Source organism: Vitis vinifera, chromosome 5, assembly GCF_030704535.1.
Source record: "Vitis vinifera cultivar Pinot Noir 40024 chromosome 5, ASM3070453v1".
Taxonomy (NCBI): Eukaryota; Viridiplantae; Streptophyta; class Magnoliopsida; order Vitales; family Vitaceae; genus Vitis; species Vitis vinifera.
This window is the reverse complement of record NC_081809.1, coordinates 4,155,024-4,399,364: the sequence shown is the minus strand read 5'-3', so window position 1 is coordinate 4,399,364 and position 244,341 is coordinate 4,155,024. Positions and strand designations below refer to the sequence as shown.

The window sequence follows — 244,341 nt, the reverse complement described above, 5'->3', positions numbered from 1 at the left end:
TTTCACGTGGCATTCATGTTTTGTCTCCAACTTTTGTTTTATCCTTTCTTATAAAACAAGAATATTTAATTATTTTGTTTTTTTCTATAAGTTTATGTAGCTATTTAATGATTTAATTATTAGGTGATTCACATGAAATAAGTAATTATCATGGGATTCCTCAACTACTTGAGTCATTTCATCTTTGAAATTTTCATCAAATTATTTCATTTTTTTTGTATGAATTATAACCTTTTTTAAGATGAAATCATAGCAAAAATAAATCTATTTTTATTATATTTATTCAAAAAATAAAAATTTAAATATGTGTTATATATTATTAAAATTAAAATGATTATTAAAAGGTTAAATTGAATAAAATATACATATATTATGATATTATTTTCAATAAAATATGATATTTTTTAATCATATATCATCCACAAACATAATATTATAAGGTAATAGTAAGATATGTTATGTCATGTTTATATATATATATATTAAAAATGAATAAAAAATAAAATATTATTTTTCAAATTATTTGATATTTGTTAAAATAAAAATGATATTATATTCAAATATTTGATGTTAAAAAAATATTAAATTTCTCTTTCATTTTAGTGATATTTTGGAAATATTAAATAATTTAAAATCTAGTAAATAATTAATTAATGAATTAATTATTAATAATATCCATTATTAAAATATTTAAAATTATAAATAAAAAAATTCTATATTATATTATTCAATAAATAAAAAAATTATATATTAAATAATACTATAAGAAATTTATATATTTTATAATATATTTCATAACTATTTTTAAATTTTTATTTTTAACCACAAATTTAATTTATATATTCAATCGTTTATCTTATCCCATATTTGATTGATCATCAGATAAGTGCCATGATAATTTATATTATTATATCATCAATCAAATATTGGATAAGTTATCCTTTGTAATATCTAATCTCTCAAACAAACATAACCTAAGTGTAAACCGTTATAGTTGAACCATTTAAAACGACGTTTTTTATTTTCTTAACTAATTAAAAATACAACTCCATTTATTGTTTGCTAAGATAAGAATATAATTTGGAAAAAAAAAATAATAGGAGAAACAATTTTTTTAAAATATTTGTTCTAATATTAACTATTTTATTTATTTTATAAAATATAATTTTTATTCTATTTTCATTTTTAAAAACAAAAAAATTAGTAAAATTTATATAAAATGTAAGAATTCATGGATCTCTCTTATGTTTTTAAAAAAATTTAAAAATTGGAAGTAATAATTTTTTTTTTGGTGATGTTTAAATTTTTTTTTTAAATAGGTTTTAAAAATTATTGTTTGTTGTAAAATTATGAAGTGAAAGGAGAAGAAAACAGAAAAGAGAAATTAGAAGGTAGGAAGATAATATAATTTTCATTAGAGGTATCCCCCTTTTATAGGGAGTCACAAGGAGATATATATCGATATGGATGATCATTCACAAGTTCTCATAATCCAATAAATTCTTATATTTTATAACACTCCCCCCTTAGATGATCATAAGAATATGCCTTATTAAAACCTCATTAGGAAAAACCCTATGGGAAAAAACCCTAGTGAAGGAAAAAGAGTATAATATTCTTTTGAATTACTATAACTGCCTCGTTAAAAACCTTGCCAGTAAAACCCAATGAGACAAAACCTGGACAAAGGAAAAAAATAGTGTAGTATATCTGTTTATCATTCTCCCCCTCATGTAAACATGATTATGATTTCTTCAACATTTCAAATGGTAGATCTCTTAATCTTCGTATTCCAAAGTCATACCTTAACTTTTTCAATGTGGTTGACGGTAACGCCTTTGTGAATAGATCTGCTAGATTATTGCATGATTGAATCTGTTGAACATCGATCTCACATTTCTTTTGGAGCTCATGAGTATAGAAGAATTTAGGGAGATATGCTTAATTTTGTCACCTTTTATGAATCCTCCTTTAATTTGTGAAATACAAGCATCATTATCTTCATGTAACACGGTTGCATTGCCTTTAATGGAAGGTAGTCCACATGTTTCTTGTATATGTTGGATCATTGACCTTAACCATACACATTCACGACTTGCTTCATGAATTGCAAGAATTTTTGAATGATTTGATGATGTGACCATCATTGTTTGTTTCCTAGATCTCCATGAGATAGCAATACCATTGTAATTAAACACATACCATGTTTGTGACTTACCTTTATATGGATCTGAAAGATATTCTGCATCTGCATATCCAATCAATTATTGCTTTGATTCCCTTGAGTAAAATAGACTCATATTAGTAGTTCCGCAAAGATAACGTAATATATGTTTGATGTTATTCCAATGTCTTCAAGTTGGAGCGGAACTATATCTTGCTAATAAATTGACAGAAAAAAACAGTGTCTGAACGTGTACAATTGGCAAGATACATAAGTTCACCAATAACACTAGGATATGGTACTTCAGGACCAAACAATTCTTCATCATTTTTCGCAAGGACGAAATGAGTCATTTTTCACATCAAGTGATCGGACAACCATTGGAGAACTTAAATGATGTGCTTTATCCATATAAAAACGCTTCAAAACTTTCTTAATGTTTGTTGATTGATGTACTAAAACTCCATTTGAAAATGCTCGATTTGCAGGCCGAGACAAAATTTTGTTTTTTCAATATCTTTTATCTTAAATTTTCTTTTTCAAGTAATTTGTTGTTCTTGTGAGCTCTTCAGGAGTTCCAACAAGATTTAAGTCATCAACATACACTACAATAATTGCAAATCCGGTTTCTGATTTCTTAATGGAGATGCATGAGCATATAGGATTATTCATATACCCTTTTCTTTTAACAAGTATTCTCTAAGGAGATTGTACCACATGCGTCCAGATTGCTTGTAACTTGACTGAGTACATGCTACAATGCTTTGTACAATTTGCTTCAGGCAATTTAAATTCTTCAAGAATTTTCATGTATATATCATTATCCGTGGATCCATATAAATATGTTGTAATAACATTCATGAGACCTTCTGGGACTACCAAACTAATTAAAAAATGATATGTGATTGAGTCCATGACGGGAGAGAATGTTTCCTCATAGTCAATACCATATTTCTACGAGAAACCTTGTGCTATTAATTGCATTTTATATCTTATGATCTCATTATTCTCATTGTGTTTTCGTACAAATACCCATTTGTACTCAATAGGCTTTACATCTTCAGGTGTTTGGACTACAAGTCCAAAAACTTCTCATTTTGTTAATGAGTTTAACTTTGCCTATATAACTTCTTTCCATTTTGGCCAATCATTTCTATGTTGACATTCTTCCACATTTCGTGGTTCAAGATCTTCATCATTTCTTATGGAGGCCACTTGGAAAGTGAAAATAATATTATTTTGATCCTATTTTTCTCCCGTGTATACATAACTTATTGAGATTTCACAATTTTTAGGTGCCTATGCCTCTTCAGGGGCTTTTTGTTTAATATGTGCCTCTTTAGGGGCTTTTTGCTCAATATGTGCTTCTTCAGGGGCTTTTTGTTCAATATGTGTCTCTTAAAGGGCTTCTTATTCAATATGTGCCTCTTAAAGGGCTTCTTGTTCAATATGTGCCTCTTCAGGGGCTTCTGCATTATTTGTACCTCTTCTGGGGCTATAGATTTATCAATTTAAACTAATCAGTTATTTTTTATGGCCTCTTTTAGAGTGCCAATTTTTTCTTGAGTTATCTTATTCCGGGGAATTACATCCTTTGAGTCGACAGGTCTACCACACTTCAGGCGTATTTAAATTAATTTGTTAACTATTCTATAGGGACATCAATCCATGCTTAAGTATTTGCAGCCGGATATATGACTTTGTCACTTTCTTTGTATCAATGAATGCATCTTGTAATTGATTCGCAAAATTTGAACTTCTAATTCACATTGATTTATATGAGGATCAAGATAAGTCAAAGTCAATGCATTCCAAATAATTTCATGTCGTTCTTCTGGAACTAACTCTTCTCCCCTTAACGGCAAGAAAATTGTCTCATTAAAATGATAATCTGCACAACATGTCATTCTACCTTTTAAATATATAGGTAGACTAGTCACTAAATAAAAACTTCTGGTTTTATAATGTACATTCATATGACCTTTTACCCCGGGGGACCAAGTTGGTCTTACAATATTCTTCTGGATCTATCATCGTATAAAGTGTTATTTACATGGAATCAAATACTACTAGTGACATGGTATAAGCTCTTCTAGAGCTTTTAATTAGGTTTCTATCACCTGATATAGTATTAACATTGTTTGTCATCAATACTGTGCAATGAATGAGACAAAAGTTTCATTAAAGTAACAAGTCATAAAACATTGTTACAAAGACCTTGTCTTTATAGAGTTGAAGAAATATTATCATAGAGAAAGAGTTAAAATCAATAGAAAAATATTAGTCATTGATGATGACATAATAAGTTGTGTAAAAGCAATGAGAGCATATATAACACAATAAAACAAATATGAAAAGATAATTTGAAGTTATATATTTCTTAAATAATCTCACACATTTGATTTTGTAAATGTGAAACATTTATACATGAAATAATGAGGAAGTATTTCAATAATAAAACTAATTGTAGTGATAGATCAATAATTTTATTCAAAATATTATTATGATCTAAATCAACATGCAAAAATTAATTCATAAATCAAAATTTCAAGAGAACATATCATGATTTAAATCATCTTGTTGTCTCAAAACTTTAATTGAAATACTACAAATCCATCTAAATATATATGTAAAGATATAACATAATATATTGAGAACAATAGTTGAACCTATTGTAATTTCAAAATTATTTTGGATAATGAAATTATTGCATTAATAAAAATACCATATTTGGCAACATGCAATAATATATGTAAAATTTTCTACTAATGACTATGTAACTTCTAATAATAGAAATTTATAAAAACTATCAAACACTTATTTATTTGTATAACTTGATATACAAAAATATTAATATTTTGATAATATGTAAATATTATCTATATGCTTGTTATCATAGCTTCAGGTTATAATATATTTCATTATAACTTTTAGTTATATAAATTTCATAAAGTTGTACAAAATTGTTAGTTAACAATTTTGTTCTCTATAACTTTTAGCTATAAAAAAGTACATATTAACAACTTTGGCATAACCTTTAATTAGTACAAAAAATATTAATTTTCTTATTTTCATAACTTCGGGTTATGAATAATAATATTTATGTAACTTCTTGTTATATAACAAAATTAAAAAAATTATGTATCTTCTAGATACATAGTTGTTTATTGACAATTTTGTTTTGTATAACTTCTGGTTATATAAGAGAATTAAAAATTGTATGCATAGCTTCTGGCTATGAAACAATTGTTAATAAAAATTGTTTTCCATAATTTCTGTTGTGAAAAATAAGTGAGTATGAAATAAAAATTAAATATAATATTTTTCATAACTTTGAGTTATGATTATTTTGTCAAAATCAAGAAAATATGCAAATTTGTATATAACTTCATGCTATGAACTATTTATGTATAACTTCTAGTTACACAATATAATTAAAATAAATTAAAGAAATTAAAAGTTAATATATTTCATAACTTTAGGCCATGATTATTTTGTCAAAATAAGAAAATATTTAAATTTGTACATAGCTTCAAGTTATGAATTGTTTATATGTATATATATAACTTCAGGCTATGAACTATTCATTGGGTGGATTTGTGCATAGCTTCATTATACCGTATAATTAAAAATAAATAATTAGGGAGTCTGGTCATGTATCTGTAATTCTATAATTTTCCCTATAACTTATAGGAATAGGAATTGCACATATTTTTCATAACTTATAGTTATGAATTTACGCTATAATTTATAATTTATCTCATAACTTCTAGTTATAGAGATTGTACATATTTTTCATAATTTCTGGTTATGAATTTACCCTATTTATAATTTCTCTCATAACTTCTGGTTACAGGGATTGTAATATTTATGTATTCAAATAAAATAAATGAAAAAAAAAATCAATAAAATAGAAAATCATGATATAAGTTTATCAGATACGGAGATATACATCAATATGGATGATCATCCATAATCCAATAAATTATCATATTTTATAACATTGTTATTATTTTAAGATGGATTTTTTTTTTTTTTTTAAATAAAAAGGATGACTATCTGCTCACAAACAAATTTGAGAGTCCAATTGGGAGATTCAAGAGAGGGAGAAATTGAAATTGCCAAAACGTGAAGGGCGGTTTTGATATTTACTCTTCCACTTTGAAGTCACGGACGCACCGCTCATTCCCACCTCCCAAACTCTGCTTGAAGAACCCTAAATTTGCAGCCCTAATCGACAAAAAAATCTTAGAATTTCAATCAGATTAAAAACTCTAGGGACCATCTCATCGACATCTTCGATGCTCGTTCGAAGGCTTTGCACCCCTCTCACCCGTTCAGACCTCCACCTTCTCCGCCCTTACCCAAAATCCTCAAAACCTATTTCAATTTCCAATTGCAGGAAACCTTTTTACATCAAAACCCCAAAACCCTCAGCCATTCGATACATCTCGTCCACTTCCAAAATGGGAGATGCCCGGAGGCCTCCCGCTGTCCCCATTCCCCCCGTCGATACAGAAAACCGGTCGGAGTTGCTCAGAGCCCTCGAGGCCACATTGGGTTCTTCTTTTAGCTCGGAGCCACTGTCTCCACCGCCGAAACCGATAATCATAGTGATTAGCGGACCGAGCGGGGTGGGCAAAGATGCAGTGATCAAGAAATTGAGGGAAGCCAGGGAGGGTATTCATTTTGTGGTGACGGCGACCAGCCGGGCGAAGCGGGAGGGTGAAGTTGAGGGGAAAGATTACTATTTTGTCAGCAAAGAGGAGTTTCTAGGGATGATATCAAGGAATGAACTTCTGGAGTATGCTCTGGTGTATGGGGATTATAAGGGCATTCCGAAACAGCGGATTCGAGAGTACATGACGATGGGGTATGATATTGTATTGAGAGTGGACATACAAGGGGCATCTACATTGAGGAAGATTTTTGGAGATTCCGCGGTGTTTATTTTTCTTGTCGCGGAGAGTGAATTGGCGCTTGTGAAGCGGTTGATTGATAGGAAGACTGAGACGAAGGAGACACTTCTTGTGAGGATTGCGACAGCTAGAGAAGAGATGAATCATATGAAGAATTTTGATTATGTGGTTGTGAACGCGGAGGGGAAGCTTGAGGACGCCGTTAAGTTGGTGGAATCAATCATTGATGCAGAGAAGGCTAAAGTTCGGCAAAGAAGTGCTGTGGTGTAATTAGGGGTTGACGCTGATTTTTTGAATGAGGTAATCAAACTAGTGCCTTTTTTAATGCATCCATTCTCTTAAGTTAGGGGGGTTGTAATTGAAGATTGCTGTTTTGTGTTTAGAATAACAACCATTTGAATCAGGGTTGTTTGTAAATGTTCATGATCATGAATTCAAATTTTCAAATTCAGTGAAATGAGATTCAAAGTTGTCATTTTGAATTTCTGACTTTGTTAATATGACTTGCCAGTCTGTCTCCCACGAGAGCATGTAAGAGTTGCATTTCAGAAGATAGAACGGCATGGGAAGTGAAACTAATGTTATGTTTGAAATGAGGAAACAACTCTGGGGCAGCCAACCTTATTTAGAGCCCATTTGGGAGTGGTTCCGGTTAAAATGCTTTTATTTGTATCTGCTTTTGTTGATAGTATTTCCATTAAAAACGCTTTTGAAGAGAATTGTTTAGTGTTTGGAAATAAACTAGAAAAAAGCTTTGATAGTGTTTTTTGGCAATATCTTATGTTAAAAAAAAAAAAGTTATTTTTTGGGAGAAGAATCACCCATCCAATGATTGTCCTGGAATGACTTCAAGTGATTCTTTAGATTTTAAAAGTGATTTCTAATTTCTATAAGAAAGGCATTAGGAAGTGCTTTTAACCCCTTTTAAAATCATTCAAACTAAACAAGTACACACGAGGTATACAAATAACCCCCAAAAAAAGCTAGGTAGTAAGGAGACAAAAAAGGCCTTCCCCTTACCTAACAAACAGCACTTAAATTCATGACACATACAACTCTCTGATCCTTTTTCTAATGTCACTCATTCTTTTATTTAATACTTCTCAGCCCCTTTGATTTTAGCCCTTTTTTTTATAATATTTTTTTTATCTTTAATTGGGAGAGACTAGGAGGATTTTCTTGTCTCCCTCCTTTTTCTTTCCCAGACCTTTAATAAGCTAGGGTGGCATGAGTTATGCACTCATGGGCATGTAGTTACCTATCTTTGAGTCCCAGGATCATGATAACCAGGGATTTATGATGGTTTATCCACTATTGCACTGATATAATTGAAAATCAATGCCTATTAGAAGTACAGAGAAGGATGCTTTTGAGAGTTGAAGGTTGAATCACCATTTCATTCTATCTTGACATTGTGTTATTGATAAGCATGGGAAGAAGATTTTTGTTTTGCTTGATTAGAATGCCAAATTTCAATTTTAGTGTGGCATAGTAAAATGGAAAAGTTTTGTTTATAACTGCCTCTCAACATAATAGATAGCTGTTATTGGAACGGTTTGATCATGCTATTACTTGAATGTTGGTTGTATTTTTGAAATGTCATAAGTCCGTCCATTGGTTAAACAAGAATTAATGATGCTGCTTTTCAACTTTACCTAAGTAGATCTCCACTGTTTCACATCCTCTTGAATGTAACTTCCTAACAACTCTGCAGGCTGTTTGCCTTTTATTTATCTGTACCATTTGAAACAAAATTGTTTATTTGGATAGTAGTCCTTAGTAAAGCCATGAAATCATATTTTGAAAATAAACATATGGAAGTTGCATTACAGGCGAAATTATCCCTCCCAAGCATCATTGATTTTTTTTATTCTCATTTTTTTTCTTTAATCCTGTTGTTGGTTTGGTGGGCGGAGCTTCAGGAGCAGTACTTTTTATTTTATCTCATAACTTACTTTGTATTCCTTTTAAGTTTTGAATCTGTGGGAAATTCATTTAGCTCTCTCTGCAATTAAGACAAACTCTAATCACCAACTTTTCTTTGATGATGCAGAGAATGGGGATGCATCAGTTGGAAAGGAGGATTGAAATTGTGACACGAGATTTGCCAAAAACTTGAACCTTTGAGACGTGGATGGTTGTTTTCTGTTTTCTGCATGGGTGGTGTGAGGTTGTTGTATTCTTGATTCATGGAACAAGGGGCTGAAGAGGTAGTATTCACAATTTTTATATCCAAATGGATATCTTAAATTAATAACTTTTAGATGGATCTTAAATAAATTAAATTAAATCAATTATCACCAAATTTTTATAATTGGCATTCAATCATATCATGTGAGAATTTATATGGATCTTGATAATCTAAAGTAAATTTAGTCAACACTAAACATTGGATACACATGGAAAATCATCTACGAAGATTTCCTTTATAGAGATTGCCATAACCTCTATTGATACAAAAACCATGGGTTTTTCGATTGTAGGAAAATCCACTAAATTTAAAAGAATTATATACAATTTTACTTGACTCAGATACTTCTTCCCACAAATCGTATACCAACTAGCATTTACACGGATTCTTCATGATCGTGATGTTTGAAGTACATCCCTCCCTTAGATTGCCTCACAACTATGTTGAGGTTTGCCTTCTCAAATTCTCGACCTTTGTCTTTCCTCCTAGAAAGGGTTTTCAAGTTTTTATGATCGAAACTTTGATTTTGAGAGTTTAGAATCAACTCTAAAGTAATATATATATATATATATATTCGTTTGTGTGTGTCTTTTTTTAGGGTTATGAAAATAGTTTTATTTTTATAAACACAAAAAGTCTTTTAGAATAAAATATGAAGTTTGATAAAGTTGAAAGGTAGAAATCAATAAGGAAATAATATTTTAAACTTCCTTGGATTTTTTATACTTCTTTTTACATTAAATTCAGTTATTAATTTTGTTATTATTTGATCCAATCTAAAATTACATACTTAGCTTCAAATTCTACCTCTTAGACATTAGTATAAGAATTAGTGGTAGAGAAATAGCCTTGGGTCATTAATATTTGGAACAGAATTGTCAATCTCAACTATCAATGAGCGGATGGATTGGACATCATGCTAACCCAAGTTGGCTTTGGCTGCTGATGCTTCTTTTTAGGATTATCTTGTGAGTGAAGCTTAGAAAATTGCTGATAGGTGGGCTAACAAGGATTGGAATAGATGAATCACCTCCACATCCATTCCTTGCATTTTCATTCTTTCTTGCATTGTATTATTTTGCTTCTTCATATTCTAATCAATTCATAAGATTCTACACGTTGCTTGAATTTGACTACTAGTGAGCTGTTTCTCCAAAAGCATGTACTTGCAACTCCTAAAGAAGATCCTTTTAGAAATCATGCAAGGCTGAGCTGAATTATTCTCTGACAAAAGCTTCAACCCTCATAATTATTTTATTTAACTTTGTACCAAGGTGTGCCTATCTGGAACAACTTAGCATACTCTTTCTTCTCTTCCACTTGCCGGTGGAGAATTCTTCATGGGCAGTCCCTTTGACCTAGCTTACAGGTATATAATAAATAGACATGAAATCTTCAACTACAGGTTCAAATGACCCATTTCATCATTTAAAAAATGCAACCATCCCACATATAATAAAGCTTTAGGCACCAAGGTGGAACCGATAGGCTAAGACACTGTCACAATTAATTTAAAAAAAAACAAAAAGAAAAAAAGTAATGCCTTTTGGGAGCAGAGAGAGAGTGAGGGTAGGTATCCCATTCAGAAGCAAGTCCCAGGAGGGTTGTTTGTAAAGAGGCCATGATATTTCAAGGCAATGATATTTCATTCTGGGTCTTTTCAATATTGGGAATTTTGATTTTTCTTAATTATGAGAAGATGGGATGGCTTTTTTCTATCTCTAATGGGTAATCAATATGAGTTGACTTTGGAGTTGTTGCATTTCTAATTCAAGTGATACCCATCTGAGTTAGCTAGCCAACAACTTGCCATCTAGATGCGTTTGTATTTTGTAGTTTGTACTGATTTTTTATCTCTGTCTTTGTCTCATACAAAGACTAAAAAATTGTAATTTTTATTTAAAATCTGATTTCTTTATAACAATTTAACATCTACTTCCATCCTAATTTCAAACAAATTGAAAAGTATTGAAGCTTTAAATTAATAAATAAATGTCACCTTAAAGAGTTAAAACACATTAGGGTCTCTGTTTGTGGACGTTTTCAACAAGAGTTCTTAAAAAAATAGTTTTATACATTATTCATTTATGTATTTTTCATATTTTTAGTTGTTACTTAGAATATTTTTTTTAAAAAAGTAATTAAAATATTGTTCTAAAAAAAAATCTTGTTTCAAAATAAATTATTAAAATATTATTTTTCTTGTCTGTTTTCTAAAGTTAAGGAGAAAGTTTCAAACTTCGTCTTAAATTCCCACTTGGTTGTACGGAGAAAAGATTATTCAACCACTCCCACTAAATGGATAACTCCATGCCTCAATTCCAAATCATCACCCCAAGAAAACTTCAAAACCAATACTATTGACCCCAAAAAAATGTTGAGGATTACACAACCACATTGCAATTTCCTTGTGATCATTCAACAAGAATCTTCAAAGGTTAAAGAAAACAAAAACATCAACTTGCAAGTTCATGAAAGTTGGAAAATGGGGGAAAGGCAATGGACCCTCCTGATGGAACAAGAATGCTACGTATAGGGTTGGGTTTGCAACGACATGTGCTCCATAGACTTCTCTTTCTTTATCCTTTTTCAATGATACCCACTTAATCTTGATTTATTCGTAGACTCAAAGAGAGTTGGGGATCCCCAATGGGCCCATCCCAGCCTTTTACTTGACACAACAAGACTCTTCACCAACTCTTTCCTGCAAGCCACATCAACCCAGCTCAACTAAATTCCCACAATTCCACAAAAATACGCTTACAATAGGATAGAGACAATGACTACCCTTTTGTGAGAATGTGCCAATAGAAGTGTTTTCTATATAACGACTAATCTTATAAAGCATGGGATTAACTTATAGGGTGTTGGGTTTGTTAATGAATCCATGTCATTTTCTTTGTCCGCAAGTTTCCAGCTGTATCTGCCTCTACACTTGGACCCTTTCACTGGATTAAGCCAAGCAACTACAGGAAAGGCAAAATTGGCTTTAATTTGAATGGGAGAGCGAATAAAGGACAACCCTTTTTGACATTATGGTTACTGGAAAAGGAGAGAAAAAGAGGGGAAAAGAGGAAAAAAATGTGGATTTTGGGAAATCTGGTGGATTTCATCAAGAAACCGATTAGTAAGAGACAAAATATACTTGGAAAAAAGAGAGGAAAGAGAGAAGCGACAGCGAGGAAAACACTTGGCCAAGTTCAATGGAGAGAAGCAAAGCCTACGTTTACTCTTTCCTCCTCATTTCCACAGCATAAACGTGCTCTCCAAGCTCATCTACGTTCTCCTTTCTTTTCTTGGTATACATATATATATCTCCACCAAGTCACCGCTTCTCTCCTGCATACATCAAAACAACCAAATCAGCAAACTGGGAATTGGGCTTTTTTTCTTTTCAGCACTTGAAGGCAGAAGAGAAGCTGATCATCAGGTTCGCACACCATGGATAAAGAGGAGGAGGATGGAGGGAGTGTTCATTTGCAGGTTTCAGAGCTGACAAAGCTGAGTGGAGCCTGCAGTTCAGGAGACACCATGTTTACACCCCAGAGCAGGATTGAGAAGGGAGACAGCAACAATTCAAATTCTGTTTCTGAGATAAGGCCAGCAGTTTCTGCACCAGAGAAGCAGCTCACAATCTTTGCTCTTAGGCTTGCAGTTCTGGAGAAGGTAGCTACTAGTCTGGGAACTCTGGGGTTTATCTGGGCAACAGTTGTTCTTCTAGGAGGTTTTGCCATTACTTTGGCGAAGACCGACTTCTGGTTCATCACCATTATTCTGTTGATTGAAGGGACTCGGATTTTTAGCAGGAGCCATGAGCTTGAGTGGCAGCACCAAGCCACCTGGTCGGTTACAGATGCTGGGATTAATAGTTTCCGGGCCCTGAGGTCAAGCTCACACTTCCTATTTGAAACTGTGAAATCAATTTGCAGGCCAATTGCAGTTAGGAAACAAAGCCAACATAGTAGAGAAGTTTCAGGGAGGAACAACCCTGAGGCAAGTCCGGGAAACTGGGGGACTAGGAAGATGCCGAGTCGAACATGGAAGACTTCAGATGTTCCTCTGCTGCCATATGCGCCTTGGGTTTTCCTGTCCAGGAATATCAGTAAGCTTCTCTATTGGCTCCAGCTTTTATCTGCAACAGCCTGTGTTGTTCTCTCATTGCTGAAGCTCATCAAACATGACTATGGGGAGGTGGCAAAAGGGGATTCTGACAAGAGGAACCGGAAATCTGCTCTGACTATTTTCTATGCCTTGGCCTTGGCAGAGGCTTTGATGTTTCTAGTGGAGAAAGCTTACTGGGAGTGGAAGCTCAGCTTCTGTAGACTGTTGGAGAAGGTGAATAAGGAGTGTGACTTGGGGGATACAGGTATGGTTTCAATCAGAAGGTTCTTCTATGATGCCTATTCCAAATGTGTTAATGGAAGCATTTTTGATGGTCTGAAAATGGACATGGTTTCTTTTGCCATGGATCTCTTGGCCTCCAATTCCCCTGATGAACAACTTATTGGAGCTAGAATTCTCCGGCAGTTCGCCATGAGTGAGAGGTATTCTGATGACACCCTTCAGAAGATTGGTATAAATTTACCTGTGATTGAAAGATTAGTCGAGATGTTGAACTGGAAAGATCCCCAAGAAGAAGAGATCAGGCAATCCGCCGCAGAAATCCTTTCAAAACTAGCAGGGAAAAAGCAAAACTCCCTCAGGGTTGCCGGAATACCTGGTGCGATGGAATCAATTTCATCTCTGCTGCAAACCCACAGAAACCCCAGCAGTGCACCTGATGAAATCTGTGAGAAGAAAATCATCTTCGACCAAGGAAACTACGGGTACTGGACATTCAATCATCTGGGACTTCTTATCCTGAAGAAACTGGCTCGTGACCATGATAACTGTGGAAAGATTGGAAACACAAGGGGCCTCCTGCCAAAAATCGTAGACTTTACACATGCTGAAGACAGGCTGTTGAAGGATGAGAATGTGACACAATCTCAGATTCTCACCGTGAAGAGATCTCTGCAACTGGTCAAGATGCTGGCAAGCACAACAGGCAGCACAGGGAAGCTTCTCAGAAGTGAGATTTCAGAGGTAGTTTTCACAATCAGCAACATCAGAGAAATCCTGAGGAATGGGGAGAAACATCCAAAGCTACAAAAACTGGGCATAGAGATTTTAACCAGTCTGGCACTGGAAGAGAATGCAACAGAGAGGATTGGGGGCACAGGTGGAGTTCTTAAAGGACTGTTCAACATTTTCTTCAAGCAGGGAATGGCAGGGGACCAGAATCATGTAAAGATAGCAGCTGGTCAAGCTCTGGCAATGCTGACAATGGACAGTAAGAGTAACTGTCATCGCATACTCAAACTCAAGGTGTTGGAAAAGCTGGTGGGAGCCTTGGAGGTTCCATTGCTTAGCGTGAATGCTGCTAGAATCTTAAGAAATTTATGCGCCTTCAGTGGATCAGAGTGCTTCAACCAGTTGACGGGGGTCAGAGCTGCAGCACCAACAGTAAGTTGATTTCATTATCTCAGAATAGGCACTAAAATATTTGTTGCCATTCCTTCTTAGAATTTCTTCCTTCTTCCTCCTGTGGCAGGTGCTCAAGGCGATTATGTCAGAAGAGAACAAACTGCAGGAAGTAATGCTTGGACTAGCAGCACATGGTTTCAAATTCATGACTTCCGAAGAATCAAGCGTTTTCTTCGAGAAAACTGGGATTAAAGAAGTGCATTTAGCTCATGAACTGGTGGAGATTCTGAGGAAGTACAAGTATCCACCAATTAAGGTTCCAAGAATAAGGCGTTTCACCATAGAGTTAGCAATTTGGATGATGCGAGACAAAGAAACAAATGTTCATATTTTCAAGGATTTGGGGATGGAGAAGGAGCTGGAGGGTGTGTTAGAGACAACCTCAGAGATAGAAAGTTTCAACATTTTCTCTGGTACTGTTGGGCTGAACCGCCATGGCACAAGCATGCATTCCTTAGTTGAGACTGCATTGAAGTTGCTGGAAGAACAGTAAAATTCAGATCAGCAACATGAATATACAAATAAAATGATTGTGTAAATAATAAATATTCATCCATCCATCCAACTTATAATATATTCTTTTTTCCCTGAGTAATAAATAAGTACATGGAAGACATGGTGTACCTTACATTTGAAGCAAATTATTGATTTCTAATTGCTCTGCCGCATTGTGTAAATATCTGTAATGGATCCTTAGTACAGGGAAATACTCCATGAATTTAGTTAAAATTGATAAACAAAGATGGGAAGATACAAAAGTTTTGCTTGGCTGCTGGGAAATCTCCATATTTGTCCCCTTCCAGAAGCCAAATAATGGGCAGTAGAGTTGGGCATTTTGCAAAGTCCTGATTTTTTTTTCATGGGTTTCTTTTTGTCCCATTCCTTGTCAACCACTTAGGCATTTTTTGGATCATGGGTTGTCGCTATACCATCATTGCTATTCCTAGGTTCCATAGTTTTTGTCTTAGTCCTACTTGAAACCTTAGGGTCCCAGAGTATTTCTCCTATGGGTCAGCCTATTAGTTTCAAGAACTACTCCTCCACCAACTGTTTCTCCCTCCCTTTCCCAAAGCAAATCTTTGTCCTGTTAACCGATGAAAAATTAAGAGCTTTCTTATCTCGGATTCAAATTTGTAAAGCTACCTGAATATAAAAGAAGCAAAAGGAAGAATAAAATGAAATGGTATCTCCTGGAACTAAAATCCAATCCAATCTAAGTAACCTGTCAATCCACCACTAAAAAAAATGAGAAGAATGCAGTAGAGATGAAACAACCCAATGTCCAAAGATTAGTATATGAGCATTGAAAGAGTAACCATTTCAATCTCTTCCCATTTCATTCAGGCTGGAATAATTGATAATGGTAGTACTCGGTTCTGGATTGATGCCAAACCAATTCGATCCCAGCTGCATTATAAAGGAAGCTTGTAGAGGAGAAGGAACATGCACAGCATTACAAAAACCAAGAGCATCCAAATGGCAGGACATTTTACAAACCATTTGTTTACAAAAGGGGGATGACAGATTTGAAAGAGCATTTAGAATCTATCCTAATGTCATCTGCTACAAGGTAAAGCTAAATGTTTGAGAAGATATCAGAGAACATTTCCCAAATTTTCTGATCAACATATATGTGAAGTAACCACCTGTCATAATCACATTTCCAGCGGTTCTTTCTTGGTCAAACCATTTTACAACACTATATGATCCTTGATATTTTCTTCTGTTACAAAACAATGAACCACCAACTTTCTAAACATACAAATGAATTGGGATAATTCATCTACTGTTTCGAAAGAAGTTGAAATCCCATCTACGCATCAAACCATCCATTATATGGCTTGCTGGGTTCTTTACAACTGTCACCGTGGCTTTGGTATTTCCAGCCACATCAGCATCTGATGAGCTCTGGATGCTCGTAGAATCATCACTTTGGGCAGAAGTAGTCCGTGTACTTTCTGATCCAATGAAGGATTTTGGTGTGTCAAATGCAGGCTCCACAGATGACACACTGGTATCAGGAGATGGCTGGTCCACTGCTAAATTGTGATCAGTGGTTGCTGAAGTGGGCTGTGACTTCGAAGATCCACATTGCTCTGTAGTGGAACAAGCATCCACATGACAATTGGTTCCTGAATCAGGAACAAGTGCTGCCCTTAAAGGTCCGTTTTGCTCTGCAGTGGATGAAGCATCTTGGTTGTCTTTTTTTGAAGATTCAGGCAAAGCAGTGCCAACATTGGGTGGTTGATCTTCTGCATGAGGGTGTCTCGTCTCCAACTCCTTTAATGATTCAATCACCGCTTCCATGAACATCTGAAAGATTTTGATAAAACCAACATCAATACAAAGAAACAAGTACATGAAATGGTTAGGGTCATTTGGGATCTACAAGACTTAGACACACCCTTTCTTCTTCCTCTACATTGGATGGGAAATCTGCCAAGTTATCCAATGGGTACTCTACATACTGATCATCGTCTATTGTTGTTGGAACATGAGGCCCATAGGGATGACCATTGGATAATTCAAAGCTAATCATTCCAGAAGATGACGAGTAACCATCTTTTTCGCTTCCTTCTTCCTGCAGCAAAATGTAGATCAGAAGGGGTAAAATTAGCAAAGAGAACATCATTGCCAACGTATTTTTGAAGAAGGCTGCTCTATGTAAGTTTTGATCAAATTTTGTAGTTGTGGAAAAGATTTATCATCCTTCTTTTGTACTTTTAATCCATTTTTAATGAAAATGCTGTGTTTCAGATCAAAAAACAAAGAAGAAGAAGATCCTTCTGTTCATTTTGCTCTTATTATTTCTATTTCATTTTTTTTAGTAATTTTTCAAATCCTTTTCCCAATGGCGCATAAGCAGGTCAGTGAATATTCCGACACCTAAGAAATTTGAGACCCACTAATTCACTGATCTAAACTATTCGAATATATAGAGCGAAAAAAAATTGAGTCAAACTTGTAATTTTATTTTCCTTCCATTTTCCACGTTTTTTCTTTTCCCTTCTCTCACCATTTCCTTCATAGTTACTGAGATCTACATGAACCCTAAGGATCTAAAGAGAATCAATTTACTATATAAATAGATTGTAATACCATTGAAATAAAAAATTAAAAAACAAATATTAGCAAACAAAGAGATGAAAACCAACAAATCAACCAAGCCATCTTGTCATAAACCATCAAAGTGGTTCATAAAGTGGGTAGCCTGGGTTGATATCCAAGCATTTCACAGATTTTTATGGTGGGTAGACACTATAATGCCTCCTCAACCTTTTGGAGAAGTGTTTCAAGTTATTGGTTTAGGGTATCAAGTGAATATATTTTGACCTAACATCCAGCAATATATACGAGGTAACAAAAGAGAGCAAAAATGTGCAAACTATGAAGATAGCCTGAAAAAAGTGGAAGATACCTCTGCTTCGGCCTGCTTATCTTTACATGGAATATCAGAGGGAACCTGTGCAGATTCACAAAGTAAATAATTAGAAGAATCCGACAATGTAATATGAAATTCAAGGTAATGTAGTTGACACTTCCAAACCACCATTTCCCTTGGGGTTACTGGAAAACCACTGTTTGGACATGAAGCAGGAGTAGTTTGTTTGTTGGGTGGGGGCAAAGGGGGAAGGGTTGTGGGGTTGGTGGTGGGGTTGGTATAATGAAATTCCCCATGGACGTACATTTGACATCCATCAAAAAACCAATATCCTTGTAATGCCCTAAATTTGAAGATCATTTGTTTAAATGAAGGTAGCTAAACCTAAACTCTCATGTTAAACCACTTTAACATTCAAGCAATAAAAATGGAAGTAACCAAATACTAACCTCCATCCGACTCATGGGTCTTTTGGAACGGAGTTGTTTAATGACGTCTTCTGTGCTGCTTGTTGCTGGTGCTGAAACTACAACCAAGTCAATAGGAGAATAAAAGGAGAACATTTAATAAGCTAGAGACACGAAATTCTCAAAGCATGCCTTTAGATGCACTTGATGAACCATGGTCTGCATGTCCTACTTCAGGCACAGTAGTCCAACTACCCTGAAGGTGGAACAATCAAATGGTTAGGGATTGCGATGAGGAATCTGGAAAACCAACAACCAGGCATATTGGAGTTCAATTTACCTTGCCAAAGTAGTCGTACATTGTGTCAAAAAATGTTCCTCCCACCTCATCCTCTGGAGGTTGCAAAACATTGTGGAAAAAGATATTTATAGAATCAAAATAGAATTGTGGGCGTGGAGAGTTGTGATCTCCCTCAAATTTGATTATATTCTTGTCTCCCTGCCAAGATCATCAGTTTAAGCATAACACGGTATAAAATGCACACAATACCAAACAAGACGTGCAGAAATCCGGATAATTGACCACAAATGCAACTATCCCTTTTCAATTTGTAAACATTTTCTATAAATTATTTAATAATCATCATTATATTAGTCATGATATAACAAAAATAATTTCTCATACCTGATTGTGACACTGCATGCTGAACACCTGCAGACTGGAACTTGGGAGATCATGTCCCAGACAATGGAACTCCACTCCAGCTCACATTAATTGCATATTTAAGCATTAGAATTTGTTTTTTTTTTTAAGTGAGGTTCCCTGATTTTTCTGACTCTAAAATAAGGAGCTGTTCAGGTGTCTTGTCATAGAAATTAAAATCTTCCATTTTATTTTCCACTGGAAATCTGAACAATAAAGCATCTTATTGTAATAAAAGAACGTGAAGACCCCATGTACAAGGGAAGTGTACAAAGAAGAAAAAGTAAAACCTCAATTCAACAATATATTGAAACTTACAGTTCAAATGAAGGAAATCCATTTATATCATCAATTCATAGTTCATAAAAACAAAGATAAAGAAACACAGCTCTTTTTACTAACAAAAACACCTCAGTATCCATTTTCATATGTTAAATCTCCTGTGCTCCTACCAGGTGCACCACATCAAGCAATGAGGCAACCGTCTCTGAACCAGCCTGTCCTAATCTGCTTGCCTAGGCATGAACAACTCCCCAGCATCACATCCATAGGATTTGGAAAATAAAGGGCATCCAGGGCTTTATTTTTTAAAAAAAAATTATCACTTTGACTCTTCAGCCGTTAAAGCAACAACAAGAAACAAAACACCAGATTATCCATTTTCATATGTTATTCTGTTGTGCTCCTACCAGATGCACCACATCAAGAAATGAGGCAACCACCTCCCCTCAGCATCATGTCCATAGAGATTTGGAAAATAAGGGGCAGCCAAAGATTTATTAAACAGAAAAAAAAAAAAAAAAAAAAAAGGATCTCTTCAACTCTTTAGCCATTAAAGCAGTATCAACTCCTTAGCCATTAAATCAAACCAAAAGAAACAAAGAAAGATGGGATTTCCCTCTCTCCCGCCCTCCCTATTAAACAGAAGAAAAGGATCTCTTCAACCCTTTAGCCATTAAAGCAGTATCAACTCTTTAGCCATTAAAGCAAACTCCCCTCTAGTCACTAAGAGAGTAACTCCCAGAATCCCTCTCCCTTTCTAGTCACTAAAAGAGTAAATCCCAGAATCTCTCTCCCTTTTTAGTCACTAAGAGAGTAATTCCCAGAATTGAGCTTCCAATGTGACCTCACCACACCACGCATCATCATCAACTTTTCTGATTGTGAGAAGAAGATGGAAGATCCAACAAAAAATTTTTGCAAAACAAAGGTTCACACAAAAGAAACATATTCAATAATAAAAAGGACAATGTAAAATACATGTATTGGAAAAAGTAGCAGCAACGATTCACAAAATATAAACATGACAGCATTAGAAGGAATGCAAATGTATATAGAGAACTGATGCCTGCATGATAATATATAAATTCATTTGACACTTTACTACTTCTAGGAAAGAAACTTACCACATAAGCTTCGAATATACGATCTGCATGATGAGGCAGTATAAAGTCGTCATCAATGGCATGGCCTAGTAAAACTGGAACAAAGCAAGACTTTGCTACCTATGATCAAAATAAAGTAATAAGAACCATTTTCATGGACAATGGTAAAATTAACAAACATAAATCAGGACCACAAGAAAAGTTACATCCTGGTGAATTACAAGTTGTATCAAATCCATTTTAGTTAATTTATAATTAATTCACACTTCTTGAATTACAAGATTTCAAATTAGATAGACAACCTGAAAAGCACCTTGACGAGGACGAATCTATAAGTCTACTAAAAAAAGGAGTGGAAAGAAATACATTAAATCTTAAATTACTTGATCAAGGGTATTTAGGTGATTTTCAGTTTTTAGGTTCTCTATGTCATAATTAGTTAGCAGTTGAGTATTTTAAGAGTGCGTTTGGTAGTGTTTCTATTTGAAGTGTTTTTAGTGGAAGTGTTTTAGGGAAAATCACCTATCAAGTGTTTCTCCAAGAAACATTATAGCAACTTTTCACTTTTTTAAAAGTACTTTCTAAATTTTGTCAAACATCTTATTCTTCAAAAACATTTTTTATGCTCGAAATGCTTTCTAAAAGAACGGCCAAACGGACTAAGTTTTATTTAGAATTTGGGAAGTTTTAGAATTATGTTTTAAAAGAAGTTTCGAAACTCTCTATTTTCTAATTAAATTTTCTTTAAGTTTTTACTTAAGCCTTTAGAATTTAGAAATCTTCTTTATTAGAAACTCTAATTGCACAATATTTTTATAAATTAAGTTTCTAATTCTAAAAAGAAAGTTTATATATTTTTTTTAATTCTATTACTATTACTCTAAAGATTTAGCAGCTTTAAGAATGAAATAAGAGTTCTAATAAGTTACCATACAAGTTAGGTTTTTATTTTCATTATTTTATTCAGTTTTGTGAAAAGAGAGAAAATGGAGAATCCCTAATTTTTGTTATTAAAAACTATTAATAATACACATTGGACTTGGGTATATATATACATGCTAGTGGGACCCACAATACAATAAGGAAAAGTAAATAACTGAAATAACTGTATACTATCTAACACTCCCCCTCAAGCTGGAGCATATATGTTATATGCACCAAGCTTGTTACAAATGTATTTAATTCTAGGACCTCTAAGAGATTTAGTAAAAATATCTGCTAGTTGATCTTTTGAATTGACAAAACTAGTCGCCACACATCCTGATGCGATCTTCTCTCTAATGAAGTGACAGTTAACTTCAATATGTTTAGTCCTTTCATGGAAGACTGGATTGGATGCAATATGCAAAGCGGCTTGGTTGTCACAGATGAGCTTCATCTGTTCATCCTTTCCAAATCTCAACTCTCAAATAAGATGTTTCAGCCATATGAGTTCACATGTTGCCAGAGCCATAGCTCGATACTTGGCTTCAGCACTAGATCTGGCCACTACATCTTGTTTCTTACTATTCCAGGATATTAGGTTACCTCTAATAAAAACACAATACCCGGAAGTGGAACGTCTATCTGTGTGTGAGTGAGCTCAATCTGCATCTGTGTAACCAACAACCTGGGTATAACCTTTGTTCTCGTACAACACACCTTGGCCTGATGTGCTTTTGATATATCGAAGAGTGCGGATTACAACATCCCAATGGCTATCACTTGGTGACTGTAGGAATTGACTAACAACACTTGTAGGAAAAAAAATGTCTGGATGAGTAATGGTGAGGTAGTTCAGTTTACCTACAAGTCGCCGATATCTCCCAGGATCTCCTAAAGGCTTCCCTTGTCCTGGTATAAGTTTAACATATCGGTTTCTTCCAAGATGTCTAAAGCATACTTCATTTGGGAAAGAACCACACCGAAACTGGATTGAGCTATCTTAATCCCTAAGAAATACTTGAGTTTCCCCAAGCCTTCAGTCTAAAAGTGGGTGAAAAGGTGTTGCTTTAGTTTCTGAATACCATTCTGATCACTACCTATAATGACGATGTTGTCCACACAAACTACCAGATAAATACATTGCCCCGAAGAGTTATGATGATAGAAAACGGAATGGTCTGCTGTACAGCGAAACATGCCAAACTCCTGAACAACAGAACTAAAACGGCTAAACCATGCTCGAGGAGATTGTTTCAAGCCATATAGAGAACGGCGTAACCTGCATACTAAACCAGACTCCCCCTGAGCAACAAAACCAGGTGGTTGCTCCATGTAAACTTTCTCAGCAAGATTCCCATGAAGGAAAGCATTTTTAATATCTAACTGATAAAGAGGCCAAGAACGCATAGCAGCCAGGGAGAGCAATAGACGAACAGAAGCTATCTTGGCAACAGGAGAGAAAGTGTCACCATAATCAGAACCATAAACCTGAATATAGCCTTTAGCAACTAAGCGGGCCTTAAGGCAATCAACCTGACCATCAGGGTCAACCTTAACTGTGTAGACCCAACGACAACCAACTGTAGATATACTAGAGGGTAAAACAACAAGATCCCAAGTGTCATTGGAGTGTAAAGCAACCATTTCATCTACCATTGTCTGTCGTCAACCTGGATGGGAAAGAGCCTCAGGGGTGCTCTTGGGAAGAGAAATAGAAGATATAGCAGAAACAAATGCAGAATAGGGTAAAGATAATCGATGGTAACTGAAAAAATTGTAAATGGGATGAGGATTACGAGTAGATCGATTACCTTTCCGAAGAGCAATGGGTAAGTCAGCAGAAGGAGGCAGAGCCGGGGCAAGAGAAGCCGAAGGGATAGAAAGTGAGTCAGAAGGTATTTTGGCCAAAGAAGGAGGAACAACGACACGATGACGGTGATGATAAACCTGAAGTGGGCAAGAAGGCACTGCATTAGGTGGGGAGATAATGGGAAGGGATAAGACTTCAGAAACAAGAAGAGACTCAGGTGGAGAAGAATGGTGAGTCCTCAAAGAAGGTGACATCAGCGGAGAGAAAGTAGTGATGAGTCTCAGAGGAATAACAACGATAACCCTTTTGAAGTCTGGAGTATCCCAAGAAGATGCATTTTGTGGCTTTGGTAGAAAGTTTGTCCTGTCCAGGAGTGAGAAAATGAACAAAGCAAGTACAACCAAAAACACGAGGAGGAAGGAAATAAAATGGTTGGTCAGGGAAAAGAAGGGAATGAGGAATCTGATCGTGTAATACAAATGAGGGCATACGATTAATCAAATAACATGTTGTAAGAACAGCGTCCCTCCAAAAACTAAAAGGAACATTATTATGGAGAAGAAGAGTACGAGCTATCTCAACAAGATGTCGATTCTTACATTCAGCTACCCCATTTTGTTGAGGAGTATGAGCATAAGAAGATTGATGAATGATCCCATGTTGGGACATAAATGAAGTAAATGGTGCAGAAAAATATTCCCTGACATTGTCATTGCGTAACACACGAATAGTTGAACTGGGTTTGGATTTCAGCATAAAATTTCTGGAAAATGGAGAATAACTCAGCTCGATTTTTCATTAAAAATAACCAAGTACATCGAGAATAGTCATCAATGAAAGTGACAAAATACTGAAATCCTAAAGTAGACGCGGTCCGACAAAGACCCCAAACATCAGTGTGGACAAGTTCAAAATGAGACTTTGCCCGATTATTCAAACGCTTTGGGAATGAGACACGAGTATGTTTCCCAAGCTGACAGGACTCACACGCAAGCGACGACAAAAATGAAAAACGAGGGACCATTTTCTGGAACTTGGATAGACTAGGGTGGCCCAGGCGACTGTGGATGAGGAGGGGAGCATCAGTGGAAATGCAAACTGCGGGAGTTGAAGGCGAGGTGAGGTGATAGAGGCCTTGAGACTCACGTCCTATGCCAATCGTCTTCCCCGTACTCCGGTCCTGCAAGGTCACAAATTTATCAGAAAAAGTAATAGAGCAGTTAAGAGTACGAGTGATTTTGCTGATGGAGATAAGATTAAAGGAACACTCAGGAGTATAAAGGACAGAAGGGAGAGGATGTGCTAAACCAATCCCTTTAGCCACAATTTGAGAACCATTAGCTAAGGTAACAGTAGCTAAGGTAACAGTAGGTAAGGCAGAGGTAGTAGTAATAGAAGAGAAAATATTCTTATTACCAAATATGTGATCAGAAGCGCCAGAATCTAGAATCCAAGGTCCAAGAGAAGATGTGTGGGTAAGACAAGCAGAAGCATTACCAGTCTGGGCAACAGAAGTAATAGAAGCTGACTTAGTGGCCTAATAGCGGAGATAGTCATCATACTCACTGTCAGTGAGGGAAATACCCTGAGATGTGGAGGAGGTCGGAGGCTGAGGCGGCTGAGGATCAGATGACTGGGCCACGTGGGCAGTGCGGAGAGGTTGCCCATGTAACTGATAACACCGATCACGAGTGCGGTTCTTATTGCAATAGGTGGAATGAGGACGTTGGCTTCTACCTCGGTTACCACTGCGTCCTCCTCGAGAGTTAGTTTAAGAAACTAATACAGAAGAATCTGAAGTGTTATCAGATGGCAAAGTCTGAGTGGAGGAGATACGGAGAAGGCGAGCAAACACATCATCAAAGGATGGAACGGAGGAACTAATCAAGAATCTAATCGCGGACGGTCTCAAGATTTGGACGGAGGCCAATAAGCATAAGAACCATGAAGAACTTGTCAATCTGTGTTCGTTGATCCCCAACATCAGTAGTAAGAAGCATCATGATCAAGAATTCCTCTTTAAGAGAGGCAATTTGGCCAATATAAGTAGATAAATCCATATCTTGTTGTTTGACAATGACAATAGAAGAAGCCACCTTATAAAGACGTTAGATATCATTCGTGTATAGCCCTTTCGCCTGATTCCAAAATTTAAAGCATGTTTTGTAGGCCCGAAGATGAAGCAGAATCTTAAGATCAACTGATTGTCATAACACACTACATAACTGTGCATCTATCTTCCTCCATTGTACTCTGTTAACCTCAAGGATATCCGCCTCCTACGTAACAAGTTGATCCTCATAACCTTAACCCATAAACCAAAACTCCACAAAGGCAGATCAGGACAAATAATTTCACTGCCAACCAATTTCTCCGAAATAATCATAGGAGACCTAGATATAATAGAGGAAAAAATGGAACTTTTAGTAGTCATATCTACTTATCTGGAGAACGAAATATGTTTGGATCGAAGAGAGCCCTAATACGGCTTCAAATCGCAGCTAAAAGAAGAAAAACCGAGGATCCACTACTGTGAGAGACCAAATAGTAAAGAAAAACAAATGTGGCACTATTGGAAGGGTAGAAGAACACTTCCTAAGACACATGCAGGGCTCGGGGTGGAGAGGAAGTCACCGGAGGTCGCCGGAAAGGCTGTTTAGAGGGCCGACGGAGACAAAAAACCCCAAAAAATGCACTTGTAGGGCTCGGATGGCACAAGCACAGATGGAGAGTGGCTAAACGGCATCAGGTGAGGCTGGAGGTGGAAGCGCATTGACGGAAAGTGCTCCACACGCCCTCGCGCACCGGCGCGTGAGGTTCAGGCCACCGGAGAAGAAACGCGTGTGGCCTGCGCGTGACTGAGATTCTCCCTCCAGTGCTTGGACAAAACTTAAAGATCTCCTCCTTGCGCACTTGATGGTATGGTCGGTGTCGAAAAAGGACTTTGCCGGAAAGTCGCTGGCGGTGAGGGTTTTCTGACGGCGGTGAGGGTTTTCTAACAACGATACGGTTGACCGAAAAGCTTTAGAAGATGGGGAAGGTGACCGAATGAAACACGGTCACTGAAAGGTTTTTTCTCCCTAGGCTCTGATACCATGTGAAAAGAGAGAAAAGGGAGAATCCCTAATTTTTGTTATTAAAAACTATTAATAATACACATTGGACTTGGGTATATATATACATGCTAGTGGAACCCACAATACAATAAGGAAAAGTAAATAACTGAAATAACTGTACACTATCTAACAAGTTTTTAGGGTTTTCTAAAGCCTGTAAAAAAAGCTAATTGAGGTCAACATGCAATGATGAGACTCTAATATTTTTCTTCTAGGTGAGACTTCTAGAAGACCTTAGTGAGACTCTAAGGTTTCCCATCTTTCTTCTTTATCTTTTCTTTTCCTATCTTTTTTTTTTCGTTGCTATAATTTTTATTCTTGTTCCCCTCCTTAATTCCTAAAAGATTGAAACCTTAGTCCACCTTAGTGGATAATAGACAACTTTCTTATGGTTGTCCTATATCAGTTTTGGTATTAGAGCGAAAGTTCTTGACTGGAATTGAAGCATACAATTAAGGAGTGAAGCAATTTACCCAAGCATGAATTCTAGGAGCTTCTAATAATCACAATGTTAACTAAACATGTTTGAAGGAAATTTCTACTATACAACAAACCTAACAAGAAGCCATTATTAAACTCAACAAGAAGCTAAATGAGATAATGAGACTATTGGAAAGAAGTCGAGAAAGACAATCTATTGAAGAAAATGGTGGGAGCCATCACTATAACCAATCATCCAATTGAGTACATGAGGAGCAAGGTAATTTTATAATGAAAATTAGCTAAGGGGCACAATAGGAAACATCCATTGTAACATGAACACAAAGAGGTTCATAAATTAGCTAAGGGGTACACATTGAAGTTGTTGAATTTTAGGGACAAATTGAATCCTACTACTTTTCTTGATCAGCCTATGTCTATGGAAGATTACTTTGGTATGCTATAACCTAAGACTATCAAGCTTCATTCTGTGAAGGCAAAATTAAAAGGCGCAATGAGCTTATGGTGACATGGTATCGAAGATCAACTCTATAGAACCAACCAATCATCTATTGGCATAGGGAATGAGATAAAATTGAAGATGAAAGAGTGCTTTCTCCTAATTGATTATGAACAGCTCTCACACGCTAAGATCTTTAATCTCAAATAAAATAATAAATCAATTGAAGAATATACAGAAGAATTTCATGAGTTGAGTATTCAAAATCAAGTAAATAAAAGTGAGACTCAAAGTTGCTACTTGAAAAGCTAGACTTCGAATGGAGATCCAACTTGAGATAGTGATTATGCAAACTCACCACAAATGATGCTCATCAACTAGCACTTAAAATTGATGCAGCACTCAATTTTTTGGCTTCTAGATGTCTGGGGTCACAAAGTGGGGGATCTTTCTTTAATCAAGCAACAAGTAAATCCTTAAGTAGAACAAATTCCAACACTCCTCATCATATGAATGGTGAAGATAGCAATCAATAATCTTCAAAATGCAATTAAGGGAGAAAGGTTAATAAGCAAAAAACTCCCATGGGTGTTACTGGAAAAAAGAGTTGGTACAACTCCATTATATTTCAAGTGTGGAGAGCATGGTCATTATGTCATTATATTTAAGAACTAGAACCTTAATTTGAATTTCATCCATAGGAAGCTAAGAGACACAATGAAGAGCAACTTGGAGAAAAAGGCGATTATTATGATGTGTTAACCAAAGGTTCTAGCCTTGTAAATCTATTGGTTGCCCTAATAGCAAAGGAATAAGAGGATTAGTGTCAAACTAACATCTTCCATACTTTTCTTGCCAAGGAAGACCATAAACTTTAATTATATATGAAGGAAGTAGTTCAAATATATCTTCACAACAACTTGTTCATAAGCTTAATCTAAAAAAAGAAGAGCATCCAAATTCATATCAAGTGGGATAGGTGAATGATACATCTACTCTAGTAAACTCTTGTTGTTTGGTTGCATTCCTTATTCATATCAAGTAATGTTTTGTTAATAAAAATTGCCCATATTGCTTGGAAGACCATGGCCTTTTTATCAAAGGGTTCAACATGACGGCTACCAAAATAGCTACATTCTTCTACACAACAGGTGTAAGAAGATTCTCGGTTCAATGAAGGAAGTTCCACCAATTAAGAAGTCAAAAGAAAAGCAATAAAAAAAAATGCTCACTATGAGTGACTTTGAGAGGGAAAGTAAGAAGACTAATATTTTCTTCGTTTTAGTGATTGGTTGAAGAAGTATAAAACATCTTTGCTTTTTTTTCAGACTTGTATCCTAAAGAATTGCCCAATGAGCTTCCTCCATTGCATGATATACAACAAGCTATTGATCCAGTCTCTAGTACATCATGGCCAACTTCACCAGTTTATCAAATGAACACAAAAAAGCATGCAGAGTTGAGGAGACAAGTATGAGTTACTTGGAAAGGGATTTATTTAGGAAAGCTGGAGTCCTTCTGGAGTTCCTTACCAACTCCTAAGGATAGGTTATATGAGGGGTTAGTCATTATCTTTAGATTAACTAATTCATCAAGCATATTTATGCAAGTAATGACACAGATTTTAATTGCCAATACCACACTCATAATTGATATAAGAGCTAAAGGGAAGCTAATGTTTGACTTCCAAAGCCCAAGATTGTTTTGGATAGTCAACAAGAAAAGTGTAAAAAGCAATTCAATCTAACTACACATTATATAAGAAGAGCTAAGGAAGCGTGGAAAGGTTATTAATAGGGGACAATGAAGAAAAATAGTGGAAAACACTGGTTTAGGTTTCAATTGACATGGAAAGTCACTGAAACTTGAGGTCAAGTTTTTTTCCAAGTTGGAGATAATTGATGAGGATGAATCTCAAAAATCTACTCAAGAAAAGAAAGAAACAAAATTGAAAAAAAAAATAAAAATCCTAAATACTCTATTAAGGGTGTTTGGGTAATTTTCTAGTTTTTTACATTCTCTAATGTTAAAATTAGTAAGAAGTTAGTATTCGAGTTTTACTAAGAATTTGGCAAGGTGTAATTCTGTGGGTCGCTATTTTAGCGCCTCTTTGCAATACAATTATATACTTATTGATCAAAAAAAAAAAAAAAAAAAGAATTTGGCAAGGTTTAGAATTTTTCTTAAAAAAAAGTTTATAAACTTTCTATGTTTTAAATTAATTTCTTTTTTTTTTTATTTCTATTTAAGTCTTTAGAATTTAGAAGTCTTCTTTTTTAGAAATTCTAATTACAAGAAGTTTCAATTCTGAAAATTAAGTTTTCTATTTTTTACTATTATTTTGAAGATTTAGGAGTTTTAGGAAAGAAATAAGACTTAGTTATATGGGTTAGGTTTCTATTTTCATTAATTTATTCAGTTTGTAGGGTTTCCAAAAGTCTATAAATAAGGCTAATTGATGTAATATTGGATTAAAGATTGATGATGAATAATATTAAATTTTTTGCATACCTTCTAACTTTCAATGGTAGACCCATTACTTTTCTTTTAGGTGAGCCCTTAGAAGGTCTTAGTGAGACCCTAAAGTTTCTTATCTTTCTTCTTTATCTTTTCTTTTCCTATATTTAATTTTATTTTTTTTCCTATTCTTCTTCCCCTCCATAGACTCTCAAAGATTGAAACCCTAACCCACCTATTGGATTGTAGACAACCTTCCTAATGTTGTCTTACATTAGATCTTCAGGAGAACTCCAAGAATTCATTTGCTTGGAAACCCAAAAAGCAATATTAATGGCTATACTGTTTAAAGTCTTCAATTAAAGCATGGGTTTTTCAGGTTCTTAAACACTTGAGTTAGGCTACAGCATTTTTACTTGACAAAGTATTGTATAAATTAGTGAACACATTCCTGATTTAATCAACTTGATTGCACAAAATTCACACCTGCAAAATGAAATCATAGATTGTCACAAGCTGTCTTAAATAAGGTTGGACAACAGAAAACATAGTTGAAAAAGAGAATTAACAAAAAGATTTTCAACCAGCTACTTTGAATGACAACATGACAGTTATGTAAATGAACTCATAATTATGAGAACTTAAAATAAAATAAAAAATCATGAATTCATGGCTTCATCATTCCAAAGCAATCAATCAAATGTAACATCCCAAGAGAAATATATTGTAGAATAAAACCTTGATGGTGTTCAGATCTGTTATGTCAAACTTTGCTTTTTTCTGGATAGCTTTTCGCATGTACTGGATTGCAAATTTCACCTAAATTCACAAACAAAGGATGTTAAGACCATAGGCACAACCATGATCATTACTTTAATGCCATAGTGAAATTATTTCTCCAAATATATATCGCATCAATAATTCATAAATAAACACAGTCTGAAGAGTTTTGGGTTACAATTTAAGATAAAGAAGGACACATTGTGAAACACTAACCCATTCCTTCACCAAGCATTAAAAACGGATGCAATGTCATAAACAATCAAAAAGTCAAACAAAGAATAGTGACATATCACAGAAATTTAGAATTTACATGATTAAAAGACCATTTTTATCTAGGTTAATGCTAAAATTCATATTGTTGGTATATGATAAAGAATGCCATGGTTGTTTTGATCCTGTAAGGTGATGATTTATGTGATGAAATTTTATTAATACAAGGAAAATAATATGAGGAAGGGAAAAAGATTTCCTACAAATACAAACCTAAAGAAAGTGGAAGAACAAGAAAATCAAATGGCCAAAGTGCAATAAACCACAAAGTTATAAGCCAAGGAGATCTTAAATTTTATGGCTACAACTGCTGGATCTTAAAATGTCAAAAGTCTTCTTTTTCTGGTGGGTAAGAAAGAAGTTATTATAAATAATAGCAAAGAAGATATTAAAATGTCAAATTCTTCTTCAAGAAGGTTCGATAGCACCCAAAAAAAAAAAAGCATCCTCCTCCTTCACTCCAGTTAGAAATACCACCTCTGATCGTGATATTGCGAACTCCCTTCTTCTCAGTTTCCTGTTAACCACCAAGAGAGCTCCCAACGCAAATCTATTTCCTTACAGAAACCCTAAAGTCTTAGAAAAGATGAATAAAATGGAGCCTGGGGGATCCCTTTAAGAGATCACCACTACCCAGTTGTTAATGATTCCCAAGGACCACCAATCAAACTCAGGAAGATCATCTGAAAGGGGCTGCCAAGGACAATGGGTGAGCCCTGACAACAGGAAGATAGATTTTTTTTTTTTGATAGGTGAATTTTTACCCCATTAGAATTTGAACCTAGAACCTCCCACCAAACCTCCCAATGATAGTTATTACAATGTCGTTGAATGCTAACACCACAGGGCCATTAAGTTCCACTGCTCAGTCATATTTTTCGTATTTATATCATAATATAGAATAATATAAGTTGTTATAGACTACAAGTCGAGAAATACGTTGTTTGGATGCATACAATGTGTGTGTGGTAAGGACATGATGGCCTATGGTCACTGTAGATAAAGTAGAAATGCAGAAAATGGTTTGAGCAGCAGAATTGACAATGATGAAGAGTAGAAATAAGATTTAGTTTAACTGAATTTCTTTATAGTCAAATATTCTGATAAAATAATATAAAAGGTAAATAGCAATAGCTGTTATATCAGTTAGAACAGCCATATGCCATTACTATCAGACATAATGTTGCTTTAAACCTTGATAATAATCTTCTTCTGCCATAATTAAAACATAGAAGTCAAATCCAGGATTTTTTTCACTTCACTATCATTTGTAGATATATGTAGGAAGATCTTTGGAAACATAGCTCAAAATTGTGGCTAGCTTATCTCCATTTTCTCAATCCTCTGTCGATTGATTGAAATATTGTAGAAAAATCAGGGGGGGCCTCCCTCCCAAAACATTAGTCATTTTTTTTTATCAATAAATGAAATAATTTGAAAAGCGCCAAAAAGGGCCAAAGTACACATGATGTATATAATGACCGTCATAAAGCGCCAAAAAAAGTAAGAGAAAACAAAAAACTACTCCCCCCCCCCCCCCCCCCCTCTAAACGAACCCAACCAATCAATAAAATCAATCATGGACATTGAGCTTTCGCCTATAAACAGTTTGGTCCATGTTAACAAGTTACACAAAAACATGAATTTCAGCCTTTAGACAGAGAGTTCCACATTCACAAAAAATCTTCTATTTCTCTTTTTCCAAGTTGTCCAAAAGAGACATAAGGGTGTTACTCGCCAAACTTTTTTCTGCTTTCTTCCAACAAAAGTGTCATGCCAACCTAACAATGGACTGCATCACCTAACAAACCCTAAAAAGAGAGAACAATAGCTCCCATAACCCTAAAATGAGGCCTACTTTCTAAGGTTCCACCTCCCCAAAGAAAGTCCCTTAAACATACAATCCTTGGTATTCGGAATAGAGACATAAAGTAGATTAGACAACTAGATAACCTACTCCTTATCAACGTAAGTTTCCCCCTTTTGGAAATATATTGTCTTTTCCATAACGCCAGTCTTTTACGAAACTTTTCTTCCACTCTATCATAAGCCACCAACGAATTATGAGGGGCACCTAGCGAAAGCCCCAAACAAGTGATCAAGAACACCCCCCTTTGTAGCCTAATTCAAGAGCCAACTTCTCCAAGTCCTCCACCTTCCCAATTGGAATGAGCTCACTCTTGGTTAAGTTAATCTTCAAGCCCGAAATGATTTCAAACCACATAAGCAACCAACTTAAGTAAGTCATCTGGGCATAAGAGGCCTCACAAAACACCAAGTTATCATTAGCAAAAAACAGATGAGTAACCGCCAACCTCTCTCCATCTCTACCATTCACTTTGAAACTAATCAAAAAACCACCCTCCCTTACCCTACTAAGGAGACAACTAAGCGCCTCCATGGAAAACACAAACAAATAAGGAGAAAGTGGATCCCCCTACCTTAATCCCCTAGAGCTTTAAAAGCCTAAAGGGGTACCATTCACATTAACCGAGAACCTTGGACACGAAATGCACCAACTAATGCAGCTAATCCACCTTTGCCCAAAGCCCATTTTTTCCAAAACCTCAAGTAAAAAGTCTCAATTGACATGATCATATGTCTTCTCAACATCAAGCTTATAGAGCACCCTAGACCTCTTACTTTTCAAGATCAAGTCAATTGCTTCATTTGCTATAAGCATAGCATCAAGAATTTGGCTACCTCCCACAAAGGCATTCTGAAAATTGGAGACCACTTTATTCACCATCCTTTTAAGCCTATTAACCAATACTTTGGCCAATAACTTGTAAAGACTAACCACCAAACTTATAGGTCTAAAATCCTTAAGATTTTTTGCCCCTCCTTTCTTTGCTACCAACACCAAAAACATAGCATTGAGACGTTTTACAAATCTACCCTGTTCATGATATTCCCTAAAGAATCTCATCACATCTTCCTTAATGAAATCCTAACAACACTACCAGAACACCATTGAAAAGCCATCTGGCCCTGGGGCTTTATCCCCATTTAGAGCTGACAATGCATTGAACACCTCTTCCTCTACAAGAGGTTCCTCCAACAATGTTGCATCTTGAATACTTTGGGCTTTGAAGCTCATGTCCCTAATACTAGGACGCCAATCCCTTGGCTCTGTCAAAAGAATCTAGAAAGCTTCGACAAACCCTACCTTAATGTTAGCCTCCTTTGTTAACGAAGCCCCATTAATCTTGACCTTAGCCAAAGTATTCCTCCTTCAATGTGCACTTGCCATTTTGTGAAAGAAACTGGTGATTCTATCACCCTCCTTCAGCCAAACCTCCCTTGACTTTTGTCTCCAGCTTGCCAAAACATTAGTCATGAACATCAACATCACTGATATTTGCTTTTATAAGTGTGGCTGTGTGTGTGAACCTAGAGTGCTTATACATTATTTTAAGTTAAATTGTTAGATATCTAAAAACGCCCTGAAAAGCCATTATAATTTAAAAAATCCAACCCAGCTGATTTTAGGAGCTTTTCACTAAAGTACCTCACAACTTCTTCTTTTTTCCAGGTAAAATAAAAGAGTATATATAACAAGGAGGCACCAAATGAACAATAGTACCTCACACCTAATCAATCACATATTTGTAATCTGAATGCATGAGGAACCATCGAGGATTGATAAAAAGAAGATTATAACATTTACTTAAAACCAAATAAGAGAAGAGAGTTTTATACAAAGAAAACAAGAACTTGTTGTCTCAAATTGTAAGATAACATAAAAACTTCCACGAATGAATCTACTTACAGTGAATTTGGGTAGACGGAACTTGTAGGTATCCACAAGTTCCATCATCAAGTCAACCAAATCAGAGAAGGGACTGTCAAGAACCATTCCTGCAATTGAAGGATCCTCAGCTCCATACATGAGGCTGTGAGGAACAATGCACAATGTTATGACACAGAAACTAGCAGAGACGCATCAATTATATAAAATACAACCTAGACAACTACAGCAGCAAAGTGGAAATTCATTATTAGTGCATAGAGGCTAAGAAGTTCTACAGAGAGTAACATGGAGTATGAAAAAATCTACATGGGAAAAATATTTCATAAAATCTTAAAAGGCATATCCAATAGCAGAAGGAAATTATAAATATTCCTTATTAAGAAGCACATGCTTGCTTGACTTGTTTATGGATGGAATTTTTCAAAAACTGTGAATCTGAAATACACGTGAAAAATAAATATGCAAGTAGAAGTGGCGCCCTGCAAAATAATGAAGTACATAAAACCAAACACATAAAGAGCACAAGAATACATCCTACTTCAGTAGGGTAAACTAAGGTAATTATTTTCTGACCACATATACAATTAACCAGGCATGACATCTATCCCTTTTCTTCTGGCGATAACTTATTCCAATCTACCATGAATATATCTCTCTATAGCAAGAAGGCTGAAAGTAGCTGGGTTCTAAGACTTAGTAGGCTTTTACAGTGGAGAAAACTCATATAATAGGGAAAACTGCATACCATAGATTTGAATGGAAGCTAAAAATAGAGCAAGCAAGAATTCTCCTGCCTTGATTACTGCAAGGGGTTCCCAGACTAGCTTGTAAATCTAGTCAACATACAACTAAACACCCTATAAATATTATTCTTCAAAAGTTGGTTATAAATGGACCATATTTATAGATTTAATAAACTTCTAAGGCAAGAACAAACCCATGAAAAGAACCTGACCATACCAATCTACTAACAAAGCAGGAACTTTCTAAAAGAGGAAAGAGAAAAATTTACAGACAAAATTGAACTAGATTTCTCAAATCAATTCTGAAATACTAAAAGTTGTAAACTTAATGCTAGATGCTTTCTCATATCCTTCTACGTTCTGGCAGCTATTAAATGGATACAACACTTTTGACTCCATGCCCCATGCACTTCATGATGATCCAAAGCTTCCAGCCCAATCTTCTCAAACTCAATACCCTTATTCCTTTTTTGGCTAAGACTTCCAGGGAGGTTTGTATCTTTTAAGTCAATCCAAGGCCAATAGAATCAAAATACAAACTTAAGAAACTCAACTCAAATGAGAAAATCTTGCATACAAGTTATAAACAGGGAAGAGTGTATTCACTTTAAATCAAAGTAAGCATGCCAGTTCTCACTGTGAAATATTGAGAACAATTAGGCCAAACATCTGGAATCCCACACAACCAGTGTTGTCAAAAGCAAAAGATGATGTCAAGGTGATAGGACTCCTTTTAGCCTAAGGCAAAAGTCAAAAAGCAAGGTAATGGCCTGATTATAATAAGGCGATAAGAAATATACATATATTTACCTATTCAATATTTAATCAATATAAGTGTCGTCTTCAACAATTAACACTATTAATTGTTCATCTCTTATGGTGTCCTATAAAATTTAAAAATTAGTAATAATTATTCAAAGTGTTAAATATACCTCACATCATAAGAAACATCATATTATTTTGAAAAATTCATCTTTTCCAATTGCACATTCTAGTCTTCTAGACATCCAAAAATCAAAATAAAAAACAAAATAAGAGAATGAACATCCTAGAGAAACTTTAGACATCATAGTCATCGTTGAAATTAAAATTGTCATTACTTTCATCAAGACTAGATTGATAGCCCTTCATCTCATTATCACTATAATTGATAATATAACATTTCATCTTATACTTTGTTTAATTTAATGTTAGATTGAATTAAGTTTTGATAGGAAAAAAAAAAAACCCTTAATTCAATCCAACATTAGAGTAAACAAAGTATGAGATGAAATGTTATATTATCAATCATAGTGATAGATTGAATTAAGCTATAATCTAAGTACATTTAATCTTAACCCATGGTCAAAAGCAACCGCCTCTATGCCTTGTGCCTTATCCTATGGCAACCGCCTAAGCGTCGCCTCTTTGAAGCCGCTTTGCTTGAGTCTTCAAGAGGTGACTTCTATCTACCCCGCTTAGCCTGGTGGCCTAGGCAAACTAGGTAATAGCCTTTGATAACACTGCACACAACTTGATCAAAATCATGGTCGCCCTTCCATGCCCAGAATTAAATAACTAAGCAAACATGGGCTATCCTGCTAAGCACAACTGTCACCCAGAGGATCACTAAACTTAATGGAAAAGATGCTCCCTATGTTCAACATTTTTCGCATGCCAGCATAAAGGAAAAGAGCCAAGTGCATGAAGAAAACCTAGTCACAGCACCCATTGAGCGGCCCCACAAACCAATCAAGGAGACATTCCCATCTGCCCGCAGATGATCAACCACTGCCTTCAGATCATCCTTCTGAAAGCCAAACAAAAGAATGTAAGATAGCAACCAAATAATAGAGAATAGTAATAACCACCATACAAATCCGTGATCTGGTGTATATTAGATGGAATTCAATGGGGAAGAGATATGAGGTCTTGTATAATGCAGACCTGTATTGAAATGAGAAAAGGGAAAAACAAACAAGCAGAATAAAATAACATAGAGATGCACTGTTATGCCAATTATATGCACTACAAAATAAAAACCAAATTTTCTTCAAGTTTAGTCCTCAATATATGTAATTATCAAGAAACCCATAGGACTATTTGTTCAAATAAATATATAAAAGTCTTTAAAAATAAATATATGTTAATACAAAAAATTAAAATGGAGGGACCAAAAAATTCACTCGTTATATTTTATTTTTTATATTTCTAAAGGGATCTTGCTTTAGTCACTCTGTGACTTACTTCATGCCACCCCAGAGTAACATGCTCCCCTCCAGAAAGGCCAGATCCTGAGAAATCAAGGGTGAAAACCGTAATATTTGAAGGCAGCAAAATTATAGCAGCTTCACTGGCATCTGCCCTGCAGCCACTGGAAAAAATCAAGATATTCTATTTGTCAGTAAAGCTGTGTTACATGAAACAAGAGTGTAAAAGTCAACTAAAAATTTAGAGGGTAAAAGTCAACTACAAATTGTGTGTTTAGACTTGGAAAAAATAGCATTGAAATCAATGGGATCCAAGAAACAACAGTAACAAAGCAAGTTGTATAGATATCAGGAAACAATTATGGCAATAAAAACTACTAGAAGGAATTCAGGTAGCAAAGAACATAAAAAGCAGTCAGCTATGTCACATGGGTTTGGGTACGTGTGTCAGATGTGGGTGTGTATCTAAGCACCTGATCCTTCACATCTCAAATATTAGGATACAGGAACTCGACTGAAAAATGTTTTTGCATGATACTTGGATATGACATAAAAAGATAAAAAAATCAATTAAAATTCAATTAGAAGCAAAAAATTAACATTCTCTTGAAAAAAACAATATTCTCTTTCTTTTCTCTTTTATCCTTGTTTCTAGAAAAGAAAAAAAAAATCATAATAATGAATATCCAAAGCAAAATAGGAATATCTGAAAAAGATCGTCACACCCACACCTCTCTCATATCGTGTCAACACAGGTACATTAAGTGAAGTTGAAGAGTCCAGGTATCACAAGTAATCAGGTAGACCCTAGACCAGATACAAGCAGCATGCAAATGACAGAAAAGAAGGAAGTCCTGCCATGTAATGGAGTCTAATGAAAGAAAATCCTTTGTAACAACAGACAAATAGAATCATGACGCATGAAGTTCTCTAATATCAACACATGATCTGATCAGCACATATTTTTCCTGATTGATCTATACATTTTCTTTTTCCATTTAAAAAAAAAATGTCATGTAGGGTTACCTTTTTCAAAATCACATCTCTTAGTCCACTGTACAACATGTCAGATGAACTCATTTTCTTTGTTCTTGAGAGAATATCCTAGTATCCTAGTAGTATACATGATTCACAACCCTTCCCCCACTCCTGCTCTCTCCCCACAACAATATGAACATGATTTAAACAGCATATATTTTTCAGAATCATTCTTTATATTGTCTGTAAGGATTCCGAGAAAATATTATGTAGGGTTGCTTTAAAAAATCAGATCTCTTAGTTCATGAAGCAATAACAAATTCAACACATTTTCTTTGTTCTTGTGAGAGAATGTCTAGTATCCTAGTCATACAAATGATTCTCACGCTTACTGAACAAACCAGATCCAAAAAGGAAATAAATAAATAAAAGTGGAAAATGAAAACATTTCCAAAACCTGACCTGATCAAACAATTAGTCTTCGAATCCACAGATTGATTTTCCTGTTTAATTCATAATATTTAAGTTATTCATAAGCTTTGAATATTTTTTACAAGGAGGCCGTTTGAAAAATCAACTTATTAACTTAATATGACTTAATTTAAGTTACAAACATATTAAATATGCTTGATAAAGTAACTTAATATTACAACTTAAAGTTAAATATGACTTTGGTAAATCAACTTAATTGCTTAATATGACTTAATAACCTAAGCATAATTGAACTTAAATTCATTTCAAGTCATTAAGCATTAAGCATTAAGTTTTACCAAACATCGACTAGGTTAGAAATTACAAGAGTCTTTTCTAGCCTAGTGGGAATTTCCAGATTCAGTGAAAAACTTTGGGTGGACTCTTTCGTGTACAGTGAAGACAACCCTTCTTGGGTGGAATGGAGGGTTTGTGGGAAAAAGACGCAAGAAGGCTTGGCAAATGGCGCCTTTATGTATTTTTTGGTCAGTTTGGAATAAGAGAAATAGGTTAGCGTTTGGGGATGAGGACCTTTCGCTTCAAAGGTTGAAATATTCTTTTGTATGTAATCTTTGGTTTTGGGTCAGGAGTTCCCTAGCAGAGAGTCATTCTTCTCTTGTAAGTTTTGTAGACTGGATAGGCTCCTAGTTAGGGAAGGTGGTGTGTATACTCCCTGTATACCTAGAGGGCACCGGTTTTTGGTGTTTCCTCTTTTCGTTTAATATACTTCTTTTACTTATCAAAAAAAAAAAAAAAGAGGCCGGATAAGTAGGGAAGGAAGGTATGCTACACATTTCCAGATTCAGTGAAAAACCTTGGGTGGAAGATTAAGAGGCTGGATAAGTAGCAAAGGAAGGTATGTTACACATTTCCCGATTCAGTGAAAAACCTTGGATGGAAGATTAAGAGGCTAGATAAGTGGTGAAGGAAGGTATGCTACATATCTCTCCTATGCTCGTTTTAGTGCATGTTGAGAGAATATAATCAAAGGATTTTCAATGAGGAAAGCTGTCAGATCAAAGGTTGAAGGATATCCTCATTAAACCTTTGTTAAAGTGGTCTTGTGCTTTATTCAAGATTGAGAATTACACATTGCTGGATCTTTTGGATGGCCTTAATTGTGAATGGTTAGGTCTTTCTGATGGCGGTCTCATGTAAATGCTTTTTGTTTTTCTTTTCTTGGTGCATTTTGTATGCCACGTGTGTACATTTAGTGCACCTCTTTTTGCTGGTGCTACTTTCTATATTCTTTGTTTGCCTAAAAAAGGAAAATTACAAAGTGGTTGACTAATGATAAGACCATTTGTAATATGATATGCATAGAATATAAAACCACTAAAGTAATGATATTTACCAATAATGGTCATAGAATAGTTGTTGCATTATTTTTTATACTTGGAATCTACTTTATAGTGGTATATACCAACAATGATCATACAATAGCAGTTACATTATTTTTTATACTTGGAATTTACTTTTTAGGACTATAATACTTTAATAGTAAAAAAGAATTACGAATTAAAGAAATTGTATTCATCATCAATGGTATGATAGCCGTTCCATTCATTTTTTATATAGTTGGAATCTAATATTTAAATGTATAATCTCCAGTAGTAAAAAAATTATAAAAAAGAGAAAACATTGTAGTGGGCCCGGTGACTGTTATAACTGTAAATAACAGTCAAGAAACCCTACTCTTTAAATAAACTAATGCCTTTTAGAACTGTGTTCCACAACTAGGCCCAAATGGATGCATCAACTCCGTTTCTGTAAGATTAGAGGCACAGTTAGCTGTGCTTTGATGAAACCAGCTGGAGCTTAAAGCTCTTTTCTCAACTGCTACCAACACCATATTCTGAACAGTAGAAAGTTCTGAGATATCTACATGAAATCTGTACAGTGCATATGGAACCTCAAGATATTAGGGCAATATTTCTAATCAGCTATAATTATTCACTAACCTGTTTCCATGGCAGTATATCACACATGGCAGAGGCTTTCCATCAGGACTAACAATAGGCACATAATGACTACACTGAAGAACATCTCCCCTACTGTTTACAACCTGCAGAATGTTTCAAGCCCTTTAGTTGAAGGTATACAGTCATTTGGAATTACTACAAGCTCGGCAAAGGAAATCATCATTTCATAAAGGACCAATCAAACAAATATTTTCTAAAAACATAATACTGATGATACAACCAGAACTGCAACTAACTCCTACAGGATGGTAGGTCAGCTTCTCATATTAAATTAACACATCCCTCATAAAGCATCTCATGTATTTGGAATAAAAGATACCAGAATTGACCATAATTTTTTCAGATCATGGACATAGAGGCAAAGAAAAATTCATTCTAGGTATGATCAGATTTTCAGCATCATTTACTATTGAAAAGTGCTCTCCATTTCTTACCATCATTTTCCATTCATTCATTCTTTCTAATCACTGAACAAGGTCTGATTCCAGTAAAACATAAACAGGGCCATCAAATGTTTCAAATAAAAGATACCAAAACTGACCATAATTTTTCAGATCATGGAGATAGAGGCAAAGAAAAGTTCATTCTAGATGTGATCAGATTTTCAGCATCATTTACTATTGAAAAGTGCTCTCCATTTCTTACCATCATTTTCCATTCGTTCATTCTTTCTATTCACAGAACAAGGTCCGATTCCAGTAAAACATAAACATGGCCATCAAATGTTTCAGATCATGGATGTAGAGGCAAAGAAAAGTTCATTCTAGATGTGATCAAATTCTCAGCATCATTTACTGAAAAGTGCTCTCCATTTCTTACCATCATTTTCCATTTATTCATTCTTTCTAATCACTGAACAAAGTCCGATTCCAGTAAAACATAGACAGGGCCATCAAATGTGTTCTCTTTAGATTTTCTTGTCTTGTCATCCATCCCTCTCAACAACCAGATCCCATCCAAGCTCATTATAAAAACTAGTTCTTTGATAAGTCATATTTGAGCATCAATAAGAATATATGCAAGCAAATGTACAAAAAGAAGGATGAGTTGTATTTCTCACAAAAACAAATTCTGACAGGAGAAAAGGAAAATATAGAAAGTAAATGTGCAAGGAAGGACTAAATGGAACAACTATATAGAACTCCAATGCTGAAGAACTCTGGAATATGCATTCGGATTACTAGAATTACTTCCCAAGGAGGTCAAAAATCCTCTACATAAGTCTCTAATTGGGAGGGCCCACACCTAGCAAGAAAGTCCGCTTTCTGATTTGCTGAGCGAGAAATTTAGTTGAAAGACCTCAAAAATCTGGCAGTGTGGACAACCTGACACAGCCATCCAGCATATTTCCAAGCAACATGTTACCTATTTGATACACTGGAGATGACACAAGCAGATTCCCACTCCACTATAAAAGATACTGGCAGGTTTAAAGAAGACTTTTAGTACGGTACAATCATGCTTTCTAATGACCCTAACAATCCAAGCTGACCTAGGTTACCCAAAAGACAACCATTAGCATTAACTTGAGTGAAACACTGGAAGAAGTTTCCATTCAGCTTGCACTTCCATCTAACTCTTCTTTGATGAACATGCAAGGTTCTGATCTAGTAAGATTAAGTTCAATAGGTTCCATAAAATGCATTCATTACTGAAGCCCAGAGGGAAGAAAGAATTGTGCAGCCTCTCATGTGGCCCCCACAAATCTCCATCTGTCCAAGGAAATTTTGGCATTTCTCTCAAGACAAACTACCTGCCACAAAACTTGGGAACGCACAAAAGGACATGAGAGACAAATTAAGCAATGTTCATCTAAAGGTTGAGGTGTTTGCTGATGTGAATTGGCAGGTTCAGCATCAGATCATCAGTCCACTTTTGGTTACCCTGCTAGAGCATAACCTCCAATGTATTCACATTGTAAAGCAAAGAGTTACCAATGGTTGCTAGATTAAATCTTGAAGCCAAATGCAGGGCAATGCTTTCTTGTGTATGTGAGGTGGTTTAGATTGAGATATCTTTTTACTGATGCCTGTTAAAGAAAAGACAATTCTTTCAAATAATGGATTTAAGGTTTAAGAACCAATATATCTACGTTGCAATGAAGGGTTTCAGGTTCAACAACAAATAAATCTCTAGTGTCGTAAAAGATTGGCCATTGCTATAACCCAAAATTCAGTTCAGCATTCGGCACAAAGGACACTGGAATTGATCACAATTTATTGCCTAAAAATGCAGTCCCACTTGATTCATTCCATACATGATGTCATGCCAAGGTTCCAGCATGGATATTCATGTTGATGAAGTCTCCAAATTAAATTAACATGAGTATATATTGATAGGTTGTCTTAAACCATTGTTGCACCAACTTAAGACCTATTTGAGAAGGGTCATATAATAATTTAAACAGACAACACTTTTTTCATTGTTAAATAATTGAGGTCATTTGTTCAATGATATGCATATTGTAATTTTAAGAATGACAAGGTTAGGACATAACAAATACTGCATTCTCTCCTTTCCATTCTTCTTAAAGAAAACCCTATTGTTTCAAGTTCAAACCCAAGATATTTCTTTATTTTCATCTATCTAGACTGTAAACTCGTTTTTTCTTTCTAAAAACATAAAAAAAAATCTTTTTATTGTAAAAAGAAGTTGATTAAAATCATATAACTGACGTAAATAAAAGAAACCTGTAACATGAAAATCTACTAAATTGGTTCCATCGGGGGTCTAAATCCTTCTCCGAAACTGACATGATGAGACATGGTAACATAATTGGCACTATAGAGAGGTTCTAATGCAGGGAAATCATTTCTCTAGTAACTTGTTTCTGAGGGTCTGAGATCCTCTGCAGCTCATCCAGGGTGAGATTGTTACGGTGAATCAATAAACCACCCCATACAGCATGCTAGAAAGTAGGAATGTAGAAATGCTAAAAGGCTCATCTAATAGCACCCATTTCATAAGTCATGAAAATTAGCATTTTGAGTGAGTTTGACAACTTGGTCCACAAATTCTTTTTCTATAGAAATTCTCTCAGCAATTTCTCCTTTGTCCAAGGAAATTGACTGAAAATGACACACTATAATTAAAAAAAAAAAAAAAAATCCCTTTTACATAGTTTATCTAACTAGTTTTCCCAAAAAATAATTATTCCAACTAACATGAAAGTTCAAACATTAAGCATGTAAAGTAATAAATTTTGCATCTTTCAATATAGATACTGTACTCTTACCTCCAGATCCTTCCTTTGAAACCATTTCCCTTTTAGCATGAACTCTTGATCCAACAAATCATTTTTTGGATCATATTCCGCTCTGCATGCCAAAAATGGTTAAACGTTTAATCAACTTAATAATTGCTAAAAAAATTCAAACAAAAACCAAATAAAACATTATTATGGCAATACAAGTTAAGATTCTTAAGCATGCCTCATTCTTAAGATTACATTCTTAAGAATACTCAAAAAGGTATGTGTCTAAGCATTAAAGTCCAAAGTAAAAAGAACTTGACAGGATCTTCTTAAGCTTCACAATAGTGTAATCTGCTCCTTCAAAAATCCTACTGTTCTTCTCCTCCCAAAGGCATCAAAATTAGCAACAAAGAGCAGTCCTTCACATTCTCCTCTTGGAATTTATGGAAAAAATTACATATCAAGTTTCCAAGACTTCCTTAACCAAATCAAGAAAGATCCACACCACTCGGTGGAGGAAAAATAAAATACGAAAGCACATACATCACCATGGAATGGACTAGAGTCCGATTGGCCGACTCCTTATTCCTTTTACACAAGTTGCACCTGTTTTCCAAAAACAACCCTCTTCCTTAACTACTCTAGACTTTAACTTGAGGCTATTTCCTTAAGCCACCTAACCTCTTATTCCTTTTACAAAAATTTCACCTACTTGCCAAAAGCAAACCCCTCTTTCTTAAATAATCCAACGTGAGGATCTTTCCTTAAGCTGCATTCCAAGGAAAACGAAAAAGCCACTTTAGATGCAGCAGCCAACAACCTCATTTTAGAAACTGGGAACATGGTCCATTCCCTACTAGCCGACATGTGAAAAAGTGACTTCACCAAGAACCTTCTTTCCCTTGGGAACTTCCAAGTAACAGATTTGATATAATTCCTAGCTACAACCACCTGATAAAGACAACTGAAAAACTCTTTGGCCACTCCCACCAGCTAATACTGAAATAACGAAAATAACTCACAAGAGCACGAAGCCAATGATAGTTCATGTCAGCCTGGACCATATAGATTTATTGATGTTTACCAATAAGTAGAATATGCCTCCATGGATTTTGAGGACCATTTTCAACACTATTAACTGTTTAAGTAAGCATGAGCTTAGTTTTACATAACATCTAAAAAGCACATAAAATTGTATGGATGGCTTAATAAACATAAATTTCCAGTTAGGCCCCACCAAAAGTTATCATTCTCAAAATTTATAAAAGGTTAAATAAAATATAATGCTAGGCTTCAAATCTTTTCTGTCACAACAAAACTTAACATTGTGATGGAATCTAAAAGTATAAACTTTTGATCTCTACCCCTACATCTATTTTTGTGCCTCACCATTTAGGAAGACTATGCATCATAAGGTCAGGTGGGGTGGAAGGCTAAGGGGATGGAGAAAAAGACGAAGGAAGATTTAGAGCATGGTTCCCTTATGTTTATTTTGGTGCATATAGAAAGAGTGTAATCTAAGAATCTTCTCTGAGGAGTAGTCAAATCAAAGATTGAAGGAGACTGTAATGGGAATGGTCTTGGGATGTAATGAGAATGGAAACTGTCACAATGTTGGATTTGATAGATAGCCATCATTGTGAATAGATACATGCAGGCTATCTTGTTCAGTTGTTTTTTTGCCCTTTAGTGCCTTTTGTATACATTGGGTGCGCCTCTTTTTGAGAGGCACTGATCTCTAAATATATTCTCTGTTTGCCTATCAAAAAGAAAAGGTCAGGCAGAAAAATGCCTGGCCAAAATTTTAAGGAAAGGGCCCAAATCTTGAAGGCTTTGGTTAAAATGGAGGGTTCCATCTTTTAGGCTTGGAGACTTCGCGAGCTGAGCTGGTGGTCATCTCTATCCGTAGTGAAACTCCATCAATTTCACAATCGCACGAAAGTTCTAAGTGAAACCATGTAAGATCTGTATACACTGTGTACGATTTTTTTTGGTGTTGTGTTACTGAAATTTTTTCTCTGCCTCTAAAACCTTAAATCTTGGTAGTTCTGACGGAACAAGTGTGCAAGAAATATAAAAGGTATATATGGAGCTAAAGAGCCCAGTGCCTCACATGTCAATCCCACCAAATCCCATAGTAAATTTAAAACATCTAATACTGCCTATTCTAGAATCACATTCAAGCTTCATCTCGAAATTCCACTGAATACTATCATGTTCTCAAGAATTCAAGAGTCCCCGATTTAAGCATGAAATGCGGAATTGAAAACAGAGTTTAGAAGGGGGAAAAACTGTCAATTTGAAACATATACACAAAAAGATTCATCAGAAAATTAATCACTGAATTAAATTAAGAAAAATGATTGGTTTCTGAGAAAAGCGGAGAAAATAAAATGAAAATTAACTCATGAATCTTACATCTCGCATTCATTTTATTATCAAAGTAAAAAGCGGGGGAAAAATAAAAAGGACGGCACGTTAAGTCGAGTAATTGTATTAGGTTTGCCTACTTCAGTGAAACTTCTTGCTTTCTAATTCTGAGGCCCAAAATACAAGATTCAAATTTCAATTTATCTTCCTTTGCTTCACTTTCTGAGAAACCAAACGGAGCATAGATTCGCACCGAAGATGTGAATTAGCGTTACCTGGGAGGACGAATAATAAAGTTGACGAGCTGTTCCATAGATTCAGACGATTCGAAGATCACGATCTATTTTCTTCTCTCTAAGCTGCTTCAGGTTCTTGATAATCGGAAAACCGCCACCATCTTAATGATAAAGATACTAAGGAAAGTGAAAGACGAAGAAGAAGGAAAGAGAAAGAAAAGAAAAGAAAGGGAAACGGACGACTTCCAAAGCAGAAGAAGGAAGAGGAGGAAGGAGATGGAAACCGGCCTCTCTTGTTTTTCTTTCCTTCCAAACAAAATCAAAAGCGTACACAAACAAAACAAAAGCATAAAAACAAAAATATAAAAATGGCCCCTCTCTCCTCCCCCACTCCCCTTGTCTAGCTGTGGCTGCTGATACGTGGAAGGCTGTCATTGGAGCTCATCTCTTGCCTTTTTAGGCACGTGTGATGCTTTGGAGCGTATGCACTCCACACGTGTGTATCTTATGACTTATGATATAAATTTTAAAAAATCACTTTTAGAAATGCCCATTTTAATTTATAAGTAATTCTCATAATCTTCTTTAATTATTTAATAAATTACCCAAATTAATATCGGAACGTTTTTTTATATAAAGCTCTTAAAAATTTTTTGTAACTGCTCACATCTAAATACCCTACAGGATTAAACAAATCTTCACACTGAAATCCAATATTAGGAATCAGCTAAAATACTTATTATAATGACTCACATCCAACTATATAAATATCATTCGCTCTAGTTCAAATGTGTTATCATGATTTTAAAATACGTTTACATGATTAAAAGAAGTTGATACCTATATATTGTTATTAACTTTTTTTCCAGTATGATGTGCGATATCACCAAATTTAAAAGACATTTTTAAAAAATTTTAAAATTATTTATTATATTTTTTGAATAAGAATTTAAAAACACTTATTAAAAAAATATTTCAAATTAAAACACTTTTAATATTCATATCATTTTATTTTGTCATAATTATTTTATCGAGTATAATTCTCATCCCTAGTAAACAACAACTATTTGTGTTATTTCATTTATGGGATAATCAATTTTTTTTTTTTTTTGGCATTTTTTGGCTGAGGGGTCCAATATATATATATATATGAAAGAATGATTTGGATATTAGTAAATGTGTACAAAACTATAGTACTATCCAAATAAATAGTTTGTAGAATATCTTGAGAGTTGTATTTCTTTTGGACACTTTCCATTTAAAGGTTAAATTGGTCCTTTTATTACTTTCAAAATTTTCCCCCATCTAACTTCAAAATTTCAAATCTAACTTCAATTAGTTTAAGTTAATTTTGGTTGATGGGCAATCATTGCCACTCAAGGGCTCTTTTGAGTGAGTTCTTTACCACTCCATTGCAAATTGGTAAATAAAAATATTAAATTAATTGAAAAATATATATGATTTAAGATTAATTTCACTTATCTCTTCTAATCTCTTAACTATATATATATATATATATATATATATATATATAAGTTATATTTGGTTTGAAAACTTAAAAGAAATTATTAAAAATAACGTTTTCGAGTTATCTTTTGAAATGTCTAATAACCCTAAATGTTTGTTTTACTAATCAATTTTCTCACCTTACCAATGTGATAACCATTATCTTCTCACAATACGAGCGTCTTGATATTTATTTTCATGAAGAAAAACATAAAAAAAAAAAAATTTGGAGAAATGATATGAACATATTTATCTCTTTTGGGTGTTTTTTAGGGGGAGACAGAACTATCTGAGAGAAAAAAAAACTTTGTTTTTAATAATGACAGTTTCTCAATAATTTTAAAACTCCCCTTATTTCTCTCATTTATTGGTACTATGTAAGTCGGCCTACTTGGGTACCTAAACCTAACTCCAATAAGAAAAAAAATAAATAGAAAAAATATAAGGAAATATATAAAAATTTAAAGAAATTAAAAAAAAATCTTGAAAAGCAAAGCTAAAAAAAGAAAGATCTATAAAAACAAATCCTAAAAGGAAACTATTTTGGCCAATTATTTAATTTGAAGTGTAAAGTAGATGACGGGTATGATATTTAATGATAACACATTAGCATTTTCACAAGCATGACATATGCAACCACATTGACTCTAATTAATTATTTCTATAGCACCCTTCCCCTTGGACTTGCTCAATCTTCCTTCAACATTACCTTTTTAGCTTTCATCACATCTAATATGCAATTCATTTTACTTTTCAAACTAGAGACAAATCATATAAATTTTTGAAATATAAATATATCACAAGTCAGTTTCACAATGCTTTTTAAAAAACACTTTTAACGTAAAAAAATATTTTGAGGAAAAAAAATAAGACTCCATTTTAAAAGTGTTTTAAAAAACAATTTTAAAAAATTATTTTCTAATGTTTTGTACAACATATATATGTTTGAAAATCTAAAATATTTTTAAAACAATTTTTGTATGTAATACTTTATTTGTAATCATTTTTTATATCTACATAATTATTTTTTAAAACAATAATAAAAAATAAAAAAATAAGTTAAAACAATCAAATATACCATGATTTTTGTTTTTAATAAAAAATAATAATTATTTTTATTTAAAAAAATATAAAATTGCTTTTTGATTTTTAGTTGTTAAACATGTTTTTTTATGATGAATAGAAAATAATTATTAAATCTAAAACATTTGACAAGATTGATAAAATACTTTTAAAATATTAAACAAAATAAATATAATATCTTTCAGAAATATTCTATAAATGATTCTTTCGTAAACACTTTCCAACCCACTCTATGAAACTGATGTTTAAGAATTCTATTTTCATTTATGAGTCCAACAATGGGAATTCAAATTGAGGAAACATTTGTATAATTAAAGTAAAAAGGGCATATTAAAGAGGGAAGAGAAGGGTAGCAAAAGTTTAGTGTCTTCAAAGGCATGGCCACTTAGGTATAGAGGGGAAAGGGAAGGGAAGGGAAGGTGACCATGTACCTTCCATACAACTTTATGATGGAAAGTACCACCCACCTTAATAAATTAAATGGTTCCAACTTTGATTTACATTATGATTATTCATGGTGTCTTTAAAATAATTGACATTTGTTACCCTGCCCACATCATTTCAATTTTCACATATATTCTCAATTCAATGCTAACCCTTCAAAGTCCAATGTGTGGGTTCTTAAGATATCACTGAAATGCCTTCAGTGTATTAATGATTCCTTCCCAATGCTAAGAAACTTAGGCCTCTTTGGTAATTGATTTTGAAAATAATTATGAAAAATCGTTTTTAAGAATAATTTTTAAAAATGATTTTTTGATGTTTTGTAAAACAAAAGTTTGTTTTGAAACTAAAGTTTTTTTAATATTTAAAAATACATTTTAAAAATAATTTTTATAGATAGAGTTCTATTTTTAATCATTATACATATATGTATAATTATTTTTTAAAATAACTCTAAAAAAATAAATGAAAACAATCAAAAGATGTTTTCTGAAAATATGTTATTTTATGTTCTTAAAAAAAGAAAATATAAAATAATTTTCTAATTACCAAATGTTTTTTACTAATTTTTTTATTATATAAAACAAAAAACTATTATAAAAAACAATTACCAGACCATTATTATTCTCCATTTTCTTTCAGTTTTTAGTCATGAATGACATTTAGTGGGAATGACAATACTAACCCTAGTAGGCCCTCACCCACATTTGCAGCACATATGTTTGGTGATTTCATGGGCCATGTCTTATTATAAGTTAGGTTTCAATATAGTTTAAAACCATTGCTTGTCAAAGGATATGATCAATCTAATTTGACTTTAGTTTTTTATCTTATTTGTTTGTTTTTTATTTGATTATTTTATATTTTAGTCTCATTTATTTGTATTCTATTATCATATATATTCATACTTTCATTTACAACCTAAATTTTATTACATATTTTCAATAATCAAGATCATAAATTTTATAGCTTTAGTGTATCCTGAATCGTAAAGAAAAAAAGTTTTTAGCTCCATATATGTATGAGTTATTCCCAATCATACACATGCGTTTTAAAATCGCAAAAACCCTTTGACTCCAAAATAAATGATATTTACACGATTTGAAATGAGTGTCATAAGAGGTATTTGATTGTTTGACCTTATAATTCCATGAGACACGATAAGTCATGTGTTATTGCATGTCTTTCTCGTTTACCATTTTAATTAGAATCTAAAAACCCAATTCAAAATAAATTGTTCTTTAATAATTTGGCTGTCCATGTGTCAACAAATCCACCTCTCCTTTTGTGAAAGGAAATGGGCAAAGGTCCACCAGAGGGGTCTCTCCTCATTAGGGTTGTAGAAAGTGACCCAAGAGGAGTAGTTGCCTCTTGTCAATAATTCAAACTCTCATGAACCATCAAAGAAAATAATAGGTCATAGTGATCTATTTTCCATTAAAATAACAAGTAATGCTTCTTGAAATGGATTTAAGACTCAAGGGGAGTGGAGAAGATATGCTAAAATATAGGGACCCTAGAGTTAAGATCTCCATAACCCATGTTCTACTTTGTTCAAAGAAACATATTATATTCTTCATTAACCCTAAGCAGGCATTGAAACTATCATTATTGTATCTTAGACTGCATCTTATCTTCACCATGTTGCCACTATTGAAGCAAGAAAAGTGGGATGAAGAATCTCATCTTGTTAGTTATTGCACTCCAAGACAAACTTGAATAAATTTATGTTATGTTTAGATGCAAGACATTATTATAAAATATATTGAAATATAGAAGAAAATAAAATATGATTACAATTAATTAAAAATCATAAATGTTAAATTATTTAAATTTCTATATAAAAAATAAAATAAAAATAAATAAGTTTGGAGTAGTATTTAAAAATAATTTATCAATTTTAAATCTATTTTAAAATATTCTTTTTTTTTCTTCCTTTCATTTTTTCCCTCAAATTCTCCGATGACCAAACGTGACTCCATGTTATATTTAGTTTCAAGAAAGCATTAAAGAAAATGATTTTCTCGTTTTGATTTTACTATAAAAATATAAAAAATCAAATATAGTTAAAATTAATTATAAATTTATATATTTTAAAATTATTTAATCTTTATATATAAAAATAAAAGCATATGAAAATAGTTTTAAATAGTATATAAAAATAATTTATTAACTTTAAATCTAATTTTAATTTCCTTCTATTTTTTCTTTTTATTTTCTTTTTCTCAAATTTGTCCAAACTAAGCATACCTTAAGGATAGGTAAACTAATAGATAAAAGGTAATTTACTTGTATAAAAAAAAATATACTTTGATAATTTTGTTATCACATTATATATAACTTAATACACCTATTAGGGAAGTCTAGTTGATCATGATGAATATTGGAACTATGGTTAAGTAGTGGCATATGATATTGAGTTCGAATCCTATAACCTGAATTTGTCCGGTCTTCACTTAATACATCTTTATACCTTACTAGTATTTTTTAATACCTTGCTTGGTCTTATTCTTTGTATTTCCTGTACTCTGATCCATGTCTATTTCAGGTATATTCAAATGAGATTGGGCAAAAATGGTTTGGTACCAAAGACCCATCCTTTTCTCAACTCCTAATTATTCCTCTTGCAGTATACTATGTATACAATTTTTTTTTTTTTTTTTTGTATTTCTTTTCCTATAATCTTCACATTTATGACTTATGACTTATGAAAGTTATCCATTGAAATTGCAGATTCATATGGTTTGGTTTGGTAATAAACCCCTGAAGAGGTGAAGAAAAAGATACCAAGAGCGGGGACAAGAACCTTATCTTATAATAGTTGAAGATACAGTCCAAGCTTCCCTTGGTGTCTCCAAAGAGACCAAAAACGATTTTCCTCCACTCAAACCCATAGCTGATAGCCCTATCTCCAAATGAAAAGTCAATAAACCTTTATTTAAAGACTAGCACAACAATAGCCATTTGGTCTCTGCATATCCATTTCCTGTCTCCCTTGCTCCCTCTCCAGTTCTGGGAAAACCCACCTTTCAGTTTGCTGTTCAACCCATTTCCAGTGACTCCCAGGTGAGTATTCTGTCAACACATTCTAGTAGAAATGGGTTTGTGGGGTTGTTTACAATCAGGCAGAAAGTGATAATGTTTCTGGAATCTGAAATGTAAATGAGCTGATGAAATGGCTATAATGTGGGCATCTAATTGTTGTTTGTATGATCAAAATTTCTGAACTTTGTGTTTATTCATCATATATTCCTTGATCATGTTCTAATCAATGTAATAGTATGATTTACAGCCCTTTTTTTCCCCATTTTTTGCAGCAATTTATTGCCTTGAGTAAAAATAAATTCAACACTAGGAAAATAAATTTCAACCATAATGTGTAACAATCTAAAAAGTAAAAGCAATCTTACATGTTAAGGATCCCATTTCGGTGAAAACAATCCGATATGTGGATTGGTTTAATATTTTTGTCTTCGTTAATCTCAAAGTTCTTGTGTGGTTGTTGACTTTTCACAGGGCTAGGTGAAAATGGCACAGATTTTGGCACCATCTACTCAATGGCAGATGAGAATGACAAAAAACCCTGCCAATGCAAGTCCCTTTACAACAAAGATGTGGGGCTCTCTGTTCCTGAAACAAAAAACAAAAGGAACAGCAAAATTTTCTACTAAATTCAGAGTGTGTGCTTCAAAGTCTGAAAGCAGCACCGTCAACAGGCTTGATGATCTGCTGAATATGGACATCAGACCATACACGGATAAGATCATTGCTGAATACGTTTGGTATGTGTTCTTTTGCATATGTTTCCATAATGCACTGACACTCATAAAGATAAATTTTTTCGGGTTTGTTGTTATAGCAGTGGTTGAACAGTAGGTTTCATGGTAGGCTATACGATGGCGCTATGTTACTCTTATTTCCATATAAGTACACTTTAACAATTTGAAAATTTGTTGTTCCATTTCTTGAAACAGGATTGGTGGGACTGGGATTGATCTGCGTAGCAAGTCAAGGGTATTGCAAAGTGAATTTTCCTTATTTTTCTCTTCCTTTCTTTATGGCTAATGTCTTTTAAAATTTTCAGACAATCTCCAAACCTGTGGAGCACCCATCTGAGCTTCCCAAGTGGAATTATGATGGATCGAGTACTGGACAGGCACCCGGAGAAGATAGTGAAGTGATTTTATAGTAAGATTTGGAGAATGACACTATTCTGTATTTTTTTTTTTTTTTGTTTCATTTTTCTTATCTTTATCACTACATAATCTTAATTCACTTTTTCTCCAGCCCTCAAGCAATCTTTAAGGACCCTTTTCGTGGTGGTAACAACATCTTGGTAAGTGCATTATAAGGAAAGTAACTACTGATCACACTTAAATACTGTATAAAACAATCATACTTCTCCCTTTTCCGTTCTTGGTGATGACAGGGAATTTTTTAGTATTTTTTCTCACTGAAAAAGAAAAGAATACATGCTCACTCTTTCCAACTAGTTCTGAACCACCATTGCTATTTGTAGTATAATCAGTATATTAGTTATGTTTAGAGTTTTGAAGTTGAATTAATTAACACTATGGTAAATATGATTTGCATAGGTAATTTGTGATTCATACACACCAGCAGGTGAGCCCATCCCTACAAACAAGCGCCACAGGGCTGCTGAGATCTTTGGTAACAAGAAAGTCATAGACGAAGTTCCATGGTGATTTTCTTATTATTTCAATTTTAAGTTTTGCTTCCCATGTTTTTCCAAATTAAGCTATCCCTTTATATTCCACTAGAGGAGAGGGCAGCCCATTAAGTTCAAGTAATCCCTTACCTTTTTCTCATGTTTACTGGTTTAGTTTTCAAATGTGAACCTATTTTCTCTGATATAAAGCAGTGACAATTATCGTATTTTTATTATTGCCTTTTAAGTTTCTAAGCATTCAATAGCAAATTAGAGGATGTAGAAGGGAAATGCTAATGTTTTGTGATTATTACAAAATTAGGTTTGGAATAGAGCAAGAGTACACTTTGCTTCAACCAAATGTGAAGTGGCCTTTGGGCTGGCCTGTAGGTGCCTATCCTGGTCCTCAGGTAAATCTTGTTTCTCCATTAAATAATTCTGTTGCTTTGTTGACGTTCCTTAAACTAATAGGAATCAATAAATTTAATGGTGTGACCAAAGTAATATAAAATGAAATTACCATGTTGTAATGTTTTGTTTTTCCATTTTCGGTTAGGGTCCTTATTACTGTGCTGCTGGGGCTGACAAGTCATTTGGCCGTGACATCTCAGATGCTCACTACAAGGCTTGTTTATATGCGGGAATTAACATTAGTGGCACCAATGGGGAAGTTATGCCAGGCCAGGTTTTCACATCTCTGTTCTATTTCTCAATATGAATATTTCAGGCCCCATTCTAGTTTATCACTCGAGCCATTTTGCAGTGGGAATATCAAGTTGGTCCTAGTGTTGGTATTGAAGCTGGGGATCATATCTGGTGTTCTAGATACATTCTTGAGGTAATCATCTCCATTTATTTTCAGGCATATACGGAAACCACTTTAAGGAAAAGGGTACTAAAATGAATTTTGGTGCACTTATAAATGCTTGTCACTTTTGACTCCCAAACATATTCATTTCTCCTTACCCTCAAAACTTCATAATTTGAGATCTTTATGTTTTTATCTTGTCTATATCATGTGAATAATGGCCAATGATCAAACCTTCTTGTACCATTGTAGCCATAAGCCATGTGTATGTTCTAACACAGTATGAATTGTTCTTTTTCCCTTTTTCTTTGAACAGAGGATTACTGAACAAGCTGGTGTTGTCCTCACACTTGATCCAAAGCCGATAGAGGTAGTTTAAATCCATTTCATGTTTCATCATTTCTTTCTCAACATGACTAATCATAGATGGTTTTCTTCTTTGTTCTGACAGGGGGATTGGAATGGTGCAGGATGCCATACCAATTACAGGTATTTTGACTCATCTTTCCTCATTTGATAATATGCATTCTGGTTAAATATGCTGACACTTTTGTGTACAGGAGGAAAGACACTAAGAGAGATTATTTAAAATCATATTGATAGTCAATAATTGGTTGAGTAATCATCTCTTTCTCAGTACAAAGAGCATGAGAGAAGATGGAGGCTATGAACTGATAAAGAAGGCAATTCTGAATCTGTCACTTCGCCACAAAGAACATATCAGTGCCTATGGAGAAGGAAATGAGAGAAGATTGACAGGAAAGCATGAAACAGCAAACATCAACACATTTTCCTGGGTATGTCTTGGAAAAATCACACCTTATGTTTAATGACAAGAAAAATAAAATAAAAAACAACTTTCTTCATATTTTTATAGTTAAATCGCTTGAATCCAACATGCAGGGAGTGGCTAACCGTGGTTGTTCAGTTCGTGTGGGGCGTGACACTGAGAAGCAAGGCAAAGGTATTACCACTCACAGTACCTCAAGTTCTCTTAAAGGCTCTGTGTCATACTAGGGAAAAACGTAGGATACTCTTAACTTTGTAGTTCTACTGGAACTTACCTGATATTTACATCACAGACAGAACAATGGTTTGTAGGCAACATATTTGCTTCGATTGAATAGAGTTAAAGTCTTGATCAATATACTTATCCACGATTTAGTTCTCCTTTAAACCACAAGATCCAACATGTAATTGCCATGAATAAATCCTTGATTTTTCATCAACATATTTGGGCTTGACACTATTATGTGCAGTGGTTTCCTAACAATATCATTTTGAATATTTTTTCCTATTTCTGATATTTTCTTTTTGAGATTGCTTTTCCATTTCTTATGTCCTGTTTTATCTTCTTGTTAGGTTATTTGGAAGATCGCCGTCCAGCTTCAAACATGGATCCTTACATTGTGACCTCGTTACTAGCAGAAACTACAATACTATGGGAGCCAACACTAGAGGCTGAAGCTCTTGCAGCTCAGAAGCTGGCATTGAAGGTCTAAATTCATTTTATTGAAGATGGTATGAAGGGACTCAGAGAACAATCACCCGGGATTAATTTGTTAGGTGATGTGCAAGGAATAATTTTTTTGCACTTTTCTGCTAGATTCTGTAGAGAAAACTCCTGTAAATAAAGTCCTTGAAGTGGTGGTTGTGTCTTCCTGGCCCTCTTTTTCAGTTTTAAGGATATTTCACTTGAATATTTGCACCATTAGGTTCTAGCAATAGCTCAAAATTTTATATCTTCTCTTGAAAAAATGATGGATAGTGGAGTGGCATTCACTCAGCATATTGGAAGATGGTGGTGATGTTGTAAGACAGTAGCCATTCCATTTCATTGGTTTTTCCAGAAACCACCATGTATTCTCATCAGGATACCCTACTATTGCAATTCCTTTTCCATCTTCTCACAAACTAACAGGGCATGATTGCTCTGAAAATCTTGTAGAATGGACCAACTACATGCACCAAACGACCAAGGGAGAGAAGAAATTTGTTCTGGTAAATGTTTTCAGCAGCAATGCCTGAAAGCACAATGATGTCTTGAGGGGAAAAAAGATGCCTAATGAGTAACTGCAAGGAAAAGGGAAAAGGGAAAAAGGTAAGAGGCAAAGAAAGGAAAGAAACAAGTTTTCCCAACTCACCTTTTGAACAGAAATAGGGAGGTTAAAATTGATATTTCTTTTATTGTTTCCCTGTTTATAATTGTCTGTGAGACTCAAATGAAAACAATACTTAATGCAGCTAAAGTTGTGCCCTGCAATGTAGAGTTAGACATGTAACCAAAGCAAACTAGCTGGTTCTACAATTTGGAATACAGAGATTCTTTGCCCTTCCACAAGGCAAACCCAACAAAAAGGGCAAGGAATTTAGACCATTTCTTTGAATTTAAGACACTCCATTAATACAAGGAAAGGTAGAGAACATTCAGAAAACAGTAGGATGCAACCCTTCTGTCTGGCAAGGGAAGGAACTACTCTTGTGTATATATATTCCCTCCTTGAGAGTCCAAGAAGGGTATAACCCAAGCAAGGCCTCTCTCTTCCAGTTTCTGAGCTCCTAGGGCCATGGCTACTGGGGCTTCCAAATCAGCAGCAATCGGCTTCTTAATCCTCAATTTTCTGCTGTATGGGATCATAACGATTATTGCTTCATGGGCTGTAAATCATGGGATTGAAAGATCTCGCGAAGCAGGTAATCCAAGTATAACAGGCTATGATTAATTTGCTCTATTCCATGAACATCTAGACAAGAGTGAGGGTGGAAATAACTTGATCACAATTTCATCTAATTTCATGGTGCAGCATCTGTTTTATCGATCCCAGCTCGCATATTTCCAATATACTTTCCAGTGGGAAACATGGCAAGTGGTTTCTTCATCATCTATTCCCTCATTGCTGGAGTCGTGGGCATGGTGTCCTCAATCATAAGCATCATCAATGTCATTCAATGGAACCCCTCCAACCTTCATGCTGCAACTGCCTCTTCTCTCCTAACTTGGCTGCTCACTCTGCTAGCCATGGGGTAATAAACAAATAGCTCTGTCCCTTCATTTACATTTTCCCCCTTTAGTATCTGCAATGAACCCATGTATCATCATTCATTCCCTCTGCAGATTGGCATGTAAAGAAATCCATATAGGGTGGGCTGATTCAACCTTGGTAAGCTACTGACCGACATTGATAGCTAGCCAACTAAACTTCCATTGCTGCTTAAAACCAAGGTTTTTCAGATTATATAATGATGGTGTTGCATTGATACACAGAGAGCTCTCGAGGCCCTGACAATTATTGTGAGCGCAACACAATTGCTTTGCATGGGCATGATCCAAGCTGGGGTTGAAAACGTGGAACAGTCGCGTCTCAGAATGATGAGATGATCTGAGCTTTCAGTCCATGAAGACTGCTACCAGTTGTCTGGTTCTGTTTCTAGTCTGAGCACTGAATTGTGTGTGGAGGTATTTGCCTTTCTTGTGTGATTTGTAACGGTTGTCTGTAACTATATTGTATTGGACTGATCTGGGCGGCTATGGAAATGGACCATGGAATTGTATCACATATATTCTTATTTGATCACGAGAAGCAAGTTCATAAATTTTTTAATATTCCTACAGTAGACCAGGCAGTTAATGACTTTCCAATGGCCAAGTAACGATGTCGATACTCGTTCATTTTTTAAAACAGTTTTATGTTCTCAATAGAAAATAAATTGTTTTCAGAAAATATATTTTTCTTATTTTTTTTATTGTTTTAAAAACAAATTATATAAATATAAAGAATAATTAAAAATAAAAAAAATAAATATAAAATAAAATATTTATTATTTTACTAAAGAACATGGTTTTAATGAACAAAGTTATTTTTAATTTTAAATCATATTATTATTTAAGTTATTTTATCAAATATATTTAATTTATTTAATGACTTAAATTAAGTTATTAAATCACTTAAATTTAAATTAAGTTGTGAAGTTGATTTGCTGAACATTAAGTGAAGTGTTAAACTCAACTCCGTATCGAGAAGTATAAGAATGTTAAAAAGGAATCTGTGTTCAATTTTATAAGATCAAGACAGAATCAAAGAACGACGTCGTTTTGTTGAGTGGAATTTTACGTTGAACACGAAAACGAGGTCGTTTTGAAACTGAAGGAGGTGAAGAAGTAGAGTGGATTTCTCAGACAAAGGTGGTTTCCGTCCCCTTCTTCATGTCGTTAGATTCCCGCCATTTTGGAGGAGAAGAATGAATTTCAAATTTCATGCTTTCGCAACGGTCACCTTCCCTTCTCCCTCCTCAAACCCTACTTCCAAAGCCCTAGTTCCTCCAAACCTCTCCAAACTTTATTTACTCAACCGCCAAAACCCTAAGCCACACCTTTCTATATACAAAACCCTAGAATCAGCTAAGTGCCCGAGACTCCAAATCAGAGCTACAGCTAATAATCAAGGGGAATCTGGGAACTGGACCAAATGGTTGCCGAGAGGAGTTGTTGCTGCTGATAGGATTCTGAGATTGATTTCGAGTGCAACTTCGAGCCCCATTAGCCAGTTCATTTCATCGCCCACAACATTTCTACATTCAGTGGACCCCAGAATCAAATTGGTGATTTTATTTTTTTGGAATTGGTTTTATTTAAATTTCTCAGGGTTTTAATTGTTTTGTGTATGGTTGGTGTGTGATTCTGTGAAAATCGACTATTTGGTGAGGTTAATTAATGGTCATTGACTACTTCTCTTTCTACTCTGTTGGCTTGTTAGTGGATACCCTTGGTTGTATGGCCCTTTTGGTTGCTGGGATTCTGGGAAAAGGGAGCACAGGAAAAGAAAATAAATATGCAATTTCTAAATATTTTCTTTTTCCTTCTGACTTCAAATTCTAAAGTCAGGTTTCTGTGGATTTTGGTGGAAAAAAATGTTATCTCCGAAAATTTGATACTAAACAATATTTATACATCACAACTTGCATTCACGATGGCTTTGTGTTGAAAACCATCTTATTTTATTCTTGTAGACCTTCTATGCTTACTTTGGTGCCCAAACTTCATCTCTGTGAGCTCACTTCAGTAAGACCTAGAAAGAACAGTTAGTTGTGTGCTGCAAATTGGAAAGACCTTTATCTTTATAACTTGGATGATCCATGTTGAACTCAGGTCACTACAACAGGAAAAATATTACTAGCCATTATTAAAATTATGTAAGGGCAATTGTACTCAGAATATAAAAGTAAAATTTCTTAATAATTTAATGAAGTAAAGATGATAAAATACCGCAGTTTTGTATGATGGGCCACATTTCAGTTCAGGTAAAGGAAACGCAGGGGATATTACATATTGGCATTTGAATGGTAGAAATCGGTTTTTATGATATTTATGTGTGCTTGACTGCTTGTCTTTCTTGATGATTTCTGGAACATCTCTCACACTTTGAAGTCTTTTTGTAACAAATAAAATTATGAAAAAGAACATTTGTTTCTTTTGGTCATTCCTGTCTTCCGCGGTTTTCTTTTGGTTTTGTTTTAGTATCTCATCATGTTGATTATGCAGGTATGGCTCCTGGCTCTGGTTCTCTTACCGGCAAGATCACATATCATAATGCGTTTTGGATTAGTTGTATACTTGGCTTGTCTTTCAGTTTGGATTCTCCCAACACAAGTATGGATGGTAAGCACAGCGCTTTGACTTACTGAGTTTGAACAGCTAGCTACTTTTATCAACTTTGGGCCTAACATTCAACTTGCTTATAAACTTATTTTTGAACTATTTCTTAATCAGATCTGTTATTTGAATTTGTTAACTAAATACCATCTTAACTTCAAGAAAGCATCAAAATCATGATAATTGAATCTGGCTTTGCAAGCCCTAGTACATGAATACATAGAAATTTGTTAAGCTGCAAATGATTTGGCAAGCTCTGGAGGCCTGTATTGCTTTAGACACTAGTATGCCTTAGATAGATCTCATGGTGGTAACTTGTTTGCAATTGCAAAGCTGAGATCTGTGGTCTGTTGGCTTTAATTTAACTTAGGTAGCTCAACCTTTTTACATGGAAGATTCACTTTTTCTTTTTTCTTTTTTTTTTTCATGGAATTTGATGCCTTGGTAATCTATTAGTCTCTGTAACACTTATTTTCCATGCATTATGTTGCAGTTAGCCTTCAGTTCTGGTGGTTTGTTTAAAAGACATTTACTGGCACTAGCAAAACATCTATGCTTCAACAGTTGTGATTGGTAGTATGTCAGCATGTGTTCTGTTGTAATTTGTTTGAAACATGTATTGTTTTCCTTTTCCCTCGTATGGATGAAATTTTTTTGTATTGGATGGGGAAATGTTGATTCTTATTTCTTTACCTTACGTTTGGTTCTTGGAAAATTTGAGGAACATGCAAGGGAGAGAAAATAGAAAGGAAAAATAAAAGGGAAGAAAAAAAATATATTTGAAGTTCAGAAATTATTTTTCCTCATTTATATAAATATTAAATAATTAGAAAAGGCATAAGTTTCTAATTAATTTTAATTATATTTGATGTTTTTTTTTTTTTTTTTTTTGTGGTAAATCAAACATGAAAAAATCATTTTCCTTATCATTTTTTTTCCTTTCCCAGAACAAAATGAGTAAAATCATGCATGCCATCACCATAGCTATTTCTATTTATGGTTGAAGCTTTCATTATGATTTCTTGCTGGAAATTATTCCAAAGAGAACTTTGGGTCTTGTTCTTTTTCCTTCCTGTTCTTTTAATAGGAGATACAATAATCTTTTCATGTTTGAAGATGATTAACATGCTAATGTGGGGAACACCCTTGTTGTATTTCTAACTTCTTTCTACAGGATCAACTGGGAAGGGTGTCTTTTCTCTCTGGACTTTTGTTTATAATGTTGGGTCTGGGTTCAGATGGTGCACCTCCTCTTGTCCAGTTAAGAACACCACCACCAGCAATGATGGGATTGCCTAATCTTCCTGATTCTTTGGGAGGTTACTCATATTTAGTCATGAAGCTTGGACCATTACAGCTTACAAGGAAGGGCCTGTCAGTGGCGAGCACAGCTGCATGTTTAACATTCACTGCAAGTTGCTTTCTCTTTCCGTATTTTTTCATTATTTATTTTAATTCAGTAAGGGTGCAATTAAACACCTTACTGAGACAAAATCATTTCTTTTTGTTTTATGTAGCATCTGAAGGTAGAAATCAATTTTTTTTTTTTTGCAACAGACAGATTTTTATTATAATTTTTCATTTATAATTGTACATTAGTGAGTAGATTCATTTTAAATTTGCTGAAGAAACAAAATGAATTTGTTTTAATTGTTATGTGGAACAAACTAAAATGATTTAGTTCTTTTGGTGTCCAGATGCTCTTAAACAATCTTTTATGCATTCTTATCTTTTTAAAATTTTATAAATAATCAGTGTTTGAGCTTTTTCGAAGTTATCTTCTCTGCAAAGTTTATGGTCTTTCGAATTTTGTTGAGATTTTGAGAAATAAATCTATTTTTGTGCAAGATCTTTCAAAGTGCGAGCCTATGCCTGACAACAACAACCCCAGAGCAACTTGCATCTGCTTTGTGGTGGTTTATGCGCCCCTTGCGGTTCATTGGCGTTCCAGTGGCTGAAATCACTCTTACTCTCCTGCTTTCATTGAGGTTCATCAGTCTTGTGTTTGATGAGGTAGGACAGGAATTGATTTATTAAATCTGTTTCAAGTTGGATTTAAAATTCTTGGAATAACTTCTCATATATGATGATTAAACTTCTGACATAGATGATTAACATTACTTATGGTTGTGGAATATCCTCATATTATCATTGCAGGTCCGTAATGTTGCTTTGGGAATAATATCTCGTAGGATAAATTGGCAACAGTTGACAACAATGGAGACAATTGATAGTAAGCATACTGTTCAACCAAATAAAATACTATCTTTTGTCCTGCATTGGAACCTAAATATCAGTAAAAAACAGTTTGATTCCTCCATTTTACTTGGAAAATTACTTAAAAGGTGTTGAAGCACTTCATGGTACAGAGAAATAATCATGAGAAGCTAGTATTAGTATATTGTAACGGCAATGCTAAACAATACTTTATCTGACCTAGCACTAATTACTTCTGTTTGAATATATGTTTTGGCAATAACCATGTTTGATGTTTTGTTCTTGATATTGCAGTTTTCGTCTCTTACGTTCGTAGGATCTTCAAAAATATTTTTAGCCATGCAGAGCAGATTTCTCAGGTCATAATATCCTAATTGGCTATCATTATTTTTCTTTCTCCTGCCTAACCAGTGTTTCCTCAACTTCATAAGTTGGGTTTGGAATTCATGAATGTCAATATATTTGTAACCCCACCAGCTGTTATAATTTTCTTCTAATTGAATGCTGATTGCTCTCTTCTGGCCTCATCCATAATAAGAAGCTCACAAATGGATAGCTCAAAACCTACTTCATTTTTTGTTGCATCTAAACCCACTTCATTGTTCATACATTGAAATAATAGGAGTTCCATAAATACTGAGAATGGAGCAGTTGAGCAAAATTTGGAGCAGATTTTGGGCTACCTACAGAATAATTTAGAATTTAGAAATCATTGAAGAAAGAAATATTAGAAGAGTTGGCACGAATGAGGACAGCTTAGTAAAAGAGAAGCATGGCGGTGTGACTAAATGAAAGTAGTGTATCCTTTCATTTTAAAATCATACAGAGTACGTCACGAGTTTCTTGACATTAATGGCAACCATTTGTATTATTTATGATTTTCTAAGTTTTTGAATTATTGAATTATAGACTGGAAAATGGGTTGATTCCAAAGTTATTTTATAAAATTGGGTTCATCTGTTCTTAATGAAAGGGTTGCCTACAAAGTTGCAGTCTTTTAGAAGAGTTAGGGAACCTTGCCTCAATGCCTATGACAATGGTGACATCTTCAGTTACCTACTCTATTATAACATATTTATATTTTATACTTCAATTCTTATATATTGGTGGCATTGATCTTCATGTAATAGGCCCTTCAACATCACTCTCAATGACATAATATGATATTTATCTCTGAGTGACTTTGACAAATATTCTGTTTCAAGAGTCTCTTTTAACCTCTATTAGTTTTTCTTATATTTTATTTTTTGGGTTTTTACAGGCAATGATTGTCAGAGGTTTTAGAGGGGACAGTAGCACTCATAAACTTTACTTCTTATCAGACTCATCCATTCGGATGGAAGATGTTGTTTCCTTATTGTGCCTAATTGGCATTATAGGTGCTGCCGTTTTGTCCGAATATTTGCTCGTCTGAAATGCATTCTCACCTTCATTGGGTAAATCCTTAATCCTATCAATGCATCCACAAGAGTTTAACTGGACATTTTCTCTTCTCGTGATTTCTGTGTTTCTCACTTTATTGATTTGATTGGCAGGTGTTTTCATCTCTTCACGGTTGCCACATTTTTTATGTAACGGGTTTAAGCTCCTTGTTGCAATATATTTTTACTGCCACATATTATTCTTTTCTTGTAAAAGTTAACCTCAGATTTTATACCAAGAAATTTGAATAAATTCCATAATAGGCACCCTCCATTTCAGTCTGCAAATGAACATATTCTCCCATCCAAGGTGCTGGAAGATTGAAATGGATGGAACTCAGAATTTTGAATTTATTCAACTAGTTCTGATTTTAATACAAAGGGTATTTGTATGCAAAGAAAATCAAGTCTTTTAATACAGAGCTGAGGCCCACAAAAGAACTAACTGCACATGCATCTCAGCCTACAGAATATAGCACAAGAGATGTGTATGGCCTTTCCTCTAGGAACTTAGTTTTGCTGACTAATTTTTCTTCTACCTTCTAGCATAATCTCTAGGGCAAGTTTGTACCTTTCAAGAGATGCAGCCCCAGCCCCAATGTAGTTACAGGCTTCTTCTCTTAAACCCCATACCATCATGGCCTTGAGATCTTGGGAGCTACCTCCTGAGTCTGATTCAACATCACCCACAAAACCATACTTGGCATTTTTTGTCCACCGGTGTAGGATGTAGCAAGATGGAATGTCCCTTATGTTCACCATCTGGAAGACTTTCAAAATATGTCTACACAGCACACCTTCAAATTCAAACATTTGACAGCTACAAAACACATTCAGGTTGGATCCATTGAGGGTAACTATATGTTTCTCATTGTCGTTTGCACACTTCCGCACCAAATATCTACTGATGATCCCTTCTTCAGAAATCTTCATTCCAAGATGGCCATAGCTATCCAGAAGTTCTTTCTGAAACACTTTGAAAACAGTGAGTGTGTAAAGCCTTCTACATTGTTCTTCTATCATTTCTTTTGTGTGCAAATATGCCTGCAAATTAGAAGAATCAAAATCATCTTGTCTTTCCTCCTCACGGCGTCGCTCAAGACCTCTTTCATACTGTAAAATAAACTCTCTAAGTGGTGTTTGGGCGTTTAAAAGTGTACCAAAGAATGACTTAATACCTCCATTCACTGGGATTCCGGCAAAGAAGGTGCCCCTTAAGTACAGTGGAACCCAACTTTCACGCTTCTCATACATTTCTTTTAGCCAAGCATTCCCCTTCATGCGGTATTTGTTGAGGAGTGCATTCCATGCAGCATCAAATTCACCAGCTGTTTGACTCTGATAAATGCACTTGTCATAGTCATATTTAAAACCACTGTCTATGGAAAGTAGACGGCCCAGGTTCTCCCGCTCCTTTGCCTTGATTTGCCATGCTGAGAATCGATGATGGATCCCTGGGAATACTTGGGCAATCGCTTGTCGGATGGCCTTGTCTTGATCTGCTATTATGGACTGTGGATGGCGGCCAGACATTGCCCTAAACCAAGTTCTGAGCACCCAAGTAAAGGACTCCTTACATTCATCAGCAATTAAAGCACACCCAAGAAGCACTGGTTGTCTGTGATGGTTAACTCCGATGAACATAGCAAATGGCACCAAATAGTTACTTTTCCTGTATGAGGTGTCAAAAACAATGGCGTCACCAAACTGGCTGCATGAAAATCTAGACCTGCCATCAGCCCAGAACACACTCCTGCATCTGCCATCATCCAGTTCTACAGCATAAAAGAATCCTGTATCTTCTACTTGCCGGGATTGAAAATACTCGAGGAGAACATCATACCAATCGCTTCCAATATTACTTTCTTGACTTCTTTTCATATGACTCCCGTCATTTGTCTCGACTGAACCCAAGTTTTCCAATCCACCACTAGTGTCATCTCTGAATCCTATCAAAGCGGTAGGGATTTTCTTATCGGCTTCCCTTGGAGGATCAAGATCATGATTATGTTCTTTGATGAAACGGTCCACTACCCACATTCCTGAATCTTGTCTCTTTACCCTTATGAATGCCCCACATCCTACTCTTGAAGAATGTTGATGTCCTTCCTTTGAGCAGACAAATCTTCGGCATGTAATTAACCCATCATCCCTTGAACGAAACAACTGGCCAATCCGAATTTTGAACCCTGTACTAGCTGCATAAGCATTGTAATTTTTGTATGCTTCATTTGCTGAACTGAACTCCTGACCTAAATATGGTTCGACCATGGCTTCACCACCTTCCCTCTCTCCCGTCTTCAGGCGTTTGAAGTTGATGATGCCAGATGGGAAATGGTTTTCATCCTCCTCTTCCTCAAGCAACCTAATTCCCTGCCTATAGGTCCCATTAACTAAAGATTTTGCAGCCGGCTGTATCCGGCTCAGGCACATTTCCTCTGTAGGTTCAAGTTCATGATTGTGATCCTTCTTGAAATTGTCAATAACCCATTTCCCAGATTCAACCCTCTGTACCCTTATGAATGCCAGACAACCTGTTCTTGAATGGAGCTGAAATCCCTCCTTGGAGCACACAAATCTTCGAGATGAAACAGACCCATTAGATCTTGATCGATAGAGCTGACCAATCCGGATTTTAAACCCAGTATGTGCCGCATACAAACTGTAAAATTCCCGGGCATCGTCTGCTGAATTAAATTCTAACCCCACATAGGGTTCAAGCTTTGACAATCCTTCATTCTCCACATGCAAATTATTTGTTATCCCAATTCCACGCATTGGGTTTTCTGTCACATTAACATTAACATTGTTCTCACATTCTTCCCTGTTCATATCAATATCTGTAATTGCTGTCATAAGTCATACACAGCAACTCACAAACCACAACTAAAAGAACACACAACAAATTCGCCAAAATGGCATGACTGAAAACCCTAGAATTGAACGAAAGCAAACCCAATTCAACATATTATTGAAGGAAAACCAGTCCACCCAGAACAATAACATACAATTACAGATGATTAGAGGAATCACAGAGATCAATCAACCAAAGAATGAAATTCAATCAAAACCCAGAACCATAAACTCAAAATCCGAACTGGGATGACAAGGAAACCAAATGATGAATCAAAATTTTAGGGATACCTATTCACGATTGTGAAGTGCGAAGAATTGGGTTGAATGCCCAGACGAGGAGAGAGTGATCGAGAGAGAGTGTTGAAGTGGCACTTTTTGGCGGGAAAGGGGTTGTTGGGATGGAGAAATTGAGCACTTTTCCTAGGGTTTTGGGAGGCCAAAAGCCGCGGTTGATTCCCTCTTCCTCCCTGCGCTGCTCCTTCCACTGCTCAGCCTCCACCTGCAATATAATACATTTGCCCACAAATATCCAATAAACCCGTGCCACGTCAGTATGATTTGTGCAATTTTTCTTTAGTGATAATTAAAATTTTTAAATTTTAAATTTTCAATATACTAATAAATATCATATAAAAATAATTTTTGACATTAAATCTTGTAATAATTTAGATAATTTTTTTATTAGGTGTACAATGGGTCCCACATGACGTGGCAATTGTACAAGACCGGAGGGAAGACAGACCGGAGAGGAACCAGGTCCAAACCCACAGCAAAGAGGGGGCTACCAGGTTTCAAACTGGTTTAGACGCAGACCTCCATGGCTAGACCTTCATCCTCTTCCTCCGTTATCAGCTTCCTTCGCCAAAACCCTAACTCTAGAATTCGGAATCTGGGCGTGGTGAGTGGGAATCAATATGGCGATGTTGAAGGAGCCCACCAACATACGCAGCAGCAACAACACTTGGAGGAGATCGTGAAGAGAGTTTCGGATATTACGCGAACCAGGCCCAGATGGGAGCAAACCCTTCTCTCTGATTTTCCCTCTTTCAATTTCTTAGACCCCACTTTTCTGTCCCATTTTGTCGAGCATCAGAAGAATGCTCTTATTTCTCTCCGTTTCTTTCACTGGCTCAGCTCTCAGTCCGGCTTTTCGCCTGATTCTTCTTCTTGTAATGTGCTGTTTGATGCTCTTGTTGAAGCTGGTGCTTGCAATGCTGCGAAGTCGTTTCTCGATTCTACCAATTTTAACCCCAAACCGGCTTCTCTGGAGGCTTATATTCGATGCCTTTGTAAAGGTGGATTAGTGGAGGAAGCAATCAGTGTGTTTGGCCAGCTGAAGGGAATTGGAGTTTGTGCCTCGATAGCGACGTGGAATTCGGTTTTGAGGGGTTCGGTCAGGGCTGGCCGGATTGATTTTGTTTGGGAGTTGTATGGGGAGATGGTAGAGTCTAGTGTTGTAGCGGATGTGCACACTGTTGGGTATCTGGTTCAAGCTTTTTGTGATGAAAATAGGATTTCAGATGGTCATAACCTTCTTCGGCGAGTTTTGGAAGATGGGGTAGTGCCTAGAAATGCTGCTTTCAACAAATTGATATCAGGATTTTGCAAGGATAAAGCTTATGGTAGAGTGAGTGATCTGCTTCATAGTATGATTGCCAGGAACCGGGCACCTGATATTTTTACTTATCAGGAAGTAGTCAATGGCCTTTGCAAGGGAGGAAAGGGGCCTGAAGGTTTTCGGGTTTTCAAAGATCTCAAGGATAGAGGGTATGCTCCTGACAGGGTGATGTATACGACAATGATTCATGGTCTTTGCCGAATGAAATGGCTTGGGGATGCTAGGAAGCTGTGGTTTGAGATGATTCAGAAGGGATTTCTTCCGAATGAGTACACTTATAATGCTATGATTCACGGCTATTTTAAAATTGGCAATCTTGAAGAAGCTTGGAAGATGTACAGAGAAATGTGTGATAAAGGTTATGGAGAGAAAACAGTGAGTTACAATGTGATGATTAAAGGGTTGTGTTCACATGGAAAGATAAAAGAAGCTCATGACTTGTTTGAAGAAATGTCCCATAAGGGTATTCTACGCAATCACATCACATACAATGCTCTAGTTAGGGGATTTTGCAAGGAAGGGAAGATAGTTGAAGGTGCAAACCTTCTTTATGAACTTCTGGATCAGGGAATACAGCCGTCAGCTGCCTCTTATGCCCCACTTATTGATAAACTTTGCCAGGAAGGAGACATGCAGAATGCAAAAATTTTGTGGGATGATATGCAAAATAGGGGTATGGAACCGGCTGTGTGTACTCATGATTTTATGATAACTGGATTCTGCAAGCAAGGATGTGCTATGGAAGGGATGGAATGGTTGACCACCATGCTGAGGAGTAAGCTCAGACCACAAAAGAAGTCTTTTGAGAGTCTGATTCAATGCCTTTCACAAATAGATAGGTTGGATGATGCTTTACTTGTTTTAGATTCCATGTTAAAAATAGGTTTCAGACTCAGCATAAGTATCTGCAATTCTTTGGTTACCAAACTTTGCGAAAAGAATTCCCTTCCTGTTGAGACATATCTAGGAAAGATCCTGGAAAGAAATTGAGGAATCAGAGATTTTTTTTATACATTGAATTGATTTTATTCCTTACTCATGACAAAATAAATTTGCAAGGAGTGCCTTGTGCCTTTTTCAATGTTCAAATCTAAAACTTTTTTGATCTAGCTTCTTAATTCAGCTTGTGATGAGGAAGTCATGAATAGAATGAAGTTTAAAAGATAATTTGATTTGTAGGTAGGTTATGGGGTGTAATCCCTTGACACACTTGTAGACAACAACCTCAGCTTGTTTACATGTTGTGGTCTAACCCCTTGTCATGGATGCCTATTTTGATTCCAAAGAATACCTTGTTTAGAAGTTCTGTCATAAGCTGTGTAAATGTTGGAGGTAGGTTGTCATATGAAATAAAGGGAAGTTTTAGCTGTAGGTTTAGAATGGGTGCCCCCTAGAGAGGTAGCAGATATGATGGTTGTTAATTTTCATGGGTTTGTAGGCAGTGGTAGGAGCAGGGCTCTTTTCTCTGTTGCTAATACCACTTTATTATGTATGATTTGGTTGGAGAGAACCATCAAGAATAGATAGAGGGCTTCGGAGTCTGTGTGGATGCAGTGTGTTTTCTCTCTTCCCTAAGGGCATCCATTACTCCAGGATTTATCAGGTCCCAGCTGAGTGTGATGATGCCGGACTGGAGGACCACTAGTTCCTTGAGGAGGAGGCCAACTGTAGTGCATTTTGATTGGGTTTCTTCTCCATCAAGCTTGTTAAAGTTCAACTTCTTCTCTGGGGAACCCTGGACAGATAGGAATCAGTGAGGAATCAGTGGAGTATTCAGAGATCATGATGATGGAGTGGCTAAGCTTTTTCAAAGCTTGTAGGGATGGGACTTCAGTTAGTTATTGGGGATAGGACTTCAGGCTTAATCTGTGGGTTTCAGCAATTTTGCTTTGGAGGGTGATTCAGCAAAAGTTACATCATGGGTTTTTTTTCAAAGGAAGAGAGGTCCTTGGATTCATTGCTTTGTAGAATTTCAGATTTGTCTTCAGAGTTGGATGGTTTTTTGTGTAGATCCCATGATTGGTGAATCAGCTAGCAGATTATTTGGCCAAGCGTTTAGAGGATGCTTGCTTTCCTAAGTTGTATGTTTGTTTTATTTTTCATTTTCTATTTTGGCCTCTTTTTAGGCTATTGTTAGCTTCTGTGTGTTTTCTTTTCTTTTCTTTTTTTTTTTCTTTTTTGTCCAATAAAAATATCCTTTTGTTTTGCTTTGAAGTATAGCTCATCCTTTTTGCACGTTTTTTATGCAATCAAATAATTGTTACTGATAAAATAAATAAATCAATAAAGTGAAGTTTGTTCTTTGATTAGGTATTTCACTGAAAATGCCAGGAAAGATTAAAACCATGAGAAACTTTTTAATTGAAGAGGCCATTATTTTGCCCTTAACTTCATCCTCTTAGACATTACAATTGAAGGTTTACTTTTTTACAAGGATTTTCAATTCATATCACCTAATTGTCAAGTTGCTATAGGTTATCAACATCATGTTTGTATGTATTAAAATAGGTAATTGTTTCTAGTACTAAGGTTAAGAGAATGCTATGACCAGACTATATATCCAAAAATAGTTTGTAAACTTAGTTTGAAGGTAAATTTAAAAGCCCACACAGTCAAATAGAGATTGGGGAATAATTGCAATATGAGATACAAGAGGGAGAAAGAAGTGACTTATACAAATGGAGTTGGGTCATAGGATTCTTTCACGGTGTTATTCTCTATAGATGATGATAAAGATTCTTTGGTAGCAAATGTGTGGGAACTGCTTGAGGAGGGGGGTTGGTGGAGTTCCTAACTTTCAAGGTAGTTTCATAATTGGGAATTCGAAAGAATGGAAGTCCTTTTGGGTTCGATTAGAAGGCATGAGGATAGACTAGGTTGGAAGGATTTGATTAGAAGGGATAAGGATGATAGTCTAACTTAGAAGGATTTGAAGGGTGGTGGTATGTTCTTTGGCAAATCTTTCCACTTTTCTTGAGCCTGGGGAAGAAGCAAGTCTTTCACTGCAAGCATAGTTTGAAATTCTTAGATTTCAACAAAGGTGGCTTTCTTTGCTTAGGAAGCTATTTGAGAAATGATTTTGACATTTGATCAATTGAAAGGAGGGGATGATTAATGTCAAATACTTGTGACTTGTAAGATTTGGTTGATTCGTCTTAAATTTTTTTTGCATGATCTGGTTTATAATAATAAACCACAAACATTGTTAGGCAATTGTGATGTCTGTGCTCTAACTCAATGACTTGGCATCACTAGCAATAATTCAATCTATACTCTTCACCCTGGAGTGTAGTTAATTTATGGAAGCTTGTTGAAGTTCAAAAATAGAATACAGACAATTGTATGTGTGAAGCTTCACTTGGGATGCTAGTGGAAATACAATGAAAGTTGAAAATTATTTGGAGATCAGGTTGGTCATTGTTGTTACAAACTGATGATATGAACTGATATCTTGGTTGGGTCTCCCTATATCCTCATGCTCCTTTGGCACCTTTGTATTTGTGTTTGCTCCTTGCTATGTGAAGTCTTCCTTCGTATGGTTCAGAGGTGGCACACCCTCAAAATTTTAGAGACTGAACCAGACCCTTTTGTGGGGTGTGACCTTAAACATATGATGGTCATTTGAGTTCAGAGAAACAGATAAGGTTGGAGACTTAGGAATCATCTACTTAGAGTGTGTTTGACAATAATTTTAGAAAGTGTTTTTCAAACATAAAAAAGATTAGAAACACTTCCTAGAATCACTATCAAACGTACTCTCGGTAAAATGGCTTTGTATATTTTGTTTGATTGCTTATGTTTTTTCTCTTTGTTAATTTCATTTTGGCCACTAGAACTTCAGATCTTGATTTTCGTCACAAGAAAGTTGGGTAACAGTTAGAAACCCATTTCCATCATTTGACTTCATGTTGTGATCATTTATAGTTTAATATGTATGCACCTAACAGCTTGTGGTGCTTCATGTTCATCCTTTTCCTTGAGATGGATGATCCCCAAATCTGAGGATGAATGAATTTCTCCCTCTAGACTCTTTTAGCTTTCTGAAACTGGTTTGATCTCCATATTTCTGGATTCTGTGAGGCAGAGATATTCACTTCACTTATCATAACATCCCTCTTTTGTAGTGTTTCTGTGTTTAGTTCTCAAAGAGTTCCTTTATTGAGGTAACATGAACTTTAAGCTTATCCCTTTCTCTAGTGTCCTTTGGAGTAATGGTGGTTAAGTTTGATATGATTCTTTAGTACAACTCGAATTTGATATGTTTTTAACTGGTTTGGATGTCAACGAGTATAATCCATTTAACAAATATAGATTGTTTTTAGATTAAAATGCATAATATGAATTAACCTATATAATAATTATGTTGATTAAAATTTAAATTTGAAAAAATAGGTTAATTGAATCATAAATGCATCGGGGTTGTGAGATTAATCATATGGATTTAAAAAAAAAAAACATAATCCGATCTAAGTACCAAATGGATTACATAGCCTATTATGGTTTAATAATTAGGTTAGATTAGACGGATACAACCCATCAACATGAATGCACGAATTATGAAAAAAATTTTACTTTTTAAGAAAAAAGTCAGGTTGATTTTCTCAACAATGGATTTTAACAAACCAAAATAATATAAAATTTACATTATTAAATATAGTTAGAAAAATTATCCCTTTCTACTTCTCAATAATTAGCCTTTTTTAAGAAAAAAAAATTATATATATACATGTATATATAAAAGAAAAGCAACTACTAGAGTGGGAGGGTGAGAGTCGAGGAATCCTTATTTCTTTCTCTCATTCAAAATCATGCATGAGACTTTCATCTTGCATGGTTCATAAGTGATAAGAGAAAGAAGAATTCGTTTTTTTTCATTTTTCATTACTTTCCGCGCATATATATAAGACTGAATCCATTCGATTTTTGAAAAGGATTATTAATCTTTAATTTTTCGAGAAATCCTTCATCTATGGTTGTAAATGACTAATTTTTTTAATATTTTTTACCTTCGTTCCGTGATAACAAGTCTAGAAGATTAAAAAATAGAATCATATAATTTGATTATATATAATTAACACGTCAAAGTCAATTCATTTATTCAACAAATCAATAATTAATTTTCTAAAATTATTTTATTTAAATAATGATTATTCTTTTTTAAGTGGGGAATTTTGTTGTTTTTTTTAATGAATATTCTAATTAATTAATATATATACTAATTTTTTAAACAGCTTGATAATTTTGATTTTTGGCACAAATACTCGTACTAATTCAGATATTAAAAATAGTAAATGACTAAAATAACCCTAGGCGGCTGATCGAATATTGTACTTACCAACGACTACCCACGCGCTTTATACAAAATAGATTTGACGTCCAAATTTGGGAGAAGGAAGACGAAGAAGACGAAGAAAAAGAAGAAGAAGATCTGAGAAGATGTACGGATTCACGAGCGTGAGCAGCAAAGGAGACCTAGAAGAGGGAACTCTCTACCCTGGTCTCAGCTATGGAGAGAACGAGCTCCGTTGGGGTTTCATTCGCAAGGTCTATGGCATCTTGGCCGCCCAGATCCTCCTCACCACCCTCGTCTCTTCCTTCACCGTCCTCTACTCTCCCCTCAACCTTCTTCTCAGGGGCAATTCCGGCCTTCTCTTGTTCCTTATCTTCTTGCCCTTCATCTGTAAGTCGCTCCCTCGTCTCCTTCTCTTTCATTTTCGCGTTTTAGGGTTTTGTTTCTGCGTTGTTACTTTCTGCCGTACATGGAAATTTTGGATTTTATTTTTATTTTATTTTATTTTTCTGTGGGCATGAGAGTTTTTGGTTATGGGAGATCTAATTTGGCAGCCATCGAAATTCGAACTTGTGTCTCGAGAAACCAAATGGTCATGTTCGAAAGACGTGGGTCCAGATTTTGGTTTCTTTCTGTCATCAGTATTTGTTGTCAGATATGTGTTGATTTTTATGTGTGTAATTGGGAGTCTGATCGGATTAAAATCCTCAAAATACATAAACCCGCCGCTAGGATCGTTTTCATAGGATTTAGGTTTCCGAGGTATTAATTATTATTGAGTCAGAACTCAGAAGCGAGTTCCATCTCCTTTAGGGAGGAAAACAAACAGGCCTAGTCTCGCCAAGAAATGGTGTTCAAATGCTATATTGACTCTTTTGTTCAGTCAATCAACTCAATTTGGAGTCTTCTCAAGTCTGTTTGTTTCTGGGGTTTCATTTATTTTTTTTCCTGCACCCTCTCTCCATGGTTTCACTCTTGTTTCTTTTAATACATGAAGGAAGATTATTCATACATGATTCATCCTTTGACTGGTTTCTTAAGCTAATTATGTTAATTGAATTCCACTCACAAACCCCAAATCTTTGCAGTGTTGTGGCCACTTCATGTGTATCAGCAAAGGCATCCTCTGAACCTCATTTTCCTCGGACTTTTCACTGTGTCCATGAGTCTCACCGTTGGAGTGAGCTGTGCTAAGACAGATGGTCAGTCTGCAACTTCCTCCTCTGCTTTAGATGTTCTGCATTTCGATTCTACCTCTAAAATTATGCGCTCTCATAATGTTTTGGGGTTGGGTTTTCACAGGAAGGATTGTACTTGAAGCATTGATTTTAACATCGGCTGTGGTTTCCTCTCTGACTGGGTACACTTTCTGGGCTTCTAAGAAGGGCAAAGACTTCAGCTACCTTGGACCCATCCTGTTCTCCAGTCTCATAATACTCATCCTGACTGGCTTTATCCAGGTCAAGCATCTCTGTTTCATTAAATCAATGCATACTTGATTATCACCGTAAGTGCAGCCGCTGACCTGATGGTTCTTGATCTTTTATTGTTGTGCAGACGTTCTTCCCACTTGGATCTACATCTGTCGCTGTTTATGGTGGACTCAGTGCTATCATTTTCTCAGGTTATATTGTTTATGACACCGACAACCTCATAAAGCGCTTCACCTACGACGACTACATTTGGGCATCCGTTGCTCTCTATTTGGACATTCTGAACTTGTTCATTGCCATCATGGAGATCTTGAGAGGAGGGTCAGACGGCTAATTGTATGGCCTACTCTTCACTGGCCTGGGCATGACTTGAAATATATAGAGTGGTACATGGAGATCCTGCAATATATTGAGGGGTGCATGGACATAATCCATCCATAACTCAAGTAAGGCATCACTGTGGATAAAACATATGGTTTTCTATGCTTTTGTTTTACACCTGAATTGGGCTATTTCAATTTGCTGTTTCTTATCCTTGCACAATGAAGTACATCAAATAAATTTATAATGGAGATCATCTAATTGAAGTAGTTGTTGCTTTTTCCTATCTGTCCTCAAACAATGGCGAAGTCCTGCCTGAAAATTCTTTGCCCCAAGTTAGAGATCGATGCCTGCCACTGGGCTTTGTGACAAATAGACCAAGGGCAGTATTTTTAAACATGCTGGTAAATTTCCTTACTGTTGAAGAGTGGACTATTTTCCCCTTCGCCCCCCTTTTATCGCTAAGAAACAGGAGCTAGCTGGATTTTAGGACAACTGGTAAACCTTGAGTAGGTTGGCGGTTGATCTGATTTACGAGGCTTGAATTTGAATGTACATGAATAGGATTATTGGATGATTATTGCTCTCCACCCAATGGATCATCTTATAAAACCAGGAAATTCCCAAGACTTGTTTATGTATGCAGTTAGCAGCAGCCATTTTTTATACTTAACATGCTATGTAGGTGGTGTTTATTTCCTATCAATGGCAGTGCTATACCCCAGAGTGGCACGTTGTTCCTCCGCTGGCCTGATGGAAGGTTGCAGAAAGCCATCAACTTTTCACACGATTTTTTTTCTTTGTTTTAGTATATGAAAGAAATTACAAAATCCTGACACGCTGAACTGGAGTCGGTGTAGGAGTTTAACCAAAACAGACAAAAAAAAAGCCCATCACGAGCCTACTTGAAAATCCAATTTATTAACCTACCAATGTGATCTTTCAACAACTAGACCAACTGCAAATTTTGTGCGCCATGCCCAGATGATAGAATTGGAAGCCTTGATTTTGAATGATTTGGACCATAAAGAAAGGACAAGAACCCTGTCTCCATAGGTGCACCCCCTTTTTATGGTGCTCTTTTAATATATTTGCTTTGTTGCCCTTTCAAAAAATTAATAATAATAATTATAAAGGACAAGAAAAAAGGCATTGGATTCATTACTTAACCAGGAAGCCTTGCTCTCAAGTTCAATGCTTGATATGCCCGAACTCAATAGGGGCTGCAGCTGGGATGACACGACACCAGAAACAGATACATTCATTCGGCATGCATCCAGATCATATGCAACTAAATGCAAAAAAAGAACATGAAAAATCAGTTCCTCAAAAAATGAGAATATGGATCAGAGTAGCAATCCAACTCACATGGATCAATTAAGCCAAATATGACCACATTTGTTCAAAGATCGCAACACCATTGTTAAAGGAAAGGAATAATTTTTCCCCTTTTTCCAAATGTGTAACTTCCAAGCAAATAGTTGTTATGATTTTTACATTTCACCCAATCCCACAGCTGGTTCCACATTCTAGTCCTTCCCAAATTCACAAGGGCCCAGCATCAACATCAGTTGTGGCCAGGGAAAACTCAGTTCATGGAGATGTTAAGAGTTGCTATACAGACAAGTAGGAGACCAAAAGAATTGTTTAGGGATCATTTTTTTTCCCCTATATCAGGTGGAGTGAGGTGGGTAGGAATAAGATTTCTGTGGATCTAATTGCATTACACCCGTTTATTAATTTGGTACAACTGCAAGGCTCCATTTAAGGTAATTGGCCTCCAAAGATTGCCTACTTAAGCTGGGTTGAGGTGAATGGTCAGTGGCTCCTAATAAATAAAAAACCGAGCACAGGTTCTGTCCATGCCTTTGAAGGCAAGCAAGAGACAAAGGGAAACACCCAAGTATTGACGTTTTTAAAAACAAAGAGCAGTAATGAGTTCCAATAAGAAGCTACCTAATCAATTAGAGAAGAGAAACAGAATGTCCCAGATGAATTTGGAACTTGGATGATGATATATGGCACATGATTTACAAGGAGCTATGTTAGAGGGAATGAGATGAAGACAAGTTTCAAATTGAGGGAAAATGAAGAGATGGTGATGACATGACATGAATATAAACAATTTTTAGCTTGTAAGAGATTTACATTATAATAAACTAAAAGCTGCAGATGAACAATGACATGAAATGTAAATAAACGCTTTCCTAGAGAAACCCATCAAGGAGTGTAGTTTATCCAATGCAATGAAATCATAATATATATTTATATATGTAGATGTAGATATATTGTCTTGCCCTGGTATTGAGGTTTGATCAAGACTTAGCAGGCTCATCATCATCTTCAATATCCCAAGTGAGATCTTCGTCTTCCTCTGCAGCACTTAGTCGCTTTCGCAGATCAGCTTTATTAGCAGGGCTCCCACTCACACCCACCTTATTCTCATCAATGCTTCCAATGTCTTCAATCTCATCCCATCCAAGGTCTTCTTCCTCCGGCAATGAAGGTGGGCTTGAAACGATCGAGACACTATCAGTCCTCCCCTCTGAGATCATTTTCTCAGATTTTGTTTCTGACTTGTCACTATCAGATCTCCCATCTGAATTCACCCTCTCGTCAGGGGCCTGTTCATGAACGACACCCTTCTTCAAACTCTCCTCCAACTGTGAATTCTCAACAAATTTCTGCTCCATCACAGATTCAGAAGAATTTTCCTTGTTCAATTCTCTCTTCAACTCAGACCCATTACTCTTTTCCTCGTCATCTTCATCATCGTCAATGTCCCAGCTCAAATCCTCCTCCTCGTCCCCGGCAATCGCTCTATTCACAAGATTCACTCTCGCGTCCTCGACTAGCTTAAGCTTATGAATCCTGTAAAAATACCTACTCCAAAAAGTATCGTGATCAACCACATTGGGAACTACCTTACTGTAAATCTCTCCCATTACCCCATTCGCTTCCGACAGATTTTCAATCTCCGCGCTCTTATCCTCCAACACGAACCCTAATTTCCACTTACTGAAACCATCCAAGTCCTCAGGTTCTTCACGGTAGGTATTTTCATCACATTGAATTGCACGCAACTGCACATCAAACCTACTGTACCGCTGCGAACTCAAACTTTGACTACTCAATTGCTGACTACTACTATCCGAAGGAGAATCAATATCGTGTTCTTCAGCCGCGAGAAGTGCATCCCTACCGTGAGTGATGATCTCAGCCGTCCCTCGCCACACCGAGCTCCCGATATCATCAATCGCCTGCCCCACCGACTCGAGAGAATCCTGAGCCACCGACGCCCCAACCTCAAGCGACGCCGGGAGGTCCTTGACGGCGCGACTCGCCACGTCGCGGATCACCGCCGTCTCCTTCTTAAGACCCGTGCCGAATTCCTCGATATCGCGGCGGTAGCTCTCGATCACCGACTCGGATTTGGAGGCCAGGGTTTTGATCAGACCCCCAAAACTCCAGGCTGCATTGGGATTAGGGTTTCGGTGATTGGGTTCATCATCGCCCGGATCGGGGTGGGCGGCGCTGTGGGGTGGGTCGGAAGCAGGCTCAGGGTCGTCGGCAAAGACGGATTTGAAGAAGTTCATGGCCGGAAGAATTGAGGGATAATGGGGTCAGGGTTTGGGAGGATCCACTATATAGAAAGAGATGAGCTGGTACCCATCACGTGTATGGAAACCCAATTTTACCATCAGAAAAATGAGTGGGACACATGGTCTTCTCCCGCAGCCTGCAACTGCATTCAAATTTTTTGCTTATATTCATTCTTTACCTTATGACAAGCCTAAATAAATAATCATCCATTCATCTTTTATGGATTCATACAATCATCTTTGGATTGTAAGATTTCTTTGTAAAAATGATGTCATTAAGAAGAGCTTATCAGTGGCAAACCAAAAATTTATAGACTAGAATATGCCACGTGGGCACCTTTCTTAATTTCTCATGGCCATGTATGTGACAATGCCAACAAGGCAATCTTAAAGAAATCCACATGGGTGATTCTTGTTATTAAGACACACACATAAGATGACTGCAAATCCACATCACCCACCATGGATGGTAGCCAAATCCCATCTCACACAGTCCCTTCACTGATGAAGAGCAGGCTTGCACTAAGGGGTGCCCCCTTAGTGCTCCAACAGTGCCCACTTACTAGTATTCTGCATCTTCAATACATGCTCTCTCTATTTTTTTCTTTCCCCTGAAAATATTGAGCAAGGAAGCAAAGCCTGAAGGACTAGAGATCTAGTACAAAAGGAAAGACAAGAGTCTAAGAGAAGGGGCGTCTAGTGTACAAGATTGGGTAGACGAGACACTCTTTGAATTTCCTTGATGATCAGTTCCTTTTCCTCTTCGAATTGATCATCGTCAGCTCCTGCAATGCGTAATACATTAGCACCGATGGTCGCAGCAGATAGTGAAATTTGGTGAGTTTTGATTATGGAAGAGACATGATGGCCAAATGAGGTTTACCTTTGCCACCAGACAGACTCTGAAGCAATGCCAGCAATCTCTCATGGTTTTTAGCCAGGATAACCTTTATTTCTCGGGGTTTGTTTGGATTAGCGACAAATATCTGCATGTAAAATAAGACAAATAAACTGAATTAGGAAACTTGAATATTCATGGCTGAGAACCTAGATCTGGATGGTGATCAACGCAGAAAAATTAGAAGCACTTGCAGAAACTGACATTATAAATTTTTGGTAGAAGGGAGAACTTGTGGAATTTTTAAGTGCAAATGATTCTCATAGTCCTTGAAAACATTTTAAAGGCATTTCAGCATACTTTTTTAACCACTGAGGTATGCAAGAAAATTACATACAGTTATGATCACCAAATAAGAGGACGTTAATCAAAGTAGAAATCCTATGTATCATAAGTGGTAGTTTCTAGGTTGGGGGAAGTATGATGTAGTCACTCCTGGTGGGCAGGGATAAAGAATAGCAATTGGCATATGTTGGGGGAAAGAAAGAAAATTCAGCACCTTGAAAATGTGGAAAGCAGAGATCTGGATATTTTTACTTGAATCCTGCTCAAAATATCAGAAAAAAATACAAACAAGAAAACAAACATGTTAAAACTACTGAGAAAGGAACAACTAAAGTCAAGCAGTTCCAAGTATGTATTAAAAAATGAAACAGACTAGACCATTATAGCTTAGGGTCCACAAGTCCATGAAAAGCTAATATAATTAGCTCAAGACCTGAACCCACCAACAGCTAACTGTCCACTGCCATACCCACCCAGCATGAGCATGGCACAGCCCAGTATACATCCAGTCATGGCACTGCCCAGCACACATGCTGCTACGACATGACCTGCATTTACATGCTACTGGACCAATCTTAGTTGGATGGACAGCTTTATCCCCATATCTCTGATGGCTGCAACTAATGTCATTATCCCAACAGCCAATGAACTTAGTACAGGCCAAATTTCCATTTTACTGAAAAAAATTTAGTTACAGCCTCCAATACACACACACATAACACACTGCATCTTACCAACCCATCTTACTACAAAAAGTAAAATATTACCCCATGTTGTACAATCAGGGTAGTCTTGACTCTGGTCATGACACAAAAATTGGGTGAACATGTGGGTATGATTCCCGGGCTAAGAAGTAGCAACAGAATAAAACAAGATGAAAGACCAGCAGATAAATGCACAATGATGACAAGTTTTAAGTGGAATTTAATTGTCCTCTAAATTGATGCCCATGGACTGGTAATTGTGAAAATAATAGTTGAACCAGAATTAAGAAGCAAACCAGATTTAGAGAGAAGAAGACGGGCAGAGTAAAAAACCTTAAGCAAATTCCAAGCATGTTTGTATGAAGGGATATTAGCAATAGGACTGAATTTAGTTTTGCTGAATGCTGAACCAGCTAACATCATGAAGAACCACAGACCATGTATATACTTGTGATCAGACTATATAATACTGCAGCACTAAATGATTCTTAACAGAAGTAAAAAATCATTATATATACTAAATTAGTGCTAGGAATGTTCTCCAAATAAATACTCAGTTAGACGATATGATGTGGTACTCATCCTCAGCAACTAAATACTTATCAGTGTGACCAAGTGCAGCACATCCTACAGGTCATGTAAACAGAGTAAGATCATATACATCAGAAATCAAAAAGGAAAAGATCATTGTGTACCTTCAACAATGTCATCATAACTTTCAAATACCGAACTTCTAAGATGTAGCGCTTCATTATATGGGAATTTGGAGGCTCCAAAAGAAATTCCGAGAGAAGCTAAAATCATCAAAACTTTAAGATTAACACCTTATGGATTAAAATAATTACAGGAAGCAGATCAGTCAAATCATAAGCCTCAACTAACCTTTAAAGATTGTCTTCTTGTCACATAGTTGGGAGAGGTCAAAAGCTTTTCATATTGATCAAAGAACTGGATCAACAAATCTAATCAGATAAGCTAAAAGAACAATAGGCAGCAAACATAACACAATGAATGTGAAGAGCATCTTCAGTGAACGTAGGAAGATGAACGTGAAGAAAGTTTTCTTATTTACCTGCACCATGCAGGTGCAGACAATAAGGAATAACTGCAGTATGACATTACTTAAAGCACAGGCACTTTCAGATGATCAGAATCATCCTTGAAAAAGTTCTTGACCAAGAATATCTCCTAGGTGAAAGCATTCAATAATCAGAATAGTTTTACATAGCTAAACTATGATTTATCACTGTCTAGATGTTCTGAATCATATTCCATGACAGATAAGGAAAAACAAACAAACCTCATCATAATGAGCAGTTAGGAATACAGCAACTGCATTTCCATGTTTCGTAAGGAGATCCTGCAAAACATTTCTCTAAGGATGTTGAATGGCAAGATACATGGGACCTCAAATTTGACAACAAAAACAAATAAATATCAGAACCTAAAAAATTCATAGATCTGACCTTAAAGGTCAAAAAGGCATCAGAAGCAACATCAAAATTAGGCAGCTCCACAAATTTGAAGAACAACTCAAAGCTTGTAGACTCCAATATATATCTGAAAGAAGATTACAAAAAATTAAATGGTTGCAAATGGAAATTAGCTCCAATCTTTGATAAGCAGAAATCTCTCTTTTTGTGAGGATGGTTCCCCTTATTGGGAGAAAGTTTGTCCTCTTCTTTCAGATATTTCTCCTCCATTTTTACTAGTGTATCCCTGCTTTAACCATCTAGGACTTTTGCCTGCTTTTTTTTTTTTTTTTTCAATTTACTACTGGCATGCCCTTCAAAGGACTGAAATCTGTCTAGGTCCGCCCAGTTTACTCTTTCACCTTCTCTTCAAGCTCATAATAGGGCTTGTGGGCACACTCCTTAGTATAGCCTTGATGACCATTAGGTTGACATTACTAATGAGTCCTAACTCATGGCCTAAATTAGATTGACTTATGAAAACTCTTAGGGCTACATGGACCTTAAAGGCCTTAGGTTGAGACTCTTCTTAGGCTATGTGGCCATTCTTAGACATTACATAGGCCTGGCAAGGCTCTTTTGAGATTAGTTGGCCATCTTGGCACTTAGATTGGCCTTGCAAGCATCTTTTTTCCTTTATTTTTATTTTTGCTGTTACACAGAATCAAACCTAGAACCTCTCCCATAACCATCCAAACCTCTTGCCACTTGAGCGAAGCCTCAAGTGCAATTGGCCTGCCAAGCTTCTTAACATACTGGTCACACTCTTGGGTCATTTCAAACCATTTTATTGGCCATGGCAATGGATAGCATCTATCAATATATATGGCTAATCTTGCTTTAATAAAGTTAAAAGAACATACAGGGCCTCATAAAGAATGAGGACTTTTTCTCAGGTCAGCTTGTACTTGGAGGTATGAAGCACAAGCATCAAGGATTTGAACATGTAATGTTGCAAATCCAGGCATTTTTCTTGCAAGCCTTTAAAAACCATAATTCAGGTAGGCCATCATGAGTAAAAATTTATGAGGATTAATGATAACATCAATTATTTGGAAACTCCATCAGCTAGAAACATTGCTAAAACATCAAACCCACTTGCACAGATGAAAATTCCTTTTCATTGCTCTTCTAAGTTCCTTCTCTTTCGACTTTCCAATACAATAATTTTTTTCATAGATTCCAATGCAATAATCGCTACTGCGACAGTAACAATGTAACTTCTTTCTCAAAATATTAACAGCTTCTTCAAGACCCCAAGAAACCATAACAAAGCAAGCAAAAGAATGAATGCCTTACTTTGCTAGAGTTTGGAATCTGATACATTCCCTCAACATATTTCCACAATTCACAGCAATTTCCTTGTTGTCATAACTGCTTGGAAAAGGTAACAATAAGTTGCTTGCATGATTACACAAATTAATTAATATAATGACATTCTGCCCAATTGTAATTATACAACTATAAAAACAGTCAAGAAAAGGATATTAGACCAAAAAAAAGGATGAATATATGCATATTCCCTACTTATATGATTATATAGGCTAATGATAGTAGGATTTCAATATCCAATATAATCTCACGCAAGAAAGAATATTAAGAGAAGAATTCTATCCAACCTAATTAACTACACACATCCATGTATAATAATTAAGAAAATTAAATTTTAGGAACTAAGCTTTTCGTTTTCATTTATGGCTATGCCAAGAAAAATGATTGTTTCATGATAGCAAGGTGATACAAGCATTAATAATGAAGTTACTAGCAGGCACTAATTGACAATTTTTTATGCTCAATCTTGGTTAATGTTTAAGAACCTAACATGGATGTGGTTTTTCTTAAATTATTGTAGCATCCAGAAAAACAGTTTTAAATTATCTCTCAGCCCAGTTGTCTTCCTCAATCATCACTTTGCAAGACAACAATCTGGGTTCCATATCATTTCTTTGCATGATAATATGTGAGGTACTATAGTCCCACCAAATGACACCAATTCCTTGGCCTTTCATCATTCATGCTATCTTTTAATTATAATTCATCTCCTAAATTGGTCAATATCAGATAGTGGACTGCAAATCCATAGAGTAAGCATGTCTTGTTCCATATTGAGTGTCTACACAGTATGAGCGTGCTCTTAGATGCATGAATAGGCTTTTTTAAGGGAAATCCAAAGGTGGCCAGGAAAATGTTTCTTTTTTTTTTTTTTTACTATTTATTTATTTTATTATTAAAAAATAGAAAGGAAAGATAGGGTATATTGAAAAAAGACACATGTAATTATCTTACCACACAACAAGGAAGTCTAACAATTCAAAATGGTTCTCAATGTATTCAACACAACAATATCTGGAGTCAACCATCTGCCTCAACAATATGGACCAACAGTGGACTAAATCCTTTCTTGCCTGTGTCAGAAGAAATATATCATTAAATGTGGTTAGATAAGCCAAATAATGGATAGAAAGCTAGAATCACGATAACTTACTTCCCATCCCAATATAGATAACTTGTGAATTAGAAGAGCAAGAACATCCTCTTTACAGATCTCTAGTGTCAGCTGGGAAACCTGTTCCATGTTTGGTTCAGTCTCCCCATCTCCAGAAAGCATAAATTTCATTGTTACAAAATTTTTTTCAACTTCTTCCAGAGCCTGTCATGAAACAAAATAAGATCAATATTCAAAACAAAACTTGCAATTAATGATAAGGAAATGGTTGAACAATGAGAAGTGGAAAGGCATCCTAAGCATCAGTTTAACGGTGCCAAAATCTTGAAATATAGGAAAGTAGATCTCCCAGGATATTCAACCCTTACTTCAAGTGGCAGTAAATTTTGAATTTAAACTACAAACTGTGAGTGACTAGGTACAATTTATCACTTAAATGCAATGCTTACAATTTGTATCCAAACTTAGATTATTTGCTCATCAAAATAACCAAATCTAAGAAAACAATGAACTCCTCTCTGCAGTCCTATATGGATAATTTAATAAACAGGATAAGTTTTGCGGCAAGTTTAAGGATCAGTTCTTAGTTCTTGGGAAAGGAACTAGGAATTTGAGGCAAATATTTTTTAGGTTATAGCCAACATCATGTATGTTAAAGATGCTCTCCCCCTATTGGTCATCCTTTTATCTCCTGATTTGTAGCTTTCCATGAGAATCATTTTGCTTCTCTAATCAAAACAAGCTGCAGTCTCTCTGCAAGTTCAGTTGGAGCTTTTTCCCGAGCAAAATTTGCATGATTGGTTAGCTCATGCTCAGCACATAAGATACTTTCAACACCAAGTAATGGTTCATTGCAAAGTCAGCATCCAAGTTCTTCATGTCACTGGAACATTTGGAGTCAGCAAATCTTCTTACATCACCAGCTTTTTATTATACAGCAAGTTAGGCCTACAAGCAGTTGACAGGAGCCCGACTTCAGACTCATCTAAAACAGACCATTTCAATATGGACCCAACTTTACTTGGAGTCCAATATCAATTGTCATTCCACTAATTGGAGATTCCCTCTGGGAGATAACTTCTTAACACTCCAGTATGAATTTTCACTGCAGACTTTCCAGTTCAACAGAGGTTGGAGTTTCTCAATCCTTTACATCCAATGGTTACTTCAGCTAAGGGAAGACAACTCCAACACAACTATCAAACCTCAGGGATGGACGATGGATAATTGCAAATTTGCAATGCAGGTGAAGTTAGAAGCATTTGCTCAAATTGATAATTGAAAATTTGTACCATGAAACCCTGACGCACATGCCCAATGGGTCTACAAGATGGAACTGAAATCTAACAGAAGTGAAGGGTGGTGCAAGACACAACTTGTTGCAAAGGGACTTTTCCTTTTTCCAACATGATTCATGTCCTCTTGACTTTGGGATTACAATTTGAAAAGAGAGAAACTTTAAACTTCATGGCTTTTTTAATTGATTTTGAGCAGGTTATACTACAAGACAATCAATACTGGTTTTCTTGAAGCTGATTTATGCATAAAATGCAAAGTATGGCAGTTCATTCAAGTGATGGAGCCAAAAATAGGGCAGTGTCTACTATGACTGCTTAACATATGCAGGTTTCTTTCTTACTTTAATATTCACATTCCTTCTGTGAACTTCTGAAGTTATGCTTGCACAAAGCATATTTTTGATGGATTACTGCTTTTGTCAACTAATATTTTCTATATATATATATATATGTATATTAATTGGCAAAAAATGGAAATATATTTTCAGAGTGCCTAACATAAAATTGGTTGCAATCATTTACACAGTCTATATGAAACATGCCTAGAGAAAAGGAAAAGTGAAACATCCAACCCCCAATTGGACGACACACACAAGGTCCTTAAGCCCACTTTTTACAGCTAGACTAGTACCATTTAACCCTTGAAAAATCATGGTAGTGCACTCTTTCCTAAAAGTCCAAAACAGACATCAGAATCAGCTTCCATACCAATCTTAAGTTGAGCACCCATAAAGGTTCCCTGCTAGCTAAACCATACCTCTCTAGCTGAACAGGGAAGAATCCAAGACAGTCCAACTAGAGAGAACCAAAGCCTACAGCTCAGAAACCCAGTCACAATGGATCAGGACATGATTGGTAGACTCGGAATCATGCTCACAGAGACAACATTCATCTTCTTCTTATGAGATTGTCTGCGGTGAGGATTTTCTCCCATACAGCTTAACAAAAAGACCAAACTTAGACGGCACCCTAGGATTCCATACTAACCTACATGAGAAGGCGACAACATCTCCTATAGTCAAAGAAACACAACAGGATCCAACTGAAAACAGAAGTATGGTTTGTCCTCCATGCTAGCTCATCTGATAAATCATTGGAGACAGAATAGGTATTAAGCATCTGCAAAAATGAATCCACGAGTCGGTTACTGGTGTAAACTTGGACTACAACAACACCCATCCCAATAATGTGACACCCAAGCTTCTCTGTGAACAAGAACGTTGAATAACCCATGAAAGTGGTCTTTTAATGGACCCCCTCCAAGCAAGTAGTCATGCCAAAACTTGATCCACTGATCTTTACCCACTGAAAAATGTGTCCTCCAAGAATATATATATATATTCCCCACCTTCCAAATGACCTTCCATAGAGTTGAATGATAAACTTCTATATCTTCTATGGAACGCCATCCCCCTTCTGTTTACCCATATTTTTTACAATTACCTTTCTCCAATAGCTGTCACACACCTCTACAAATCTCCAAAGTCATTTTCCGAGTGAAGTTCTGTCAAGAGGCACTAGTTTCCTAATGGCCAAATCCCCATCAGATTTATCACACCAAATAGCAGACCACCTCACCAAATGATACTTGTTGTTTAAGTGGCCTCCCCATCCGCCTATGGGAACTCCCTCTTAATCCTTTCTAATCTGTTGCTCCTTGCCTTTCTAGAATTATAAATACCAACAGAAAATAAATTTGCAAAGTAGAAAGGTACTCTTCAAAAGGGCAAGGCTCCCACCTTTAGAAAGATATTGCCATTTCCAAAAAGTCAGCCCTCTTTTGAATCTTTTCTCAACTGAATCCTACAACAAAGGAGACTTAATGACGCCCCGATGTAAACACAAATTTTTTTTTTTTTTTTGATAAGCGAGAGCAGAAAATATATTAAAGAAGGCCGAAAGGCCGCACCGCATACAAGAGGTATACAAAGCAGCCACAAGGCCAAAAAAACATAAACAGGAACACCTCACCAGCCCTTAGGGGACCGCTACCCACTCCAAGAAGCCTAGAAGTGAAGAGGACTCCTCTCCCCTATACAACTTAGCCCAACTCCACAGACTACATACAAAAGAATTCTTAAGAGTCTGAATAGCCAAAAGACCCCCTCTAAAAGCTAACCTATTTCTTTCCTTCCACACCGTCCAAAAAATACATAACAGAATGGTCTTCCATATCTTCTTCCTTTTTTAACCCACAAAAGGGCCCCGCCAACAGAACAACACCTCTTTGACCTTCTCTGGAAACACCCACTGAACCCCAAATAAGGCAAAGGCAATTTCCCAAAGGGTCCTAACCACTGTACAGTGTAAAAGAATGTGATTTACATTTTCCTCTTCACAACCACACAAAAAACAACAATTTGGAAGCTGCCACCCACGCATTTGCAGCCTATCCAACGTGAGGATTTTTTCCCAAGTAGCCTCCCACGCAAAAAAAAGCCACTTTGGTTGAGACCTTATCCACCCAAATATTTTTTCCCGGAAAAACAAGAGGATTAGGGGCTGCCAGCAGATTGTAAGCCACCCGAATCCGAAAACTGGCAGAATCCCCTCCTTTCCAAAGCACTGAATCCTCCTCTAGGGTTACCCTGATGTCCCTTAGCAAAAAGAGCAAATCTTCTATTAACACTAGCTCCCAATCATTAGAATCTCTAACCAATCTGAGATTCCACCCTCCTTGGCCAAGCCTTGGGTCCCACACATCATTCACCAATTCATTTCTGCCCACTGCCAAGGCAAAAATCTGGGGAAACGCTTGGGACAGCGCTTCGTCGCCGCACCAATGATTAGTCCAGAACATGATCTTAGTCCCCCTCCCCACCTTGAACTCCATGTTATTCCAGCACCAGCTCATCTCCTTTAAAATCTCCTTCCAAACTCCCACTCCAAAGGGCCCCCGAGCTTCCTTAGATTTCCAACCACAGCCCTCCAACCCATGCTTCACCCCGATCACCTTCTTCCACAAGACATCCTTCTCAACGGCAAATCTCCAAATCCACTTGCCCAATAAGGCCTTGTTCAATAACCCCATCCTCCTAATACCAAGACCCCCCTTCTCCTTTTGAGTACACACCACCTTCCAATTAATTAAATGGATTTTCCTACCCGTGTTTCCCCCTCCCCAAAGAAAATCTCTTTGTAATTTATCAAGCCTTTTAGTAGGCATTCTAAAGATGGACATTTGATAAATGGGAATGCTAGCTAAGGTGCTCTTAATAAGGGTGATTCTCCCGCCCTTAGACAAGTATTGCCTTTTCCAACGAGCAAGTTTTCTCCTCATTCTTTCCTCCACCCCGTCCCACGTGGACAAGGCCTTGTGTCGGGCCCCAAGGGGCAGCCCCAAGTATTTAACCGGAAAGCTTCCAATTCTGCAGCCTAATTCCACCGCCATTTCCTCAATATTATCAATCTCCCCTACTGGAATCAGCTCACTCTTGGCCAGGTTGATCCTAAGCCCAAAAGCCGCCTCAAACCACGCCAAAATCCATCCAAGATGAGTTAATTGATCCTTGCTGGCCTCGCAGAAGAGAATAGTGTCGTCTGCAAAGAGCAGATGAGACACCATAATCTCCGCATCCCCTCTACCTTTTAGCCTACAATCAAAAATGAAGTTCCCCTGCACTGCCCGCCTAATGAGTGCACTCAGCACTTCCATGCCCAAGATAAAAAGATAAGGAGAAATTGGGTCTCTTTGGCGCAGACCCTTAGAGCTGGAGAAGAAGCCTGCTAGAACCCCGTTAATAAGGACAGAAAATTTTGCCGTTGAAAAACACCACCACATCCAATCCATCCAACGCGACCCAAAGCCCATCTTTTTCAAGACCTTCATAAGGAAGCTCCAGCTGATGCTGTCGTAGGCTTTCTCAATATCCAATTTGCACATCAACCCCTTTTCTTTCCTCTTCTGCCAGTAGTCAACCACCTCGTTAGCTATGAGAGAGGCGTCTAGAATTTGTCTCTCTCTCACGAACGCATTCTGATCAGCCGAAACCACCTTGTCTAACACCATTTTCAGCCTATTGGCCAACACTTTGGCCATAAGCTTGTACAGCCCCTCTAGCAGACTGATAGGCCGAAACTCCCGTAGGCCCTCAGCCCCACCTTTTTTTGGGATGATGACCAAGAAAGTAGCATTCAGACTTTTGGCAAATGACTTCTGATCGTAAAATTCCTTGAACAGCTCTACTATCTCCTCCTTAGCGAAGTCCCAACAAGCTTGCCAAAAGGCCACGGTAAACCCATCCGGGCCAGGGGCCTTATCGCCATCCATATCCATCAGAGCAGAGAATATTTCTTCTTCAGTAAAGGGGGGCTCCAAAGCTTCAGCTTCACTAAGGTCAAGACTTTTAAGATGCAGCCCCTCTAAGTCGGCTCTCCACCCTGGTTCTTCCCTTAGCTGGTGCTGAAAGGTCTTGACAATCCCCTCCCTTACCTCCTGCTCCTCCACTAATTCCACCCCATTTATTTTAATTCTGTCCAAAAAGTTATTTCTCCAATGGGCACTAGCCATCTTGTGAAAGAACCCTGTATTCTTATCTCCTTCTCTAAGCCACAGCTCCCTAGACACTTGTCTCCAATGGGCTTCTTCCAAAAGAACCCACTTCTTGAAGTTCTCCTTAGCTTCATTTTTCAGATCCGTTTCTCTTTCTGAGAGGTCCCTACCACTTTCCACCCTGTCCCAAAACTCAATTTTCCGAAGGGCTGAGCTTTTGTTCACTTCCACTCTACCAAAAACATCCCTGTTCCACACTTTAATTTTCTCCTTCATCTCCTTCATTTTAGCAGTCATTCTAAAACTAGCCCTTCCTACTCTTTCCCCTTCTTGCCACCATTCCCGAAGGAGCTCCTTAAACTCATCCACCTTGAGCCACATGTTTTCAAACCTGAACGGAGAGGGTCCCCAGCTCATCCCACCCCCCTTCAACAAAATGGGGAAGTGATCAGAGGTAGGCCTAGGAAGCCTACACTGAATAGCCCCCCTGAAAATATCTAACCAACCCTGGGATACCAGGAAGCGATCCAATCTAGCCCAAGTCTGGTTGCTCCTGCCCCCACTCCAAGAGTACACACCCCCCTGTAAAGGGAGATCAATAAGGGCAAGGTCATCCACCACCTGAGCAAACCTACGCATTGCTCCATTAAGGCTACCTTGCCTGCTCCTATCCCTTTGAGATAAGGTAACATTAAAGTCCCCTCCTAAACACCAAGGCTCTTCCCAAATTCCCCTTATCGCACCTAACTCCTCCCACAACTCCTCCCTCTCCTTCCTGTTACACGGCCCATAAACTCCAGTAAAAATCCACACCACTCCGTCTTCAACATTCTTCAACCTACACGATATAGAGAAATTACCCACCTCCATCTCCAACAGCTCCAAAGATCTTTTATCCCAGCAAACCAAAATACCACCCGCTAAGCCTTGGGCTCGTAAACACAAATATTTTGTGGGAAGACTCCCCACTCTATGGCCCATATGATTAGCCAACTTCTCAGGCCCATCCACCCTCCCAATTGGAATGAAATCACTTTCAACTAGGTTACCCTTCAAGCCAGACAATGCCTTAGAACACATGGTGTGAAATCTCAACCCCTTTGCCTCCTCTACCTCCACCTTGTACCCTTTCATGAGACCACCATCAACAACCCCTTGCAAAAATTGAGGTACTACTGTCATTACTGTTATGAATAAGTAATGGGCAAGAGGATCCATTGCCCTTAACATCTTGAGCATTGGAAAGAAATTGTTTTTCTGCTACTTATCCAATATTTTCACAAAGTCACAATACAAGCTTATTTTTCTACTATTAAGTGGCAATTTTGGGTGTTTTTGGTTTTTCAGTTCTTCCAACTTGAGGAAGTAATAAACATGGTGACAATTGGGACACCTGCAATCATCCAACTTGCTTGACTTGACAACGCATGGAGATCATAACATCCAGAGATAAACTCATATAACAGTGTTTATTTACTTGGGAATGGGTCCTTAGCAGAAACAGGAACATTAGAACTGACATGGTTAACAAATTTTGTGCATGCAGAGAACAAAAGGTCTAGGTATACTTAAAGGAAAGCCTCAAAGCATTTTCATACAATGGCATGTAGCAAAGTTTTCATCTGTCACGTTATTATGCTGTTCTTTTAATTCCCTTTTTTTGCATTCCTTTTTTTCTGTATATTTTTTGGATACAAACTTATTTGTTACCAATTTGAATCGATGTGTGCAAAACACACACAATTCAAATCAACATCAACCGAATCCCAATAACATGGGGTAAATTGCATGGATTCTATTTGAAATTCAACTCCATTAGAGTTGTGTCGTTCATTCACCTCTTTACACCTTCAACTCCCTCCTTTTTCTGCCTGTGACAAACCATCTCATACAAAATTCCCTCACTATGTCCTCAATTGACTCTAAATCCTACCAGACTCAACTCTCTATTCCAAAAAGCAAAACCAAGATCTTTAAATATTTATAAAGCATAGAATTGGGGCATGCCCAGCCACCCAAAAAGCCATTGAACGACAGTTTCACTAGATAGTGTTCTGTGGGAATGGCAATACTATTTTTAAGAAAAAAATTTCTTACCAAAGTTCATGTTTCTAAAATAGCCTTAGATATGAGTCTTCAATTCACTGGAGGTAAGATTAAAAGGGAAGTGATAAGTCCATAATGAATTTAGCCCTAAACCCTGCTAAACTTCGATCACTGCCAAACTTGATATCAAACATTGCTTATCCAAGATTCAAACACTATTTCCTTGAACCACTCCCTAGCCACATGTTGCTACCCAAATGTTGCATCCAGCAAACAGGTCCCACATCAAAGCATGCAAATGGATGAAATTTAATCTATAATCCAATGAATATGCTGCAAAAATTGTAGTTTACAGCGACCATGCAATATAATGCCATTTGAGGAATTCTACTAAGCCTTCACGAAAAAAAAAAGCAACTCAATCAATCACAAATTTGTACCATATTAACTTAATCAGAATTTAAGAAATTAATCACTGATATAGGAAACATTCTTAAACTCGATCCAAGTACAAACATTATTTACATTTCAAACAGACACCACTTCCCTGCCATGCGGTACTACCCCATTGTTCCATCCAGCAAACTCAACCCACTTCAAATATTTCATCAAGCACTATGCTATACCAATGGATGAAATTTAATCAGTAAATGATGAATGTGGTGAAAAGACATAAAAAGCATGCAATACAACCCCATGTGAGCACCTATACTGAACCCAAAAAGGCAATCCAACCAATCACAAAACCTTGCTATATTAACTTGATCAAAGTACCCATTTAAGAATTTCATCGTCAATACATGGAAAATTCCTTGAACTCAATCCAAAATTCAAACATTGTGTCCATTTCATGCAGACAGCCCTCCCCCGCTAGTACCCAATTGTAGCATCCAACAAACAGAACCCGACTCGGATATTCCTCTATCAAGCACCACAGCACACCAATGGATTAAATTTAATCGACGATCGATGAATGCGGTAGAGCCACCTCCACTAAGCCCCAAAACAAGCAACCCCATTAATCGAAAAAACATGTTGTATTAACTTAATCAAAGTACCCAGTGAGAAATTCATCGTCAATGCAGAGAAAAATAGTCCTGCGTGGAAATGAACAAGGGAAACAACCTTTTCAAGGGCTTTAACTTCAGCAACGGTTTTGGAGTCGAGAGCCATCAGGCTGTCCTTGATCGCCTTCACGAGTTCCTGAGGGGTTTTAGGCCTGGAGGCCTTGAAGAAGGAGAACGACATGGGATTCTCTCCAAATTCCCACTTTTGCCACGGAAGATCACCTCCGTCTGTGGAGATGTTTCACCAGAGAAATGGAATTTGGGTTGATTCGCCTTGAAGCTTTCCGGGTGTAGATCGCCTGTTCGTGTAATGGGTAGTTGTTTAAATGTGATTTTCTACCTTAATCAATTTTGGGATTTTACAATTATTGACTGGACATTCCAGGAGAATGCCGGGGATCTACCTTTCTAACACTGCTGTGTTTGGACGGATGGAAAAAATAAGGTAAGAAAAAAAGGAAAACGCAAGGAAAAAAAAAAAATTACCATGGCATGAGGCTCTAAAAATTCAATTCTAAAAGATGTTTTGTATTCTTAAAAATATCGGGTTGATTTCATTCACCTTTTTGTCGGCTTCGACTAATACATCTAGTCTCTATTTATTTAAAATTAAAATATATAATGGAATTTCAAACTAATAAAATAAGTGTATTTTTTCAAAACTTAAAATGAAGTAAATGAAATTAACAATTAAAATATATTATCATCTTCCATCCGTAACTTATTTTTTAAAAATGAAAATTGAATAAAGTTTTAAAAAACTATAATAAGTGATTATTTAATGGGTTGATCAAGTTTAAATAAATGGAAATGTTCTATTAAAAATAAAGAACATTTTCATTAAGACAACTTCCTATATGTATTTATCGTTCAAAATATCTCAAAGCGATGCAATAAGATCGTATTGAAAACATTTTGCTAAAAGTGCTAACTTGCCTAGTTACGTTTGTGATATATATGCATATATAAGTCGGTTTATTAATTGAAGAGGTTAGGTATAAGTCTTTTCGAGGGATTTAAGAGATAAAAATATCGTGTTTTCTTATTATGCATTTTATGGGGATTTAAGATAAATATCCATCGTGTTTATATAGGTCTTTGATTATCATCATTTGTTTAAGTATGATAGGCCTAATTTTCCTTTAAAATGATTTAATTTCATCGTATGCTTTGCTTATGTTGTTTCATTTTTTGCTTGTGCAATTTTAATGCGATGTTGAGTTATTTGAAAAATATATGATTTTAATGTCATATTGAATTATTTAAAAGATAAATTGCTTTGTCATGCACTTCTCTAACAATGATGAAACATGGCTCAAATCGGGTGATAGTAGAAAAAAAATTATAATAAGTGATTATTTGATAGCTCGACCAAGTTTGAGTAAGTGGAAATCCTTTATAAAGATAAAAAAACATTTTTCATTAAAACGACTTTCTATATATATTTATTGTTCAAAATATCTAAGATGGATGCAATAAGTTTATATCAAAAACATTTTATTAAAAGTGCTTACTTGATTAATTATGTTTGTGAAGCACGTATATATCATTTCACATTCTCAAGTAGTAATGTTATTCATCGAAGATGTTAGGTACAAGTCATTTGGGGGGATATGAGGTATAAAAATATCGCATTTTCCTATCATGTCTTTTAAGAGGATTTAAGGTACGGACTATCATGTGTCGGTAGGTTCGTCCATTATCATCATTTGTTTAACTATCATAGATCTAATTTTCCTTTTAAAAGGATTTAATTTCATCGTATGCTTTATTTACGTTGTTTCATTTTTTATCTCTGTGATTTTGATGTGATATTAAGTTATTTAAAAAACATCAAATTTTAATGCAACGTTGAACTATTTTTAAAAACATCTTATTTGTCATGCATTTCACTTACAATATTTATCTTCTATATAAATATATGCATCACTTATTTTTCTTGTGTTATTTCATTGTGTCTCTATACTGTTATTTATTGGTGCATTTTTTCCGTCTTACTTTTCATTCCTTCCATGTCACCATTAGGCGACAAATAAAACAAGATTTTTATTTATTTTTTCTACACAATTTTAAATTTAATTAAATTATTTGGGGAAAAATAAAAAACTTTGGTTATCACAATTTTATATAGTTGGAAACCAAGTTGACTTTTTTTACTCCAATTATTCTTAAATTAATACAAAAACAAAATTGTTAAAGTAAATCAGAAAAAAGAAAAAAAAAGAAAAAATAAAAATAACAACTCATAAAAAACTTTAGATGTTTTCGGATTTTGTTTTTTTTTTTTTTTGTTTTTTTTTTTACCTTAAATTTAATATTGACGTTAAATTAAAATTTCATATATTTTGGAAACAAGGAAAAAAGAGAAAGAAAAAAAGGGAGAGAGGGGAAAAAAAAAGAAAAGGAAAAAGACAGGCAGGCAAAGGGAGAAGGAGAAGAAGGAGAAGAAGGAGAAGGAAAAAATGTTTTTGGTCCGAATGGAGAAGATATAATTATCGAAAAGCAGTCAAAAAAAGAAAGTGAGGGAGTGTTGGCTATTTGGCCTTGAGGGCCGAGAGACACAGGAAGCTTACAGAAGCAGGTACATAAAGCCCACCTATATTCCTCCTCTTCCCCAACCGCCCGCTCCACCGCTTCTTCTCCCCTAAACCACCGCCACCGCCACCGCCGCCGCCAGTCCTACTGCTGTATCTCCAATTCTTCCTGTCCTCTTCACATTTCTCTCCTCTTTTTTTTTTTTTTAGCCAGGAAAAGGCTTGGTCGTCGCCAATGAAAGGCCACGATCTAATCAACTCCTATCTTCCCGATGAGCTCATCATCGAGATTTTCCGGCACATGCACTCCAAGTCTAGCCGCGACGCCTGCGCTCTCGTCTGCAAGCGCTGGCTCGCCCTCGAGCGCAACAGTCGCCGCACGCTCCGCATCGGCGCGTCCGGCAGCCCTGATTCGTTCGTCAAGCTGCTGGCGAGGCGGTTTGTCAATGTCAAGAATCTTTACGTTGACGAGAGGCTCTCAGTCTCGCATCCGGTTCAGTTGGTAAGTTTAGTTGTGTCTGGGATGTTAGGGTTTCATGTTTTTTAGGGTGGAGATATTGGATTTAAGTTACGGAGGAAGGGCGTTTACCGTCTTGTGAATTTGGTACGCGGTGTGAGGACTTGTATGGTCCGTTTAGTGGCTGGGAAAATGTGCGAAAGAAAAGGGAAATTATAGTTATGGGGAAAGGGTAATGTTTTGTTTTTAATTCGTCGTGGTGTACGGAGATGGATGTCATTTGGGTGCCAAGAAAATTCGGGAGGTGGAAAAAAAATTAAAATTGCTTTGCAGTATAAGGACTTAGATGATCCATTTTGTTTGCGTAAAATGCAGGGCAATAAAAACGGTTAGAATTTTGAATTTTATACGTTTGATTTGAAATTCTCCGTCTGTTACCATGCAATGACACCCTCTCGTTTTTTGGTTTGCATACACTAACTATTAGGTTTTGCTCACAATGATGGTAACCATTCCTTATAACTCCCATTTTCAGTTGCAAGTGGATAGCCCCATTACATATTTGCACATATTTTAGTCTAATTTCTCTGGTGTTTCCTCATGAAAGAATTTTGGACAATGATCTACTATTTGATTGATTCAATTGTTAAGAATTTGATACATTTTTCTTTTCAAATTTATTATGTAGGGAAGAAGACGGGGTGGCAGCCAATCAACACTCTCTTCTCTTAACCTGCACTATATGATTGAGAGAGGTGAATCTGATGACAGTGAGTTGGAATCAAACTGTTTTTCAGATGCTGGATTGATTGCTCTTGGTGAAGCCTTTACCAAACTTAAGAAGCTGAGTTTAATATGGTGCTCTAATGTAACTAGTATGGGCTTGCAATCCTTTGCCGGGAAGTGTAGATCCTTGAGATCTTTAGATTTGCAGGTGAATCTATACTCATCAACTTAAGGCTTTCTTTAGATATTAATGATGAGATATCATATTAAGCCACATATTTAACCGACTTCTTGATTGACGTGAGCTCATTTAAACTGGGTTTAATATTTAAAGTCTTATTTCCACTATTGTGATGTATCATTTGTTATTCCTACATTCTCTTTCTAAACCTAGTTAATGTAGTTTGAAATCTTGCTTTACTATCCCTTCAGTAACATTTGGACTCAAATGTCAACGATAATTTGAGCTTGATATGGGGCTCTAATGTGACAATTATGCTTTAAAGTTCCTTACTGAGGACTGCAAATTCTTACCCTTTCCATGGTTTATGATGGTTGTTTTAAGGCTAATGTACCTGTAATGACGACAATCTTGGAAATGTCTTTAATTTTATTGGATAAATCATTTGTTCTTTCTGGGATTTTGATACTGCATGATCCATATGGAATGGATTGTCTACTGCAGTTGCAGGTCTACTACTTTCTTTTCACATCCTTTTTCCATCTCTAGCTTATCATGCATGCTGTGTCACGTGCGGTAATTGATGCCCTCTCTTTTGTTGTTACTTTTTTTAGGGTTGCTATGTTGGAGATCAAGGTCTAGCTGCTGTTGGGGAGTGTTGCAAGGAACTTCAAGATTTGAATTTGCGTTTTTGTGAAGGCTTGACGGACAAGGGTTTGGTTGAATTAGCAATTGGTTGTGGGAAATCACTGAAAGTTCTTGGTATTGCAGCTTGTGCAAAAATAACTGATATCTCATTGGAAGCAGTGGGGTCTCACTGCAGATCTCTTGAGACGTTGTCATTGGATTCAGAATTCATACACAATGAAGGGGTGCTTGCTGTGGCGGAAGGTTGCCGTCTTTTGAAAGTTCTGAAACTACTATGCATTAATGTGACAGACGAAGCTTTGGAAGCTGTTGGCACCTGTTGTTTATCACTGGAAGTGTTGGCTCTGTACAGCTTCCAGAAATTCACCGACAGGTCAGTTAATTCTCATGGATTTTGTTTATTTTTTATTTATTTTTAGATTTTTTTTCGTCCATAGTTGCCCTAATTAAAGTAAATCACCTGAAATGTCAACTAAAACCAGCCGTTTATTTTTTTTTACAAGTTTATTAAGTTTATTGTGCAATTAAATGCCCGTTATTGACTGATTTGTTCGTTTGTGCTGTCAACCACATGAAGACATTCAAGGCTTACAAGCACGTACAATTATTTTTCTATTAATATTTGTTTCTTGTCTTTCTTTTGTTATGAATTTTCATGAAAACATGAGATGACTTAGGTTGTGCTTAAAACATTATCGTATCTGGTCTTCAGGTTAAATGATCACAGATTGAGGTTCGGTAAAAGTCATTCAGTTTTTAAGCTAGTTTTGGAAGTGCCATTGGATTATCTTTCGATGAATCTCTTCCTCTGCCTCATTGTACCTTTTTGTATTTCACTGATTTGTCTCTTAAAAATGATAAGGTTTAAGTCTTCCTATTTTCTGTGATTAATTCTGCTAATTGTGACGTGGCTAAACATTTTCTTGATGCTCATGTTCTGAACATTTGTACAATAAATTTTCAGGAGTCTATCAGCTATTGGAAAAGGGTGTAAGAAGTTAAAGAATCTTATTCTAAGTGACTGTTATTTCTTGAGTGACAAGGGTTTGGAGGCAATTGCAACTGGTTGTTCTGAACTTATACATCTTGAAGTTAATGGATGTCACAATATTGGAACACTTGGACTAGCGTCTGTTGGAAAATCTTGCTTGTATGTATCTCTTTCACTGGCTTAATCTTGTTAAGTGTCATTAGTGGTAACAATATGGATGTATTAACTGAAAGTCCTTTTTTGAAGTTCTATTTAACATCTCCCTTTGAGGCTTTGTGAGCTTTCCTTTCTGCTACATATTAATATTGCTTTTCATGATGATTTTACATCTTTTAAAATGTTCTTTTAAATGCATCATATCGTAAGAATAAATCAACTCTACAATAGTGAAACCATTGGTGTTATAATCTGCTCCTGATTAATATAAAATTTATTATTGTGTTTATATGTTTATTGCATCAAGCTGTATTGCTGTTTATAAAATTTATTATTGGCGGGTGGCTAAATATATCCATTTTTTTTACACTGGTTTTTAATCTGGAGGTCTCCATATTTTGATCTTCTGTAATGATGCTAATTTATGGCTCTTTGTTATGAATTGCAGGCGCCTGACTGAGTTAGCTCTGCTGTATTGCCAAAGAATCGGTGATAATGCACTTCTTGAAATAGGCAGGGGCTGCAAATTCTTGCAAGCTCTTCACTTGGTGGATTGTTCGAGTATTGGAGACGATGCCATATGTGGTATAGCTAATGGCTGCAGAAACTTGAAAAAACTTCACATTCGCCGCTGTTATGAGGTTTTTTTCTTCATCTAGTTCTATTAGTTCTTACTTTCTCCTGCCAAATGGGTTACTGATGATCTTGTCATGATTCTATTGTTATAGTGTTAAATTATTATTATTTTTTGATAGGTACTGTTATAGTGTTAAATTATTCTTTTCATTCATTTTGCACATTTAGTAAGATTGTTCTACTACAATTCATTTTCACCCAAATTATTGTATCCTAAAATTTGAGATGTGAAGAATTAGACACCTAGACACACCTGCACCTAACACCCATATAACATAGGTTGCAATTATTGGTTTTTATTTGGAGCCTTCTCTTTACTTGAAACTATTCATACAATAGTTACATATTTTATGATTAAAATGCTTAGCGGAACTCATATTTACATTTGACAGAAGTAATATTTGCTTTTAACATTCGGTAAATACATCTTGTTTTAGAGATTATCTCATGTTTGTTTTTTGTCATATAGATTGGGAATAAGGGAATTGTAGCTGTTGGTGAGAATTGTAAATCACTCAAAGATCTTAGCCTTCGATTTTGTGATAGGTAAAAACTTCTGATCAGCTTTGTCCTTCCTTCTCTCAAAAATTTCATGCTTCTTTACCCTTTTTTTGGATCCTTTTAACTGAGGAACTCTGCTACTGGATAAAGTACAATCTAATATGCAGTTTCTTCCAGTTCTCTCTTATGGTCTCATTTTCTTAGAGGTTTATAATGCTTTTGTGCTTTTGCTTGTGGTTATAATATGCAAATTATGGCACCATCAAATTTCATATGTTCTTTATGTTCAGAAGTTGAATGAAAATTCTCCTTGCTCTTCCTCTTTGCTTGTTTGTCATATGGGAAGATGTGGTGAGCCGTATATGTAGTTTATGGTGCCATTAATGATGTGGAAGTGCAGGTTATCGCACAGCCAAATATTGATTAGTAATTTAGTACGCTGGATACTGATCCTTAGACTAGGATGAACTTTAAGAGTTCAAAACTCAACCTCTTCAAGCTTAAAAGGGGTTCATTATGATGTGTCATGAGGCAACTATGAAAAAAACCTGGCACTTTCTTTTGTAATATGTCTGTTTTATGTTTTTCTGTATATTTCGTCCAAGTTGGAAGCCCCATAATGGAAAAAAAACATGGTGCTTGTTTTTGCCTTTTCTGTTAGACGCTTTGTGAGCAAAGTTACACACAATTGGCAAAGGGATGATGCCATCTTCATTGTGTTATTGGACGTCTTATCTGAATTATTCTTCCTGATCTTGTTCATTACTATTGATCACCAGGGTTGGAGATGATGCCCTTATTGCTATTGGTCAGGGTTGCTCCCTAAATCATCTAAATGTCAGTGGTTGTCACCAAATTGGTGATGCTGGAATAATAGCCATTGCAAGAGGCTGCCCAGAACTCAGTTACCTAGATGTAAGCGTTCTTCAGGTATGCTCTCTCTCTTTCTCTGTTTCTTGTGTGTAAAGATGCCAAAGCCTATTGGCATTGATCTGGATCCATGTGTCTGTGCCCCTTGGGGGCTGCACACTGTCCTCACCTTGCTAACCTGCTGGTCTGTTGTCTAAAAAAAATGGAACTTTTAGCAACAGAAGGATTTCTGTAGATGTATTTCAAGATGCTAAAGCCTATTGGCATTGATCTGGATGCTTGGATCCCTGTTAGGGTCTGATATTGTCTTCACCCTACTAACCCGCAACTCTGCCTAAAATAATAAAAGAAAAATCCATAAAAGGAACTTCTGGACCTCTTTTGTACATATTTTCACTTGTATTATTTGATTCAGAGCAACTGATTTCCTATTTTTCCTTCGAACTTCAGCTGTAATTTCTTTATGGAAATCATGAAAATAGAAACATGTCCATAAATCCTTGAATCCCTATTTGAAGGTCTCAAAACTTCATCAAAATCATTTTCTCTTGTAACTCAGTTTTTAGCCAATCTTAGGTCTGAAAACTTCTGAAACATGCCTCTTTCAAGGTAATACCAAATCTGCTGATAAAAGCGTTGAGAAACACGAGAAATTATGCTCGAAGAACAAGTGGAAACTAACTTATCTCGCTTATTGCTGCTTAGCAAACGGCAAGCCTCAATAGTCTTTTATTACTTGCCTTTGATGCATGGTAGTGTAACGAGGTGTCGAGTAATTATCAACATACACGTCACTTCTATTTTGCGTGGTGGGATAGAATCTTAAAACATCACCGTCATCTCACAGATAATATAACAAATGTTAGTTTAAATGATCAATATAATTTGATTTTAATTGTTTGGCTTGTTAAGATTTGAGTTCTCTTGCAGTGCATCTTGAGCTTACTCGTTTGATCTATTTTCCCTCTTTAGCAGAATTTGGGAGACATGGCAATGGCCGAGATAGGAGAAGGTTGCCCATCACTGAAGGACATAGTGCTATCACACTGTCGTCAAATAACCGACGTGGGACTAGCCCATCTTGTAAAAAAATGCACCATGCTTGAGACCTGCCACATGGTTTATTGCCCAGGCATAACCACAGCCGGAGTTGCCACCGTCGTCTCAACCTGCCCGAACATAAAGAAGGTCCTGGTCGAGAAGTCGAAAGTGAGCGAGAGAACTAGACGAAGGGCAGGCTCAGTCATCTCCTACATATGTGTGGACCTTTCAATCCCGCACTGACTTTTAGTATTTACTATTTAGCTCAACACACCAAACCCAGGATCAAAGCTGAAATATGTTGTATCCTAATCTTGTTAGTTATCCCTTCCCTTTTTTTCTTTTGTTGAGTGTAGGTGTAATCCTCTGTACACAAAATGTCGTTAAATAAAGACTTCATGTTACTTTATTCCATCTCCTTTTCAAGGAAACCAATCTGCCACTCGAGAAAGGAAAATCTTGGTCCTTTTAAGGCCCTGTTTGGATCTTAAGAAAATAAAATGGAAGAAAAAATGTGTAATTTTTATCATAAACTAAGAGCGTATTTGCTAATGATGACATTTAAATTATGCCTTTGGGTGTGAAGAAGAAGAAAACGGTGGTTTTTTGTTTTCTTTTGGGCCTACCGAAAGAGCCTCCCTTGCATTTATCCTCCTGGAACGGTGTCGTTTAGGTTAAGTGACAAAAACGGTGCGTTTTATACCTCTTTCGGGAAACCACCGCCCATGCCTCTCTGTTGATGCTGGCTTCATTTCATTTTCCTCTATTCTCCAAATCTCCGATCTCCAATCTCGTCAACACTCCCGCAGATATCCATGGCAGGTTGTAGCATCAGAGCTCTCTGGATTCTTAACAATTTCGACTCCGTCGTCTTCTCCAGGTTTTCCACCAAACTCCGTATTGACTGCTTTATACTTCGGAGCTTTCTAGGGTTTTCCCTCTCTGTTTCGATCTCCTACCTTTCGTGCAAAGAAAATAAAAATATTGGATATGTTATGTTCAAAAAAGAAGTTGCATTTGGCTCTGTCCTGTGGAATAAAAGATCCCGATGAATAGAGATTAAGATTCGAGTGCTCATTATTTTAGGACTTCAGATCTTCTTCGTTTTCTACTCTTGGATGTTGACAATCCTTGATTAGTAGAATTCTCTCTCTCCCAACCGAGGACGATAGAAGAAATGAACATAATTCAATTATACGATTTATTTTGTTCTGATCTCAAAGAAATGGGAAAAGTAAAACCTCTTAAGCCAACTCAAGTACTTGCATTTGGCCGAGTTCGATGGAGGTTTATGTTTCCTGGGCCCTATTATAAGGGGAAATCTGAGATTTGAAACTTGGTTTATCCTATTTCCTACATTTTACCAGCACCCTAATGAGTTTGTCTGAGATGCATGATTTTCACGTCAATTTTTGTTAATGATTAGGAGGTTTCCAGTGGTTGAGAGGCAATGGCGCACTGCTTGCAAGGCTGAGAATGAAAACTCGAGCAACGATAATCTTAATTACACTGTATACCCTTTACTTCCAACTGATTCAGAGCTGGCTGCTGCTTTTGTGGAGAGAAAGAAGCGGTGAGTTTACAAAGTTTATTTCATAACCTTAGTTCTAGCTTGATATAGCTTACAGGCCTGTATTATCATAAGTTTGCATTTCTATCTAAGATATGTTGATTCCTATTGTTACTCCTTTCATGCTTATTGGTTTTTCAAATTTGTTTCAATGGTGGGCCTATTATGGAAGATGAGCGCTGTCACCAGAACTAATGGTATGGATTGGTTCTCAGATTTCATGAAATGGAAGTGCTTCAAATGACATTATTTTGAGATGATGCCCACTACTTCATGTAATGGACAGAGAAGTAGACATTAATGCACGAATTCATTTTCATGGGACATCATCCATGGATGCCCATACATGTTGTTTAAATGCATTTTCTATTTTTTTATTTTAATAACAGAAAATAGTAGTATTTCCTATATAAATTATAGGAACTTTTATACAAATAATTGAGACAGATTATAGTTTTTAAAAATTGTTTTAAAAAATATAAGTATTAAAAAATTTGTACCACCTTAAATTTTAAAAATCTTAATAGCAGTTTTTAGGAACAGAAGGTAAGTTTTCAAATTTTGTGCAAGAGTTCTTTCATTTTATAAAGGAGTTATGACTATTTTCTATTTAAAAAAAAGGTGTATCCAAATGACACCATAGTAAATGTCGATGCGGGAGTAACTTAAAGTTTAGATTCTCCATCAATGATCTCTCTTAATTAAACATACCACTTACTCTTTGTAGGACTCATCATTTCTTTTTTGATGATTTTTCATTTTCATGCTATTAGTTCTAGGAAGCTTATTATCTTTTGTCATCATGCACAAGCAAATCAAGCTTGCAAGATGAAAATGAAATTTTTTTTCTTCCATCTCCTACTAAGATGCTGTTGATCAGCTTTTCACAATTTTTATCCTTTGGTATTGTAATCAGTTAACCTAGCCCAAGTGTTTGAAATGAAAATTTGTGAGTCATTATTCTTGTTCCTGTCTCTTTAGATGGGTATCTAAAACCACCATAACGCATGGTGCATGGTTGACTTTGTATATGGCCATTGAGGACGACGTTAAACCACATGGTGCCCTAACACAGTTAGGTGGGATGATGGACTTTGAAAAATGTCTCTGCATATGCTGGCATTGATATTAAATTCAATAGGTAATTGCAATACTGCATTTCATCAATTGATTGTTGCTTTAAGAAATGTCCTAGTTTGACTCAATTACAATGTTGTCTTAGTTTACCTCTTATTGAGTTTAAAATGCCAAATTGAGTAAGTTGCTATGATGTAGGACAACCTTAGGATGGTTGTCTACAATCAAATAGGTGGTCTAGGACTTAAATCATTTAGGGTTTAAGGAAAGGAATGAGGAATAAAAGTTTTGATAGTTGGAAAAAGTAAAATAAAGTGTAGAAAAAAGAAAGATAAAAAAAGAAAAGATAGAAACCTTAGAGCCTATTTGAGAATTGTTTTTGAAAAATAGTTTTTTGTCCTAAAGAATAGAAAAAAGTTTTCTAAGTTAAAAAACACATTTGACAAATTTTTGATTGCAATAGATTTTAGAGAATTTGTTATGAAAATATGTTATTTTTTAGGACAAATTTAAGATGTTTTCATGTTTTTTGTTTTTTTTTTTGTAGGGTATTTTGAGAAACAATTGAAAATATGAAGAATTCTTAAGGAACTTTTGTAGCATACAAAAGTGAACTATACCTTCATGGATAATAAGTTGAAGAAACTGTTTTTCTTAACTTTCTAAACACAATTTTATTTCTAAAAACTATTATCACAAAACAACTTTAAGGTCTTGCTATGGCTTTCGAAGAGTCTCACCTAGAGGAAAAACAATAGAGTCTCACTATTGAGAATTGTAAGGTATGCAAAAAGGACTTAATAGGATTGATCATTGATCCTTAATCCTTTTTAAATGAATTAGTCTCAGTTATAAGTTTTAGAAAACCCTAAACCCTGAGGGGTAGCTCAGTTGGTCCGGCCTTGGGTTTGCTCCCTAATGGTCACCAGTTTGAGTCCCTTCAGGGCCACTGGAGGTTTGCCCGGTTGTTAACTTCAGGGCCCCGTGGGATTAGTTGAGGTGCGTGTAAGCTGGCCCGGACATCCATGGTTATAAAAAAAAAAAAAGTTTTAGAAAACCCTAAGAATTGACTAAAATAATGAAACGTAAACCAAACATATGTAGTAACTTATTATGATTTTTATTTCTTTTCTAAAGCTAATAAATCTCCTAAAAAATATGAAAAGAAAATTGGAACTTTCTTTTTAGAATTAGAAACTTATTTTATGGAAACTTTTTACAATAAAGAAAAATTATAAGGATTGAAAATAGGAACTCTAAAACTTCTCAAATTTTAAGTAAAACTCTACTATCAATTACTAACTAATTATAACCACTGAAAAACTAAGAATTACCTACATACCCTTGATGAAGTAAATTAGGCTTTCTTTATTCTTTCATTCCTTTCTTGAGTAAATTTTGAAGATCCATCGTCATCATCCTACCTGTCAATGGGTTGATCAAGGTTCTAGCAATCCACTGCTACATCAACTGGCCCCTCCGAAATCCGACATCAGTGCATAGAGGTTGATTTGTCAGGTGTATAATCTCAAACCTTGATGTACCATCCTTCGTTTAACTTGTAATGTTTGGGATGAGACCTGTTGGATCTTGTTCTAACAACTATCTGGTTGGTGGTTGTATTTGGTTTTACGAAGCTGTGGTTTGATGGTCATACTGATTAAGCTTTGTGTTTATTGTCAATTTGACAGTTATATGACATAATCCTAGTTTAGTGGCTAATACTCTATGCTGATATGTTACAAGTTATTTAAAATGATCTTATTTTAATTGTGGTAACTTTCTTGTCCTTTAATGCGGTATACCCTTCCCATTCTTTTTAATGGTCTTTATTGCAACTTTGCTTGTATGTGTAGGGAGGGATCAGCGCGTGGGTTTGGCATACGTGTAACTCAGTCAGCAGAAGGATCAGATTCCTGGGTTGATGATCCAATTACACGTCATATAATAAGCCTTTTTATTAACAAAGATGAGGAACGAGAGAATAATATGTTATGGCCATTAATTTTGCATATGAAAGGCCATTATTGCATCCTTGTATTGCCTTTAGTTGAACCCCAACATTTAAAAGCATATGCAGGAGTATGTAGAAGATCTGATTGTGGAAATGCCATTGGAGTGCCTGGAAGCTTATCATCTCTCCTGTTTGACCTTCCATCCATCACAGGGTATGGTAAGTTACTTGCAGTGTTGTTGAGCAAGCATATTATGATAAAACAGTTCTCTTTCAACACTGTTCATCACCCTTTCTATTCCTGTTAAAATTCATCTTCTATGGATACTCTACATCTAGACTTGATTAAAAAATTTACCTTTTTCTGGCATCAAACGGAATTTGGATCTTTTATATAATCAATGCTATTTGTCATTGTCTGTGGGTTTAACTTGTGTGGCATCATAAAAGAGTGTTTCATTTGAACTTCTAATTTTTTGTTTATCTGGAAGGTGACAAGTAATTTTGCATGATATTCCTCTCAGAGTTTTTGGATTATATCTGTATATGGAGCTTTTTCTTTGGTGTACTTTGAGCCGGGAGCATGACACATTAAGTATAATAGAATAATATTCTTTCAATTTTGTCTATTGATACTTAATATTGGATGTGAAAAAGAAAATCATCTTCAGTTTCCAGCAGATTTGGTGCCTTCTCTTTATGAATACTGCTACTTGCTTCTTCTTCTTTTCTTTCCTGAGATTAATTTGTGAGCTATTACAAAGATGCATGGTGAAACGAGTGATATTTTGCTGCTTAGATTACAATATTTTCTAGGATTTCTGTTATTTTTTTGTTTTTTTTGGGTGAAAATGGGGAATCAACCCTGATAGCAATGCATTTATCCGAAGGAAACCTCAGGTGATTTGGGCCCACCCCTCTATCCTACACCACATAAATACCAGGGAGACTTGAATTCAAGACCTTTGGTTCATTGCTGAAGGGCATTACCCCTGAGCTATACCCCAGGGGGTGCTTTGCTTTCTTCCTTTTGATTTCAATGGTATCAATTTGACATCCAGAAAGCAGTTGTATAATCAATTCTTAGACTTCGATTATTTGTACTTTTTGCATTAGAGAGTTCTCCATATTTTGTCTGTTTATGTATTATTTATTTTTACTTTTATTTGTTCCCCTCTGTTCTAGGAACCTAGGAACTTCAACCCCAAACCCCACCCCCCCTCCCCTCCCCCCCCCCCCCCTTTTTTTTTTTTTTTTATTTAGGAAAATGGCTTCATTTGGTTTGTAATCTTTGTTAATGGTTTTATTGAGAGTTAGACATTTAAAAACTATGGGACTCAACAATGATGGTTGTGGGACTGGAAGCCTCCCCTTTTTCCCCCTTCTGTTAAAAAAAAACTTACAAGAAAAGCTATTGTAGCCAAAATGGTGCTTTGGGCAAGGAATTCTTTTCTTTTCTTTTCTTTTCTTCTTCTTCCTTTTTTCCCCCTCAATTCAAGAACACTTGTAATATATGGTGGGATTGTTAAATTCTGTGGTGCATTGTCTTTGAACACTTATCTCTTTTTATGTAATCCTACATTTTCCTTGAATATGTGCTAGTTTTTCTCTGAATCTGATGAAATGTGATTGCTTCTTCTATATTTCTCTTTCTTCTCGCTGAAAATATCTCATAACTCGTTTAATGACGAGATCTCATCTCATTTCATTCAGTGAATGGTTTAGTTTGATATAGGTTTGACTTTTTCTGTGTCAAGTGATAGATGTGGATGGACATAAATCTGTTTATATTTTCCATTTTACAGGGCATGTATGGTTGCACATGCTATTGGTGATGTAATCACTGGAGATGTTGTAGAACCAGAGGTAGTTGTAAGTGCGTCTCCCTCTGTAGGAGGATTGCTGGATTCACTAACTGGCAGTATAGGGATATCGGGCATCTCTACAAGAACCAAACCTGTAGCTGCACCAGTTGCAGCTTCCACTACTTCCAGCACTGCTGTGATTGGAGCTGTTACATCAGATGCTCCAAAGTTTGGTTCAAGGCCCCTAGACAAAGATGCACTTCGAACTTTCATAAATAGCTCAATGCCCTTTGGTTGGTACTTTTTATTATGGTATTTCTCATCTCAGGTTTCCCTTATGTTTTCTTGTGGATCAACTTGCGGCTACCTGATGTCGTCTTTATTTCTTATGGGCCTGTTTTTCTTATATACAGGCACTCCCTTGGATCTCAGCTACTCCAATATTTTTGCTATTAAGGTTAATGGCTTTTCTTCCTCAGATTTGCCTCTGCCAGATCTCAAGCAACCAGCATGGAAGCCATATCTCTACAAAGGAAAGCAGAGAATGCTGTTCACTATTCATGAGACAGTTCATGCTGCTATGTATGACCGGGATGAGATTCCAGATAGCATATCAATTTCTGGTCAAGTAAATTGTCGTGCAGAATTGGAAGGATTGCCTGATGTGTCATTCCCCTTGACAGGGTTGAACAAGGCTGGCATTGAGGTTTTATCCTTCCATCCTTGTGCTCAAGTTCCAGAACAAGGTGTGGATAAGCAGGCTGTAATGTTTTCGCCCCCCTTAGGTAATTTTGTTTTAATGCATTATCAGGCATTTTGTGGCCTTGGACCTCCAGTAAAGGGATTTTACCAGCTTTCAATGGTCTCAGAAGATGAAGGTGCATTTTTATTCAAGTTGTGCTTGATGGAAGGTTATAAAGCACCTCTAACAATGGAGTTTTGTACTGTGACAATGCCTTTCCCGAGGCGAAGGGTGGTTTCTTTTGATGGAACTCCTTCTATTGGAACAGTTTCAACTACAGAACACTTAGTTGAATGGAAAATCATAACAGGTGGACGAGGTCTCACTGGGAGAAGTATTGAGGCAACTTTTCCTGGAACAATTAAGTTTGCACCATGGCAAATCCAAAGATTGCCTTCCTCTAGGTCATTCTTAGGAGCCGATGAGGATAGTGATTTTGAAACAGATAGTACTAATAATATGGTAAATGTTGAAGAATTTCTAATGGAGAAAATGAGCAAGGATCTTCCACCAGCAGATTTGGAGGAGCCATTTTGCTGGCAGGCTTACAACTATGCTAAAGTATGTGCTTTCACTCTCCCCTTCTCACTAATCACTATCATTTACCCTTTGGCAGAGATCTTCTTTATGGTTTTTCTTTTTTATGTCTCTCTTTTGGGTGTTTTTTTATTTATTTATTTATTTATAACTCCTGATGTTTTTTTTTTTTGACATGTTTTGATCTTGTTATTGTGCTGTTACTAATAGGCAAAATTTGTATGTATTTATGCATGCATGTATGTATGTATGTATGTATGTATGTATGTACGTATCCTCATTTCATTTCATAGGCAAACTGATGGGGATCAAGATCACTTATTTCAAGTTTATACTCATGTTTCCATTTTATTCAGAAACCAAAGCTAGACCTTTATTGGATATCCACATTTAGTTGCATGAATACACAAACATTGGAGTTCTATGAGATAAAAAAACAGCAGCAAACATAGAAGAGTTTCGCAGTTAAAATTCCATACATATCCAAGGTTCTTGAAGGAATCTATAAGTTTAACTTGACTTTGCTCATCTGAAGAGAGAGAAGGAGTTTCACATAGCATTGAAATGTTGAAGTTGAATCTTTTGTAATTTCTGCAAATAGTATCATGGGAAGCTAGAAGCAAGGAGGGAAATAAATAAATAGTGGTCAGAGATGAATGAAATTAATAATTATGGTTGGTTTGGATACGATAAAAAAACAGCAGCAAACATAGAGTTTCACAGTTAAAATTCTATACATATCCAAGGCGCTTGAAGGAATCTATGAGTTTAACTTGTCTTTGCTGATCTGAAGAGAGGGAAGGAGGAGTTTCACATAGCATTGAAATGATGAAGTTGAAGCTTTTGTAATTTCTGCAAATAGTATCATGGGAAGCTAGAAGCAAAAAGGGAAATAAATAAATAGTGGTCAGGGACGAATGAAATTAATAATTATGGTTGGTTTGGATACATGGAATTGAACTTCCACTGGTAATTGAATTCATCTGGATTAAATTGCATCAGTTAAACTCTTCTTTGATTTAGATTGATATAGGGCTGGTGGTGATAGTCTAGACTAGAAGGTGGTTGTGGTGTAATTAAGGTGTCAAAAGAGGTGATTGTCGATTTGGTTATGGTTGCCATGTGGTAATTCTAAATCAGGAAGCAGTGGCACTATCAATATGCTGATGGTGATTGCTGTGCAAGTAGCATAAGTGTTGATAATGGCTTCATGAAGTCCCAGACATGGAAATAGTTGCTCTAAATAGGAAAAATGGTGACAAAGAAGGTAGGTAAGTGCTAGAGGAGTGGGTGATGGTGCCTAATACAGAAAGCGATGGCTTGGGTCTCAGAATGGAGTTGAGTTGGTTGCAGTGGCATGGGAGGGGTGATTGTTCTGACAAAGGTAAGAGTTTGCAAAACTTGACTTGCCAAATCACATGTTGAGTTCAATAAAGGTGGTGGCAGTTTGGCACTTAGAAATGGAGTTGGTGTTGTTGCTGGTGGCATGGGGAACGCGGTTTTTCAGGATAAGGTGGAGTTGGCAAAAGCACTTGATTTTTTCCTACCCATAACTTGAGTTTGACTTCTGCTTGCATTTTTGTTGGATCGGTTGTTCAAGCCTGGAATTTTTGCTCTATTATATAATTTATTAAGGCTCACCTTGATCTTTCAGCATGCAGATCCTAGTAGACAATACATCTATAAAGAATGGCCTAATGTGGCTAAAGAAAAAGAAACAGAAAAGCAGACCAAGGCTGGGGCAGAATCCTTGACCAAAACCTACCTTGTTGAAAAATCCAAATCTGGCGATCCCTCTCTTCTCTAATAATCCCCCAGCGACAATTATGTGACTCAAGGAGCGTGTATTTCAGCAGTAATGTTTTGACCCCAACCACACCATAATATCCTCACAGTCCACCCTGATGGAGTAGTCATATAATCTCCTAAAAAAAACATCCACCTCAAGCTCCTAATCATGTAACTGTCTAACAAACCAAGGGTTCTAGCTACAACCATCCCAAACGCCAGCCACCCAAGCATCTTTTGAGGATGCTATAGAAAAAAGCGTTGGAAATGAATCCCAGACCAGTGTCCCCACACCACTAGTCTATCCAGAACTTCACCCTGTTGCCAGCTCCAACTCTGAACTCTGTTCTATCCTTGAGCACCTCCCATTTGCCTCTGATTGTCTTCCAGACACCCACACCATACACCTCTCTCACTTCTTTAATAATATACCCCCCTTCTTCTTGCCCATACTTTTCTACAATAACTTGTTTCCAAAGGGGGTGGTTCCTTTCACTCACAAATCTCCAGTATTATTTTCCCAACAACGCCTTATTTAGGAAAAGAGGCTCAATATAGTTATCTTTCCCACCTCCTTTGCTTACCTATGAAATTACCATGCTAAGCCATAATGGAGTTTTTGACTAGAATGATATCACCAATGAAACTACTACAAAGAGAACAACCAGGGCCTGCTGGATTTTCAGCACCTTACTGTAGATTAAATATGGTTCAGCAACACCATTTCACTATCACACAAACACTGTCCATCAGACGACTCATGGTGAGTATACCTTTTGCCAAGTAGCTTCCCCCTGGTCCACTTATATACATAAAAAATGGGAAAGAAAGAAGTAAAAAGTAAAACCCTTGGAATCTGTGGATGAACATATGCGCTCTAAACAGAAGATTAGGGAAAGTGATTATTAGACGCCCACCCTTTTTTGAGGGTCTCCAAATTAATGCATCCTCATAACCTGCTAACAAATGCAGGCTAAAGAACTCCTTGTGTCCCCCAACTTCGGATCATTGGACCCTTAAGGAATCTCAAGTTTCATTGCTCCATTTCACTTTCTCCAACCGCCAGTTTTTCAAACTCTTGAGGAATCTCAAGTTTCATCACTCAAGCTTGTACTCCAAACACTGGTAATCAGGAACTAGCATGTCCTCTATCAAACTGCCAAAATGTAAAACATGAGGAATCTGTTCTCAAGGTCATCCTCACCATACCATATGCCACGCCACACATCCAGCTAGAACTTGGTCCTTCCAGCCATTTCCCTCAGAAATGCTACTCACATCTTAAAAAAATCCCAACCTTTTCTGTATGCTTTCTAGACATGTTTTACAATAGAACACCTAACCTCCTTCCCTGTAACCATTTTCAACTCTGTGAACTCTTCTCCTTGACAATTTTTCTTCAATTTCCATCCACACCTGCACACCTCCACAAACACTCTTCACACATGGCTTTATTGAGAACTATTTTTATCATATGGAAATCTCTGCCTTCCTTACTTCCTGACCATAGAAAGTCTCTTTGAAAGAGATGGATATGAAAGAGATTGCTAACTTGAAAGGAGCTATGGATGAGAGTAATTCTACCTCCCTTAAACAAATATTGCTTTTTATGCTACGCCAACTGTTTCTCAAAAAGCTTCGCCACTGAATGCCAATCTATTTTCAACTTTGTAGGAAAATCCTAGAAGCAAACCCAAGTGGGTAGAAGGAATCTAATGCATGTTAGACCTAGGTATGGCTGCAAGATCCTCCACACACATCCATCCACCCACATACCCTCCCACCCAAACCACTTTGATGAATAGAAGGGTACATCTTATATATATATGTACATATAATATAGTCAACAAAGTAATATACTGAACAGCACCAATTTTACCTATCAAAAAAATATATATACTGAACAACACCGAGAAAAGGTGCACAAAGTACTAAGGATGTATACAAGAGTGCTATAGGGCAAAGAACAAGAAGAGAGAAAACAAAAACAATCCCTCCTCTTACTTGCTATCTAAACAATCAGCAAAATCTACCATAGACATAGACCCATCCTTTAAACCACCTTTGACCCACTCCAAAAGAATATACATGAAAAGGTGTTTAAGCTCTTGATCTAATAACTCAACATTGTCAAATGCCCTCTTATTTCTTTCTTTCTAAATAGTCTAAAATAAACATAAATGAGCGACTTTTCAAGCTATCTTCCTCTTCTTCCCAATGAAACGTCCATGCCAATTGCAAAGTTAGTAATGTTGTTTTAATTGATGAATGTAGCACCCATGCAATTCCAAACAAGGAAAAGACTAGCTGCCATAAAATTCTTGCCTTGGTACAGTGAAGGAGAATGTGCTCACCAGATTCCTTCTCATCTTTACACATCTATTCACCAAAGTCCATTCTCTCCTCTTTAAATTGTTTGTATTAAAACTCCTTTCCAACCTGCTTCTTAAGCAAAAAAACTCACTTTTGTTGGAACCCATGGATTCCATATAACATCCTCCGAGAAAGACTTTGGTCTCCCGGCTCACTTTCTTTCCGAGTGTGGCTGCTCTAAACTTGCTTTACAAAGAAACAGAGAATCATCAACGTAGAACATATTCAAGATCTTAATCCTCTTTCTCATGTTCACCTTCAGTTGTAAAAGAAACCCCTCCACAACTCCTGAGGTGAGGGTGAGTATAGTTTTTCTCACTAATGCACACAAACAAGATGAAAGTAAATCTCCTTGTGAAGCCTTTGGAGCTAAGGAAAAATCTAGGCAATCCATTTTTATTGAACCCTATTTTCTCCAAATAAAAAGTTAGAAGCTTTCATAATATAAGCTTCTCATTATCCAATTTTCACATTTGCACCTCTCTTGGAACTCTTTAATATAAAGTTTATAGCATAAGTGGCCTTAAGAACAGGATTGAAGATTTGCCAAGCTTTGGCAAAAGCATGTTGAGAATTGGGAACAACTTTCCCTATCACCAATAGGTTTCACTTTTAACAAAAGTGATAATATGAACACTACACACTGCAGTAGTATGAACTACAACTCTGTATATTGGCATGAAAAAAGTGTGCTACAGTAATCTAACTAGAAACTACTGAAAGTAAGCTAAGTAAACCCCAATATTCATTATGATATTTGCAATGGAAAGAATTAACAAAAACAACAGTTCCCTTTGTTGTTAATGTTCTCTGCATCAAATGGCATATTCTAAATGAAAATGAGATAAGTATGAACCTTGTTGGGTGTCTTCTTGATAAATTCTATTTATGCTTTCCTGGGCTTTATCAGATGCTGCAGCTTGGATTTAGCCTCATCTCAATCTTTAGCTTTCAGAAAACCTCAATATATTTACCTTCATGTATGAAGGTGAATATAGTAATGCCATTGTTTGGGAACGTGTGAATCTGACATATGATCAGTTGTGTTGAGTTTCCTTATATGGTGGGATTTTGATGGTGCTCATAGTGGTTTGTTTATGTAAAGACATTATGATGAAACCTAATGGATTTTCAAGCTACTGCTTAGTAAGAACTAATCTTATATCTGATAGTTTCCAGTGTACTGATGTTGGTAATGTCTGGTTCCTGTCTATGCACACATTTTGGAGTAGGAAGCAATTTTATTGTAGAACACTATAATTGCTCGAGCATGTAACTGGCTAAATGATATGCACTGGTACTTCTCAGTAAATGCATCATGAATGCATGGAACCACTTAGTTTAGTATGATGTTTTTCTGATACACTATAAGAGTCAGCCTTTTCAGAATCAAGCAAGTTTGACTAATGACAGACAATTTCTTGATTACAGGTGACTTTCAAAATTGTGGGGGCATCATTGTCTGGAATGTCTATTGATCCTAAATCTGTAAGTCCATTGACCTGTGATTTTCATCTCATGCTCAAGTTCAACTGTTCGCATGATGTAACAAGGAGATGGGTACAGCAGTTGAATTGGTTTGAATATGGCTACATATGCAAGGAGTGTCTTGCTATATTGATTCATAGCTTGCCATTGACAATTACCTTTGAAATCAGATTGTTCTGGATTTTCCTTTTTTAGAGCTGTATATGCTTGATAAGGATGTTTGATATTACTTTTTTGATATTCTTTCTTAATTTTGCTATCATCTCTTTTTACTTTAATTAATATTTCATTTGTTAGAATTTAAAATTCCTACCTAATAATTTCCTGGTCTCTGTCACCATTGCACTTAGGCAGTGTATGCCAGTATCTCTCCCAAAGTGGTTGGTTTTTTATGAATCTTTTCTATTTTGATTTATGACTGTCTTTGTAGAAGCCCTTCTTGATTTGCCCAATGACCAATCCTTAAGAGATTGATAGAGCACCACAATATCTGGCCTTTATACTCATTTGCTGGATTTTCCATCAGAATACCTGCTCACCTGGGCTTATAATTGACACCCCTTAATCCTACTTGAATTTTTGTATGTTTTTCATGTCATTTTCTACTACTTGAATATTTGCTCTGTAGCATGTCAGAGTTCTGAATTGGTGTTTCCCTGTCAACATGGGCAGTTTGAATTGTATACCCCAATGAGCTTCCTCTGAACGCAGCCCCCTTCACTAATCATATACTTATTGTTCTTTATGCTGTATGCAGGTAAGCATCTATCCGGCTGTTAAAGCACCAGTGGAGTTCTCAAGTCAGGTGGGGCTATCTTCTTATAAAAAGTTTCTAGTATTATTAAGCTTTTGTCTCTGGTTTTCTAGAGTTATCACATCATAGAGCAGGAGCTAAGTTCTTAAAGAGTCTTCTGCTGTTTCTGTTAATTGCCATAAATAATTGTTTAATTTTGTATGTTGAGACTATTTGTGGATTTATATATTAAATATTATGTTTGGTTGTAACTTGTAACAGGTTACTTCCGGGGATTACATTTTGTGGAATACATTGGGGAAATGCCCATTTGCTGCAACAGTAAAAGTATAGAGGACGGATGGCAAGTCAGGGGTGTAAAAAGATACACATTTTGATGGGAAAAGATGCCTTGGGCGGTATAATGGACTAAACCCTGGTTTGTTGTGAGAATCATTTGCTGGGGTAGTCAACTTTGCCATGCTTTGTCCATTGACTTGGTAATTGCTCCAGGCATAAATAGCCCCAAGAGTTCAGACGTCAATTTTACAAATAAGAGCAGAAAGAAGTTACAAAGATGGGTTTTGATATCTTGGTGTGATTTATTATAATTAAGTTAAATTGCTTCCAGACATTTTATGATTCCAAAATGGTTTTGTTCATGTGACCCATCCTGCTCCATTTTTGGTTTTGGGACAATATTACTAGCAAAGTGAGTACTGTAACTGAAATAATCTGCTGAAATTTACTCAGGCAAGCTGATGGTTGGTTCCATTTATCCTCCCTGACAAGTTTGCGTTCCTATTACTGTTATGGCATATGTGAATTCGGGCTTCCCTCCCCCCCTTCTTGTTGGACGTGTGAATTGATTTGAATTAAACTCCCCATATACAAATAGATGTATAATCCTATTTGGCATTAGATTAAGTTTTAAAAAAAATTTGAAAATCAGTTTTTCATGTTTAGATGAGTAAGATGAACGTTAAAATATATTGCAAGTTGATATGTATCCTAAAACGATTAGTTCTGTTTGTGTTTATTGTTGTTTTTTCTTTCCCCATTTTTTAGGCATGATTTTATGGATATTAGCATTGCTAATCCATCCAGAAGAAGGAAACAAAGGAAAACAAGGAGTCCTAAATGTAGAGAAACAAATACGGTCATGTTGGGTTCTCATCATTGTTTACAATTCATAGCAACCTAATGAGAGGAATAACAAAATAAAACAGCATGAAAAATTGAAAATCGTGTTTGAATTATCCTCCTTTCATTATGCCATGAAAGGCCCTAAGCCTGATATTTTCAGTGCGGATAAAGCCCACGGCCCACCCACCCTCCCTTCTCTTCTGGAAGAAAAGCCCGAGCAAGACTTTCTCCATTTCTACAATTTCATTCCACACCAATGAAACTGCATGCTTCTCTGAACTCTCAAGCTCTTAGTTTGTTAACTTGTTTCTCTCCCCTGAAATGAATTTTCTTACAGCCTATCTCTCTTTCTCTCTCTCTCATTCTTCCAGTGATACTCTGGAGGATCTGTAGAGGTCGTAGGGAGCCCAGAGATGATCAACTGCACATGGTTTCCTGGAGTCTAACCTCAACCATGGCTTCCCCTTCCCACTCCAATGGAGTAGGCTTATGGGCCCTGGATGGAGGTTCCTGCATTTCCCTTCCAAGTTGTCTCCACCCAGCCCATGTTGGTTCCATCTATGATCTACTGCTTTTATGTTCCCTGCAAGTACCAGTAGAAATGGTGGCAACGAGCCCAGGTCGTATATTCTGTTCTGCTTCTGCACTGCCATCCACTCCTCAACTTTCTGTGTGTACCCCCCTTTTCTCCATCTATCCACATCTACCACCATCACTCCCGTGTTGAAGTAGCATGGACTTCTCCCTTTAAATGTTTTCGCCATTTCAGGGCTCGACCAGAACTCATCGGTGAAGTACTTGGTGAAGTTGGCGTGACAGTACTCCGGTGCCGCCACCACCTTGTCACCCAAATCCACACCCCACAGGTTGGATATGTCGTCCACCATTACAAGGTCCGAGTCAAGGTATATAACCCGCCTTACATTGGCCGGAAGTATGTCTGCAAGATAAATTCTGGCATAATTCAGAGGCTGATCCAAAGCTCGTCTAATGGACTTGGAGATCTTCCCTCTAACCCGGTTGGAATCAAAGCGATACACTCTGAAGTTGAGATAAGGGAAGGTAGCTTGGATTGTTGAAACAATCTCAGGCACGTGCTGAGCAGAAAGGAAGTGGAAGGACAAGTTCTCCGGGCAAGTGGAGTGCTGCAAAATGGACAACACAGCAGCCATGGTACCACGAAGATAATTGGCATCGAGGGTCATGGAGACATGAATGCCGTCAACGTCCCGGGTACCGCAGGCGTCCCCATTTCGGAAAGCAGGAGCTTCCCGGAAGATGGGGACGTCCGGGGAGGGCCTACGGACTACGGCACCAAGACGAATGGCATGGACGGAGGAGGAGGTAGAGAAGGGGTGAAGGAAGAAGAGAGACAGGAGGCCGAGGAGTGGGAGCATAGAGGAGCTCCAGAAGGCCATCCTGCCGAGGAATAGGTCGGAGTCAGGAAGGCTTACAAGAGAAAGGGGAGGGCTGCCATTGCTTAGGGTAGGTTAAGAGAAGGTGGAGGGATGAGGGGTTGTTGGATATAGGTTGATGAAGATTGATGGTGGAAGGAGACGGGTTGGTCTGGATTGTGAGGAAGAGATACAACAGCGCTCCATCTTTGACTTAATTGGAAACTTCCTTCTTTCAAGTTCCAAATATCAATACCCTACCAATTATACATCCTTTCCTTCATATTTGGAATTTTTGAATGGAATCCTTGATCTTGTAGCTTTGGTTTTTTAATCTTCATTGATTTTAGGGGTATTGGTGAAGTTGATGGCTTCAATCAATTTTTGCATGCCCATGCATACACGTGTTCATGGCATGCCTAGCTACCTTAATTTCCCCTCCATGCTTATAAAATCATTCTCATCGCTTACTCTTTTCTTATCCTCAACAAGGTGGTTTCAAACTTCAAGTATGTCTTTCAGACTCATTTATATCACTATCACTAAAGTATTTGTTTTTCCACAAAATCCTCCAAAATCCATTAATGAAATACGATGAAATCAAAGGATGAATAATTTTCATTTAAACCTCTGAGGTATAGTATAAATATATTTGACTACCATTAGTTTCAATTAGAATATTATACATTTATTTTGCTTATAAAATTTAATTTTAGAATTATTTTAAGTTGGCGTGTATAACAATTCTCTAAAAAGTAAACTCTATAGGGGTGTTACTTGACGAAATTTGAAACCAACGATAGTTTAGTGTGTTTAAATTATACTTCAACAAGTATCAACGAAATTAACCCTTGATTAAATGTTATTGAAAACGCAAATGCAGAAAGAATGAATTTTTTTTGAATAAAAATACCCTTTTAACAACTTTTTAATTCCTATCTCCAATCAAACACTTTTTGATAAAGAGTTTAGGTGAAAATGTTAAGAATAAGGTCACATTTGTAATTTTCACTACATGAAAATTATTTTTTCAAATATGAATTTTATCTTATCCATTTCGACCAAATATTTCAATAATATAACATGTTAAATGGGGTGCAGCCCATGAGCCTCAGCTTTTAATCCCAGAGGCCAGCCCATCTCCTATCAGCCTATTACACACAAAAACCCTGGCCTCAGAGCTGGCCGAGGACCAAATTTGAGTAGGGTCAGGCTGAGACTTTACTCATGGGAGAAATATTTAATTGCCTTAAAAATTATAGCAGAGATTTGGTATCTGATTTGCATGAGAACTCCCCCTGGGTTTTGAAAAGGGAAGGCTACCAATTACTCTACTCATGCTTGTCTATTATAAGCAACCAAAGAGGAAACCTTGGTGTTCAAAAGTGTTTGAAGGAGAATGAATATGGAATTTATGTTGAAAATTTAGAGGCTTATAAAATATTTAATGTGAAAACTTTGAGAGGCAGCATTGATGAGAATAAAATCCATATACATGCATTATTCACTCATGTTAAGCACATACTTTACTCATAACATATCAACACTATAATCATTATGTTAAATTTGTATTAGGATACACTCCTTTTACTGATATCATTATCCACCTATGCAGACATTGTAAACAATTCTGTAATTGCCCAGTAATAGATTCTTGTCTGCCAAGACAGCATAATGAAAATCAGTGGGTGGGTTCCATCGGAGGGTGTTTGGCAGCAAAACAAAGTAACAGTTTCTAGGAGCCAAGAGAGGGAAAAAGAAAAAAGGAAAAATGGATTTTCTTGGAAGCCAAGCAGAGGAGGGGGGGCACAAGAGAATCCAGCTTCCGAGAAAAATATGGTTTTCAAAGTTCAAAGTTGAAACCCACCTCCCCAGAGGGTAGAGTAATCATTTGTGGTTAGGCATTAGATTATTGTTTGTTGCATTTAAGCACTAGTAGTGGAAAAACAAGGCATGCATAAGAGTTCCAAGAAGTGGGCAATACAATACCTCTCTTTTGGTCCCTTCAAAAAGCCTAATCACCCTTTCCTCTGCTGGCTCATTGGAATAGTTAAAGCAGTGAGAGAGAGAGGGAGAGCTTTTTCATTATTTTGAGTGAGATTTTGTGTTCTGCAAATATAAAAGAAAGGTGGGGTGGGAGGTGGGGGGTGGTGGACTGTGGAGGGTGGTGAATGGGGTTTGAGTCAGGATATAGAAAGCTGGTTAATAAATTAAATACAACTTTTGAAGAGGACAGAGAGTTTGGAGCAGAGGGAACATGATGGCCTCCATGTTTACATATCCATGCCTGACCCCTCCTGACATTATCAAGGGGCTTCAAAAAGAGCCATGGATGAATCTCTTGAAACTCTCTCTTTTTCCTGACCCCACTCACTGCCATTTACCCCCTCACCCCACAATTTCACTTCCATATATACTTGTTTCCTAACAAGTTGGCCCATTTTACTAGCTTTGAACCAGAAACATGACACCATCTTTATGTCAGCACTACCACTCTCTCTCTCTCTCTAACCCTCCTAAATCATTTTCACCCAATACCTGTCTCCTAAATGTTCTTCTGGACGTACATAACTTTTCATTGAGTATACTGTATTATGTTTGGAAAAAGTAAACCATGGAGCTGCTAGGCCCTTGATCAAAGATTGTTAGCTACTCATTCTTAATCATTTGATCTCATAGGGTAATTGGTAGTTGCTGTTGCTGCAAGTCCTGTTCTTCAACCTCAACTCAATCTGTTTGTCATTTAATTATTGGTCTCTGATTGAGGGGTTAACTGGTTATATATGTTAATAAAATGGGAAAATCCCGTGAAATGAGAAAAATATGAGAATGCCATTAATTCTTAATTTAATGCTGCCCATAAGCTGTATGTGTTGGATTTGGGGGTGGGTCATGGGTAATGGGTATGGGCAATGGGCGTAGAGTTAGAAAAGGAAGAAGAAAATCATTGTGGAGAAAGTAAGCTAGAGAGACCAGAGACTTGCAAGTAACGTGAAAGGAAGGAGCGAATGAGACAGTTGGGTGTGTAGAGAGAGAGAGAGAGAGAGAGTCACACAGTAGAATGATGCTTGCGTGGATCAATGGAGAGATTCGGATTGGATTAGAAGCACAGAAAGAGAGAGAGAGAGAGAGAGAGAGACTTGGTAAGCACGAGGAATGATGTGGCGTGTGTGGTTCATCCCATCGAGAGATTTTTGGTGTGGCCGTGGCAGGGGGGTGTAGATGAGAGAGAATATTTGGTATGTGTTTGTGTGTATGTGGGGGCATCCTGAGATTATGGCCACTTAAAACCTCCTAACATGTCTTGTTTGCTTCAAAATCTTTCAAGAAAGCTCAGGCACCTTGGAGTTATCATTCTCGTGGGGTCACCCTCCAAACTCCTGCTTTCATTTCTTAAACCCCTTAACCTCACCCTATCCTTCTAGGAATCCCCTCCCCTGTCATAGCTTATAACCTCCCTGTTTTTATTAATCATATCCATTAGAGAAGAAGTATCAAGAATATGGATCAGTCCTGATAAGAATAGTGGCAGAGATGTACATGCATGATGTACCAAATAGAAGAATATAGGAGGAGATCACCACCCACCCACATCCTACAGTGGTGGGCTCCAGCCATTGTGCGCATGGTACAGTAGCACTCACGGAAGCCTGCCTCCCTGCTTCCTCCCTTGCTTCTATGCCTTGGCCTCATAGTGCTCCAAAAAAAAAAGTATAGAAAAAAAAACCCATATTTGGCACATGTGTGGAATGCCAAAATGCGCGCGTGCAAGCATGTATGGCGGCTTAAAGTTGCATAGAAGTATAGGGTGCAAGAAATAGGAAAATGTTGTGCAGGGGAGGACCATGTGGGGACTGAATGTCTATATAAATGAAATAAGGAATCGACCCACAATGGACCTGGTGTGCCAAGGAGGTAGGACACCAAAGATGAAGTGGTGTCAAGGTAGGGCCTCCACAGGGAAGTTGTCGGGGAGGCACAACCCCAACCCCATCACTGGGACCAATCATGGGGTTTAGGGCTGCATGATGATGATTCGGGTGGTAGATGAGAATGTGGTTCTCAAAATAATTTGGGCTATTGGGGGTATTAATAAGAGGGGAAGAATTTAGGTAACACCTTTTGATGTAAAAGGTGGGGAATGGGATTTTGTTGAGGCTTTTTAAGTAAGGTTTGATTATAATAAATATCTGTTTTTAAGGGGGGGTTTGTGGTTGACCAAATTTGATGGATTGAGATTGAGATTGAGATTGGGTTTGGATGCCATGTGGGTATTTGTGGTGTGGTGTGTCGTGGTTGTGATAGTGTTTGAGTTTGGTGGGTGCGCGTGCAGGCACAAGATGTGGGATGTGGTCATAATGGGTGCTGCCAGCCACCTTCTGATTATTCATGACGCTTACATTCTGAATCATTCTCTTGCTCCTACCCCTATTAAACTCCCTCATTTTCATTCTTAAACTCCAAAACTATTTCCCATCATTGCCTCTCCCCCTCCCCCTTCTCCTTTTAACCCTCTCTTCCCCCTTCTACCAATCCCCCTCTCCCCCATGCATCCTTTTTTAGTCTCAAATTTATCAGACAATGAGGGTTATAGCAAATAATCACCCTCATTCACCTACTAAATTATGTGCTTAGACCCATCTTTTACCACCTTCTTAGCATTGGGTCAATCAAAAAAGAAAGAAAGAAGAAAGAAAACCCATCCAATTATGACCTCAAAAATTGATATTATGCTTTCCCCTTGGACTGAAAAAGAAGCAAAACCCTAGAAAGAATTGAGTTTGTCCCTTTGGAATTTAAGCTTGGAGTGCAAACTTAAGTTCTAGGTACTTTAGAAGAGCAAGTGTCTGAACTTTATTTGAAGATTGTGTTGGTGAAAAAACTTGACACAATCATACACTTTGAAATCATCATATATTGTTTGACCAATTTTGAGAACTGTTTTGAATTAAACTCTGTCTCTTAACTCCTCACTAATTATTTCCCCAAAAATGTTTCTACACTCTCCACTCTCCACTCTCCACTGCGTTTGAGAAATAGAAAGGGAAATGATGGAAATGCCCACATATTTTTGAATTTGGGGGGAGGATAAAAATGATGTGAGCGAGCAGCTTTAATTTCACGTACGGACCTCCCCCTAATTCAAGGATATTCTCATTATTTAGCAGCCACGCCTGATTCCTTTTGTTTCTGTTTTCCTTGTTTTTGAAAACACACACTGTTTTCCACAATTACTTTATTCTCTCTTATATGCGAAAATACAATGATGTCCCCATCAAGAAGCTGTGTTCACCCTTTACAACACACACCCCCATGAGCCCATGATTTGAGAAACAGAGCAAACAGAGCATATAGAGAAAACAGAGAAAGTGCTTGCTCATTTATCAATAAGATCTCATCCCATTCTATTGTGCTCTGTTTTCCCCCTTTTTTAAGATCATGTGTCTCTACTTGACAACACCCTAGAACCCGAACTCTAATAATTATTGTCATGCGTAGAAAACATCTCAATCTTCATAATAATTATTATGGGTTTTTGTTTTTGTTTTTGTTTCTAATGCTTTGTAAGAGTTCTCAACTATCTAGGGTTGACAATATTTTAGTGACTAGATGTCGACTAACAAAAGAAGAAAGAAGTAAGAACTAAGAAGTAAGAACTAAGAACCCCCTTTGAATTTTATCCACCTTTTTGACTAAAATTTCTCTCTTTCTCAAATGAGAACAACTCTCAACTTTTTCATATGTCCAATACTTGAACTGGATTTTGACTAGTTGATTAGCTCATCTAAGTATTTTTCATCCATACCGACTGGGAAGAACCTGAAATTTGTAATTTTGATTCTGAATGTAAAAAATGTAAGAATTATTGTTCATGAATTTGGGAAAAAAGTGGAAATTTGAGAGGAATTGCGCGTGGGCATGAATTGGGCTGTGATGTTGGTGTCGGTCTGAGGAGAGATTGCCCAAGAAAAAAGAAAAAGAAAATGAAGGAATATGGAAAAAATAGAAGAAGGCTATCATCTTCTTCTTCATTATGCCTGCAATCATTATTCTTGGTTGCCTCACCCGCATGCCCCTTCTCTCCTCTCTCTTTCTCTCACCCTCACTTCCACTCTCTCTCTCCTCCTATAAATCTCATGCACTTCCCACTTCTCTCTCTCACCTGTAGTCCCCATACCATCCCTATCTATATCGTATATCATCTCCTTCTCACTTTTCACCTATCACCACCCACTACTGCTCTGTTCTCATCTTTGTCTTGTATTCATTAATTATCTTTGAAATGGCTGTCTCTGGTTTCGAAGGCTTCGAGAAGCGCCTGGAGCTCCACTTCTCCGGTGATGACCCGGTGGTCGGAATGGGTCTCCGGCACCTGGATTTCGAGTCGCTGGAGCAGGTGCTGCATGCTGTGCAATGCACTGTGGTGTCGGCGGTGGGAAACCACTACTTCGACGCGTATGTGTTGTCGGAATCGAGTCTGTTTGTCTACCCCACCAAGATTATTATCAAGACATGTGGTACCACCCAGCTGTTGAAATCAATCCCTCCATTGCTCCACCATGGACGCCACCTGGGTCTGGCTATGTGCGGGTGTAGGTACACCAGAGGCAGCTTTATCTTCCCCAAAGCGCAGCCCTTCCCCCATACTAGCTTTAGAGATGAAGTTATCTACTTGGAACAGAGCTTGCCCAGTACTCTCTGCTACAGAAAAGCTTCTGTTATGCCCTCCAAGATGTCTTCTCATTCATGGCATGTCTTCTCCGCAAGCGACGAGCCTCACATGGTGCTCCAGCATATGCCCGATGTGTTGTACACGCTAGAGGTCTGCATGACCGACCTCGACCGCGTCCTCGCTCGAAAATTCTTCCTTCGTCCCGGAGCTGGGAAGGCCGGCGACGTGGCCGGAAAGGAGATGACGGAGCTCACGGGCATCGGCGACATCAATCCCGGCGCTCTCATCTGCGACTTCGCGTTCGACCCATGTGGGTACTCCATGAATGGGATCGACGGCGACCGTTACTCCACAATCCACGTAACCCCGGAGGACGGCTACAGCTACGCCAGCTTCGAGTGCGTGGGCTCAATCTACGACGACCAAAACGACGTCGTCCAGGTGCTGAAGAAGGTGGTGCAAGTGTTCCGGCCGGCAACCATGTCCGTTTCCACCACCTGCACCAGCCACGAAGTGTGGACACGCGTGGCCACCGCTCTTGAGCCGATGGGATTGAAATGCCGGAGCTGCGCGGTGGACGAGTTCCCGGCTGCCGGAAGCATGGTGTTTCAAACGTTCACGACTCGCCGGAAGGAGAAGAGGTTGGTGGAAGTAGACATGTGAAAACGGAGAAAGTGAGAGAGGAAACGGAGAAAGTAGGAGTTAGAATTTAGTAGAAAGAAATTCTTAGGGGGGTGATGATGAGGGGTGATGGAAGGGTTTATGTGATTAATTGGATTATAGATGATGGATTTGTGGGGTTGACTTTGTGTAGAGAAAGATCAAAAAAAGAAAAAAAAGAAAAAAAAAAGAAAAAAAAAGGAAAGAAAAGTGGGTGAATATAGAGATGAGGATGATGGTGATGTGCAAAGTGTGAATGATAATGCACCCCACTTTGCTTTGTCACGCCTAAGATTTTGAGGTTTTGTGTAGTGGGGGGGAAAAGTGCTCTGCTTCTTCTTCTTCTTCTTCTTCTTCTTGGAGGTTTATATTAACTCACTTTTGTCTTTCTCTTCTTTCATCTCTCTGTTTCTTTGTCTTCTTTTCCATTTGGTGGGTTCCTTTGTTTTTTCTCTTTTAGCTTTAGAATTACTATATTTCCCAAAATTGCTTCTCCAAACAGGTTTTTGGACAACATCTGGTACATACATCTCTCCTCTTCATGTTGTAGAAATTTCATATGTGAAGCTATAATTATTATTATTATTATTATTATTTCTGTTGGGGAAGCAATTTCACAAATATTTTGATATATTCATGTAATGGGTTTTGGGGATGGTGGCTTTGAATACAAAATTTACACTTGGAATTTCATTTATACATGTTTTTATTATACATTATCTTGTGTCTGATCATGATGGTTAGCAGAAGTTTAGGGGAAGGCAGCCACCAGAAATGACTAATTTTAATTTGATGTGTGTGAAAAAGATTGAAGGGTGTGTTTGTGTGTGTCCGGATATGCATGGATTCCGTATCTGCACTTTTAAGATATCAAGTGGGGATTTGGGTAAAGCGCAATTCCACCTGCTTGATGCTTCTCACCATGCATGGTCACTGAGCTTCACTAGCTTCCTCATTCCTGCCCTTCCACCATCTACTTGGATTCCCTTTCTCTATCTTTCTCTTTCTTTCTCTTTCCTTCTCAATATCATATCTTTCAAAAGTGGGCTTCTCCAAAATTAATTATTAATTAATATTCATGATTTTAGAGAACAACTATATGTGGGTTGGGTGGTGGGTTTTCCAAGTTTTTTAGAGTGGGCCTACCAATATCTGGTTTTGGATCCATTCTGGAAACATGGGCCGTTGTTGGCTAATATTGACAAACTTTTGGACATACTAGGATTTCCACTTATTTCCATGGCTTTTTGGTGGCCAAAAAGGTGCTTGTGTTTCCTACTCACTTCCTGCACTCTCAATTCTTGGTTGCTTCACGCTCCTCTCCATATCTTCCCCTTGGAATTTGGTGGTGTTATCCCTCTTGAATCGGGTTTTCACCATCTTATCTAAGAAAGCATTCAACATCTGTTATCCCAATTGATATCCAACGAGGATGGGTTAAATCTTTTATAGCATTCAATATCATACTCAATAGGCCTATTCTAAGCACCATCATTTAATTAATCCATTTTAGGGCTTAAGAGCACCACATTGCATCCCAACATTACCAAATGGAAATTAACACGAACGACCTTCTAGTTTTGCAGATAACGGCTTAGCACGTCTCTTCATCATCCTAACTATATATTGAATTCATATAGGTGATCCATCATCGGGCTTAAGAACATCATTGTTGCATTCCAACATTACTAAATGGAAATTAACATGGACGCCCTTTTAGTTTTGCAACCCGTGTTTCAGTTTATAGGGGCTTCGCTTGTCTCTTCATTTTAGCCTAACCATACTTTTGGAAAGCAATTAACTCAAATAACCTCCCAAATGTGGCCAAATTGCTATTCAAATTATCTCTCACTATCACCACCAAATTACCACCAAGTGCACCACAAGAGGAAATCCTTTACACAATTATAGCAGCCCAAGTAAGGTTTGGGCCCGGAGGCCAATATTTGGGTTGGGTTGAAACAATGGACCACAATTTAGCCAGACCCACAAAATGACTTGCAGCCCTAGCCCACCCAATAGTTGAGGCTTAGCCTGGGCCCATTCTGTTTTCCAGACCGGCACCCCATCTGCTTCTAAATCCTTAGGTAGGTGTCATAAGCAAGGTATATGATAATATATACTATTATAATCTATGGTAATGTAACATTCATTAGTTGCTTGAATTGGCCTTTTTGTAATGAAATCCAATGACCCATACCAAACATATGCTTTAGAATCAAATCCCTTTTTTTGGATTACTTGTCAATTGAAATCTAAGATTTTCACCCATAAGTTATGCTTTTAGTAAGCTTATGCTTTATTATTCTCTCTATTATCCATCTTCACCTTTATTTTCTTGATTTCACCCCTTCTACACTCCCCTTTTCTTTTCTTTTCCAAACATGTATAAAGCAAAAATAAAAAAGAAAAAAAAGTAAAGACTCAGAAGAAATTTGAAAAGTAAAGGAAAAAAACTTTTCATATACTCCAAGTAAAATGTAGAAAGAATTGAGAATATCATCATTTTTTGAATTTTTGTGGAAGTGCTTATTATATATTCAATGAGATAAACATGAAAAAAACCAAAAAAAAAAAAAAAAAAGGAAAGAAAGCTAAAAATGTGAGAATCTTGGTGGGACTGAAACCCTAGAGGGTGATATGAAAGAGATGGGTTTGGTCCCTAATGCTGTTGAAGTTTGTTACCCAATCCAAAGCTTTTTCCAAAAGCTGTTTTGGAGGCTTTTGCTTCCATCACCAAACCCCAATGAGCAAGACTTTTCCACCTACTGTGTGTCTATCTTAATATTCTCATCCCCTACAGAAACTTCCAAAACTGCATTTGGGACAAGCTCTAAGATACAAACCAACCATACCTGATATGTGGGATCACCTTCTTCAACTTCTAGGACAAGTGGGCTTTTTTTTTCTGTTTCTTTTTTTTTTCTTTTTTCATATTGACTTTTAATTTCATAAGATATTCATTTTCTGGTCCACAAATACATGATCCATTATCTTATTAATTAATTTTTATTATAATGTTAAATGGCCAGGATTTGACTTAGGAGAAATCAAAAATCAAAAATTAATTTTTAAGTTCAATAAAAAAATTATATTTATTTAATTAATTTTATTCAAAAAAATCTATAACTTAAAAAATATTAGCCTGAAGTCCAAAATAAAAGGTTACCCATATAGTATTAAAATTCGACATGGCTCCAAGAGGTTTCAATCACTCTATACAACCACGAAATTTGTGGTTGTCAAATCATGAACTCAAGGTTTATCTTAATTCATTGTAAATGTTCAACTTTTTGCACCAATCCATCAATAGTATTCTCTCAAGGCATTATTTCCATTATATATGTATGGATGTAAAATAAATCTCATAACTTTAAAACGTCTCTACATAATTAATAGAAGTCTACACTTATATAATGTTGGAAACTTTTTCTCTTATCCAATATGGGACATCACAAACACCTCTTTTACAAACACAACATCGTCCTACAAATAGATACCCCTCATGAGGCAAAATAAACTCTTATACCAGGTTGAGAATTGATTTTGATATAATTTATAATGATTGCCACTCAATCGTGATATTGTTTGATCTGAGCTTAAAGAATTTTTACGATTTTAAAATGCGTCTACAAAATTAAAAAAAAATCATATTTATATAATATAAAAATTTTTATCTACTATTCGATGTGAAATATTACAACGTTTATTTATATATCGATTTTATTTATTTGTATTTCCCTAATTCGGATCGTTATCTAATAATGTAAATTTCACTATATATATTTAATGGTTTAGATGATAAATTGATTAATATTTGATCCGATAAGTTAATATTTTCTTATTAGATATGAGGGGTTGAAGAAAATGGAAGCTTAGTCTAAATTTGTTTTCAATTTATGGGTAAATTAAATTATGGGGGAAGGTCTTAAATTATAAGAGTGAAAAAGGAGAAGGGACAAATTGTGTTACACACGAGCGACGACCAGAGTCTGGCTCTGTGGATCGTGGAAAATATACACTTGTCACTTTCCCGGGATTTTCATTTCAATTTAATGGATGGACCTTTGTTCCTTCTCTCTTTCTCTCTTTCTCTCACACACACATCCACAATCGACTGTGCATGTTTGTCTTGGGACATGGGCTTTGTTGCATATGCGTACATGGATGGACAAATCTTTATCATCTCTCTTGAAAGAAGCCCCGATTTCGTCATCATCAGAACCCCATTTGGACTCTTGCTTTAGGTTTTCATTTTCTTCAATCTTTGCTTTAAATGCTCTCTTCTTGAGCCGTGATCTTCTGCGCCAATAAAGTACATTGTTTTAAATTTTTTTTTTTATATATATGTTTTTTTTTTTTAAATTGTGTGTGAACCCCACAAGACGTCCTGTTTGAGGAAAGGGTGTTGTATGATCAGGGCCAAGGTGTCTCTACTTTTTGCTTCTTCTTAGGGTTGATTTAGGGTTTTCTTATCCCTTTTTCTCTGATGGGGTTTCGTGTCAAGCGTTTCTTGTTCTATAGCCTATTCTAATCTTGGGGAATTTTTGTAGGAAACCTTTTGTGGAGGATAACCCAGATGCCAATCATCATTTGGGAATTATAGTTCTCGTCAACAGCGCAACCCTTTTTGTTATTTGGGTTGTTTGTTTCTAGGGTTTGCTCATTGTGGCTTAATTCTGCTCTTGAAACATGGGTTCTAGGCAGAGCATCGTTGTTCAAGACCACAATGTTGACTGCGAGCAACGCCCATTTCACCACACAACCCTCCAGGATTTGCATTTCTGTCACGGTTTGGCTCAACTCGTTTTGTATTTCGCTTAGGGCTTCTTGCAAACACGTGGGCTGCGTTTGGATTTCTTTGTTTAGTCGGTTGATTGTGTCCTGAAACATGGGCTGTGTCCATGGAAAGTGCTGTAGTCGTTACCCACCATCATCAAACGGTGATTCCCGGGACTACCGTGAAAGGGGCCGGTATGGTGGAAGGCACATAATCTCAGACAGGTTGTTGGAGTGTGTTGCTGTTCCTTCTCATAACTTCAATTTGGAGTACTCGGTCCTATCGCAGCGTGGCTACTACCCTGACTCGCCAGATAAAGAAAATCAAGACAGTTACATCATCAAAACAGAAATTCAAGGTAACCCCAACGTCCATTTCTTCGGGGTATTTGATGGCCATGGGCAATTCGGTGCTCAGTGTTCGAATTTTGTTAAGGACAGGTTAGTAGAAGTACTATCAAATGATCCCACATTGTTAGATGATCCTGTAAAAGTTTATAATTCAGCCTTTTTAGTGACAAATTCCGAACTACACAATAGTGAGATAGATGATTCAATGAGTGGTACAACGGCGATTACGGTCCTTCTTATTGGGAATACCCTTTTTGTTGCAAATGTGGGTGATTCAAGGGCTGTGATTGCAGTTAAGGAGGGGAATCGAATTATTGCAGAAGATCTGTCTTATGATCAGACACCATTTAGAAAAGATGAATATGATAGAGTGAAGCTTTGTGGGGCCAGGGTTCTGAGTGTGGATCAAGTGGAAGGGCTTAAGGACCCAGATATTCAAACATGGGGTGATGAAGAAACTGAAGGAAGCGATCCTCCAAGGTTGTGGGTACAGAATGGTATGTACCCTGGGACTGCATTTACAAGGAGTGTAGGAGATGGTACAGCTGAGAAAATTGGTGTGATTGCTGTTCCTGAGGTGTCAATGATTGAGCTTGCATCCAATCATCTGTTTTTTGTTGTTGCAAGTGATGGGGTTTTTGAGTTTCTCTCCAGCCAGACCGTTGTCGAGATGGTATGATAATGAACTCATTCTAGGACAGATAAATAACCCTCCTTAATCTAGTTTGTACTTAATTTACTTCATCCGTCTTTCACTGTTCATATTCCATTTACTGTTTTTTGTCATTAATTTCAATTTGATTCACCTGTTTAATTTTGAAAGTTGTTCAATATGGCGTGACCCTTGACCACTTGCTGCTTCTAGGTATCACCTTAAGATGTGAAGGAGTTGGAGAATTTAGCTCTAAAATTTCATTGGGAAATATTAACATCTAAGCATTATGTTATTAATACAAATGTGTAGATAGAAGTCTCTAGGTTAGTCAAATTGCCATTAGTGTGCTATGACTATACCCACAATGTAGTGAAGTACCAAATGTTTCTTCCTTCCTTTCTCCTCTTTGGTCCTTTTCTTTTTAAAACAAGGGTCCTTGTATGTTGAGCATCACTAACATTCCACATTCCTACACATACTTTATATGATCTCGGGCCAAGAATAGAAAATATCATAATATGTAATTGCATATTATTTTTTCTTCTATAATCCAAACCTTGCAACAAATAAGCCCAGGTGTGCTGTCCTGTGTATTGTCTTGTTCTGTTTCCTCATTATCTCATTGCTGTAACTTTTCATCATGCCCTTTTCTACCATCCTGTTAGAATATTCAAAAAGGAAGCCTTAGACGCTACATGGAAAGGGACATTGTCCACAATATAAAGGAATGTAAGTAGGGTGATTTCGTGAAATTCTAAAACCAGTGTGATGCATAGTATGGAGTATATTGATTTCAAATGCTTTGGGAAACTAAATAATCTCATTTTTGTGTTCTACGTAAGTCACATTGGTGTGGTGCATTCCAAAGGTGTGTGCTAACATCCCTACTATATTTCATCTGTCCAGATTTCCATTTGAAATAGATTGGACAGCAAATGTTTTCTTTCTTTCTTCTTGATAGGTAAATTTTTGGCCCCATTGGGACATGAACTTGAAACCTCCCACAAGCTCTCCCCAACACTTTACCACTTGAGCCAGGCCTCAAGGGCTGATTAGACATCAAATATTATTACTTGATTGCTGACTAGAATTTATTACTTCAATTTTTCTTCACAATTTCTGATGTTGGTAATTGCATCAAGATAATCACAGTTGCGCAATTTGGGGTATGATATCTGCATGCATTGGCTATATTAATTAATGTAAATTTATATTCTAATCATGCTGGTATTAGAAAAGGAAAAAATTAGCATTTTTCTGAATTGGGTCAATCTCTCCTTCAATTGTATGGCTGCCTTACAGAAATGATGGGCCATGAACATCTCCATTATTTCTAATCAGACATATTTAATGCCTTAACTAGTAGAAATGTGAAAGTAATAATAACTGCGGAAGCAATGAAAATGTAAGAGAAAGTTTTGTTATAATTTATAAGTCTACCGCAGTTTATTCACATTTTATGCCCCATATTTGGCAATCAAGTTGTTTTTTTCAACTGCTTGTGAGCCTCTGCGTAGCAATATCCATTTCCAACTTGTATTTTTGAGCCTGTTGTTCTGAGTACTTGAGACAAATTGGTTTTGATTTTTCATTTTAAGCAGTTCTCGTCCTATTTTTTGGAATTTTTTCCTCCCGAACATAGAGTCAGAGAACTAAATTTTAGCATTAAGAGTGCTATCTGTTTTAGTGAATATTGATCAGTTTACTTTGACAAACTGAAACAAAGAATTTGGCTTCAAAAGCATTATAATTTTGTTGTGGCATTCTTGCTTATCTTATTATTTCAACTGTACTTTTTTATTACCCGCAGTCCCACTGTTCCCCTAACAAGTTCTAATGGTAATTCTTATGTAGGTGGCAAGATATCCAGATCCTAGAGATGCATGTGCAGCCATTGCTGGAGAATCATACAAACTATGGTTGGAGCATGAAAATCGAACTGATGATATAACAATCATCATTGTACACATTAGAGACCTATCTGATGTATGAATAATTCAAATCTTTCTTTGGATGTTCATTCGTTACTTTTCTTTTCACTATAAGCTAAAATCTTATCTTCTAATTCTGCATTAATGTTCACCGTTGGCAATGGTGGAACTAGTGGTAAGTAAGCCTCTACCTCCATTTTGGCAGGGTCTAAGTTCAGAGGTTTATGCTACGAACAGCATGCGTTGGTTGGCTGCTACTGTTAATTATATTTCATGATTTTTGGCATGTTTAATCCAAGAGAGAGCTTAGATTCAAATGGTTATGATCATCCACTGGGTTAAACTCAACTGTAGTAGACAGGGACCCCTTCCAAGAAAAATAAATACCCCAATACTAAAAGTAATATTTAAAAAAAAAAATCTTAAAATAAATATGTTGTGTGTCCCTGCCACATTTTTCCTTTGCTCACTTGCAGAATTTGCTGCTACCATCTGGGTGCATTAGTATTCTATCCCACTCCACTTTTTTTGGTTTTATGGTGGCCTAATATTTTTTGTAATTGGTATAGTCAGGTGCCAATACCATGGCTATCTTGAGGACAGGAAGAGGAGGAACTCCTGATGTATCCATTACTACTGGGTCAGAAGTTTTTCATTCAACGGTAAGTGAATTCTCAGATATGCAGCTTTGTTAGTGTGCTCTTTCAGTGAATCAAAGCCAAGCAATTTGTTGCTCCCTCTCCAACACATTTTAGACTGTTGGAAATGGTGGGTTAATCAGGCTCTGTTTCATTCCAATTATGTACCTTTTTCTTGCAAACTGAGCATTTTTCTTCTCTTCATTGATTGCAGTGATTGGGTCAAAAAGAAGTTGAAGTTGACTCAAATTGCCCTGTTTCATTTGCCTTGAAATGGTACCATATCCATGTCTTGGAATTTGATTTACTTTTAAGAACCAATCAAAGAATGTGTTCAGGGAGACTAAGTGTAACTATTTGCATTCAATCCTTCATTTGATCTCACTGGACCTTCTTTTAAATTGATAGGGGGTGAAGGCAAAATAAAATAGGGAAAGACAGAATAAGAAAGTGAGTTGGAGAGTTGAGCATCTTTATTTTTTCTCAAAATACTGAACTATTTTTGACAGGGAACATGGAACAGGAAGGAGGTTGTTATTGTATGCTACTGGGGTTGGAAGCATTCTGTTCTGCCCATACCTATCTACTTATTTGGCTGATCTCCACACTACAAGTTCATGTTAAATTTCTGATGACACACAGATCTTTTAACTATACAAGTTGGCTTTAAGGTTATTCTGCAGCCACTGGCTTGCACCTGCTAACATACAAAAGCTGGGACCCATGGATCGTGAGATCAGATATGAGCACAGATACGACGGTGTTTCCTCTAGATCAGATTTAGGAAGAACAGGTTTCATAATGTGTTTAGCTGCAATACTTAACCATGTCTATCCACAAATAGTTATGATTTAAATCAGAGATGTACTCTTGGGACTGTTAATTTCATTCTCAATCTTATATATAGAAATATCAATTTCAATGGTTCAAATGGTGTAGCATTGGATGTTCCATGATTGAAATTAAAGGAAGCACAGTTGTTCCAATGATTATGCTTTTCATTCAATAATGTTTGGAAGGTGTCATCTCTGGATGTGGAAGGTTTCATAATGTGTTTAGCTGCAATACTTAACCATGTCTATCCACAAATAGTTATGATTTAAATCAGAGATGTACTCTTGGGACTGTTAATTTCATTCTCAATCTTATATATAGAAATATCAATTTCAATGGTTCAAATGGTGTAGCATTGGATGTTCCATGATTGAAATTAAAGGAAGCACAGTTGTTCCAATGATTATGCTTTTCATTCAATAATGTTTGGAAGGTGTCATCTCTGGATGTGGAAGGTTAATTCAATAGTGTTATGTGAGGTTGGAGTTGGTTCAATAATGGTGTTGAGGTATGAGGTTGTTCATCATAAGATGTGGCTTTTCATCCTCTTGTTCTTGTTTTTCCTTATGAAGTGACTAAACCATGGGGTTTCAGAGTGACCCACTTGCCTACCCAACTTGGTGAGCAACCTTGCTTTCCTCTCCTCAGAAATATGAAGCATTCCTTTCTGTGAAGAGCTCCAGTCCTTCCCCGAAAGAACCTGCCATTTCACTTTCCTAATGGGTTTAGCTCGTGTCTGATCATTTCCTTTGTAAAGTGATGAGTGTGCGTATTCCATTCTTAGAATTTACAGTTTGGAAGTTGGTTCAAAATAGAAACTTCACTTCATATCAAGCTCAGAATTTAATGAAAAGACATTTGGCGAATGGAAGGAGAATGCACGCAACAGTTTCGGGGCCTACGATCAAGAAAAAGAAAGATTCCAGCAAGGCAGCAACGGAAGCACTTTCTCCTTTTGCAGAACAAAAGCCCAAGCTCAAGCCATTGCCCTGGCTTTCAGCTATGGGTCCCTTCTACTGCAAGGCATTTTAACAGATTCCTTTCAGCTTTTCTTTCCAACAAACCCAAAGTTTTTCCTTGTAGATAAACATAAAAATATTAAGAAATATCTCATTTGCTGAGAACCTAAGGCCCTTGAAAAGTTAAGTGAAGTTGGATAATTCTAAGCAATTTTTTTTTTTAATTTCTCTAAATAAAGTTGTTGAATATATCAATTATGGGAAAAGAGCATAAACTTTACTCTGCTAAGATTTCGTTAGTCACTAAGGTGACATCACTCCTTGTGACCCTTTAAAAGATTGACCATGTCATCGCCATAGCTACTCAAATTGAGCGAGTGAATCTACACAATGCCTGCCCAGAGTAATGTCTTCAAAGCTCTTATTATTTTCATTGCATGAAGAAACATTACAATAGAATTACAGAACTTAAAAACGAAACAGAATTCTTCGAGAGCATGCGTGCGCACCTATAGATACAAAAATTTTCAAGTAGAATAATTAGCATATCAGAAATAAACTGAAAGCTTCTTATCTATCATGTTCTGCAATCTGTTACACTGCTCTACCAACTTGCTTAATTTTCCAGCTCCCATTGTTGCCTCGGTAACCACTACCAATTCTCTACTGCCAGTAGCCCTTAATCCATCAGTTGAGTAAGTATAACCATTTGATTCTGCCAACTCAACACCCTGAACAAAATTCTCTTCATCCTCCTCCAAATCATTGGTGTTATATTCCTGAACATGAGAACTATCATAAACCAATCTTGGTAGAGGTTGAAAAGGCTCGGGCTCTGACTGACCCTTCCTGGATAAAAGGGGGCTACAGCCAACTTCAACCATTTCATCTAGAGTGGGATGAATTAAACAATACGGTGATGATCTGCTACCTTCAAGCCCTGGTTTATCAGAACTTCCCGATTTTGTTGGAGCAGCACTGTAGTGCTCCAAAACATAAGCTGCAGAAGCAGGTCCGCTAGATAAACTCATTAACTGCCAATTGAAAACCCGTCGGAAAATCATTACCCACTTCGGAACTATATAGTAGCTTGAATTATGGAGCTCAAGTTTGGTGCTGTTCTGAAGCATGACATGGACCTCCCTTTTTGCCAGTGCCAAGCCCATCATCTTACTCAACTGAGTGAGGTATCTGATCAAGCAATTTTCAAGAAGCGATCTCTGGTTCTCAATCTCCTGGCCCATGCTGGAACCTCTGTTCAACCAAGATATATCATCTGGGAAAGTAGGGAGTTTACAGCCCCTTAATGCACATACAAGGGGTTCAATTCTTGCAGCAGAGCTCCATCTTATGCTTGGCAAGTACAACTTAATGGCTCTATGCTCATGACCAGACTCCTCTAGCAAAGCAATCTCAGGACATGGCCAACTGGTACGATTTGCATCAGCTGCAACACAAATCTCTCCTTGAGATCGATCCAATGCATCATTGAAGGCAGAGATACACTGGTCTGGACCCACCTCGTATATGTTCATATTTTCAAGAACCTCCAAAGAACAATTAAGGTGGGTCAGAACCAGTTCACGTGTTTTGACACAGTGAAGAATGGGCTGTAGGGGTGATTCACTAGCCAACCAATACAGCCCCTTTCTTAATTGCTCGTCACTGAAAAACCCATCAGTGTGTTCTGTTTGCTGATCTTGAACAAGGAAAACAACTGAAAAGCGACTTACACGTGACCTATCAATGCTGTTGAGCCCCAATTCATCAATTATGGCAGAGGAAGGATCTGAAGCGTCCTTTTTGTATGTGCCACTTAAGATCAGCAGTGGCAAGCATGAACCAGAAGGTAAAGACATCAGAAGGTTATGGAGTCGGACCTTTTGAAGCTCCAATGGGATGCTTTCAGATACAAGGAAAAGAACTGCACTTGCACCAAGTGCTGTCTGGTTTAGATTATCAAATTTTGCTTCCACAACAATGGACAAACAGCAGGTCATATCAGCATCAGATTGGCTAGGCATCCATTTCTCCCACATAGACAGGCCAGGTAATGAAATTACTAGACCAGCATCGTCATCTTTTCTGGTAGGCAGAAGCTTAGAAAGCAACCACGTACCTGCTGCAAAATGGGCAACTTGGCTCCTATGGCCCATGTTTTCTCCTCCTGGGTTGTTCATCTGGGAACATACAATAATTTTCCAGCACAAACATTTAGAGTCAGGATTTCTTCCACTCAATTTATCTGCTACCACTTCTGAAACATTCAGCCTGGACCAGGATTGTTCATGTTTTTGGTATCTCTCCCTCATAATTTGGTCAATATTGAACTCACTGAAAGTGCTTGGTTGCTTCACAGGAGGAAAATGAAAATGAAGTGAGAAATACAAAATAAGTTGAAAGGTCAGGAAAAAATCAATAGAAGGAATATTGTTTGCGCAGTGAGTGAAGTTGGTCATTCAACTATAATACTACTGTACATAAAAAAAGGTACCAAAATGCATAATAAGGAACTTATCTAGTAAGTAAACAATCATTAAAGTCAATCGTGACCTTGCATAATTACAGTCAAATAATGATGTGTGGAAACACAGAACAAAACAACCTTTATGATTTAACTTTTCTAAAATGGCTGGCCCAGCTTTTGTTTGCGGACTGTCGCCCCATCAATTTCATAGTAAAAGGCAACAAGATGCTTATTATTGGGTTTTGAAATGCCAAACAAACAAAAGTTTGGAAACCAATAAGGAAGAGTTGGATTACCCATACAAGATTTGCTCACATGTATATAAATTGCATTGATGCTTAGCCATGGGACATGGGCTCAAATTTTCATGAATAAGAAACTGGAAGCCAAGAGAGGAGAGGTAAATTACATAGAAAAGAGAGAGAGAGAGAGAGAGAAGAATTTCAGTTCAATTTTTTTATTTATTTTATTCAGACAGAGATAGGAGGAAGGCCCAAGAGAGGATAGGATGGACAAGATTAAACAAGAAACAAAAAAACAAAAACAAAAACAAAAAAAAAAAGGGAAGAAAAATAGTGAACAAACTTACATCTTCATTATGTTGAATTGGTGGGCCCAGTGATAGCAAATCTAGTGCAGCACTTGCTGCTAATTGCCTCTGTTCACGCAACTCCCTTCGCTTTGAAGAACGTCGCCTCCATATTCTGACCAAAGAGACATGCAAAAAAATAATTATTGTAAGGGAACCCCACATTCATTTACAAACAAATCAGATGCACAAACCACAAACCTTAAGATCAATTTGAGTTTAGCTTCCGCGACTTCTTCAACCTGACTACTTGCCACAACATCATTTTCAACTTCTTGGTGAATGTCAGTAAGTTCTTCATCTTCTATATCTTTAATTACCACAGTTTGTGGTACTGAATTTTCCACAGGATAATTAAATTCAGTAACAGGGAATCTCTCTTGCATAACTGGTGTTGACACAACCTGTGATGGCATTGCTTCCATGTGAGACTGTCTTCTTTTCTCCAGAGAGTTTCTGAAGAGTGCATCAAAATTTGGTTGCCCCACTTTTCCAACTTTAGTTGGCTGAGATTCAGGGGACTTCTGAGCTAAGGCGAAATCACATGCCATTGAACTAACACTTGCCACCCAATGGCCATCTGCACTCTGCTGGGAAACTGTTGATGGCCCAAGCATCAGCTGGATTGGCGTGCCATCTTTTGGGGATGAAACAGCTTCAAAATCAGCCATTTCTTCATCCATTGCAGGGTCATAATCATTTTTGCCGACAGGTGCAGTGGCTATTGGCTCATGATTGTAGTCCTTACTCAACTGAAGCTCTGTTGCTTTTGCAGAAGGCAAGGACATTGATTGACAAGAAGATGCAACATCCTCAACTATAGTATTTGACTTTTTTGAATGGACAAGTTCTGAACATTTGGTGAGATAGTCCTTATCAGCATTAAGAAATGGGCCTTCCTTCACCATATAAGGCTCTTCAAATTCCTTTATCAAGAACCCATGATACTCTATAAGGCTTTCTATGTCTTCTTCCTGGTTTCAATAATCAAAGCACAAAACATGTGAGAATTGAGATAAGTTGGTTGGGGACAACTTCAGTGTGTAAAATGGATATAGGAATAATAAACACCAAGCCAAAAAAAAAGGTACCTCCATCCCAAGCCACCTGGCAACATGGGCAACAGGGAGACCTTGGTTATTCTGTAGGCCACAGTGTAGAGAAGCAAGTGCCTGTGTTCGTAACTGAAACAAACAGCATAACATATGAGACAACACCAAACCATGTGTGTCCACATGAGCATGTTCAATGTATAACATATGTGTCCGTAACTGAGACAAACATCATAGCATACAAGATCCCCAAAAAAAAAGGAAAAATATAAGGATTCCACATAACCAGCACAAAATGTAAATCTCATGATTAAGATTCAGATGACATGTTATGACAATCTAGAATTTGACCAATCCCCATCCTGGAATTTCAATTGTTGTGATTTAATAGATAAGGAAATTATTGATATCCCCAATCTTGTGCTTTATTTGAACAGTCTTTAAAAGTCCTCTATTTTTTCAAGTAAGAGGTTTAAATCCTTGATTCCTCCATGCTTGTTCTCCTCAAAGTCCTTTTCTTACCGATCTAAAAGTGATTTTCCAATGCCTTCCCTCAAGCTAACTTTATTTGGAAATTGAAAGTTCAGCCTGTAGTCAAGATTCTTGTTTGGTTTGTGTGAAACTAAGGATTGGTTAATCTTGATTTTGATGATGACAAAACAAGGTTTAGAACTAATGATTATATTTCAAGTGTGATTAGGTAAGACGATTTCCAAAGTGGTAATCACAAAAAAAAATCAAGCCAAGGAGAAATCATGAAGAAGAAGACCACCTCAAAGAGAAGTGTTTTTCAAAGACCCCGGCTTCATAAGATCTCTTTGCAAGGTTGTTGGTGCACTAGGATTTTCATGCATTACATTATTTACTTATGCATCAAAATCATCCAAGTGTTATTTTGTTTTTAAATATCTTAAGAATTGAATGATTTCATGTTTTCAACTAAAACCTTGTGTTAAATGTTTTCAAATTTGTTTTAAAAGGTTTTAAGTTGAAAAAATTGGGTGTTGAGCCAAAAAATGGCTCGACCAGTTGTGCTCATCCAGTCGACCACCGGTCGAGGGAGTCCAAAAAGTTTCTCTCCCTCCTAGTGACCTTCTCTTCCCAGTCGAGGAGATTCTCTTCCCGGTTGAGGTCCGGTTGAAGCCCAACGATTACCTGCCAAACATTTAATGCTAATGGCTAGTCAACTGGTCGACCCCTAACTCGACCGATCGAACCCCCAAACGGCTAGTTTGGTTTTTCTCTTCTATAAAAAGGCTCCAATCTTTATTGTTTAAAAAGTTTAACCTTCCCAAACCTTTCTTGAATATATTTGAGCCTTAGAAAAGTGTTTTTTAGTGCACCATTGTTGTAAAACTTGCATATCTTTAGTGCACCTTTTAATTCTAGTTTTCTTGTATCATTTGAGCTTAAAGTTCTTGTACTAGGATTTTTGTGAGATCATTTATTTATAAACCTTTGAGAGGAAGTTTCTCAAGAGTGTGGTATCTCTTGAGAAGTGTAAAGGGTGCTTGGAGCCAAAAGTCCAAGAGAGTGAATTGGAACCATAATCCAATTTTATTGCTTGAAGGTTTGGTTTGGAAGCCTTGAAATAGTAGAACCTCAAGCTTGGGATTGAAGCTAGAGGAGAGTGGATGTAGGCTGGGTTGCGCCAAACCACTATAAACTCTTGTGTTTGCATTCTCTCTTCCCTACTCTTTTAATTTATATGCAATTGTCTTTATATTGCTTATTATATACTTACATATAATTGTCTCTTACATTCAAATAGTTTAAATTTGCAAAAAGAGACTATCACCCTATTCACCCCCCCTCTAGGATGATTACCATAAGTTGGATTAGCCTCATTTTTCTAACAGTTTGCTTAGGCCAGGGTGAGATGGTGGATCACCCTTTTCTTCTGTCTTGTTGCTCTAGGGTTATGACACAAGTCATTCTGCTTGGTGAGGTATTTGGGTTTCACCTAAAGGTGTTGCAATGATTGTCAAAATATTGTGTGAATGACCGAATACCTTGGCCTTAAGTTTTGTATATTATATATAGACTTTACAAGGATGCTATACATGGAAATCAAATAAAAGCAAATAAATTCCCTCATGATTCTAGTCCTATACATGTAAACTATAATCTGTCAAATAATATATGCTAACTGTACAGAATAATAAATGGAGAAATAAGGAAACAATTGTAGGCTAAAATAAGGAAAGAAGTGTGGACAGCAAAGCTGTCCTTTGACAGCCCCCCTCAAATTGATGCAGGTTGATCAACAAGCATCAATTTGCTACTTAGCAAGCAATGTCGATGACGAGGGAGAGCCTTGGTGAAGATATCAACAATTTGTAAGTCAGGGGAAATATGTGGAAGAGTGATAACACGAGCTTCAAAGGCTTCACGGATAGAGTGACAGTCCACTTCAATATGCTTTGTGCGCTCATGATAGACAGGATTGGTCGTGATCTGAATAGAACTTGTATTATCGGCATGTAGAGGTGTAGGATCGGTCTCAGAAAAATCTAACTCCGCAAGCAAACCTCGAAGCCAAATGATTTCAGAACAAGCAAGAGACATCGCCCGGTACTCAGATTCCGTAGATGACTTAGAGACTCTGTCTTGCTTCTTACTTTTCACAAACATCTTAAACTAAAACTCCCAACTAAGATAGGTTTTGCCATTGAAACGAACAATAGAATATTCTCCAGACATTATGAAGACAGAAATAGCCTAGGAAAAAAAAAAAAAAACATCGTCAAAGAGCCTAAATTTGATAACAAACCTCCAAATAATCGAAGATCTCCAAGAGCCTAGAAGCGAAGAAACCTAAAGAAAACTCCAAGATCACACCACAGATGTGTTGTCACAACCACCAGAAAAAAAAAGGAACCCAAAAGCTGGGCTAGAGTCCGAGAGCCCCTAGGGCTAAATCCGAGAGCCCTTAAGGCTAAATCCGAGAAAACCCAAAGAAAAACCTAGAAAGCGTGTAAACTCTAGGTTCAAAACACAAGCTCTGATACCATGTCAAAATATTGTGTGAATGACCGAATACCTTGGCCTTGAGTTTTGTATATTATATATAGACTTTACAAGGATGCTATACATGGAAAGCAAATAAAAGCAAATAAATTCCCTCATAATTCTAATCCTATACATGTAAACTATAATCTGTCAAATAATATATGCTAACTGCACAGAATAATAAATGGAGAAATAAGGAAACAATTGTAGGCTAAAATAAGGAAAGAAGTGTGGGTTAAAATAAGGAAAGAAGTGTGGACAGCAAAATTGTCCTTTGACAATGATAATTATTATAGCTTTTAAAGGTCTTACGAAGTATCATGAGTAAAATGATTTGGGAGGCTTCATTTGCCATCTTCTTTATCCATTTAATTTCAAATTGACTATTTTTTTTTATTTACCATGTTTTTTAGGTGAAATGCAAGTGATATGATTGAAGAGGAATGCCAAGATTTTTTTAGGAAGATTGCAGTTTCATAGAGTTGTGAACACAATCCACCACCTCACTTCTAAAGATAAGTTACAAAAGCTTTTCTGGATGCTCCCAAGATTGATAATGTTGGATTGAAGGGAGGTAATACAGTCAACAAGCAAGAGGTATATGGTCAGGGTGTGTGGAACCCCTTCATTAAGTTGTCTTAAACAGTTAAGCTTAACTTTGATGAATGTTTCCCACAGAACCTTGGGTAGTTGGGAATTCAAGTGTTCTCAGAGATTATTGTGGCAATACAAGAATCTTTGAAAGGTGCCTCCCAAAAAATGTTTCTGAATTTGATCTCTCTTTGGGACACAATCTCCCCTTGGGGATTTGACCTCTCCCTCTCTCCCTCTCTCTCTCTCTGAAAGGTGCCTCCCAAAAAATGTTTTTGAATTTGATCTCCTTTGGGACACAATCACCCCTTGGGGATTTGACCTCTCCCTCTCTCTCTCTCTCTCTCTCTCTCTTTGAAAGGTGCCTCCCAAAAAATGTTTCTGAATTTGATCTCCTTTGGGACACAATCTCCCCTTGGGGATTTGACCTCTCCCTCTCTCTCTCTCTCTTTGAAAGGTGCCTCCCAAAAAATGTTTCTGAATTTGATCTCCTTTGGGACACAATCTCCCCTTGGGGATTTGACCTCTCCCTCTCTCTCTCTCTCTTTGAAATGTGCCTCCCAAAAAATGTTTCTGAATTTGATCTCTCTTTGGGACACAATCTCCCCTTGGGGATTTGACCTCCCCCCCCCCCCCCTCTCTCTCTCTCTCTCTCTCTCTCATGGGTTTTTTGGCCAGTTGGGGGCACTAGAGATGAAATATGTGAATTCATAAGATTATAGATTTTCAAGTTGGGTTATTTCTTGAACACAATTCATTATTGGTCAACCAGGTTCCGATCTAATTAGTTAAGCATATAACTTTCTAAGGGATTTCATTACCATATCACACTAGAATGTGATCATTATGCATAGACCTAAATATATATAACTAATTTACCTGCTGCATATATGATAGCTAATAAAATGATCAGGAAAGGCAATTAAAATTGTAGTGACATGTTGTTCTCTGTCTGTCCTTGCAATATGCTGGAAACTACACACACACACTACCCACACAGCCCCACTATCCACTAGTGAATGTAACAGCAATTGAGTTCATGGTTTAAAGTAAAGAGAGCTTAAGGTTTGTAGAGCTGAAGGGCCAAATTTCAGTGGTGATGTTCTCTATTATAAGCACTAAAACCACAAGCAGCGGTGACTATACCTTAGCAAAGTGAGCATGCATTAGGCATGCTTGAAGATAACTTGCTTTCTTCCCAAGCCGAAAGAAAGCAATGAAATTACTTGTTCTGCAAGCTCTGCATGAAGACAATCACTCTAATATGAGATTCTGTTCAATGCTTCAACCTGACAAGTGGATTTAAGGGGAGGCAAACCTTGCTACATCTCGGGCAAATACCACCTCTGGGGTTTGTCTCATCTCTGGAGTCATCTTTGCAAGATCCAGTGAGAGCTCAGCAGGTTCAACCTAATAAAAACTGCTTATCTTAATAAACAACAGCAGAAACAAAACCTATACAATTAAGCCGTCAATAACCAATAACTTACTTTGTACCCAGGGTGCTTGTCCAGCTTAAGAAGTGCATAATAGCCACGGAACTCTTTTTCTGTTGGCACAATTATTCCCTTCTTTCTATGATCATCATACATTTGGAATAATTCAACTGAAGTTTTGTTCATCTGCTCAATATTGAGGTGTGCATCAAATCCCTCAGAAAATCCCTCTCCTTTTGTGTATTCACATAATTCATGCATGGCTATTATATGAAGTCTTATCTGGCACCCACAGAAATCAGAAAACTCTCTTAGTCTTGAGAAGAATCATATGACACTTTGGAACACATCACTTAGACTAACGCGTATCCTCCAGCAGTAGAACAAAACTATAGCTCAGGTAGACATTGATAGAGTAGATAAAGGAAAATAGTTCAGGGAGACAAGAAGATTGACAAAGTAAATAAAGGAAAAAAAGGAACAAATGAATAAAAAACTGACATAGAGCTAACTTAAGCTTGTGCCACATAATCAATAAAAAAGGAAAATCTATCAGTCAATCCTCCTAAAACAAATATTATATATTGCTGGATGTGTGTGGTCCTACTAAAGATTAAAATCATCATTCAGCATAATTTGCATAAGGAAAATAAGGTCATTGCCTCCAAAAGCACCACCATGCAACTGCAATGAAGACGCTAAATCTGGAACATCTTATTGGGGAGATCTTCAAGGTCAGAAGTCAATTAAATTAAATGATCAAATTATATAATGGTAGCACTTCTTATCTGGATGCTCAAAAAAAAAAGTGTCACAACACAAAACATATTCAATAAATACTTTTTCATCACGTAGATGTTTTTTTGTCATAGAGCTCATCTATATGGGCCCCATTACGACGGTTGCACATAAGCTACATGCATACAGTAATCAGGAAGAAGCATTTCTTTCTCTCCTCCCATCCTGACCTAAGTTTCTTCCTCAACAAAGACATGTTATCAAGATGTTAACCCATGTTTAGGAACTGGGCAAATAGCATATACATGATATGCAAATGGAAATTGAAGAAATAAATTAAAACATGACAAACCATTTGTTCCAGCATACTAATAGCCTGTAGGTCAAAAATGTGCTGCATCCTCAGGTCCATCCGGATTGCTCTCATCCTATCCCACAAGAAATTATACATGCCAAGGAACCTGTCATCATAAGGCTCATATAGCAAATTCAGAAGATAATCAATTGTCTGCTGCAGGACCGGCATGGGACGTATCAAGACCGCTTCTCTCTCTGCTGTCCTATTATACTGAATTAGAATCACATAAAAACATCCATCACATTTCCTCTTATGAATTATGACAAAGTAATTCATATAAAGAAAACACATGTTTGCTTAAGAGGGAAAAAAACAACCAAGGAGTACGCTCTTAACAGCAAGATATTTGCTCACATTTCCTCTTATGAATTATGACAAAGAAATTTAAAAAACAAAAAACACATGTTTACTTGAGAGGGAAAAAATGACCATGGACTACCTTCTTAATAGCAAGATATTGGCTGGTTTGGTTTCTATCCCCATCCAAGCGCTCATACTGATCAAGATCCCCTTTCCTCTCTCGTTCTGCCCTTTCTGACTCTGAAACATGAAGTAAGAAAATAAAGATCTGACAAATTTCAGATACCCTTAAAACTCTTGCACAGAACACACAAAAGATCATCTAATTTTCTTCAAAAACTTAAAAATGAACAGAGATTCAACTCAAGTTACAATTCTCTTTGTATTTAAGAACAATGAGCTTCTTCTTCACTAAAAGTAAAAAAGGAAATCAAAACTCCATGAAGCTAGTAGTTTGATTCACATAGATGGGATGGTACCAAGCAACTGAAAATTGTTGAATTTGCAAGTTTGCTCCTAGATCAAGAAGCTAAGAGAAATACCAGGACACATATCTGGACATAACCCAATAATAATACTGGGTGGTTCCAAGCCTTCATGATCAGCTAAAGCATTGCCATCAGGGAAACTCCTTGCTACATCCACAGAATGTTCCCCAGCTAATTGTTGCTTCTCCACCATCGACAGATCATGCCTATTTGCAGAAATCTTTTGATTAGCAATATCAAAGCTGCTTTGCACAGGTTGCTCTAGTTCGACCTTGAAGCGGGCCAATCGCTTTGCCTTTGCTTGCATTTCCCTACAAATCACATGTAAATATAAGAAACATAAGGCACTGGAATTTATGAGGACTAGTTAAAATATAAGAAACATAATGCACTGGAATTTATGATGAGAAATATGAGGACTAGTTAAAATGGAATTAATCCATCAACATTTTACCGTTCAGTATCATCTTGAGTGGAAAAAGAGTTTCCCTGGAAGACATGATCATTGGAATGCAAAGGGGGTGACCTTGTCCGTGAGATGCTAGTGGGCTTGGTTGCAGCAGCTTCAGCATCAATACTGAGCATAGATGGTGGGGACTTCTTAAGTATTTGAGAAGCAGGAGGAGCATGAACACTTGACCCACCGAACCTCGGAGGAGATATAGAAGGCCTGGATAAGCAAGAACATGATGGTGAAGTGAAAAGGAGAAGGGAAAAAACTGATGAAAGATATGTTTATAAGTTCCCATTAAATCCTACATAGAGACTAAATTATCTTTTCCTATCGGCAAGAAAATAGTAAAAGACTTTTACCTTTTCTTTTGAGCTCTCTTATACAATACTCTCCCTATAACTCCTCTTATTCTCTTGCTCTGTAGCCTTGCCAAGAATTCTTACTACCTAGATTCAGATATAAAATAGAGTTGTCCTCAGTGCCAACTTTTTTCCTATTATCCTTCGTTCCTTTTTCTCTTTGATTTTGAGTGTGGGATTAATGGTGGCCCCACTTCCATCATCTTTAAAGGCATAGGAGGTGGGATGTGAGTTCTTCACTTGGCATGAAAGATATGTAATTTTCTTGTGGCTTCCTGGTGATCATATCACAACCTTGATTTGGGCTTTATATGTCTTTTTTCACCACAGTTGCAAAGTTTATCACTGTCATTCCATAATTCTTGAGAATTAATGATGCTACATAACCTTAAAAAATTTAAGATTCAAAAATCTCAAGTTTTAATATTTAAGTTAACAGGTGGATGGGGGTGGTGGTTTGCTTTTGATGTTTTGACTCTTAAAGACTAATGGTGCCTTCATCAGCACATTCAAAGGATCAAAGATTAAAATTTGGTACTAATTTCCTGTTCTAATTTGTCAGTTCAGTCATCTTGAGTCAAAACTTTAAATTTAGAAAGTCAGATTTGTAAATCTAAAAGCTCCCATGGGTTTGTAGATAGACAACCCTTGAAACAGGCTCTTTAGCAGTTTATTTGTTGGATGGAAAATGGAAATGTTGTCATTAAAACATTAGAAAATCAACCTAAACCCAGTTCCTCCTAAGATAGGCCACAATGTAAAGAAAGAACTTCAAAGAAAATGGGAGAGTTTTACAACCTCACTCCCAAAAAAACCAAAAGAAAATGATAAATAAAATAAATAAAAACAAAAATAACAACAAGAATAATAGTAAAAAGTAAATAAGAAAAAAAAAAGGCAAAATAATTTGCTTTGTTTTGGATTAACCAAGAAATTATAGAAATAGAACTTTTTTTTTTTTTTCAATTTCTGTGGTGGATTTAAGCTCCAGTTCTGAAGCTACAGACAAACATTTCAAATCCTAAGGTGGAGGGTTTATTTCAAAAATCCTTCATTTTGAGGTACTATTAGTATATTTGCTAAGCAAAATCATTGCCTTTGCAATATTGCAATCCCCACCACATCACTACCGCCCCATTGCAGGCACTATAATTAGGGCTGTAAAAAGCTTCAGTTTGGTCAATTCTTGGGGGGAAATTTGGTCAAATCCACATGGTCAGCGTATGATTCAATCACACCACACCAAGCTTCTAATAATGGGAAAACTTAACCAAACCAAACTCATTGCAGTTTGGTTTGGTTTAGATAGATTGGTTGAATGCAAACTAATCTAGCCCAAAAGACCAATCAGATTTAAAGGTTGTTTTTTTTTTTTTTTTTTTGATAGGTAAAAGAGCAAAAGATAGTTTAAAACCCATTTGGGATTGAAGATTCAAAATTTCAAGTCCAAAAATATAAGGGATGCAATCAATACAGATAAATACATTTAACATCAAACAATTCACAAGGAATACAAGTCTTCAAATATTAATTTGGTTAAGTTCTACTGCCTAGGAGATAAGGAAATTGAAAACTGAATCAATTAATTCGATTTTTACAATTTCCAAACTGAACTGAGCTTTGCTATTGTTGAAATTCAAACTGATTTGATCAGTTCTGTTGGGTTGGGTTTCCATCAGATTTTTGGTTTCCACTCACATCTCTAAGTATAATCATCATAACCATCGTCTCCATCAATTCATTGGAATGCAACATACTCCGCCAAATAGCAGAATAGCCAATTTAACATATTTTCGATTACGTGGAGTCTAAATCATCTATCCAGACAGTTTTTTTCCTAAAACACAGCCTAGGGATTCAAGTACTAGTATTTCCATAATTACCTTTTAGAGTTATTTTGAGCAAGATGAATATTTCCCTGGAAAACTTCATTTGCAGGAAGTATTGGTGGGGACCTGGTTCTTTTGGGGACTTGAGCATCAGTAATCTTAGTTGGAGAACTTCTTCTAGAATCATAAGAACCAACATAAGGTGAGACAGAGCCAACGGATTGATGAGTTGGCAGGTTAGCATAACTGCTTGGCACCTCAGGACGGTGACCCCATCCAGAGGAAGATAAAGAAGACCTGCAATACAAAGTGATAGCACAATCACAGAAAGACCTGAGGGAAAATAAAATACATATATCTCAATCTAAGACATCTAGTCAAAGTGTCAGCTGAAAGCCACAAACATACATATTATATTTTTGCAAATGATCTTTTAGCCATACAAAGGATGATCTCCTCATGAAAATTTTACATGAATAACAAAACCAACAAGAACATAAAAGATGCCTTTGACTGGAATTACAAGAATCCCCAACTAGCATGGATATTGTGAAAGTAAACTTGCATCCAAGGCTCAAAGACAAAGCAAGGGTTCTCATAATCATGAGTGGACATATGGTACTGTCACACTAGTTTAATGTTACAAGGTTGGATACAAGATGGAAGGAAATCAACAAGTCCAGAAATTATCAGATTGGAAAATAATGCCTTAATTTTGTATGGTCCAGAACAGTGCAACCATCCTAATGGTCATCACTGAACATATATTTAATATGAGCCTTATTGTGGGTTCCAGCATTATAGTTTAAATCAAATGAATTAAGGGGAAAAAAAGGGTGCTTCATGCACTTATATGCATGTGCATGTATCGGCAAACAAAGCAATTGAACCCAAAAGCTTACTTATGGGTTCCAACATTTTGCTTTGAATCTAATGAACAAGAAAGAGGGCAAACTATTGCATACACATTCAAATGCATGTGCCTGTAAACAGAGCAATTGAACCTAAAACTTACTGTTGAGCTTCTGCAAAAGGAGAGCGAAAACCCTCAAGAGAATGATTCTTTTCATGAGCCAAGGGAGGTGATCGCGTTCTCTGTAGAACTAAGCGATTGTGATTTTCACTAAGAGAATCTGCATGGCTACCCAATCAAGCACACAAAAAGAGTCAGGAATCCTTTAAAAATATAAAAAATAAAAATAGAAACTGGTAAAGGAAAATTTAAAAAGCCAGGACCTTTTGATATTCAGAACTGTTTTCGGTCAAACAAAATATGTTTGCTACAAGATGGGAGCTACACTACACCAACAATAAAACTAGATCTCTTGAATTATGTGGTAGAGGGACTAGAATTAGAATGAAATGGAAAAGAGATATTGATATATTCCTCAAAATCACCATATTAAATTTTCGAGTAAAAAAAAATAGTTTGCTATTGATAGCATGAATAAAAAATATCTGGGACTTTTCGGTTTGCTGGATCCAGATTCCAGAAAAGATGGATATATCCTGCAGTTGTGTCATATTGTTCTGGATGCAACAACCAATAAGCCCATAAGTACAACTTTAGGAGCAAATCAATATGGCAACTAATACAGATGTGGAACAATGATCAAAACCACTGGGGAAACTAGTGTGACATAAGCAAATTTTGAAAGTGAAAACGAGTGCAACATCCATCTATTAAAAGGGGATAAAAAGTACACATTCCAATGTGTTATGCACATCAAGAACAATGCTATTAGTAGGTAATGCAGAATAAGATATAAAAAGCTTACCTTCTAAGAACAAATTTTTTGGAGTTTCGTGAAACTTCATCACCCATAGATGGTACAGGAGGAGATCTGGCCCTTTTGGAGTCTTGGGATCTGGAAACCCTAGCTGAAATGCTAGTTTCAGAATTATGCGAAGGAAAAAGTGATGGAGCTGCTGAAGGCCTCTGGTAGACTTGGGCATCATAATCACTCCATCTAGGTGGGAAAAAAGATAGATTAATCAATAAGAAATTATATGACACCTTAGACATTGACATTCCATAATCACAATAATGGCATATGGCCAGAGTTTTGTTCCTAGCAGGGAAGAAAGATTCTTTTAATGCAATCAGGAGATGACAAACTGTTTTCTTTGTTTAAGAGGATATGTTACAATTGAGGGTTTGCCGCAATGGATCAAAAAAAATTCATCAAGCAGCTCTTAACCTAAGTCAAGCATCTATACAATTGATTCCAAAGTCATGGGAAGCCAGTTGGTGACAAGAGAGGGGTCTCCCATGAAGCTGAGACAGCTCATGCGATTTCAATTCATTCTAACAGGGAATAACCCTCCACAAGTTCCCTATACTAGTAAAGGGTCTTGATTGAGTGGGCAATTCCAGAAAATATCACACATGCAACATAAATACAAAATATCACAAATTCTGGAACTCCATCCAAGAAATCTCCAAAGCATAATAGAGACTCAACGTAAGCAGAATCCTATCTTTTCTATTTCTCTTAAAATAAAGACTGGATAAGGTTAATCAACTACAGTTAAAGTCTCATGCAATAGCAGTTAACTAAAAAAACCCATAACTGGTCCTAAAAGGACAAATGAAAAGGGCCAGCCTCTTTGCTATGTAGAACAAGTTCTGCAGCAAATACCATCAATTTTCGGAGGTTCTTTTCCATTATTTCCTTGCGTTGATTAGCACAAATAGTCTCAAATTTATTAGGGCAGATAACGTAGAAAACCTTTTTTTTTAAATAAAACACATTTTTTAGTGTTTCTAGGGCAATATCACAAGTCACAACACTGCAAACAAAAACACAGATCCCCCGTAGAAATAAAGAAGGAAAGACTCTCCGTTTGGTTGCCTAGAAAGCAAAGAAAATATGAGAAACAAAATTTTTGACGTCTATTCTTTTAGGTTGTTCTTGTTTCCCTCATCCCAACTAAGTCGCCTAGCTGCATTAATCTTGAGCTAATATATTTCTCCTTCTAGTTAATACCCCAAAAAACGAAAAGTTAAAAATTCAAAAATTTTAAAACTCCAATTTTCCCATGCTTTCTAACCAACCAAACGAAGCACACCCATCGAAAAAGAAAATTCCCAAAAGAAGAGTGCAGGAAGAGAGTACCTTGGCGATCTCTGAGAAGCAGTAACTTGAGAAGATGGGGGAGGTGGCGAAGGTGGATGAGTCATATGGAGAAAAGGGTTGTCCAAATCGGTGTATTGTGGTCCCGACTTCTTTCCAAACCCCATCACTGTTGCCTCTGAAACGTCTATTGCTTCTTCTGCATCGAATTTTTCTCAGAATTTCTGAACCAGGAAGCGGAACAAACCCTAGAATTCGATTTTCATTTTTCTCAGGATTTCCGAGCCAGGAAACTGAATAAAGAATCAAGACTATAATAAGCTTGGGTTAAGCTTGTTTCCTTGAATCAATATTCAAAAAGTATCTAAATCTAGGGTTTAGTTCAGGGATCTCTACGGACAGTGCCGTTTGGATTCTGTGGCTTTATTTCTAAAATCTAATATCCAAAACTTTGAAAATACTTTCCCTTTTGTATTTTTATCTTTTTTATCAACGTCACTTTTATATCTAAAATAAAAACTGAAAATAATAATAATAATAATAGACAAATAAAAAAGTTGCAATGACAAGTATTGTTTTTGCCCTCTTTGGGCTTTTTTTTTTTAAGTATATTATAATTTTAAAATATTATACTTTCAAAAATATTTTCAAATCTACAACACTTTACGTCGGAGTGTTACATAAATTTTAGTATGTTCCCTATTTTAGTGCTAAAGTGGTAACTTGAATACATAATTTTGATATATTTTATTAAAATTTTATTATAAACTCACATTTTTCACATATATTCTCATCCAATGATAATACTTGTTTATGTGAAAATTTGATTTTTAAAAAATTTAGAATTAACTACTTATTTTAGTTTAATTTTAAAAACAAAAACAAAAATAGGAAAAAAAAACTCACTCCTTATTTAAAAAAACGACAAATCTATAAATTAAAAATAGTTCAGGGTTAAGTTACTCATAAAAAAAATACGATGATAAGTCGTAGCACCTTTTAAGTTTTTTTAAAAATATTTTATTAAAAAAATTATGACAATTAATCAATAAATCATGATACCACAACTGAATAATATAAATGTATATTAAATATAATAATAAAAGTGAATTATACAAAATTAATAAATGGGAAATACACAAAATGATATATTAGATAGATTTTATTATTTCAAATATTATAATACAATTTTAAAAAAAATATCTTGAAATAATTTATTAACATTAAAATCAACTTGATTATTCATAAAACTTCTATTTATTTATCAAAATATTTCATTTTATTTAAACCCTTTTGCTTATTTTTACTAAAAGAATTTATTAAGAAAAGCTTGAATTTGATTTTATTTACAAGGAGATGATTTTTATTTATTTTATCTACTTTTATTAGAATGTAGAAAATGTTTCATTTCAAATTTGATTTAAGAAATTTTATTTAAGAGAAGTGATTGGCTAAAAAAACATTTGCAAATTTATTTTCAAGAAATATTTCAAATCAAATTTTTTTAAAATTATAAATTATTTAAAAAAATTAAATTTATTTATAAAAGAATATTCCAATTTGATTTTATTTATAAAGAAATTGATTTTGATTATTTTATTAAAAACACATTTCTATAATTTTAATCAAGAAGTACCAACTCGGGAAAAACGATTCTGGAAAGAAGGACTTTTCACTGGTTTGATTGCAAATGAAGATTTCAATAAGATGATTTTTTTACAAATTTTATTTTTAAAAAAATATTCAACTCAATTTTATTAGTAAAAATGATTTTTAATAGGAAAAAATAATTTCAAAATAATTTATAAAAAAAACCTTATTCATCTTTTTTTAATTTACCAAAAAATATTTTTTTATGAATTAATTAATTAAAAATGATGAAAACATTTCAAATTTGTAAAACTAACTTTTCTCATTTTTTAACTTGAAGAGTAACCAATTTTTGACATAAATATTCTTTAATATTTTTATTATTTATACGTGTGTTTTAAAATAAATTGTTACTTTTTCAAGAAAAATATAAGGACATTTTTGTTAAAAATTGGTATTTTTTAGGTTGAAAAAAGGTAAAATGTTAGTTTTCTAAAATGGAAAAGATTTAATCTCTTTTAATCTGTTATCAAATTTTTTATTTAATTAGAAAAACTTGGACAATTTTATTAAAAAAAAAATTGTGGAATTTATTAAAAAACAAATTTTGGATTTTTATGAAAAACAATTTTCTGAAATTTAATTAAAATCAATTTTCTTAAACTTTTTTAAAAAACATTTTTTTAAACTTTTTAAGATGAATTTTCTGGAACTTTACATTTAATTGAAAAATGATTTTTGAACATTTTAAAATAAAATATAAAAAAAATTGGACTAATTTTATTAATAAAAACATTTTCTAAACTATTTTTTATTCAATAAAAAAAATTCTAGATTGTTTTTATTCAAAAATAATTTTTTGATCTTTTATTAAAAATATTCTTTGGGCTTTTATTAAAAACAATTCCACACTTTTATTAAAATTAATTTTTAATTTTCTGAAATTTAGAAATAAGAACTGAAAGTTAAGGCTCAAATGAAACCTCAGACCAAACCAACTCAATCCAACAACAAACAAGAGAGCCCAAATCATCAAATTTGAAAACTAAACTCCATAAATAAAATACAGTAGGAATCAACAAATGAATCAGTAGTGGAATGGCTGGGATGGGGGACTGAAACTGACAGCGGTGGTGCAAGCATAGTGGGTGTCAACCGGAGGTGGTAGAGCTACGGCGCGGGAATGAGGCAACTCCATGGGTGCCAAGGTATAGTGGGTGGTGTGTGGAGAAGGTGCGACAGTGGTGGTCGCCAAGGAGATCAACAGTGGCGATGGAATGACGGCGTTGCGGCATGGGTGTGACGTGGACTATCGACATCGCGGAGAGAGGGCGAGTATCGATGACGGTGATAACAGGAGAGAGAAGATCTAGTCTTGAAAAGGAATGGAGGTGACGTGAGGGAGTGATAACAGGAGAGCAGGGGGAGGGGATCCCCATACGGTGCTGTCAGATGGGTTTTGCAATATAAAAAAATTGAAGATTTTGTAATAATAATAATACATGACATAAATAATTTATTTTTTTAATTTACCGTAATTTTATCACAAATCCGGCCCCCACTCCCCTCTTACCCGGTTCCTAGGCCACGTTCATTTTCCTCGAAAAGGATATATGTATATTTTCCCGGAAAACCGAATCAAATCTTTACCTACTCTAGTTTTGACAGCCTGGGTTGGGTGGAACACTCTGGTAGTTGCAGTGGCAGCCATGGCAGCAGAAGGTTCGATCCAGAAATCAGAGGAAGAGTGGCGCGCTATTCTCTCTCCGGAGCAGTTCCGAATTCTACGGCAGAAAGGAACAGAGTAATAATACCCACGTGTTTCTTCTGTATTTTCTCTTAATTTTGATTCATTTTGCTCTTTTTTTTTTTAAATTCTGAAATTGATTCAGGTTTCGACCTTACCCATGTGATTGGTCGGGTCTTGTACAAGATAAACCTTAACCAAGCCAATTGCTTATATTAGGCAAATTTCCTGGAGGATTTTGCCTTATTCGTTTTCTTCCTGTCAGCCTCAAATGTTTGGAACATTCCATTGTTATTTCCTTGGTCTCCTCATTGTTGAGGTGTGCATCAAACCCCTCAGCAATCAGCAACGCTGTTTCAGTTTTGAGAAGAATCAAGTGGAACCTAGGCACATATTGCTACTAATTTTGATTCCGTTTGCTTTTCCTGATCTGTTCTTTCTTGATCTTGGATTTGCCACATAATGATGGTTGATTCTTATGGTTTCCATGTTTGATTTTGGCTTTGACCTTACCCATGTGAGGGATCAGGTAGGGGGTTTGGATGATCGATTGTGTTGGGTTTCCCCAAACTGAAAAATTAATGTGAACTGAGGCAAATATTTTTGTAAGGCACAGTTTCTAGTGGGGGCTTTTGTTTATCTTAAGAATCGTAAGATTTGAAATGACTTCTCTTCATTTCCTTCCTGTTCCCACCAACCAAACAAATTAGGGTTTCTCCCTTGTTCTTGGAGTTGAACAGTCTTTTACTTGATTCTCCTATGCCTGCATGGCAGTGCAGTGCAGTCTTAGGGCTATCTTAAGAGCCTACAAACAGGTGGAGGTCTCCATTTCGCCAAAACTATAGCCAAAATCAACCAAGATTTTAACTCTATACTTTTTCAACATTCTTCCTTCATATGACCCCATACCAACACATGAAAAGACACATACTGTAGCCATACAACCACAATTAGCCTCTTTTGGATTTAGAAGTAAATTCAATAAATTGAAGAAATAAATATAGTTCGAACTTGGAACTTGTCTGGAAAAGCGATGACTTAGCAACACAGAGGTGTTTGTGCCTGGTTAAGTGGCATCATCGGTTAGGAAGCTGCCAAGGCCTTGGGCATCAAGTTCATTATGAGCTCTTGATTAGTATGAACTTGTCCTGCTCATGTATTATTTGAGCTTTAATACCAATTTGTGATGTTTTACGTGTTACCCCATATCTAAGTTGTGTTGGACTCCATTAATTCATTGGTTTATGACATGGCTTTCGGATAAATGCAGGTTGCGAGGCACTGGGGAATATGACAAGTTTTATGGAGATGGGATCTACAACTGTGGTGGTTGTGGGACACCGCTCTATAAATCCACTACTAAATTCAACTCTGGTTGTGGCTGGCCTGCTTTCTACGAGGGACTCCCCGGAGCCATAAATCGTACTGTGAGTTCCTCTTGTCTGCATGCATGTGTTTGCTTATTTTCTCGGATATATGTTTGTTGATTTATGTGCTGTTAAACAATGTTAAAAATTGTCAGCCCGACCCAGATGGGAGGAGAACAGAAATTACATGTGCAGCTTGTGGGGGACATTTAGGCCATGTCTTTAAGGGCGAGGGATTCTCAACGCCTACTGATGAACGCCACTGTGTCAATAGCGTTTCGATCAAGTTTGCCCCTGTGAATTCATCTGCTTCCAGCTGAATTATGTGGACTTGGTGTTATTTGATGCAAAGACAATGTTCAGGTTCAGGATTACAATAATAATTATGCAATAAAAGTGGTTGAATAAGAGAGACATTGTTGCCTTTATTGTTCTTATAAGTGGTGGAATAATAGCGTTTCTATTGTCTTGACACCCAAGTTGATGTAGGCAACCCAAAATTTCTGTGGGTTTTCACTCTTAACCAATGCTTTTTGTAGTCTTGGTCCCCAGGAAAACAATAATCATCCCTCTCTTCGTGAGTGGGATGATGCTTGGTGTGGGGTGGGCGGCAGGTAGGAATCTTAATTAGAACCTGTATTACACAGAACACTTACTACCCTTTCTAGGTATGATCACTCCGAAAGCCCCCACTCAGTTGCCTAGGGACAAATAGCATCATCAAACAGTATTAAGTGTGTGATTTGTACAAAATTAAGAGCTTTTTGCCCTGGTAAGCTATTCTTGCTGAATAGCAATTGCTCTTCCTAGTTCCTACCATCATCCATCCAAAAAGAATTTAAGCATGACATGAATCAATTGTGGACAAGATATAACAAGAACAAAATTGGGAAGTAAATAGTTCTTCAATATAATCAATTTCCAAGGTTCATTCCACAAGTACTTTTTGTTTATTCCACAAGATTGAGAAGAATTGTAATCAATGAAACAGTAAATTTTCATCACATGAACCTGGAGAAGCATATCGAGAGAGACAATGAGACGATATTCAGAACATGGTCAGTGCTATTATTTTAAATTTCTCAGCTAAATTAGAAACAAAACCAAGGGATAATCCCAGATTCAAAATATAGTCAGTGACTCAGCTTCTAGATCACGGAATTTTTTTCATGTGCTTTTGTCTTTCTTCCTCCTGTCATTGCATGCCTTCAGAGCTTGAACTTCTAATAGAATTTTGAACAATGATGCATTAAAGAAATGAAATATATGAATATCAAACAACTTCGTACACAATAGAAACTCTGTAAAGAACATATAAGTATAAGAATCCACAAGTAGAACTGTTGATGCAAGTCTATGCTAATGGGAGGTAGAGGTAGCTCCACATATAAGGTCTAAACAACATTGGTAATCCCCACTATGTTGTTGACACCTAGGTCAGCGAGCATAGGGCGAGTAAAGCAAATCTCACTCTGATGCCAAATGATATTGACCACATACACCCCCAAAAGCCTAAGCTACTGGGATGTGGAGGTTGCTCCACATAGCCCAACCAACATTGGTAATCTTTCGTCCTATCGTCAACTGTCCACTGGGACTACCATAAATGAAAATGAGAACTGTGAAGTTCCTCTTTGCTAACATTCAACTCGGCCGCTAAACAATTTTTTTTGAAAGAAAAAAGTCAAATTAATGCATTCAAACATGCTAATTGAGGATAAGACCAGAAAAATCATGTAAAATGATTCACTGATGCATAAAAAACCCTAATGTACAGTAATAAGAAGTAATTCAATTCAAGTTGAAGGTACTGCAAGAACAAAAAATGGTTAAATAGAATGTGGGCTGATGATATGATGGTTAAACAGTACGTTGAGGCAATGATCTAAAGCACAGGACTGCCCTGAATGGAGTCGATCCAATTAATCAAGAACCAGAGCATTAGGGTTTATCAAGTTGAGCGATATTGATATAAATTCTAATCAATTTCTGACGATGACAATAAACAAAAAAAAACCTTGGAAAATACCCCCAATCCCCAGTCTCTCAACAAAAAACGCCCAAACGCTTATTCACAAAACAACACAACAAAAGCGACAAAGAAAGAGGGAAAAAGCATACCCTTCTGGCAAGATCTCCAATTTCTGTCGGTTTTAACAAGACAATCCTGCAAAACATCGAAATCGGGTTCTTCAATTCAATGATAATGGTGAACACCAATTCAGGGTTTAGGGTTTAGGGTTTTAGAGAACAAAAATTCAGTTTTTTTTTTTTTTTTCGATGTAGAATTTGTAAAGAACACCTGCAATAACAAGTAGAGAGAAGAGCATTGTTGAAGCTGCTTCACATTCTCATCATCTTCATCTGCATCGTCCTGATGCAGTCCCTGTTCTCTTGCCCCCATCCCTTTCCCTCCCCCTTTCCCCTCTGCCATTTACAAAACCAAAAAAGTTAGATACAGTGAAACCTTATTATTATTTATAAGTTTGCATTGTAATTTAATAATAATAATAAAAAAAAATCTTTACATTTTAAATATTTATAAATTATCAAAATTAAAATAACGTATAATAAAAAATGATTATTATTCTTCATAAATGATTATTATATAATAAAATATATATATTTGATTTTTTCACAAGGTATAAATTCAATTTTTTTGTACCACAAATTCAATTTTTAATCAAAATCTTTTATTCTATAAAATTAGTAATATAAAAAAAATAAAAATTTGATAAAAACAAATAAATTTATAATATATGGGATAGTATATCTTATATCTTATATCTTAACCTAAAATTAACTTATTTCATGTAAAATAAATATATAAAAATAAATAAATTATAAATAGTATATTATACCATTTACCGTATTTCATGTTTGATTAAAAATAGGATGTGATAAGTACCATGATAAATCTTCTTACCTATCCCATCTCATGTTATATCTAGTACGATCATGATATAATTAAACTCAAAATTATTATATTTTAAATATATTAAAATATCACAAATCAATCATATTATATACTAGATTAATATTTTAAACTTTATTAAGAAGTGAAATATATTAAAAACAAGGTAACTATCTTCAAAAACACTTTTCTTTTTCTAAAACAAAAAGCAATAAAATATGCTTGTTTTAAATATTTATACAAACATGAAAAATGGTTTAAAATAAAGCATGAGATATAAAAATTATTTTTAAAAATATTAAAAATAGATTAAAAACATTTCACATTCTCAAATAGAAGTTTGTTTTACAAAATATTAAAGAATAATTTTTAAAAACTATTTTAAAAAATAGTTACCAAACAAGAATGATGTTTTTTTGTAAAAATAAATATCTTGAGAAATGTTAAATGTATAGAACAGTTGCAACTCAAGAAGGTTGAGTTGGTTTCGAATAAGTTAAATTGAATCCGCTCTCAATGTTTTATTAAAACTTTCTTCTTTGTATTCATACCAAAATTTAAATAATAAATGGAACAATAATTCAAGATAATAGTAAAAAATATACAAATAAACAAATGTGCCCATTTTTCTAGAAAAATGAAATAATACATTGCTATTTTCTTTCCTTCAAAATGAGGAGATTTAGGGCAACGATAGTTGGGACAAAGGGCAATGAAAGTCGAGACTAAGGAGGCAATGACAGTCGAGACAAATGAAACAACAACAATTGGGACGGAGGAAGCAAAGACAATCGGGACAACTCGATTGAACCAAAATCGGGAGTGGAAGATGTTTTTAAGGCAATGTTTGGAATTGAACTGAAATGATAGGGAGAAAGATAATTTTAGGGCAAGATGCATCATGAAATTTCAATTTGTATTTTGTGTTTTTGTTTTTTCACAATTAGTGAAGGGCATATTGAAAAATATTGAAGGATAGTATCATTTTTCTCAATTTTCATACTTCTATTGGGTTTTGGGCTCAAATGAGCAAGTTATATGGACTTAAGGCCAATTTTTAGACCCAATTTAATCGAACATAATTTTCCCAATTTTAAAAGACAAATATCATAAATATTATTATATAAAATAATCAAATTATAAATATTATAAAAATAGCAAATCGGGGTTGGTTAGTAGGTTATTTGAACATGATAGGAATGATAACGAGATGAGTTTGATTAGGTTATCCCATTCCGACCCACCTCAATTTGTTCCATTGAACAAGAAAAAAAAAAACAAAAGGTGTTTATATAATCTCACTTAATAAAAAATACAGTTTATAATCATGAAAAGAAATTAAAATTTATGAAATTTTAAATCTCTAAATTATATTTATTAAATTTAAAATGTTCATAAATGAATTAATTTGACATAATTATAGAAAGCACCAGGTTGTGGGCCAGGCTGGATCTGGTTTCAAATCCAGGGCTGGGCCTCATTAGGATTATATTGGGATTCATGTATGAAATTTTATCACAAATAAAAGAATAAAAAAATAAAAAATAAAAAATAAAAGGGAAAGAAAGTGAAGTATCATGGTGTTGGCATGTGGTGAAAACAAGGGACAAAAACCTATAGTGGAGGAAGTATTAAGTTTATGGTTGAGGAGTCCACATGTCTTTCCTGTTTTGTAATGAGTGGTACCACTTCACATCTCTCCCCTTTTTTCAGAAACCCTGTCTCTGTGGCTGCAAAATTTTTCTCTCTTAGATAACTTGATATTTTTATTTTATTTTTCTAAGGAAATTGCTATTTTATTATAATTTTTTAGCATATATTATTCGGTACATATCGAGAAATAAGGTTAATTCAATTATGTAATCTCATTGTTTTATACTTTACTCTCATTCTTTTATATTTAATCTCATTTGTTTGTATGTTCAATTCAATGACTTAAATTTCATCGTATTCAGTAGATATTGATTTGACAAATTCTTCCCACCCATTCTTTTAATGATAAGTCTTTGGTACATATTGAAAAATAAAACTTATCCCATGACATCATCTTATGTTTAATCTCATTTGTTCGTATTTTAATCTCATATATTTATGTCTTTATTCAGTAATTTAAATTTCATTATATGTTTCTAATTATTAGAATTGTATATTCAATATATATTGATTCAGTAAATACTGAATTAATACTCTAAAATTTTCTTTAACATATAACAACTATTTTCATCATATTTTAATATATATATATAATTATTTGATAATTTATATATTATTATTATATTTTAATAAAAACAATAAATATTTAAAATAATAATAATAACCATCTCCATCATTTATCCAAAAATGACCACAAGGAGTGATAATTGTCAACAAAAATAAAGCCACCTACTATTTATAAAAAAAATAAATAAATAAATAAAGCCACCTACTACAAGCTATGACATATTAGTCATACTTTTTATATTAGATATTTTGTATCCTACCAAACTCCTTACTAATTTAAGTATAGGAGGTTTTTTTTTTTTTTCTAAAATTGTAAGCTTTCTTCCACAACTTGATGCCACTATGTAATTTCCTATAAATTTTTTTTCCAATATATATTACTTAATTTTTTCCCCTCTTTTTGCCTATATTCCATAGTTTTTATTATATATATATATATATATATATATATATATATATATATTTTTTTTTTTTTTTTGTGAAAAAAAAAAATGAAGAATTTTAGGAAATAAGAAAGATAAAAATGAAGTCTCACTTGTAGTAGTTGTAAATTATGTTCCTTTTTTTAATAAAAAAAATAATTATTTTAACCAATGTGAATATCCATATGACCAAAATAGATTAAATTGAGTTAAATTGAATTTTATTTTTATTCAATATTATATTAATAGTTTTTTTAAGACCTATTATGAAAATTAAAACTGCAACTAAATTAATTATTTTTTCACGTTTTTTGTGGTTATCTCAATAATTATAAATGGCTAAAGTGTTGTTTGTTTATTTGTTTTTTTTAACTTTTTATTGAAATAAACTGGCTTTAAGTTTCAGAAATTTTTAATTTTTTTATTTTTTCTAAATGCTAAAAGAAATATGATGGTTTTCTTTATTTCTTAATGCTTAATATAAATAAAATATTTAAAAAAATAACTTAATATTTAATACTATTAAACACATTTAGTTTTAGGTACGACTTAGATTTAAGTTAAAAAAAACTACATTTTTTTAGTAATCTCAATACTCATAATTGTAAACTACGTTACTAGTTTAAATTATTATTGAGTTACTAAGTGTTTATTTGAAAACTATTAGAATAGCTTTTTGTTCTTTAGAACAAAAAATTACAAAAACACTCTTAATAATTAAAAATTATTTTATGTTTTATACTTTTATGAATAAAAAATAGAATGTTTTTAGAGAACATTTTTTAGTTTTTTTTTTTGTTATTTTCACTTCTTTTTATGACAATTTTAGGAAATAATTATACAAAATATAGAATGATTAAAAACAAAACAATGGGTATAAAAATCAGTTTTAAAAATATTAAAAACAAGTTAAAAGCATTTTAGGTTTCAAACAAACTTTTTTTTTTTTACAAAATTCAAAAAATAATTTTCAAAAGCTATTTTTCTGAATTGCTTTTTTCCCAAATAAACCATAAAGTATTTTATCTAAATCATTTTAAACTTTGATTTATAATACTAAATTCCCATACCAAACATACTTAATGTATTTAACAACTTGAATTAAAATATTAAATCATATTAAATGATTAAATTGACTTATCAAACACTCTCATAATGAATATCATTTGTTTCTTTCAAAATATTCCACACATTCTTCTCCATGCTTTCCCAACAAATAATTATTTTAAACATTCAATTTTATTTTATTTTTGTTATCTTAAATATCCATATGAATTTAAATATGATAATGTTCACTAAATTTCCATTTGTCAAATGTCAAATTGGTTTTTTTCCACTATCATCAAAGTGGTGATTTAGTAAGAAGGTTTTTGTCCATTTCTTTTTGTAATTAAGTGCTCTCATTAATTTTTTTATTTCCTTCAAAGACGCCAAAGAAGTTTGGTGAAAGAAGAAAGAATTTTTTTTGTCACAAGGTTTTTATTATATTTATAAACCATATAATAAAATTAAAATTTCGAGTTAATTAGAAATGACCAATATTATAAAAACCCATCTCACATTCTTTTTTCTACCTTTTTTTTTTCCATGAAGGATAACCCTAAGGGCTTGTCGGTTTTTTTCTACTAATTGGAGCTCTCTCCTCATCATCTCATGGGGATGGTTTACAGAGTTCATAACTAGTCATCTTCTTCTACGATGTTTACCTAACTAACGCTTAGATCCGACTCTACTCAAATTTTTATGATTCATCTCTATATTTCATACTTGTTCAACTATTGTTGAGCAAATGGATATCTAATGGATCTCTCTGAAAAGTAATTTTAATGTGATTGATTTCATTTTAAGAAATATTTATAATATTTAAATTTTTTTATTAAAAAAATTGTTTTCAAGTGATAAAAAAATTAAAAATGTTTTTTAAATTTGTTGTCAAATAAGCTGATAATGTTCTCAAATTTATAATAAAAATATAAAAATTACTAATTAAATAAATAGAAATTAAAAAAAAAACAAAAAGGAAAAACCAAATGGAAATAGAATTGAAAAATTATTTATTTATTATTTTAGTCCTTTTTCCCCCAAATATAGGTTGGTGGGGAGGAAAATCTGATAAAATGGACAAGAATTAATTAATATTTTCCAAATTTCCATATATTTTGTTTCTCCCTTTTTGTGAAAGGGCAGAAGGACCCTGGGTGTATCTTAACCATGGTTAACTTAAACAAGGCAAATTTAGGTAACCATGGTCACTTGGTCTGGTTAACACCTAAATAAAAATAAATAAATGTTCCCAAACCCAAACATGAGGGAGAGAGAGACGTTCAATGCTCTAGCAGAACCAGGAAACAGAAAGAAAATAAAGTATTGATTTTCTCTCAGTTTTCTTCTTCGATGCTCTGAGATTGGTGGTGTTTTTGATTGTTCGAACATTAGCTCGAATCGGGTATGTCTCGATCATTCATTAATCTGGAATTTTCGTGCTCTTTTTGGGGATCTTAATTTATGTGTATACTGTGGATACATGGTGATTTTTTTAGATGATTTTTCTATGAGGGTTTGTTGATCTGGGGGTTGATTTTGATTATAGATTTGAATTTAAATTCTTGGAAATCTTTGGGATTTTCTTGTTCTGCCAAGTGGGTATTCTGCCAATGCATGGGTTATTGAATTTTGTTTGCTGGGTGCTTCTGTAATGATTAATTTGGGTTTTTGGTGCAGGAAAATTTTGATTTAATACTCGGAGTCAGAGGTATGATTTCTAGTGTTTGTTCAATGCAATGGCTAATTATCTGGTTTAGATGTTTTGATTTACATCTGTTATGAGTCCTTGATTTTATGAGCTGGTTTGTGAATCTTATTGCATTTTGGATTCTAAAGGTTTTTTGTTGATTTTTATTGTTCTGATGAGATGGAACTATCTGGTTTTTGGTGTTCCATGGAGGACTGATGGATGGATAGGTGATGTGATTTGATTAAGGTGTTCAAATATGTTGTTTTTGTGCAGCTTAGAATGTCATCAATGGCTGTTAATGGCAGTAGTACCTGCGGCACTCAAGGTTCACCTTCTGTATCGGCCCAAGAAAAAGGAAGTAGGAATAAGAGAAAATTTCGGGCTGATCCTCCTCTAGGTGACCCCAATAAGATTGTCTCAAGTCAGGACCAATGTCTGAGTTATGAATTCTCTGCTGAGAAATTTGAAGTCACATCCAGCCATGGACAGCCAGGTGCATGTGGCATGTGTAATCTTAACCAGGACCATTCTGATGGCTTGAAACTTGACCTTGGATTGTCAAGTGCGGCAGGGTCATCTGAGGTGGGACCGAGCCAGCCTAGAGATGAATTAGAAGCAGATGATTTTCAGGATGCTGATTGGAGTGATCTTACTGAAAGTCAGCTTGAAGAACTTGTTTTGAGCAATTTGGACACAATTTTCAAGAGCGCAATTAAGAAAATTGTCGCATGTGGTTACAGTGAAGAAGTTGCTACAAAGGCTGTTTTGAGGTCTGGTCTTTGTTATGGTTGCAAAGACACCGTGTCGAATATAGTGGATAATACTTTAGCATTTCTTAGAAATGGCCAAGAGATTGATCCTTCAAGGGAACACTATTTTGATGATTTACAGCAGCTGGAGAAGTACATATTGGCGGAGTTGGTTTGTGTTCTTCGAGAAGTTAGACCTTTCTTTAGCACTGGGGATGCAATGTGGTGCTTGTTGATATGTGACATGAATGTATCACATGCTTGTGCAATGGATGGTGACTCTTTCAGTAGTATAGTTAGTGGGGATGGGGCTTCAAATGGGAGTTCCTCCACGTCTGGGCAGCCCCAGTCAAAGACAGAGGCTAAAAGTTCTGAACTGAATCTTCCAAATCCCTGTAATCCAGTTCATTCAATTCCTTGTGCTCATAGTTCTCAATCAGAGACACCCATTGCATCAGGTGTTCCAAACTTAGCAAAACCAAAGAATTCCCTTGTTCTTAATGGTCTAGTCTCAGAGAAAGATGGCCTGAACAACACATCTGATACAACAGATAAATCCTTTAGTGTTACCGGAACATCACAATCTGCAGCCCCAGAAGAAAAGTTTGGTCTCAGCAGAAAGGTGCATTCTGGTGGTACGAAGAGAGAATCTATGCTTCGACAGAAGTCACTCCATCTGGAGAAAAACTACCGAACATATGGATGTAAAGGGTCGTCAAGAACGGCGAAACTTAGTGGCTTAGGCAGTTATATGTTAGATAAGAAACTAAAATCTGTGTCTGATTCTACAGGAGTTAATCTGAAGAATGCTTCATTAAAAATAAGCAAGGCAATGGGAGTTGATGTGCCTCAAGACAATGGAAACCATAATCTTTCACCTAATTCCGGACTCTCTTCCTCTGCAGCATTTAATCTGGAAACTGTTAATACCATAGGTTCGTTACCTAAAACTAATAGCCCATCTGCATTACCTCCTGTCAATACCCCACCCATACCTTCAGGTGCCGACACAGAGCTTTCTCTTTCACTGACAACAAAAAGCAACTCTGCTCCTGTGCCCCTCAGCTGCAATGCTGAAACTTCTAATTGTAGCTATACTGGGATACCATATGATAAGTCCCTGGGACAGTGGGTGCCACAAGACAAGAAGGATGAGATGATTCTAAAGCTGGTCCCAAGGGTGCGGGAATTGCAAAACCAGCTACAAGAGTGGACAGAATGGGCTAATCAAAAGGTTATGCAGGCTGCTCGTAGGCTGGGCAAGGACAAAGCCGAGCTCAAGACACTGAGGCAAGAGAAAGAAGAAGTAGAACGGCTCAAGAAAGAGAAACAAACCTTGGAGGATAACACTGCAAAGAAACTTTCTGAGATGGAGAATGCCTTGGGCAAGGCTAGTGGGCAGGTGGAGCGAGCTAATGCTGCTGTTCGGAGGCTTGAGGTGGAGAATTCTAGCCTCAGGCAAGAGATGGAGGCCGCTAAATTAGAAGCTGCTGAGTCAGCTGCAAGCTGTCAGGAGGTATCAAAGAGGGAGAAGAAGACATTGATGAAGTTTCAGACATGGGAGAAGCAGAAAGCTTTTTTTCATGAGGAGCTTACATCTGAAAAGCGCCGGCTGGCACAGCTGCGGCAGGAACTAGAGCAAGCCACAGAACTCCAGGATCAACTTGAGGTACATTTATTCAAAGTTGAATTCTTACATTGTTTTGGTTTTCTATTTTTTTCCCTACGAGAAATTTAAGCCTTGCACCAATTACAATGTATAAATTTCCTACAACAGTTTGTGGTAAAATACATGCATGGGGGGGGATTCCTTACACCATTTGATCCTTAAACTGTGAAGAGTTTATAAACCTGATTGCATTCCTTAAACCGTTTGATCCATTGCACCTTTTAGATGGTTGAGAGAAGTTGTAGCACTAGTCTGGAAAACAGATACATGGAATGGTGAAAAAATTTCCCATCAGGTTTCTCATAAGATTAGTTCAATAAAAAATCCTATGATATTGCATATCTTTGTGGCCACATGCATTAAATAGTATGTGACATTTTCTCATTGTATGTTAGACATGATGTGGTTATCTCTGTAAGCAAGAGAATTGAGATGATGTGTAAAGTTAAAGATGCACGTCTGTGCTTTTCATAAAAACCCATATGCTGTTGAAGAAGTAAGTAGTCTAGATAATACCAAAGTATCCTTGGATGTAGAATGTCCTACTTCTATTCACTTATGCAGTTTGTTTCCTCCTAGGCAGAGGATTGTAGGTCACTCTGTTCCCTGATCAAAATCTTCCTAAAGTAGTTGTTATATTTAGAGTCATGTAAGCCCCTGAACTGGATTTCTTCTGCTCTCCTTTCCTCCCCTTTTCCACTTTATCCGGTAAGCACGTTGATATCCATGGTTTTACTGAAGTTATTAGGATAGTCAGTCTTGAACTAGATATCAATGGGAGAAAAAAAATAATGGATGTAACGCTTAGTGTTCAAACTAAGGAATGTTGCTTCAATTTACTCATGTATTCATACTTATAAATTGGTGTGCTCCTTTTTTTTTTTTTTTTGTGTATGCGTCATTGACCTATGTAGTTGAGTTTGAGATATTTGTTTTTAATATTATTTGTAATTTAATGTTTTTGAAAATAAAGTTAGATCAGTGAGGTTTTGCTTCTATTTATTTTGGTCATTGTGATTGTTCAGGTTCTTGTTTTTGCAGCCAAATGTGTTCTATATTTCTCTCATCTGTTTTATTAATCACAAAGTGTATGGTTATGGAGATGTTTAAACTGATGTATCTACATGATGAAGATTGATCCTAGAATTGACTTTCAGATTAGGAGGTTTTTCTATTGAAATTTCCCACTTCTATCTGTTATTCATACAATATTGGGTTTGATTGCAGAAAGTTTATGTCAATGGTTGCCCAAGTACTGGTGTCTGTGTCAGCGCCTTCTTTTTGGTTCCATGTTTTTTGACAATGGAGATGATATATTGGCTATATATATAACTCATTCATTGTCCTTTTTGGGGTCCAGCTTTACTTCTGGATAAGTTTTTGTTTATGTTTTTCTAGCATGTCTGTGTTATGGAGCTTGTTCTAAGATTCATATCATTTTCGTTTGTGTTCTGGTATGGTGTTAAAAATGTTGACATTTTTTATGCTGGCCAAATTGCACAGAATTTTGAACTGTCTTTTTATAAGCATGATTTTGAAATACCTGAAGTGTGTTTTCTTTTGTGGAAAGATAAACTTCAAAAATAAAAATGTTCAGAACCATGCCATTTCCTGCTTCCACAGAAATACTTTTCCTATCTGTGCTAGGCCCTTCTGGCATTTGTCATTTTATACTGAGTACTTGCTCATTGAAAAGTAAAAATCACAGGCTAGGTGGAAACAGGAAGAGAAGGCAAAGGAAGAGCTTCTAATGCAGGCCAGTTCAACTAGAAAAGAAAGAGAACAGATCGAGGTTTCAGCAAAATCCAAGGAAGATATGATCAAACTAAAAGCAGAAGCTAATCTTCAGAAGTATAAAGATGATATCCAGAAACTTGAGAAACAAATCTCTGAATTGAGATTGAAGACTGACTCTTCAAAAATAGCTGCTCTGAGAAGGGGCATTGATGGAAGCTATGCTAGCAGATTGACAGACACCATAAACGGCTCAGCCCATAAGGAGTCTCAGGCCCCTTTCATCTCTGAAATGGTGACAAATTTCCACAACTATGCAGGGTCTGGAGGAGTGAAACGTGAGCGGGAGTGTGTCATGTGCCTTTCAGAGGAAATGTCGGTGGTTTTCCTCCCCTGTGCCCATCAGGTGGTTTGCACAACATGCAACGAGCTCCATGAAAAACAGGGAATGAAGGACTGCCCTTCTTGTAGAAGCCCCATACAGCGACGCATTCGTATTCGCTATGCTCGTCCTTGACTTGTTTTCTTGAACTAAGTTGAGAGTACCTCAAATAATGATCTGTGGGACTTCCTCTGAAATAAATAATGCATTTGAAATACCCCTTTTCAAGAGTTCAGACAATTAAGTTGGCCTTTAAGAATGGTGAGGTTGTTGATGCTTCTTCATGTGTGGCTTCCCCTTCCCCTTCTGCTATATATTGTTTGTTAATTCCTTATTCCATTTCTTTCATGCTATATATTATAGCAGAAAACCTAGGCTAAATTTGTAAGGCAGCTCCATATCCGTTTGCCTTGATTGCAAATTTCCTAGTTTTCATCTTGAGCAGAATGTTTTAAGCTCTAGTATCCAAATCTCTTTGGTTACTCTTACCAATACAAAGTTTTGTATACCTCAATTTAGTACATATCTCAATTTTGTGATTTGAGTTGATTGATGCTTTATCTTTCTTCAACCTCTCATGTATTTTCTTCTTTGGTGCACCTTTTTAAGCAAATGGAGAAGATAAAGCTTTTCTTTTAAGTTTAATAAGAGTTTGGTTAATTTTTTTAAGGAGTTCATGATTTAAAAACAAATTTAATATGGAAGTCAAAGAAAAAATATATATATATATTTTGTAAAAATCTTATTTTGGTTTACATAAAAAAGTTTATTTATGTTAAATAAAAATTTTATATTATCAATATTATTTTTAAACATCATAACTTCTTATTAAACCATAAAACAAAGAGTTATAAGGCCAAAATTCCTCATAGCCTTTTTATTGATAGATGAAGCTAAATATTATTTATTTGAATTCACTTTAATAATAGATGAAGTTTTTTAGTAATAGATTAATTGTAACAACCCTTAAAATGTGCTTACGAGATAAAAAAAAATTTAATCATTAACATATGTTTACAATATATATAGTTTTATAAACTTTTTTTTTTCTTTTTAATTTGGTGTGAGATATTACAATTAGCCGACTTCACGTGGATATAATATTCTCGTTATGTCCCATAAAATAGACATGTTTTAAAATCGTGAAAACTCCATTTTACTCAAAATGGATAATAGTTACATGATTGAAAATAGATTATTACATGAATGAAGTAAAAGATATAAAAAAGAAAGAGGAAAAGAAAAGAAAAGATATTGATTTTGATTTAGTGCTAATATGAAAACGACTCGTTTGGAGGAGGACCAAGACACAGAGTTATCACCATGAAAAATACAGAACCTATCGGTGCTTCGAGGGCCATCAAAGCATGAAGCCTAGTCTACATCAGTAAATGTAGCAAGGGACAAATTTGATGAAGCACGAAATGTAAATACCATGAGTAATGGAGCTATGAAGATAACGACGAATCCCCTTCACAAACTGCCAATGCTTTGTGGTAGGGGATTGCGTGAACTGACAAGCATTATTAACAATAAAGGCAAGTTCAGGACGAGTAATCGTAACATATTGAAGAGCACCAACTCAAGCTAAATGGCAGAAGACCTTAGGGAAAAACATAAATGGATTTTTCGTAAGGCTAGTTAAGTAATTTTACTGCATCAAACGGTTAGGAGGGAGACCTTCCGTCTTGGGCACGGATCTTTGGAGTATGAAAATGGGGCAGGGAAGATAAGGTGGGAAGGATGCGGGATTACATTCGCTCGTGTGTGGAATATTTAGCCACGTGGCGCGATGTCATAGGGCCCCCCAAGTATATTCTCCCCACCATATTTTCCCCAATATAATTTCTTATTTGGATTATTTTTTTAAATTTATTTATTTATTTATTTTGTCTGCAAAAGCATATAATAATGATTGAATATTTGTGACGCAAATTAAAAGTCCAAAATGCAAATTATTTGGGTTCCCAAATTTATGCACCGCTATTGGTTTGTGTGCCACGAGCCAGCCCCATCCTCTGGATCCGCCTGAAAGTACACAAATATCCCATCCCCTGCCATGACATGTCACTTGATTTCACCGACACGTGTACCCGTACATCAATCACATAAAGATCCAGAAGGGCAATACGGGCAGTTCACATCTTTCCAACCAAATCAGTTTCTCTGGCGCCATAACCGTAATTTCGTCCACTCACGCCCTCATCAAAGATTCAAAATCTTTCCACAAATTATTTCACACAAAATACCAAAATAAATAAATAAATAAATAAATAAAAGAAAAAACTCCAACCGCCATTTTTCGTTTTCTTCGACCTCTTCATTCTCTTCTGCAACCACTCGAGGTACGCAATTTTGCAGAATTTCCAATTTTGTGACTTCAAATGCAAAATCGTAGCCTCCATTCGTTCATCGTTATGCTTTTAATATTTGTTTTGGCGTCTTCAGAGAGAGATTTTGAGCTGAAATGAGCTGGATTTTGATTTTTCTCTGTTTTTCAAAATTGAATTATTTTCAGTGAAAATAACAACGGCAGTGAAGGGAATGATGATGAGGAGCAGTTCAGATGTTCATACTCAGACGCTCTTCAATGGCAAGTACGTTAATCAGATTGATCTTCTCCGAGACAATCGTCCTCCCTCGCTCCGGTTGAGCCGGTGTGGTCGTCGAGTTCGGCTCACTCGCTGTCAGGACTCAAGCAGCGCGTTCAAGCCCAAAAGGTGGGAGCCGCCGCTGGGAAGCCTATCCCGAGCGCAAGCCATCCTCACGCCGGTCTCAGACACTACTCCCACCACTAAGAAGGTAACGCTCCCCTCATGATTTCATCCAATCCTCTTACTGTTGATGAAACGTGGCGCTGAGTGGGCCATAGATTTAGCTTTTTGCCACGTGGCATATGAAGTACGCGTGTCAATTTAAAAAAAAATTTACTTTCCTTGCTGATATCAAAATTTTCTTATTTTTCTTTTGTTTACGTGGCATAGTCAACATTTTCATACATGCTAATCTGAATCTCAAACATAAAACGGAGGTGGATAGGAAGAGAAATAATAGGACTTTCAGGTGTCTAAGAGACAAAAAGTCTATAAAAGCTCGTGAGTCTTGGGATTTTTATAAGTTGTATGAATTAGAGTGCTTTGTTCAGAGAATTTACCAGCTTGGGAGAGAGAGATCACTCTATAGTCTATACCAACGATGGCGTCTCAGGTATTTCGGTGCTAACAGTGGGTTGTGTTACTTTTTAGCATCTTGAATTGGAAAAAAGCTATTGATTTTTGTATATTCCTTTGATCAGTAAGAGTGACCAGCTGAATCTGTAATATGTAGTCTCAAAACACTTATGGAAGATGATGAGTTTGTATGATATTTTCATGTTTTATGATAGGAAAATGATCAGTTTCGTGGATAAAGTCCTTTATTTTTATTTTTTACATTTTCAGTGTTATAGTATGTCTTCTCATCTCTTGTCCTACACTTGTTTACTCAGCGGGTATTCACTTTTGGCAAAGGAAGGAGTGAGGGCAACAAGGGCATGAAGTCCTTGGTAAGCCATCTTCATTTTTTGACATCAATTTTGAGCTTTTTACCACCTAGATTTGTCATAATTAGAGCTGATTTGAATTGAAGTGTTAGGCAATATTATGTTGGCATCCCAACTCAAGCTAATTTTGTTTAACTTGAGATTTTCCTTTTTAATGATTCCATAACAAATATGCCTCTCTCTTTTATGGTTTTATTAAGATCCAACAATTATTGGAGCTAATTTGATTGTTAGGCAATATTATCAAATCAAATTAATTTGGTTTAACCTGAAATTTTGTTATGATTACTTCATATGCCATCAAATTTTGGATTATTTCTATTAAAATAATTGTCACACTAAGTTGGAGAAATTTGTGAAGACAGATTATTTTGTGAATTAACCTGTGCATGGTACAATGTAGTTGGGAGGGAAAGGAGCCAACCTTGCAGAGATGGCGAGCATTGGGTTATCTGTGCCGCCTGGTCTCACCATATCAACGGAAGCATGCCAGGAGTATCAGCAGAATGGGAAGAAACTACCAGAGGGCCTGTGGGAGGAGATATTAGAAGGGTTGGAGAGTGTGGAGAAGGAAATGGGAGCTTTCCTTGGTGACCCTTCCAAGCCCCTCCTCCTCTCTGTTCGCTCTGGTGCTGCGGTAAGAGTTCTCTTGTCATGGTGTCTATTGGTAGGAAACAATGTTAACTATATATTCTAGATAGGCCCGGACAATGAATAGTTCTGATTGTTTTTTATTTAGTTATAAGGCTTATTGAAGCTATAAGCAATGGAATATGTTGCCATGGTTTTTCTTGTGGGAGATACCAACAGTTTTTCTTTCTCATATCAGATTTCCATGCCTGGAATGATGGACACTGTCCTCAACCTTGGACTAAACGATGAAGTAGTTGCTGGTTTAGCAGCAAAAAGTGGAGAGCGCTTTGCTTATGACTCATACAGACGCTTTCTAGACATGTTTGGAGATGTTGTAAGTATTTCTTATTAATGCAGCTTGTTTTGTTGATTGAGAAATGTCACTTTGCTCAGTTTTTTTTTTTTTTTTTTTAATTCTATACTTATTAATTTTGCTGTGATTCTTTGTTCCACAAAATTCTTAGTCTTGAGCTACCTAGCTAAACCGCTTTTCCCAAATAAATGCAATAGATTCATATTATAATACTGATGCAAAACCATCCTGCTACCCTTTTTTGTTCCTCAATTTATTAATAACTTTCCGCCGTTAATTGGAGGTAATGGGCATTCCACATTCATCATTTGAGGAGAAGTTAGAAAAATTGAAGGACGCCAAAGGAGTTAATCGTGATACTGGTCTGACAGCTGCACATCTCAAAGAGCTAGTGGAAATGTATAAGAATGTCTACCTTGAAGCTAAGGGTGAAAGGTTTCCTTCGGGTACTACCTATTTTGCCAGCAACTAATTTGCTTGTATTTGCCATTTTTCCTCAACCACTACTATCGTATTCAATCCCAATATTTGAGATGTGTATACTGGATTTTAGACTAACCCTATTTTACTTCTATCCATTGGCAGATCCAAAAAAGCAATTAGAGTTAGCAGTCAAAGCTGTTTTTGATTCTTGGGACAGTCCAAGGGCAATTAAATATCGGAGCATCAACCAGATAACTGGGTTAAAGGGGACTGCAGTGAACATTCAGTGCATGGTGTTTGGGAACATGGGAAATACTTCGGGTACTGGTGTTCTATTCACTAGAAATCCAAGCACCGGTGAAAAGAAGCTGTATGGGGAGTTTTTGCTCAATGCTCAGGTCATAAATACTAATCTCATCTTTATGTTTCTTACTATATGCCCCCCAACATCTCTTTGTAATGCATATGATTTTCTAGTCTATTATTATGATTGTTATGGGTCACTTACCCAAACAAATTTGAACAGGGAGAGGATGTAGTTGCTGGAATTAGAACACCAGAGGATTTAGACACCATGAAAAATTGCATGCCTGAAGCCTTCAAGGAGCTTGTGGAGAACTGCGAAATTCTAGAGCGACATTACAAAGACATGATGGTAAAGGGTTCATTCTTAATGTGGAAATTGGTTCTTTCACTAATTCATGGCTTCTTCCTTTCCTAAGCTTTTATTGGTTGTAATATTTTTTGTTCTCTCCATTTCACAGTATTAGTGAAGTGTAGCATACTAATTCATTTACAGAGTATTGGATTCTTTTCTTGCTTTTTGCCATATGCGTGACTGCATGAACTTATTGTGGTTTCCAAATACAGGATATCGAATTCACTGTTCAAGAAAATAGGCTATGGATGTTGCAGTGCCGGTCTGGAAAGCGGACTGGAAAAGGGGCAGTGAAGATTGCTGTGGATTTGGTCAATGAAGGGCTCATTGATACTCGCACTGCGATCAAGATGGTAGAACCACAGCACCTCGACCAACTTCTCCATCCACAAGTATGTATTTCCACTGGGAAGTTAATTTCTACAGGCTATAATAGAAAACACAGATGTAGTAATAAGGGTATACCATATGAGCTTCAGATTGATGGGTAATTTGTCTTCAGAGCAACTGAGAAACTAACCATTTTGTGGTTAGTTTATGCATGGAATGACCAGACCACAAGATACTGAACTTCTTATGGTTATCCAAGCATTTTATTTTATTATTCAAGAGTGTCAAGGGCATTAGTTTTCTCGTTTATATGTTAACAATTCTGTGTTTTATTGTGTCATTTCCACTTCATTTTATATATAAAAATAATCCTGTTCTCTGAAGGTATAGCGTGTAGGCATGAGCACAGCACTTGCACACTTGTATGTGTAAAATCTTTTGCTAATTTCATTAAGTTTGTTACATTAGTTTGAGGCTCCAGCTGCATACAAAGAAAAGGTAGTTGCCACAGGGCTACCCGCATCTCCTGGAGCGGCTGTAGGGCAGGTTGTGTTCAGTGCTGAGGATGCTGAAGCATGGCATGCACAAGGAAAGAGTGTCATCTTGGTACGCTCATTTTGATCTCATTTTCCCCTCCTCTCCCCCCTTTTCTTTTCCTTTTTAAGTTGGTTTATATTGATCATAGTTTTATCCTTCAGTTCTCTATGTGGTATACCGGAACCATATATGACCTGGCTGTACACGTGAACAATATGAGTAGACTGTAGTTAAGCGATCTGAGGACACAATCCTATCACAACTTCCAAACATGAAACTGTGTGTTACCCTTTAGTACTGGTGAAGGTTTTTAATTGTGTTAGTTTTATAGTAATGCATATCTTCTAGTTTGAATTATTTATAGGATTTCATTCCTGTACCAAGGGCATTCATGTAGTTAGTCTACTATTTTGATTAAGCTCCTTTTTCTTATCTAGAATATAACTGCTTCTATATGACATTCCAATAGAAAACCGTCATAATTACACATTCTCTAATACTAGCCGTATAATCTTGGAGTGACTCGAATGTTTCCATTTTGATTGTGCCAAAGTCTCCATCTCTCTAGTAAAAAAATAACTATTTGAGAAGTAGCATGGTAGGAGGCTGCAGTGTCTACAATCTAGTCAACTGCATAGTCTCCAACATGCAGACATTCATCAACTGCAATATCCAGACTTCATTACTCTCAGATGCTGTGTTTGTGGTGTTTTTATCATCTTGATTTTTTTGAGTTTGCCCCATTCTGTTCACTTTTCCAAACACCACAGTTCTTTTTCATATGGCCTTCTTTGCTACAATGAAAGCACTTAGTTTTCTCTTTGGATTTAGACCCTCCCCTAGACTTATCGTGACACTTCTGTACTCTGCTTTTTTGCTTCTTCCTCTGTTTTCTGTGGTGAGGGCCTGTATATTACTGTCTATATTAGTAGTTTTTCTCCTTATTTCTTCGTTAAACATGCTACTTGTAACTTGACTTGTTGACAACACACCTCCACAAGCAGAATTAAAGACTGTAACAACCAAGGTTTTCCAACTATTTGGTAATGGGCCCAAGATCAAGAAGGCTTGCAATTCATCATCAAGAACTATCTTCATTGTGGCCAACTGATTCACAACATTTTCAAATTCATTCAGATGATCAACAACTGAACCACCATCTTTAAACTTCATTAACAAGCTTCATCCATATCTTTCGGTCTAGCACTCTCACGCTAATCTGGTTCTAATAAATTTTTACAATAAAGGATGTCTTCCATTTTCGGTTTCCAAATCAACCAATTAGTATTTGTAAGCTTAATCATTGTGTTAGAAAACCCTTCTATCACAAGCAACACAAGCTCTGATACCACATGTATAGATTACGAGAACCAAGCTAGGACACAATGCTCCGATTCAACGCATACAAGAAGTAACCCAACGCAAACACCAATGCAATATTCCAATATAAGCAGGCAAAATAGATCAAAACAAGGAACACTAGATGTTTAGAATGGAAAAATCCTCCAACAGGAGGTGAAACACCGCTATCAGGCTTTCTTCAATTTCAACCAAAATAAAATTGGGATACAAGTCCTGGAAACTAGCGGAGATACACCAACCCTTGAGATGGATACCCCTCCTCTCATAAACACAAGGAAAGAAAAGAGATTGGAGAGAATATACCACAAAAGGGTTTTCACAAATGTTGAAGTTGAAGGAATCTTGCACAAAGCTTCACCTTCATCTTCATAGATCAACTCACTTGAGCTGTGGAAATGGCCAGAAAACAGCCCCCTGGATTTCTTTTTTTCCTCTCCTTTTTCTCCTCTTCACTCTTCCACGATCACCCACAAAACTGCCACACAGCTGCCTTAGTTGCAAACAGGCCTAGCTGCTGTCCAAAACGGGCTACAAAAACAGCTACCAAAGCGGTAAAAAAATGTGGGCGTCTAAAAGGAAATGCTGTCATGGGCTGGAACCCATTGTATGGGCTAGCCCAAAAATTAGTACTAAAAAATCTCACATGGTATTTGATCTAGCTAGAAGTCACAAAATATCATATAGAATTTCCTTTCCCAACTCAGTGTTGAGAATTTTCTTGATATTGTGGCATTGAAGGTAAGGACAGAAACCAGCCCAGAGGATATTGGGGGCATGCATGCTGCTGTAGGGATCTTGACAGCCAGGGGTGGCATGACATCTCATGCAGCTGTTGTAGCCCGTGGGTGGGGAAAGTGTTGTGTTTCTGGCTGCTCTGACATCCGTGTAAATGACACTGAGAAGGTAGACTTTTGTTTCTCTGTTTTCAAAGCACAATAGTTGCTCTACATAAAGATGGGTGGGTTATTTTATCAATAATACAGGTAGTTGTAGTTGGAGACAAAGTGATCAAAGAAGACGACTGGATTTCACTCAATGGGTCTACAGGTGAAGTGATCTTGGGAAAACAGGCACTTGCTCCACCGGCTCTGAGCGGTGATTTGGAGATCTTCATGTCTTGGGCTGATCAGATAAGGCATCTCAAGGTACTGTTCCATCTAAGTATTAAAGGTTTTGTGTTATATTAGTATTTTTTTTCCCAGAATTCTCTCAACTGGTTTAATAATATGACGCCATGCTAGGTTATGGCGAATGCTGATACACCTGATGATGCTCTAACAGCAAGAAATAATGGCGCCCAAGGAATTGGACTTTGTAGGACAGAACACATGGTAACTTTTCTTAATTATATTTGTCATCAGCATTCTTAAACTTCTTATTGCTATTATTTAACTCCTAAGAGCAATGGACAATGTAAAGAATTTTCTTCTATATTTCCGTATGCATTCTGAGGGATTATCATATAACAGAAGTTCTAGATGCTGAATACTTTCAAGGACCTGTGCTCTTCTTTATTTATGGGTTTACCAGATATTATACTGCCATTTTTCTTTCTTTGTTGTGATGCTATGTAGTTCAAATTGGCCTGCTTTCCTGAAGTTTTTTGTGCATTTATCTGAGTATATATTCAGTATGCCTGGGATCAAGGCTACACATTAGTATTGTAACTCCTTAATTGTGCTTCTTTTGTTGGTCTTCTCAGTTCTTTGCTTCAGATGAGAGGATAAAGGCAGTGAGAAAGATGATAATGGCAGCTACACATCAACAGAGGAAGGCAGCTTTAGACCTCTTATTGCCTTATCAAAGATCTGACTTTGAAGGCATATTCCGTGCAATGAATGGTACTTCTCTGTTCTAATGAACAACATTGTTGAGTCAAATATAATATTTGTTATGTTTATGAAAAAAGGGTATAGTTGTAACATCATCAGACCAATGTGAAACAGATAGGTCAGTAGAGTAGTTTGCAGGGAGCGTAGAACACATTAAGGTTTTATAATTGATTTTCTGGATTCTTTTCTAGCTATATTAGCCTAATTATTGGAACTTCAGGTCTACCTGTGACAATCAGACTGCTGGACCCTCCACTACATGAATTCCTTCCAGAAGGTGACCTAGACCATATTGTTGGTGAACTAACTGCAGAGACAGGCATGACTGAAGATGAAGTTTTCTCAAGGATTGAGAAATTATCAGAAGTAAATCCCATGCTTGGTTTCCGAGGCTGCAGGTTCAATGCTCATCTTAAGATATATATATTTTTTCCTGTCTAATTTTTTATGGAAGCATCTTGCAAAATGCAATTCTTGTGATTATTTCTGGTTATGTTTTTAGATATAAGATCATTTTATTAGTAGCTTCCTACATTACATCGTACTGGCTTCTTAATTTCCTCAGGGTTTTAGTCAATAATAGTTGAAACAAACAGAAACATTATTACCCCCCTAGCTGCAGCATATATTGCTTAATCAAGAGCATCATGCATTGAGTTTCATGTTATTTTGACTGGAAGTCCCATATAAAATAATAATGCTTTCTCTGGGTGAAAGCAATTGGAATATTGCTGACGAATGAGAAGGTATGAGATAGTTGTCATCGTGGAATCACTGCATGCATCTATTCAAATTGGTCTATGATATTCAATTAAACAATCCAAGAGATATTCTAATCATCGTTCATGGATGATTTTCATTGATGTGTCAACAGGTTAGGGGTATCATACCCAGAACTAACTGAAATGCAGGCCCGAGCAATCTTTCAGGCTGCTGTCTCTATGAGCAGCCAGGGTGTTAAAGTTTTTCCAGAGATCATGGTTCCCCTTGTTGGAACACCTCAGGCATGAGTCTTTTTCTTCCTTTTTTCTCATTACCCGTTTCCCATTTTCAGGTCTTGTTCAATAATATATTTTTATGAATGAGATAGAAGATGCCAGCTAATTTCAAGTACCTGGCACTTGGGGCTTTCTTGAGAGACAAAAGTGCTATTTGTTCTGCATCTAACCCTGCCTTGCTCTTGCTTTATTCTTTGTCTTTCTTTTAAAGCCTACTTGTCTCTTTAAGCAATAACACAAGGCCACTGCGTCCAACAAAATGCAGTTCTAGTTTCTTTACTGATCTTCGTCTCGTAAAACACTCAGAAGTGCATTCTTCAGAAACTTGACATTTTTGAGTGGCAGGAACTAGGACACCAAGCGAGTTTAATACGTAGTGTTGCAAAACGTGTGTTTTCTGAGATGGGGTTGACCTTGAGCTATAAGGTGGGAACCATGATTGAGATTCCTAGGGCTGCTCTGGTTGCAGATGAGGTATGCTCAAATGAATTGTTCCCTTATTGTTTGTATAGTCAAAGAAATTGTTCCCTTGTTGTTCTGTATATCTTCATTTAAATCTACTCTGAACCTATGCATGGACCTTTTGTAAATAAACAATAAATTTGTATTCTCACTTTGCAAAGCATTATAAGAATTTTTATTTTTTTTTGTGAATTAAGTACAACTCGAGTTATATGTTAAGCTTTTTGCTGATTCATGCTCTCATAATCATCATTCGACAATAATAGATTGCGAAGGAAGCAGAATTCTTCTCCTTTGGGACTAATGACCTCACACAAATGACCTTTGGGTACAGTAGAGATGATGTTGGCAAGTTTCTCCCAATATACCTATCCGAAGGCATTATCCAAAATGATCCATTTGAGGTCAGTTAAACCCTATAACTATTCCTGAAATTAGTAATAGAAGTTTTCAAATAAATGGGGGAAAGTGATTGAAACTGCGTGTGGTAGGCGGTAATATTTCACATTCATTCCTGGCAGGTACTTGATCAAAAAGGTGTAGGCCAACTCATCAAGATGGCCACAGAAAGAGGCCGTGCAGCTAGGCCTAGCTTGAAGGTAAGTGGTAATTTGTATAGTACCCACCTGGTGAAATATGCTATAGAACTCAGGCCCTTCTTTAGATTAATAATAGGTTCCTTGGGGTTTGTAAAATTCAATGTTGCCATCTGGATCACTGCCAAGCTTCCACAACGGCAATTACCCACAACTTAAATGGGTAAAAGATGGTGCCTCTCATCAACACTGAGGCAGACTAGCCTATGTGATATCCCACATCGGAGCCAATCCCGACTCTGGTGTGGGAATTTGTTTGACCCTTTTAAAGTCTTGAGGGTCACCTTTAGACCCATAGTGGACGATATGTACATGGGAGGCAGTGGATTCTTATAGTCTAGCTGTTGGTTAACAGTTCACTGGAACACTGGTCCTAACCGAGGATGTCAAACAGGTTGGAATATGCGGGGAGCATGGTGGGGAGCCTTCCTCTGTTGCATTTTTTGCTGAGGCTGGATTAGACTATGTTTCTTGTTCTCCCTTCAGGTTGGGTTGCTTTGCATTCTGAATGATATATAACAAAATATACCAGGACAGACATTGGATTAAAGTCAGAATTTCATTTTTTGTTTGGCAGGGTTCCTATTGCTAGGCTAGCAGCAGCTCAAGTTGCTGCATAAGGAGATTCCATGAGCGGGGCAAGCCTCTGCAACTTTGTGCAGCTGTAAATAAATAAGGTTTCCTGTTAATAGAATAATCAGACTTCACCAGATATCTGAAGTGAACGACAAAAAGAAGAGGGGATCAGACTTTCTGATTTGTAAATGATACCATGGATGCTTTCTTGTGTCTTTATTTTTGATCAATTATATGCAATGTGAAAATAAATCTGTGAAATAAAAAAAACCCAGTCATGATTCTGTTGTTGTTGATCCACTCATGAGTTCGTACTTTGTTCAATTCGGGTTTAATTACTTCGTATCTAGGCTATCTAGTACCCATTGAGTCTCAAAAATCTTAGAAAATATTAAGGTATTAAACGACGTCGTTTAACTTCAAACATATTCACTTGGATACTGCATTTGTTGTGGTGAGGCAAAAGCAAAAACGACGTCGTTCTTATTTTTACCTTGATAAATAGTCCACCTCAGCCGCCGCAGCCGCTGGGAGACATTAGGCAGACGTTAAAACGACGTCGTCCTTGTTTGATTCTTCCCTGAGATCCTGAAACCCTAAAACCCCTGATTGATTCGAATCGAAGAGGGAAGAGACACCAGGTATAAACAACTGATTTTCTTTCTGTGTCTTGCGGAGAATCTAATGGTGGTGGAGAGCTACGTGGTGGTACATAACATAGCCAAAAGGCATAATGTAGGTACCCTGGCACGAAGCGCCTCGGCGTTGGGTGTATCGGAACTCATACTGGTGGGCCGCAGGGACTTCAACTCCTTCGGCAGTCATGGCTCCACTTCGCACCTTCGCTTTCGCCACTTTCACTCCCTCCTCGACGCTCGCCACTTCCTCAAAGTACTCTTCCTCCTCCTCCTCCTCCTGTTGCTGCTCAATTTTAGGGTTCCATTACCAACTTCCTAAGTTTCAGCTCAATTCAATTTCAGGAAAAAGATTGCGATATTTGTGGCGTGGAGATCACTGACAACGCGGTGGCTGTGAATCAACACCCTTTCAAGAGGAGCACAGCGTTCCTTCTTGGCAATGAGGTATTATTCATCATATGTTTGTTTATCAATTTTCGGCTGCTAAAGGTTAAATATAGTAAAGCTCTTGAGAGTTTATTGAATTTGATTGCATGCATTGCTGTATCTTTATTTTGTAGGGAACTGGTCTTTCAGTGAAGGAGTGTGAAATATGTGACTTTTTTGTTTATATTCCGCAGTATGGGGGCGGCACTGCATCCTTGAATGTTACTGTAGCAGCTTCCATTGTCCTGCATCATTTCGGAGGTACTGATTTAGCATTTACTATCTTTATGAGTGCATGTGGCCATCGTTTCATTGTATAAGAGTCATGATTGTTGTTGCCTAAGCCTATTTTTGGGTCAGTTGCAAGGGTCTTTCTCTGCTTTATACCAGTGCTTGTGGGCGTATTGTTTAATTGTATCATAGTGATGATCATTGTTGTCTACGCCTTGCTTTTGGGTTTGCTAGTGTCCTTTCCTGCTCTATACAAGTGTTAGTGAGCATTTTTTAATTGTATATGGTCATGATTGTTATTGCCTGAGTCATTTTTTTGGGTCAGTTGCAAGGTTTTTTGTTTTTTTTTTAACTTTACTACTTTCGTAGGAGATATTTCTCCAATTTGTTTGTGATGTTTCTGTCCTGGATGCAGATGGTGTGGGGGGGAAGGATGAGTGAAAAGAAAACAAGAAAGGTTGTTTAAAGTATTTTCCCTAAACCAAATGAGAGAAGTTGAATTTCTTCCTAATTTTTTTCTTTCTCCTTTCCCTCATTCTGTTTTTGGTCAAAATGCTCTCTTGTCTCCCTACTCTCATCGATGTCCTTGGTTTCACTAAAGTACATATATATGGTTATAAACAGGATTGAAAGTTAATAGTATTAAAGAAAAAGCTATAATTAGAGACTAGTAATATGGTTAGATGGCTAGCATACAATAGCCTAGACGGTATTCTATACATGATATGTACTTTGGTGCGCCTCCTTTTAGGTGCATTTAAATATATACTCTTTTTTTTCTCTTTATGCCGTTTTGGCGGTGGATGTATAATTATTGTTTACCTTCAGTCGCTCCTTATCTAATATATATATATATACACACACACTCTTTTTTACCTATAAAAAAAATAAGTAATATGGCTAGCATGTATGGCATTACTGTATAAGCTTTATTTTCTGAACTTCCCTTCTATAGAAATTTTGATGAATGAATCAAGATTAAATGTTTTTTTTTTATACAGTGTGAGTATTATTTTAATGAATTGTGGTGTTTTTTTCATGTTGGTGTCCTAATTTTTTATGGCTTTCCATATTAGATACCCCTGATATATATAGCCCATGTCTTTATTCAAGCTACTTAGGTTTTGATTAATATTCCCTTTAATTTCCTCTTATTGTATTATTGATAGAAGATAATAGAACAAATCCAGTAGGATACTTCTTTGTCATAAGTTTTAACAAGTACATTGGCTCAATGCACGTTCTTAATAAAGTTGCCCTGCCTGTACCTTTTCTCGTCTGGATTTGTTTGAAGAACTTGAACTCATAAGCATATTATACCCTTTGTGCCTTGCATGCAAAACATTAATGTGGCTGGAGTTTGTGATGGATCAGGTTCAGTACCATTTGACCCAAAGCTTGCTTCTCTACAAATAGGCTAAAAATGTTTCAGTCAAGCCACTTATTTAAACTTTATCCAAAAACAACTTAATAACTGATTATTTTTGAAAAAATCAATATTGTTGTTCTACAGACTTGGTGGGCGTAAGTCCCATTGGAAGTTCCCAGAAAACATTTGCCCTGGTGTGTTATGGGCATACTACAAAAGAAGCCGCCAACCATTTAAAGAGAGTAATTATTTTTTTATCAACAAACCCCAATGTGAATAGTTGTGTAAGCCTGCAGCTGCTTGTGTATTCCATTGCTGTTGAATCAATTAAAGACTTTTTGCACTTAATTTCATTTGTTTACTTTACGCCTAACTGGAAAGTGTTTTAAAGTTTCTAAATCACCAATATACCACCAAATTAAAGGAGGTCCTCATCCATGGGTTAAAAGGATGTAAAGGAAAGAAATGCCCTTTAAAAATATGTACCCTAAAAGCAAGAAAGATTTTCATGGTCTGGGTCCTGATGTAGCAATCAAAATGAGCCTATCTGATCACACAATGGTCCATTGTAACTTGTATTTTTGCTTACCATTTTTTAACATTAGCATAAAAAAGAACGAGAATGTATTTTTTTAATGGATTTAAGTAATTTATTTGTTTAATCTCTCACATATTGTTTGCTTCAGTTTGGGCAGGTTTTTCTGAGAGAATTCGTGATGGAAACAAGTTTGTTGTGGCTGAGAGACCTGCACAACAAGTGAGACGTAATTACTGCACAGAAACAGCAGATTCTATCATTGAGGAGCGAAAAATTAGAAGACAAAATGCTTCTAATGGATTTTTTGATGAGAGTGGAAGTGGAGAATCACCTTCTAATCTTCTGGATGCACTGTTTGGTGATTAAGGGAATCATAGATATGCTGTTTTTTTTCCAGGATATAGAGCTTCAGGATCATAGGCATCAATTCCTTATCAACTGTATGACTTATACCGGAGAAGTGAGAAATGTCCATTGTTGTTGGACATATGTTGCAAGTTAGCCTACTAGGAATCTAAATCCTTTATTGTGCCCTACAGAAAACGTTATAAATTTGTATCAATTTTGATTAATTAGTCTTTTCAATTATGATGATTAGAATCATCAATACGTTATTTTTTGTATCTGAGAAATTTTAAAAGGAATTAATGGAAAATTTGTGTATCTTCACCTCTCTCTCTCAATCTAAATCGTGTTTTTCATCCATCATTTATTTCTTTAGTAAGAATTTAGACTCTGTACTGATCGTTGTTTTCAGGTCAAGGATCACATTGACCAGGCTAGAATGTTCCGTGCTCAGTTTGCACAGGATAAAATTGTTTTCAGTGCAGGAGGTGGATGATGAACGAGTTCTGAAGACTGCTCGGAACAATATTTTAATTTAAATGATGCAAACCCCTGTGCAGTCGACTAGGAGTCAATTCTAATAGTCAATAGATGCAGTTTCCCCCTTCTGGCTCTCACACTCTGTCAGTTTGTCTATCTCAAGTTCCGCAATCATCAGATTATACCCTACACATCATTTTCTGAAACAAGAATTTCTTTCTGGCTTGCAGCATAATAGTTGGAATGGGATACGCTGAGGTATAGACATGTCACCCAGATGGCCAGGTAGATTGATTGATGCACGTCAATGATCAATATTAGTCTGGGAACTGCTCACCAAGTCCAGGTGTTGGTATCTAATACTTGTCAGTTGGCCCCTCTTGCAAGAAATGACGTCGTATCTTCCTCCCCTTTTCGCAAAATCGGTTTGTCTTATTCTTCTATGTATTATTGTGTATTCTTGTCTCATTGTTGCCTCACCATAATTATTATTTAGAGTTTCTTCCTATCTTCCTCTACTTTTTTGACTTTTGCTTATGCTTAGCTGATCAAGCATCCAAGGGAAAGTGAAGGAAAAGCTATCTCTTTGTTCTGATCTGAGGGACCACCAAAACTAACTAATACATATCTACTTAAAAAACCAATGCGTTTACAAGTAGAACATCTGAATAATAGAGAAAACTACCTTCATCCATACACCTTTCCTTGTTGGCTTTTATGGACTTACCAGGGAAAACTTACATCTGTAATTCTACAAAATGGTGTATGGACGTCACTCAAGAAAACTATTCGGTTGGAGGCTCATAGAAATGTTCGTTGTCTTCTTTTAGCTTTTTCCAATTGGGTGTAAGCTAGAAGTTTTGTTTCATGCACAGGCACTAGTATGGTTTTTGTGTCTTGGAAAAAGAGCTCCACATTATTGCTTCCTTGTCAACCACCACCTTCATCTTGGAGCAGTTGGGATGTTTGTTTGTCTTTGCTGCTTCTTTTCTCTCAGTGCTATTTTTCCAATCATCTCCCATCCTGTATTCTCAATTGACACTCTACCCTCTCTCCTTGTAGTTCCCAGTTGACTCTCATCTCCCTCCCTATGAACCCATCTTCCTTCTTCATCATATACCGTAACAGTGAGGGAGAGTAACTATTTTATGCAATCACTAATATTGAAGAAGATTTTCTCACCAACAGATTGGCTTACATGTTAAGTATTCTCCATAGGAAACTGCAACGCATCTGTGCAAGGTTACGGTGGCTGATGTGGAGGCGTCCAAAGCCCAAAGTTGTCATCAGGAGGTTTGGAAAGTTAATGAAACGCCAGCCTAAAGGGGTGCCCGGCTCCAGTAAATCTGCTATTCATCTCAACAGTCAACTGGGTCGTTCCATCTCTGGAAAGCCAATACGAATTGCCACATTTAATGCTGCCATGTTCTGCCTTGCACCAGCTGTTCCAAAGCCTGAGAAGTCAGTTGTGTTTTGTCAGGAAGAGGAGGATTATTTGAGGTTCAAGAGTCATATGAAGATTGATACTTGGGCAAAATCTGAAAATTATCGTCCAAAGAGTATACTAAAGCAATCTCCTTTGCATTCCACCCCAAATACTCCTGATCATCTCTCCCAGCAGAAGCTCACAAGATCAAGACTGAAGGTTTCAATTAATCTCCCTGACAATGAGATATCATTAGCAAATAGCAAATTGCTTAGTTTTTGGGAAAGTGAAAAAGAGGGGTCGTCAAGTAATGGTAGAAATTATAGGTACAAAGTTCCAATGAGGTCCCCTGTGTGCTATCCCTCTAGTATGAGTGACTACCCTATTGGTGAGGGATTGAGAAGCAGTAGAAGCATTCTTGAAGTACTTAGAGAGGTTAATGCTGATATCTTGGCTCTGCAAGATGTCAAGGCTGAGGAAGAAAAAGGCATGAAACCTCTTTCTGATCTAGCTGGTGCTCTAGGTATGAAATATGTGTTTGCTGAGAGCTGGGCTCCAGAGTTTGGGAATGCTATACTGTCTAAATGGCCAATTAAGAGGTGGAAAGCTCAAAAAATCATTGATGGTGAAGATTTCAGGTGCTTATTCTTTTCTTTCATATTGATAATATCCGGTTTGGAAGTCCAATTTGCATTTTGTTTCTGTTGCCTATCATATGTGGTTTCCTAGTGTTGTAACTCCCAAAACCTTAGTATATCACCACAATTTAGCCTGTTTCGTTTGCCTAGTGTATTGCAACTTTATGGATATTTACAATGGATGCCGTCTCACCTATGCAAAACTGAAGTCATTGGCCAACATTTTACTCTTTGGCAGTTGATTTCGTAGTTGATTCTTCTGATCAATTCATGGTACTATGACTGAACTAATCCAACAAAGATGAAATATAGGAAAATACAAAAACATTAGAAGTTGTAGTTTCCCCTCCTCAACTAGGGAATGGAACTCCTAATTATCTTCAATTAGAGAACAATCACTGGGTTTTCTTTAGAGAGGATTCTCCATTGTCTACTCAGCAGAGTTAGTGAGAAAAGATCTGTGTCTTATCATTTGAGGAATAGTAGATTTTCATTAATTAAAGATGCATCTTGAAAGAAGAATCCAAATCTTTGTGAAGGTGAAGGGATTGCAACTGCATAGGAGTGTGTTCTGTAACTTTGCTAACAGTGTTATGTGTATGTGTATATGTGAAATCAGGAATGTCTTAAAGGCTACCATTGATGTGCCATGGGCAGGGGAAGTAAATTTCCATTGCACCCAACTTGACCATCTGGATGAGAACTGGAGGATGAAGCAAACAAATGCAATAATCCAATCAAGTGATTGCCCCCACATTTTGGCTGGAGGTCTCAACTCACTTAATGGATCAGATTACTCAAGAGAGAGATGGATGGATATCATCAAGGTAAACATCACTAGAACTTTCCCTGATTATTTTCTAGACATCCATAACAAAAAACAGTGCTATATAAGAAAATTTGTCTCTCTTAATTTGGATCATATCTATGGTGCAGTACTATGAGGAGATAGGAAAGCCTACACCAAAGGTTGATGTAATGGAGTTTCTGAAGGGAAAAGAGTATGTTGATGCAAAGAACTTTGCAGGGGAATGTGAGCCTGTTGTCATTATTGCCAAAGGCCAAAGTAGAGGATTTCATCTTTTTACTCATTTTGACTTATTACTGCAAGCTAATTTGCTTCTAGATGTTGGATTGAATGTAAATTTTTCTGGGCAGATGTTCAAGGGACATGCAAGTATGGGACGCGGGTGGATTACATTCTGGCTTCACAGGACTCACCGTACAAGTTTGTTCCCAGGTCATACTCTGTCATCTCATCCAAAGGTACTTCTGATCATCACGTAGTTAAGGTCGATATTGTAAAAGTTGATGAGAACGCTGAAGAGAACTTCATCAGGAGACACCGGAAACCAAAACAAAAGATTGTGAAGATGAGAAACCCTTGTTCCTCAAGAGGCATATGGCATATATAAATACTTGAACATCTTTTTCTCAATTTAATTTTCCATCCATCTTTTTTATTGATTGTTGGTGTATGTTTGCTTGAAGTCTCATGGCAAACACACATTTTTATATGAATCACCATCACTATACATATTTATACGGATCACTATCACTATTTCCTTTTAACATGATTTGAATTCATTTTGCTCTACATTTCTATATAAGATGAAATATTAACTTTTGTTTCTTGTTTTTTGTTTTTGTTTTATTTGATTTAATTCTACCCTAAACCACTACTATCTGTAAAAATATATGAAAATGGAAAATGATAGTGTCATTCATTACCCCTTCTTGGAAAGCTTAGTTGAAGGGCCTGGCCAGAACAAACTTATTACATATTCTAAGGGAAATAGCACGAGTCTTTCCCTCTTCTTTTTGAATGGACATACATATAACTATTAAGGAGGAAGGAGGAAGAAGAATACAACCATAATAGGATCCAATGAACTAGGACTCATGTGAAGTCTGACTTGCAGGATACCCGATCCCATGGCGCTTGTTAGGGAACACCATGAACACTGTACTTGAAATAGCACCAATAACAGGAGGTAAGACCATAAGCAAAAGCTTCTCAGTTGATTCAAAAGATGGATAGAAGCAGTCCACTGTGTTAGAGTCCAAAAGGGCCACCACAGCAAACACAGTCAATGAGAGGAAAGCATGAACAAAGTCCCCCACCCTCAGCTTATATGCTGATAAGTTCACTGACTCAGAAGCAGAAGATGGCCAAAGACCATTCTTTGTTGCCACCCCATAGTGAGTCATTCCATCACTGCCAAAGTAACTGTCAGTGAAAGAAGAGAAACAACAAGAGAAGCCACAAACTCCTAGGAGAATCCCTGTTAAGTACTTGTTAATGGTGTGGCAATGACCATTGTTGGTCAGCACAGGGTTGAGGAACTGGAACAAGAACACAGTCCCAGTAGGAAGAAGCTTGATGAGGTTGCCTACTCCTGTGAATGTTCTGTCTGTAATGGATGGCTGGGTGCTTTTCCCAGACCCTGAAGATTTGCTGGTTCCACCCATTGGGGGGCTTGCTGGTATGTATTTTTCTAGGAAATGAATGTTTTGCGAGGTAGGTCCTCTAACAAACTTGAGGGTATTTATAGAGAGAATGGGAGAAAAAGGAAGAGAGGGTTGCTTGCACGTAAAATGGTACTGTTTTTTGCTTCACTCTTCAGAAGGTGGCACCTCATTTCTAATCCAAGCATTGATCCAGCAGGTCCACACAGAGGATTTTAACAACAATTGATCAATTGCTTCTACTCTGATTCTCTATTCTTAGGTTGTATTGTTTGGAATCAAACTAGAAATTGATACAAAAATGTCATCTGGAGTTCATAAATTAAAAAAAAAGGGTGAAAAATCTTGACTTCTTTTTTTATTCAGACAAGATAACTGATGATGAAATAAGACATGACTTCAAAAGAAAAAAAAAAGTGGGGGGGGGGGGCGGCTTTCAAACTGCAAAAAGTATTAATTTCCATTCAAGGGATATGATAAAAATTAGCTGTAAAGCATGCTATATTTGTGGTTGACATTAGGGTTATCTTAAACTCACAAAATCACTTCATCTTTGATGGATTGCTGTAAGTATTGGCTATAGCTAGAGGCAATTTGATGCCATATGATTGACATTTCAATGATGTGATGCTTAGAGATACATATGGATATAAAAACCATGTCAAACATGTGTATTGAAAGTAGTAAAATGAGGCGTGACAATTTTTATTTTTATTTTTTGGTAGGTTTAAACGTCTAGGATTTGTATAATAGCAATGTAAAAGATTAGCCCACCACACCTTCATCAGTTTCCATGTCAGAAAAAGAAATTTTTTCTATTTTAGAATAAGAAGACAATGTTTCCATTGGGTGAAGCAGATTTGTGAATCAGTTTTGGTTGAGTGCAAGCTACGTAGCTGTTTGTTACAAGTCTCTACTCCTAAAACCTTTTATCATTTCAATTTGGAAATGGGCTTGGAATCCAACACCATTCCTGCTTTGAATGGCGTAACTTATGGGTATGTCATGCGAAATGGGCATGAGAAGTTTCAGTACCTGCATCTTAAAGCGATCAGTCATATCCAAATCTTGTAAGATGGGCATCTCAAGTTAAGGAATACTTTCATATTGTCATGAATAAGGACTTAGTTTATGATATTAAGTTAATCATCTTTATATGATTTGGCATTATTCTTATTCACACCTAACTTGAGGTTCAACCATTTGGAGGCTCATAGTGGAATATGCTCATCTTGCAACACACTTATCCTTAAGTCCTTACTCATATCAAGGTTTGTCATTGGACCTAACCATTATAGTGAGGCTTGGCTATCCCATAAGACTTTACGCACCTATGATCTCATGGTCATTTCTTCAATCATTATTTTTTCAATAGGCCAATATTGTTGTATGCTTAACAATCCTTTCCCCAACATGTGGTTCTTGCGACTTGAATCAATGCTTGTTAGGACCATAAACATTAAAACGTACAAATTCCAACAAATTGTTTTTCCTTCTAGAAGTGCAACCATTTAAATACAATGAGTATAACCATTTAAAAGCATATTTTTTACATTTTGGAATAAGTTGTTTTTTTGTTAAAAGTTAAATTCCCTTTTCACTCATATACCTGAGACGCTTGTGCCACAAGCTTATTAAATACTTTTCTTTAGTATTGATTTGGTGGGTGCATATCTTTCCCTACATCTTGTAAAGTGTGCAATAGTTCTTACCCTTTGCCATTACAAGAGAACCCTTGGTAAGCTTCCAACACCCTTTGCTAAAGAGGTTATCAAAGCCTTGTTCATCCAACTTTCTTGTAAAGATTAGATCAAGCGTAGGTGAAGATCCGAAACATGTCTGACATCATTAAAATCAACTTGCAACCTTGCATATCTTTGCCTACATCTCATAAAGTGTGCAACCGTTTTTACACTTTGCCATCACAAGAAAAACCTTGGTAAGCTTCCAACGCCCTTTGCTAAGAGGTTATCAAAGTCTTTTGCATCCAACTTTCTAGTAAAGATTGGATCAAACGAAGATATGAAACATGTATGACATCATTAAAACCGACTTGCAAGTTGCACTAGTTTGAAATAAATATCTCCCATTTCAACAATTTTAGAAATGTCATTCTTTCCCATCATAACAAAGCCGATATCTTCTAACCTATAATATGTGAAGAAATCCAACCATGAGGTAGCATGGAAGGATGCACCTTTATCAATAACCTAATCCATGCTTTTGAGTTATGAAAGTGATCAATCATGAATCATCAATTATAAGTGGAGAATATTACAGTTCATTAGAAACAACAATAGTGGATTCCTTGTGTTCACCTTTTCTTTCTTTCTTTTCTTGCTTATAAATTAATGTTACAATGTTTCTTTATGTGCCCAAGTTTGCCATAGTGAGAGCAATTATTACCTTTCCTTGACTTGGGCTTTTCTTCAAACTTATCATGATTATAAGGCTACTGATTTAGTGATTTTTGTTCATTTCTCTATTATTTGGCATAAGAATTTGTGACTATGAAGAGTCGAAAACATTTCTTCTAGTTTCTCTGTTGAACCACTCTTAACTTGGCTCATGATCACAACTTCGTATGGTGTAAAGTTACTAATAGATATCCCCAATGTCTCCCAACTATTTGGTAGACAATTAAGGAGTAACAAAGCTTAGAGCTCATCATCTAACCCCTTCTTCATTGAAGCAAATTGATTTGCTAAACTTTGCATCAAATTAAAATGTTACAAAAAGTTCATAAGTTTATTGATTAAAAAAAGCTTTATTCCTATTGATCTTCCTCTCATACAAGTCTTGTAACTTTTGTCAAAGCGTGTAACTCAATAGTTTTTTCATTTAACACAACATGATAGACATTATCATCAATTGATTGTTGAATAAAACCAATAACTTGTCTATTTAAACTATTTTGTTAGATTTATGCTAATTTAACAACCTAGATCAATCACCCATCAGATGGGGTGAATTGGGTGACTGTCACTTTTTTACGATTTTTGCATATAAATGCAAGTAATGTTTATAAATAATAATAAGCAATAATGATTCAATGAAATGTGAATAGAGAAAAGATAAAATGATGCAAACAAAAGATTTTTATAATAGTTTTGCATAACCTAACCTACATTTACTCTCTTCTTGCTTCAATATCAAACATGAGGTTCCACTATACTTCTAAACCAGGCTTTGAAGCTTTACACTTGGATTAATTGACTCTAGTAGACTCTTACAATTCTTTTCAAGAGATGCCTCATTCTTAAACTCCAAAGTGAAACTTCACACTCAGAAAACCTCTTAAGTGATGCCTCACACTTGAGAAACTTCACAAGGTTACAATTGAACAAATTTAATTTCACAATAGCTAGTACAAGTTTAAGCTCAAATGGATACAAGATGAAACTAGAATTGAGAATGAAATGTAAGTTTAGGCTCAATGCACTCAAAATATTTTCTTAAGGTTCAAAAGATGATTTAATAATGATTTGAAACCCTTCTCTATCAATATATGAAGCTTAGAGCATTTAAATAGGAGTTGGAGACTTAAACTAGCCATTAGACACAATTGGGTTGATAGGTTGATTTTTTAGTCAAACTATTTATGAGCTATTGGGTATTTAATACACTTATAGGTGATCGTTAAGTCATAAAAGCTAAACTAGTAAATCAACCGGTTTGGCTAGTCCTCAGTTGGTTGAAACATGCTTCTGCTAACCTAATTAGTTTAATTGATTCCCTAGTAGGTTCAACCAATTCCCCAAGACTGGATCAATTTAAGAAAATTTTGTCAATTTTGTATTGATTTTAAGTGGGGATCGAACAATGACTATTAACTTCTTAACATTTTGAACAACCTTGATTAGATTATTTTTGACCAATTTAAGCTTAAGTTTTTCTTCAAATTGATTTTCATTTAAACTAAAAAAGTATAAAGCAATTAAGAACCTATGGATGACTTAATGTGCTTTAAAACGAGACATAATACTGTATGAACCTATTCACTAATAATTTTATAAAGAGAGTTTAAAGATAAACTTGATAAACCTTCTCTTTGAGACCTTCGCCTTTTATATTTCCTTTTAGCTTGATTTTTTTTTTCATCATCTCTTTGGAAACATTTTTACCTAACACACTTAAGATAAACCATTAAATTTAAATCTAATTTCAGTATCATCAAAACATGAGATTAACAAATATTTGGTCTAACAATATCTCTCTCCTTTTTTTTTTTTTTTTTGTGACAACAAAACAAAGGTGCTAAAATATTTCCTCTAAATATATGCTCTTTTGATTAAAAAAAATCAATTTAAAGTATATTAAGTAAAAATAATAATGTAATCAATGAAAGGGCAATTAGTTATAAGCAAATGATAAGATAAACAAGAAGCAAACATGTATATGATCTATAGAATAAAACATCAATATTCTTAGGATTGTTGATGATAGCATAGTTAAATCCTTTGTTTGCAATATAGCAACTTAATACCATTTCTCTCCATTTTTGTCATCAACAATAAGCTTTTGGCAAACATAAGTGAATATAATGAGGAAAGTCATTAGTACTTATAACAAAATGATGCATGCAAAATAAATTTAAACAATAAACATGTCATCACTTTTACATGAAAATTATGTAATTTGAAATCATTTTGCTTTTTGAAATAGTAAAAGCTCTCGACTAGTAAGTCAACTAGTTGGCTGTTGGGGACAGGGATTCTTCCCTTAGCTTGGGGACATGTGAGTTTTTTCTATAAGTTGATAAACCATATAACATGTGAGGTGGTCATGCCCATTTGCTACAGGGTAGCTTAGGAAATGGCTAAGCAAAGCAAGCAATTTTGGTAATTTATGAGGCAATCCTGCCTTATATGCCATGGATGTCATTTTGCTAAATAGTTAGCTTTCTCTATATGCCTAAACAACATGAACCATGCACATGGTGGGTGTGGGTTAAGGTCAAGTACTTCACACCCCATATTCTCATTGAAGTATCAATTCCCACTAAGTTAGGTAAGAAGTGAGAAAGTTTGATGGTTGGTATAAATTTGACATTTTTTTATTCCTCAATTCTTATTAATGTCTTAGTTCCTAATATGATGAGTAAATATTCATTCTTGTGATGTCTTGTTTATAATATGATGAGTAAATTTTTAGGTATATGGAAATACCCTTGGAAGGGTTAGAATTAGGAATGGTAAAGTTTGGTACAATTTATCAACATAATTTGAACTTAATTTTCAAAGATTTAAGTCGAGTATAATTGTGTTTGGATTAAAGTCTTGTTAACCTATATAACCAGTTTAATAAATATATTATTTTTTAACTAATCTGTATAACATGAATTTAATATAAATTGACCTATTTAATAATCGTATTAATTAATTTAATTATAACTCTAATTTGCTTAGCCCATATTTATCTCATGTTAAATTTATTTTTAAATATATAAGACAATGGAGTCATTAACATATTGGGTTAGGTCGATTAATCATATATACTTATATAAAATATAACTTAACTTAATAATCAAATAGAAGGACTTGCTATTAGATGGGTTAAATGGGTTACACGCTACCCATTTAATAATTAGATTGTATTTAAATTTATTTTTTAATCCAATTATTACTCTGGTTGTGTTTTAGTTGGGTTATTTAATCGAATCCAATATTTGATCTTTTACACGACGCAAATACAAATTTCCATCCCGTATTAGAAGTAATATCCACAAAATTCCATTATTAATCTTAGTGGAATGATTCAAATACAATTTACAAACCCATAGATATAAATTAAAAAAAGTGTATGCTGACTTAAGTTTGGGTTAGGTTTGAATTAAGATGTTAACACAATATAACCTACTCCACCCACCTCACAAATCCCAATTATTCAAAGATTTAAAAGTTGGATAAATTAGTTACTTGTCAAATTTGATATACAAATATAAAATAAAATAATAGCATTTTAATTTGAATGTGTGAATCAATGGAGAAGAGAAAAAAAAAGAAGAAAAAAATCTAAAAATAATAGCAAAACCTACCTTTCAATCTCCAAATGTAGGCTTTTTATAGACCATGAGTCTACGTAGTCTTGTTATGTTTGGTTCTTCTCCCTAAATGTTAGAAAAAGAAAAAAAAATGTTATAAAAAATTATTTTTTTCATTTTTAAATGTAATTAAATTAATTTAAATTTTATATAGTTCTACATTATTTAATCTTATTATATAAAAAATAAATAAAAATAATTTTTTAAAAACAAATATAAAAATAATTTATTAAATTTAAATTTATTTTTAAAAATTTTTCTTTTCTTTTCCTTTTCTCGAAGTGTCGATTTTCTGGCGGAACCCTAATCAAAACAAAAGTCCCAGATGACGTTCAAGTGTTTTCACTCCAGAAGAGTCGTATCTCCGATATCAGTTTCAAACAAACACCAACCAAACACTCCCAAAATCAATTAAATAACCAGTCCTAATTTGACACGAAACCTGCAAATCCATTCCGAGAGGTAACCGGCCAAGATTCACAGGAGAATATTAAAAATTCGGAAGAGAAAAGAAAGAAATCTCTCATTTCAAGCTAAGTTTTCACCAAAGATATATTACATGAACAGGATCTCCATCTACTTCTTTACACAGAAGTGAAAAAGAAAAAGAAAAAGGGAAAAAAGTTGAAAGAAGAAGATGATACAAAGGAGATGTGCACAATTTTCCCTAATTATTATTTTTTAAAGCAGAGCAGAAACCATTAACATTACATTTCCCATCATATTACAACCCTTGCCCATAATTAACCCCAAGATTACACAGATCATACAAACACAGAGATACATACTAGTAATTATCCTCCTCGTTCGTCCCAATCTTTGTTTCTTCTTGGATTTTCAGATCTTTTTTCCATTTAAAAAAATCATGGAAAAATGGATCTTTGATTCGTGAAAGACGCGGCGGTGAGACGAAACGAGGTTAATTCAGATCCCGATAGTTCTAGGTCCAAATCCGGGCATAGAGATCTGGATCTGTAATAGTTTGACCACTTAATTTGTCAATCGAGCCGGAGCAGTCGCCGGAGATCTTTCGTTGCCCAGTCGTCCACGACGGGCGACATCTGCTTCTTCCTCGAAAAAGATGGTAACGGAAGCGAGCTCGGCGACGGCGAGAGCGCAAACGCAGATCCAGCGTACATGTCGGGCTTAGCGGCCACCGAAAAAGCAAACGGCTTCAGATCCTTGATGCGGATCTGCTTCGGCACCATCTCCGGGTCCGGGCCCAACCTCTCGGTTCCAGAAACTATCATTTCCTCCTCGCCGTTCTTCTTCAGAGCCTCGCTCTTTAATTTCGAGTCAAGCGACTCCCCTCGCCTGAGAATCGTCACCGGGCCCACCACAACATTCCCCTTCGCGGCCCTGACATCATCGGAGCTCGATCTCTTAGAAATGGACCCCTCCGACTGACTCCCCCGCCTCTTCTGGTCCGACCTCTCAGCCCGAACCACCGGTCTCCGGTTCGCCTTTGCGCTTCCGGGGAAAGCCTTACGGCGAGGAAAAACCGCCGGAGAGACCCCCATCCGCTCGATCAAACAGTCCTGAGGCCTCAAGATCTCCGTCCCCATAATTCCCAACCCAAATAAAACTAAAATAAAATCAAAAAAATCAAAACAAATTAAAAAGAAGAAGAGAGAAAGAAGAGAGAGAGAAGATGTCTCTGTTTTTTTGAATCTCAGCTCTTCTTCCTCTACAGGAGAAGGGGTTGTATTTGTTGTTTTTTGTCTTCCTGCGTTTCTGCTCTGCTGTTTTTCCCTGTATGTTCACTCCAATCTATTCAGAGGGATGATATATAGGCAAGCGCTAAAAAGGTGGGCCTCAGTAGGGATGGTTCGCACCGACCTTCGCACCCACGACGACGCGTCAATGAAGATAGAGATAGGCCGCCACGTTTGAGTGGCTGACCGAGTCGGCCCTTCACCGTGACCTTGACGTCACTTTCACCCTAACGCCGTTAAAAGGAGGGTGAGTTGTCATCTTCCATGCCATCTTTTCAACGGGAATTATTTGCGGTGTGGGGACCACAGTCGGGCTTATTCGTAAATAAACCACCTTTAGAGGATGGGTCCTCTGCGGTGAGCTGCGTCCACTAAGCTGAGAGCCAATTGTATTTCGACACGTCAGCATGGAGAGGTGGAGCCTCGCCTTCCAGGAACCCGTACCAGGTTCTAATCCTCGCCGCTCCCATCATTTCTCTTTTGTAGAACGAATGATGCTATATTACATTTTTAAATAATATATATATATATATATATATATATATATATATAAAACATTAAATTGGGTGAGGGTTAAATTTAGATTATTCAAACCTTAACCTTAACCTTAACCTAATCTAAATCTAATCCTAGTACTGAAACTGGCCTAAACATTGGTTTATGGTTAGGTGTAATCAACCCAGGTAGGGTGCACCCTTGCTTATTTGGTAATTTCTTTGGGTATGGTGTGGTGTTGTTTTCATTGTGATCACAGATTCTCAACAATCTGTGAATAAATGTGGCTGAGATTCTCTCTTCTACATTGAAGTGACTCCACATTTCTGATATTTAGGCTTTACCGGAAAAGACGTTTCATGCCTCCACCTCACCCACATCTCCTTATTTTTTTTCCTTTTTCCCCCATTTACTTTTACTTTTACTTTATCTTTATCTCACGGAATACCTCAACCTCATTAAATTACACACCTAACTTTCTATTTTCATGTGATTTAAAATTTTAAAAATATTGAGGAATTATTTGACGCCTATTTTTATAACAAAATGATGTAAAATCAATCAAGCTTATTTCTTGTTATCACATTTGAAGATATGTACTAATAAAGTATATTCCAAAATAAAAAATATATTATATGTATTCATGTTCTTGATACTAAGGTTGCAACTTCGACGGATTCATCACGATGATGAGCAACTCGAGTTCAATCTAAATTAAGAAATAATCGATTCAAGTTTAACCTAATATGATCTTTAACTTGAAACACTCAATCTAAAGCTAATCCAATCACATTGAATGGATTGAATTTATTAGATTGATAAGGTTAAACCTTGGTTGATCGGATTAGATTCGACTTGATCGAATTGGATTCGACTTGATCGAATTATATAATTCAAAATCCATCCATATTGGTTTTTAATTTTTTTTCTATATATATTATACCAAAATTTAAATAATAAATAACACAAAATTCTAAAATAATAATAAAAAAGTAAAAATAAACTTATATATATATGTATATTTAAATGAAAAAGTATATGATATTATTATTAATTGATTTTTTTTTAAATTAAAAAGAAAATAAATATTATTATATAAGATAATAAACAATATTATAAATATTATAAAATATTAAATCGATTCGATTAAGTGCAGGTCATTTGAATCTCAACCCAAGTAATAAAAATATTTATTGAACATTGAATTGATTATGATAGGATCAAGCCAACCTATCCGAGTTACACCTATATCTTATATTATAATATCATTTATTTATATTATATTTCACGATATAAATTTCATCGTATATATATATATTCAAGTATTAAAAGAAAGAATTTGATAAATACCTTTTCATGCTTGAATATTTTAAAAAAAAATATTCAAATTACATCCAATGAAGTAAGGTATAAGAAGTGTGTTAGTGCGATGTTTTGGGTTCAAAGGGCATCACAGCCTGGCTGGTTGCTTTCTATTTGTCTCTCCTAATCATAATCAAAAAACCCCACTCCTACATACCTTCTTATTTTAATAGCTAATAATAATAATAATTAAAGGTAATCTCAATTATTAGACTGAGAAATTATTGCAGATGATAATATTATTATTAATACTTGGAAAGCAAAGTTGCTTTCTCTATATCTTTATCTGCATATGATATTAGTCGAGGGCTCTGGCATCTAAATGGTACTACTGAAATTGAGACACATGCACTGACTTTCTTGTTTGTTTATTCCCCAAATCTTACCTCAAGATCATGCATGCACAATAATCATTAAAGAAGCTCCTTTATTGGGCAATGTGGCCAACTCTTAAGCCAGTAGAAACTAAATTAATTAAAAAGATGGGAAAATATCATATTTTAAAAAATAATAATTTCACATATTAAAAATTAGGATGAGACCATTCTATTATTTTTATTTGGGTTTGGATGTTCAAGTACACTGACTAGAAAATAGAAAAGGAGAAAACAGTTTTGGATTTTTTCAAAATTGCCTAAAACTGTCATTATTAAAATAAAAAAATATATATTTTTTCTATGGAGAGGAGACTCTCTCTAAAAAAAATCATAAAGAATGTATTTTCTGTTTTTTCTCTGAAAATTGACGAATAAAAAGAATATGATTCTTCTTTCTGAAAAAATAAAAACTTTTTTATTTTTATTTTTCTCTTGAAAATGAAGGTCAATACTCTTGTGTTGTGAAAAAGAATGGTCCTTGCTTTTGTAGTTCTATTCACAAGTTGAGACAAAAAAATTGGTTAATGAAACACTCAATTAGGATTTTTTTGATATTTTAAAAGGTAACCCGAAAGTATCATTTTCTGTCAATAAGATTTAAAGGGTATTTAGAAAAATTGTTATAGGGTATTTTTATCTTTAAAAAATTATATTTTTTATGTTAAAAAAAGAAAGATTATTCATATTAATGAATGGGAATTTAGTGCTTGATTACTAAGTTCATAATAGTACTATAGATTTAAGATTAGAAGTTGATCTTTATTTGATGGGAGAATATTCTTTTAGGGGATGCTTTTTCAACCATTATTTTAAAATTACATTGTTCTTATGCTAGACCATTTAAAATAAGTTGTTTGGGTTTTCAATTATTTTTCCAATAAGAAAATCTGAATACTTTTTTTTTATTTTTTTGGGGACCCCACACAATTCCCAAATGATATTCCACTAAAAAAAGGGGAAGGAAATAAAACAAAAGAGGGAACAAATCTATGAAGCTTTTAAAGAAAGGTGGGGCCAGAGGGACCATTTTGTAAGGAGTAAATTGCAAGGAAGCAATAATGCTCTCTTGTCTCCCATCTACTTTTCAGAGTGAGAAAAAAAAGGGGTAGTGGAAACATCCTTATTAAAATAAATAAATAAAAAATTAAAAAAAAAAAAGAAGAAGCTAAAGTTTATGTTTGAGAATCATGTAGCTTTATATGGGTAACAAAATTTTACATGATTCCTCCGTCCATATAAAATTAACATGTTTTTTTTGTTGATTTGGATTGGGATGAGTTAAATTTGTGTCGACTTACGTAACATGGATTTGATGCGAATTAACCCACTTAATAATTTTGCTATTGATTTAATTATATTTTTAAAATATTTAACGTACATTTGACTTATTTTAAATTAATTTTTTTAAATAAATAAATCAATTAAATTATAAATATGTTTATTGAAACATTAATCATATAGACATATATAAGATCTAATCAATTTGATTATTATATGAGTTACACGATGTATTATCTGTTTAATTATTAGATAATTTTAAGTGTATGTTTTTAATATGATTATTATTTATATTAAATTTGAGTTAAACTATATAATAAAATACCTAACTTTTGACTTGACTAGAAGACGATCCACCAAGACAAATTACCATTTCTGCACATTTACGAGCGAGTGGTTTGAACCATGTAATGACTGGCGATCACTTCTTGAGTGGCTTCCGAGGGGTGACTGAGTCTTCTTAGCGCGTGGGTATACCGTGTACGCGAAATAATAAAGAAAGTAGAGTTGGTAGATAAATGTTGCAGTCAGCACTGGCTGGCTGGCTGGCCGGCCATGGGGTTTTGCTCTGCCAACTTGTCGCTTACTGGATTCCTTTTGACTGTCCAGGGACGGGGCACTTTCTTAATTGGGTGGGAAGACCTATGGGTTAGTTGGTTAGCATTTTGGAAAGGACCTTTATGTTCAGAGAGAGAAGGTTCAAAATGCTCACTAGGTGTTTGTTATTTTACTTAATAGAAAAAATCAAAATATTTAATTTTTTTTATTTAATTAAAAGTAATCTATTTACATTATTTAATATAACTAAAGTGAATTTGATATTAATATGTTAATTTAGTTATATTGAATGATGTTAACAAATTACTTTTAACTGAATAGAAAAAATAAAGTATTTCGGTTTTTTCTATTAAACCAAAAAACAAACACCATCTAAGTATTGGAAAATGTTTGATTACCAATTTGGTATCTACTTAATTTGCAATTTTTCTGGTTAAAAATGTAAAGCTAAACTATAAAAAAAATAGTACCAACAATAAGACAAAAATTGGAAAAGATTATTTTTTTATTTAAATCTAAATAAAACTTAATTTAACTTAACTCTATGTTTTATGATGTTTTGTAAAACAGATGTTTGTTTGAAAATTCAAAATATTTTTTACCAGTTTTCTATGTCTTTAAATATGTTTTAAAAATAATTTTTATATGTAGTATTTTATTTCTAATCATTCTCTATATTTATATAATTATTTTTTAAAAGAATAGTTGATAAACAATTGAAAACAATTAAAAGATATTATTAAAACACCATATTTTCTATCTTTAAGAATAAAAAACAATTTTTTGATTTTTGATCGGGAAATGTAGTATCCCGTCTTTTTGTTTTGGTGAACAAAAACTTGTTTTGTTAACTGTTACTAAATGGGCCTCTAAGAAATTTGTTTTTGCCTTGGAAGATGAAAACAAATAGGCCTGGCCTTTACGGCGGAAGGCAAGAGTGGGGAGCTAGCAAATTAAACAGGCCTAAGCCTTGGCCATATGAAGTTTACCCTCTTCTTCAAGTCCATTTCACCAAGTCTACTTTTCCTTTTTGGTCACGCAGAAATGGTTTTTCCTAAATATGATTTCTACATGGGCATGCAAATTATTTTATTTTATTTTTATCTATAAAAATTAAAGAATTGGACCTGGGGCCAGAATTAGGCTCAGAGTTAATTCTCAAGTCTCAACCCGGTTGCAGCCTGACATAAAGGCCCGCTTGAGTCTATCTAGGGTGGCCCAAACCCCAACCAAGAGAGTCCAAGACCAGCCCGTCTAGGTTTTTATGCTATTAAACAATAGTGAAAAATTGTTGCCTGGTACCATTGGAAGGGGGCGAATGAGTGTATTTTTAAATATTATAATTTAGGAGTTGAATTATTGAATTATTAACCCAAATAAATTATAAGATGATATTAGTGATAAACAATATTATCAAAATCAAACAAATAAGCAATAGACACAAGAAAGTTTTTACGTGGAAAACCCCCATATTAATTGTGGAGATAAAAAATCACAGGATCTAAGACCTCTAATCTAAAATCTATTATTTGAGATTAAGTCACACATAATTACATAACTGTTGACCCCTTAAACTTAGTCTCTAGAACCTATAATTTGATCCATGTTTGTAATGCAATAATCCCCAATTGTTCTAGTGAAATTTCTTCAACTTTATTGGAGAGATGCTGGTATTTTTTACAACCCAAGATTCAATATTTGAATCCTCCATGTGAGATTGAGAATGGTAGGACAAGTTAGGCTAAACCTCTTTGTAAGTTTTCAACCCTAAAAGGGTTAAAGAAGAGTTTATATAGACACCCTAAGAAATTGGTATTCTGAATTTTCTAAATACAATATTCGTGAATTTCCAAAAAAATTCTACCATATTTTGATAGATTTGGATGAGTGTTTGAGTGCACTCACTAATAGGGTGCTTTGGACACTTGAACGTTGCATGAGTGCTTGGGCATTGCTTTCACCGTTCGAGCATCTTGTTTTTCCAAAACATTAATTTATGTATTTTAAATAATAAAAAAGATACCAATCCACTTTTAACTCTTTAATCACCTAACTTATCACCAACCATACATTTTTCACTTATCCGAAACTTTTCGATTGAATCAACGGTAGCCTTGGATCTTCACTGGAGAGTAATTCACTATCTAAAAAGTTTCCTGGAAAATAAATTGGAACAAAATTGTCCATATATAATATACTTGACCAATTGTCCTAACAAATAGTATACTTAGAAATGTTTTGTTCACTCCCTGTTTTCAATTTTTAAGATAAAACAGGTACGGTATATTAATATCATGTGTCTACTTTGAAGTTGAGCCCTTTACACACCAGAGCTTTGAAACAGTTTTAAAGAACAACAATTGAAGTTTATATCTATGGAGGCTTTAGGAGTGGGAGTTGGAGAAGAGCATGTGAGCTTGTATTTCTTCCAGGGTCCGTCTTCTAGTTTCTGGTACTAGCTTTGCCACAAACAAAATTGCTGCAGCAGAGACAGCAGAATACAGGAAGAAGGTACCTGAAACATTCCTCTCATTCCATCACTTAATATCAACATATTACCATTGGTGGCAAACTGTCAATCTAAATGTTAGTATGCATGTTATTACCCGAGCTACTCCAGCTTATGAGATAGTTGAAAGTGTAGGAAACAGCCCAAGAACCAAACCAGTTTGCCCATATGGCTAAGCTTCCAGCTGCACCCTTTACGTTTAGGGGGAATATCTGCAATTGAAGCAATTGTCATGGGAATTGTTGGTATAAGATTAAATACTTATACAAAAAATATATGTTTGGGCTGCTGGAACTTATAATTTTATTGATGAAGAATGCTGAATTTATACATGAACTTGTAACTTAAATGACATTAGAATAGCAGAAAATCAAGCTACTAGATGATGAACAACTACTTCCTATAAAATAGAAACCAAATCTTGACCAAATAAAAATAAGAAAATATCTAGATGTTGCAGATTTTGTGCAAGACTCCAGCTGCAATATTCAAAATTCAAATTCTAGCAAATACTAAGTCAAAATTCAACACTCCTCCTTGACTTCGTAGATGCAAACTCCAAGTCTTGCACGTAGACACTCAAACCAAACTTCGAAAGGGGTCTGCTTCTTTAACACTTTTGTTGGCAATATGTTCAGAAAATATACTGCTCCATTTTGTTGTGGATTATATGGTGCAGTGAGCTGGTGAACATTGTTTGCATTCAATTTCAAGGATGGCATCTTTTGAGATCCACCTACATCAGTATGCACCAGTTGCAGTTTTTGGGTTGCTCTCCAGGATATTTTCTTTGGAAAGGGAAGTTTAGTTTGCTTCCCATATTGACAAGTAGCACATATAGGAAGATCTTTTTCTAAGTCAGGAAGTCCTTCAACTATTTGATTTTTCTTCATGTAGAGCACATCATCATGATGAAAGTGCTCGACCCTTCTGTCCCAAAACATTGTTGTGCTATCTTGTTGTAAAATAGCAGTATGCTCATCTTCCAGTAAATTCAAGGCAAAACTCTTGCCCTTCATTTTTATGTTGAACACCTCTTTGCCTTCAGCATCTTTGATAATGCAATTCCTATCTTCAAAATAAACTTTAAATTCTTTCTCAACGAGCTGTCCAACACTGAGTAAGTTTTGGTCAATGTCAGGCACAAACAAAACATCATAAATGAGTTTCAAACCTGTTTGGCTTTCGATAGCAACCGTTCCTTTGCCCTTCACTGGAATATACTCACCATTTCCAATTCTGACTTTGGAAATAGTTGTTCTATCAAGTTCTCTAAAGAGATCTTGATTATTTGTCATGTGGTTTGTACAACCACTATCCACAAGCCAGCTTTTAGAGGTGCTTTTATTAGCAAAACACGTTGCTGCAAACAATTGCTCCTCCTGACAATAGTCAACTACTGCATTAGTTTCTTCCTGCTGTTGATTTTTGCAAATCCTCTCCACATGTCCTTGTTTACCACACTTGTTGCATTTCACATCTGGTCTCCACCAACATTTTTGTGGAGAATGATTTGTCTTCTTGCAATGAGGACAAGGTGGAAAAACTCCATTTTTCTGGTTGTTGCCACACGACTTGTTGTTGTTCACCTTTCCATTTTTATGGCATGCATTTTTCTGCATTCTTGCTTGAAATGCTCCTTCTGCAGTATCTCCTTGTCTCATGAGTCTTCTTTGTTCCACAGCCTCCAAGGAATGTAATAATTCTGTCAAGCTAATAGTTGACAGATCTTTTGAATTCTCCAAAGAGGAAATTGTAGCTTCATATTTCTCAGGAAGTGTAACCAATATCTTTTGAACAATCTTCTCATTGGAAAATTCTTTTCCAAGCAGCCTAACTTTGTCTGCTATTGAAAGAAGTTGTGCAGCATAGTCTTTAACAGCATCAGACTCCCTCATTTTCTTCATTTCAAATTCTCGAATCAAGTTCATCACCTGCATGTTCTTGATTCTTTCATCTCCTTTGTATTCCTCCTTGAGATACTCCCAAATTTCTGCAGCTGAATCAATTTTCATGATTTTGATGAAAATTGATGGTGAAACTGCAGCAAACAAGCAAGCTTTCGCTTTAGCCTTTCTTGTCCTTCTTTCTTTATGCAACTTCATTTGAGCCACAGTTGGATTGGCTCCTAGGGGAGGAACTTCATAATTTTCTTCCACTGCTTCCCAAACATCAAGTGCTTGTAGATGAACTGTCATTCTAACAGCCCAAGTTTCATAATTGTCTCCATCAAGAACTGATGGTGCAACTGTGAGACTTGACTCTTCCATTGCTAAATGATTTTAGAAGGTGTTTGGGTTCACTCACCTCACTGGCCCCTCAAGATAACTATGGCTCTGATACCACTTTGTTGGTATAAGATTAAATACTTATACAAAAAATATATGTTTGGGCTGCTGGAACTTATAATTTTATTGATGAAGAATGCTGAATTTATACATGAACTTGTAACTTAAATGACATTAGAATAGCAGAAAATCAAGCTACTAGATGATGAACAACTACTTCCTATAAAATAGAAACCAAATCTTGACCAAATAAAAATAAGAAAATATCTAGATGTTGCAGATTTTGTGCAAGACTCCAGCTGCAATATTCAAAATTCAAATTCTAGCAAATACTAAGTCAAAATTCAACAGGAATGCTTTAAAACGTGTCCACATGAGTAGTCCATTACCTCGGACATAATAACCCAGGAAGCAGATCCTATCCCTGATGCCAAAGACCATAAGTAGATCTGATTTCAGGAATCAAGTTAGATCCTAAAAAATAATTGAAATAATTGTGTTCTTGGTTTAATTTCAAAATCTCCTTACCAGTACACCAGCTAGGACCATCATGGGGATCAACTTTAGTACTAGCTCATGATCCTGCGGCATTAATGGGGATTATGGGGATAGTAGAAGAACTGGTTCAACTTTTTGGGGGTATAGGTGGAGGGTTGGTTACCTTCAAATAGAATGCAAGTCCAATCAGAAAGGTGCCCAAGAATGTCCCCACTGAAGATACCTGAATCACAACAAAACAGTTTCCTTGTTTCTGAAACTTCCAAGTTGTTCTTCCCAAGCTCCAAGTTTATGGATTATGACTAGGCCACTCACCAATAGAAGAGGTCTTCTTCCACATCTATCCATTAGTGCCACAGCTATGGTAGTCACTGGAATCTGTGTCATGGTTTCAACCGCAATGAGTCTATACAAAATGATCTTCAAAATGCAACCACTGTGAAAAATTGTTGAATACCTGACACAAACCAATGACTATTGTCCCAAATTTTCCTGAAGAAAATCCTGAAACCACAAGTTTAGGGAGAAGATTAGACTTGTAACCGAAATTCATGGAAAATCTTTGGTACATGGTAATGGTCAGTAAGCTGCTTTTCTTTGAGTACCTGCTAATTCAAGAGTCGCACTTGCATAAGAGCCGATGGCACTCATTCCCCCAAATTGTTTGAACAACATCAATCCGACTCCTATCTGAACTTCAAACCAAAGTCATGTGCAGGGATGGCGACAAGAAAAGGTTAATCAAGAAAAGAAATAAGCATTATGCTCCATAGCTTCAAGTAAAGTCCTGAGTAATGAAAAGGAAAAATGCTCACTATGACCGAGTGCAGGTATCTTTTTTGGAACAAATCCAGGATCCTAATTTGAGGCATCTGTTGAAGCTTTTCTGTATATTCCTGGAAACCAAGAACATCAGTCATCTTCCTCATCCCAAAAGCTATTTACATTTTCAAAAAATTAAAATTAACAACTTGGATTTCAGAAGCCTCGAAGGAAATATCAGCGTCCTTTCCGCGCAGCCTCTGCAATGAAGCTTCGAATTCTCTCTGTTGTCCAACCATCACCTGAAACACATAGTTTTCTCACATATCCTAACTCTTCTTCCCTGTTGAATACTAGTGAAGAGATTTGTTCCTATTTCTATATCTTACCAGCCATCTTGGAGACTCAGGGACAAAAAACATTCCTAAGATCAGCATAAGGGAGGGAATCAGGCCTTCATACAAAGATCATCCATCAATCAGTCCTTGCCATTTTCGTACTCAATCACTATATGTTGTATTACATAACAGACTTGGTATTATGCAAACGAATGAAAAATGATAGATGTACCAACTAAAGCGAGCATTCTCCATGTTAGAACCGTCCCTAGCAGGTAAGTGATGGATCCCCCAACTTGAATCATGAGCTGTGGAAAAACCGAAAAAGGTAAGCAGAAAGTATGCATCATTAACAATCTTGTCGCTCATTATTTGCAGCTCACCTACCTCATTCAATGATGTGAATCCTCCACGAAGATCCTTGGGTGCTATTTCAGCAATGAACACTGGTACCTTCTCCCTCATTATAGATATATTTTTTTGTCAAAGTTTATCATAAGATGTGGAATTCATACCATTTTAATGGAAATCCATGAACAGGGTTTTTTGTGTGTGTGGAGAAAGAAATGCATACCACATAAGAAAATATTCCAATTCCATATCCTGTGCACATTCTTCCAAGGTCGAGCAACAGAACACCCTTAAGAGATAAAAATGACTTCATTCATATAAGCAGCTGATATTTAGACACTGAAGATCCTAGAAGTGTATACAATTGATACAGACCTCAGTAAAACCAATGGCAAGCCACCCTACAATGCAGAAAGCAGCAGCCACTCTCATTGTCTGCTTCCATTCCATAGAAAAACAATGTTGGTCAGTTTTGAAGATGTGGCTATATGTACTACTTGACCTGTGAATGTCATGTGAATTTCCCATTTGTAGCTTACCCCTTTCCTTCCAATGAGATCGGAGATATGCCCGCTTGTAAGCCCCCCAATCATTGCCCCAATTGCCAATACGGAAGCAAATACTGAGTACTGCACAGACACAGAGGATATCAAATTTTGGCTATGGAAATTGAATTTCTTGAGGGAGTTTTCAACTGATTATTCTGCAGTCCATATGGAGTACTGCAACTGCTTTAGGTTCTTTACTGTAGTCTCTTTGAAGCTCTACTGCCTAAAATTTAACACATATTTTTTTTTTTAATTGATGAAGAATGATAATTGTTGGAGATCAACAGAGGCATGAAAGCTAAAATTTGGTTGAGAAAAAAAAAAAAACTGGCCCAACCTCTGCTAGTGAAAGATTGAGATCCTTCCTGATAGCTGTCTGAGTAGGGGATGTGTAGTGCACCTGCAAGTTCAACTACCTACATCAAACATCAGAATCCAACCACACTGAATAAAAGTCAGTTAATTTCCAGGTGATCTACAGAGAAAATCAGTGGAAGTCCTGCCTAAACCCCTCCAGCAATATTACTAATTGGATATTCCAGAGGGTTTCATGGTACCCATTTTCCTCCATTTTCAGAGTCAAACTCATAGACTTTCTGGGTTCTTTTTTTTTTTTCTTTTGTCTGGAGAAGATGACTGGTTTTTAGAAGCTCTACTCAGTACTTACACAGCATCCAAACTGAAAAGAGCCCCAGACTGCAATAGCTGTGCTGAGCCATTCAACTCCCGGAGACCCTTTCTGGCTGGGGTTTTCTGGCTTGAGATCATCATCCTCTTCAGAGATGATGCTCCCCTTCTCATCTTGCCGGATGAGTGGCTCTGTCATATCTTGTTGCCGGGTGCTTTCATGGTACTCCATCTGTTCTTGTAAATGATTTAGTCAAGTGGAAATCATTATGGACAACACTGAAAGCTGGCCTTTCCAATGGCTCATTCTCCCTGTTCTTGTAAATCTCACTGTAATACACTGTATACACTTCAGTGGAATGGATTCTGTTGTGATTAAAAGGAGGAAAAAGATGATGAAGCATTACTCAAGTTTATGGTGAGGTGGGTCATGCTAATTCATGGATGGCCACCAACCCAAAATTATACAACATGTTTACGTTAGGGTCATGCTAGTAATTCATGGATGGCCACCAACTCAAAATTATTCAACATGTATACGTTTTACAATATATATATATATATATATATATATATGGTTGCCTAAAAAGCAAGTTTTGCAACAGAGCTAATGAGACCATGCCTCGGATAATGGTTCATCCCCCAGGAGGTCTTATCTTGCAAAGGAAACCAGGATCTCTTGGTTAGGAGGGCATTTAGAAAGTGCTTCCAAATCTGGTCAACGATGGATAGTTGAAACCTATTTTCAAGTTCAAGGGATTATAAGCTTGGTTTCGATCCTTAATCTGATTGATGATTTCTTTTTTATATTTATATAAAAAATATATATCTTTCAATAATATAATCAAGCCTTTGTCATAGAATTCTTTTCAAAATTTGGAATTTTTAGCTTTTTGTTTATTTAAAAAATTAGATTATTATTTTTAAATGTATAAATGTTTGTCTAATCGATGAAATTTCATTTAATTTTAGTGATTTTATGTATAAAAATGGTTGGAGTTAAAAAAAATTATTATTGTTAAATGTAATTCTTTTGTACAAAAGAAGTGCATAATTTTTTTTATTCAAATAAATTTTTTTTTTGAAAAGATATTTTTTGTATTGGCATAACATGGAAGGCATCATAATGAAATCTTTTACTTATCTTGTGATTAAGGGATTGAAGTACAAAATGGGTGAATTTTTTTAGTTCAAATCCTCTTAAAAATATCAAATAAATGCATAAAATTCATAAATTGTGAATTTCGATCGAGGAATCATAAAGAAAAAGCCCAAAACCCTAGTTATGAGAGGGTTGTTTTTGTCTATTGTCAATTAATTTTTCATAAGTCCATGGTCCACAAAACTTATTCTCACCCAATGACTACAATAAGAAACAACATTGAATTATAGAGGAGGGTAACACCAAACTCCAAGCAACATGAAAATTCATAGTGGCTCCACGGGTTTCAAACCCATGAGTAAATTATTAAGGTATAAAGATTAGGAAAATATTAAGGTATGACTATCCATTGTGCGATAAATCTCAATCGTTGGATACTACAATATAAATGAATAAGATCAAAATACAAAGGATATGTATAATCGATCGGATGAGGTCAAAGTCCAATAAAATTAAATTACGTAACAAAATAATGAAATAGTCATGACATGCATCACGCATCATGACATAGGTTGTAGTACGCATCATGATATGTGTCACATGTCGTTGCATAGATTATGACAAGGATAGTGGCCAATCGTGACATGCGTCATGACTCAGGGTATAAACATATTAGATCTCAGTTATATATATACATGATACTATCCAATTCTAATGGTAACACCTTTTCAATTGATATAAAAAATTAGTTAAATTATGTTTTCCATTTTTTTTAAATGATAATATTTTATTACTAAAAATTTATGTTTTCAACCTATACAAATATGTTTGTTCACATTGAAATAATTTTTATTATTGTTAAATGTTATTCTTTTGCACAAGAGATGTGAAAACTACTTTTTTTATTTATTATTATTCAAATAAATTTATTTAAAATATATTTTTGTATTGACATAACATGTAAAGATTAACAAAAGTTTAGGAATAGCTTTCCCAAATAATTTTTAATATTTTCGTTTTTTTTCATCAAACCATTATCTTAATCTAACATGAATTCTTTTTAATATATCAATTAGACCATTTTTAATAATTAAATAATTTTCTTCTAATAAATGTTTGCTCTAATCATTTGAAAATATGGCCATAGATTATTAAGAATTATAACCCATGAAAATTTTGTCATTATGAAGATTTATGACAATAATGTATAATGAAACTTATGCAATTCAAATTCGTAAAATTGAAAAAAAAAATGATTAAAAATAAATACAAATTTATAAAGAAAATAAATTTTATTTTTTATTAGGATTAAATAGGCTTTATTCCTTCCATATTTGGCTTGTTTTACATTTTGCTTCCTCACATTTAAAAGTCAACACTTTGGCTCTAAAGTCAATGAATAAGTTGTTAAGTGAAGAAACAAAATTGAAATGCAACAAAAAAATATCTATTAACTAAGTTTAAAGTTATGTAACAACATGCATAAATCACAAATAGTCATACAAATATCTATTTTAAATTAAAAATTAAAATTGGTAAAAACTATATTTTGAAGATATTTAGAAAATTCTACTTGAAAGTTGTTAACTCAAAGTTAGTTCTATCCATGTTTAAACTGGTTTTCAAAATAAAGCATGAAAAAAAGCAATACAATTTTATAATTTTATGAAGAGTTTGTGATTAGGAGCAAAATGTTGGTTTTAATAAGTTCAGAGTTTTGAACTTATAAAAACATAACAAAGAAAATTTAGAAATTGTTTTAAAAAATTGAATCATTTTTTCCCTTCATTTAAAAATATTAAATAAATGCAAAAAAAATTGATAAATCGAGAATTTTGATTTAGAAATAAAAATTAATAATAAAATTCAAACCTAAATATGATTTGGACGTTTTGAGAAAGCTTAAATTATAGGTGGTGATGATGAATTTGAAATTTTTTAAAAATGAAGCAAACTTTGGTTTTTAACTTATTTAAATAAAGCTTATAAAGGCATCCTCTCTCTTTCCTTCTTTATTTTATATTTCTTGGGTTATCATGAAAGGGTTGCGTGAGTCCACGCTCCATTGTATCCATGGAGCATTCTACAATCACGATGATGACACCTGCTATACCCTTTTTCGAGTTTTCGATCAAAATACTCTTTTTACGAAAAGAAATTAAATTTAATTATTTTATTAAATTTATATTTAAAATCATCGTATGACTCCTATATTATTAAAAAGATATATTTTTTTAAATTTAAATTAAAGTTGCAATTGTGAATTGAAATTTTATTTTTTAACTGAAAACCTCAATTATAAATTGAGATTTTGTTTTTGCAGGAGGATGATGAGACGCTCACACGGGATGAGAAATAAATCATATTGAATATAAACTTTAAAAAAAGCTTAAAGTGTTTATTTATTTATTTATCAAATAGGTCATTTTCACTCAAAATTTCCTTTTTCATTGAAATTCTTAATTTGAAATGGTATGTGGTTTTATTTTTATAGGAAGATGATGTAATAGTCACGTGATGAAAAAGAAATCACATAAAAAGTGCGTTTGATAATAATTTTAAAAAGTATTTATAATATTTGAAAAATAAATTTTTTTTAAGTATTAGAATGATATAAACACTTCTTAAAATCATTACCAAATACACTTTAAATATAAATTTTAAAATGAGCCCAAAATATATATATATATTTGGCGAAATCGGCCATTTTCACCCAAAATTCCTCTTTTTGACTGGGTTCTTGGCTTCAAATCGTCAAACACTCTCTCATGTGATGAGAAACAAACCACCTTGAATATAAGTTGTAAAATGAACCTAAAATATATATTGTTTTTTTGGTCAAATGGGCCATTTTCACTCAAAATTCCCCTTGAGTTCTTGGCTTGAAATCGTCATCCTCTTTAGAGGTGATGTTTCCCTTCTTATCTTGCTGGATCAGTGGCTCTGTAGTGTATCGTGTTGCAGGGTGCTTTCGCGGTACTTCATCTGTTCTTGTCAAATGGAATTATGGACTGCCCATTTCCTTGGCTCATTCTCCCTGTCCTTGTAACTTCCCCCTCCAATACATTTTGTAATGATTAAGGTTTTCTTTCTTTCATTATCCCATATGAAAGATTAAAAACTGATTTGTTTTACTGTAAAACTATATATAAAAAATTATGGAGGAAAATTAATTTACACACTTTTCATTATTGAGTATTTTAATCCCTACATTTTCATAGTAGGATCGGAAATATCGTATCTTACGTATCCATGCATCCATATATCGAGTCTTTGGGTTTCTGAAATAGTGTAAAAATAAGTGTTTCGACCAACCATTGCTACTTCTAACCTGTTCTGAAATAGTTCTTGTTTTATTATTATTATTATTATATTTTATTTTAAATATTAAGTATTAATAGGGTGAGATATGTATTTAGATTATGTTTTAATTATTTTAAAAATTATTTTTAGTATTTAATAAAATGTCAAATATTTTGATTTTTTTTTCATTCATTCAATATTTAGAAAAAATAAATAATAAATAAGAAAAAATATTAAAAGTAAACAATATAAAGTTTGAAGGTAAACTATTCAACATTAAGTTAAAAAAAAAAAAACAAATATCACCTTAGAATGCATTTGAAATTATTTATATTTAATATATTTTTAACTGAATTGCTTTCTTTAAAGTGCTTTTGCCAAGGTCATCCACCATAATTAATTTTTCTACTTTTCGTAATTGCTTTCTAAACGTTACCAAACATCTTATTTTTTAAAAAAAAATATTTTTCATCTTAGAAGTATTATTTAAAAGCACTGCTAAATGGAAGAGTACAAATCTATTTTTGGTTAAAATATTTTTTTTATAAATGTTTTCTTTCTTTTTTTAAGAATCACCTATTTCAAGAAATAGTATATGTGAATTTTCAAAATTTAAAAAGTGTTTTATAAATTTTTAAATATATTATTTTTCTTCAAAAATTATTTATATATTATAAGGTTATATTTGGTTCATGGAAAATTTTATGGGAAACACAAGGAAGAACAAAAGGAGAAAAAGCGGAAGGAAAGAAAATAAAAAATAGATTTAAACTTAATAAATTATTTTTATACATCTTTTCAAACTCATTTTACTTATATATATATATATATATATATATATATATATATATATATATATATATATATTTACAAATTTTAATTATATTTGAATTTCTTTTGTTTTTTCCATGGTTAAACCAAATATGATAAAACTATTTTTTTTTTTCTTAGTACTTTATGGGAACCAAATATGGCCTAAGTGTTGTATAAAAATGTTTTCAAACCAACTATAAATTGTATAAATTATATACATGATATGATGTGATTGATGCACTTTTACTAAGTATCAAGTCAATATTGTAACTTACCTTATGACAATATGTTTGGTTCTTGGAAAATTTAAGGGAAAATGTGAAGGAAACAAGATAGAGATAAAAAAAAAATAGAAGAAAATAAAAAGTGAAGAAAAATTAAAAAAAAAAAAGAGTTTAAACTTAATAAATTATTTTCTTCAAACTCATTTTTATCTTAAAAGTATTTTTCACTTTTTCTTTCCTTCTAATTTTCCTTTTTGTTTTGTTTTCTTTCTATTTTCTCTCAAATTTTCCAGGAACTATACATAACCCTAATTTTTACATAAAAGAGGAAAATAAGTGTAATAAGTTTGAAGTAACATATAAAATAATTTATTAATTTTAAATTAATTTTTTATATTTTATTTACTTTTTCTCTATATTTTATTTCCCTCGCATTTTCTCTCATATTTTTTGAGAACCAAACATTGACAAAGATCGTCAATCTATCCGTCTTTGTTTGTTTTGTTTACTACTTAATCATTATCATCCTTCATCCCATATTCATAATCAATGGTTAAGCTTATAACTTCAATCTTATCATTTTATGAACCTTTGAGGATGATATCATATTATATAACAATGTCGGGTGTTATGCCATTTTTTTTTTGTTTAAAAATCAAATCATAAAAAATATAAGGTTTTATTTGGCAATTGTTTTTTAAATTAATTTTGAAAAACAATTTTTTAGAATAATTATTGAAGAATATTCTATGATGTTTTGTAAAATAAATGTCTATTGAGACTTAAAATGCTAGATAAGTTTTCTATATTTTTAAATATATTTTAAAAGTGACTTTTATATATAGTGTTTTTTTAATCATTCTCCATATTTTTATAATTATTTTTTAAAATAATCCTAGATAAATAAGTGAAAATAATTGAAAACAACTAAAAAAATGTTGTCAAAACATCGTGTTTTCTATTTTTAAAAATAAAAAATTGTTTTATGATTTATGGGGATGTGTTTTCCCTTCTTTTCTTTCTTTCTTTTTTCTTTATTTTTTATTTTTTATTAACTAAACAGGCTCTAAGAAATTTGTTTTTGCCTTGGCCATGCCTTGGCCATAGGAGGTTCATCCCCTTCTTCAAGTCCATTTCACCAAGTCTGCTTTCTTCTTGGTCGCGTTACAATGGATTTTCCTAAATATGATTTCTACATGGGCATGCAAATTATTTTATTTTATTTTTATTTATAAAAATTAAAGAATTAGGCTTAGACTAATTCTCAACCCGGTCGCAGCCAGACATAAAGGCCTGCTTGAATCTATCTAGGGTGACCCAAACCTCAACCAAGAGAGCCCAAGGCCAGCTCGTCTAGACCTTCGTGCTACATTAAACAACTGTGTTCTTAAAAACATTTTGTTCACTTCATATGTCTACTTTGAAGTTGAGCCCTTTACACACCAGAGCTTTGAAACAGGTTTAAATGTTGGGCTATCCCAACAGCAATTGAAGTTTTTCTATGGAGGCTTTAGGAGTGGGAGTTGGAGAAGAGCATGTGAGCTTGAATTTCTTCCAGGGTCCGTCTTCTAGTTTCTGGTACTAGCTTTGCCACAAACAAAATTGCTGCAGCAGAGACAGCAGAATACAGGAAGAAGGCACCTGAAACATTCCTCTCATTCCATCACTTAATATCAACATACTACCTTGGTGGCAAACTGGCAATCTAAATGTTAGTATGCATGTTATTACCCGAGCTACTCCAGCTTATGAGATAGTTGAAAGTGTAGGAAACAGTCCAAGAACCAAACCAGTTTGCCCATATGGCTAAGCTTCCAGCTGCTCCCTTTACGTTTAGGGGGAATATCTGCAATTGAAGCAATTGTCATGGGAATGCTTTCAAATGTGTCTACATCAGTAGTCCATTACCTCGGACATAATAACCCAGGAAGCAGATCCTATCCCCGATGCAAAAGACCAAAAGTAGATCTGATTTCAGGAATCAAATCAGATCCTCAAAAATAATTGAAATAATTGTATTCATGGTTTGATTTCAAAATCTCCTCACCAGTACACCAGCTAGGACCATCATGGGGATCAACTTTAGTACTAGCTCATGATCCTGCGGCATTAATGGAGATTATGGGGATAGTAGAAGAAGAACTGGCTCAACTTTTTGGGGGTATAGGTAGAGGGTTGGTTACCTTCAAATAGAATGCAAGTCCAATCAGAAAGGTGCCCAAGAATGTCCCCACTGAAGATACCTGAATCACAACAAAACAATTTCCTTGTTTCTGAAACTTCCAAGTTGTTGTTCCCAAGCTCCAAGTTTATGGATTATGACTAGGCCCCTCACCAATAGAAGAGGTCTTCTTCCACATCTATCCATTAGTGCCACAGCTATGATAGTCACTGGAATCTGTGTCAGGTTTCAACCACAATGAGTCTATACAAAATGATCTTCAAAATGCAACCACTGTGAAAAATTGTTGAATACCTGACACAAACCAATGACTATTGTCCCAAATTTTCCTGAAGAAAATCCTGAAACCACAAGCTTAGGGAGAAGATTAGACTTGTAACAGAAATTCATGGAAAATTTTTGGTACCTGGTCATGGTCAGTAAGCTGCTTTTCTTTGGGTACCTGCTAATTCAAGAGTCGCACTTGCATAAGAGCCGATCGCACTGATTCCCCCAAATTGTTTGAACAACATCAATCCGACTCCTATCTGAACATCAAAACAAAGTCATGTGCAGGGATGACGACAAGAAAAGGTTAAGCCAAAAAAAGACATAAGCGTTATGCTATATAGCTTCTAGTAGAGTCAGCTGGGTAATGGGAAGGAAAAATGCTCACTATGACCGAGTGCAGGTATCTTTTTTGGAACAAATCCAGGAGCCTAATTTTAGGCATCTGTTGAAGCTTTTCTGTATATTCCTGGAAACCAAGAACATCAGTCATCTTCCTCATCCCAAAGGCTATTTACATTTTCAAAAAATTAAAAGTAACAACTTGGATTTCAGAAGCCTCGAAGGAAATATCAGCGTCCTTTCCGCGCAGCCTCTGCAATGAAGCTTCGAATTCTCTCTGTTGTCCAACCATCACCTGAAACACATAGTTTTCTCACATATCCTAACTCTTCTTCCCTGTTGAATACTAGTGAAGAGATTTGTTCCTATTTCTATAGCTTACCAGCCATCTTGGAGACTCCGGGACAAAAAACATTCCCAAGATCAGCATAAGGGAGGGAATCAGGCCTTCATACAAAGATCATCCATCAATCAGTCCTTGCCATTTTCGTACTCAATCACTATATGTTGTATTACATAACAGATTTGGTATTATGCAAACGAATGAAAAATGATAGATGTACCAACTAAAGCGAGCATTCTCCATGTTAGAACCGTCCCTAGCAGGTAAGTGATGGATCCCCCAACTTGAATCATGAGCTGTGGAAAAACCGAAAAAAGTAAGCAGAAAGTATACATCATTAACAATCTTGTTGCTCATTATTTGCAGCTCACCTACCTCATTCGATGATGTGAATCCTCCACGAAGATCCTTGGGTGCTATTTCAGCAATGAACACTGGTACCTTCTCCCTCATTATATATATTTCAAAGTTTATCATAAGATGTGGGATTCATGCTATTTTAATGGAAATCCATGAACAGGGTTTTGTGTGTGTGTGTGGAAAGAAATGCATACCACATAAGAAAATACTCCAATTCCATATCCTGTGCACATTCTTCCAATGTCAAGCAACAGAACACCCTTAAGAGATAAAAATTACTTCATTCATATAAGCAGCTGATATTTAGGCACTGAAGATCCTAGAAGTGTGTACAATTGATACAGACCTCAGCAAAACCAATGGCAAGCCACCCTATAATGCAGAAAATAGCAGCCACTCTCATTGTCTGCTTCCATTCCATAGAAAAACCATGTTGGTCAGTTTTGAAGATGTGGCTATATGTACTACTTGACCTGTGAATATCATGCGAGTTTCCCATTTGTAGCTTACCCCTTTCCTTCCAATGAAATTGGAGATATGCCCGCTTGTAATCCCCCCAATCATCGCCCCAATTGCCAATATGGAAGCAAATACTGAGTACTGCACAGACACAGAGGACATCAAAATTTTGGCTATGGAAATTGAATTCCTTGATGGAGTTTTCAACAGATTATTCAGTAGTCCATATGGAGTACTGCAAATGTTTTGGGTTCTTTACAGTAGTCTCTTTGAAGCTCTACTGCCTAAAATTTAACGCAAATCTTTTTTTGATTGATGAAGAATGATAATTGTTGGAGAAGTAGATAAACAGAGGCATAACAGATAAATTTTAGTTGAGAAAAAAAAAATTGACCAAACCTCAGCTAGTGAAAGATTGAGATCCTTCCTGATAGCTGTCTGAGTGGGAGATGAGTAGTGCACCTGCAAGTTCAGCTACCTACATCAAACATCAGAATCCAACCCAACTGAATATAAGTCAGTTTCCAGGTGATCTACAGAGGAAATGAGAGAAGTACTGCCTAGAACAAAGTGGTATAATTAAGGGGCAAAACCCCTCCAGCAAATATTAATATTGACAGTGTCAACTCATTGACTTTTTGAGTCTTTTATTTCTGGTGAAGACGACTGGTTTTTTGAAGCTCTACTCACACAACATCCAAACTGAAAAGAGCCCCAGACTGCAACTGTTGTGCTGAGCCATACAACTCCCAGAGACCCATTCTGGCTGGTGTTTCTTGGCGTGAGATCATCATCCTCTTCAAAGGAGATGTTCCCCTTCTCATCTTGCTGCATCAGTGGCTCTGTCATATCTTGTTGCAGGGTGCTTTCATGGTACTCCATCTGTTCTTGTTAATGCTGTCGTCAAATGGAAACCATACCCTTGGCTCCTTTTCTCTCTTCATTTCAACTCCCCACTATAATACACTCTCTACACATGAGTGGAATACATTTTGTAATCATTAAAGTTATGACAAGGAAAGTAAAAAAAAAAATGTTAAAAGAAAATTACTTTTCTTATTTATAAAATTAAAATATGAAATCATAAGACTCAAATGTATACACGTGATATTACTTAATTGATGATTTTTTCTTAACACTTACCAAAATTATATCTTTTTAATGATGAAACAGGGTGTTAATTATGTATTGAATTCTTCAGGAATATTTGGAAGTAGAATATAAATTTTATCTAAGGAGGAAATATGAAAATTTTAAAGAATTGAATAACTTTTTTTTTCCGTAAATTTGTATTCTACTTTTCTCATGATATAGGGATTGAAATTCAAAATGGGTGAAATTTTTAGTATAAATCCTCTTTAAAATACTAAAATTACATCCAATAGTAATTTTAAAAAGTGTTTTTCAGCCTAAAAATATTTTCAATGAAAACGTTTTTTTCTTAAAATGTTTTTAACAGAAGTGTTTTCATTAAAACTAATTTTCTAATGTTAATTATGTTTTATAACCCATGGTCCACTAAACTGATCGTGAACCACAAGCCATCAATAAGAGACAACATCGATTGATTGAAAGGGGCACACCCAACTCCACTCCAATAAGGGTGACTTTTGATTGAGAAATTAAAATTAAAAAATAATAATAATAAAAATAAATAAATAAATAATAAGTTAAAAAAATCCGAAACCCGTGAATCAGTGATTTGAACGTTTTGAGAAAGCTTCGTACTTGGTGATTATGATTTTGAAATTTTTGAAAGGTGTAAGCTGGCTCTGGCTTTAAACTCCTTTAAAAAGGCTTAAAAAGGAATCTTCTTTATTCTCTACTTTGTACTTCAGTTATCATGAAAGGGTTTGTCTGACTGTAATGTTAATTATTTTATGTGAAGTCCATGGTCCACTAAACCGATGGTCCAAGCTTCGTAGACGTGGAACACATGGTAGGTTCCTGAGCTCCGTTATGGCATCTTATACAAGTAGGGCACATTTCCTATATAACAAGGAGACAAAGTTTGACATGGTTGGTAAATAAGACATGAATCTAATGTATTTTTTGTAAGTTTAGATCGAGTATAAATGAATTTAGATCAAATTCGTATCAATTTACATAAATCATTTAATAAATAGGTGATTTTTGGGTCAATCTGTATAATACAAATTTAACCCAAATTGACTTATCTAATAGTCTCACTATTATCTCCATCATATTTTTAAATTATTTAGTCCATATTTGACTCATTTTAAATAAATAAGTCGATTAAGTTATAAACATGTTTGATTAAAACATTAATCATATAAACTTGTGTAAGACTTAACTTGATTATTAAATAAGAGAATTTGATTATTAAATGGGTTACATGACAGGTTTAATATTTGGGTTTATGTTTCTGGCACGGTTATTGTTCGTGTCGGGTTTAGGTTGAGTTATGTAGTAGAATACCTAGACTTTGATGCGACATAAACATGATCTATCAACACAAATTGTCACCTCTACTATACAACGATGAATTGATGCTTTTGTTTTTTTGGTAGATATCGAAAAATTACTATCAATCACTAAATATCACGCAAGTCTCATGATTTGCATTATAGTTTCGTTTATTCATAGCTTTGTACTTTAATTTTATTTGTTTGGACCTTAATTTAATAACTTACATCTCATTATATATATTCAAAGGTCTAGATTTGAGCTTTGATAAATATCACCTGAGTATTTTCCATAATAATAATAATAATAAAACCAAGATTAAAAAAAAAAATGAAGTCAAAACTGAAATATAAAATAATAGGATCATGGTACAATTGAACAAGACTTGATATATGAGACCACATAACTAGTACTAATAAATGAGATTCAATATAAACATAAGACACTTAAGTTATACACGAACACCACCTAACTTGTGATATTTTTTTATATGTATTAAAAAGTTATCTTAAATTCTTGAGTAAGAACTTAAAATTTATACCTTGTAATCTTTTAGGTTATGTCTTGTTTTGAAAATAATAATAAAATTAAAAAAATGTTGAGAAAAATGAATTTTTATATTTGATTATACTATGAAAAATACTATATATATATATATATATATATTAAAATTAATTAAAAAATATACATTTTCAAATTATTTTATCTTAATATTCATGAATTAAAATAAGTGAAATGAATTTGAAATAATATAAAAAAAAGATTGATTTTACATTTATTTTTTATTTCATTTTACTTTTTTTTTTTCTATTTTCTTTCACTTGCATTTTCTCTCAAAATTTATAGGAACCAAACATAACATTAAAATTGAAGAAAATACAAAGAAAAAAATAGAGGAAAAATAGAAGGTTATGATTAGTTCTCGGAAAATTTGAGAGAAAATGTGTGAGAAATAAAATAGAGAGGAAAAATATAAAAGGAAAAAAGTGAAGAAATATAATAAATAGATTTAAAATCAATAAATAAAAAATTTATTTGCTATTTAAAATTTATTTCACTTATTTTTTCCTCTTCTATCTAAAAATAAAATAATTTAAAAATATAAAAACTTTCAATTAATTTTAATTACATTTAATTTTCTTCCTTATTTTCCATGATGAAAGCAAACATGAAAAAAAAATATTTCTTTTAGCATTTTTTTCCTTAATGCTTCCCAATAACCAAACAAAAGGGAAAAAATAGAAAATAATTTTAAGATTAATAAGTTCAATATAATGATTAAATAATTTGAAAATATATTAGCTTTTAACTAATTTTAATTATATTTTATTTTCTTTTTTATTTTTCACTATACAATCGAACAGAAGAAAATAATTTTCCTTAATATATTTTTTTTCTTTAGTACTTTCTGGAAATCAAACATAACCTAACAATTAAATCTCCTAAAATTTTTTGAAAGTAATATTATTTTAAATTATGGGTTAATTTACTGCCTCCTCTGATATTTTGCTTAAATATATCTTCAATAATTTGAAATTTCATCAAAAACCTCTGCTTCGGGGTTACCCATATGGTCAATTTCATTGACTTAATTAATATTTGGATTACATTAATTATATCAATCAAATAAACCATATCAACAACTATCAGACAAAAAAGTCAAAGTCTGGAAGGTTTTACATGGCAGTGAATGAATTAATGGTGGTGAAAATGGAAGAATTATTCCCCTTCCTTTTTAATTATGTATTTCAAATTTTTGTCCTTTAATAGCCAAGCCTGTTGGGCTCAACTACACCAACCCGGCCCAACTCTTTAAATTGAAGCCCATTTCAAGAAGCCTTTGGGAAGGCCCAGATTTTCTCTGTCTCCTTTCACTCACTCTCACAGCCTCTATCCGTCCACAAACCTTACTACGCCATTAGGAGCCGCATATTTTTGACACACCCACACATGGCCACATGGGCCCTATCCCACCCTATCCTCACCCACTAAATAAAAAAAGAAATATAATAAATTAACAATATTAAACGGGGCCAAACGAGGGGAAAAGGTAATTACCATTAGAAAAAAAAAGGGAAAAAAATGTTTGCAAAAGAACCAGGTACTCCGAGCTTCGACCTACCCGAGGAAGTGCTCGAAGTTCTGCCCTCCGATCCATTCGAACAGCTCGATGTGGCTCGCAAAATCACCTCCATTGCGCTCTCCGCACGTGTCTCCGCCCTCGAATCTGAGGCTTCCGCTCTACGCTCCAAACTCGCCGACAAGGACGCCCTCGTCGCCGACCTCCACGATCAGATCGAGTCTCTCGACCATGCTCTCTCCGACGCCGCCGACAAGCTCTTCCTCGCCGAACAGGAGAAGGTCTGGATTTTTTTCCTGAAATGTGTGGGGTTTTGCTGACTCGTTTGCTTGACTCGGTGATTCGGTTCTCTGTTGCAGGAGAACTTGCTGAAGGAGAACGCATCGTTGTCCAATACTGTGAAGAAGCTTAATCGTGATGTCTCCAAGGTTGTTTTCTTCGTATTTACAGTTCATGATAATTATAAGTTCTCTATTCTTGGAAATTTTTTTTTTATTGAATATTAAGAATTTGGATTCAATGAATTGTTCAGCAGTTAGAAAACAGTCCAAAATTGATGGAATGTTCAGGGACTCGAATTCCTGATTTTATATCATCTAATCAGTTTACTAGTATTTATTCTGAATCTAACAAACCGTTTTTGCAGTTTCAGTTCGGCCAACTTTGATCGATGATTTTGAAATTGTGGTTTTTGGACTCTGATTGATAATTTACAGCATAAAAGACATAAATTTCTGTGCACATGTATTCAATTTCGTGCTATCATGTTGAATCCTTAGTAGCTGAATGCCATAATTTGATACCATTTGTTTATCAATTTAATATATTGAGAAAGATCATTTAACAATGAAAGGGATATTTTTTTTTTTTTGGATGTTTGTGTGTTCAGTTGGAGAGCTTTAGAAAGACACTCATGCTATCACTTAAAGAGGATGAAGAGAGTTCTGTGAGTTATCTTCTTTGTGTGATCCCCCATGCCTAAAAATTTTTATTTCTTCATCAGAGGCATCAGTTTGGTAGAAACTACTTGCCATTTGATAACAGAGTGTATTTTGATAACTAAAGCTAGTTTTTCCACAGGGAGCATCTCCGCAGGTTGTTGCCAAACAGATGGCAGCCCAATCGAGTTTATCTTCTGCTTCAATGACTGGAGGTCTTTTTCACTGTTTCTATCCACTTCATTTACTGTTCCAATTGTTCTTACCAGTTACCACTAATTGGCCGTGGATCATAAAACTGGTTCACCAATGGTTTAGCAGTGTGCATGGGGGGAAATCAAACTTGCAAATTGATTTCAGTTTCCCATGGAAATGTGTTGAATTTTCCAAAATCAAACATTCTTATGGTTGATTTTTTTGTTTTTTTTTTTTTTTCAAAATTTTTCCATGATATGTGCTCTGACACATCCTGCTTTACCATTGGTAGAAAATTCTTGTGCTTTAGTGGAAAATATAGAAGATGCCTGAGAAGAATTACCCTTTTTGAATAATTTTGTGATGGCCTCTTACTGATTCAAAGTAACTGCTGGTTTGAGTTTAGATGATGCCTTCTTTTTTACAAGTATTAATTCCAAAAGGAAAAAAAAAAAAAAAAACCTTATGTTATGTTTCAGAAGACGATGCTACATCAAGATATTCTTCTACACGAAGCCAGTACTCAGAAATTGGAAATTCATTTGCAGAGGATCGGGAGACGGATGGTATGTTGTTGTTGTTGTTTTAAGTGCAAACCTAAAATTGAAAGTTGTGTTCATTGGATAACAACCACTTCATTTTGCAGAAGTGTTCTCTTTATTGAATGGATGGATTTATGTGTTTGCTACATGTGGTGTTTTATCAATGATGAAAAGCTTTGAAATTGTATATAATATGACTCTTTTTATTTTTCTTATTTCTTGTTAATTGTTATGGCAGCCTCAAGAGCTGGCATATCACATGGCTTCCTCTTAGCATCCCAAACTAACACACCTCGGCTTACTCCTCCCGGCTCGCCTCCTACTCTATCCGCATCGGTATCCCCAAGGCGACATTCAATTTCACTTTCAACCTCAAGAGGAATGTTTGATGATAGGCCTTCAGTGCCCACTAGCCAGCACAGTTCAATGTCAAGCTCTGAGTCCGGATCACAAACTGGTTAGCTCTAGAACTTTCTTTTACAAAAAATTTTGTACTATCTAATCTTTTTTTAAGCCAGGATCTGGTAGCTCCATGCTGCCTTGTCAAATGGTGCTACCAAGTCCTGTGCTTAAGCTCCTGCACTGAACTCTACTGGAATCAGATATTGATGACATCACCTATTTATTGCTATTTCTTTTTATTATGTTAAGAAAGTTAAGAATCCATTGGCTCCATTGTGGTGATGCCAATAGGATCATTTTAGTCAATTATCTTTTAAGCTTTATGCCTTTCACCAAATAGTCTACAATTCTGAAGCCAAATTTCAAATATTTTCTTTTGTAATAATAGAACCATGCATGATCGTAAAAATAAAAATAAAATACTAGGAGTGAAACTGATCAGCTGCCCATGATTGTGAACGATATAACATGGCATATTACAAATCGAAGCCTAATCATCCTGTGTTACAGCTAAGATGCTTAACCTTTTATTCTGCTTTTCATTTAGAAATTTTGGTCAAGAAGTTGCACAACAAGACATGTTTATATGCTAGTGTTAACTTGTTTCTCCAGCTATTGCATTCCTGGAATGTACCCTCTCTTTTTGGTTCTTAATCCATGTCTTTCCCTTGGCTGAGTTATTAATCTTGTAATCTGAAGTGTTATGCTCTAGGCAGTGTTTGTCAAAACTGAAAAGATGGTGTTAAATCTCCTTGATCTTGAATTTGTAGTAGTAAAAATTTAAAGCTATTGAAAGGGTAACCAATTTATGATGTCAAAAGCAACATAGAAACCACATTCAGCATTGGGTGGTAATTAGCAGACTGCACATTGAGCAAACACACTTGATATGTGTTAATGTTCAGAACTGAAATGGGATACCAGACAACCACCCCTTGGACATGAAAATGCCTTTTTTACAAAAGATTTGCATGAAGGAACTCATACAAATTGATGTGTATGGGGCAGTTATGATTTTAATGTAATAGTGGTGATCATTCTATTTTGAATCATCATGACCTCATCTTTTATGGATCTTCAACATAGTTATTTGTTTTTGTGGCATTTCCCTTTAGATTTATATTTATTACATTATATTCTTAGTCCTTGTGTTCTTTTGTTCCAGGACGAACTCGAGTTGATGGAAAAGAGTTTTTCCGCCAAGTCAGGTAAACATACGCTAAACTTGGAACATTCATGTGGTACTAAATGATGTCAAAGTCATTAAAAATCCAAAAATTAAAATAAAAATGAAGAGTTAAAAAAGAAAAGCTTAACTCTGTGCACTGTGTCCCTGAAAGTGATCATACATAGCAAGCATGGTCAAAGCTGATTTTATGAGCTCAGAATGCAGTCTGTTCTAGTGGCTACAGTTCTGTTTCTATTGAAATCACAGACTGTTTGCAGGATTTTAGATTGTACACCTATTTTTCAGCAGTCAGTGATTACAAGTTTATACACTTGACAAATAATCTAAATATTGTACTTAGGTACTGAATTACTTATGAATTTTCTGATTGTTCCAAATAATTATAGCATGATATATATGTTCTTCCTCAATTGTTCAATTCAATCCTTTAAGACCAGGACGTTCAAGAGTTGCCCAACTGGTCCTTTTTGTTTTCAGGAGCCGTTTGTCTTACGAGCAGTTTGGTGCATTTCTAGCAAATGTCAAGGAACTAAATTCCCACAAGCAAACAAGAGAGGTATATATTCTCCTCTCTCCCTGTCACAAATGAACTTCTCTTCCTGTCAACATTTGATCCAACAAAATATCCACATTTCAGGAGACGCTAAGGAAGGCAGATGAGATTTTTGGCCCAGATAACAAGGACCTCTATGCTGTATTCGAGGGATTGATCACTCGCAACGTCCATTGAAATTTGTTTGCAGAAACCGCACCATATATGTCTGTCAGCTTGGCTTTTTTGAAATTACCAGCAGTCTCTTATGCAGTTTGTGCTGTAAATTAAACAATTTAAACTATGATGAGGTGTAACAACACTATTCTATGAACCCCCCTCGTTAAAATTTTCATATCAAGTTGTAATTCGGGTGACAAAAAATCAAAATGTTATGTTCTGCATCTTTGAATTGGTCTAGGAGATGGGGGTCTCCCCCTGCATCAATATTCAGGAAAACTCGAGGCGCCTCACCTTGCCTTCTCTAGTCTTTGGGAATATATCTTCAGTATTGGAAAAATTGTGTGACGGTGTCCTGTGTAGCACCATTAAAATCTGCCATGTTTCCTGCAAAGCTTGCTTGAGAGGCCAGCCATGGAGTTTTGGGGCTCAGCCGTATGTTTCCCATCTCCTAAATCAAGATGGGCTTTTCCTCAACCTGAAGAATGGCTTTTTGTAATTGTACTCCTCGTGTCTTTTGATGATCCAGCTCACCCAGTTTCCAGTATATGTGGTTGAACATACAAGTCTCTTCAGGAAGTCAATCGGAGGGTGGAAAATTAATTTATCGGGGAACAGACATACCATATTGAATCATTAGGACATGGGTTTCAAAACGGAGGGTGGGAAATTAATTTAAGGGTGATAGGCGTAGGAGATCGAATCATGAAATAACAATTTACATGCAGTTCAAAACGGTGTCGTTTCACCACCACATTTCAACGTCTTTCCGCCTTCGGACCATTGCTTGCCTCTCTGCATTTGAGAGGATTTCTCAGTCCACGTGGTGATCACCCATGAGAGGGAGGCGATTCTCGCGCTTGTTTTCGTGCTCTCGACATTCCTCAGAATTTTCTAATTTTATTTTGCTTTCACTGAAAACCAGAGATTTGTTCAAGGAGATTTTTTTTTTTTTGAAAAAAGCCGGTTTTTGAGCAAAAAATTCGGGCTCAATTTCGCTAAATTGCATGCTCTATACACACGGAAGCTATGCCCACCTCTCTCCATCTCTTTCCCTTTCTCTCTCTCTCATTTTTGGGGTGGTCTCTGAGAATCCATGGAAGATGTCCGAGAACCTTCAGCTTCTCCTTGGTATTTATTTCTTTTCTCATATTCTCCCTTCTGAGCTTTTTAGATACTGGGTTTGGCTCTTTTTCATGCTAATCTGGCATAAAATTTCAAATATCTTAGGATTTCGTTTGCGATACTTTCTTATGCATTGTTTGATTGTTGAGGAATGTTGGGAAAGAAATGAAAATTGGAATAATACCAGGTGGGTTTGTTTGATTTCGAGTGTTCTTTCCTTCTCTCGTGGATTCTTGCTTTCAAATCATTTTTCTACTTCTGGGGTCGGCTGAATCTTTATTTCTCTATACTGGGTTTTGTATGATTCAGTTTATGGAGTAACAGATAAATATATCCTCATATTGTCATTTTCAGATTCTGGTTTTTGGCTTTTCTGGTTTGGGATGGTTGATTGTTGAATTGTCTGTTTGTAATCTCTAATTCTCTGGATTTAGATATGTTGTAGTTGTCTGGAGATATTTAATTTCTCAACCCTTTTGTTGGCCCTCTGGGGTTTGTTTCATGTTTTGTCCCATTCTCTGTTCTTTATTAATATGCATATTTGCAGTGTGGGTTCCGGCAACATTGGGGGAGAAAATGCGGAAGGGAAGGTTCATCCTGTTGCAGATGGAGAACACCTTTCCAGTCTCTCTGTCTCGATTTCGGCTGAAGGTATAATCCTCGTTTCTCCATTTGCTCTAGAAGTATTCCATGATGGTACCAATGCTTAAATTTTATTATGTTAGACTCAGCAACTCTAAATATGGAGGAGAGAAAGGAGGGGCCTTCTCCAAGAGGAGTTCTTGAGGGCTGCTTAAGAAGTGTAGAATCTGAAACAGCTTCTTCCAAGGCCAGTACTTCAGACTCAGAAACTCCCTCGAATACAAGATCTGCTTCTAACTGGCATAGATTCTCCCAGTTATTTAAAAAAGGATCTGCAATGGGCTTGCAAACCTTACCTTCCCTAGGCATCCGGAAGCTCTCAAGAAGTAAAAGCAGAAGGGCAAGAGGAAGCATGATTCCAGCACTGTATCCCTCTTTAGATGCTGGATTATGCTTAATGAAACCTTCATGGAAAGCTTTCTCGTTATCAGAGCTTGAAACTGCAACTGACAATTTCAGCCATAGTGTGTAATCTTTTCAAAATTTGAATTTAGTGTTTGAATATTTAGCAATTCATTTGAACCTAAGTCTGTCAAATCTCCATTCTGACAATCATCCTCGTGTCTTTCAATAAAGAGAATTTAATTGGAGAAGGAGGATATGCTGAAGTTTACAAGGGACAATTGCAAGATGGGCAGTTTGTTGCGATCAAGCGTATTATCAGAGGAACCCCAGAAGAGATGACAGTAGACTTCTTATCCGAGCTCGGGATTATAGTCCATATTGACCATCCCAATACAGCTAAATTAGTTGGTTATGGTGTTGAAGGCGGAATGCACCTTGTTCTTTATTTGTCTCCTCATGGGAGCTTAGCTTCCCTCCTATACAGTCTGTTCATCATTTCAATCTTGTAATATTCTAGTTCTTACAGATCTCCGACTGACAAAATAATTAGTTTTCCTCTCTTTCCCCTATCTCCAGGCCCGGAGAAGAAGCTAGAATGGGAAATCAGATACAAGATTGCTTTAGGGACAGCTGAGGGCCTTGGTTATCTTCATGAGGGGGGCCAAAGAAGAATCATCCACAGAGACATAAAGGCTTCTAATATTTTGCTTAAAGAGGATTTTGAGCCTCAGGTATGCCTTCAAACCAAGAAATGATGTACTGAAAACACCATTTCACAGCAATTCTGTGATTTGGGATTGTGGTCTTCAACTCTCCTTACTACTACTTAAAATCAATTTGCATTTCAATATGTAACTTCAAGATCAATCCAGATTTCTGATTTTGGGCTTGCAAAGTGGCTACCTGAGCAGTGTACTCACCATATTGTATCAGGATTTGAAGGCACTTTCGGGTTTGTAGACTCAAAACTTCTTGTGGTTCTCAATATCTATGGAAGATTTCTTTGCTGCCATTCCGGTATTTAACATTATTTCGTATTGTAACAGCTACCTTCCTCCTGAGTACTTCTTGCATGGCATAGTCGATGAAAAGACAGATGTATATGCCTACGGAGTGCTACTATTAGAGCTCATCACCGGACGCCCAGCTCTGGATAGCTCACAGAAAAGCCTTGTGATGTGGGTAGGTTGCTTCTGTCTCTCCCTGTTTGGCTAGTGTATTGAGTTATACAATTAGAAATTGAAGCTGTTTCAAATAACTTATTGCAGGCCAAACCTTTGCTTATTAACAATAGTATTGATGAGCTTGTTGATCCAAGGCTTGCCGACGCTTACGACTCAGAACAGATGAACATTGTGGCTACAGTCTCTAGTTTGTGCCTTCATCAGTCTTCTGTTCAACGACCTCGAATGAACCAGGCATGTATCCATCATAGATACTAACTAAAGATATGTATAGTTGGACCTTGATGTTAGTCTGCAGAAGCACAATAGTAAGCTTTAGACCACTAATCTACAGGCCTACTCTCTGATGGTTGCACAAGAAATTTAAATCTTTGTGATCAAAACATATTTTATTATAAATTCTGTGAATACATTCTAGGAGTAATTCCAAAAGATGAATCACCTGCTCTTTTGAGAGAAGCTGGAGAAGACCAATTTAAAATTAGAAAGAGAAGTGTTCAGTTGGAGATCACAGCTAGATATGACCCAAGGGTGATATCCAAGCTTTCAAAACATCGGTTCTGAGCTTTCATTTAATTAGTCCATCTGGTTCTTGGCTGTGAACTTACGTATAAATGCTTGTTTCAGTCATAGATGATAAGGAAGTTAATAACCATGACCAGGATCAAACATTATGTGCTGCAGGTGGTGCAGGTTCTAAAAGGTAGAGAAGACATTTCCACCCTTGGAAAGCGATACCAAAAGCCTATTCTCCAGAGGACATATTCTGAGGAGCTCCTTGATGCTGAAGAATACAACTCAACAAAGCACTTGAACGATCTGAGTAGGCATATGGAGATTCTTTTGGAGATCTAAAATCTTTGTTAAGGAATGCTTTATTTATTTTATTTTTTTATTAAGGGTAGGTAGCCGGCTTTGAAAATATTATTTCTTGCATTAGACTGTAAAATATGAAGTTGTGGATGGTTCCTCTACACCTACTGCCCACTGCGATCATGTGACCCTTTTATTCGTAAGAAGTTCAATCAATGTGTGAATCAAAACTTGGATTTTGCCTAGTTCAGAATGGAGATCTAGAGTGTCTATTGTTAAATTATGGCTTGCAATGACATGTTTTCTCCTATATAAATATTGTTTGTTTTAGGCCCAATAGGTCCTTCACGACTTTAAAATTCATCGCATCATTAAGAAAAACAACTCCTATTAGATGTGGGATATGACATTTAACCCCATTTTTCCACACAAATACAACATCCTTGTTGTGTTCCACATGATTGCAGGGCTCGATTACTATTTTATAATAACAAATTCTTCCGACTTTAAAATGTAGTTACGTGATCAAGAGCAACTCACTATACATATGATGTCAAGAATTTCTTCCCTTAAATGATGTAGAATATTGCATGGTTACTTTTTTAAGGGGGTTTAGTAGTAATTCTAGGAAATGTTTTTAGTCTTTCTAATACCTGAAAAATACAAATTTGAGAATGTTAGAAATGTTAAAAACACCTTCTAAAATTACTGTCAAACACGTTATAAGAAACACTTAATATGTGATTTTTCTAAAAAAAAACGTTTGTAAAGATAATAATTCAACTAAAAGTATTTAACTCCAAAATTGAAGTCAAAAGTTTCTGGTTTTTATATATAACCCTTCATCACGAGTATTGTCTAATGCAATTAAGTCATAGTGTATCATTCAACCTTACAAAGATACGATCCTAAGGCTTTTCAATTCACTATATCTTCATGATATCTTCTTGATCTTCATTTGACTCTTTGACTTGATAAAATTTTCTTAAAACCGAATCTCAAATAATACTATCATGAAACTTTTAACGGCATTTTTTAAACTATTAGCCACAAATTTATTCACAATTAGAGGTGTGATTACTCGTAGTATTGGCCTTTTAGTGATAAGCATTGTTAGAATATACTTCTCCATTGTTGAAGGAAAGTTGTCTTCCTATGATGATGAGGCTTGTCAATGTAGAGAGGGTCAGAACTGCAACTCAGAAATTGAAGGCTATTTCATTGTTACAGAGAAGTAAATTAAGGACTATAGAATATAGTTTCCAAAAGGGAGAAAGGAAATAGATGTTCTTAAGGAGAGAGAGAGAGAGAGAGAGAGATTTTATACTGAATTTGTATTTGTATTTGCATTTCCATTTCTTTAATACATTTGTACCCGATAAACATGATGACAGGACAGGAGAGTGGGTCCAGCTGAAAGGAGGCCAGTAGCCTATAAATTAAACAAAACGCAGCGATGGACGTCGTTTCGATCTAGACTTCATCAGAATTCCAGCCACGTTTACAGATTCAAACACCCTAAAGCCAAAAAACGAATAACTATTCAAATTGGTAAACGAACATTTCCCGGAAAATTTTTTCTCGGGATCCAATCGAAGGTTCAACATTATGGTGTCTTCTCTGCAGTTCCTCCTTTTGCTTTGGATCTCATCGACCATACTCGAGTTTTCGAGCTCGTATGCGGATGCAGCTGGCTCCAACGTCTCTGCCGCTAAAGTCAGGCAGATTTCTTGGAAACCGAGGTCGGTTTTCTTTATTTCTTTTTTAGTTTTTTTTTTATTGGTTTATCATGTGTTGAATCCGATTGTTTTGCAGAGCTTTCGTGTACGAGGGTTTTCTTTCGGAAGAAGAATGCGATCATTTGATATCTCTTGTGAGTTGAATCGAAAATTTCATGAATTTAATCCCTAAATTTTTGGAAATATGTTTATATCCGTGGCTGAGAAAATAAGGAAAACAAAAAAGTGGAACTTTGATCATAAATAATTCACTGCAATTGAGTCTATTGAAAGAATATTTGAAATTTTAATTTCTTTTCTTCTATCACATTTTATCAGCGACCAAAGAGAGGTCAGATGTTTGTTGACTTTTGGTTGGGTTGTAACAGGCCAAATCAGAGCTGAAGAGATCTGCTGTCGCAGATAATGTGTCAGGGAAGAGCAGGCTCAGCGAAGTTAGGACTAGCTCCGGGATGTTTATCGGAAAGGGGAAGGTTGGTTCTTCGCTGTTCTTGATCAACTTCTTGCTGTTTCTATATTCATTTTTTATGTTTCTTGTTTTCCCATTAGATTGGCATTGATCTTCCTGAATTTGTTAACTGAATTAACTTTTCTAACTGAATAAATTCTTTCATTGAATTTCAAGCTCTTCCTACTATTATTCCTATTGTGAGTATGCTCAATTAATGTAATTTACTAATCCTTGGAGGGCATTTTAAAAAAAAAAATGCCATTTTAAGTCATATTGCCAATCTTCCTTGTTATATTAAGGCTAGGCCCTAGCTTAATATCTTTTGTGCATACTGGTGCTTACAATTATTTAGGATTTAAGGAACACATCAAATAGTTTTGTTGTTTCTACTTGAGACTTGGTGTAGGATAGGAAATAAGTAAAACAAACATAAAATTTTCTAAACTTAAAGGTGTCCAGGTCCTAGGCTTGAAATGTTTGAGATAACATCACTAAAGAAGGACCTCCAGCCCTGGTCCATAATCCCTTCTTCGTTGATATCAGATTTCGATTGATGTAGCTTGGAAGTTTTAAGTTTAAGAATCATAATTGTTGAAGGTGGGGCAGAAATTCAGAGAAGAATTCAGGAGAGTAGGTAGGGTTACTGGAAGCACCCATGAACCAGAATGAGAAAAAAGGGGGCACCCACCTTTGTATGGGCTTTCATGTGTTCTTGCTTGCTTAGACACGTGGATTGTTGAAATATTATTTTATGTCATGCAGGTGGTGGTTGTGATAGTGCTGTATCCAATTACCATTCATCACTTCACTACCTTGGCACTATAATCAGGTCTTAATAGCACTAAGGTTGGGAGCCAGATCACAAAAGGAGCATCCATAAAAGCCATGGATCCTTTGATACCTTCTGAACCTAGGACATCTTATATCCTTAACTATTAGATGCCCAAACAGCTCACTGCTATCAAGAGGGTAGCCCTTATTCCTGCAGAGGGACCAGTTACCACATGGGATTATTCATTATCGATGATAGTCTTGTCTTCATCTGGAAAGGTGATGAGCAGATGATTCTGGTTCCTCTTTTATTGGTCTCTCTTTCTATGAGCAGTTTAGCATGCCTGCTTTAGCCTTGTAAAGGCAGGCAATCCTGTCTTGAGAACAGGTAACCCTACAAATTTACAGTTCTTTCAACTACATCTTGTGATCATAATGACCAAGCCATTGATACTGCAAAACAATGTTGCAAGAGTATAATATATCAATATTGTTTACATCTTTGAAATGAAGTATCTATTCTGTCAAGGCCAAAGATCCTCGTTGGCATGAAGATTGCTAATCATAGGATGCCTCAAAGTGGCATATGGAGGCAATTAAAATTCGGAAAATGCTAGTTATTCCTCCTTTTTTACCATCTGTGTTACCACTTTGTTTAGGCAGCTGGTGATGATTAGATTACGAAAATATTCGTATTTTTATTTTTATAAAAATAAAATAAAAAAATCACCATGTCATCTAAGTAAAGAAAGTGAGAATGTGAGATTAATATAAAAATTGATGGGATGGTAACCCCAAAATTTTGTACATTAAATAATAGCCTCGAGTATTATTTTAGTTGTTTACTTCACCTCACAGGGGGAAAAGTTCCTGGATTTGGCCTGGTGCAAATGTAACCTTTTGACACATCAAAATAATCATGAGGCGCCAAAATCTCTTTGTGGGTGTTTACAACTTATCATCATGTAATTAGCACCATCATTTACTAAATATGAAGTCACTGCCTTGGTAATTTATTAATTGGATGTCCTTTTCCCTCTTTGAGAATGGAGGAAGGTAGGAGTTTGGAGTTGCCTTTTTTAGAGGAGAAATTTTTTTTGTTTTCTCAACTTTGAATAGGGGATAAAGCCTTGAGACTAGAAGGGTTTACTATGAATTTTTAGTAGCTGTGTTGGGACTTTGTGAAGAGTGAGGTGATAGGTTCTTTGGAGAATTCCATGAGCAAGGCTTTTTTGAGAGAAGTATCAAAACTATATTTTTTGTCTTGATCCTTAAAAAAGGTGGAGCAGAAGATTATAAGGATTTTAGTCCAATTAGTTTGGTGGGGAGCTTGTACAAATTGCTAGCAATGGTGTTAGCTAATATATTTAAGAAAGTGGTGGGTAGAGTGATCTCAAACTCACAAAATGTTTTGGTTGATGGGAGGCAAATCTTGGATGTTACCCTTGTTGCAAATGAGGTTGTTGATTCAAGATTGAAGAGTGGCACTAATGGAATTTTATGTAAGCTCGACATTAAGAAGGCCTATGATTATGTAAATTGGGGTTTCCTTCTTGAAGTTGTGAACAAGATTGGGTGGATTAATGGGTGTATCTCCACACCTAGGTAATTAGTCCTTGTTAATGGTACTCTTGTTGGCTTCTTTCTAAGTTTTAGGAGGTTGAGGCAAGGGGACCTACTTTCTTCTTTTTTATTTGTCATGACAATGAAGGCCTTAAGTTGTCTAATAAGGAGAAGGAGGGAAGGGGGTTTCATTTTAGGCTTTAAGGTGCGGGTTAAAGGTGGCAAGGAGGTGGCAGTGTCCTACTTTTTGTTTGCTAATGACACCCTAATTTGTTGTGAGACATGCAAAGACTAGATAATCTACCTCAGTTGGATTCTAATGCGGTTTGAGGCAATTTCTAGGCTAAGAATCAATTTGGAAATAAGTGAACTGATTCCAATTGGGGGTGTTACTAATGTGAAGGAATTGGTGGTTGTATTAGGGTGCAAAGTTGGGAGGCTCCCATCCACATATTTGAGTCTTCTTTCAGGAGCATGGGATGTGGTGGAAGAGAGATTTCAAGGAAGACTTGTAATTTGAAAGTGACAATATTTGAAAAAGAGCGAACTATTGACACCAATTAAAAAGCTACCTTATCTAGCCTTCCCATTTGTTTCATGTTCGTGTGGTCATTCTAAGAACGATGAGTGGGAGGCTAAAAAATATACAAAGGATTTTATTTTATTTATTTATTTTTTTTATGAGGAGGGGGAACTCTTGAAAAAAAGCCTCACTTAGTGAGTTGATCAAATGTTTGTATGCAAAAAATGAAAAGGGGATTAGGTATTTATGACCTTTTGGGCTTGAACACAGCTCTCTTGTAAGTGGTATTGGAGGTTTGTATCAAAAAACAAAATTTCTTTGGAAGCAGGTTATTATAGGGAAGTTTGGAAAAGAAGAGAGGGGTTTAATGCTCTTTGGAGGAAGGGTTATAGGGTGGGATAGGGCTATGGAAGGTTATAAGGAAATGATGGGTAGGTCTGCAAGTCAGGTGGGTTAGGTTGGGTTTGCACCAACCCAAGCCCGACTCAAATTAAAAGACATTCCACCTGAGCCCTAACCCCACCCGGCCTCTAATCCAATATGCTCAACCTAAGTGCCGCTTATCCTCATTTTTCGAAATTCGAATTTGGCTCAATTTGATAAGGTTAGACAAATTGTTCGGACTATATGAGTTAAATTTGGGTTGAGTTGAGTTAAATGCACCTATAATAATCTTTTTAACTTTATATTTTGTACATTTATACCAAAGTTTAAATAATAAATAACACATCATTTTGAGATTATAAAAAAAAATTATTTATCTTTTTGAAAAATAAAATAATTAAATTTGACATTTTTTCTTTTAAAATAATTTGAAAGAACATAAACTGAATATTATTATATAAAATAATATAAATTATAAATATTATATAGCTTTATTATTATTAAATACTCAATTTGGGTTTGCATTGCTAAACATCCTAACTCAAGCCCAACCCGAATTCAATTTCGTTTAGTTAACCCAAATTACAAAAGGGGCTGCCTAGACCCGCCTAAAACCAAGTTGGGTTAGGTTAAACTCACCTAAGTCTCCCCTTAAAGGTGGGGAGACTTCAAAAGCAAAATTTGTTTTAGCATTGGTGATAGAAGGAGAGTAAAATTTTGGAATGACATATGGTATGGGGATCCTTCCTTAGTCATTTCCTTCTCGTTGTTGTATGTTATAGCTACCTCTAAGAATGCATAGGTAGCGAATGTTTAAGAGCAAGCCATTGAGGAGGGGCATTAGAACCTACGCTTCTAAAGGCATCTCTATGATTAGGAATTGGATGGCATGAAACATTCCTTCTAAGATTGCAAGGAAATTCTTTAAGGAGGGATGCTGAATAGGATGATGTGGGTGGCCTCTATGAGTGGCAACTTTTTAGTCAACTACCCTTGTTTAGAGCATGGGGGGAGCAAAGTCTTTTTCAAAGAATGTTATTTAGAATCCTTGGGTTCCAATAAGGGTGAGCTTCTTTGTATGGAAAGGAGTCTAGAAGGGTATTTTAACTATGGACAAATTAATGAGAAGAGGTTGGAGTTTTGGTAAATAGGTGTTTTATGTGCAAAGGTGAGAAAGAATCTATTTAGTGAATCCTCCTTCCTATTCTAAGGCAAGAATTCTATGGCAGTTAGTTTTCTCCTTATTTGGAATTGCATGGGTACCGAGTTCTTTGGTGAAATCAACTCTTTTAAGTTAGTGTGGCTGTTTGTTGGGAAGAAACAAAAGAAAACATGGAAAGCTGCTCCTTTGTATTTGCTTTGGACTATTTGAAAAAAGAGAAATCGGAGGGCTTTTGATGATGTAGAGCTTACTATCTAAAGCTTAAATCCAAAGGGGGTTGGAAGGATGTGGTCATGTCTTTGACATATTTTGAAGATTTGTTAAGTTGTAAGGGGTGGGACTGTTTTTTGCTTTCCCCTCATTTTGTTTTTTGCTCCATGGTGCTCTTGTATAAGTCCTGAGAACTTTGCACTCCCTTCTTTTTGACATTTTTTAATATATTGTTTTCTTTGCTTATCAAAAAAAGAATTAGTGGCCTTTTTTTTTTCCATTCTTGTTATCTTGTACTAGTTTGTAAGATCTTTTTACTCTTCACGGCTCAGAAATTTATAATTAGTAATGAATTTAGTGGAATAGCTTATATGACATGTGATATTTGACATAAACATTGGGCTAGCTCCTAGCCTACAAAAAGGACAATCTTGTTTGCCCAGACGTTTGAGCACTATGTCATAAAACTGTTATACATGTTATTCAGGAATGCATATTTTTAGTTTTGTGTCATCCTTAGATGCTTACTGTATTTAACATGAAATAATTTTTTTCATGGATTACCTCGATGATAAGGAGCCATAGAGAATTAGAGATTATCAAAGCAGAAACTCCAGAATCACATTGATTGTAATGTGGTTTTTTAACCAATGACTTTCAAAATGTTCTGGGTCACCACCATAATCATGGAATACATAAGGCCAAGGTCATTGAACTAAATTAATTTTTGGGTATTTGGGATGTTTATACTACCAACCTTCATAAGTCTACTACTCAACAAACTCCTCACAAAAGACAACACACCATGCACTCTTTTGGTAACACAAACACCTTGCATAGGCTTTCCTTGAAAAACTAATGTGGGGCTGAGTTGCCTAACTCTGCATTTGTTTTTATTGAATATGGTAAAATGATTGTATCGTTTTGCTATTTTGAATAATTGAATTTATTTCTCTGCTCATGTTACTCTTGACCTCATTTATAATAAAAAATATTCTCTTTGATTATGCATGATGGATTGTTAATGACAATAGCAGACGAGTAAAAATTTAGATATACCTTAAGATTCTTGTTATTTTTGGAAAAAGAAATTGGAAATATAAAAAACAATTAGTTAATTACTCTTAAGAAAAAATATGATTGCTTGATATTCCGCAGCTTGCTTTATGGACCCCTTCTTTTTGTAGGATCCTATTGTTGCGGGAATAGAGGACAAGATTGCAGCGTGGACATTTCTTCCAAAAGGTGCACCATAAGCTTAATACTCATTCATTCAATTTTCCTTTCAGCAGCATTGGTGCTTAACCCATCTCTTTGTGATTCACGTGCTGGCTTTTTAGAAGATGGCACCTAACAGAAGTGGAATTATATGAAACCATATGCATAAATTTGGCAATTTTGTGCTGTGGCTTATGTTCTTCATTAGAATGATGGTGTATTTTGTTTCTTGATCTTCAGATAATGGGGAAGACATGCAAGTGTTGAGATATGAGCCTGGACAGAAATATGACGCACACTACGATTATTTTGTTGACAAGGTTAATATTGCTCGTGGTGGACATCGCATAGCAACTGTACTCATGTATCTTTCTGATGTGGTCAAAGGTGGTGAAACTGTTTTTCCCATGGCAGAGGTTAGTTCAAGTATTCTCCTTGTCCATTTTTATTAGAACAATTACACTGTTTCAGAAGCATTTCCTATCTAACCTACCTTGGGATTCTTGGTGTCCATAAAGACCAGAAATTTTGTCTGGTTTCCTTATCCTGAATCCCCTCATCATTCTCCTGAACCTGTTTTATATAAATAACAAACACGTTTATAGATCTGGAGTATCTTGTTTTATCTTGGGTGAATAACCACCTAAATTTTACATCCTATTGAATCATTAAATGTGGATTCTGGAACAACAGAAAAATGATAATCTGGGTGAACACTCAACCAGAAAATTATTACATTGAGGGGTTTAAAATGTTTAATTGGCATGAACTTTTGGTGAGACTTCTGGAAAAAGTTGGCTTAAATCTGCCAGAGTGGAACATGAATGGAGAAAAAAGATGTGATGTTTCTGCTTCTATAAATGCCTGATTCAATGAGTTATATGATTACTGACGAGGCTACTTCCTGTGATTCTACCTCATGATATATTTTTGGAATTTAAAAATTGTCAACAGGAACCTTCACGCCGTAAACCACTTCCAACAAATGATGATTTATCCGAGTGTGCAAGAAAAGGAATTGCAGGTGAGCCAGTGGAACAAATCATAAATATGCTTTTAAGAGTCCTACTGTTGTATTTGCAGTGAATTGACATGTTTTTTGTTATCTTCGATTACACCTTGGAAAACATCCAGTAAAACCACGAAAAGGGGATGCTCTTCTTTTCTTCAGCCTTCACCCAACTGCCATTCCTGATCCCATGAGTCTCCATGGAGGGTGCCCTGTGATTGAAGGTGAGAAATGGTCAGCGACAAAGTGGATACATGTGGACTCCTTTGACAAGATCTTAAAACCCGGTGGGAACTGTACTGATGAGAATGACAGTTGTGAGAGATGGGCTGCCCTTGGGGAATGCACCAAGAACCCAGAATACATGCTAGGATCTTCAGACCTTCCGGGTGCCTGTAGAAGGAGTTGCAAGGTATGCTAGGCCGTTAACATGTTAATTTACATTTCCATTAGAAGAGTATCTACTGTAAACTTCAACAGGATTGTTTTTATTTGTCTTTTTGTATCATCTATGCTCATTATTTTTTCTGTTATTTGTTAGCATGGTTTCACAGAAACTGACAAAACTAAGCCTTCATTTTTGTTATAAACATGTTTGTCCTTTGCTTACTCCTTGTTCCAACTCTGTATTTTCCTCGTGCTGAGAAGCTGCCAGTGAGCCATGAAGTGAGAACTCTTGAGGTATTAGATTTTTGTGATTTACACCTCAAATGGATCCAAAAGTCTGGCCATGTCCTTATATTCAACTCTTAATTAGAAAATAGCAGGGAAGTGGGGATCACAATGTTCTGTTATTATGTGGAAACCATTCACATGCCTAATTTGAAGGCACTGTAATGGCTTGACTAGATGATTATATGCATGGTAATTATCAGTTTGCCAATTGTAACTCAGAATCTAGTGCACTGTACTTGAGGATTGTTTTTATTCCAAACAACACTCTGCATGGATGAAAATAGGTGGAAATCTGCTGTAAAAGGCAGTTGGAGTTGAGATTAGATTTCTCCACAAGGGTGAAATGTAACAGTGTCTCATGTGTGGTTTTGCCACAGTGCCACCTATCCCTTTCTTGCTGCTGTACTTTTCTACAGTGTCCCCAATGTGAAATCAAAATTCTGGAATGGACAAATTAATGGGGATGGATGGGAAAATGATGTACATAAATTTTGTTTGCAGGGAAAATGGTT

General features: G+C 35.7%; 30 protein-coding genes across 57 annotated transcripts; 19 read left to right on the top strand and 11 right to left on the bottom strand.

Annotated features, from left to right (window-relative positions):
• The first annotated feature begins 6,253 nt into the window (after positions 1–6,253).
• LOC100251166 (guanylate kinase 2, chloroplastic/mitochondrial) lies at positions 6,254–9,388 on the top strand. The gene is made up of 2 exons (XM_002279766.4): positions 6,254–7,383; positions 9,137–9,388. The coding sequence occupies exon 1, from the start codon at positions 6,466–6,468 to the stop codon at positions 7,351–7,353; it is 888 nt and encodes a 295-aa protein (XP_002279802.1). The 5' UTR covers positions 6,254–6,465; the 3' UTR covers positions 7,354–7,383; positions 9,137–9,388.
• A 2,750-nt stretch (positions 9,389–12,138) lies between these two features.
• On the top strand, positions 12,139–15,441 carry LOC100256318 (uncharacterized). The gene is made up of 2 exons (XM_002279703.4): positions 12,139–14,779; positions 14,868–15,441. The coding sequence occupies exons 1-2, from the start codon at positions 12,716–12,718 to the stop codon at positions 15,291–15,293; spliced, it is 2,490 nt and encodes an 829-aa protein (XP_002279739.1). The 5' UTR covers positions 12,139–12,715; the 3' UTR covers positions 15,294–15,441.
• Positions 15,442–16,234: 793 nt separating this feature from the next.
• On the bottom strand, positions 16,235–47,198 carry LOC100257995 (uncharacterized). Of its 3 annotated transcripts, none has more exons than XM_019220032.2 (14): positions 44,270–44,351; positions 41,014–41,117; positions 39,044–39,084; positions 37,641–37,767; positions 37,109–37,203; positions 34,690–34,813; positions 30,603–30,683; positions 20,699–20,797; positions 18,930–19,088; positions 18,782–18,845; positions 18,632–18,702; positions 18,219–18,263; positions 17,190–17,381; positions 16,235–17,113 (listed from the first exon to the last, which is right to left on the bottom strand). In XM_019220032.2, exons 2-14 carry the CDS (start codon positions 41,038–41,040, stop codon positions 16,580–16,582), a joined length of 1,659 nt encoding a protein of 552 aa, XP_019075577.1. In that variant the 5' UTR covers positions 41,041–41,117; positions 44,270–44,351; the 3' UTR covers positions 16,235–16,579. The 3 variants fall into 3 exon arrangements, with proteins under 3 accessions (XP_019075577.1, XP_019075576.1, XP_010649852.1); XM_019220031.2 differs by lacking the exon at positions 39,044–39,084 and adding an exon at positions 46,873–47,198 and having other exon boundaries at positions 16,406–17,113; XM_010651550.3 differs by lacking the exon at positions 39,044–39,084 and adding an exon at positions 46,873–47,198 and having other exon boundaries at positions 16,406–17,113; positions 17,205–17,381.
• A 5,404-nt stretch (positions 47,199–52,602) lies between these two features.
• LOC100261413 (glutamine synthetase leaf isozyme, chloroplastic) lies at positions 52,603–57,001 on the top strand. Its single transcript, XM_002279461.4, has 14 exons — positions 52,603–52,932; positions 53,383–53,648; positions 53,841–53,880; positions 53,951–54,054; positions 54,154–54,202; positions 54,462–54,568; positions 54,858–54,945; positions 55,092–55,220; positions 55,299–55,373; positions 55,660–55,713; positions 55,795–55,832; positions 55,981–56,140; positions 56,247–56,307; positions 56,706–57,001. The coding sequence occupies exons 2-14, from the start codon at positions 53,395–53,397 to the stop codon at positions 56,843–56,845; spliced, it is 1,299 nt and encodes a 432-aa protein (XP_002279497.1). The 5' UTR covers positions 52,603–52,932; positions 53,383–53,394; the 3' UTR covers positions 56,846–57,001.
• A 27-nt stretch (positions 57,002–57,028) lies between these two features.
• Positions 57,029–58,945, top strand: LOC100263132 (membrane protein PM19L). The gene is made up of 4 exons (XM_002277382.4): positions 57,029–58,037; positions 58,148–58,367; positions 58,459–58,504; positions 58,609–58,945. The coding sequence occupies exons 1-4, from the start codon at positions 57,911–57,913 to the stop codon at positions 58,720–58,722; spliced, it is 507 nt and encodes a 168-aa protein (XP_002277418.1). The 5' UTR covers positions 57,029–57,910; the 3' UTR covers positions 58,723–58,945.
• A 489-nt stretch (positions 58,946–59,434) lies between these two features.
• On the top strand, positions 59,435–64,905 carry LOC100240872 (protein ABCI12, chloroplastic). Its single transcript, XM_002277360.5, has 8 exons — positions 59,435–59,942; positions 60,883–60,999; positions 62,168–62,404; positions 62,842–63,006; positions 63,151–63,226; positions 63,505–63,569; positions 64,472–64,646; positions 64,746–64,905. Exons 1-7 carry the CDS (start codon positions 59,583–59,585, stop codon positions 64,622–64,624), a joined length of 1,173 nt encoding a protein of 390 aa, XP_002277396.2. The 5' UTR covers positions 59,435–59,582; the 3' UTR covers positions 64,625–64,646; positions 64,746–64,905.
• A 53-nt stretch (positions 64,906–64,958) lies between these two features.
• On the bottom strand, positions 64,959–67,888 carry LOC100245967 (protein FAR1-RELATED SEQUENCE 7). Of its 4 annotated transcripts, none has more exons than XM_010651549.3 (2): positions 67,776–67,888; positions 64,959–67,417 (listed from the first exon to the last, which is right to left on the bottom strand). In XM_010651549.3, exon 2 carries the CDS (start codon positions 67,407–67,409, stop codon positions 65,142–65,144), a length of 2,268 nt encoding a protein of 755 aa, XP_010649851.1. In that variant the 5' UTR covers positions 67,410–67,417; positions 67,776–67,888; the 3' UTR covers positions 64,959–65,141. The 4 variants fall into 4 exon arrangements, with proteins under 4 accessions (XP_010649851.1, XP_010649849.1, XP_010649848.1 ...); XM_010651547.3 differs by having other exon boundaries at positions 64,959–67,471; positions 67,776–67,886; XM_010651546.3 differs by having other exon boundaries at positions 64,959–67,480; positions 67,776–67,877.
• A 416-nt stretch (positions 67,889–68,304) lies between these two features.
• On the top strand, positions 68,305–70,095 carry LOC104879243 (pentatricopeptide repeat-containing protein At5g18950). Its single transcript, XM_010651544.3, has one exon. It carries the CDS (start codon positions 68,305–68,307, stop codon positions 70,093–70,095), a length of 1,791 nt encoding a protein of 596 aa, XP_010649846.1.
• Positions 70,096–74,394: 4,299 nt separating this feature from the next.
• Positions 74,395–76,418, top strand: LOC100266616 (BI1-like protein). Its single transcript, XM_002279332.5, has 4 exons — positions 74,395–74,785; positions 75,484–75,597; positions 75,698–75,855; positions 75,953–76,418. Exons 1-4 carry the CDS (start codon positions 74,542–74,544, stop codon positions 76,160–76,162), a joined length of 726 nt encoding a protein of 241 aa, XP_002279368.2. The 5' UTR covers positions 74,395–74,541; the 3' UTR covers positions 76,163–76,418.
• A 1,838-nt stretch (positions 76,419–78,256) lies between these two features.
• Positions 78,257–94,956, bottom strand: LOC100249442 (uncharacterized). The gene is made up of 11 exons (XM_002279138.5): positions 94,518–94,956; positions 85,596–85,760; positions 85,397–85,515; positions 84,410–84,484; positions 83,105–83,198; positions 82,939–82,998; positions 82,521–82,586; positions 82,334–82,432; positions 81,149–81,193; positions 80,635–80,737; positions 78,257–80,536 (listed from the first exon to the last, which is right to left on the bottom strand). The coding sequence occupies exons 1-11, from the start codon at positions 94,638–94,640 to the stop codon at positions 80,448–80,450; spliced, it is 1,038 nt and encodes a 345-aa protein (XP_002279174.2). The 5' UTR covers positions 94,641–94,956; the 3' UTR covers positions 78,257–80,447.
• Positions 78,465–79,745, bottom strand: LOC100244278 (uncharacterized). The gene has a single exon (XM_002279075.5). It carries the CDS (start codon positions 79,743–79,745, stop codon positions 78,465–78,467), a length of 1,281 nt encoding a protein of 426 aa, XP_002279111.1.
• A 1,937-nt stretch (positions 94,957–96,893) lies between the features above and the next one.
• On the top strand, positions 96,894–103,609 carry LOC100254543 (F-box/LRR-repeat protein 4). Of its 5 annotated transcripts, none has more exons than XM_010651541.3 (9): positions 96,895–97,040; positions 97,208–97,495; positions 98,139–98,384; positions 98,972–99,378; positions 99,970–100,155; positions 100,601–100,793; positions 101,258–101,334; positions 102,069–102,219; positions 103,132–103,609. In XM_010651541.3, exons 2-9 carry the CDS (start codon positions 97,229–97,231, stop codon positions 103,441–103,443), a joined length of 1,839 nt encoding a protein of 612 aa, XP_010649843.1. In that variant the 5' UTR covers positions 96,895–97,040; positions 97,208–97,228; the 3' UTR covers positions 103,444–103,609. The 5 variants fall into 5 exon arrangements, with proteins under 5 accessions (XP_059592813.1, XP_010649843.1, XP_059592814.1 ...); XM_059736829.1 differs by having other exon boundaries at positions 96,897–97,040; positions 103,135–103,609; XM_059736830.1 differs by having other exon boundaries at positions 96,894–97,495; positions 102,069–102,204.
• A 163-nt stretch (positions 103,610–103,772) lies between these two features.
• Positions 103,773–118,050, top strand: LOC100259662 (AP-5 complex subunit mu). Of its 2 annotated transcripts, XM_002279031.4 has the most exons (8): positions 103,781–104,080; positions 104,627–104,773; positions 107,704–108,015; positions 109,607–109,899; positions 110,020–110,909; positions 116,478–116,534; positions 117,292–117,339; positions 117,550–118,050. In XM_002279031.4, exons 1-8 carry the CDS (start codon positions 104,016–104,018, stop codon positions 117,619–117,621), a joined length of 1,884 nt encoding a protein of 627 aa, XP_002279067.1. In that variant the 5' UTR covers positions 103,781–104,015; the 3' UTR covers positions 117,622–118,050. The 2 variants fall into 2 exon arrangements, with proteins under 2 accessions (XP_059592811.1, XP_002279067.1); XM_059736828.1 differs by lacking the exons at positions 117,292–117,339; positions 117,550–118,050 and having other exon boundaries at positions 103,773–104,080; positions 116,478–116,760.
• A 653-nt stretch (positions 118,051–118,703) lies between these two features.
• Positions 118,704–120,120, bottom strand: LOC100256261 (probable galacturonosyltransferase-like 4). Its single transcript, XM_002277298.4, has one exon. The coding sequence runs from the start codon at positions 119,829–119,831 to the stop codon at positions 118,773–118,775; it is 1,059 nt and encodes a 352-aa protein (XP_002277334.1). The 5' UTR covers positions 119,832–120,120; the 3' UTR covers positions 118,704–118,772.
• A 5,730-nt stretch (positions 120,121–125,850) lies between these two features.
• LOC100261356 (S-adenosylmethionine decarboxylase proenzyme 4) lies at positions 125,851–127,540 on the top strand. The gene has a single exon (XM_002277280.5). The coding sequence runs from the start codon at positions 126,091–126,093 to the stop codon at positions 127,141–127,143; it is 1,053 nt and encodes a 350-aa protein (XP_002277316.1). The 5' UTR covers positions 125,851–126,090; the 3' UTR covers positions 127,144–127,540.
• A 3,465-nt stretch (positions 127,541–131,005) lies between these two features.
• LOC100264845 (probable protein phosphatase 2C 35-like) lies at positions 131,006–136,425 on the top strand. Of its 5 annotated transcripts, none has more exons than XR_009465643.1 (6): positions 131,006–131,387; positions 131,694–132,943; positions 134,780–134,911; positions 135,426–135,518; positions 135,709–135,770; positions 136,004–136,425. XR_009465643.1 is itself a non-coding variant. In XM_059736826.1 (4 exons), exons 1-4 carry the CDS (start codon positions 132,032–132,034, stop codon positions 135,709–135,711), a joined length of 1,140 nt encoding a protein of 379 aa, XP_059592809.1. In that variant the 5' UTR covers positions 131,106–132,031; the 3' UTR covers positions 135,712–136,425. The 5 variants fall into 5 exon arrangements, 1 of the variants encoding a protein (XP_059592809.1); XR_009465645.1 differs by having other exon boundaries at positions 131,107–131,455; XR_009465644.1 differs by lacking the exon at positions 131,006–131,387 and adding an exon at positions 131,487–131,567.
• Positions 136,426–137,694: 1,269 nt separating this feature from the next.
• Positions 137,695–154,505, bottom strand: LOC100266559 (SAC3 family protein B). Its single transcript, XM_002277268.4, has 15 exons — positions 154,080–154,505; positions 152,739–152,930; positions 151,976–152,101; positions 151,015–151,257; positions 148,773–148,988; positions 148,373–148,629; positions 147,970–148,070; positions 147,525–147,740; positions 146,489–146,716; positions 146,317–146,408; positions 146,145–146,238; positions 141,435–141,527; positions 140,545–141,317; positions 140,344–140,458; positions 137,695–139,638 (listed from the first exon to the last, which is right to left on the bottom strand). The coding sequence occupies exons 1-15, from the start codon at positions 154,202–154,204 to the stop codon at positions 137,836–137,838; spliced, it is 4,674 nt and encodes a 1,557-aa protein (XP_002277304.1). The 5' UTR covers positions 154,205–154,505; the 3' UTR covers positions 137,695–137,835.
• A 2,498-nt stretch (positions 154,506–157,003) lies between these two features.
• Positions 157,004–159,213, top strand: LOC100242556 (peptide methionine sulfoxide reductase B5). The gene is made up of 3 exons (XM_002278884.4): positions 157,004–157,431; positions 158,645–158,801; positions 158,897–159,213. The coding sequence occupies exons 1-3, from the start codon at positions 157,241–157,243 to the stop codon at positions 159,059–159,061; spliced, it is 513 nt and encodes a 170-aa protein (XP_002278920.1). The 5' UTR covers positions 157,004–157,240; the 3' UTR covers positions 159,062–159,213.
• A 414-nt stretch (positions 159,214–159,627) lies between these two features.
• LOC100852500 (uncharacterized) lies at positions 159,628–161,189 on the bottom strand. Its single transcript, XM_003631915.4, has 3 exons — positions 161,044–161,189; positions 160,863–160,908; positions 159,628–159,964 (listed from the first exon to the last, which is right to left on the bottom strand). The coding sequence occupies exons 1-3, from the start codon at positions 161,173–161,175 to the stop codon at positions 159,909–159,911; spliced, it is 234 nt and encodes a 77-aa protein (XP_003631963.1). The 5' UTR covers positions 161,176–161,189; the 3' UTR covers positions 159,628–159,908.
• A 5,396-nt stretch (positions 161,190–166,585) lies between these two features.
• On the top strand, positions 166,586–172,118 carry LOC100249384 (putative E3 ubiquitin-protein ligase RF298). 2 transcript variants are annotated; one of them, XM_002277233.3, is made up of 4 exons: positions 166,586–166,743; positions 167,019–167,049; positions 167,305–169,449; positions 171,158–172,118. In XM_002277233.3, exons 3-4 carry the CDS (start codon positions 167,311–167,313, stop codon positions 171,698–171,700), a joined length of 2,682 nt encoding a protein of 893 aa, XP_002277269.1. In that variant the 5' UTR covers positions 166,586–166,743; positions 167,019–167,049; positions 167,305–167,310; the 3' UTR covers positions 171,701–172,118. The 2 variants fall into 2 exon arrangements, with proteins under 2 accessions (XP_002277269.1, XP_010649830.1); XM_010651528.2 differs by lacking the exon at positions 167,019–167,049.
• A 1,390-nt stretch (positions 172,119–173,508) lies between these two features.
• Positions 173,509–184,126, top strand: LOC100247690 (pyruvate, phosphate dikinase, chloroplastic). 2 transcript variants are annotated; one of them, XM_002278776.5, is made up of 21 exons: positions 173,509–173,910; positions 174,084–174,367; positions 175,053–175,109; positions 175,510–175,743; positions 175,936–176,073; positions 176,336–176,498; positions 176,638–176,873; positions 177,002–177,130; positions 177,346–177,525; positions 177,932–178,069; positions 180,101–180,265; positions 180,346–180,507; positions 180,604–180,693; positions 181,065–181,203; positions 181,415–181,592; positions 182,069–182,198; positions 182,538–182,666; positions 182,921–183,058; positions 183,176–183,253; positions 183,645–183,736; positions 183,828–184,126. In XM_002278776.5, the coding sequence occupies exons 2-21, from the start codon at positions 174,110–174,112 to the stop codon at positions 183,868–183,870; spliced, it is 2,877 nt and encodes a 958-aa protein (XP_002278812.3). In that variant the 5' UTR covers positions 173,509–173,910; positions 174,084–174,109; the 3' UTR covers positions 183,871–184,126. The 2 variants fall into 2 exon arrangements, with proteins under 2 accessions (XP_002278812.3, XP_010649831.1); XM_010651529.3 differs by lacking the exons at positions 173,509–173,910; positions 174,084–174,367 and adding an exon at positions 174,556–174,772.
• Positions 184,127–184,229: 103 nt separating this feature from the next.
• On the top strand, positions 184,230–187,697 carry LOC100252797 (uncharacterized). Of its 2 annotated transcripts, none has more exons than XM_010651530.3 (4): positions 184,230–184,717; positions 184,807–184,908; positions 185,085–185,151; positions 187,177–187,697. In XM_010651530.3, exons 1-4 carry the CDS (start codon positions 184,511–184,513, stop codon positions 187,392–187,394), a joined length of 594 nt encoding a protein of 197 aa, XP_010649832.1. In that variant the 5' UTR covers positions 184,230–184,510; the 3' UTR covers positions 187,395–187,697. The 2 variants fall into 2 exon arrangements, with proteins under 2 accessions (XP_010649832.1, XP_002278797.1); XM_002278761.5 differs by having other exon boundaries at positions 185,025–185,151.
• A 509-nt stretch (positions 187,698–188,206) lies between these two features.
• LOC100259606 (uncharacterized) lies at positions 188,207–191,544 on the top strand. The gene is made up of 4 exons (XM_002277192.4): positions 188,207–189,917; positions 190,537–190,744; positions 190,854–190,983; positions 191,076–191,544. Exons 1-4 carry the CDS (start codon positions 189,052–189,054, stop codon positions 191,330–191,332), a joined length of 1,461 nt encoding a protein of 486 aa, XP_002277228.1. The 5' UTR covers positions 188,207–189,051; the 3' UTR covers positions 191,333–191,544.
• A 72-nt stretch (positions 191,545–191,616) lies between these two features.
• On the bottom strand, positions 191,617–192,530 carry LOC100264790 (protein DMP2). The gene has a single exon (XM_010651527.3). The coding sequence runs from the start codon at positions 192,387–192,389 to the stop codon at positions 191,811–191,813; it is 579 nt and encodes a 192-aa protein (XP_010649829.1). The 5' UTR covers positions 192,390–192,530; the 3' UTR covers positions 191,617–191,810.
• A 6,553-nt stretch (positions 192,531–199,083) lies between these two features.
• On the bottom strand, positions 199,084–200,616 carry LOC100257948 (uncharacterized). The gene has a single exon (XM_002278656.4). It carries the CDS (start codon positions 199,992–199,994, stop codon positions 199,428–199,430), a length of 567 nt encoding a protein of 188 aa, XP_002278692.1. The 5' UTR covers positions 199,995–200,616; the 3' UTR covers positions 199,084–199,427.
• A 5,766-nt stretch (positions 200,617–206,382) lies between these two features.
• LOC100263082 (sugar transporter ERD6-like 7) lies at positions 206,383–212,508 on the bottom strand. Of its 6 annotated transcripts, none has more exons than XM_002278618.5 (18): positions 212,176–212,508; positions 211,846–211,908; positions 211,500–211,589; positions 211,336–211,395; positions 211,184–211,249; positions 210,997–211,062; positions 210,842–210,917; positions 210,661–210,725; positions 210,481–210,573; positions 210,325–210,405; positions 210,115–210,199; positions 209,967–210,013; positions 209,825–209,887; positions 209,673–209,732; positions 209,540–209,593; positions 209,401–209,460; positions 206,821–206,935; positions 206,383–206,729 (listed from the first exon to the last, which is right to left on the bottom strand). In XM_002278618.5, exons 1-18 carry the CDS (start codon positions 212,365–212,367, stop codon positions 206,599–206,601), a joined length of 1,467 nt encoding a protein of 488 aa, XP_002278654.3. In that variant the 5' UTR covers positions 212,368–212,508; the 3' UTR covers positions 206,383–206,598. The 6 variants fall into 6 exon arrangements, with proteins under 6 accessions (XP_002278654.3, XP_019075601.1, XP_019075604.1 ...); XM_019220056.2 differs by having other exon boundaries at positions 211,846–211,920; positions 212,176–212,502; XM_019220059.2 differs by lacking the exon at positions 210,481–210,573 and having other exon boundaries at positions 211,846–211,920; positions 212,176–212,502.
• A 6,402-nt stretch (positions 212,509–218,910) lies between these two features.
• LOC100240820 (sugar transporter ERD6-like 16) lies at positions 218,911–222,473 on the bottom strand. 3 transcript variants are annotated; one of them, XM_010651521.3, is made up of 18 exons: positions 222,221–222,473; positions 221,930–221,992; positions 221,582–221,671; positions 221,418–221,477; positions 221,266–221,331; positions 221,087–221,152; positions 220,932–221,007; positions 220,751–220,815; positions 220,571–220,663; positions 220,415–220,495; positions 220,202–220,286; positions 220,054–220,100; positions 219,913–219,975; positions 219,761–219,820; positions 219,625–219,678; positions 219,486–219,545; positions 219,309–219,423; positions 218,911–219,218 (listed from the first exon to the last, which is right to left on the bottom strand). In XM_010651521.3, the coding sequence occupies exons 1-18, from the start codon at positions 222,410–222,412 to the stop codon at positions 219,088–219,090; spliced, it is 1,467 nt and encodes a 488-aa protein (XP_010649823.1). In that variant the 5' UTR covers positions 222,413–222,473; the 3' UTR covers positions 218,911–219,087. The 3 variants fall into 3 exon arrangements, with proteins under 3 accessions (XP_010649823.1, XP_059592805.1, XP_059592804.1); XM_059736822.1 differs by having other exon boundaries at positions 221,930–222,008; positions 222,221–222,299; XM_059736821.1 differs by lacking the exon at positions 219,486–219,545.
• A 3,505-nt stretch (positions 222,474–225,978) lies between these two features.
• LOC100252741 (uncharacterized protein At4g15545) lies at positions 225,979–230,239 on the top strand. 2 transcript variants are annotated; one of them, XM_019220055.2, is made up of 9 exons: positions 225,979–226,318; positions 226,397–226,465; positions 226,927–226,983; positions 227,118–227,190; positions 227,653–227,736; positions 227,951–228,169; positions 229,280–229,322; positions 229,781–229,859; positions 229,941–230,239. In XM_019220055.2, exons 1-9 carry the CDS (start codon positions 226,040–226,042, stop codon positions 230,031–230,033), a joined length of 996 nt encoding a protein of 331 aa, XP_019075600.1. In that variant the 5' UTR covers positions 225,979–226,039; the 3' UTR covers positions 230,034–230,239. The 2 variants fall into 2 exon arrangements, with proteins under 2 accessions (XP_019075600.1, XP_002278619.2); XM_002278583.5 differs by having other exon boundaries at positions 227,650–227,736.
• Positions 230,240–230,349: 110 nt separating this feature from the next.
• Positions 230,350–234,381, top strand: LOC100257889 (receptor-like cytosolic serine/threonine-protein kinase RBK2). Of its 3 annotated transcripts, none has more exons than XM_010651519.3 (9): positions 230,350–231,146; positions 231,688–231,791; positions 231,872–232,246; positions 232,359–232,610; positions 232,704–232,858; positions 233,000–233,079; positions 233,174–233,309; positions 233,396–233,545; positions 233,996–234,381. In XM_010651519.3, exons 1-9 carry the CDS (start codon positions 231,112–231,114, stop codon positions 234,164–234,166), a joined length of 1,458 nt encoding a protein of 485 aa, XP_010649821.1. In that variant the 5' UTR covers positions 230,350–231,111; the 3' UTR covers positions 234,167–234,381. The 3 variants fall into 3 exon arrangements, with proteins under 3 accessions (XP_010649821.1, XP_010649820.1, XP_010649822.1); XM_010651518.3 differs by having other exon boundaries at positions 230,532–231,146; positions 231,866–232,246; XM_010651520.3 differs by lacking the exons at positions 231,872–232,246; positions 232,359–232,610 and having other exon boundaries at positions 230,535–231,146.
• Positions 234,382–235,312: 931 nt separating this feature from the next.
• On the top strand, positions 235,313–243,763 carry LOC100245913 (probable prolyl 4-hydroxylase 4). The gene is made up of 7 exons (XM_003631932.4): positions 235,313–235,866; positions 235,940–235,997; positions 236,232–236,336; positions 242,115–242,172; positions 242,386–242,561; positions 243,100–243,169; positions 243,280–243,763. Exons 1-7 carry the CDS (start codon positions 235,733–235,735, stop codon positions 243,573–243,575), a joined length of 897 nt encoding a protein of 298 aa, XP_003631980.1. The 5' UTR covers positions 235,313–235,732; the 3' UTR covers positions 243,576–243,763.
• The last annotated feature ends 578 nt before the right edge of the window (positions 243,764–244,341 follow it).

What these genes read in the sequence shown, in the direction of transcription:
- LOC100263132 (XM_002277382.4), top strand. Translation starts at nt 57,911, where the DNA reads ATGGCTACTGGGGCTTCCAAATCAGCAGCAATCGGCTTCTTAATCCTC. An exon ending in TGAAAGATCTCGCGAAGCAG is followed by an intron (nt 58,038 to 58,147) that starts GTAATCCAAGTA and finishes TTCATGGTGCAG; the next exon opens with CATCTGTTTTATCGATCCCA. An exon ending in GGTGGGCTGATTCAACCTTG is followed by an intron (nt 58,505 to 58,608) that starts GTAAGCTACTGA and finishes ATTGATACACAG; the next exon opens with AGAGCTCTCGAGGCCCTGAC.
- LOC100245967 (XM_010651547.3), bottom strand. Translation starts at nt 67,463, where the DNA reads ATGAACAGGGAAGAATGTGAGAACAATGTTAATGTTAATGTGACAGAA.
- LOC100259606 (XM_002277192.4), top strand. Translation starts at nt 189,052, where the DNA reads ATGTTAAGTATTCTCCATAGGAAACTGCAACGCATCTGTGCAAGGTTA. An exon ending in ATTGATGGTGAAGATTTCAG is followed by an intron (nt 189,918 to 190,536) that starts GTGCTTATTCTT and finishes ATGTGAAATCAG; the next exon opens with GAATGTCTTAAAGGCTACCA. An exon ending in GATGGATGGATATCATCAAG is followed by an intron (nt 190,745 to 190,853) that starts GTAAACATCACT and finishes TCTATGGTGCAG; the next exon opens with TACTATGAGGAGATAGGAAA.
- LOC100256261 (XM_002277298.4), bottom strand. Translation starts at nt 119,831, where the DNA reads ATGGCCTTCTGGAGCTCCTCTATGCTCCCACTCCTCGGCCTCCTGTCT.
- LOC100240872 (XM_002277360.5), top strand. Translation starts at nt 59,583, where the DNA reads ATGAATTTCAAATTTCATGCTTTCGCAACGGTCACCTTCCCTTCTCCC. An exon ending in TGGACCCCAGAATCAAATTG is followed by an intron (nt 59,943 to 60,882) that starts GTGATTTTATTT and finishes TTGATTATGCAG; the next exon opens with GTATGGCTCCTGGCTCTGGT. An exon ending in TCAGTCTTGTGTTTGATGAG is followed by an intron (nt 63,007 to 63,150) that starts GTAGGACAGGAA and finishes TTATCATTGCAG; the next exon opens with GTCCGTAATGTTGCTTTGGG.
- LOC100266559 (XM_002277268.4), bottom strand. Translation starts at nt 154,204, where the DNA reads ATGGGGTTTGGAAAGAAGTCGGGACCACAATACACCGATTTGGACAAC. An exon ending in CCTTTTGCAGAAGCTCAACA is followed by an intron (nt 151,258 to 151,975) that starts GTAAGTTTTAGG and finishes TTTGTATTGCAG; the next exon opens with GTCTTCTTTATCTTCCTCTG. An exon ending in GCTCAAAATAACTCTAAAAG is followed by an intron (nt 148,989 to 151,014) that starts GTAATTATGGAA and finishes TTGCTTATCCAG; the next exon opens with GCCTTCTATATCTCCTCCGA.
- LOC100263082 (XM_019220056.2), bottom strand. Translation starts at nt 212,367, where the DNA reads ATGGAGTACCATGAAAGCACCCGGCAACAAGATATGACAGAGCCACTC. An exon ending in GAGAATGCTCGCTTTAGTTG is followed by an intron (nt 210,726 to 210,841) that starts GTACATCTATCA and finishes CTTTGTATGAAG; the next exon opens with GCCTGATTCCCTCCCTTATG. An exon ending in GACTTGCATTCTATTTGAAG is followed by an intron (nt 209,594 to 209,672) that starts GTAACCAACCCT and finishes TTAATGCCGCAG; the next exon opens with GATCATGAGCTAGTACTAAA.
- LOC100261413 (XM_002279461.4), top strand. Translation starts at nt 53,395, where the DNA reads ATGGCACAGATTTTGGCACCATCTACTCAATGGCAGATGAGAATGACA. An exon ending in ATCTGCGTAGCAAGTCAAGG is followed by an intron (nt 53,881 to 53,950) that starts GTATTGCAAAGT and finishes TAAAATTTTCAG; the next exon opens with ACAATCTCCAAACCTGTGGA. An exon ending in GTGGTGGTAACAACATCTTG is followed by an intron (nt 54,203 to 54,461) that starts GTAAGTGCATTA and finishes TGATTTGCATAG; the next exon opens with GTAATTTGTGATTCATACAC.
- LOC100249442 (XM_002279138.5), bottom strand. Translation starts at nt 94,640, where the DNA reads ATGTCGTTCTCCTTCTTCAAGGCCTCCAGGCCTAAAACCCCTCAGGAA. An exon ending in TATCTATATTGGGATGGGAA is followed by an intron (nt 85,516 to 85,595) that starts GTAAGTTATCGT and finishes CTTCTGACACAG; the next exon opens with GCAAGAAAGGATTTAGTCCA. An exon ending in GAGTCTGTCTGGTGGCAAAG is followed by an intron (nt 80,537 to 80,634) that starts GTAAACCTCATT and finishes TACGCATTGCAG; the next exon opens with GAGCTGACGATGATCAATTC.
- LOC100852500 (XM_003631915.4), bottom strand. Translation starts at nt 161,175, where the DNA reads ATGGCAGAGGGGAAAGGGGGAGGGAAAGGGATGGGGGCAAGAGAACAG. An exon ending in CTCTCTACTTGTTATTGCAG is followed by an intron (nt 160,909 to 161,043) that starts GTGTTCTTTACA and finishes GATGTTTTGCAG; the next exon opens with GATTGTCTTGTTAAAACCGA. An exon ending in TTGGAGATCTTGCCAGAAGG is followed by an intron (nt 159,965 to 160,862) that starts GTATGCTTTTTC and finishes AAATTCTATTAG; the next exon opens with AAGTTCAAGCTCTGAAGGCA.
- LOC100245913 (XM_003631932.4), top strand. Translation starts at nt 235,733, where the DNA reads ATGGTGTCTTCTCTGCAGTTCCTCCTTTTGCTTTGGATCTCATCGACC. An exon ending in CAGATTTCTTGGAAACCGAG is followed by an intron (nt 235,867 to 235,939) that starts GTCGGTTTTCTT and finishes ATTGTTTTGCAG; the next exon opens with AGCTTTCGTGTACGAGGGTT. An exon ending in GTGGACATTTCTTCCAAAAG is followed by an intron (nt 242,173 to 242,385) that starts GTGCACCATAAG and finishes CTTGATCTTCAG; the next exon opens with ATAATGGGGAAGACATGCAA.
- LOC100254543 (XM_010651541.3), top strand. Translation starts at nt 97,229, where the DNA reads ATGAAAGGCCACGATCTAATCAACTCCTATCTTCCCGATGAGCTCATC. An exon ending in TTCCAGAAATTCACCGACAG is followed by an intron (nt 99,379 to 99,969) that starts GTCAGTTAATTC and finishes ATAAATTTTCAG; the next exon opens with GAGTCTATCAGCTATTGGAA. An exon ending in AGCCTTCGATTTTGTGATAG is followed by an intron (nt 101,335 to 102,068) that starts GTAAAAACTTCT and finishes ATTGATCACCAG; the next exon opens with GGTTGGAGATGATGCCCTTA.
- LOC100240820 (XM_010651521.3), bottom strand. Translation starts at nt 222,412, where the DNA reads ATGGAGTACCATGAAAGCACCCTGCAACAAGATATGACAGAGCCACTG. An exon ending in TCAATCTTTCACTAGCTGAG is followed by an intron (nt 221,672 to 221,929) that starts GTTTGGTCAATT and finishes GTGTCTGTGCAG; the next exon opens with TACTCAGTATTTGCTTCCAT. An exon ending in CGGAGTCTCCAAGATGGCTG is followed by an intron (nt 220,664 to 220,750) that starts GTAAGCTATAGA and finishes TATGTGTTTCAG; the next exon opens with GTGATGGTTGGACAACAGAG.
- LOC100257995 (XM_019220031.2), bottom strand. Translation starts at nt 46,910, where the DNA reads ATGGAACAGCTCGTCAACTTTATTATTCGTCCTCCCAG. An exon ending in TGTACGACTACTTTGGCAAG is followed by an intron (nt 18,846 to 18,929) that starts GTAAATTGAACT and finishes TTCCACCTTCAG; the next exon opens with GGTAGTTGGACTACTGTGCC. An exon ending in AAAGGGTGTGTCTAAGTCTT is followed by an intron (nt 17,114 to 17,189) that starts GTAGATCCCAAA and finishes AAAATCTTTCAG; the next exon opens with ATGTTCATGGAAGCGGTGAT.
- LOC100266616 (XM_002279332.5), top strand. Translation starts at nt 74,542, where the DNA reads ATGTACGGATTCACGAGCGTGAGCAGCAAAGGAGACCTAGAAGAGGGA. An exon ending in GAGCTGTGCTAAGACAGATG is followed by an intron (nt 75,598 to 75,697) that starts GTCAGTCTGCAA and finishes GGGTTTTCACAG; the next exon opens with GAAGGATTGTACTTGAAGCA. An exon ending in TCCTGACTGGCTTTATCCAG is followed by an intron (nt 75,856 to 75,952) that starts GTCAAGCATCTC and finishes ATTGTTGTGCAG; the next exon opens with ACGTTCTTCCCACTTGGATC.
- LOC100247690 (XM_002278776.5), top strand. Translation starts at nt 174,110, where the DNA reads ATGATGATGAGGAGCAGTTCAGATGTTCATACTCAGACGCTCTTCAAT. An exon ending in CTACTCCCACCACTAAGAAG is followed by an intron (nt 174,368 to 175,052) that starts GTAACGCTCCCC and finishes TTGTTTACTCAG; the next exon opens with CGGGTATTCACTTTTGGCAA. An exon ending in CTGTTCGCTCTGGTGCTGCG is followed by an intron (nt 175,744 to 175,935) that starts GTAAGAGTTCTC and finishes TTCTCATATCAG; the next exon opens with ATTTCCATGCCTGGAATGAT.
- LOC100259662 (XM_059736828.1), top strand. Translation starts at nt 104,016, where the DNA reads ATGGCAGGTTGTAGCATCAGAGCTCTCTGGATTCTTAACAATTTCGAC. An exon ending in GACCTTCCATCCATCACAGG is followed by an intron (nt 108,016 to 109,606) that starts GTATGGTAAGTT and finishes TCCATTTTACAG; the next exon opens with GGCATGTATGGTTGCACATG. An exon ending in AGGCTTACAACTATGCTAAA is followed by an intron (nt 110,910 to 116,477) that starts GTATGTGCTTTC and finishes TCTTGATTACAG; the next exon opens with GTGACTTTCAAAATTGTGGG.
- LOC100264845 (XM_059736826.1), top strand. Translation starts at nt 132,032, where the DNA reads ATGGGCTGTGTCCATGGAAAGTGCTGTAGTCGTTACCCACCATCATCA. An exon ending in GCCAGACCGTTGTCGAGATG is followed by an intron (nt 132,944 to 134,779) that starts GTATGATAATGA and finishes ATTCTTATGTAG; the next exon opens with GTGGCAAGATATCCAGATCC. An exon ending in ACATTAGAGACCTATCTGAT is followed by an intron (nt 134,912 to 135,425) that starts GTATGAATAATT and finishes TAATTGGTATAG; the next exon opens with TCAGGTGCCAATACCATGGC.
- LOC100257948 (XM_002278656.4), bottom strand. Translation starts at nt 199,994, where the DNA reads ATGGGGACGGAGATCTTGAGGCCTCAGGACTGTTTGATCGAGCGGATG.
- LOC100251166 (XM_002279766.4), top strand. Translation starts at nt 6,466, where the DNA reads ATGCTCGTTCGAAGGCTTTGCACCCCTCTCACCCGTTCAGACCTCCAC.
- LOC100252741 (XM_002278583.5), top strand. Translation starts at nt 226,040, where the DNA reads ATGTTTGCAAAAGAACCAGGTACTCCGAGCTTCGACCTACCCGAGGAA. An exon ending in TCCTCGCCGAACAGGAGAAG is followed by an intron (nt 226,319 to 226,396) that starts GTCTGGATTTTT and finishes TCTCTGTTGCAG; the next exon opens with GAGAACTTGCTGAAGGAGAA. An exon ending in GAGTTTTTCCGCCAAGTCAG is followed by an intron (nt 229,323 to 229,780) that starts GTAAACATACGC and finishes TTTTGTTTTCAG; the next exon opens with GAGCCGTTTGTCTTACGAGC.
- LOC100264790 (XM_010651527.3), bottom strand. Translation starts at nt 192,389, where the DNA reads ATGGGTGGAACCAGCAAATCTTCAGGGTCTGGGAAAAGCACCCAGCCA.
- LOC100256318 (XM_002279703.4), top strand. Translation starts at nt 12,716, where the DNA reads ATGGATAAAGAGGAGGAGGATGGAGGGAGTGTTCATTTGCAGGTTTCA. An exon ending in TCAGAGCTGCAGCACCAACA is followed by an intron (nt 14,780 to 14,867) that starts GTAAGTTGATTT and finishes CTCCTGTGGCAG; the next exon opens with GTGCTCAAGGCGATTATGTC.
- LOC100242556 (XM_002278884.4), top strand. Translation starts at nt 157,241, where the DNA reads ATGTATATTTTCCCGGAAAACCGAATCAAATCTTTACCTACTCTAGTT. An exon ending in CTACGGCAGAAAGGAACAGA is followed by an intron (nt 157,432 to 158,644) that starts GTAATAATACCC and finishes GGATAAATGCAG; the next exon opens with GTTGCGAGGCACTGGGGAAT. An exon ending in CCGGAGCCATAAATCGTACT is followed by an intron (nt 158,802 to 158,896) that starts GTGAGTTCCTCT and finishes AAAAATTGTCAG; the next exon opens with CCCGACCCAGATGGGAGGAG.
- LOC100244278 (XM_002279075.5), bottom strand. Translation starts at nt 79,745, where the DNA reads ATGAACTTCTTCAAATCCGTCTTTGCCGACGACCCTGAGCCTGCTTCC.
- LOC100261356 (XM_002277280.5), top strand. Translation starts at nt 126,091, where the DNA reads ATGGCTGTCTCTGGTTTCGAAGGCTTCGAGAAGCGCCTGGAGCTCCAC.
- LOC104879243 (XM_010651544.3), top strand. Translation starts at nt 68,305, where the DNA reads ATGGCTAGACCTTCATCCTCTTCCTCCGTTATCAGCTTCCTTCGCCAA.
- LOC100252797 (XM_002278761.5), top strand. Translation starts at nt 184,511, where the DNA reads ATGGTGGTGGAGAGCTACGTGGTGGTACATAACATAGCCAAAAGGCAT. An exon ending in ACGCTCGCCACTTCCTCAAA is followed by an intron (nt 184,718 to 184,806) that starts GTACTCTTCCTC and finishes ATTCAATTTCAG; the next exon opens with GAAAAAGATTGCGATATTTG. An exon ending in TGTCCTGCATCATTTCGGAG is followed by an intron (nt 185,152 to 187,176) that starts GTACTGATTTAG and finishes TGTTTGCTTCAG; the next exon opens with TTTGGGCAGGTTTTTCTGAG.
- LOC100257889 (XM_010651518.3), top strand. Translation starts at nt 231,112, where the DNA reads ATGGAAGATGTCCGAGAACCTTCAGCTTCTCCTTG. An exon ending in AACTGACAATTTCAGCCATA is followed by an intron (nt 232,247 to 232,358) that starts GTGTGTAATCTT and finishes CTTTCAATAAAG; the next exon opens with AGAATTTAATTGGAGAAGGA. An exon ending in AACGACCTCGAATGAACCAG is followed by an intron (nt 233,546 to 233,995) that starts GCATGTATCCAT and finishes TATGTGCTGCAG; the next exon opens with GTGGTGCAGGTTCTAAAAGG.
- LOC100249384 (XM_010651528.2), top strand. Translation starts at nt 167,311, where the DNA reads ATGTCATCAATGGCTGTTAATGGCAGTAGTACCTGCGGCACTCAAGGT. An exon ending in AACTCCAGGATCAACTTGAG is followed by an intron (nt 169,450 to 171,157) that starts GTACATTTATTC and finishes TAAAAATCACAG; the next exon opens with GCTAGGTGGAAACAGGAAGA.